Source organism: Pongo abelii, chromosome 16 (assembly GCF_028885655.2).
Source record: "Pongo abelii isolate AG06213 chromosome 16, NHGRI_mPonAbe1-v2.0_pri, whole genome shotgun sequence".
In the NCBI taxonomy this organism is placed as follows: Eukaryota; Metazoa; Chordata; class Mammalia; order Primates; family Hominidae; genus Pongo; species Pongo abelii.
Genome location: NC_072001.2, coordinates 17,208,416 through 17,487,323, shown reverse-complemented (window position 1 = coordinate 17,487,323; position 278,908 = coordinate 17,208,416). Strand labels below are relative to the sequence as shown.

General features: G+C 40.8%; 4 protein-coding genes, 5 non-coding genes and 7 pseudogenes across 15 annotated transcripts; 4 read left to right on the top strand and 12 right to left on the bottom strand.

The window, feature by feature from the left end:
- Nucleotides 1-26,147: 26,147 nt before the first annotated feature.
- On the top strand, nucleotides 26,148-34,538 carry LOC129050278 (golgin subfamily A member 6-like protein 25). The gene is made up of 10 exons (XM_063716430.1): nucleotides 26,148-26,262; nucleotides 26,569-26,617; nucleotides 28,269-28,397; nucleotides 29,489-29,539; nucleotides 29,628-29,721; nucleotides 29,817-29,923; nucleotides 31,296-31,354; nucleotides 31,685-31,826; nucleotides 32,462-33,601; nucleotides 34,259-34,538. Exons 1-10 carry the CDS (start codon nucleotides 26,186-26,188, stop codon nucleotides 34,319-34,321), a joined length of 1,911 nt encoding a protein of 636 aa, XP_063572500.1. The 5' UTR covers nucleotides 26,148-26,185; the 3' UTR covers nucleotides 34,322-34,538.
- A 3,659-nt stretch (nucleotides 34,539-38,197) lies between these two features.
- LOC100440842 (uncharacterized) lies at nucleotides 38,198-39,349 on the bottom strand (annotated as a pseudogene).
- A 13,995-nt stretch (nucleotides 39,350-53,344) lies between these two features.
- Nucleotides 53,345-175,463, bottom strand: LOC129050285 (ADAMTS-like protein 3; annotated as a pseudogene).
- On the top strand, nucleotides 126,471-126,575 carry LOC129050595 (U6 spliceosomal RNA). The gene has a single exon (XR_008514274.1). It is a non-coding gene; the product is annotated as a U6 spliceosomal RNA (small nuclear RNA).
- Nucleotides 175,464-181,230: 5,767 nt separating the features above from the next.
- LOC129050551 (putative HERC2-like protein 3) lies at nucleotides 181,231-185,204 on the bottom strand (annotated as a pseudogene).
- Nucleotides 185,205-188,667: 3,463 nt separating this feature from the next.
- On the bottom strand, nucleotides 188,668-189,276 carry LOC129050550 (uncharacterized; annotated as a pseudogene).
- A 156-nt stretch (nucleotides 189,277-189,432) lies between these two features.
- LOC129050281 (zinc finger protein 705A) lies at nucleotides 189,433-256,402 on the bottom strand. 7 transcript variants are annotated; one of them, XM_063716419.1, is made up of 10 exons: nucleotides 255,993-256,093; nucleotides 247,258-247,374; nucleotides 241,672-241,714; nucleotides 240,189-240,223; nucleotides 201,996-202,321; nucleotides 196,852-196,992; nucleotides 195,032-195,158; nucleotides 194,159-194,254; nucleotides 193,545-193,627; nucleotides 189,433-192,485 (listed from the first exon to the last, which is right to left on the bottom strand). In XM_063716419.1, exons 6-10 carry the CDS (start codon nucleotides 196,861-196,863, stop codon nucleotides 191,901-191,903), a joined length of 903 nt encoding a protein of 300 aa, XP_063572489.1. In that variant the 5' UTR covers nucleotides 196,864-196,992; nucleotides 201,996-202,321; nucleotides 240,189-240,223; nucleotides 241,672-241,714; nucleotides 247,258-247,374; nucleotides 255,993-256,093; the 3' UTR covers nucleotides 189,433-191,900. The 7 variants fall into 7 exon arrangements, with proteins under 7 accessions (XP_063572489.1, XP_063572490.1, XP_054388108.1 ...); XM_063716420.1 differs by lacking the exon at nucleotides 201,996-202,321 and adding an exon at nucleotides 196,387-196,450 and having other exon boundaries at nucleotides 191,408-192,485; nucleotides 196,852-196,934; XM_063716418.1 differs by lacking the exon at nucleotides 247,258-247,374 and having other exon boundaries at nucleotides 191,409-192,485; nucleotides 255,993-256,103.
- Nucleotides 207,324-211,908, top strand: LOC112131791 (beta-defensin 108B). The gene is made up of 2 exons (XM_054532163.2): nucleotides 207,324-207,478; nucleotides 211,598-211,908. Exons 1-2 carry the CDS (start codon nucleotides 207,391-207,393, stop codon nucleotides 211,759-211,761), a joined length of 252 nt encoding a protein of 83 aa, XP_054388138.1. The 5' UTR covers nucleotides 207,324-207,390; the 3' UTR covers nucleotides 211,762-211,908.
- On the bottom strand, nucleotides 236,073-236,135 carry LOC112131793 (small nucleolar RNA SNORD109A). The gene has a single exon (XR_010137488.1). It is a non-coding gene; the product is annotated as a small nucleolar RNA SNORD109A (small nucleolar RNA).
- LOC112131792 (small nucleolar RNA SNORD109A) lies at nucleotides 240,665-240,731 on the bottom strand. The gene has a single exon (XR_002913728.2). It is a non-coding gene; the product is annotated as a small nucleolar RNA SNORD109A (small nucleolar RNA).
- A 164-nt stretch (nucleotides 256,403-256,566) lies between the features above and the next one.
- On the top strand, nucleotides 256,567-258,123 carry LOC103889704 (uncharacterized). Its single transcript, XM_054532158.2, has 3 exons — nucleotides 256,567-256,865; nucleotides 257,201-257,429; nucleotides 257,702-258,123. Exons 2-3 carry the CDS (start codon nucleotides 257,204-257,206, stop codon nucleotides 258,034-258,036), a joined length of 561 nt encoding a protein of 186 aa, XP_054388133.1. The 5' UTR covers nucleotides 256,567-256,865; nucleotides 257,201-257,203; the 3' UTR covers nucleotides 258,037-258,123.
- An 851-nt stretch (nucleotides 258,124-258,974) lies between these two features.
- LOC112131822 (small nucleolar RNA SNORD115) lies at nucleotides 258,975-259,050 on the bottom strand (annotated as a pseudogene).
- A 1,224-nt stretch (nucleotides 259,051-260,274) lies between these two features.
- Nucleotides 260,275-260,360, bottom strand: LOC112131824 (small nucleolar RNA SNORD115). The gene has a single exon (XR_002913726.2). It is a non-coding gene; the product is annotated as a small nucleolar RNA SNORD115 (small nucleolar RNA).
- Nucleotides 260,361-262,112: 1,752 nt separating this feature from the next.
- LOC112131832 (small nucleolar RNA SNORD115) lies at nucleotides 262,113-262,180 on the bottom strand (annotated as a pseudogene).
- Nucleotides 262,181-264,187: 2,007 nt separating this feature from the next.
- Nucleotides 264,188-264,268, bottom strand: LOC112131831 (small nucleolar RNA SNORD115). Its single transcript, XR_002913731.2, has one exon. It is a non-coding gene; the product is annotated as a small nucleolar RNA SNORD115 (small nucleolar RNA).
- Nucleotides 264,269-274,112: 9,844 nt separating this feature from the next.
- On the bottom strand, nucleotides 274,113-275,507 carry LOC100457604 (serine/threonine-protein kinase 25-like; annotated as a pseudogene).
- Nucleotides 275,508-278,908: the final 3,401 nt, after the last annotated feature.

Here is a 278,908-nt window from a genome sequence, read left to right as displayed (position 1 = left end):
ATGGGCTGAAGAATGTAAATGGTGCCGAGCATCATCGTCGAGCAATGAATTTCTAACACTATATATTCATTCCTGTCATCACTCGCTATATCTTCCAGATCATTCAGACACCAATTTGCTCGGACGCCAGTTAGTCACAATTTATCACAACAAAGGGTATGTCAGTACCATAGTCATTATACACCAGCTTACCTCATCGAACCCAGGCCACTCCACCACTCTTAATAAGTGACACAACAATGCCACACTAGGTATTTTGATCATTTATGACAACCTTAAACAAAATACATTCAAGAAAACACATATTCCCAAGCTTCATATCTGTATTAGCCCATTTTCATACTGCTATAAAGAACTGACTGAGACTGGGTCATTCATAAAGGAAAGAGGTTAATTGATTCAGTGCAGCATGGCTGGGGAGGCCTCAGGAAACTTAATCACAGTGGAAGGTGAAGGGGAAGCAAGGCACCTTCTTCACAAGGCGGACAGGAAGGAGAAGTGCCAAGTGAAGTGGAAAGAGCCCCTTATAAAGCCATCAGATCTCGTGAGAACTCACTATCATGAAAACAGTATGGGGGAAACCGCCCCCATGATTCAATTACCTCCACCTGGTATTTCCCTTGACACGTGGGGGTTATGGGGATTACAATTCAAGATGAGATTTGAGTGGGGACACAAAGTCTAACCATATCAATATCCATGTGTCTTTTCTCTTAAGCCCCCCCCACACACACATAGGTTTTGCAGGTGCTGAGACAGAACAGAAGGGGCAAGTGAGGAAAGAATCTTAAAAAGAAATATCCTCTTCTCTGGTGAACGTGAGTAATTCCTTCATACTTCATATATATAAATGAGAAAATATGTATAGGAATATTTGAACTATTTCATAAACCTTTATTATTGAATATATGATCATTATGCTTACTATATATAAAAATAACATTTCAGATATAACATATTCAATAAAGGTTTATGAAACAGTTAAAATTAAGTGATTTTGTGTTGGTCATAAATACACACCATCACAATATATAAATAGATGTATCTGCATATATGCACATATATCTATACATATCTATACAGGTATTGATATACATAATACATTTTATAGCTTATTAGGTACATGGGCTAAAAACTTCTACCTTTAAAACAAAAATGAGATTTTGATTCATATATCCTGCTGCAATTCCTCCTTTTGCTTTTCTTCTTCTTTTTTTTTTTTTTTTGAGACGGAGTCTTGCTCTGTCTCCCAAGCTGGAGTGCAGCGGCGCAATGTCTGCTCACTGCAAGCTCCACCTCTTGGGTTCATGCCATTCTCCTGCCTCAGCCTCCTGAGTAGCTGGGACTACAGGCGCCTGCCACTGCGCATGGCAAAGTTTTTTGTATTTTTAGTAGAGATGGGGTTTCGCCATGTTAGCCAGGATGGTCTCGATCTCCTGACCTCGTGATCCGCTCGCCTCAGCCTCCCAAAATGCTGGGATTACAGGCATGAGCCACCGTGCCCAGCCTCTTTTTTTCTTCTTAAAATTTGACTTGCCAATCAACAACCGAAAGCATGACCTGTCCCACGGCCATGCTTCAAAGCTCCGGCAGATATATTCCTCCCTAAACACTGCAACTATTTCAAAATCCTTTTTATAAAAACGGGAGTAACGTCCACAAAGGATCAAAGGGCATCCTGCAGTCTGGCAATTGCTTAAGAAGAATGGCAGCACTTCCATGAAATATGCCCTAAAATAATTTTGCGGCTTGGTATGTCCTAATTTCAAACTGGATGTTTATCTTGGAAAGGCTTCTAACTTGTCCATAAAACAGCTCCACTTAGCGCTATGAGCTCTGTAAAAATGGAATCCAAAGCTGGTTATCAAGGGGGCCTAGAGATGGGTTCCACATGGCGGAACAGCATGGGAGGGCAAGGCTGAGGCCTGTATCAGGTGCAGCTTGGCTGGAGCTCCTGATCTAGACACTCGTTGCATTACACCATCACATCTGGATTCTTGCTTGTCATGTCCCTGGGAAATATCCACTTTCCATCAAAGCTTTTGTCTATCACAGTCGGACTTTGAACATTTTAGCATTTAACGCAGTCATGTTTGATCTGATGGACTTGCTCTCTGCTGTCCAAGATTTTTTTCCCTCCTCCTAAAGGGAGGGCAGAAGTATTTATTGCAGAGTTCACAGATAGAAAAGAACACAAGAACTTTATTCTACTTATTACACCCCAAATATTTCTGCACACCACTATCAGGTTATTTCTCTTTTTTTTTTTTTGAGACAGAGTCTGGCTCTGGAGCCCAGGCTGGAGTGCACTGGTGCTCACTGCAAGCTCCACCTCCCGGGCTCATGCCATTCTCTGCCTCAGCCTCCCGAGTAGCTAGGACCACAGGCGCCTGCCACCACGTCCAGCTAATTCTTTCGTATTTTTTAGTGGAGACGGGGTTTCACCATGTTTTGCCAGGATGGTCTCAATCTCCTGACCTCGTGATCCACCCGCCTCGGCCTCCCAAAGTGCTGGGATTACAGGCGTGAGCCACCACACCCAGCCAGGTTATTTCTCAAATAAAGTTTCATCTGTGATCCACACATTCTGGAGGAGGTGGGTGTAATTTAAAGAAGTCTCTTAATTACTTTAACATTTCTCTTCCACACTTGATAGGTTTGATGAGGCCTCAGACCAGGGAGTCTGGGGTTGGGGGTAGGGCCTGGGCCATGTAATGTGTGATTTCTTGCAGAGCTGGGCTTGCAAAAATCTTTTGTGTGCTTCAAACAGCCCCCTTTTCCCCCACAATAAATTGACTCATCTGCACTCGCTCAGCTGAATAGCTTAGGTTTTCATGCCTGTGCCTGAGCTTATACATGAAATTTGTCATCTTAATGCAGCCTGGCTTGTGAAAGGAGAGAAGGAAATGACCCATCTCAGGGGAAACCCACCCCACGTGAACTAAAACAGACACCAGGAGATAGTGGAACGTTTCGGGGCCCTGATCCTAATTTCTTAGCAGATACAATGGATACAATACAGTACATCAAGGTTTTGTTATTTTCCTCCTTCCTTCCAAAGGATCAGACCTTTCACTATTTCTATGTTGATTCATTCATCTGCTCTCTCTTTCTCAGCCCCCACCTCACCAAATCCCCACCCATTCTTCTAAAACAGAAAAGGCGACTTCCATCTAAGACCATGGCTAGTTATTAACAGTGAAAACAAGGTGTGCTGTGCCACTTAGAAACATATTAACTTCTGTAAAAGAGCTTTGGAAACACTAATTTACTTCTCATTCATTCAATCCCAAGGCAGAAAGGGAAGAAACTTTGGAGTAAGACTAAAATTATACCCGGTGGATTCAAACAGGTAGAGAATCTTTATAAGTTTCTGATCTAGGAATAGGCTCTAAAACAGTGACTGTACTGTCATTGCTGGAATACACGAAATGGACTACAGTTTGCTGGCATGCATTATTTGATGTTTTTTGCCTGGGGACATGCTGGGGAGATAGTGATGTGAATTGGCATGGCTGCAAAGGAAACTGAGGGAAGATGGACAGGTCAGCTTGGTGCCTCTTATCTGTCCCAGGCCAGGAAGAGTGGCAGAGAGGTTAAAAGGAAAGAAATCCTAAAAGCAGGGTGTGAAGTCAGGAGCTGGAGCCACACCTGTGGCCATCAAAAGCAAGGTTACATTCAAGTAGGCAGCACTCCAGAACTGACTATGCCAAGCAATACCCACGGTATAATTCTCCAAAACACTCTCTTGCATATAACAAAATACCAATCAGCCAACCAATAAAGATGGCAGTAAGAAAAGGCAGGACCAGAGAATACCCACCAGGTGCCAAATAATGTACGGGTGCTCCATACATAGTCCCAGAGACAGCAGTATAAACATACCAGTGTTCCTGCGGTGCCAATACATCCCATTTTCACTCTCATTAATCGTTTTTCCTAAGTCATTGTGGGAAAGTGAGTAGTCAATGGAAACAAATGCATTAAAAAAATCAACTTTGTAAGAAAAGTGAGTAGTAAAGTCGGATTCCAACTATGTTGACCACTGATTTGAAAACTAAGAGAAAACATTGAGCCTATAAAATGTTTCACTGAAATATTCCTTTCAAGCTTTTTCAACATGTAAAACTACTGTTCCTTGTCAACAGCTTTTATTGCATGAGAAGATCCATACATCCGTAGAACAGGCTCCCAGGGAAAATCCTTCTCTGCAGCTCCTCTCTATTACCTGAAGAGGATATTGGACCCATAAATTCTCCTAGAACTACACAGAAATCCTTGCATGAGAATATAAAGAAAACCTTTTAAATTTCCCACATGTAAAAGTCCACAGAAGTGGCGATTTATACTTGTAGATGAAAATGGTATCAGTGGCCAGGTGCGGTGGCTCACGCCTGTAATCCCAGCACTTTGGGAGGCCGAGGTGGGTGGATCATGAGGTCAGGAGATCGAGACCATCCTGGCTGACACGGTGAAACCCCGTCTGTACTAAAAATACAAAAAAATGAGTAGGGCATGGTGGCGGGTGCCTGTAGTCCCAGCTACTTGGGAGGCTGAGACAGGAGAATGGCATGAACCCGGGAGGCGGAGCTTGCAGTGAGCCGCGATCCAGCCACTGCACTCCAGCCTGGGCAACACAGCGAGACTCCATCTCAAAAAAAAAAAAGTATCAGTTCCAGAGATATGAATAATCTGTGTGTACAAATACATTAGCTATAAAAGCTTTGCATTAAATTTAATATTTTTAAATTATAAGATAAAATTTTCACTCAATTTTTGTACTTAAAAATTAGATTAAGAAAAGATTTAAAATAATAGTTAAAAATTGCATACCCAATGACTCTCAGATTTTAGGACCAGGAAAATGCTTCTAATGCATTTCCTACTATTTAAAAAATATATATATGAAGAGATAAAACAACACAACAAAGGCAATGTGATTCAGCAGGATTTTCTTTTTGCCATGACCTGTAGGAAGCTCAAAGTTAAATGTTGGGCTCATGTGCAGTATAGTATTAATTATCTTGCATTTCTTGATTTACTTGTATAATCCTGCTAGCCTTCACTTCTCTATTTTTCTATGTCTATAAAATACTTTATAAGCACCCCTATCCAGGGCTGGGAGTAGTGTGAAGCAGTGAGGCACAGGGCTCATCCTCCAGGTTCTGCAAGTGCAGGGCTGCTTCCTCAGCCTGGATGCTTTTTATTTTTATTTTTTATTATTATTATTTTTTTGGATGGAGTCTCCCTCTGTCACCCAGGCTGGGGTGCAGTGGCAAGATTCTTGGCTCACTGCAACCTCTGCCTCCCAGGTTCAAGCAATTCTCCTGCCTCAGCCTCCCAAGTAGCTGGGACTACAGGAATGCACCACCACATCAGACTAAGTTTTCGTATTTTTAGTAGGGACGGGATTTCATCATGTTGGCCAGGCTGTTCTTGAACTCGTGACCTCAAGGGATCCACCTGACTCAGCCTCCCACAGTGCTGAGGTTATGATTACAGGTATGAGGCATCGTGCCCGGCCCCGGATGCCTTTTTATGTTTTGCACCTAGAGCACCTCACTTGCCTCACCTTAATCCCAGCCCACCTCCATCACTTTAGGGTTAGGAGCCAGAGCCATGGCCTCCAAGGCCTGCCCTTCCTTACATCTCCTGCTTTTTCTCCTATGATTCCCAGCATCTTTCTTTACATCCTAGTACTTCCCAGTGCTTCTCAAACTTGAAGATGCTTGACAGTCACCTGGAGGGCTTGTTCAAAAATGGCTACATCTCATTCCCAGAGTTTCTGATTGAAGAAGTCTAAGATGGGAGCCAGGAGTTGGATTTCTAACTGTTACCAGCTGTGGCTGGTCCAGGGGACACACTGGAAAGCAAGCTGTTTAGAGCCCTACATAAATAGTTTGGAGCTCTTACCATATGCCACATTATTTTATCCTGAAATGTTTCCATTCATGTCATCCCCCTTCTCATTTGATGAGATTCATTCCAGTCTTTTTCTCATCTGAGGGCTTCCCTGAGCCCAACACAGAGACCAGCGTCCAACCCACTCCACCCACCTGCAAGGCCAGGATAATGGTCTCATTGCACCCTTTGAATACCCCCGTCACTAATTCTCATCTCTCCTACCTGCTCATCAATTCTGATGACTAAGTCCAATTCATCTTCGTATCCAAGGATAGGTTCTACCACATGAGTATGTGCTTAATGAGAGGTTTTGGGGCAAAATTGAGTCGAACATAATTGAGAGGAGAGATTTGATGAGATGTTAAGGAAGACAGTCCCTCTGTCCCTCTGGTATGGAGTACATACAAGCTTTGAAAGTTCTGATAAATTGATAGCTTCACCTAAACATGGCTACAGTTTCCTGGAAGGAGAAAAGCCTCTAGAAGTCATTCTGTCCAGGTTAACACTGACCTCGACTTCATAATAAGACATCAGAAGGATCAAGGTTAAGACATTCAGCAGTGGGTCAGTGCGGTGCCACATTTAGATTGATTGATTGATGACAGATGAAATAGAGGTAGATGACAGATAGAGACAGGTAGATAGATTAGCTACATTAGATCATAGATGGAAAACAGACAAGCAAACAGTGATAGGTGTATAAGCACATAGACAAATGTGGCTGTTTTGAGTATGCAAGTCTCCAGTCCTTTGAGTTTAACCAAGAAAATAAAAAGGCAAAAGTTGTTACTAGGAGTGGGCACTTGAATTCAGTTAAGAATGTATGAAAACAAAAAAACAGTACAACAAACAAAAAGCACTTTATTAATTGAGGAATAATTCCAGATACAACACACTTCTTTTAATTCCTCAAATGGACCATATTTCCTCCTGCAAGAGGGTTTTTCTTATACTACTTCCTGGGCTGACACAGAAATAAGACATGTGAGTTCAATTAGAGAAAGTGGGACAGTGAGAGAGTGCATTTACCTAGAAGACGACAGAAGTGGCATCTTTGAGTAGCTCCTTTTCAACCCCAAAATACATGACTACAGACAAAGCAATCAGAAAACTTCCTCCTGGTTGCCACCTGGACTCTGGACACAGAACAGTTCATTTGAGAGAGGGGGCGACAGAGAGAGAGGAGAGAGGAGAGAGGAGGGAGAGGAGAAGTGGTGGGGGAAGACGGGAGGGGAAGAGGGAGAGAGGGGAGGGGAAGAGGGAGAGAGGGGAGGGGAAGAGGGAGAGAGGGGAGGGGAAGAGGGAGAGAGGGGAGGGGAAGAGGGAGAGAGGGGAGGGGAAGAGGGAGAGAGGAGAAGGGAAGAGGGAGAGACGGGAGGGGAAGAGGGAGAGAAGGGAGGGGAAGAGAAGGGAAGGGGAGGAGGAGAGAGGAGTAGGGGAGAGAGGGGAAGGGGGAGGGGTGAGGGGGAGAGGGAAAGAATCTACAAAGGCCATTCAGGAGAGAGAGGAGGGGAAGAGGGAGAGAAGGGAGGGAGGGGGGAGAGGGTAAGGGGGAGGGGGAAGGGAGAAGGGGAGAGGGAGAAGGGGAAGGAGGAGAGGGAGCATAGGAGGGGAGGGGGAGTAGGAGGGCGAGAGGGGAGGGGAGGGGGAGGAGGGAGTAGGAAGGGAGAAGGAGAGATGGGAAGGGGGAGAGGGAGAGGGGAAGCATGATTGAGTCCCTCCAAATTCTAGGACTGTCCTCTCATTGCACGTAGCCAGGTGGAGACCTGGTGATAGGAGTGCCTAGAGAATGTAGCTTGCAGAGGTCAGCCTTTGCAATAACAGAGAGGAACCAGAATAAAACAATATAAAACCAAACAGGCCAACAATGGGCACTACTAGTTAATTAATTTCATACAGAAAAAAAAGTTACGCTAGTATAGGTCATGTTTCTTACTTTAGACAGCAGACATATTGATACACACAACAGTGGTCAAAAGAGAGGTTATGTAAGAGTATGTACTTATCTCAGTGAAAATGCATCTAAAGTAAAGAAAATCCATAACCAAATAGCCATTGTAGTCAGAGATAACACCTATACACACCCAAATAATAGCCAAGGGGTGTGGGGTGTGTGTGTGTGAGAGAGAGAGAATATGTGCAAAGTTTCTGAACACAAATCAGTAATTTGTCAAAGCCATTTTTTATCATTGCTTTTTTTGTCTTTATATTAGACTATTTGATGTGAGATAAATAACCATTGTTAATATTTTTTAGCTCTCTAATTGTTACACAAATTAGAAAAGACAGAAATAAGGTTTGGAAACAGATCTAGTCACACCAAAGATTGTATATAGTAAATACATAAAGAGAACTAGGTGTCTAACTCAACCCTATTAAATCAAATTCCCAATTCTTATTTAAATGCCCATTTTAAAAAGCTTTTGGGTGAAACCTGAACCTATTTTTAAAGACAATCTCATTGTATTTACTATGTTGAAATCCAGGACAGAATAGTTAGAAAACAGTGGGGGGAGGGGGGAGGGATAGCATTGGGAGATATACCTAATGCTAGATGACAAGTTAGTGGGTGCAGCGCACCAGCATGGCACATGTATACATATGTAACTTACCTGCACATTGCGCACATGTACCATAAAACCTAAAGTAAAATAATAATAATAATAATAACAATAATAATAATAATAATAAATAAAATAAAATAAAATAAAATAAAATGAAAACAGTTGAAAAAATAATCTACAAAGGCCATTCAGGAACATTTTGGGTGATGCAAAATCATAAATTTATGGCATTAAGAAGCAGTTACCTAAAGTTATTATAAGAAAAAGATTCTAGATTCTAAGTTATTATAAGAAAAAGCCAATGATATTTTAAGGTAATAGATTACTTAGGACTAGTAAAATTTTCAATACTCATAGCTAAGTAATCTTCCTTATGTCAAATTATTACATAATATTAAATACAATGTGGAAATCCTGAACTAGAAGCTTATAGTTTAAAAATACCAAAAGATAGGCCGACCAGGGTCTTTTAACACTTTTACAGATTGTTAATCAAGTGTCTATAAAGTCTCCATTTCCATAAGCCAAATTAGACACCACCTGACTTTTCTCTTTAAAACTGCACATTCTCAGAAGCAAAAAGTCAACATAATTGAAATTTCTAGCAAAATGTAACTTGCATACCTTGAATAAGAGCATAAGTAGCTTTCAAAAGTAAATAAAGTGAACTTTATTTATCTAGGATTTTATTAAATATGTACACTCAGGATGGGCATGTATTACGTCCCTGCACCCAGTGCACTGAAGTCAAATTCGCAAAACTACCATGATGGCAAAAAAGCAAAAAAAGACAAACAGCTCAGTTCTAAGACACAGCTCTGAAGTGTACATATAAATACTGCTCTCCGGGATCTTCTGTTCCCTTCATATTTTTGATGACTTTATCCAGGCCGTCAACATTTTTTCTATCCCTCCTCATTCCTTTGGCCATTCTTCCATAACCTCTCCTGTCCTCCCTAGATGCCACTATTCTCCCAGCTCACTATTTTTCTTTCTAGCCTTTATGTTCTTCCACAAACTGCCAGTGCTCTTCCACAGACCCAAGTGCCCTAACTAAAGATGGTTATGGTTGTGCAGTACCAGTGTTTCAGTGCAGCGGCAGAATCAATAAATGAGAAAACACTGCTTTGTCAGGCTCCACCAAAGCATTCTGGGAAACTTCACTGCTTTGGGTGGTTACAGAAACTTTTTTTTTTTTTTTTTTGAGACGGAGTCTCGCTCTGTCGCCCAGGCTGGAGTGCAGTGGTGCTACTGGATATTAATATCAAGGTTTTTGGTGGGGGGGTTTTTTGCGTATTTTCCCGGAACAGTGACAGATCTTTTCACCCAAACCAACCACCAAAATTAATTACCATCTTTCAGGTACACAGGGCCATTTAGGGCCCTTTGACGGATAGTAACTCATTTGATTTTTTTTTTCTTTTTGAGATGGAGTCTTGCTCTGTCGCCCAGGCTGGAGTGCAGTGTCTCAATCTCGGCTCACCGCAAGCTCCACCTCCCGGGTTCACGCCATTCTCCTGCCTCAGCCTCCCGAGTAGCTGGGACTACAGGCGCTGGCCACCACGCCCGGCTAATTTTTTGTATTTTTTAGTAGAGACGGGGTTTCACCATGTTAGCCAGGATGGTCTTGATCTCCTGACCTCGTGATCCCCCCACCTCGGCCTCCCAAAGTGCTGGGATTACAGGCATGAGCCACTGCGCCTGGCCTTACTTGATTTTTTATAACAACTATACAAGATAAAGCATGTAAAGAAATTAACGGAAAATGACTATTCCTATTCACTTCCTACAGTGCTACCAACTACCATATATTGAGTGTTTCTACCCAATTCCAAGCACCATATTTGATAATTTCAATCTTCACAACCCTATAAAACAGACACCCTTTTTATCCTTGTTTCACATATGAGGAAGTTACAGCTTAGAGAGTTTAAATAATTATTTTCATTCACCAGACCACTGGTGGAGCTAGGATTCAAACCCAGGCAGTCTGAGAATAGAGCTCATAATTTTAGCTACTATTTTTTTAATTTTTGCTATGCAAAAACACAGAACTGTCAGCCTTCCAGCCAGTGTCTTCCCTTCTGCCTGCACCATTCTCATATACATTTAAGTCCCTGGACACAAGGGTAAATTCATAAACATTTTGCACATACTGAGATTTTTGTCAGCTTGGTTCTAAAGCAACAAAGCCTACCTCAAAGATGATTGGAAGAAAAATGGATAAAGAGCTGAGAATCTAAACAGAAATCTCTGAACCAGAGTTTAAATTATAATGGAAATTTATAAACAAATTATCTCATTCAAATAATCTACTGATTTCCAGTCCCAAGTGCTAGTCATTCTCACTTAAAATCACCAATATAAAAATGTTTTAATGATTAACTCAAACTCAATGAAAAGAACTAAGATTCTGATAATCTATTATACCCCAAGGGCTCACAATGTGCACTGTTAGCTGAATAACCACACATGGCCCAGAATAAAGTGTTCCTCAATTAATTTTCTTTGATCAAATATATAAATGGAAAAAAAACTACCAATCAGAACAGGAAAGACTAGGCAGAGTTTTCTATATTTCCATTATATATATATATAATATACATTTATCTCCATATGTGTATATATATGTATTCATATATGTGTGTATATATGTATATATGGATGTGTATATACATGTGTCCATATATATACACATACATATATATTTATCTCCATATCCACATTTATGGAGATAAATCTATGTGTATGTGTATGTATATATGGAGATAAATATATGTTTGTATATATAAATATATGTGTATATATGGAGATAAATACGTACGTATGTATATATATGAAGATAAATACGTGTGTATATATAGGAGATAAATATGTGTGTATATATGGAGATAAATATATATGTGTGTGTATATATATATGGAGATAAATATGTGTGTGTGTATATATATATGGGGATAAAAATACATTTGTGTGTATATATATTATCAATATATTGTATACTAGGCTTCTGCCAGACAAAGACCAAAGAAAATAAGGAAGCACACGAGTGAGCGGACAGCACAGATATTCTGACAAAGTCTTCAACATGAGAGGTGAGGGAGTCAGAGGAAACCAGGCCCACATTAAGAGGAAACTGTGGTGTTCTTAAGCCCTGAAAAGATAGTCTCTTTGAGATCTTTTACAAAATCAACTCCAAGCTGTATCTAGTATTAACTATTCTGCAATTTGAAATAAATTGAAACTAAAATGGCATTATGTTAAAACTCCAAATTTTGGCAATATTGAATATCTTTTAAGTGTAAATATTACTGTTAAACATAATCTAATATGCTATAGAAAAATTCACAAAGGCAGTCATTTGAATATGCAGCTATTTTCATGGAGAAATCAATTACCTTTAGAAACCTCACTTGAATATATAAGAAATTTTTTGAAGATAACAGCTGGCAAGTTGTCAACCACATGACAAATGATACCTATTTACATTACGTGCTATAACCTGGCCCCCAGCTGAAGTCACCAGTCACCTACTCTACACACTGACACTGAACCCAGAGTCATAGATGCAGCAGCAATGCTGTCAAGACTAAGAAGCTAAAGAAAATCCCTCCTTCTTTAGGTGGAATGAGAAAAAATGCTTTTATTTTCAACATTAATTTAAGACATTTTAACACTAAAATATCTCTTTTAATGAGGTCCCAAGTGTCAACAATGCCACTTTTGAAAAGCAAGTAATAAAAGGAATTCAAATTAAAAATAGCAGATATCTAGTTGAGTCTTTGAAAAGGCAATTGAAAAGTCACACTACAGTTTTCCTACTGCTTTAACCTATCTTCTATGAGTTTACTAGTAAATCAGTCACGATTTTCATCATGAAAAACTACAACTAAAAGCGTTAAGTGATGTCAAAATGAAAAATATTCTCCCCATCCACCCCACTGCCTCAATTCAAGAAGCATTACTGGAGACCTAATTATAAATAGGTTTTATATTTTTACATTGGACTATAAACATGCTAAATTATAACACATCTTAAAAAGCAGGTACTTTAATTGGCTTTAAAAATACTTTTCAAATAAGTCATAATCAAAGATGCTTTTGTTCTAGTGTAGCCTTAGAATTATAAAATATAATCCCAAATAAAATAAGATTATGATTTGTATCCACATTTTTGCTCATAAGAAGAGTCCCAATCATATTGTGACAAAACCTAATGCTTCACTGATGTTACAGACATCTTTGATAGGTACTATATCAACTAGAAATTTCCATGTACTAGACCAGTGAACATTAAAATTTGTATCTTCTCAAAAGAACTCCCAATGGAAAACTTGGTAGCTAAAAGTAAAAAAAGAAAGAAGAAATCAAAATGCTGCAAATGTATGCCCGGTCATCTTAATAACACAAAAGAAATAATTCCTTAATGAGTTTCCTTTCCAGTGCTTCAAAAAATAGCACTGTATTAAAAAACAGATATTTTAAGACTCCATAATATGTTTCACCCCCCTAAAATAATTGCAAAAATAATCAGTCATCTGCTAGCTATCAAAGGACACTTGCAATGAGCTGCTTACACAGGACAAAATGAGCCGTTTCAAAAGATACTCACATGTCTCTTGTAATCACCCTGTTTTACCACTAGGTTCAAATTTAAGATGATCACTCCCATGTCATCTTCTAAACTGTTTGGATCTTCCAGTTTTAAAATATGTTCAGTTGTTCTAAAAGCAAAAAGCAACAAATAATGCTACCATGTATTACAGGATTGTATTGACCTACACGCATCAGGAGCTTATGGTAAAAGTCTCCTACCTCTGAATAAGGATTAGACACAATGTTAAGAAAGCACAAAATTTAGTGAAAATAAAACAATTATATTCAGGGTAGAGAACCTGTTTGGCATTGTTTAATTCAACAGTTGGTTAACTGACCCCCCTCCCCTACCACCCAAATAAAATGTAAACACTTGTTTTAATTTTAAGTTAGGTTAATGAAATTGAGTATTAACAAATGAAAGTATGAAATCCAATACACACTTTGCATTATAAAATACTTAACATCTGACAAATATATTTGGCACCTAGAAAGCAAAAATCCTTAAAAATACACTGAGAGTTATAACACTTTAAAGCTCTCTTTCATTTGTTCAGATATGATGTTTTTGTCATTTGACCTCAACAGCACCATTTAACATTATCATGAGTTCCCTCTAAAATTCATCAATAACAATTACAAAGTAAAACTACGGTACCTGTTAAGCTCAAGATCACTGAGAATGACAAATGCAGGACCCATGAAATCAGATGTGGTTAAATCTCAATCATATACCTACAAAGAGGGCAGAGGTCAATAACACATTATTATAGTAAAACAACCGAGTTTATCAAATTATTAACAAATGCAATAGGTTGGAAATTTTGAAATCACTCTTTCAGATCCTGAAATACTTTGCATAGTATAGTTAAAGAGAAATTTAGTCAAGCCAATGCAGAGAACAAAATTATTCAATCTTGCCCATTTTGCCTACTATGATCAAAATAACAGCAACAATTTCTTTTAAGGCAGTATTTATACCCATTGAAATGTTATGCACAATGGACCACGCTCTGTAGTTTAAATAGCCTGTCATTAAAATTTAGCATTTTCCACAGTGAGCAGATCTGCCAATTAAATAGAAATTTGCTAAATTTTCTATAGCAATCTCATCCTGCACTCAACTCATGCAGTTTTAACCCAGATGTTGTAGTAATTGGTGCTTACAACTGGTGGCTTGAAGCTCTGTTAAGCATAAAGATATTCCTAATGAGAAAGGCTTTAGTACTTGTCGCCATGGCACTACCAGTAATAATTCTTCCACATTTGGTAGATTTAAATACAATCAATGTATATAGATAGATATTATTTTCACTCGAGTACATCTCATTGAAGAGAAACATAGAGTTTCAACAAACAGTATAAGGAATTTCTCCTATATTAACATTTTAAATCTGGTCTAATAAAATAATTAATTTTGGCAAGTTCACTTCTAAGAGGACATGAGAAACTGCTGAGAAATGTTTTTAATAAAGGAGCAGATTTAAAAGCCGTCTGTGATTACCTTCACATGTAGCTTTTGATCAAGGCTTTGTATTGGCAATACAACTATCTCATCCCAAACTGGGTTCAAGTTCTTATATATGACTTTACTTTTGTACAGCACCTTCCCAGTCAGCTTAAATTTCACATAAGGATCACTTGTGCCTTTAAAAGAAAAAGGAAACAAGACAGAATTTAAAAATACATGTAAAAGCCTGGGACCTTCATTAAATAAAGATCCTTTCCCCACTCCCCAGGCTAATGTCTCCCTGCACAGAGATTAAAGGCCTCAAAGGTGGAGGATGGAGGGAGACATAAAACAATTTGGGGTAAATGAATGATTCTTTTTTCCCTTTAGTGGTAGAATATAAATGGGCTCCTTGAACATTTTTGTTTTGTTTCATTGTGGGTAGGTCACCCCTATACTACTCGCAAAAATTCAAGAAGTAAAATCCACCAGCACCAGCTAACAGGGTCAGAAGTCCTGGAGAGAAGCCACCCCTCCTAGGAACCGCAGCAAGTCAATGAAAAGTGAAAGAAATCAGTTTCAAACATTTCACCAGATGGCTGATTCAACAGAATCCTGTACTTGAAAATATAATCATAATAAATAAATCTCTGGAATCACTGGCTCTAAACAAGGCACAATGGGGCTACAAGTGAAACTGGAGGCATAGAGATTAAATTAACAAAGTTGCCATTCTTTGCTGCCTCCCCACCCCTGCACTAAAGCAGCCAACATTGTCTCCGCCAGGCCAGCTGAGGCCCTCACCTGGCCTCAGCGCCGACACCGCTGACCCGCCTGGCTCCTCCCTGGGAACTTTGAAACAGACGCCAAAAGGGCCGGGCACAGTGGTTCACGCCTGTAATCCCAGCACTTTGGGAGGCCGAGGTGGGCGGATTCACGAGATCAGGAGATCGAGACCATCCTGGCTAACATGGTGAAACCCCATCTCTACTAACAATACAAAAAAATTAGCCAGGCATGGTGGCAGGTGCCTGTAGTCCCAGCTACTGGGAAGGCTGAGGCAGGAGAATGGCGTGAATCTGGGAGGCGGAGCTTGCAGTGAGCTGAGATGGCGCCACTGCGCTCCAGCCTGGGCGATAGAGCGAGACTCCGTAAAAAAAAAAAAAAAAAAAAAAAATTAATAATGTCCCTCCAGTTACTCTGCCCAAAGCAAAAAGAAGGGCTGATGGCAGACCCTCCTCCACGCTTTTCAGATCAATCAAAGTTAAAAAAATGCCCCAAACATAATACATGAATTGTGTATTGTGTGTGTGTTACATGCATGTGCGTCTCATGCTACAATGCTTGGAATACACTTGTTCATTACTACCTAGTGAACAGTGGGTGAAGAAGGCACAAATGAATGAGCAATCTCCTTAATGAGGAAATAAATGAAGGCCAGCTGATAACGCTACAAAGAAAGAAAATCTAACTTGGGGAGTTATGATACTATAGTTAATTTTGAAACACGGCACAGTGAATAAGCATACAAAGACCAACAGCCCCAGTCTGTTCACTGATATCTCCCCTGTGCCTTGGACAGTACCCAAGGTAGGTCCCCAGAATATTTATTGAAATGAATTGCTGATATCAACCTCAAGCCAATATAGTCTAAGAATATTATATCAAAAGTTACTTAGGCTATTCTGTCACAACATTTATCAAATTATTAATATCCATCATGCATTATCACTTCAATCTTTTATTTTTTCAGCTCCTTTTAATATTTCTATTTAGCTCCAGTACTAAATATTACTGAAAATGCAATGCACTACATTTCCCAGGTATTTGAACTGAAATTAACATCGCTATGAAGTAAAATAGCAGCCATGGTTTAAAGCCTTACTAGACTAAGTAAAGGCACAATTTTGAGAAGTCAGCCTTCCAGTATTGCAAGGGTACTAACTTTAAACAAAAATTAAATCAGCTGCAAATATACACATATACATAGTCAAATCTCACATTTTAAGTTTGATAACATAGCAGTAGAAGCCCATCAGTCTGTATTTTAAACTTGGACATGCACATGTGCACGCACGTACACACACACACGTGCTGTGTTCAGGGGCAGTTCTGAGAAGAACAGTAAACATGAATGCATTCACAGCCATTCAGTGAAATGCTCACTAGTGACAGTGCGATCCACCCACCCCCACCCCCACCCTCTTACAGCAAAAGAGAACACCTCTGGCGAGGCTGACTTTCACAATCATTCTGATATATATCAAAAAGTGGGGGAAAACTATAATAAAAAGAGGCCTTTAATTAAATGAAATTACCACTCTGGGATCAGGTCTTCATGCTTGTCAGCGTACTCTCAAAATAATCATCTCAAAACTAGGCCTCGGTGGTGTCAGTTTCTCACAGGCAAGGCATACTGGGTAATCCCCAGGCATTTTGACAACTACATAATGTACAAACTGTTCCATGCGTGAATGGTGGCAGTTGTGTGAAAGAAAATATTGATGTCTGGAATTAATAGGAAAAGGGACCGGGGTTTACAAAGCCAAACAAGGAAAGAGGGTGTCAAGTTAGTGCCGCGTTAATTGTTAGGGAAAATTTGACGGGGGGGAGCACATTGTGATTTTCTCTCTGAGCTTAAGTGCCTCACTGTCAGAGAAGTGACATCTCAACTAGGCAGCTTCTGAAAAGGGGTCGGCCACTCAGGAATGCAACTCCCAGATTATACAAATGATGAGTGACACCTGAATGGGTGGACTTTAACCTTGTTCACTGGGAGCTTCAGACACAATGAGGCTCTTGTAGTAGTGTGGTACTCGGTGAGGAGAATGAAGCCAGGAGTCCAGAGACAGTGCCTCTATTCTGGGGCAGTCACCAGTTCTGCCATTTGGACCTGAAGGAGTCCCTCAGCCTCAGACGTAGACTGATTATCAAGATGTTATGCATTCATGGCCTGAGTGTCCTGCTCCATTCCAAACACACAGCAGTACATATATATATATATATACACACACACATATATATGCTGAGCAAAACTAACAGCCAGTCATCAGTCCTCTAAAAATGTTGCACCCACTTCCCTTCCTAATGACTATGTGTGACAGCCCTTGTTTCTACTCTTGCTCACTGACACCACGGGTCATCAAGTCTCCCTCGATGCTGCATCTGTCAGGCATGCTAATGTGCCACAAACAGCTTCTGGCCATTTCTGAGCATGGCTCCGTGCTGAGCACTCCAGGAGGTTACAAAGTGCATTCATCCCAGATCCTGCTCTTCTTCACCTAAGGGGCAGCAGGCAACCCAGAAATATACCACGAAGTCCAAGACAGAAGTGTCCCAACAGAAGTGAACCTGGGAGCCCGGCGTGGTGGCTCATGCCTGTAATCCCAGCACTTTGGAAGGCCGAGGCTGGTGGATCACAAGGTCAGGAGATTGAGACTATCCTGGCTAACACAGTGAAACCCCCATCTCTACTAAAAATACAAAAAAAAAAAAAAAAAAAAATTAGCCGGGCATGGTGGCGGGTGCCTGTAGTCCCAGCTACTCAGGAGGTGGAGGCAGGAGAATAGCGTGAACCTGGGAGGCAGAGCTTGCAGTGAGCCAAGATCATGCCACTGCACTCCAGCCTGGGCGACAGAGCAAGACTCCATCTCAAAAAAAAAAAAAAAATAGTGAAGGAGAGAAGGAGACCCAAAATGTCTAGAGTGGTGTGGTGCCGAGCATGCATTTCAATCCATCCAGAGATTGAGGGAAGAACATATAATGAGAAATAAAATTGTAAAAAACAGATTTGAGTCAGAGGCCCAAGTACCCTATAAAAGCAAAATAAGCAGTTCAGTTTATAATCTGTAATAAATACAGGTGTTTTATTTTCCTCTTCACTTGTTTTTTTTTAATTTTTAAGAAAGGTAGTATAGGCACACAACTCTGAAAGGGATGAAAAGTAAAATCTCTACCCTAGTACTGGTTCGCTGATTCTCATTTGTCTAATGTACCCACCATAAATAGTTTCTTGGGCATTTTACAGGAAAAAAATATATAAGAACGGTTTTTAGTGGACTCGTGCTTTCACAATTAACATTCCTTGGAGCTCTGCTCATACCAGCAATATAGATCCACTGTTTTTTAAAAAACTAACTGCATTGTGTTAGTTTATGTAACTAGTTACTAAATAATGGATATTAATATCTTTTCTGCTTTTATTAACTAGTACAAACAATACTGCAATAGACATCCTTCTATAATTATCTTGGAGTCTGTAAGTGATGATATTCAGAGGAAAATTTTAACAATGAAACTGCTGGAGAAATGAATATGAAGGGCCCATGATTTTGTCCTTTGCTTATGGATTTAAATGAGCCCCTTTATTATGGAAGCCAATCAGCCATTGACTATAAGTCTTGTCAGAATTTGTTGAGACTTACGTTATTTCTGGCAATAAGTGATTTTCATTTTTATTTCATCAAATTTTCCTAAGTTGTATTTATGGCTTTGTAGTTTAACATCCTGTTTAGAAGCAATGTTGTCACTACAAATGGTTTTTTGTTTGTTTGTTTGTTTGTTTTGAGACGGAGCCTCCCTCTGTCACCCAGGCTGGAGCACAGTGGTGCGATCTCGGGCTCACAGCAAGCTCCACCTCCTGGCTTCACGCCATTCTCCTGCCTCAGCCTCCCAAGTGGCTGGGACCACAGGCGCCCGCCACCACGCCTGGCTAATTTTTTGTATTTTTAGTAGAGATGGGGTTTCACCATGTTAGCCAGGATGGTCTCTATCTCCTGAACTTGTGATCCACCCGCCTTGGCCTCCCAAAGGCTGAGATTACAGGCGTGAGCCACCACGCCCAGCCTGTCACCACAAAATTTTCAATTAATTCAGCTATGTTTTCTTCCACTGATTTTATAGTCTTTCTTTTTTTTTACACCACTTAAGCCTTTGGCTCATCTGGAATTATTTTAGTATGAAGAGGGAAGGAAATTCAGTTTCACTCATGAGCAGCAGGGTAAAGTGTTTGGAGCCAAGGTTTAGAAATATAAATCCGACAGCAGCTTATAATTTAGAATGAAGAAAGAAGGTAAAGCTAGGAAACCTTATAACTGAGAAAATATAGCAACAGGGAGTTGAGGACTGAGGAGAAAGCTGGGACCAGACCACAAGAAGGACCTACTCAAGGTTTTGCAAAGTGCCCTAAAAAGCACTTCCATAGAACTTCATCTCGAGAGACACCCCGCGGACGGGAAAGGGTATGTGATCCAAACCATTTAGAAAAGCTGCTTACTATTGGCCAGCCGCGGTGGCCGCCTGTAATCCCAGCACTTTGGGAGGCTGAGGCAGGTGGATCATGAGTTCAGGAGATCGAGGCCATCCTGGCTAACACGATGAAACCCCGTCTCTACTAAAAATACAAAAAATTAGCCGGGCGCGGTGGCGGGTGCCTGTAGTCCCAGCTACTCGGGAGGCTGAGGCAGGAGAATTGCGTGAGCCCGGGAGGCGGAGCTTGCTGTGAGCCAAGATTGTGCCACTGCACTCCAGCCTGGGCAGCAGAGGGAGACTCCATCTCAAAAAAAAAAAAAAAAAGAAAAAGAAAAACAAGAAAGAAAAAAGAAAAACTGCTTACTATTTCCTAGCCTAGAACTTTCATAATATAGCATAAAATATTAAACTATGCTAAGAAATGCAGTACAGACAAATGACAGGCTGGATGCAGTGGCTCATGCCTATAAATCCCAGCACTTTGAGAGGCCAAAGCAGGAGGATCACTTGAGGCCAGGAGTTTGAGACCAGCCTGTGTGACACGGCGAGACCCCATCTCCACCAGAAAAAAAAAAAAAAAAGTTGCTTCAAAAAATTAGCTAGTTGTGGTTGCATGTGCTTGTGGTCCTAGCTACTCAGGAAACTGATGCAGGAGAACTGCTAGAGCCCAAGATTTTGAGTTTAGGGTGAGCTAGGATTATGCCACTGCACTGTAACCTGGCTAACAGAGCAAGACCCTGTCTCTCTAAACAAACAAAATAAAAAAACCTTAAAATTTTCTACTGCATATTTTACAAATTTATTTAAATATAGAAAACATTATTTGGACCACCTATGAGTGTATTATTAAATTTCTTCAAATAAAAGCTCCTGGAAGGTAAGATTAATGCCCAGAGGTGCCTAATATGCCTGGTAGTTGGATTATACTCATGTGATGAATGAATGAATAAATTTTGAAGTTAGATAGACACGGTGAATTAAAATCTCAGGCTTTCCTTTTACTAACTGTGTAACTTTGGGCCATTTACTCAATTTCCTTATGCTGTAGATCTTCACTTGTAAGATAGAAAACTACCAACTTCAAGGGATTATTTTGAGAACTGAGTGATCCAATATACTTCAATGATAGCAGGCTTCAGCCATTTGCTGAGAATGCCTCACTAGTGCTATTAAGTATTACTACTCAAGTTATAAAGGGGAAGAGTGTATGACAATGCATGCAGCAATAATTATTCATTTATTTTACTTTAATTTTCCAAGTTAATGTACCCTGATTTGTTTCTATAGTATTTCTTCTATTGCCACCTCTAAAGGTGTGAAAATTATATCATATTCTCTTAAGTTTGATAAAAAATTCCTTATCTTACTTCTCACAGGGATTCCGTGTGATTTGAGAAAATTTCCATAAAATAATCTGAGCTGTCCTAGAAGGAAAGAGCTGTATAAAAATTAAAAATCACTAAGTCCTCATAAGGACTGGCTATTTCTTTACCTACTGTTGTATTCACTGAGGATTTCAGAGCACTTTGGAGATATAATTGATGCAAATAACAGGCAGCTCAGTAAGGACCTATGGCAACTCAAGTCTATCATCAGGAAAGAGTCACTAAGAAGCATAGAATTTGAGGATTTTGATCTCCCCTTCATTTTACTTACCATCTTTAGGAACTCTGACCACCTCAAGAGTGCTCTGAAGAACATGGCTGGTACCAATACAAACGGCAAATAGAAACAGACAATATCACATTGAATGGCTCAAGAACAATTGTCATATGCAAATAAAATGAACCTATAATGCAGCTCTAATTACAAAAAACTTCTCTTTGCTTTTCTTTTGATATAACTCATAGCTATGGAAAAGGTTAATATGCAGATATGTACTTAGACTTTATATGCTTAAATGTACATGCACACACATACTTATCATAAACAGGGATCAGTCTTTATACAGTATTATTCACCTGCTTTCTTCAATTAATAAGACATCAGTCTTATTAATTGTATATATATATACATACTTTTTTCCCCCCAAGATGGAGTCTTGCTCTGTGGCTCAGGCTGGAGTGCAGTGGCATGATCTTGGCTCACTGCAACCTTCTCCGCCTTCTGAGTTCGAGCACTTCTCCTGCCTCAGCCTCCCAAGTAGGTGAGATTACAGACGCCCACCCTCACGCCCAGCTAATTTTTGTATTTTTAGTAGAGACTAGGTTTCACCATGGTGGCCAGTCTGGTCTCGAACTGCTGACCTCATGATCTGCCTGCCTCGGACTCCCAAAGTGCTGAGATTACAGGCATAAGCCACCATGCCCAGCCCATAAATATATTTCTATGATTCAATTTAATGTTCACTTTATGTGTATGTCTGTGCATATACATGTACCAACTTACTATGCAACATTTTTTAAAAACTAGCATTCCTAACGTGGACTAAAAATCCACTGTGTTGAATACAAAAGCATTATTTGTAGGAAAAGCTTACTTATTTGCTATCAGCAAAGCATGTTTGCCAAGTTATAAAATTTAGCCACGCAATTTCTCCAAAAGAAATGTTGTCTTTAGCTTGAAAAGTTTTCTAATTAAATGTATTTCCCAAAGTAGTTGTTTGCTCATGAAAGAAAATTATCACCATATTTTTACACTAAGTTTGCATCTTGGCATATCTGATAACTTTCTTTGGGAGAGCTTAAAATTTCAAATTCAAGTCAACAATTATTGACCAGGTCTTTAGGGACACTGTGCTGCATATATGAAACTCCAACAGCAAAAATAGTATTTGGAAACATATAAAAAGTACATATCTTGGCCAGGAGTGGTGGCTCACACCTGTAATCCCAGCACTTTGGGAGGATGAGGCAGGCAGATCACGAGGTCAGGAGATCAAGACCATCCTGGCTAACACAGTGAAACCCCGTCTCTACTGAAAATACAAAAAAAAATTAGCTGGGCATGGTGGCGGGCACCTGTAGTCCCAGCTACTTGGGAGGCTGAGGCAGGAGAATGGCATGAACCTGGGAGGCAGAGCTTGCAGTGAGCCGAGATCGTGCCACTGCACTCCATCCTGGGCGACAGAATGAGTCTCCATCTCAAAAAAAAAAAAAAAAGTACATATCTTAAATTTTTTATCTAATAGGGTAAGAGTAGTAAGCGACTATTCTATTTATGCACATACATTTATAGTCTTCTGAATATATATACATATTTAGGATCTTCTCTTTTTGTTAGGAAAAGAATCAAGCCTGAGCTTCTTTTAGATGGAATCTGCAAATTCTGACTTTGACACCAGAAAAAAATAAAAATAAAAAAGTTGTTTCTGAGTTTTGAACAGGTGCTGCTGGCCTCTTACAGTAGAGCTGAGCTACTCAGCTCTAGAGCGGCACTCTTAATTGACCTCTTCAGAAACCATAATGGACATTGTGGAAATTTACAGGGCATTTTTCCTCAGTCATCTGAGAAAGTAGGAACTTTTCCTGTGCAGAGAAAAATCTATATTAGTTAAGATAGTGGTAGATTCAAAGCTAGCAGAATTCCAAGCCAGTGGTTTCATCCACCAAAATAAACAGAACATGCACATTGCCAGGTATGTCATGGCCCACCTTTCTTTTGCAGATAAGGACCGCATGCTTCTCAGAGCTGTTTTTGATACCAACCACAGAATAGTTTCTTCCCCAGTCTTCTACTGGCCTTCCTGTCTGTGTTTTGCCATTTAGCCCACTCTGATTGAACTATTCCTGCACTTCTCTCCCAAACACAATTGACTTCCTTCCTCTAAATGGACCAACTATGTATAACATCCCATTGGCACCTTGGGCAAGGTCTGCACATGATGGACCATGAGATGCAATAGCTCCAGGCAATTTACCAAAGCCCATTTTACTGGAAGAATTTCCAATGACTAATATACAGTGAAATCAATGACCTGAAATTTTCAATGTTGCTAAAACTTGTTTAACTATTTATAAAGTCTATAGCAACACATAGAAGATAAACAATGAGACATAAGGCAGCTCTAGGGAACTGGGGAAGGAGGTCCTCCTGGGTCTTCAGATTCTTCCCTGCACCACAGCCCCCCTGAATTTCCTCAGCCCCACCCCATACCATCCCAGACTCCACATACCTCCTCTGCCTCCCCCTACTCTCAGTCCCTCCCTCAACTCTTCCCCTAACATCTTCTCTTTTTCTGTCCTTAGACTTCCCCTTTCAAGGTCTGCAGCTTAAGCTATGACATATTCAGTCTCTTCTACTACTTATTCTTTTGGCTTGACACAAATTAAATATTGTTTAAAATGCTGTTTTGGTTTTGTCTTTATAACCCATCAAGTAAGATGAACCAGAGACCTTCAAAATCTATTTTTAAAAGTCCCCATCCAATATTTTTATGAATATCAATTGCTATAACTTTATAAATAGAAGAAGAAAAATATTGCCAATATATTAACATGATGAATTCAGTAATTTCAGTGAATTGGTCATTTGGTTGAACAGATGATTTAACTAATTGACTTTTGGCAAAGTGGTCATTAAAAACATATGCCTGATCATGCCTGTAATCCCAGCACTTTGGGAGGCCAAGGCAGGCAGATTGCTTGAGCTCAGGAATTCAAGACCAGCCTGGGCAACATGGAAAAATTCCACCTCTACAAAAAATACAGAAATTAGCCAGGCATGGCAGTGTGCACCTTTTTTCCCAGCTACTTGGGAGGCTGAGGCAGGAGGATTGCTTGAGCCTGGGAGGCAGAGGTTGCAGTGAACCAAGATCACACCACTGCACTCCAGCCTGGGCAACAGAGTGAGATCCTGTCTCAAAACAAATACACACACACACACACACACACACACACACACACACACACTCCTATATGCCTGCATCACCCCAATAAGGGTGTGAACTTCTGCTTAGAGACCTCATACATGGTTGTCCCTATAACACCAAAAAAGGAGAGCCCCATGTAATTGTTTCATATCAAGACAGAACATACAGTATCCCTGGCTTTGGACCTACAGAAGGAAACACATTTTTCTACCTGCTGTATGGCAGAGGTTCCTGAACACCTGGACAGCTTATTGCAGCACGGATTGCTGGGCCCTACTCCAGAGTTTCTGATTCATCAGGTCTAGGGTGGGGCCTGAGAATTTACATTTATAAGAAGTTCCCAGGTGCTCCTGGTCCAGAGACTGTATGTTTGAGAGCCACTCTTACATACTAACTGTAAATTGTAGAACTCTATAAAAAAGCTTAGTTTGGTCTGAGATAAGAAGCACACAGGTAATGGAGCAAATCATGAAAAAGTCAACCCTTGATCCCAGGTAACAAGTAATACACAGTGACATAACACAATTCTTGGTTTTCATGATTGCAAGTCATAGCCAAGTATCTAGTGAGAAATTCAGTTTCATTTTCAGGGCTTAGAGGCCAGGTGATTCTAGAAAAATAGGATTTAGTGATTAACCTCATGAGAGTGGGAGTTATTTATGTCCTTTTTCTCTCCCCCATCACTTAGCATTTAACCTTACATTAGAAGGGTCCTGTATTTGCTTTAACCCCGTAAAGAACTTTGAGTGCTTATTAAACAGAAAGCTTTGTGTGTGTGTGTGTGTGTGTGTGTGTGTGTGTGTGTACGTATATATTTAGAGACAGAGTCTCATTCTGTAGCCCAGGCTGAAGTGCAGTGGCATGATTTTGGCTCACTGCAACCTCTGCCTCACAGGTTCAAGGGATTCTCCTGCCTCAGCCTCCCAAGTAGCTGGGATTACAGGCACCTGCCACCATGCCCAGCTACTTTTGTATTTTTAGTAGAGACAGGGTTTCATCATGTTGGCCAGTCTGGTCTTGAACTCCTGAATTCGGGTGATCCACCCACCCCAGCCTCCCAAAGTGCTGGGATTACAGGCATGAGCCATCACACCTGGCTCAAAAGCTTTGTGTTTTTAAAAATATTAGACATGTTTCTTGTTTTTTTTTTTTTTAAACTTAACACTAATGTAGGAGAATAAGAGAAAGTTTTTCTAAAAAAGAGAAAACATTGTGATTACTTTATCTTATTGGAATGTTGGATACTAAAGTCTGCTTTATCAATCATCAAGCACACTATAAAATTTCCATTTTAATAGGATTTGTACCTCAATTGAGGTAATAAAGTTTTAAAGTTTTTCAAGTGAAAGCCAGCCCCGCCCCTCTCCTGGAGTGGGCGGGGACAGCAGTTGCATGGGCAGCTTTCCTTGTGACAACACAGGTCCTTCATGACACGCTGCTGTCTGGCCACACCTCCTTTTCCTTTCATCTTTCTCATTGGCCAATGGGCTTCAAGCATTAAGGCCACGCCCCTATTCTGCATTCTAATGCAGCCCTGGTTACGCCTCCTCTGGCTCAGTCACACAGCGACGTAGAGGTGACTGGAGGTGTATAGTTGTCCTCACCTGGATCATGCTGATGTGGCCCCAACCCCACCTCCCTGACAATCCCCACCTCCCTACCCATCCCCACCTCCCTACCCACCCCCACCTCCCTACACACCCCCACCTCCCTACCCATCCCCACCTCCCTACACACCCCCACCTCCCTACACACCCCCACCTCCCTACCCACCCCCACCTCCCTACCCACCCCCACCTCCCTACCCACCCCCACCTCCCTACACACCCCGGCCTCCCTACACAGCCCCACCTCCCTACACAGCCCCACCTCCGTACCCACCCCCACCTCCCTACCCACCCCCACCTCCCTACACACCCCCACCTCCCTACCCACCCCAACCTCCCTACCCATCCCCGCCCCCCTACCCACCCCCACCTCCCTACCCAACACACGATGTACAAAGAAACCCGACAGAACAACTTGGCCGAGGCCAAGGAAAAGGTAAACGCACCAGCACCCCAACCCAAGTTGAGGCTCCCTCTGACCGCCGAACTGCTGCCAGTCTGTGCCACTCCCGAGGCACACCGGGCTGGGCCCCCCCCAGTACCTCTGGGATCCCCACACCAAAATCTTGTCAGTCAGCCCAACCCCCACATGAGTCCTGCCCCTGCCCTGCCCGGCACCCCAGGGTGACTTTGAGCAGGTGACTCCCGGGGCTTCCAACTCCATACTCTGCCCTTACCTCCTGCTACCCCAAACCCGACCTCCCTGGGCTCTTTGGGCTCACATCTCCAAGGACCTGGGTGCCCCAGAACCTGCCCTCACCAGTTGCCACAGGGTGACTTTGGGGACGTGACTCCTGGGGCTCTTGCTCCTTACTTGGCCCTCACCTCCTGCCACCCCAAGCCTGACCTCCCGGGGCTCTTTGGGGTCACGTCTCCAAGGACCTGGGTCCCAATTTTGTGACCCCCACTCCCCAGTCTCAAAGCGGCAACTTGGGCATTGCACTCATGTGTCCCCCCCACCCCCACCACTCCACCGAGGAGTGGAATGTAGTGATGTCACAGTCCCTCTACAAACTGTCATTACTACCACGAGACCGGCCTTTGGTCTTAGGACCCAGTCCCCTAAGTGTTCTTGCCCACTTCTGTTTCCTCTGGTTGCAGCACAGGTTTCCAGCTGGAAGGGGAATGGGGACTGTGGGACCTAGAAGAGAGAGGTTTCAGGCTGCCTGACTTCCTTACCACAGATGTTGACAGTGTGAAAAGCCTACACCTCCCCCATGAGCTCCACATGTTGACAGTGTCTCTGGGTGGCAATGGGAGAACGGGTTGGGTTGGGTTTTCTCCCAGGCTTCTACTCTCCAGAGAGACTTTAACATTTTTTCTGAGTTCTGCACCTCAGATTTGAATTCTCCATTGTTCTGGGACCAGAGTGCCCCTCAGTCACTGGTTTCTGGAGTGAGATCTGCTTATCTTCTGTGGAACAGATCTTGGGAAACTGGACTTGACAGCTTGAGTCTTCCTCATCTCATCTCAACCTGGGGTACTTTGAGTGCCACAGGATAAATATGGGGCATCTTTCTGAAGCATCAGTTTCCCTTGATTCTATTGAGAGATGAAACATTAATGTACTTAGGGATGAAAGTCACATAGATTTATAAGAGTATACAAGACTTCTCTCTGAAATGAGGCTTGGGTTGTCCTCTTTCTGCTAAATTCCCGGATTTAACAGAAAGGCTGCCTTCTGCCATGAGGATACATTGATGTAAAGGTTTGAGAGGTACTGGTGTACTTCTTAACACTAACAGACGTGTGAGGGTGAATAACTCTAAACCACAGAGTGTACAGTTCCTGCCTACTTAATGTTTGCTTTTCTACCTCTGCCTCTGGTTTTGGTCCCTGGCAGCTGCTGATTTGTGGCAAAATCCCAGAGCTCAGAGTCAGAAAACTGAGTTTAAGTTCCATTACTGCCTTTTTTTTCAGCCATGGTATCAATCTCTCTCAGTCACTAAGGGATTGTGACAACATTTCCTACAGTTGGTGGCATTAAATCAGATGGTCTATAAGAGTATTTAGTATAAACTGTAAAGCAGGATGTGACTGTAGGAGCTTGTAGTTCTCATGAGTATCACTGCTCTTCCTTTCCACAGTTGAGAGACCATCATGCCCAGACCAACCCTAGTGTTGGTGCAGGAGCAAGCGACACCAAAAAGAAGAAAATAAATAATGGCACTAACCCTGAGACAACCACTTCTGATGGTTGCCACTCACCTGAGGATGTGAGTCTTGGCTGGCCAGGCTCCTGGGGACAGCGGGCCCAAGGGGTGGTGGAGGGTAATTGTTAAGATTGTGGAAGAACTGCCAGGTACTGGTTAAGAATTCTGGATTTGAATCCTACCTCTCCATCTGCTAGGGATATGATTTAAGGCAAATTGCTTGAGCTCTTTGGGCCTCTCTTTTCACATCTGTAAAACAGGAGTGGTATTGTTTTACTTGTATTTGTGAAGTTTAAATGAGATTTGTCATTGTGTTTTTATGTTAATCCCTAGTCCAGGGCCTGCTGTAAACTCTCCTTCTTGGGCTTGCATTTCCTGAGGTAGAGTTAGAGAGTATCAGAGGTTTCTGTTAGCTCTGAGAGCCTGACAGTTAAAGGCCCACTAGAATGGAAACCTCAGGGCCAAGGACTCCTGTCTGCCTTTTCTAACCTCTATCCCCACTGTGAGGAACTGTCCCTGGCTCGTATGTGCTCAATGTTTGCTGAATGAATGCACCTTTCTAAATCACAAGCTGGCAGAAGGGTGGGCTTTTCTCACACTCCATCTCTGAAGGTTTCTGTTACTGTCTTTTCAAGAGAATCTAGTTTCAGACTTTGAGTTCCGTGGCTGTGGGCAAAAACCAACAAAGACCGAAATCCTTCTTCCTTGGGAGTTGAGGAGAGTTTACCAGTTTGTGTTCCCATTGGGTCTGAGAACTGTGCCTTTTAAATCCATTCCTGACCCCTGCCTACCGCTTCCTGGCCTGGGGAATAGAGTCAAGGAGGCCACCCTCAGTCACCTTCCTTTGACTCTCCCCACAGAAACAACAGAACCGAACTCAGCTGGAAGAAGTAACGCGATTTCTTTGTTTGCTCACGACATGACCGCTGGGTTTGGGGGCACTCAGATGTAGAGGCCCCAGTCTCATCTCCCCCACTCCTAGTCTGGGGAAGAAGGCTCACCCCCCTTATTCCACCCCATCCCCACAGGGTCCCTGAAAAACTGGTCCCATGGGTGGGCCTGTCCTGGGGCAGTGGTGCCATTCTGGGGGCATGTCTCTTGCTGTGCCATCTCTGCCTCCTCCTAGCAAGAGCTCTGTCTTCCTCTTTCTATAGGAAAAGAAGGCAAACCACCAACATCAGGAAGCTCTAAGGAGGGAGCTAGAGGTGAGTGGAGGGTGTGAAGTTCCCTCCTGTCCTCTGGGGAATGTTTCTTTGCTTCTCTTTCAGCATTTGCTTGTCTTTTCTCCCAAAGGCCCAGGTTCATACCATACGAATCCTTACATGTCAGAAAACCGAGCTTCAGACGGCACTCTATTACAGCCAGCAAGCTGTCAAACAGTTGGAAGGTGGGAATCTGGCACCCCATCATCCTTGAACCTGGCACTTTGACAGGCCTTTAGGGGGAGTCCTTTGGGCCACATCTGAATGTCTCTCATTCCAGGAGAGGCCAGGGATCTGATCGGCCGCCTGCATGATTCATGGAAGTTTGCAGGAGAGTTAGAGCAGGCTCTCTCTGCCGTCACTACACAGAAGGAGAAGGCGGATAAGGTGAGTCCAACCACTGCCCCATACCCTGGGAGCCCAGCTTCGCAGATGGAGGAGTGAGCCTAAAGTTCCCTTCTGTAGGATGGAGGTGTCCTGCCCAGAAGGCAGCATTGCCATTTCTTGCTGCTTTTGTGTGTGGTTGTTAGAGGCAGACTGGGGCTGAGTGGGCTGCTGCAGATGAGCTGGGGAGCATTGTGGGGAGTGAGCACTGGACATAGAACTCAGAGGCCAAGTGCCCACCCTGCCCATCCTTGGCTGTGGCCTTGGCCAAGTCCTAAGTGGCGGTTAGGGTACTTGTACCATAAAGGTACAGAAGAGTATCTTGAGTATGTTATTATTTGTGTGGAGAGAGGGAGCAGGTATATATGTGTGTGTGTGTATGTATTATGGTAATATACATAAAACATGTTTGTAAGGATTCATAAAAAAAACTCAGGATAGAGGCACAGTGTGGGGGGGAGATATTTCCCTTCTGGACTTTCTGAGTTTTGGACTATGCGAACGTATCACCCTTTCAAAAATTCAACAAAGGATTAATTTCCTCCTTCTTAACTGTGCCCCTACCTCCAGCGAAAGAATGGGCTTAGAGAATCAGATATACCTGGGTGTTGAAATCCCAGCTGTAGGTGATCTTAGGCAGCACTTAACCTTTAATACCACATGTTTTTCATCTACACAATAGAGATAATAATGGTAACCATCTCCTATGGAGGTTATGAGGATTAAATAGGATTATTAGCATAGTGCCTGGTGAAGCACTCAATAAAGGTTCCAACAGTGGTAGTAATAAGAATAATAACAATAGCAATATTATCTGATCTCTCTGGGCCCCTGTTAGCCAGCCCTAAATTCAGTCTCTTTCCCTGTCCCTTCCACCTTCACTGAGTTCTTTGAAAAACAAATGAGGGCCGGGTGCTCTCGCTCATGCCTGTAATGCCAGCACTTTGGGAGGCCGAGGTGGGTGGGTCACCTGAGGTCAGGAGTTCAAGACTAGACTGACCAACATGAAGAAACTCCATCTCTACTAAAAATACAAAATTAGCCGGGTGTGGTGGCACACGCCTGTAATCCCAGCTACTTGGGAAGCTGAGGCAGGAGAATCACTTGGACCCAGGAGGGGGAGGTTGTGGTGAGCCGAGATTACACCATTGCACTCCAGTCAGGGTAGCAAGAATGAAACTCTGCCAAAACAAACAAACAAACAAACAAATGAAAAACAAATGAGACCATGGGCTTGGAAATGCCTTGAGAACATGTCAGGTGTGATTGAGAGTGAGGGAGTGTTACTGTGGAGTAGTCACAGTAGCTGTTGTTCCTGGTCATCCAGCTGCTCCTCTGCCTGCTCTGTCTTGACTTAACCTTTCTCTATTTGCAGTACATCGAGGAGTTAACAAAGGAGAGGGACACCCTGAGTCTGGAACTGTACAGGAACACGTAGGATGGGGGAAGGTGGAATGGGAGGTCTGGGGGCCCTTAGCGTGGGTGGTGTGCTGGGAGGTGGGGGGTACAGGTGAGCATGGGGAGAGGCTCCTACAGGTTTTCATGTGTGCACAGGGAAGCTCTAGTTCCAGCTGTGTCACTGACTCATGGGGTAGCCTCAGGCAACTCATGTCTTCTCTCTGGCCTGCCACCTGGGACTCTTAATTCCTGGGGTCCCTACCAATGCCACAGTTCTGTGGTTGTGGGTTGAAAGTAGAGGGTTGATCACCAAAGCCGTCCTTTCTGTTCTTCATTCATTCCTTTCTCTACTGCCTCTGGCCGTAGCATAACCGATGAGGAGCTGAAGGAGAAAAATGCCGAACTACAAGAAAAACTTCGACTTGTAGAATCTGAAAAGTCTGAGATCCAGCTCAACGTAAAGGAGCTAAAAAGGAAGCTGGAGAGGGCCAAGCTCCTGCTGCCACAGGTGAGCGGCTGCAGCCCCGGGGGTTGTGGCAGCCCCACCCAGCTGGGACCATGGTCTAGGGATCATGCAGGGTATGGGGAGGCTCCAGCCAAGAGCTGGAAAATTTGGGTCCCTGTTCTGGTCCCACCATAGAATCCTCTAGAGTGTGCTAAAAATGTACAAATTGGGGCCCTGCCTGGGGAATCAGAATCTCAGAGTTAGTGCTTAAAATATTTTTTTAAAGGATACTGGATGAAAACCATTATTTTATAGATTACATTTATTTATTTATTTATTTTGAGTTGGAGTCTCACTCTTTTGCCCAGGCCAGAGTGCAGTGGCACAATCTTGGCTCACTGCAAGCTCCGTCCCCCGGGTTCACGCCATGCTCCTGCCTCAGCCTCCCAAGTAGCTGGGACTACAGGTGCCTGCCACCACACCCGGCTAATTTTTTGTATTTTTAGTAGAGACGGGGTTTCACCGTGTTAACCGGGATGGTCTCCATCTCCTGACCTCGTGATCCACCCACCTCAGCCTCCCAAAGTGCTGGGATTACAGGCGTGAGCCCCCGTGCCTGGCCTATAGATTACATTTATATGGCTAGCTCATGAGTCTGTTTCCTTCTGAGGTTCAAACCAACACTTTCACTATTCCAGCAGCAGCTGCAGGCGGAGGCTGACCACCTGGGTAAGGAGCTGCAGAGTGTGTCAGCAAAGCTCCAAGCCCAGGTGGAAGAGAACGAGTTGTGGAACCGCCTGAACCAGCAACAGGAGGAGAAGATGTGGAGCCAGGAGGAGAAGATACGGGAGCGGGAGGAGAAGATACGGGAGCGGGAGGAGAAGATACAAGAGCAGGAGGAGAAGATACGGGAGCAGGAGGAGAAGATGCGGAGGCAGGAGGAGATGATGCGAGAGAAGGAGGAGAAGATACGGGAGCTGGAGGAGAAGATACATGAGCAGGAAAAGATATGGGAGGAGGAGGAGAAGAGGCAGGAGCAGGAGAAGATATGCGAGCAGGAGAAGAGGCAGGAGCAGGAGGAGAAGATGTGGAGGCAGGAGGAGAAGATACACAAGCAGGAGGAGAAGATACAGGAGCAGGAGGAGAAGATGTGGAGGCAGGAGGAGAAGATGCATGAGCAGGAGAAGATATGGGAGGAGGAGAAGAGGCAGGAGCAGGAGGAGAAGATGTGGAGGCAGGAGGAGAAGATACGGGAGCAGGAGGAGATGTGGAGGCAGAAGGAGAAGATGCACCAGCAGGAGGAGAAGATACGGGAGCAGGAGGAGAAGATGTGGAGGCAGGAGGAGAAGATATGGGAGCAGGAGAAGAAGATGTGGAGGCAGGAGGAGAAGATACGGGATCAGGAGGAGAAGATGGGGAGGCAGGAGGAGAAGATACGGGAGCAGGAAGAGAAGATGCACGAGCAGGAGGAGAAGATGTGGAGGCAGGAGGAGAAGATGCACGAGCAGGAGAAGATACGGGAGGAGGAGAAGAGGCAGGAGCAGGAGGAGAAGATATGGAGGCAGGAGGAGAAGATACGGGAGCAGGAGAAGATGTGGAGGCAGAAGGAGAAGATGCGCGAGCAGGAGGAAAAGATACGGGAGCAGGAGGAGAAGATGTGGAGGCAGGAGGAGAAGGTGCGGAAGCAGAAAGATATGATGCGAGAGCAGGAGGAGAAGATACGTGAGCAGGAGGAGATGATGCAGGAACAGGAGGAGAAGATGCGGAGGCAGGAGGAGAAGATGTGGGAGCAGGAAGTGAGGCTGCGGCACCAGGAGGAGAAGATGCAGGAACTGGAGGTGAGGCTGCAGGAGCTGGAGGAGAGGCTGGGGGAGCTGGGGCGGAAGGCCGAGCTCTGGGGGGAGCAGACGAAGGTGCGTGGAAACCCTGGAGATCATACAGAACGACCTCACCACAACTTAGCAGATGGTGGTTGGCTCCCTCTGCTTTTCCACCAGTCTGTGGCCTACAGTTTAAATGGTGGGAAGAAGGGTGTGAGATTTGAGGCTGGGGAGGGAGGCATGGGCCTCTAGGCAAGGGAGGTAGTCATTTAGGCCTGGAGGAAGGGGCCAGGGCAAGGGGCCTGGGCAGGCGACAGAGCCCCGCAGTGCCCTCGCCACCCTGTTTATGGGCCCAGAATCTGGAAGCCAGCCACTACCTACCCTGACGCCTATCCTGCAGGTGGAGCTGAAGAGCCAAGAGGCTCAGAGTCTGCAGCAGCAGCGAGACCATTACCTGGGTCACCTGCAGCAGTGTGTGGCCACCTATCAGCAGCTGGCCTCTGAGAAGGAGGCACTGCCCAGCTGCAGCAGCAGGAAGCTCAGGGCGAAGCGGTGGCCGAGATGGCCCACCAAGAGTTGCAGGAGACCCGGTTGAGGGAGGTGATGAGGGCGGGGCCCCAAGCGGGATGACCTGGCAACCTCCGTGCCTTCTCACTCTCTTTCCTGGCCCCTTAGGAGCACCTGGAAGCTGCCATCTACCGAGCAGATGACAAGAACGCAAAAACAATAAACATGTAAAAGCCGGCCGCAAGGCCTGGACAAGAGTAAGCCGCCACGTGACTGTTTAGAATAGAGTCTGAGCACAAACCTGAAAAAAACATTTATTTATTTTAAATTGTGGCAAAATACTAGCCAGGCACGGTGGCTCATGCCTGTAATCCCAGCAACTTGGGAGACCGAGGTGAATGGATGACCTGAGGTTAGGGGTTCAAGACCAGCCTGGCCAATACAAAAATTAGCCGGGCATGGTGGCGCGTGCCTGTAATCCCAGCTACTTGGGAGGCTGAGGCAGGAGAATCGCTTGAACCTGCGAGGCAGACGTTGCAGTGAGCTGAGATCGTGCCACTGCACTCAAGCCTGGGTGACAGAGCGAGACTCCGTCTCAAAAAAAAAAAAAAAAGTTCTTCCTTACATGTATGTTTCTATTGTGTTTTTTCTTGGTCTTTCTCGTTTAGTCTTGTGTTGTCTTATGGCATTCCTAATAAACTTTGTTCTGCCTCCAGAGAGTATTGACTTTGACTTTATGGCACACAACTGGAGTAAGGGCACATCGCCTTCATCTAGTTTGGGACTAAGCTGGTTCAAAGCAAGTTTTAGGTTTTATGATGGCTGGTCTATGTTTTATTCATTTGGACTCCTACGGGTGGCCCTTCCAGGGTCCCCACCGAGGTCCCATCTCCTTCCTGGGACCCAAATTCTCATTAGATCATTTCAGCCCTGTGAGAGTGCCAAACATTCAGGTAGGCTCTCCAGCCCCTTAAGTACTACTTCATACTCAGTTTCTTAGCCTCTTAGCCCTCTACTGTTGACCAATCACCAAATGTGGGAAAAGCACCACAGACTGTCAGGGTCACCTCCTAGGCCTGGTCACTCAAGTTCTGGCTGAGGTTTTCAGTTACCTTTCAACAATTGTTTTTGATTGGGGGCAGGGCACAGTTTTGTCCAGTTTTTCTAACTGCTCTTGTGGGGAGGCGAATCTGTCACAAGCTCCTCTGCCTTTAGTGAAAGTTGAAAACCTTCATCTGTCCTTTTTTTGTTGTTTTTGAGATGGAGTCTCGCTCTGTTGCCCAGGTGCTAGTGCGGTGGCACGATCTCTGCTCACTGTAACTTCTGCCTCCTGGGTTCAAGCAATTCTCCTGCCTCAGCTTCCCAAGTAGCTGGGATTACAGGCGTGTGCCACCATGCCTGGCTAATTTTTTTGTATACCTTTAATAGAGACAGGATTTCACCATGTTTTCCAGGCTGGTCTTGAGCTCCTGACTCAGGTGATGTACCTGCCTCAGCCTCCGAAAGTGCTGGGATTACAAGTGTGAGCCACTGCGTCCAGCCCATCTGTCTTTTAAAAAAATGTTTTTAATTGGAGGTATAATTTATATTCAGTGAAATGCACAGATCTGGTTTACATTTTGATGAGTTTTAACTCATTTAACATTACCCATGGAACCTACCTCCTTTGAAGATACAGAGTATTTCTATCATCCAGAAAGTGTTCCTGTGCTTTCATCCTGTCTGGCACTCCCCCAGCAGCTGATGAACATGCTGAGGACATTGGTACTGGATTCTGGCCGCCCCAAAAGAGCTGCTTTGAGAAGGTTTACCCAGCACTAAATCCCTGCCTGCTCTCTCAAAATTTCCATCTTTAAGCTGGTTGTACCTATAACCCTCCCTCATCAACTCAATAGATAAACAAACCCTGAAAAATAAACTCCCCTTCCTGGCCCAGCAGCCCACAGCCTAATATTGACTGTATTCCCAGGCTTTCAGAAATGGAACTCACCTGCCGGTTCACCCTCACTAGGGCCGCAGCTGCACAGGAGCAGCTGGGCTCACCCATTAAGCCAGAAGCCAATAGCTGGACAGTGACACTCAGACCCCAGCCTGGGCCAGCCTGGCTGAAAGCCCCCTTCTTTCCGTCCCACTCTGGAGAGAGGGGGCGGAGCATACACAACTCTACTGCCCTCTGCATCCTTCAGCTGTGCTTCCTCCTGGGAGAGGGAGCCGCTCATTAATTTGGCCAAAGCCTTCTTGAGGGCTGTAGGTTTCACAGGCTGGGTGTGTGGGGCCCACCGTGCTAGAGAGAGAGGCTGGTGTGTCAGAAGGCAGCCACCTGGCCAGAGGAGGGTCAACCCCCTTGGTGACCTCCTTCCCCCGGCTGGACACAGCGTCCTGCACTCTCTACATGTGACTGTTCCCCTCAGAGCTGCTTCCAGGGGAGGGGTTCTAACCCTGTGGGTGGGGACATTGTGTCACTTTACAGTGGGCCATGGCTCCCTCTGACATCTCCAACTCAGAGGCAGTAGAGAGAAGATGAGAAATTCCCTGGCCCCTCCTCCCTCAGCACCCCCACCTCTGCACACATCCACATATGGAGGCCCTGACAATGGGCCCTGGGAGTGCCGCCATCTGCGCCTCCTTTCCATGCCTGCAGCAGCCATGTCCACTCTCCAGACCCTCACCCGCCTGGCTCAGTAGACGCTGCACTGCCTGTGGTCCTGCGCCTACACCTGGGCCTCTGTACCCGTCAGTTCCCCCAGTCTGGTTCTTATTTTCCCCAACAAGTAGGGAGCCTGTAAGGTCACCTGTTGAGCAAGCTGGGGGAGAGAGTAGGGTGGGGCTGGGAGGATGAGGAGGAGAAGCTCATGGTCATGCTGGAGACTCAGCTGAGCAGAGTCTCTGCAGGCCCCTTGGCTGCCTAGCCAGTGGTGATCCCGCCCCCACCCTCATTTCTTCTTTGTTAACAAAACCATGACCTCATTAAATACTGGACACCTATAAACCTCATGGACCCTCCTCCAGCCTCCCCACCGTGTACTGGTCAGTCTAAGTCAACTCTAGTCATTTCATTCCTCTGGACATTGACTGCTTGGGGCTTGGGCATGAGCTGCCTCTTTGCCTGAGCCTCAGCCACAGGTATCCTCTGCACCTACCACGCTGATGCACTGGGCCAGGGAGAGCTCCGTCTCGATGGAGATGAGCTGTGAGGAGGTGGCGGCTGGGTGGATCAGGTTGTGGTAACGGGTTTTGTTCAGAAGGTCATCCATCAGTTTCTGCTCAGCATGGGCCACGCGGCAGTCCCCTGGGTAAACACACAGACATGCTGGGCCCTTGTGCAGCTGTCCCCCACTGCAGCTGACAGCTATGAAGCAGGAGCTGAGAGGGCCAGGGAGCACAGACACCCTGAGAGCTGGCTGAAGCAGTGAAGGCGCTGGTGGGCCTTTCTTTCCCTGGGGACTTCAAATGACATTAATGACAGAGCTCAGCTACCTCCTCCCCATGCCATACCTCTTCCTCCTCCCCCTCCCTCGATCAATGAACAGCATCCCACGCTCTACACATCTGATACAAAACTGGGTGTCTCTTCCTGACTCCTCCCTTGGTTCATCCAAGTAGCCCCCAAGTCCCGTCTGTCCTCCCATCTCCACGGCTAAAGCCATGTCCCTGCCTCCCCCGCCCTGCCCACCTTCTATTCTCTCCACCTGCACTCTGCCCCTGCCATCCATGTGCCATACAGTGGCAGACTGGTCTTTCTACAGCAAGCTGGACTAGGGCCCTTCCCCACCCACAGCTCTCAGAGCTGGAGGTGGAGTTGAAGCTCATGTTCTGGCTTGGCACTCAGAGCTCTTTCCCCCTCGGCACTGGCTTATCCAGAGTGCTCACAGTGCAGGGCAGGAGCCCCATGACTCAAATGTGGGTTTGGTGCAGAACTGGGTCTGAGGTGGTGCTTTCCCTATGAAGAGACAGGGCCAACATGGGGGGATTTTCTGGGTTCAGAGTTAGACCTACAGAGTGCAAGGTTTCTCTGAGGCACCAAACGGAGGGGTCGAGCTAGCAGCTGGCTCCTGGTCTGGAGCTTCAAGGAGGGGTCTCAGCTCAGAGCCAAATTCAATAGCCAGCTTACATGCAGCCTCCCGCAGGGAGCCCCTGGAGCTTCTACAGCCTCAGATCTGCCCCTCTGCATACCCCAGATCTCTTGCCAAGGGGCGTTTGGGTCTTCATGTCATCTCCCTCCCATATCTGGGAGTAAAGGTGAGGTGCAGGGACTTGCGCTTGTGTACTCTGGTGTCTTAAGGGAGAGTGTGTCAAGTAGAGTGGAGGCGGCTTGGAAAGAGGGAGACTCAGAGGAGAGTGAAGGACACGTGACCAGGCGAGCCTGGGAGCAGGAAAAGAGAGTGAGCAGAGGAAACCGCTGGGTCAGGGGAGCGGATGGGAGGATCAGAGAATGAGGGGGGCTGGAGACATGGGGGTGGGGACACTGGTGAAGGGCTGCCTGGCTCGCCAGGCTCAGGAGTCAGTTACATCCTCCCACAAGGACCAGCTCACCTAGTCGCCCCAAAGCCCTCTCTCTGTGGGTGGGACCAGAGGGCCAAGAGCACAGATAACCCAGTTGAGCAGGACTGAGGCAGACTCAGGTGGGTGCTGGGCTGGACTCCTGGCTCTGGGGAGCAGCCGCCACCCTGCCTACTGCATCCACTTTCCAACTCGCTGCCTATCTGAGCAGATGCAATATTGGGCACCTTGTGAAACATGCTCCTGGTGCACCTGCTGCCTGCTGCCCCTCCTGCAGAGTGCCCGGGCTCTCCAGAGGGGATTCCTGTAGAGGCTTGGCCTAGATTCTGAGTCCTGCCTCTCATACCCGGGGCTGCTACCCCAGAGGCCAGCTGCTTGAGTACCCTGGAAGCTAGTCTGTAGCCCCAGGCTACAGCTGGGTCCATCCCACGGCCCTTCTTTAGTGTATCTATTTGGACTGACTGCTCAGTTCATAGAGAGGGGTGTGTCTTGCCCCAGCCCATCTGGCATGTCTAAGGCAGCTGTGGGGTCAGAATCTGCAGCTCCCGGCCCCCAGCCCTGCAACAGTAGGAGAGGCTGGACCCCACATCTCTGAAGTCCCACTGGGCTGGTGCGAGCGGGCTCCCGAGTCCAGAGCTGCTCTGCAGGCTGTGGGGCTCATGCACCAGCTTTGAACCCACCTGATGTGCTCAGGTTGCTCACCTTTGGGCCTGTCCTGACTCTCAGGCATTCGGCTGAGCCTGAGGGCCTCTCCCTCATCTTGACCACCAGCTACAGGCTCTGACTTGGAGGTTCCCAGAACCTTAGACCATTTGGCCGGCCCCCCATTTCTCACCTGAGGAAACTGAGACCAGAGAGGGAAAGCAACTTTCTCAAGGACCCCCAGCAATTCAGAGGCAGAACCAGGTCTAGGAGCCTCTTCTCGATAGATTTTCTCCCTGTCCCCGAGCCTTCTTTAGTGCCTCATTAACTTCCCTGTAAGGAAACTGCCCCCCTGAGGCTGGAAATGGTGCTGTCCAGAGTGGTGTGCGACAGTGACTGCGCCTGTGTTTGTACTTGTGAGTGTGTATGGGGGTGGGGATGAGGGGGGGAATAAACGGCAGGGATTCTGGGGGCTGGATGCACTCCACCTCACCCCAAAAAGGGGTGCAGGAGAGCCCAGCCAAGCACAGCACATGCTTCGACTTTCCAATCTGCTGAATGCCTGTGAGGCCAGCTGGGCCCAGAAGACAAGGGACAGACCTTTCCCCATAGATGGCAGGGGGGTGCCCAAGATGGGTGGAAGCTTCTGCTGCAACTTTGGGGGTCACATCCCAGCCCATGGGCTGACACTTAAGCAGAAAAAGCCACCTCTAGGAGTCAGTCGTGATCTAGTGATTCTGATGAGGAGGGGCCCCACCAGCCTGTGTCCAGGGTCTTGTCTGGGAAAAACTGCTCCCTGGCAGAAAGAGGCTAATAATTTGAGAGGAAGCCATAGCTGAAATCCTAAACTGTGTGAGTGTGTGTGTCCAGTTTGAAAAAGCGTATCTGACCTAAACATTTATATTGAAAAAATGGAAAGATATTCCCCTTGTTTTGGAATACAAACTACAGAAAGCAACACTTAACAGAATCTCATCGGAAAGGTCAGATTCTGCATCTGGAAAGGCACAGTGATTTTCAACTGCGGTGTGTGTCCTTAACTGAGGAAGGGAAGGTGAGATTTATATTCAGTAAAAGGCAGCTATGAATTTACCTTTTATAAAGAGCTTGCTATATACTATTAGTGCTTTTCAATCATGTCAGAATCAGCCAGATGCCTGTGGAAATGCAAATTCCCAGGCTTCATTCCCAGAGATTCTGGTCCTGTGAGCCTAGGGTGGGGCCCAGAAATCTCTATGGGGTGGTGCAGGCTGCCCCAGGACCACACCAACAAACACTGCAACTGGCCCCCACACATCCCAGTTCACAAATATGCAGGCAGGCATCTTATCTCCACAGAACAGATAGGGAAACTGAGGTCCAGAGTGGGGAAAGGAACATCATGGGGCCACCCAGCAAGTAGTAGCAGAGCCACGATACACCCACTGTCTGCAGGCACCATCTCTGATGACAGCTCCACCTCCCCACAGGAACCTTGCCTACCCCCACCCCTACCTCCTGCTGCCCGTATGGTGGGTCTCTGTCCAAGGAAGATGTATCCTAGGTCCTCTAGGCTGACTGGGGCTCAGAGGAAACCTTGGCCCAGAGTGTAGGAGCTAGAGGGGTCCTTGGAATTCATGTGGGGAATTTGAGGCCCAAAGAAGGCAGTCCTCACATTTGAACTCTGTCTGGAGAAGGGCTGGGTCTCCTTCCTGAGTGGTACGTTTGACTTCACCAGCCTGGCCCTCAGTCAAGCTGGCTGTCCAGGCCCGCCACACCTCAGGGTGGGTGACCAGAGGCGGTGGTGCCATAAAACACATTTCCTGGGAGATCCACCCCCAAAGCTCAAAACATTCCAGGGCTGGTGAGTTGGGCAAGCCCCCTTCCCTCTCAGCCCAGTTTCCCCACCTCTACAACAGCTGTGCTGGTGGAGACTTCTCCCTGAGACTGAGCCGCAGATTTTCTCCTGGGTGCCTACACCACCCACGTTGCCGGCTCCTCTGTGCCCGCTCTTCAAGAAAGTCAGCTCTCAGGTAAGGAAGGTGCCTTGGCTCTATCGGGAGCAGGAGCCGGTGCACCCCCAGCCTCCCAGACCAGTGGGGATGGCCGGGGCTGCCTACAAAGCTGCTGCCCAGCCCAGAGACACCCACCTGGGAGGGTGGCCCTGGCCCTCGCAGCGGCTCTGAGAAGAGGCGGCCCCCACTCCAAAACTGGCAGAGCCACCCATGCCTTCCCTCAGCCCAAAGAGGCTTTTAGGAAAATGAATCATCTCAGGTTCAAACCCATGGGGTTGCAGAAAGACAAGAAAGTGCGGGGCGAGCTGGCGTGAGGGAGCGCTGCTCCATGCAGACTTTGCAGGGAGGGCACTTAGGAAAAGGGACTGGAGTCTGGGAGGGTGACTAGCTCAGGGTTAAAGGGAGGGGATGGAGCTGGAGTGAGCTGGCCTTGTCCTCCCCCTTGGGCCTTCCAGCCTGGGCTCAGGCGATTCAAAGGAGCAAGCACCTCCCTCTCCCGGCCAGGGAGTTCTTGCCACATTCTTCAATCAGTACCATTCCCTTGGGGGCTGGGTGACAGCACCCACCTCCAGACCTGGCTGGAACTGCTGTCTCAATTCTAGATCCAAAAGAACTTCTGGCAGCTTCTCCATCTCCCTCTCAGTCCAGCCTCACCTCTTCGCCCGTGGAGGAGCTCCAACAGCAAATCTCGCAACTGGAGGAACAAGGCAGGAAGGGCAGGGTCTGAAGAAGGAACCACCTTCAAAACGCAACTCTGCCACCTTCTCTCCAGGACTCTCAGGCTTGCTTTCCTATTGCGCCCTCAACATCCTTTTGCTATAATCTGGCATGTTGACGTATAGTCTTTAAAAGCAACAACACTGTTGACGTGGAGCAGACTTCCCATTTGGGATGGTCTGGAGAAGTTAGGTTTGAGGGCATCCTCTCTTCTGCAAACTGCAGCAGTAATAGATGAGATATACAAAGTAAATAAAGGCCGCACGCGGTGGTCACACCTGTAATCCTGTAATCCCAGCACTCTGGGAGGCTGAGGTAGGAGGATCACTTGAAGCCAGGAGTTCGAGACCAGCCAGGCCAATATGGCAACACCCTGTCTCTACTAAAAATATAAAAATTAGCTGGGCATAGTGGTGCACACCTGTGGTCCCAGCTACTCAGGAGGCTGAGGCAGGAGAATCACTTGAACCCGCGTGGCAGAGGTTGCAGTGAAACGAGATCCCGCCACTGCATTCCAGCCTGGGTGACAGAGTGAGACTCCATCTCAAAAAAAAATAAAAATAAAAAATAAAGTACATAAAAAAGACATGCCCAGGCTGAAAAATAAGTTAATCTTTATCTCCATGAACGAAAAGCAGAAAAGAAATGCAAAGTGGTTGGAGGCTGAAGAGCCTGGACCCTGCTGGGCTTTGGGAACCAATGATGGTGGCAGGTCCTTTGGGATAAAGAGGGACCAAATGACTCCTAGCTAGAAGCTGGGAGCTTGGGTATACCCCAGTACTTGAAAGGATGCTGGCCGGGCGCAGTGGCTAATGCCTGTAATACCAGCACTTTGGGAGGCCGAGGGAAAGTAACTCTTACATCAGTGTGAAAGCAAATCAGACAGGACAGGGGAACATGGAGGGGAGGAGAGCCAAACCAGGGCCTGGTTCCACCCGCCCCATTGGGCCAGAAGCACAAGTGGTTCTCTGCACAACATCAAGAGCGAGGACATGCTTTCAGCTCCACTTTAACTCAGGTTCCTCATGTGACAGCAGGCTTGTCAATCCCACTTGCCCCCGTGGCTCACACCAGAAAACCACCAGCAGTGTGAGTAAGGACAGAAGCAGGAGACAGAGGAGCCAGGGTTTGGGAATCCCACAGCAACCCACAGGCCCTCATCACACACGGCAATGATGTGCCCTCACTGGGCTCACCACCACCACCAGACATCACCTTCACTACCTGATAACCTGCCTGGGTAACACCACTGTAACACAAGAAACAGGTCTAGAATCTAGCATGTATGCTACACTTGGAGCAAAAGACGGTAATAAAATACGATAAAATTTTTATTTCTTTAATATAAAATTTAGAGCCATAATCAAAATGTGTAATTCTGATGGGGTTCACTACTTATGAAAACTTCACAGCCCTCTATTTTCAACTGTAAATGGTATTCCACGGCTCCTCGCCAGCATGTAACTAGAGTTACTCTGAAATCCATTTCACGGCTTATTTTTGGCAAGCGGCGATTTCTTCAACCCACGTTTTCCAAGGGAAAAAAGGACATGAAATGTTTCCAAAAGTTTCTTACAATCTTTAGATAAACTACTGCTCAACAACTGCATCCTCCAAGTCAACACATCAAGAATCCTTCAATCACAAACACTTAAGGTGAGAAAATGGTGTCTATGCATGCAGGAGAGGGACACGTTATCCATGCTTATGAAGACAGCCTGGATATCGGCTACTGAAAAACTGTGAATGCATCTTCCTTTTTCTACTTTCCAAAATTTTTGTGAGGTGATACTTATTTCTATGTTTGTTTCTATTCTTTTTATTTTGTATTTTTTAGTAGGTACATCCTTATTATAAATCTACTGTAGAACCAACGTCCCATACAGGACTCCACGTGCCACAGGAACCAAAAAGTCACATGCAGCGAAGATGAAGACACAGCAGACAACCTGTGTGGATACCACAGAGCCACCTGCCCAGGACACCAGTGGAGCCACAGGTGCAATTCAAAATGTTCTTAGTCGTATTAATAAACATGGCCAGGTGCGGTGGCTCATGCCTGCAATCCCAACACTTTGGGAGGCTGAGGCAGGCAGATTACCTGAGGTTGGGAGTTCAAGACCATCCCGGCCAACATCGTGAAACCCCATCTCTACTAAAAATACACAAATTAGCCAGGTATGGTGGCATGCATCTGTAGTCCCAGCCACTCAGGAGTTTGAGGCAGAAGAATCATTTGAACCCAGGAGGCAGAGGCTGCAGTGAGCTGAGATTGTGCCACTGCACTCCAGTCCAGGCAACAGAGTGAGTCTCTATCTCAGGGGGAAAAAAAAATTGTTCTTAGTCACATTAATAAAAGTAGACACACACACACACACACACACACACATAAAATTAATTGTAATAATGGCCGGGTGCAGTGGCTCATGCCTGTAATCCCAGCACTTTGGGAGGCCAAGGTGGGCAGATTACTTGAGATCAGGAGTTCGACACCAGCCTGGCCAACGTGGTGAAACTCTTGTCTCTACAAAAATACAAAAATCAGCCAGGTGTGGTGGTGTACATCCATAGTCCCAGCTGCTCGGGAGGCTGAAGCAGAAGAATTACTTGAACCCAAGAGGCGGAGGTTGCAGTGAGCCAAGATTGCACCACTGCACTCTGGCCTGGGCAACAAAGCAAGACTCCATCTCAAAAATAAAAAATAATTTTAATAATGTATCATACTTATCCCAACAGATTGAAAATATTACCATTTCAACATGAAATATAAGAAAAATGATTGAGATATTTTACATAGGTTATTTCATATTAAGTCCTCAAAAACCATCAGCATAGCTTACATATGTAGCACATTTCAATTTGCAGTGAAATTTGCATTGAAAATATCTGATCTGCACTTAGACTCATAAAATATATAGTTGACAAAGTAGACTCACGTGGCCAAGTGACATTCTTAAATGCTTTCTAATAATGGAATCAAGTTTTTAAGCTTGCATTTTAATTAATAAAAATTAGATAAAATATTCAGTGTCTCAGCTACGATGGACACACTTCAAGTGCTGATCAGCAAACGGTGTGAGTGCCGGCCAGACTAGCCAACGCAGGCTACACCGCTGCAGCTGAAACAGGCCAGTCTCTCTGCGCACGGGAACAGTCTGGGCAAGCAGGAGATGGGAAACGGGCGCTGCCCTCGTGAGAACAAAGGACCCACAACAGGAACCCTGCACTCACCCCCTGCCAAAGACACCAACAGCCCACGACGCAGCCTCCTCACAAAAGGGAGAGGCATTCAAGAACTTAGAAAATCACCTCTTCCTGGAAAATGCTCACTTTAAAACTTTGCACGTAACTTTACATTTTAATTACAAGGTTTTTAACATCCATTTTCTCATGTCTTCTGAACTCTGTGAAAGTAAACACAGCTTTTATTCTTACTCCTATAGTTACTGTGTTGGAAGTTCACCTATGTGAACAAGCTGTTGCAACTGAAATTTTCTGAGAACAAATCTCCAGCTCTTTCCATTAACACAAACTGTATTTAGTTCTCTAATTTCCATTGCTTAAAGTCCAGAATGTGTGAAATATGCATTATCAGATTAGAAAAACAAAACGAACATCAGAAAAATATTTTGCAAAATAGCATTTGCTAAATTCTATGATAGAAACTAGCTCTAAAACTTCCTGTTTCAAAATTTCACTGTGTGTCCACTAAGTTAGTTTTTCTGGCTGTGGACAGCAGGCCCACCGCACGCCACAGGCCCACCGCATGCTGCAGACGCACCCCATGACACAGGCCCACCGCACGCCGCAGGCCCACCCCACGACACAGGCCCACCCCATGACACAGGCCCACCCCACGACACAGGCCCACCCCATGACACAGGCCCACCCCACGCCGCAGACGCATCGCATGCCGCAGGCCCACCACACGCCGCAGATGCACCATGCCCCCCATGAACAGGCCAGCTGAGAGCTGCGGCCACTGCCCAGGGCTCCCTGCTCTGTGCTCAGCTGCCTGATCCAACCTGCCAGGGCTCTGCTTTCTCTATGTGTAGAAACAAAAAACCAAGAGCATGATGTGACAAAAAGCAGATTTTTATTAAACAGAGGTACAAATGTGTTTCATTTTCCAATAAATCTCTCTCACAAATCACCTTGTTTTTTCGCTCTTCTTGAATGATCATTTTTAGACAACACTGTCTGACTGTTTTGGCTTCTGCCAAACTTAGTCTCTGTTCACAGGCTGAGTCTGACTTCTTCCCACCTCCTCCTAGTCAGGCCTTCCAAAACAATGCTCACCATTCTTTCACATTGACTTTGGTTTTGAAAAGAAAAGTTATCTTACAAAGTAGTATGTATAACTCTGTAATATATGAAGTGAGGCAATGATACAACCAGTTTTAAAAATAACCTTCCATGATGATTTTCATTTACATCCACCTGCTTATTAGCAAGAATCTTTTTACAGGTTTACTGCACACCCAATTTCTGTTCTGGAAAAACTTTTGAACATCATCATGCCCTCGCCCTCCAACTTCTCCTCTCACCTATATTTAAAAGGGTCTGCTCTTTACCCTAAAATCTATACTAGGTAATTTTCAGAATATTCCTTCAATCACCAAACAAAGTTTTGAGATCCTCGTGCTGGATTTCACTATCTTAATATGAAAACCAATAATCACCTATTAAAATTCAATACAGGCCAGGCACAGTGGCTAATGCCTGTAATCCCAACATTTGGAGAGGCCAAGGCAGGTGGATCACCTGAGGTCAGGAGTTTGAGACCAGCCTGACCAATATGGTAAAACCCCATCTCTACTAAAAACACAAAAATCAGTCAGGTGTGGTTGCAGACACCTCTAGTCCCAGCTACTCGGGAGGCTGAGGCAGGAGAATAGCTTGAACCCAGGAGGTGGAGGTTGCAGTGAGCCAAGATCGTTGACACTGCACTCCAGCCTGGACGATAGAGAGAGACTCCATCACAAAAAAAAAAAAAAAAAAAAAAAACGCTAGTAAGTAAAATAAATAGGCCAGGCATGGTGGCTAATGCCTGTAATCCGAACATTTTGGGAGGCCAAGGTGGGTGGATCACCTGAGGTCGGGAGTTCAAGACCAGCCTGACCAACATGAAGAAACCCCATCTCTACTAAAACTACAAAATTAGTGGGGCGTGGTGGTGCACGCCAGTAATCCCAGCTGCTCGAGAGGCTGAGGCAGGAGAATTACTTGAACCTGGGAGGCGGAGGTTGCGGTGAGTCAAGATCGCGCCACCGCACTCCAGCCTGGGCAACAAGAGCGAAACTCTGTCTCAAAAATACAAAAAAAAGTAAATAAATAAAACACAATACAATACAGATAATACGATTTACCTAAGATGCTGTTGTATGAGTTGAACCAGAGGCAAACACTGTTTGCCAGAAGACTCACAGATCCCCGTATTAATAAGGTCTTTATCCAATGGAGTCCTGCTTCTATGAAATGCTGAGGCATTTGCTTCCTGTTCATCAATTTCTTTTTCCTTCTGTGCTTCTTTTTTGGCTTCAATATCCTGTAATTCATAAACAGAAATTGTTTACAAGTGATCTCATTACCAGGTGTGAAGACACACAGGCTGGCTGAGCCCTGACCCCAGTGCCAAGCTATCCCAGCCTCTGTGGCTGCCGCACACACCTACCCACAGGGCTCCACCTGCCCTGTTGGAAATCCCAACTCAGTTGTGCAGTTTCAAACAGTGTCTTCTGTTTACAGATCCAAGGTCCAGGCTGCCTCTGCTGATGCTCTCCAGCCTCCTTCTGTGAAGTCCCTAAAATCCTTAACCCTGCTACTGGCTCTCACAAAACCCAATGTGATCTGCCCCACACACGCAGCATCCAGCTGCTCTGTAAGGACAAGAAGGAGCTAGAATTCTCACACACAGAAGTCCTGGCTCAAATGTAAATGGCAGAGCCACTTTGGGAAACTATGAACACACACTGACCCCAGAACCTAACAAATTCCACTCCAAGTGTTTACCCAAAGGGAGGACATATGTTCACTAAAGTACTTTTTCACAGCACAATCGTGGCAGCTCTACACAGCCAAAAACAAGAAAGCCTGGACGTGGTGGCTCACGCTTGTAACCCCAACACTTTGGGAGGCCAAGGTGGGGGGATCCCCAGCCCAGGAGTTGGAGACCAGCCTGTGCAACACAGTAACACCTTGTCTCTACAAAAAAATCAAAAAACTAGCCCAGCATGGTGACATGCCTGTGGTCCCTGCAACACAGGAGGCTGAGGTGGGAGGATCATGTGAGCCTAGGAGGACAAGGCTGCAGTGAGCCAAGATCAGGTCACTGTATACAGCCTGGGTGACAGAGCAAGACCCTGTCTCAAAAAAAAAAAAAAAAAGAAAACAAAAACCAAAAACAATTTAATGTCCTTCAATAGGAGAATGAACTAACAAAGAGCACTACACCCATAAAATGGAAAACTTCCCAATAATAAAAACGAAGTCACAATAGACACATCAGTGAGTGAATCTGAAAATCATTCTCCAAGGCCAGGCAGGAAAGAGTGCATACTATACAGTTATATTGCTGCGACACTCAGAGCAGGCGAAATGCATCTCATCTGAGGGGAGGGGAGTATCCTGGCTGCAAGTGCCAAGGGCACAGGGATCTTTCCGGGTGACGGGAATGGTCTACCTGAGTAACAGGTTATCTGTTAACTTCACTGAAACAGGCAACATGCAGTATTTTATCACAATTAAATCATCTCAATAATTTTTAAAATTAACACATAAAATAATTTTAATTTAAGAAAATACTTGGATATGATAAAAGTTGAGTGTTTTACTGTTTGCAGTTATTCTTCACATGTGTGAGTGTGGTATTTCCGATCTCAGCGCACCACCAGGTCACGTGTGCCTCCAAGGCCATACCTGGATCTCCGCAGTAATGGCTGCGTGTAAGGCTGACTCCAACCCTCCAGCAGCCATCAAGCTGCCCACCAGAAGATCAATCATGAATCGACAACCTGGACTTATGTTCACTTCATTGCCTGAAACTGAACTAGAAAGTGTGTGCCAATTTGAGTGAAATGCCATCCCCACCCAGCACCCTGACCCATGCCGTCTCCTGTTCCTTCCCCGAGCCCACCTGCGCAGGGCAGGAGAGCAGAGAGCGCCCAGGCCTGCTTCTCGGCAGTGGGCAGCAGCACAGACCGGCCGCTCTGCAGCATGGCCTGGGAGGCTGAATGCACGGTGCTCAGCACGCCTGTGCTGCTGGCCAGGGTCACCACCGTCTGCTTCAGGCTGTTCAGGAGGACACTGCCCAGACCTAAACCAAGGAATTCCGGGTCAACCTGGTGACTAATGGCAGCATGCAACTGAAAGGAGAAAAACAATTTTCACTTAGAACCCCTAAAAATGAGTGAATTTCAAAGTCTTACTAAACACCGAATAAAACTCAATTTGAAGTATTATTTAAATAGACAAAATAACTTCTCAGCTTATGTATTTTTAAAAACTGGACTAAAAAAACTCTTACCCACAATAGTTGAAGTATTTTCTAGAGGAATTTTTGTAACCCCACTATGAACACATATATGGAAAAGCTCAAGATCAGCAGAAGAGCTAAACAACTAGCAACAGCAACCTCCACCCCACCCCAACCATCTGCACCAAACACAAATAATGGCTACAATGTAACCACAAAAGCTGCCACAGGCGGTGGCTCATGCCTGTAATCCCAGCACTTTGGGAGGCCAAGGTGGGAAGATTACTTGAGATCAGGAGTTCAAGACCAGCCTGGCCAACATGATGAAACCCCATCTCTATAAAAAAATCAGCCAGGTGTGATGGTACACACCTGTAGTCCCAGCTACTTGAGAGGCTGAGGCAGGAGAATCACTTGAACCTGGCAGGCCAAGACTGCACCACTGCATTCCAGCTAGGGTGACAAAGTGACACCCTGTCTTAAAAAAAAAAAAATCTGCTAAAAATTAGATTGTGGAGCTGAGAGTACACAAGGAAACTCCTCAAGTGCAAAACCGAAATTCACATGGGCACACACAGCAGGAATCAAGAGGTTCTGGGCTCTGAAAGCAGAGCCAAGCCGCCAGGCTTCAGCACAACCTCCCACACGGGAATGCACACAACGACCCACTGAACCCGAGCTTCCTGCAGAAGGCTGGGAGCCACTCAGGATCACCTGCCTGCCAGCCAACCACAGCCAGGGGGCAACACACTGCCCGTCCCAGGCTCTGGGTAGCAAGAGGCCCCACGAGAAATCAGAGACCCGGCCTTGCCCTGGGAGTAGAAGTGAAATCAAAAGCACACCACTCATCTAGGTATAGATATCACAGGTCAGGAAATGACCACCGACACTCACCTAGAGTCTGTGAAACCTACAGAACCCTCAGGACCCCGGAGAGGCAAATGCAAAACCATACGCTGGGACACCTCGACAGCCTAAGACATACACGAGGCCACGCCCCACAGCACCGACCAGAACAGAAACATCACTGAAAACCAGGAGGGGCAGCAAACACCTGGGCTGCACCCACGCAAATGCCAGGATGCCATAGGTATGGTGATAAATGAGTGCTACAGAGGACTAGAGAAGCACACTTCAGACCTCTGCTCAGTTCATTACTGCAACTAAACACTACACTCAGTTCTGTACATTCTAGAAGCAGGGCAAAAAGGGGAGGGGCTTGGAGAGGGACATGACAGGTTGTTACACAGAAACCACTGTAATAAAAGGGAAAAATTACTATGTCGAGAAAACTGTGGTTCCTGTCATTAAGTTAGAGGGTTTTATTACAAAGACAAAAGATGATGATCAAACACTTCAGGATAGAAATATTAGAATAGCATAGAAGTATTCAGGATAGCATTTCAAAAATGGTATTTTGATTATTTTTTTAAAGACTTCTTTTAGAGATACATAATTATGAATGAAATGATGTGCTGTCTGTGTTTGCTTCAAAAATGCTCAGGGGGTAGTGGCAGTGGTGATGGTTTCAATGAAACAAGAGTGGCCCTGGGTTGATAATTGTTGATACTGGATTATGGACATGACATGGGGGTTCATTACACTGTTTTCTCCTCTTTTAAATAGTTTGCAATTTTCTATGATTAAAAATAAAGTTACAGAAAAAGACTTAACAGGTGGGGCCACTCCCAATTAAGAGGGGAGTGTGATTAAAGAGGAAGCAAGAGGCAGCTTGCTGTGGGCAAGAAACAGCCTGAAAGTCAGTGTGCCTGGAGCATCCCACTCAAGGCAAAAAAAAAAAAAAGGAGGTGGCCAGACATGAGGCTGGGGACCAGGAAAAGTAATACCCTGCCAAGTCCCATTGGACGTATGAACCCACACAAATCTTTGAGTGATGGGGAGACATTTGGATATTCTGAACATTGCAAAGAAAGAATTAGACTTGGCCAGGTGCGGTGGCTCACACCTGTAATCCCAGCACTTTGTGGGGCCGAAGTGGGTGGATCATGAGCTCAGGAGATCGAGACCATCCTGGCTAACATGGTGAAACCCCGTCTCTACTAAAAATACAAAAAATTAGCCTGACATGGTGGCACATGCCTGTAATCCAGCTATTCAGGAGGCTGAGGCAGGAGAATCGCTTGAACCCAGAAGGCGGAGGTTGCAGTGAGCAGAGATCGCACCACTGCACGCCAGCCTGGGCAACAGAGTGAGACTCTGTTTCAAAAAAAAACAAAAAGAATTAGACTTGTGCCCTACCTAGATAGACTGCTCTGGTGGCCGTGTTGTGTAGGGGTGGATTTGAGGGAAGCAATTCAGGAGCAAATTAGAAAGCTGTTGTAGGTGTCCTAGGAATTGATTTCAGGACCTGTACAAGGATGGTAGTTTGGATGGAGAGGAGGAGCTGGAACCAAGAAAGATTTTAGTAAATATAGTGGGCACAACTCAGTGGCTAATTACACATCAGAGAAGAATGAGAATGAGCCAAGAAAGACTCCACACTTCTAGTCTGGGGAACTGGATGGACTGCAATCCTATTAACGGAAAGAGGACATATAGAAGGACTATCAACTGTCATCTAACTGTGTTTTGAAAACAAAAGATCTTGGTAGGACCCATCATTCTAGTCAGAGGACTCTGTGACCTGCCTTCTGTGACAACTACACACACTCTCTCTCAAGTGTCTCAAACCCTTTTCTTTCTATAGACTCCTTCCCTTACAGGATTGTAGGTGATCAGAGATGTGAGAAGGTTCCAGCAGCATTTAGCCTCATGCTTTCCTTGTACAGTTGGAAGGTCTACAGATACTAACTGACTTGTGCAAAACCCTATCTTTTTAATTTGTTTAAGACTGCCCTAACTTCAAAATGAAAAACAACAAACACATACATATACACTTTTCCATCAGCTTGACTACCAATCTTTGCTCCTTCTTTAGTACTCAAATACCCATTGCTCCATTTCCTTCTTTTTTGGAAATTTATTTCTGAAATATCCACAATGTTTTATTCTCTACCCTTTGAATGCTACTACTCTAAAATTCACTGAAAAAGTCTTTCTTGTTAATCAAAGCAGACTTTTCTCTTTCCTCATGGATTTTCCTTGTCTTTCTGTGAGATTTGAATCCTATCTGCTGCTTGCCTCCTTAAACTCCTTCCTCCTTTGGTCTCTGGAATAATAAGCTTCCTTGGATCATACTCCTCCCTCTCTTCACTACTTTACTTCCTCACCATCTTCCTCTTTTGATTCCCCCTCTTCCTCTAAATCTCCAAGCTTCTTTCAGGAGCCCAACACTCTTCTCTTTTTACTCAAATACTGTGAAGCCATTCACCCTCACATGGTCCACAGTTTCTTCTGTGGTCACAGCCAGCACTGACAGTGGTCCACGTGGAGAAGTCTGTGCCTGTCATGAGTGTGATGTGTCAGCTATGTTGGCCCACATCACTTTGCCACATGTGCCTTCTCAAAGAGAAGTAACCCACACTGCCCTGGGGCTCACCACTGGGCTGGACCACAGTTAAAAGGGAGATTGACAAATGAGAGTGGGTTCTGAAAAGCACAGGAGGTTGTGAAAGGATCTAAAAACAACAGTGCATGAAGACTGCTGAAAAGGCTAAGAATGATGAACTTGGGAAAGACAAAGCTCTCGGGATCCATGGCAGCTTTCTTCATATTTGTGAAAATTTGTCACATGGGATGGGGCATAGATGTATTTTTTTCTGCTTCAGAGAACACAAATTGGGAGGTCTATTCTGTCTCATCAGAAGAAAAAGATCTTGCAAATAACTTGTGTTGCTCAACACAAGAATGTGGTGTCTCTTAATGCAGTGAACTCTGTTCATTGCTGAAGGTGTTGAAGAAGAAATGCCTGCTCCGAGAGGGAAAGTGGCCAGATTACTGCTGAGACCCCTTTTCCCCTGATGCTCTGGGAATTGCTCTCTTCATAGATAGCCTGTCAGCACGAAAGACTTAACATGTTTGACATAGAACCAGCCGTTCTGTTCAATTACTTGAGTCTATCATTGGTGCTGTTGTTCTTACAGATTCCTGGACTAGAAATCTCAGAGCACCTTTGATTTCTTGCTCTCTTTTTGTCCCTATATAACTACCTCCAGAATGCTTCTTTGATTTCCTCTTGATTCTTAATTTCCACTGGCACTGTTACAATCCAGATCCATCAAATCACATGCAGATGGTAGTTATTGGATTTTTAAGTTGGAATGAACCCTGGAGAGATCAAGCCCAACCTGCTCCTTTTATAGGTAAGGAGAATGAGACACAGAAAAATTAGACTTGTCTAACGTCATGTAGTTAGCAGGGGTGGTTCTAAGCTCCAATACTCTTAGTACCTTGTTCTTTCCATTTCCCTACGATCACTCAGGCGACTAATGCATTTCAACTTAACTGATTTGATAGAGACTGACCATGACTTACCCATGGAATGATTGGTTTATTTGTATGATACTATGACGGTTCATGGTCAAATCACATGTGTTAAAACCTAGAAATTATCCCCAATCTCTTAAGGGTAGCAGACCACTGGATCTGCTTTGAGTTAAGTAACACTGTCTTTTCTGTGCTGCTCAGAGAAACTGCCAAAGGAGGACTGCTGAATTGTGAAATAAAGAAAAATTCTAGCCAGCTCAAGCTCTCTAGAGTCTGTAAATCCGGGTCATTTGGATATTAAATGTATCACTGTACTCCAATGAGTACAAAAATTACATATATCATGTTAACTGGCTATGCCCTGATTACTCCCACAAAAGGTCCCGGAAGCACGTTGGTTCTTCTGTTGCTATTCTGGACTCTTTTAGTTCTTGTGCTTGTTTCAGCCAAGGCAATTTCGCTTCCACTGGACTTTTTTCTAAGAAAAAGAGAACATAAAGAATGAGCTTAATTACTATTAATCATTAAGGAGTTGGATAGATGATCATATTGGCTGAAGATTTCATTTATAAAGAGGTCATATTTTTCAAATGCAAGTTGAGTTCCTTAGTACAATACATTAGGTGGCTGCTGGAATGAATTAAACATTTCTGCTGTAGTTTTTAAAAATTAGTACATTATTAAAATGCAACCAAAATGATCACACGATACAGTTGAATCTGCTGTCAAAGTTAACATAAAAATGCCGTTTATAAATCAATACCAATTTCTGTTGTTCATACTTTGAAGCTCTTACTTCAACCATATCAGCTTGCTGTCTTTGGTCACATTTTATTTTTGCCCATGGAATGCAAAAATTAATAGAGAAAGGCAAATAACATGAAAGTTAAGAAAGTTGGAGGGGATGAAAGAATCTGTGTTATAGTTTACTCAAACTTTTACTATTGTTGTAGTTGTTGAGGGAGATGATTACCAATTACATCTGGCATGGAGGAACAAACTGTTGCCCCTTTCTGTCCTTTGAAGCCTCCTTGATGTGAAGAAGGGAATAATCTATCTATGAAGTGAGAAATAAAAATAACTTTAGGGTGCTTCAAGGAAACTATGGACACTATGAAAGTGGCTATGAAAGTATCATAAATGCAGAAGGAAGGAAAAAAGACTTCACTGATGGAGTTACGTAGTCAATGTTTGTACCTGTCATGGCAACTAGTGATTTTTCTGCAAGATAGACATACTCAAAAATATTTGTTGAATGTCTAAGAGGCTATTTGTATGAATAATGAACCCAGAAATAACAAGAGAGTTTTACCATCCTCTCTCAAGTACTAAGGAGGAGTCCTTCTTACTAATAGTTGGGAATAATCTTTTCTCCCATTTCAAGATGGAAGATACTTTTCATGAGGATGGTTAACATTAAATAACATGGAAATAATTATGTACAGAGAAGATCATATATCAGAGAGATGATGCCAAATCCTCCTATCCATGGATGCTACCCATTTCTGCTCTTTCATGTGGAACAAATGTGAACTACTGGAGAGATTATAAATGCATCCATAGATCCCCACTGGGAACTGGAAGTTTTCATTCATTCCATGCATTAGTACACATGATAAAGATGACATCATTCCTCCCTCAAAAATCTTACACTCCAGTGGAAAGGTAGCTATAAAGAAGAATGAGAATCTTGGGAAAAGAATAATTTCCTCCTCCTCCTCTACTTCTTCCTCCTTTTCTTGCTCTTCTGTCTTTTCCTCCTTCTACTTTTCCTTCCCCTCCTTTTTCAATCTCCCCCCCGCCATTCTTTTTCTTCAAGGGAGGGACTGCATTTAATTTTCTTATGTCCACCAAGAAATGTTAGTATAAAACTAAATAGGAGCTACTCCATCTGTACTGAATCAACAGGAGCTCAGTTTTCCCTCCAGATGAATAATTCACATATATCTAACTTCTTTATCTAGATGGGAAGGTCTATTGCAATCTGTCAATAAAACAATTTTTATAAGAAAGTAGTACGTTGAAAGGGAAATGCTACAATATTGGAATGGGAGCTGGAAATACCATTTGATTTGAATTTACAATGCACCACAGACTTACCTTTTGGTTCATAACACAGGATGGAAATGACACATTCTTCTTTGACGTGTAACTTCAGTTGTGGATCGCAGCCCCCAACATGCTCTCCACGGTGGTTAATACACACAACAACCCGGTACCGTAACCCTCGGCCACAAGTCACCATGCACTTCAAAGAAGAAAAGAGAAGCCAATGCATTTCTTTTAAGACAACCACAAAGGCATTATTGTATCATATGCAAAGGAGAGCCATGAACTACATAAATATTAAACACAAAAGACTTTTAGACAAATATTATGTAAGGAAGGGTACAGAGGCTAATTTTCTGTGATGCTTGTATTTCAGGGCCCCTCTTTTGTACAACCTTGTTCCACTTCTCAATTCAAAAAGTATTTAAGGTGAGATCGTAATTCAAGAAAATTACAAATGCCTTGAAATCTTACTGCTCAAATATCAAAGAAACTTGTTAGAAGTTTTCTCAAGTTTGATTAAAAGTTTACATGACCCTACCCAAAATAATTTTTGAAGATGAATGAAACCTTTCTGAACTGTCAATAAAAATATAATACAATTCTGATGAATTATGCCAGAGGATTATTTTTCTATTCCGTCTATAAAAGTCAGTCTTGCAAAACTGCTCTCATATAACGAGGCCATCAAAGAGTATTCAGCCAAACACTACAGAAAAAAATACTATCGATGTATCCCGATACATCTATAACTGCCACAGTTAAAGTTAATAAAAACATTATGCTATTTTTCCCTGAATTTTTGTGAAGTTTGTGTTGTCAGCATTTTTTTCTTGGATTATTTGTTTATGATTTGAAAGTTACTCTTGCCTATGAGTGGAATGTTTTCATGTCATATAAAAATCTAGAATAGCTTTTCAAATTTATCTGTGTTATGGTTTGGCTCTGTGTCCCCACCCAAATCTCATCTTGAATTGTAATTCCCATAATCCCCACTTGTCATGGGAGGGGCCTGGTAGAGGGTGATTGGATCATGGGGGCAGTTTTCCCCATCCTGGTCTCATGATAGTGAGTGAGTTCTCCTAAGATCTGATGGTTTTATAAAGGGCTCTTCCCCCTTCATGCTCTCTCTCCCTCTCCTACTGCCTTGTGAAGAAGGTACTTGCTTCTATTTCACCCTCCACCATCATTGTAAGTTTCCTGAGGCCTCCCCAGACATGTGGAACTGTGAGTCAATTAAACCTCTTTCATTTATAAATTAACCAGTCTCTGGTAGTATCTTCATAGCAGTGTGAGAATGGGCTAATATAATCTGCATGTTGGGGAGTATATACATGTATGCATTTAAAAAAATTGATAGACTATATTTTTTGAGGACCATATTGGGTTTACAGAAATATTGAGCAGACAGTACAGAGAGCCCCAATATTCCCCTTCACCCCCTTTTCCCCCTATGATTTTCCCTATTATTAACATCTTGCCTTAGTGTGGTGCCATTGTTACAACTGATGAACCCGTATTAATACATCATTAACATAACTAATACATCATTTAATATATCATTATTAAATATTAATATTAAGTCCAGAGTTCACAATGTGGTTGTTGTCATCTTTCTAAAATTCGTAATTTCTTATAATTTCCTTTCTGATTCTAAATAAACATTCCCTTCAATACTCAATATTTGTGTTTTATATTCTTGTTTTTGAGGAGTCCCCTCCAATCTGTACAAACTTCAGACCCCACCCATTCTGGATCCACCCCAGGGAGGGGCTGAGAGTTCTTGGTTGCCTTTGGTTACCTGCTATGGGACAGGCACCTCCTTCATTTGTTATCTCATGAATCCTCCTGACCCACTTCCAGGTCAGTAGCTTCAGGTTTATTGAACAGATAAGCAAACGGCCCACCATCTAAGGATCTTGCTCAAGGTCACACAGTTCCTAACAGGCAGAGTGGAATTCCCTCCCAGAGCCATCTATTGCCAAAGCCATGGCCAAGCCACTGCTTTAAGAAGCTTGAAAAGTATTTTCTGACCCTCTAAGCACTTTGTACCTGTGTATTGCTAGGGACAAGTTTCAAAGATATGTTTCGAGGATATGGAGACTTTTCTCAGTGTATGCACATCAGGCAGAATATTGGGAAATCTCTCTAGTTCATGATGCCACTCTTGAAACCACTGAACAAATACTTTAATGAGTTCAGTGAAGCTTGAGATTACCGTTTTTGGAAAATTGACTCACCTACCCCCAAGTTTATCAATTTGAGATATATATAATCTTGAGTGGCTGTTTTAGCCATGAAAGAAAAAAATTCACCCAAAGAGAAAGAAAACAGTACAAGATATAACTATACTACAACTGGTTAATCCAAAGGAGTATCCTCTCCTTTTAAACCACCCTTCTGGGAAGCTGGACACTTCCCCAATGGCACTGTCAGTGTTTACAACGGTTCCAGAACTCCTCTGCGGAGCTGCATATGTCCTCGATGATGGAAAATCCACATCACTGAGAATATATTTGATTTTTGAAAAAAGTGAAAAGTATTAAGGGTGAAGTACGGTGAATGAGAAGAGCTAGTTAACATCCTCTACTCTGATAATATGCATAATGATGAAGTCATGGTATTTATGGGGATGGAGGGTGATATAAAAGCTCTAAAGCCAACATAAAACATATGGCTAGGACTTCAGAGAGCTGAAAACAAGCTCTGCAGTTGTAGAAATAATGTTGATTGGGGGCTGAAAAAATGAAAGTCCCTAATGTCTCGATAACAAATCCTTTTGCAGCTGAGATGATATTTTTTGCTTTCAACAAAATAGAAAGAGGACTTAAATTGCCAGCAGAAAGATCCTTAAAAATAATTTTTGATGCTAGACCATCACATGAATTTTGGCACATAACTCAGGAGTTCAAAGAACAAAACGACCTTGCTAAAATAAAATCCTTCCATCCCGGTCTATTGATTTATGTGAACAAGCTTTCCCAGTGTACACATGCAAAGCCAAACAAAACAAAATAAGAAACCAATAGTAAAAATTAACAATAAAATCATTGCTGAACACATGGCTCATTCTGATGATGAATATATGGACTAGTTTTTAAGCTCCACTTATCTTCTATCAAGATATATTAATGCATGTACATGATGAACTGTGTATTCAAAGGAAATGCAATTTTTATGTGTTATTCTTATTTACCGAACTTTGAAATATATATATATATATATACGTTATTTTGACTGTGTATTAAAATTTACTCAATTCAGAGGAATATTTTAAATACTTAGGGCCTTATGGCCACAGGAAAGTAAAATAAATTAATTTCAATGATCATATATATTTTCTTGGAGAGAAGTAGAATAGTGTAATAAAAAAAGACTTTAAAGCATAAAAATACGTTATATTAGAATAAAATTCTGTGGGGAGAGTTGATTGTAAATGTGAGTTCAAAGGGAGAAATATGCACAACATCCAAATTGTTAAAGAAGAGGTCACCCCTGTATTTTTTAAATGAAAGATGGCAAAGACAGAAATTATCATGGCATTTAAATTCCACTAGACAGATTTTTTTGAATGCTGCAACACTCTTATTTTAAAATGTCAACATTCACAACATGTTGAAATGATATTCTTTGTAATTATTTAAACTTGTGATAGGAAATTTCAAATGTCAACCTAAATATATGTGAAGAAATGCATAACTCTCTAATCTTCTTTTTAGGGAGTATGTGACCAAAAATTAATTGATAACTTCTTCCCTAGCAAGTTTGAATAAAGTTCTACAGGGTGATGATGTTTAGTCTGGGGATATGAGAAAAAGATTGATATGGTCTTCACCTGACACTCACTTGTCCTTCAAGTTCAAGTGCTACCTCCTTTCTGAAGCTTTCCTGACACCTTCAGGTGGAGTGAATCATTCCACCTTGTGTCTCTGAAGTACTAGGCACATGACGCTACTCATGCACAATACAATACTGTATCACAACGTTGTTTGCATGCATGTCTGTGCAACTAGATTCTAAGCTTTTGGGTGGTAGGAGCAAGTTGTATTTACTTCTTAGCACGGTAGCTGACGCATTGAATAAATACATGAATAGATATATTAATGCATGTATATGTTGAACTTAAGTGTGGAAATCACTTAAGAAAGCTGGAGAAACTTGAGTCAACTACACCTCACTCTCTAGAAAATTAAAGGATTAAGATTAAATTATTAAATATCAATGTCTGCATTTTTCATCTTTGACTAATCCAGCTGCATTTTATTTGTTCTGGAGGCTTACTCAGTCATCTCTTTAGAAAGTGAAAACTACGCTAATTTGACATGAACCTTGTTATACCTCTGGAGTGTTTTCCTTCTTCTCTTTTCTTTTTTCATACAACTTGACCCCATGGATGATTTCTAAATAGGCTGCCCACCTCTGGTCTTTCCCAATGTTAGGCTATCTTGCCTCAATTACTTAAAATATATTATGTCTCCACAAAAATTATGAAGGTTCTTAGTAGCTACTGGATCAAGGACACACACTTTCATGTCGTGTCAGCATTTCCAACTTCATCTCTCAGTTCTTAGTAACATGGGTCATCTCTTCAAATCTTCAACTTTGAGTCACTTCTTGTCATTACTGCCTTTGCTCAGCCATCTCTGTTTGGCCATCTCCCTAACACTAACCCTAACCCAGTGATGTTTCTCAGGTTCTTGTTTGTTTACATTCTTCAAAGAATTTAAACAATTTAAATTTTAATTCTTGCTTGTTTAAATTATTCAAAGATGGATTAGGCAACACAAGGGCAACAAATACTTCCTGATTGACTCTGCTTCAACATTTGTTCTTTACAGATTTGTTCTTTACGGTACTTAATATTAATTATGCTGATAATTACATGGAAATATTATTATTAATGTCCTTAATATTAATTATTCTTGCGTACCTTGATGCTTCTGGTCTTTCTTACCTTGTCCTCCAACTGTCTTCCTAAGCTCTTTGGAGTAGGAACCATGCTCTTTTACCACTTTTTTTTGTCTCCGTGCTGTCTAGTACCATGGTGGGCATATAGAAAATACCCCTTAAAATATGAGAATTAATTAAAAGTGGCATTCTCAAATCTTACCTGAGACCCCTCCATAGCAATCCACTTGGGGCAATCAAACAGATTACAAGTTTGCATAACCTTGGGTTTGGGTACGTACATGCACTTTCATTCTTCTGCCTGCAATATCTCTCCATGCATGGATTCCTCCACACACACAAAGCTCCGTCTCCAAATCCCTCCTCCACAGGACACGGAACATGCAGTCCAAGGATTATGTTCCCAGCTCAAAAGCAAACAAAATTATATTATTTATTTGTTGTTTGTTTGAAGTTTGCAAAGATGGTGGCAAAAAGTATGGCCTTAAGGTATCAGGTGTGGTTCAGCTGAATGAGCCTGGGACTGGGAGTCATAAGACTTTACACTTTTTTTTTTTTTTTGAGACAGAGTCTTGCTCTGTAACCCATGCTGGAGTGCAATGGTGCAATCTTGGCTCACTGCAACCTCTGCCTCCCGGGTTCAAGCAATTCTGCCTCAGCCTCCCTACTAGCTGGGATTACAGGCGTGCCACCATGCCAGGCTAATTTTTGTATTTTTAGTATAGACAGGGTTTCACCATGTTGGCCAAGCTCATCTAGAACTCCTGACCTCATGATCCGCGTGCCTCAGCCTCCCAAAGTGCTGGGATTACAGGCGTGAGCCACCATGCCCGGCCTTTTTTTTAATTTTAATTAATTTATTTTTTTTAAGATGGAGTCTCTTTCTGTCGCCCAGGCTGGAGTGCAGTGGCAAGATCTTGGCTCACTGCAACCTCTGCCTCCTGGGTTCAAGCTATTCTCCTGCTTCAGCCTCCCAAGTAGCTGGGATTACAGGCACCTGCCACCACGGCCGGCTAATTTTTGTACATTTTAGTAGAGATGGGGTTTCGCCATGTTGGCCAGGCTGGTCTTGAACCCCTGACCTCAAGTGATCCATCCGCCTTAGCCTCCCAAAGTGCTGGGATTACAGGCATGTGCCACCACACCCGGCCAAGACTTTATTCTTAACTGCCACACACAAATTTTAGTCACAAGGTACTTAGCTCCTCACATCTGGGGTTTTTGTCAACTGGGAATAATATACCTTCCCTATTTACCCTTCATCAGACCATTGTGAAAATTAAATCAATTAAAATATACAGTGTGGCTGCATCTTCAAACTGCCTCTAAACTGTAAAATACTAATGGACAATATTATTAGAGAATCACAGAACCTCAGAGTCAGGAAGGACCATACTACTCTTTTCATGATAAAAGGGGATTAAAATTTCTGATTAATTGCAACACTTGAGCTCCTGCTATAATACTCAGTTGTCCAAGATACGCTTGATAGCTCCAGCGATGGGAAACATCATCTTTTGAGGCAGCCTATTCCATCTAATTCTTAGAAAGATTTTTCCTATTATTGAGTTGAAGTCTGTTTTCCCTTAGCTCTATAAAGTGTCTAATATCTAACCCTCATACATTTTAGGCTATTGCTACAGATGCTACAATTCCTTGCAAACTACTTAAATTGCAAAAAGGAAAAGGAAACATATCACTCGCTGAGGAAGAGGTTGGAAGTGGTCATAGGGCATTATCTCTTTAAATCCATCACTACAAATGAAATCATTGTGAGAATATCATTTCTATAATAAATTCACACATTCATTAATTGATGAATATAATATTTGACATCCCAAAAGACAGAGCTCTTCCAAATTGGAAACTAAAAATATCAAGTGTTATCAACCATTCCCAAAAATTCAGCCACCATCTCTTTGTCAAGAATATCTATGACACAAATTCCCCAGTTCTATTTGAAAATATAGAAAACTAAACTAGCAGTATATTAATCAAAGGAAAAAAGTATCTTGCAATTTCAATAAATTTATTCCTTTTTATAATAATTACTCTCTTAATATATTAGTGATATTAACACACTGTCGTATTAGTAGGATCTTCAGAAAACCACTTTATTTCACAGAATTTGTCTTCTGAAAGGTCTCTATTCATAATTACGTTCAACCAGGCTTACAGGAAATGGGCAGTTTAGTAACAGGAAATGAAATCCACTGAGAACGCTTCCTTTTCCACTTGCACACTTCTTCCTAAGCCAGCTGGCAGATATCTGGAGGATTCTGAGACTTGATATTGTTCTGTTATTTTAAGGTATTGTAGTAAGCCAGGAAACTTCCCCAGGCAATCCAAGTCAGCAGGTACTAAATTACGCAATAGGATAGTTTGCGCATAGCTTTTTTTGCTTTGGCATTAAAATTTTACTTCCTTGCACAATGCATTACTTATACTGAATTTAATAAGAATACTTCAAAAGCCAAAACATGATAATGGGTGACCCAGTTTAAAAGCTAAAATGGTGAGTGAAAGATATTTATGATTGGCAGATGGACTAGACATTTTACTTGGATGAAGAGAGCAGGAGATGTTCAAAAAGGTTCATTATAAAAAAACTTAGGAACACATAGCCCATGACAAGAGAAAGCTAGACTTTCATTCCTAATGAATGTGTCCTAACTTCTATGCACCATAGTTACAAATGTGAATGTAGGCACCTGCCGCCAGGAGACAAAGTCAGGAAATGGAAATGTATTGCCCTGCAAAGATTGATCAGTCTCAGGTGAAGCTGATTTGTTTCTTTTTGAAGTAAAAAGGGTGTGGACAATGACACCAACCTTGATGGGCAGGGATCCACGCTGCATTCCTTCAGTTTTGGTTTTGGTTTTACATTTTCAGGGTAGTAGTGACAATAATGGTCAGAAACTACCCTCTTCAAGCGGATATCCACACATTCAGCAGAATTGAGCTGATAACCTAAAGTGTTAGAAAAGGAAAGTCTGAATATTGCATTCATTTTTACTTGGCAGAGTTACCACTTGCCACACACTTTTTTTTTCCTCTTTAAGAAACTTAACTCAGTGGCTCTCAACCCTGGCTGTATAGCAGAACCACATGGGAACTTTTAATACACTCTAATGCCCAGGTTCCTTCATGGTCCAATTAAGTCAGAAGTCCTGTGGCTGGGATCCAGGAAAACAGCACCTTTTTAAAAAGATCCTCAGGTTCTTCTCAGATGACTAAAATGCGTGGCCAAAATTGAGAATGACAATTAGTACCAACTGCGGTACTCTCAGCACTTCTAACTAAAAAATGACAATAGTCTCCTCTTAAGAACTGTTTCCAGCCCAGGTGCAGGTGAGTTATTCATTCTCCTCGGTTCATTGTCTTTTCTCCTCATTGTCACCACAGCACTGTGCAAGGCCCTTCTCTCATTTCCATATAATCTCTCTTCTTCCCTTATTGACACTCCCATTCCAATCCCCGCAACACACCTATTTTGATTTGTTGTTGATATGTCCTTAAATATGCAACCATCTTATGTAATGTTGTTTTTTTGTGTATCTGTTTTTAGCTTAATGAATGATAATGTGTTTTAAATCTTGTTCTGTTTTCCACTTTTTTCACTCAACATCATGTTTTTGAGAACTACCTTTGCGCTGGGTGGTTGCTGGGTTGAATATTTCTTTCATAACATTTTGTGATTTGCATACACAGTACCACATTTTACTCTTCTCCCCTGGGATGCCACAGGCACCTGCAATACCAATAAGCTTTCCAAATGGGGAATTAAGCATTGTCAATACAAAAAGGAACAAAATCCATCCCCCTATGTCACTCCCCAGCCCTCGTCTCACAAGCCTTCAAACAGAAGGAATGAAGACTTATTCTTGATTCTACTACATCTAATTTGTAGAGTTTCTGAGGAAAGTGAACATTGCAAATAGATGAGTGCTATAAATTTAAAAAGCAAGTCACAAAATGATGCTTCTATTTCCTGAAAGATCTGATTCCAAGTTTCCTGTCACTACATAAGTGTCTGTTAAGTTAAACTTTTTTAAAAAAAGGTAATTTTTCAAAACTAGAATGAGCTCTTTACGAAAGAAAAAAATGGCCAAAGCCAAGCGCTCTGCGTCTGCCAGTTGGTCTAAAGCTCTGAAAATACATTTAAAGTCCTGATTGTCGTGAGGAATCTGATTTTATAAACCACTAGACAGCTTTCTATAAGACATGGCTTGGATGTAAGCTGAGTGCAGAAGGACGGACTGGTAAGCATTATAAAAAGCAAGGTCGAAACCACAAGAATGAAAATCCAAATGGAGTCAATAAAATGTTACTTGGGTGCCAATATCTGCCAGAAAGTCAACGATATCAGATGGCAATGGCAATCTAGGTACTTGCTCCAGATTGATCTCAAGTGTCTCACATTGACGATTACAGATGGGACTAGGAAAGTCCATCCAAGCACCCCCGGTACTTTAGAGACCAATGGACTAATTTTCTTGATTATCCAAAACACTTTAAAATCCATTCACACACATCACACAGATTTGATGACTAATATAATTAAATTTTGGTAATGCTTTCCTTGTGGGTTTTATGTGCATATTTTATTTTCCCCAAAACAAGTACAAAATGAGATTACAGCTCCTTGAGTCAGAAAAAAAAAAATCTTTGTTCTAAATAGAAATAGACTTCTAAATGAAAACAGGGCATATACAGGTGTTTATAATTTGGGGAGAGACAATTAATTTTCCTCTTCTGTTTTATCACAGTTTAGAGATAGCACAAAGCAAAAGAAATGAGGCAGAGTGCCTTTCTGTATCTTGAGCAAATGTACTGAAATTCTGCCAGTGTACAGAAAATGGCAGGCTCCCCAAAAGCAGCCTAAAATCTCCCTTCTGTTCTTACAGAGACTGTAAGACAATCTCACTGCTAAGTGCTCATGCACATTTACAGTTCCAGCAGGACTACGTCTTTCCATCGGCACCCGAGTATGAGAAACACCTATTTGCTTCCCAAGAATTTAATCAACTGGATTAAGCTGAATCCCATTATAAAGTGTCTCCTCTGGAGTAGAAAGTGTCTTTTATCTTACGGATCCAAATGTGAACGTCTCTCTGAATGACTGTGTGTAAGAACAAAGAAATAAAATTTTTAAAAAAGTAGATGTTTGAGCCAGGCATGGTGGCACATGCCTGCACTCCCAGCTACTCCAGAGGCTGGGGTGGGAGGATGGCTTGGGCCCACCAGTTGGAGACCAGCCTGGGCAACATAGTGAGATGCCATCTCTACAAAATATTTTAAAAATTAGCCAGGCATGGTGGCATATGCCTGTAGTTCCAGCTACTTGGGAAGCTGAGGTTGGAGGATCGCTTGAGCCCAGGAGTTTGAGTCTAGCCTGGGCAACTTAGTGAGACCTGCCTCTAAAACAAACAAACAAATAAAAAAGAGAGAGATATGTTTGTTTTTCTGCAGAGTAAGAGTACCCAAAGAGTCATAAGTGACTCAAAGATGTAAAGGAAACTTTGCCTTATAAAAATGCTTATAACATTCAAGAAAATTCAGAGGGAATTGAAAATAAACTGAATGAATGTCAGAGCTGGTAGAAACTTGAAGTGACTTACTCCACTGGTTTGTTCTCACTGTATGAATTTTGTGATTGTGCTCTATTTGTGACAAGGGATAGATTTCCACTTACGGTAGTTATTAAATTCTTTTTGTGAATATGTTTATTTAAGTTGAGTAAACGCCCCCTTAAAGAAAAATCCTTTAGTAAATAACAGTGCAGGAATAACACAGATATGGCAAGAATAGTGATGGCAATATGGCTCCAGCTGCTATCCAAAGACACCGGCTTAAAGAGGCGATGGTTCTCAAAGTGGAGTGCGTACCATCATCTCCTGGAGGATGAGCCACACCCTGGGGTTTCTGACTCAGTAGGTCTGCGGTGGAGCCTGAGAATCTGTATCTCTAGTTAGTTCCCAGGAGATGCTGATGCTGCAGGTCCAGGAAGCCCACTGTGAGAATCACCTGCTGCAGGATCATCATCATGTGGTCTTTTGCCTCAACCCTGGCCCTGGGAGGAACTAGCTGGTGAACTGGGGAGATTCACTTGTACTTTCTTTCTGTGGCACTATTCAGTCTTCTCTCCATTTCCAGGGACATAAACTTCTTCTTGGGCCTGGGCTGCCCAGGGCTTCCCATAAAAGTGCCTGCCCTGTTGTTTCAGGGGGAGCCTAAATTACAGAAGAGAGACATCTGCCTGCATATTCTCAGCAACCTGGCACTGACTGAAGAGCCCTCCTTCATATACCTGTAGTTTAAAGGAGAAAGGCCAGTTTCTGACTCTAAGTAAATTGATATGCCGTAGGCTTCAAGGATTGAGATGTGGAGCTAGGCTGGGCTGGAGAAGGATTTATTCTAGCTCTTCAAACAAGACCATACCTGAGCCTGCATACCCTGATCTGGTCCCAGGTATAGTAGGAGGTTTAGGGGAGGCAAAGGGCAAAGTCATTTAGAGCATGACTCTGATATCAAGCAGACCTGGCACCAGATCCTAGCTGCACTGTTTACTAGCTGAAAAACATACTACTGTATGCTCTTTACACTTTCTAAGGGTCAGTTTGTTCATGCATAAGACAGGAATAAGAGACCTTCCTTAGAGTTTTCTTGAAGAATAAATGTGATTATGAGCATCTAACCCATGGTTTGACACATGGTAAACACCTAGTACCACTGCCTGGTACTCTAAGGGGAAGCTTCAACATAAATCCCTATTCTAGTAAATCATGGTTCCTGGGTTGCATGCATTTATTCTTTGATTTAAAAGGTTAGTTCAGAAAAAGAGAATTATTTTGACAGTAGCTCTGGTTGCCTTCTCATTTGCTCCTGAGAGTTGCCAGTTCTCCATATCAAATGGACAATAATCTTCCACTGGAGCATGAAAGATGCTGCTTTTCTGGCATGTGTGTAGAGCCCTGGATTACACTTGTCCCCAAACCTTCCTCAACTGACTATGAAAACCTTGAACAAGGCCAAGCACGGTGGCTCACGCCTGTAATCCCAGCACTTTGGGAGGCCAAGGTAGGTAGATCATCTGAGGTTGGGAGATCGAGACCAGCCCAGCCAACATGGAGAAACCCTGTCTTTACTAAAAATACAAAAAATTAGCCAGGCATGGTAGCAGGCACCTGTAATTCCAGCTACTTAGGAGGCGGAGGCACAAGAATCACTTAAACCTGGGAGGCGGAGGTTGCAGTGAGCCAAGATTTGGCTATGGCACTCCAGCCTGGGCGACAGAATGAGACTCTGTCTCAAAAAAAAAAAAAAGACCTTGAACTAAGCAGACAATAAGCAGGGCTTTCCCCTTTACCACTTAGTAGGGACCCTTTCTCTTTTTAATAAGCTTATACTCTTGCACCTGAGGAGAGAAAAGTTGTAAATCTAACGTTAGAACCAACACACCCATTGACTCAACCTGGCTGGGCAAGTCACTCCTTCTTTCTGCTTCTCTGATTTTTCATAGAAAATTAAAAATAATACATACATTAAGGCAATCAAGAAGAGAAATGCAGTAACACAGGCAAGCAAGTTTGTTTATGGTTTTTTTTTTTTTCCTTTGGCTAAAAGTAAAAGGTGTTTTCCAAATCCATTTTGCACCTGTCTTCAAGAATAAAGGCAAATGCATCTTCTTCATTAACACCATTGCATTCAGGCTGCTGAGTAAGGTGCTGTGTGATGAGACATCTCTAATCACCACACCAATTTTAAAATCAGCTTCAAAAATGAAAATGTGAAATTTGTCTAACTCTGAGCTCTAAATATTCATGAACAAAGCCTGGACCTCACCTCCTCCACACCTCACAGTGCAGGGAAAGAAGTCAGTTTGTCTCCACTGATGACTGATGGGCTGGTAAAAGAACTGAACCATTATTTTTAATAATAATATATTTAAGCACATCCTTTTGAAAAATTCTTCTAGAAGCACAACTGCAAGAACTCAACTTAAGTGTACAAATATATGGTGTTTAAACAGTCTAGTATCTAATTAAAAGGAAATGGGGGGTAGGCATGGTGGCTCACACCTGTAATCTCAGCACTTTGGGAGGCCAAGACAGTAGATCACTTGAGGTCAGGAGTTCAAGACCAGCCTTGCCAACATGGTGAAACCCCATCTCTATTAAAAATACAAAAATTAGCCCAGCATGGTGCCACATGCCTGTACTCCCAGCTACTCAGGAGGCTAAGGTGGGAGAATTTCTTGAACCACTGCCTCAAAAAAAAAAAAAAAAGAAATAGGGCACCAATGAGGTAATATATATGTTAATTAGTTCCATTTAGCCATTCCACAATATATACATATTTCAAAACATCATGTTATACACTATAAATATATACAATTTTTGTCAATTAAAAATGCTAGGAAAAGATTAATGTGGCCAGGCACAGTGGCTCACACCTATAATCCCAGCACTTTGGGAGGCCGAGGTGGGTAGATCATCTGAGGTCAGGAGTTTGAGACCAGCCTGGCCAACATGGCAAAACCTGGTCTCTACTAAAAAATACAAAAATTAGCTGGGTGTGGTGGCATGTGCCTGTAGTCCCAGCTACTCAGGAGGCTGAGGCAGGAGAATAGATCGAACCCATAAGGCAGAGGTTGCAGTGAGCTGAGATCGCACCATTGCACTCCAGCCTGGGCAACAAGAAGGAAACTCCATCTAAAAGAAAAAAAAAAGTAAAAGAAAAAATTAATGTGTTAGAAAAACCAGGCCAGGCACAGTGGCTCAGCCTGTAATCCTAGCACTTTGGGAGTTCAAGGCAGGAGGATCACTTGAGGCCACAAGTTTGAAATCAGTCTGGTCAACATAGTGAGATCCTATCTCTCCAATAGACAAAGTTTAAAATTAGCCAGGTGTGGTGGCATGCACCTGTAGTCCCAGCTATAGCTATTGGGGATGCTGAGGCAGGAGGACACCTCGAGTGCAGGAGTTTGAGGCTACAGTGAACCATGATCACACCACTGCACTCCAGTCTGGGAAACAAAGCAAGACTCTGTCTCAAAAAAACATGAAAATGAAAAAGAAAAATCTCTAAAAAATGCAATTGGAAAAAAAAAACAAGAAATACAATTGGGATAAAAAATTTTAACAATAAAAATTAATACAGTGGGTTGGGTGTGGTGGCTGATGCCTGTAATCCCAGCACTTTGGGAAGCTGAGGCAGGCAGGTCCCTTGAGGTCAGGAGCTCAAGACCAGCCTGGCCAACATGGTGAAATGCTGGCTCCACTAAAAATACAAAAATTAGCTGGGTGTGGTGGCACATGCCTGTAATGCAAGCTACTTGGGAAGCTGAGGCAGGAGAATCGCTTGAACCCAGGAGGCGGAGGTTGCAATGACCGAGATCACACCATTGCACTCCAGCCTGGGCAACAGAGTGAGACTGCATCTCAAAAAATAAAATAAAACAAAACAAAATAAAATAAAATAAAATAAAATAAAATAAAATAAAATAAAATAAAAGTAGTATTATAAAAGGTATTTCATATGAGAAATGCTACATTTAGTGGAAGAAACAGCTTATCAAAATAATACAGTTTAAAGGGAATTTTAATAAAGTATCAATAAATCTGCTATAATATTTCTTTAAAAAATAGAGATAATAGACAAATAGAATGATGAAGAGACAATATTTAATGATATAATTGCTTAGAATTTCCTAGATTTTAAGAAAGACAGAAGTCTCTGTTTCAAAATGCTCATTGAGTTCTAGACATTTTAAAAAATAAAACAAAAAGCATAAAGAAAAATCCTAAAAGTTATCATAAACAAAAATATGACTACCTAGAAAAATGTGAAAAATCAGATTAACATCACATTTCTCACAAGAAATATTGGATTCAAGAAAACAAAGTCAAGTCCTCAAAGTGATGAGGGACAAGAATATTGAATCTGGAATTCTATAACCAAGTTATTAATCAGTAATCAGTTATCAGTTATCCTCCTATAATCAAATGACCAATCATTAATCAATGAAATAAATATATTTTCCGACACAAAATGATTCTGAAACTTTAACACTTAGAGATATTCACTGGAAAAAAAGAAAAAAAACTACTAAAGAATGTACCTAAGAACTAATATAAATACAGAAGTAGTGAGATGTAAGAAGCAATAATGATTAAATAAATCAGTAAAGCTTACAAGAGAATCTAAACAAGGATTGATTTCAAAATAGTGGTTTTATGTATTTAATTACAAAATGACATAAAAACTCTAGACACAAGATGTGTGTGTAGGGAAGGGGAGGCAGGGTTATGGTAATGGAGTGGGGACAGCACAGGTATTACAGAGATAGGATACACTGCTAAAAGGAGCTTTGTTTCTGTTCCCAACCCAGGACCCTAGAAAGTTCTATCATAGGAAAAAGTAAACTGGAAACAGGACAACCTTCAAAGGGTATAAAGCCCTGGTTCAAGTTATTTCAATTCCTTGTTAGATAAAGATCACCTGTTGCTAACCTAGCTGTCTTCTAGAAGCAAAAATAAGACAGCTAAAATCATCCAGTTGGAAGAGTGTTACACTGAAGATCTAGAAGCAAAAATTATCCAATAATAATTTTTAAAGGGGATTTTAACAAAGAGTATCAATAAATCTGCTACAATCTCAAATTATATCCACAACCTTTCTTCCATAATATACAGCACAAACTTTAAAAGTAACTAAGAATAGAAAAAACAAAATTTAATGACAACCCAAAAAAGTGAAAAAAAATAGACATTATAAACATAATGACAGGAAATCCAGATATTGGTATTAACTGATGAAAATATAAAAACTTAAGTACACCATTATTACCTCCTACAACCCTGGCCTTGGCTTCAGTCTTGTTTCCCCGCAGGAGGGGCCTAGCAACACCTTATGCTATTCCTATGATTATAACACAAGTATTGGAACACTTTGCCTCGGGCACTGTTTTTCAGAGAACTTGGAACAAGATTAAAATGTTCAAGAAATCAAATTATAAGATGGGGAATTTCACTGGAAACAAGCTATAACTAAAATGGAAATTCTAGGAATAAAAGATGCAATGATTTAAATCAATATCTCAATGGACGAACTTAAAAGTGGATTAAAATAGACTTTGGCAAGTATTTTATAAAGAGCCAGATAGTAAATATTTCAGGTTTTCAGGCTGCATGGTTTCTGTTGCAACTATTCAATTCTGCTAGTAGAGTGCAAAAGTAGCCATTGACAATGTGTAAACAGATAGGGGTGGCTGTTCTGATAAAACTTTATTTACAAAAACAATGATGGCCTGCTGGTCGTAATCTGCTGATCCCTGAATTAGACACACCTGAGCAGAGGATCAGTAAAATGACAGTAAAAAGAAAGTGGAAATTAGACAAATTGGATACAGGTAAAGGTAGAATTACAGTCCTTACAGTCCCAGAAATACATAACAAAGAGCTTGGGAGAGAAGTTAATCTGAAGAGATAATAAATGAGAATCTGTCAAAAGTGATGGTGGATCTCAAGCCACAGATTCATGAGACACCTGGACTTCAAGCTGAAGAAAGGCACTAATTACACCATAGCCCAATTGATGAAAACTCAAAACAAAGGGAACGCACTTAAAAGCAGATGAAGAAAAAGGACAAATTACCTTCTAAGGAACAAAAAGAAGACTGATAGCTGACTTCTCCACAGAATAAACTGAAGTCAGAAGACAATAGGGAGATATCCTCAAAGTGCTGAAAGAAACGTTTTATAATCACAGAAGGGTCAATTCACTAGGAAGATGCGATGATTCTAAATGTGAACATACCTAACAACCTAGCCTCCAAATAGATAAGGCACAATGCACAGTCACGGGGTAGTTTTAGCACATCTCTCATGATAGAATAAGCAGACAAAAATCAGGAAGGCTATAATTTGGAATAACACAATTACTAAACATGACCTAATTGACATACATAGAAGATTGTATCCAACAACAGAAGACTACACATCACATTCTCCCAAACTTTGTTATATTCTGAGCCACAAACCAAGTTTTATAAATTTTGAAATATTGAAATAATATGGAGTATGTTCTTTGACCACAGTAGAATTAAGCTATAAAAATAAATTTTAAAATGATTACTGGAAAATTCCCTCATGGTTGGATGTTATACTTCCAAATAATCCACAAGTCAAAGAATATGTAATTACAAAACTTACAAAGTAATTTAACTGAATGATGAAGGAAAACATTTCATATCAAAATTATTAAATTAAATATAAGGTATGCATTGAGAGAAATTTTTAGACTTAAATGTATATGTTTTAGGGAGAAAAGATGAAAATTAATGATTTCATAATCCATCTCAAGAAGTTTAGGAAAAAAACAGCCTATGGGATCTAAAGAGGTAAGAGTGGACATAATAAAGATAGGAGCAGACATTAATGATAAGGAAAGAAAACTAGAGTAAAACAGTTATGAACCCAAAAGTTGTTTCTGTGAAATGTCTAATAAAATTGATAACCCTCTGATGTGACTGAGCAAGTAGAAGAGTAGGCACAAATAGTCAATATCAGGAATGAGAAAGAGGACATACTACAGGTTGTTCAGAAAGTGAACGAACAATAAGAGGATGCTATGAAAAGTATGCCAATAACTTTTTAAAAGTTATTTGAAATAGGCAAATTCATTGAAACTAAATGGACATAAGAAATAAGAAAATCTAAAGAATCTGTATCTTTCAAAGACATTAAATGCATAATTCTAAATATTTCCTGGTGCACACTGCCAAACATTTAAAGAAAAAAAAAATGGCACCAATCGTATGCAAACTATTGCAGAGAATAAGAGGAAACACTTCTAAACTTGTTTTATAAAAGCAGAATAAAATGCCAAGACCTGAAAAAGGCATTCCAAGAAAACAAACAAGCAAACCCTTTCTTGCACGTAGGTACCAAAACGACAACAAAAACCTTAAGTGAAATAATTTAAAATCACATCCAGTGATATATAAAAGGATACACCTTTTAACAAACAATAATTAATATTAACAATAAATTCTTTTTTTTTTTTTTAAATGGAGTCTCGCTCTGTCACCCAGGCTGGAGTGCAGTGGCGCAATCTTGGCCCACTGCAACCTCCACCTTTCAGGCTGAAGCGATTCTCCTGCCTCAGCCTCCCAAGTGGCTGGGACTACAGGCCCATGCCACTACACCTGGCTAATTTTTTGTATTTTAGTACAGACAGAGTTTGACCGTGTTAGCCAGGCTGGTCTCGATCTCCTGACCTCATGATCCGCCTGCCTCAGCCTCCAAAAGTGCTGGGATTACAGGGGTGAGCCACCACGCCTGGCAACTAACAATAAATTCTAATCGAAAAGAACAATGACTAGGTAGGTTTATCACAGGAAGAAACAGTTGGTTTAACATTTGAAAAATCAATGTCATTTATTACATTAAAAAGGAAAAAGGAGAAAACCATGTGATCATCTCTAAAGATGCAGAAAATGCATTTGATAAAGCTCTGTGCTTGTACATAATGAAGCAAACTAGAAAAAGAAAAATATTCTTTCACCAAATAAAATATCTATAAAAAATGTTATAGTAAAAACCATATGTAATGGTGAATTATAGGGAACTTTTCTCCTGAAGTGAAATGCATAACAAGGACAGCTGCCATCTTCATTATTTGCAGATGTCACAATTGTGTATGTATACAATCCAAAAGAATTCACAAACTATTAGTATTAATACATGAATATAGTAAGAATATAATGTCAATACACAAAAATCAATATTTCCACACCCCAGAAACAAATAGAAACTGAAAAAAATACCATTTATAGTAACACCAAAATAACCAACACCTGAAAATAAATTTAATAAAAGATATTAAAGACATAGAGTAAAAATTATGAACATTACTGAGAGAAATTTTAAAAGAACTAAAAAATGTATGGATATGCCATATTGATGAATTGAAAGACTTAGTATTGGAAAATGTCAATTTTCCTTAAATTGACATACAGATCCAATGCAGTTCCAATCAAAATCCAGCAGATTTTTAAAAACAGACAAGCTGATTTCAACGATATAAGAATGCAGTGTCAAGGAAAGCAAAGATAATCTGCAAGAACAAAGCTGAAACTTACACTTCCAGATATCAAGACTTATTTTAATGCTACAGTAGATATATCACAATGGTTTTGGCACAAATAAACAAACAGATCAATGAAACAAAGTAGGGTCCATAAATACATTGTTATTACCAGACTTCAGAGAAATAGGCAACAGATCATTCCTCACCTAATGGCTCTAGGTCAATTAAACAGTCATATAGAAAAATTATTGATTCTATTATACCTCACAATGTATACAAACTAATTTCTAGATGGATTATAGCCTTTGGTGTGAAAGGAAAAACATTAAGGCTTCCAAACACAAACATAGAAGAATATCTGAAGGGCTGGGCATGTATTCCCAGGACTTTGGGAGACCAAGGTGGGAGAAACGCTTGAGCTCAGAAGTTTGAGACCAGCCTGGGCAACACAGCTGGATCCTGCTACTACAAAAAAAAAAAATTTTTTTTTTTTAATTTGGCCAGGCACAGTGGCTCACACCTGTAATCCCAGCAGTTTGGGAGGCTGAGGTGGGTGGATCACTTGAGGTCAGGAGTTCAAGACCAGCCTGGCCAAAAGGGTGAAACCCTGTCTCTACTAAAAATACAAAACACTTGCTGGGTATGGTGGCATACACCTGTAATCCCAGTTACACAAGAGGCTGAGGCAGGAGAATAGCTTGAACCCAGGAGGTGGAGGTTGCAGTGAGTTGAGATCATGCCACTGCACTCCAGTCTGGGCGACAGAGCGAGACTCAAATAAATAAATAAATAAATAAATATCCAGGCATGGTGGCGTGCACATGTAGTCCCAACTACTTGGAAGGCTGAGGTGAGAGAATCACTTGAGCCCAGGAGGTCAAAGCTGCAGTAAGTCATGATTGTGCTACTGAACCCCAGCCTGGGCAACACAGCAAGACCGCATCTCAAAAAAAAAAAAAAAAAAAAAAAAAACCACGAACAAACAAAAACAAAAAGAAGAATTTCTTCATAATTCTGGATGAGGCAGATTTCTCAACCAGAATACAAATAGCACTAAGTAAAATGTTAAAGACCGATAAACTACACTACAGTAAAATTCAGAACTTCTGTATAGGGAAACTGATAGCCCTAAATACATTCAATGGAGAAAAAAATGGAAATAGAATGAATTAAGAATTCAGCTCTAGCAGCTGAAAATATAACACCAAAATAAATCCAGACAAAGATAAAAGAAATAAAAACTTATATAAATAGAAATGTAAAAAAACCTCTGCATTAATGAACAAAACAAAAATCTAGTCGTTAGATGTCTCAGAGACAATGTTTGGATGGTCTGAACAAAACAACAACTATGCAAGGAACCAATAAACGAGTTTAGGAATGAAAGAGACATTGTTATAGGTAAAGAGGAGACTGTTTTTAACAATAAGGGAATACCATGATTACATTTGAAGAGCTAAGTTTCAAAAATGAGATGAATTGGATACTTCTCTAGAAAAATGTAAATTTCAAAATTGGCTAAAATAATAAGCCTAAGAGAAACATAAATGGTTTCTAAGTCTTCTCCATTACCACCGAAAAGAAAAATAAGAAAAGAAAAAAAAAAAGAAAGAGAAAAGGCATTAAGCTAGATGTGTTACAGAAAGAGAAATCCTTAGCATAGTAGACACATTCCATTCCCTACCAGCATCCATTTCTCCTTTCCATTCTACAGACACTCAATTTTGTTCATGTTCATTCCTCCCTCCTGTGTCTTACATGTACATCCTGATTGTTTTTTTTTTTTTTTTTTTTTTGAGATGGAGTCTCGCTCTGTCACCCAGCCAGAGTGCAGTTGTGCAATCTCGGCTCACTGCAACCTCCGCCTCCTGGGTTCAAGTGATTCTCCTGCCTCAGCCTCCCAAGTAGCTGGGATTACAGGCGCCTGCCACCATGCCCAGCTAATTTTTGTATATTAGTAGAGACGGGGTTTCACCATATTGGCCAGGATGGTCTCGTTCTCCTGATCTCGGGATCTGCCTGCCTCAGCCTCCCAAAGTGCTGGGATTACAGGCGTGAGCCACCGCACATCCTGATTGTTCTAAGTGAATCACCATGCTCACATTTACCTTGCTAGTGGCAGGACCAATGAGTGTTCTGCTCAGATACACAACTGCAAAGGGTGTCACTGGCCAACAGCCCCAGTTCTGGGTCAAGCTTCCCATGGGATTCTCCTAGCCAGTGACTAAGCACAGCAAGGGTATTGAAGGCAGAGCCATTCTTGGGAGACACTGGAGGCCTATGATGAATGACATTGGCTCAGGGTTTCCTCTCCAGCTTTGCTGAATTCTCCTAGAACCTACTGCATTTAAGATGCTTGCATCCAACCTTCCTTCCTTCCCTCTCTCCTTCACTCATGGTCAGATTTTCAGTGCAATCTGATGGCTCTCTCAGCATCACCCTGCTTTCTCTCCCTCTTTTTTCTCACAGGCATTTCCTAAATAAGTTTCTTGCACTTCTCATCCTGCCTTGCATTTGATTCTTAGAGGACCCAGATGAACACAGCAGTGGATGGTATAGAGTGGGCACGTGACCCAATTCTTGTCGATGAGAGGTGGTAAAAGGTCTACTGTGGAGTTTCTGAGGTTTCCTCGCTGAGAAGGTCCACAAGAAAGAAAACGGCCCACTGGGCTTCCGGGGATCACATCATCTTGTCCACATGTGACACCTGGATCAGTGCCTTTTACTTCCAGTGCAGGGCAAATATACAGCAACTGACTCAAATCCATGCACGATATCCTCAAACGGGCCCTAATTGCTGCCAGTGGGCACACTCTCTTTCCCCTAGTCCCTCGACACTGCCATTGTTGTCTTGCTGCACGTTCTCGGTGGTGTGGCTGGGACCCCATCCAATCCTTGGCTGGCTTAGAGCTCTGCACTAGGGAGACCATCGGCTTTATTGTTCATGCCAGGATGGCTCTGAGAGTGAAAGGAGGAGCTACTAACAATTCAGCTGGGGTCACAGGCACAAACTGGGCCTTTTCTGAACAAAATAGAACCCATAGTCTCTCTACCTACACCTCTCTGCTGAAGGGTCATTTTGCCACCACCTTGTCACCCCCTGGCCAGTCAAGAGTACATTAAATTTTCTAGATGTCTTCCATTACCACTCAGGAACTGAAGGAGACTCCGGGGAGCTAAACCCAGACTCAACCTGTGACTGAACATTTCAGGGCACTAATTCCACCTTCACTCTCGTGCGGCTTCTCTGGGTTGCTGATGGAGGTGGGATTTCTGTGAGGTGCTTTCCTCTGGGAGCTCTGCCTGGGAAGGGAGCAAAAGCTCCTTTTCTGCTTTTGGCTCTCCCTGAAAGCCTCCCTGCCCTGGAGAGCGACCACCATCATGAAACATGACTCGCTGCCCGCTTCCTTTGTCCTGGCACCAGGAGAGGGAGAAGGCTTTCCACATCCTGGCTGGACATGCCCTGTGTGCACATCCTCCTGAGGACACTAGACTGAGGCGCAGCCTTGCTGGAGAAAGGAGCAACCTCTCCATGTTACAGAAGATGTGCTATGGGTTAGGACCCCAGGCTTGGCCCTGGAAATGTTGTGGAGACTAAATCAATTTGGAAAATCTTCATCTCTCTCCACTAAGGGTGGCTTTCAAAACAAAAGACTAAGCTAAAAATAATAATAACCCTACTTTAATCATGAAAAGATGAACATGAATGCTTTCTCCTGCACTCCAGCTAATTACTCACCTGCCATACCACTGCTGTCAAGTCCGCAGGGCAAACAGCTCTGCTGACAAAGGAGATGGTGAAGTACAGAGAATGGCAAAAGTGAAATGCACATTGACATTTGCAAAAGTGTATTAGCACTGTTTGATGAGGAAAATGAGTTTTATAATAAAAGTATGTGGCCAGGCATGGTGGCTCACACCTCTAATCCAGCTCTTTAGGAGGCTGAGGCGGGAGGGTTCTTGAGCTCAGGAGTTCAAGGCCAGCCTGGGTAACATAGTGAGACTCTGTCTCTACAAAAAAATTAAAAATTAGCTGGCTGTGGGGTTGTGTGCCTGTAGTCCCAGGTAGTTGGGAGGCTGAGGCCAGAGGATTACTTGCAGCCTGTACTTGGCCTGGGTGACAGAGCAAGACCCTATCTCAAAAACAAACAAACAAAAAAGGTCAATGGTATTCAAATTCAACTACTTGACTTGGCCACTTCAAAAGAATTTCCAAAATTTATGAAATAGATTTTTATATAAAACTATTCATAGTATGTCTACATTTATACATGTATCTTAGCTGTGAATGCTGGTAATTACTAAAGCAGTATATGAATTGCTTTAACCAAGAAATTTCCTTCAACAGACCACATTACAGTAAAATATGCAATATTCTAAAAGTTTCTGCCTTTGGAATGGACGACAAATGCTTAGGATGAGACAGAATCCCAATGATTGTAAGGCATGAGGAAATAGGTAAATTTTCTTTTCTGCTGGCACTGTTATGGGTTGAATTGTGTGCCCCCAAAACAACATGTTGAAAGCCTAGCCCACCGTAGCCCACAGTATCTCAGAATACTATCTTATTTGGAAATACAGTCTTTGCCAATGTAGTTAGGGTAAGGTAACTGGGAGGACTTAATCCATTATGAGTGGTGTCCTTATAAAAAGGGGAAATTTGGACTGGCCAGGTGTGGTGGCTCATGCCTGTAACTCCAGTACTTTGGGAGGCAGAGATGGGTGGATAGCTTGAGCCTAGGAGTTCAAGACCAGCCTGGCCAACATGGCGAAACCCCATCTCTGCTAAAAATATAAAAATTAGCCCAGCAGGGTGGCGTGTGCATGTAGTCTCAGCTACTAAGGAGGCTGAGGCAGAAGAGTTGCTTGAACCCAGGAAGCAGAGGTTACAGTGAGCCGAGATTGTGCCACTGCGCTTCAGCCTAGGTGACATAGTGAGTCTCTGTCTCAAAAAAAAAAAAAAAAAAAAAGGCATGGGAGAAATTGAGAAATTTGGACCCAGAGCCAGACACGCACAGAGGGAAGATGATGCCTGAAGTCTAAGAATTGAGGTGAGAGGCGTAAGACAGCTTCTCCCTCACAGCCCTCAGAAGAAACTGATCCTGCCAACACCCTGATTTTGGACTTTCGGGCTCCAGAACTGTGGGACAATAAATTCGGCTGTTTAGGCCACTCAGCTATGGTACTCACTAACAACAGTCTTGTGAAGCTAATACAGGCACTGACTCTAAAACTGTGTCTTGCAGAGTTTTGAAACACCTGTGAATGTGTAAATGTAGCCTCGATCTGCACCGCATTGCAAGCCTCCAATGTGTTCTTTGAGAGAACGAAGACAGGCAGTTTCAAATCCTCTATCCCCACATAAGGTAAATATACTATCATAACTCCCCACAAAGAAAAGAGGCTAATGAGTTGACAGCATAAAAGATATCTAGAGCTGAGGAAACTGAAGACAGAGATTGTACAACTGGGGACTAGTAGAAAAGCAATCAGAAAACATTTTCCTGAAGAAACACAAAATATGAGAGTGGAAAAAACATGAATCCCTAAGAAGACAACTGGCTGAAAAAGGAAGATTTCAGAGCCCAAAGAAGAGAAACGTTTTCTTCTCCCTGAAGATATATATATATTTTAAAAGATGAGAAAAGCTACCAATAGTAGTTAAAAATTAACCATGGAAAGATGTCTTTATCCAAGTAATTTAATTTTATTTTTTTAGATATCCTCATGGGAATATACTTAAAATTGATATTCACAAACATCTACTCATAGATGCAAATATTCAGTAAATTCTCACTGAATGAATAGCGTCTATCTCGCTGTCAATCAATGAAGCACATGGCATCAGCTACTGTACTTAGCCGAGACTCACTACTGCTACCTGGTGGCAACATGCGCATATTGAAGAAGCAGGGCCCTAATGCAAAATACCCCTTAGTGCTATAACAAGGGTCATCCATGAAAAACAGGTCATTGAGGGCTGGGCATGGTGGCTCACACCTGTAATCCCAGCAATTTGGGAGGCTGAGGCAGGAGGATTGCTTGAGGTCACGAGTTCAAAACCAGACTGGGCAATATAGTGAGGCCCTGTAGCTACATACAAATAAAAAAAAAATGAAAAAAGGGAAACAGGATTTTCGGGAAAACAAGCATATACAATGAGAAATCCACTGGAAGAAGGAGATGTGCAATTTTCAAGAATGGTCCAACCATGAAAATATAGCTTCTTAAAGAGTAGAAAAAAGAAATTTTTTTCTCATTGGTACAGTGAGATGCTAAGCTGCAAAATCTGAGCAACAATACCTATAAGACCACCTAACATCCCATTGATGTCTACATATGTCACTCTTTATGTAAGAATACAGCAGTGTTCAACAGTACAGTTATCAAAAGCCCATGAAGTAGGTCTACTACATGAACTGTAGCAAAGCGTGTGCCTCCACCTGGCTCAGTGCACCCACAGCTGTGCTAAATGAGCACTGAATATGCAGGGCTGGTAGTCACCGCCTCATCCTCTCTCAGGCGGAAGCCAGGTCTTCCGTTTATAGACTAGCTTCTGTTGGTTGACTGGAATGGAAAGAGATACAATGAAACACAGGGACATAGGGCTGACTGTCATCAGTGACCTCACAGGCACTTTTAACCTCCCACTCAAAGTACAGCCATAACTTGATTGTGTGACGGGCCAGGAGGAGATGAATGGAAGCAAAGAGTTCCTTATCTTAGCAACAACACAGGCTGGGAAATACTACAATGTTTGGAACCAAAAAAAAAAAAAAAAAAAAAAACAAAGGAACTGATGGAAAAGGATACTTCCTAGAAACCCACATTATTTGGACAAGCTCCCAAGTCAGGAAAAAACAACATCAGAGCCATTCTGACTTCATCATAAGCGTCTCCAATTTTGCCACATTCTCCCCCACTAAGTACACCACATCCATGAGGGACAATTGCCGTAGGTATGAAAATGAGGCTCCATTTATGCATGAGTCAGACAGTTGTATGTAACACCCTCTTTGATAAACGTATTTTTCAAAACACCTTTTCAGTCTGGAGAGATCAAAAGCTTTCCAGGAGTTGAAGTCAAAGTCCAGAACTGTTTATTAAATCTGAGAGAGTCAGAACTCAGAGACAGGAACATAGAGGACTGAATATGAATGCAGACAGTGTACACCGAACATGCTGTTAAAATGTACTCTATTGGCTGGGCGCGGTAACTCACGTCTGTAATCCCAGCTCTTTGGGAGACCAAGGCAGGTGGATCATTTGAGATCAGGAGTTGGAGACCAGCCTGACCAACATGGTGAAACCCCATCCCTACTAAAAATTAAAAAAAAAAAATTAGCCAGGTATGGTGGTGCATGCCTGTAATCCCAGCTACTCAGGAGGAGGCTGCAGTGAGCTGAGATCGTGCCACTGCACTCCATCCTGGGTGACAGAGTGAGACTCCATCACACACACACACACACACACACACACACACACACACACACACTTTCTTTTAAATGTACTCTATTAAAAGGTGAATACATAATTCGGGCAAGAAGGTGTAAAGTAATTTTTAATTATGCACGTGATATGTGAATTCATTCTTCCATTTACTTTTTATTATTTATTTTTTAATTATTTTTTTTGAGACAGAATCTTGCTCTGCTGCCCAGGCTGGAATGCAGTGGTGCGATCTTGGCTCACTGCAACCTCCGCCTCCTGGGTTCAAGTGATTCTCCTGCCTCAGCCCCCCGAGTAGCTAGGATTACAGGTGCACACCACCACACCCGGCTATTTTTGTATTTTTAGTAGAGACAGGGTTTCGTCATGTTGGACAGGCTGGTCTCGAACTCCTGACCTCAGGTGATCCACCCGCCTTGGCCTCCCTAAGTGCTGGGATTATAGGCATGAACCACCACACCCAGCCACATTCTTCCTTTTAAACATTATTTTAAGAATTAGATATTATAAAATGTTATCCCCTCTAAAATAGTCACTGTTTTTTTTAGTGTTTCCATTTTGAAATGTATCCTTCCAAATTATTTTTAAAAATATACATATACATATATGTGTGTGTACATACAAACTCATAGAAATATGCAGTTTACATGTGTTTTTATAAATGGTATCAATAAACAATATATTGTTAAGATCTACTGATGCTGATACTGTAACCAAACAGTATCTTGAAATACTAATCTTTGTGGGTACTTTCATCATTTCATCATTGTATTAATATCTCCTATTCAGTCAAGGACCTCCAAGTTGACTTGAGAAGAATACAGATTCTCTGAGTAGTAATTAAAAGAGAACAAAAAGTGTGTGTGTGTGTGTCTGTGTGTGTGTGTGTGTGTGTGTCTGTGTGTGTGTGTGTGTGTGTGTGGTGTATATTTTCTACTTGAGAATCACATAGGAAGGCCCTAAGGAGGGCAAGAAAATAGAATTTATGCCATAACAATAGACCAGAGAGACTTTAAAAAAAAAAGGTAATTATGGCTTCCCCAAAACCTTTCATAATATGACTGCCTAAGAAGACTACTGGATCAATGCTTTAAGGATGTGACACAGAAGTCAGAAACATAACTATCTGTGGCGGCTAGGCAGATGATATAAATGCCCAGATCAGGATGAATGGCAACCAACCACTTACGCCTTTAGTGTTAGGGACACAATACATAGTGGTGTGGACCACGGCAGACCCGAGACTGGAAGGCAGCTGTTCCCCAGTTACAGTCACTTATTGCTATTGTAAAATGCAAGCTCTTCCCATTTTTACAGAGAAGCAGAAGAAAAAAAAAAAAAAAAGCCTGATCTTCTGATGTAAAAATCTCTCAATTTTTAAGTGTTGATTATTCAAAATCCAAAGTTTCAGAAACAAAACAATACACTGTGCAGGCCAACACTTGGCAGGTCCCACTGCAGGCTGAATTTGTATCTCAGGGATTGGGATGAGTTAGCAACTCTCATCTACCTCCGTGCATGCTCCTCTGATGACACAACTGATGTCTCAGTGAAACATTCCGTGACAAATTAATATGTAGAACACAGACAGCTTTTTAAAGCTAAAGGGTTTTTTTCATACAGAAAACTATAACTGGTAATTGGGGCTATTTTTTAGCTTCCATTTACATTTTGGAATGGGTTTCTGAAACAGGATAAGGCAAAACCACACACTGAACTATCTTTTTCATTTCTTAGGCATTTTCAAATTTATCAGAAGAGTATCTAACTGTGTCACCTTGGAAATATATTGGCCACTATACTTCATGTCCTCTGAATGAGAGAAGATGCCCCAGCAGCATCCAGAAAGGGGACATAGGCTCATGGTTCCAGAGAAGAAGAGTTCTTCTGAAGGTATCTTGTGACAAGTATCTGTCATAGAACATCTGGGGAAGCAAATCCTGATCTTGAATCAGCCCACTGCAAGACTGCATGTTCTAAGGGCTGAAGGTTGAAGTAAAGATGCCTCAAGGATAACCATCTTAAAGGAAGGTAAGAAATGAGCCCCTGTTGTCTCTGCTCTCCTTTGCAAGAAGACATGCAGCGGCACAATACTGGTTTAGGATATGGTGCATTTAACCATCGGCCATTTTCACCAAACTCTATCTGAAACTGAACACAGCTACTCGGGAGGTTGAGGCAGAAGGATCACTTGGGCCCAAGAGTTCAAGGCTATGATTGCAGCCACTGCACCAGCCTGAGCAACACAGGGAGACCCTGTTTCTTAAACCAGCAAACAAACTGAACAAAGCAACCAGAGATTATAAATACAGAATCAATCCTTCCCCCATAAAAGTGAAGTTTGTTCTTTAACTGTCAGGGTTAGGAGCAGAAATTTAAGAGTGCTGAACAATTTTTAAGAATGGACTGCCAATATGGAAATATTGATGACACATGCTCTGTATAAAAAACAATGATTGATGACCTCTTGCTAAACAAACTTATTGTTTTAAAAATCAAGATGTTCTGGGATTCAGGTACATGAAGTTTATGAAGAAGATCATCCTACCTTGAAGATGAAATCAGCCATCAGAGGTCCTGGAATCTTAAAAGTTTGCCTTTCGGAGCCCTCTGAAATTCCACTGTTGTGTTTGCTATGACAAAGACTCCGGGGCTGTTAAAGCTGTGTTCTCCTTTGCTTCCTTGAAGTGTTTTTGATTCAATAACTAAAATTAAAATATACGATTCAAATAAGAAACAATCTTAAAGGCATTTTATTACAAAAGACATTTTAGCAAGCACAATGTCAGTATATGATATCAAAACAATGTCAAAATAGCCACTCAGTTTACAAACATTAATTGATATTGGTGGAATAGATATATCAGATTTTTAATTGCCCATAAAAAAGGAGCTAACAAGGGTGGCAGGCCCAAATAGTTCTACTTAATTCTTTGGAGCCATTTCTAGCATAAGGGGAAAGAGAAAACTTTTCTTTCTTTATATGTTTTCATGATTTAGCTAATACTCAAAGTAAAGCTATGTTCACTCATTTTATTTCTTGTTCAAAAGATCTTATGCCTACTCTTTTAGACAAAAATCACAGCAAATTTCAAATTTGCTTTTTATCAAACAAAACTTTTCATTTTGAAATAATTCTAGATTAACAGGAAGTTGCAAAAATAGTATAGAGAGGTCCTTTGTAAACTTCATTCCCTTTTGTCTAATGTTTACATGTTACAAAAGCATAGTTGAATATCAAAACCAGGAAATTGCCACTGGTACAATATGTGCATAGAGTTCAATGCCATTTTATCACCCACCACCACAGTCAAAATACAGAACCACTGCATTGCCACAAAGACCTCCCTTGTGCATGAAACCCCTTTATTCAAATTTGCTTTCACATGAACAAAAGTGCTTTTAAGATTTCCTACAGAAAAAAATGTTGGCTTATCACAGTTTAAACAAAAAAGCATTTCTACTTCATTTAAATTTCTGTCTTTCCTCCCTCTTTCTTTTCTTTCTTTTATTTTCTAAGTGTCACCATACTTAGTAGATCTGGTTTCACGTTGACAGAGGCAATAAAAAATGTATATACAGCTAGGTTCTGGGGCACCTGCGTTTCTGGCCCTGTATTTTTCTCTAACTTTCTGCCTTGGGTTTTCATTGCCTCATATCTAAAATGAGGAGTCAGAGCAGACAATCTCTCAGGTCCAACTCTATTCTAAAACCCACACTTGATTCAGTGATATCATACCAGTCTTTAACAATCTCAAACAAAGAACACAGAAGAACCAAAACTCCGTTGAGGGTCAAAAATGGAAAGCTGATAAAATGCGACAAAATAGTCTGGCATTAGGGAGCTTCCATCCATAGCCTGCTGGGCTTTGATTGTTTTCATTTGCTGGATTTTTCTCTGTCACTGGAGCAGCTGCAGGAATTCAAGTGCCCTGGGCAGACTGCGTAACAGGCATTAGGAGACATCCCTGATCATCCCTGACAGGCAGGCTGGGAACTTTTCTGGGAAAATTCAAAGGCTGGACATGAGCTACTTGATCTGGAGGAGTCACTAGCGGTCGAAGAATAATGCTGGCTACTTTTAGGCACACAAAACCCCAACCACTTTGGCCCTGATCTCCATGACCGCAATAGATTTTTGGAAAGTGTGAGATTAAATTCATTTCCTAGTTCCAATGAAGACATAAAACTGAGTGTTACAAAGTGAGTTGTCAGTAAAAATGAAATGGGGAACTGGAGATAGTAAGTGGGCCCTACGGTGGATGTCTCTAAAGTCAATGAGAAAAACAAAACGATGAGCATTAAGAGCATTAAGGCAATATCAAGACGCAAAATGAAGTGGGACATAACGCATCCTCACAGAAGGCATGCAAAATACAAGTTTCTAGACACTGATTTAGCCTGAAATGACTTGATTAAATTCAAGTAGCATGCAATGGATTCGCGGCTGTGTTGGGGTAGTAATTGCTTTCCCACTGTGCTAACCTTCTGGACCACAGTGTTCCGAGTTGCAGATCGGGATACAGAGTTGGGGCAGGGGGTGTAAAAATCTGGGAAGGTAATCTGGGAGGAAGGGAGGACCAGTTGCTATGATATCCATTCCCTAAACCAAAGGCCAGCATTTTTGTTAACTTGGTTTTGATATTTTGTTTTTAATACAGAATCTAGCCACTATTTTAACAGTGTCTAAGAGTCTCAGTGACACGGATATAAAAACACAAGTAGCAAAAACAATTTTCAAGTTCACATAAATTACCCAAACCACTCTGCTTTCCACTAAATGGTACGCTTATTGTAAAATATTTTTAATTTGAGTATTTCAAAAGGCTTCTGGTTATCTAAAGCACAAACACTGGTTGCCTATCTAGGAGGCAGAAAGCAGGTGTTTTGACCTCAATTGTGTAAATGGGTAAGCAGAGTCAAAGGTGGGTGAAGAAAGACTGGTAAACTGATTTGGTGAATGTAGAGTTTATGGACGCAAACAATTCTGATAATCTGGATTAACAAAGCCATTGTGCCAAATCCACGGCAAGGTGGAGGCCGATGCAATTCTTTAAAATTGTCATTTTTATTGGTGGCAAACTTGCTTCTCCTTTGTGCTGGTGCCTCTTAAATGACAAAAAAAGGAGTTTGTGGTGTTTCAATCAACAATTCAGATGATGTATTGACTTATGGATACCTTTAAGTTTTTATTAATTTCCACCATTTCCCTATATTTACTGCAGCCCCATGTTGTTCACAATGTGTGATTCATGGCTAGTGAGAGCTGCATGCACAAGCCCTTTGGTTCTCAGAGGTTTCACTGACCCTCTGTGGTTTCCGCAGCAAGGTGGTTAGTGTGTAGGAGACCCCAGGAAGCTTATAAACATCCCCACCAGAATTAAGGGAAGAGAGTGTGAGCCTTCTTTCCTGCTGCCCACGGCCCAACTTCTTTCTCCTCTCCAGACTTAATATTGAGGGGAGGGAGGGAAGTGCTGAGGAAGATATGATAGGTAGTCTCAAAAAGAGTAAAAATTAGAAATCAAGACTTTCTTGTATCCCCAAATCTTCACAACTCAGGTCTCTAGTGATGCCTTTAAATATTTTAATCCACTACTAGTTATTTATAAAAGAAATTATGCCTAGAAAATGATGAATGCTTCTAATTGCTTCTAGTTGAAGGATTTGCATTGAGAAGTATCAGTTCAGGCTTCTTTCAAAAAAGGCAGGGTCATGGTAACCATCCCCAAGAGGTCTTTCTAAATTCTAAAGGCCACGAAAGTACTGTCAGGTAAACGTGGAATGAGTGTTTAGCATGGCTAACATAGTTATAAATACATCAAACTTATATGTACAGTAGAGCTGTATTTATATAGTATATGCTAATTTAATTCATGTCAATTTCCTTTGATTGGTCATTAGGTACTGTATCCATGCTTATATTTATACATGTCTATATATGGTCCTTAGATAGGACTTAAAGGGAAAATATTCTTCCAATCGAATTGGAGGTTTTTGGTTTATGACCTCTTGGCTTCTGAAGTTTATTGCTAGTCAAACACATTTAATGCTAAGGTTTTGCTACAATAAAACCTGTTTTGCAGGGATCTGCTTATTGCTTCCATTTTTGAAGGGATGCACTCCTGGAAAATTTGGGGCTGGGTGCTCCCCATAATGCTGTGGCCAGGCTTGGGACAGGACTGGAAATTCAGGATCTGAACAAACACCTCTAGGCAGTATGTCAGATGGATATTCTGTAATGAAAATTCACTCCACAGCAAAGAGACTGATATTAATGTTGCTAGGTATTTTCAGTTCTTAGTAATGCAGTCTTTTGGATAGTTATAGTTAATGTGGATGTTAAAAGAATGATTTATTACTGCAAAATAATCTTCATTTCAGAAATATCTCTTTTACAAATAAAAATTAAGAAAAAAGTTGTATAAATCCAGGAAATAAAACCACTTCTATATTTAGATATTCAGAAATGTTAACTAAGTCCTTTGTAAATGAAGCCAGTTCTATTCATCAGCAAAGAAGGATAACTTTCAGAAATACTTCTACTGCCAATTGTGAGATTGTTCAGAAAGGAAAATAGTCCAAGCAACAGATTTGTCACTCTTGGAGAAATGGGAACACTTTTGAGCCCTGTTCTTGGACGAGCGCCAGTCTTGAATATAAAGTTATGTTGAATATGCCAGAACATATACACATAAACGAATTTTTGCCTCAAAGTGTTCACCTTTACTTATTCTGTTTACTGTTTACTTATTTTGTTTTTACAATTTATAAAACTATTTTTGGAGCTGAATTTTGGGGAATGGCCTTTAATATCATGAGAATATCAAGACCATTTACTGCATTTTTAAGCATCTTTTCCATGTATAATTTGCATGCCATAAACTTTGCCCTGTTAAAATGCATAATTTAATGGTTTCAGTGTATTCCCAGAGTGAAACCATCACCATCATCTATTTATTGTTTCAAACTCGCAGTATTCTGGGAAACCAGTGTCGGCCTTCAGGGACCCCTAGATGGGAAGTTGTGATGTGCTAGCAGCAAGGCTTGTTCTGATCAGCCATATTCACTGATAAGGTTTTGTATTTTAAAGTTTGTTTTGTTTTGGTTTTTTTGTCCCACTTTGCTGAAATCTCCAGAACACTCCCAAATCTTAATTTACTCTCCATGTATTATTATTATTTTAGAGACATGGTCTTCCTGTGTCACTCAGGCTGGAGTGGCAGATTGCAGTGGTGCAATTAGAGCTCACTGCAACCTTGAACTCCTAGGCTCAAGGAGGATCTTGGACTACACGCCTGCAGTAGCCAAGCTACTCCTTGGACTACCTCAGCCTCTTGAGTAGCTTGGACTACAGGCATGCGCCACTATGCCTAGCTAATTTTTTTTAAATTTTTTGTAGAGATGGGGTCTTCCTGTGCTGCCCAGGCTTGTCTCAAACTCCTAGACTCAAGTGATCCTCCTGCCACAGCCTCTCAAAGAGCTGGCATTACAGGCATGAGTCACCACACCCAGCCATCCTATACAAAACTAGTTTATTTGACATAAAATTTGGTTTTTATTCTCCCATGAGGGGATTAATCTTAAACAGGTAAATTTCCCATTGGGGTATGAGAACAGAAAAATTCAGGGTACAACACAGATAATTTCCCTGGTTATATAGGCTATTTTGCCCACTACAGAATACTTGGGGGTACCCAACAGAGTACCACCACCCCAAGAATGGAAATAAAGGAAAATCTTGAATTCCTTCAAGAGAAATTCCAGGCACCTAGCTAGCCTTGAGAAGTAATGAGCAACTTCACAAGCAACAAGGTAATAGTGGATTAAAACAATAGCCAGAAAAAGTTAGAGTCACAGGATGTATGGTTCCCTATAGAAACTAAAGATAACATTTTAACATATGTCCCTGAATAGTTTTTCAGGAAATCTAGATCCCCACCAAATAGATCCACTGGCACAGAGACCTCCGGTAAGAGGGAACTGAGGCTGAACTCTCACTGCCTTTCTTCATCCTACATTTCTCTCTGAGGCACGTGGAGATCACGCCCAAGGGCCAGATCTAACATTCTTTTCTGCTGACTCCAAGTCTTTAGGCAAAACTTCCCTTTCTTAACCAATTGCAAATCAGACAATATTTGAATCTACCTATGGTCTGTAAGCCCCCACTTCAAGATATTCCACCTTTTCAGGTCAAACCAGTGCATAGCCTCCATGTATTAATTTGTGACTTTGCCTGTAACTTCTATCTCCTATCTTTAAAAATCCTTACATGTAAGACATCAGGGATTTCAGGTCTTAAGCATGAGCTGTTTGATTCTCCTTGCTTGGTGCTCTGCAATAAATGCTTCACTGTCTCTGGCTGCAAATCCTAATGTCAGAGTTTAGCTTTGCTGTGCCAAGTAAGTGGACGCAAGTTTGGTAACATTACCCATTAACTTAGAGAAAGTTTTTTTGCTTGTTGGTTTCTTTTTTTTGGCTAACTAAACCTTCAGGATATTAAAAAATGTTAAGATTAAATTCTACTTATAGAGGTGGGCAGGTCCTTTCACTGTAATTCTCACACTTCGACTTCCCAAAGGAACAGCAATTACATTTTCTTCTCCTGGGAAAGAATAGAACACAACTGTAATAAAACCAGTATACTAAAGGCCCATGAAAATGAGCAAGTCAATCAAAACTGGGGGTGTCTGCAAAACATTCTTAACTATATTTCATTTCTGTAATCCTAGCACTTTGGGAGGCCAAGGTGGGCAGATCACTTGAGGTCAGGAGTTTGAGACTAGCCTGGCCAAGATGGTGAAACCCCATCTCTACTAAAAATACAAAAATTAACCAGGTGTGATGGCGTGTGCCTGTAGTCCCAACTACCCAGGAGGCTGAGGCAGGAGAATTGCTGGAACCCAGGAGGTGGAGTCTGCAATGAGCTGAGAACGTGCCACTGGACTCCAGCCTGGGCAACAGAGTGACACTCTGTCTCAAGAAAAAAATAAATAAATCTTTGGAAATCACCAACTATGTGTAAAGCAGATGAATATTACATAATTTCATTTAAATACACCCTTAAATAACATTAAAGAAACGTTTAAAGTAAATGCACTGCCTACCTCAATTGCCTTTACTCTCGTGGACCAATCCACGTGCTTTGATGAGGGTCTGCAAACCGTGGCCCCTGGGCCAAATCTAGCCACACCTCCTCATTCATTCATTAAGGCTGTTTATGCTCATCAAGGTAGAATTGAGTTTTAGTAATGAAGACCATATGGCTCAATAAGGCTAAAATATTTACTGTACTATCTGACTTTTCACAGAAAAATTTCATGATCTTGGCCTAGACAATTACCTACTGGAAATCCTGGTCCTCATAGATGTTTTTTCACACTGCTACATACTCTGATAATTTAATTTTTGTGTTCACATAATAATCTAAGCTCATATATGATATTTTATCTCACTAGTCCCCTATCTGAACATTGTCTGTTTCTAAATGAAACTAGAACATTATCAATGATATGAATTACTTCAAGCAGATGTTTTTGTCTAACTTACGCAAAACAATTTTTTTTGGATAAACTCTCCAGAGTGAAATTAGTGAAGCACAGGATATCAATATATTGATTGACTAGTTTGCAAGTTTTTATTAAATAGAGATACCTGTTTATTATTAAAAATTAGAAAATGCAGATAAACAAAAATACAAAATAAATCTTTTTCTAATCCTATTGCCCAGAGATAATCACTTCTAACACTTTGACGAATGTCCATTCCAGATTTTTTGTTTGTTTTTAACATGTATACATGTAAAAGGAAAGACTGAACCATACCTAAATGTCCATCAATAGGGGAACGATTACATAAACAAGAATATCCATACTAAGGAATACTCTACAACTGATAAAAGTAATGATAAGAAGCTATATGACCTGATGTGGAAAGCCTGCCAATATATACATTGAAGACTTTAAAAAAGGAAGGTTAAAAAATAAGACAGTGGTATCTTGGATATGACACTAAAGGCACAGGAAACACATGAAAAAAGACTAAATTTGACCAAATCAAAATCAAACCTTTGTGCACAAAAGGACACTATGAACGGAGTGAAGAGGCAACCCACAGAATGGGCAGAAACATTTGCAAATCACATCTTGGAAAGGGGTTATTATCTAGAATATATAAAGAATACTTGTAACTCAACAACAACAAAAAACAACCCAGTCAATAAAAAGGACAAAAGGACTTGGATTTCTCCAGAACAGCTATACAAATGGCCAATAAGCACATGAAAATGCTCAATATCAATAATTATTAGGGAATTGAAAATCAAAACCACAATCAGGTACCACTTCACACCCATTAGGATGAGAATTATACAAAAAAAAAAAAAAACAAGCAGAAAATAACAAGTATTGGTGAGGATGTGGTGAGAAGAACCCTTGTTAATTGGTGGTGAAAATGTTAAATGGTACAACTACCATGGAAAATAGTATGGCAAGTCCTCAAGATATTAAACATAGAATTACCATATGATCCAGCAACTCCACTTCTAGGAATATACCCAAAAGAATTGAAAGCAGGGACACAAACAGATATTGGTACATTCACGATCACGGCAGCATTATTCCCAGTAGCCAAAAGGAAGAAACAACCTAAGTATCTATCTATGGATATCTATCTAAGGCTGTTTTTGCTCTACAAAGGCAGAATTGAGTCATGGTAATGAAGACCATATAGCTTAATAAACCTAAAATATTTACTGTGCTATCTGGCCTTTCACAGAAAAAATTCGTGATCCTTGGCCTAGAGAATTACCTACTGGAAATCATGGTTCTCACAGATGTTTTTTGGTATATATCTACAATGGATTATTATTTAGCTTTTTTTTAAAAAAAGGAGGGGGCCAGGCATGGTGGCTCACATCTGTAGTCTTAGCAGTTTGGGAGACCAAGGTAAGAGGATGGCTTGAGTCCAGGAGTTCGAGACCAGTCTAGGCAACATAGGGAAACCCAGTCACTACCAAAAAATTTTATAATTTTTTTTTAATGTGGGTATGGTGGTGTGTGCCTGTAATCCCAGCTACTTGGGAGTCTGGGGTGGGAGGATCACTTGAGCCCAGGAGGTTGAGGCTGCAGTGAACTATGATCAACCCATTGCACTCCAGCCTGGGTAACACAGTAAGAGCTTGTCTTGGGAAAAAAAAAAAAAAAAAGGAAAGAAAATGACGCATACTACAACATCAGTCATTTTAAGGATCCTAGCAAACAGCTCATCGTTTTGAAAACTGGTAAGTAAAGAAAAGATTAATGCATTCATCATGCTTTGTTGTCTTTCCTTTGTTTTGTTTTGTTTTTGGAGACAGGGTCTCACTCTGTCACCCAGGCTGGAGTGCAGTGGCTGATCTACGCTCACTGCAGCCTCTACCTCCTGGGCTCAAGCGATCCTCCCAACTCAGCCTCCTGAGTAGCTGGGGCTACAGTTGTGTGCCAGCATGCCTGGCTAATTTTTGAATTTCTTGTAGAGACTAATTTGAACAAACAAGCAAAAGTGATAAAGACTTCTGAAAAATCCTCTCCTCCATAAAATCAGTAAAAACACCAGCAAAAATGGTCAGAACCAACATTTTTAAAACTCTGGAAATTAACCAAAGGCTTGCAACAATCTTAGCAGTAATTATCAAAGAAAAGTGCTCAGAAAGAACAGTGAGCTTTGTGGCTGCTAAGCTGCCTATTTCCATCTCTCCCCATTCTCCACCTCCATGGTAACCTCGAAAACAACAGCCCATAATCACAGTGCAAACCAGCAGCCTGGCAGACTCTGCAGGGGTAGAATGGGTTTGGAGCTCCTTCAATGCCCAATTCTCGATTATTATTTGACCTGTGTAGTGGTTCCCTGGAAGACTTCACTCACAAAGCTGTCTTTGGTTTACCTAACTGGGAGTTTGCCCAGTGTAAACAGCTTTTCCCCAGGAGGCATTTGACCAAAACAATCAGAGATACTTGTTTAACATTGAGGCTGCATGAGGTGGTGAATAACAATTGGGGAAAATAATAAGCTAACCAAAAAGCTGGGAATGAGATGTCCACAGGTGGCTTTGAAAAACTCCAACATATTCCTGAAAATCTAGAAGACTGCATGTCTATGTGGGGCTCTGCATATGCCAGAGCTTTGTGCATGCCCAGAAACAACCTGAGAAGGTCCTAAGCTGTCATCTATGGCTAACCTATAGACTCTGAGGAAGCAGGAAGTAAAGGCTAGAACAAAGTTGTCAACTACCTTGGCTGAGTGTTGAAGGTGTAATCCAACACAGACACATATGCACACACACACACACACAAAGCCCACTAAAAATAACCAACTCTCCATGAAAAACCTGGTAATGCCAGGTCTGGAGTAGGGAAAATTCAAGGTGGGCTTGGAACACCTGTTGCTCTAGAAACCAAGGCAATGTCTAAAATTCAATGGAATTATGACAAAAGAAGACAGTTTAAAGTGCTCCCACTGGCTACATTTTGGACAATTTGAAACCCAAAAAGAATATTGTCAGTAATATAAAAAACATTAAATAAATAAAAATCTCTGAATATGGAGTGAGAAATTAAAAAACAGAAATCTTTTTTTAAAAACAGAAGAATGAGTGAAGAAGGAATGACAGAATTAGAAAATAACCATTTGTAACTCTTCATGTTAGATACTGTTTCAGACAAGGATCATCAATGTACACTAAAGCCACGGTATGAAAGATTGTTGCCAGACAGAATATTTACACCTTGTCAAGGCATCACTCTGCAGATTTCTTACAGGGAAACGTGGATCTACACAACAGAGTATGTGTAGTTCACCACCTGTGTGAGTAATACTGGATCAAGCTGACATCATCAACTTCCTGATATGATGCAACATAAATCACGCATCACTTTTGATGTGCTGCTGCCACAAATGTTCAATCCAATTCTAATTAAACCTAAGACCTTACTGATCAATTCACAGGAATTACGTGAGGGAGATCAACAAATTAAATGGAAAACGATCAGACAAATCCAGAATATGGGACATGCTACAATACAACTGGAATGAACTCTTTACAAAGTCAATACCATGAAAAAATAAGTGCACTAAAAAAAAAGAAACTAAAGAGATAGAAAAACTAAATGCAATGAGTGAGCCTTGACCAGTTCAAGGGGAAAAACAACTATAAAAGGAGAAATTTTAACATAGATCGGATATTAGATAATATTTAGAAATTATAATTTTTTAGGTGTACTAGTGAGATGATGTTATAAAGAAGATCCTTATTTTTAGAAGAGTCATGCTAAAGTATTAATACTTAGAAGTAAGTGTTGTGATGTCTGTAAATTAAGAAGGGTCAGCTAGCTAGTTGGATGGAGGAATTAGATAGATAGATAGATAGAGAGATAGAGAGATAGATAGATAGAGAGTGATAGATAGGGATAATGAACCAATGTAGCAAAATATAAGTGATTATTGAATCTAGTTGAAAAAACGTACAGTAGTTAATTGTGTTATTTTATCAACTTTAATGCATGCTTGAAAATTTTACACAGTACAATTTTGGGGATAAAACCACATTCCAATGTCACTAACATCTATTTGACACCAAATTCCTAAATAAAATATTTGAAAAGAAAATTTAATCATAAATTTGAAGTACACACTATATACAAATGAAGTTTACCCAACAAATGCTAGTGTTGCTCAAATTTAGGAAATCTACTAATGTAATTTACCATATTAATAGACAAAGTAGAAAAGTTTGATTACCTCAAATAAGTTTCCAGCATTTAGTAAAATTCAATCATTATTCCTGATAAAAATTCTGTATATAAAATAAAGTAAATGTTTGTAACGCCATTTACAAATGCAAGTTATGATTAATATGCTTAATGCTTAAATGTCAGAAACACTGCTGTTTAATTGGGAAAATGATGGGATACCAGTTAGCACCATATGACTTAAGAGTTTTTAAAAGATTAGCCAAGGTAATTAGGCAAGAAAAAATAGTCTAAGCATTAGAAATCAAGAAGAAATTAATATTAAAAAATTATTAGATTTTAGAAATACCAAGAATAATCATTTGGAAAAATAATGGAAGAAAATGCCCCATTTGCAATGGCTAGAAAAAAGATGGAATATGTTGGAATGAACTTTTAAAAAATGGGCACAACCCGCTGTGCACAGTGGCTCATGCCTGTAATCCTAGCACTTTGGGAGGCTGAGGCAAGCGGATCACCTGAGATCAGGAGTTCAAGACCAGCCTGGCCAACATGGCGAAATCCCATCTCTACTAAAAAATACAAAATTTAGCTGGGTGTGGTGGGCGCCTGTAATCCCAGCTACTAGGGACGCTGAGGCTGGAGAATCACTTGAACCCAGGAGGCAGAGGTTGCAGTGAGCCAAGATTGTGCCACTGCATTCCAGCCTGGGTGACAGAGTGAGACTCCATTTCCACCCCCCAAAAATGGGCACAACCTACAAAAACAACATTTAAATCTCTCTCTTAAGACATTAAAAAATGCCTTGAGAAAATCAAAGGAAAATATTAATTCATGTGAAATAAAAATTAAGCAAAATTAAATGTCAAAGAAGGAAAAATTATAATTATAGGCAAAGACTGTTTTCTTAATATCCAGAGTATTTACAAATCAGTAAGAAAGAAACACGAATTAGCAGGAAAATTGGTCAGACCCTTGAAAAACTAATTCACAGAAAAATCAAAATGTCAAGAAGATTATGAAAAGAGAGAAGAGAAATTACAGTATCTTTGAGAACTAAAAGCACATAAAGACGTGCTTGTACAAAGGTACAAAGATGTTGTAACACTGAGAGAAAATCTAAATGCTCATTGATATGAGTCTGGTTAAATAAATTATGAAATGTCCTCTTATATCACCAGTTAAAAAACAAGCCAGCTAGGTGCAGTGGCTCACACCTGTAATCCCAGCACTTTGAGAGGCTGAGGCGGGTGGATCACTTGAGGTCAGGCGTTCAAGACCAGCCTGGCCAACATGGTGAAACCCTGTCTCTACTAAAAAATACAAAAATTATTCGGGCATGGTGGCTGGCACCTTATTCCCAGCTACTCGGGAGGCTGAGGCACGAGAATTGCTTGAACCCGGGAGGCAGGGGTTGCAGTGAGCCGAGACCATACCACTGAACACCAGCCTGGGTGACAGAGTGAGACTCCATCTCAAAAACAAAAAAACAAGCCAAATTATGAGAACTGATAGGCAAAAAAACCTCAGTGAATAAAAAGAAATTGTAAAATAATTTATACCTAATGATCAATTCTGTATACTTCTCAAAAGCATACATGTTTGTATGGAAAGGTGCACACATACACATCCATAGGAAATATCTTAATAGAAGCAACCGTTCATACCATTTAGATCTCTAAAAAGTGGAACTGGTTAGGAGTTTGTGGATGGTAGAAGGTGACTTTTACTTTCCATTTTATATCCTTCTGTGCCATTTGAAGTTTTTATAAGTTTTATAAAACTTTTAAACTTATAAAGTTTTATAAAAAGTATGTCTTAATTTTACAATATAAATTATCTATATATATTATTCATCCTCAACCACTTCACCTCACCCCGGGAAGGATACACACTAATGTGATAACAGGTGTAATCTCTTGGCAGTGTGATTGGATACATGACATGTTTGTCAATTTCCTTGCCTGGATATTCTGGATTTTTTACAACAAATATACAGCATATTATATATGTAATAAAAATTATTTTGAAAATACATATAAATTAGAAAGCTTTACTGAACTGAAGAAAACCTATTTGGGCAGATTGGTTGGGCTCTCTTGCAAAATCTTTGTGAATGTAGGCTGCGGTATCTTGGGGAAGCATTTGTCTAGGGGTGTGTGTGCGTATATATGTATATTCCAACCATTGTCCCATTGATAATTACACACTTTAGTGAAACCTTGCAAATGAAACTCCCTTGCAGTTGATTTTAGCCAAAAAGGCTCAAACTTGAGGAAAATGTTCTTCTGGGTGGAGCTGCCTACTATTTAACTCTTGGAGAGAAAGCACACTGCAGAGCACCTAGGCAAAGCTAGGAACAAGGAGCACCCTATAAGGATCATCTCCTAAACTGGAATTCCCTTTCATTTCTGTAACCCTCCACTAAAGTTTGATACATTTGTAGAAGTCTCTGTGATACGTTGATAGGGCAGTACCTCCCAAACATTTTACCTAAATATGAATCATCTAGAAAACTTGTTAAAACACAGACACCTGCTCCATCCATAGAAATTCAGATCCAGCAGTTTAGGGTGGAGCCCAAGAATGTGCCCGACCAGCAGCCTCCCAGGTGATGGTGATACCACTGGACTGTGAGCCACATTTTGAGCAGCACGGGTGCAGGATATAGAGAGGGAGAACTCAAGTCATAAAGGGCAGAAAGGGAGGACTGGTCCATAGTCACAAACTTTTCAGCATTTCTTCACTGTTCTGCAAGAGATGGCCCAGTTCTTGGTATGACCAGAAATGAAGTGAGAATCCTGTGAGGCAGAGGATTTTAAGGAGGCAGGAGCCAGGAGTACCAAGTGCTCTGCAGATGAGGGCTTAAAAGTGCCTTTTGGATGAGCAGTAAAGAGACTGTTAATGTGCTTTGCCAAAGCGGTTTCAATCAAGTAGCTGGCACAGGAAGCTGTGATCTGAGGAATACATGATGACGAAAAATTAGAGACAGCAAGTGTAAACAGTTTTTTCAAGATGTGGCAGTAAAGAGTAGGTGAAAGATTAGAGTGGTAGCTGGAGATGTGATTATGTTTAAAAGAGTGTTCTATATACATATAATTTAAAAATATTTTTATATATAAATATTATACACCCATATACATACACATATATGAATACACATGTATATACACACATATGTATATACACGTATATACATAGACATTTTTTAAAATTATACTTTCATTTAAGATGGGAAGAGACCCGCTGGTCATATTAACCCTGATAGGAAAGAGAGAGTGAAAGAAGATAAAGGAAAGAGAGGGGATGATGGGTGGAGTGAGTTCTCTGAGGACACAGAGGAGCTGGAATGCAGAACACAGATGGAGGGATTAATTAGTCTTGGAAAAGAAGACAGACATTTGTGCCTCTGTAGCGGGAGGAAGCAGGGAATGGATGGGTGCAGCTGTAGGGCAAGGTCTCTTTTGATTGTTTCTGTTTGACTCGGATTTTTTTTTTCCAGTCTTCCTTGGAGCCTTGCATAGAATCAGTTTTTGTATTACGGTGCATAAATGTTTGAAAAGAAGGTATATTTCCTCACCATGCAATGCTCTGTTACCTATTAATGTAACATTAGTAATTATACTGCACAGATTCTTTGTGTAATTTTCACTCACTTCAATGTATTAAAGTCTCTCGGAAGTTTTACTGATTTCAATTTCATCTTATGTAACTACAGGAGATTTTTCTTTACATATTTCGATGTAATGGCATTTGGTTCACAAATTCTTTAAACGATTTGTTTTTGATTACCAACAAAGTACTCATTTTGTATTTTTGCTTGAAATTCTACTTGTACTGATACAAAGACTATTACCCACGCTTGCTTTATCTTGCCCTTCAGAATGGGCCATTCATAAATCGCAGACAAATGGCCTCCTGTAAAGACCTCCCTTGGTCTGGAGGTAGACCTGGGGCTGGAGGCGATGATAAAGAGAGGAAGCAATTGTAAGTACAGTAAGAAAGAGCAGACTGCTGCTTGTGGTTCAGCACAAGCTCAGTATAGACTGCCTGAAACCTCCTGTCAGAAGAAGGCAGATGGTATTGCCAAGCAGGTCTGATTCTAAGCCTGCTTTGAAATCCTATACTTTCTAATGATCTATAAGCCAATTATTGAAAACATATCGGATGGTGGCTGGGCATGGTGGCTCATGCCTGTAATCCCAGGACTTTGGGAGGTTAAGGTAGATCACTTGAGGTTAGCAGTTTGAGATCAGCCTGGGCAACATAGTGAGACCTTGTCTCAACAAAAAATTTAAAAATTAGCCAGGTGTGGTGGTACATGCCTGTAGTGCCAGCTAGTTAAGAGGCTGAGGCAGGAGGATCCCTTGAACCCAGGAGGTTGAGGCTGCAGTGAGCCATGATTATGCTATTGCATTCAGCCTAGGCAACTATGTCTAATTTAAAAAAGAAAACATATAAGATGGAGAGAAAAGGCTTCCTCTCCATCCCATCCTATGGTGTCGCTAACAGTAGGTTCATGTCTGGGACACCTAGATTTGTTGTTGATGGTGGTAACTGGTTCCTGCCGATCACGTTCATTGTTTGGAATTATTCCAAAACTGTCTCATTGAAATTTGGTGATAAGAGATTCTCGATACTGCTACTCACTGTGCCATCCACCAGAGCTCCTTCCTGTCCCTCTTTAAATGCCATTTGCATTATTTTTACTCTATAAACTACTGAGAGAGGCAATATGGTATAGTGGTTATGATCACGGATTCTGGAGCCAGACAACCTGGGTTGGAATACCAGCACCGCCACTTGCTGTGTGACCTTGGGCAAGTTACTTACCCTCTCTGTGCCTCAGTTACATCTGTGAAATGAGGATAATAGAATACCTGTTCCAAGGGGTTGTTATGAGTGTTCAATGAGGTAATATATGCAAAGGGCTTAGAAAAGAACCTGGTGCCAATTAGGGGTTGGGTAAGTATAAATTATTATTTAAACCATGTTGAGCACTTACTCTGCCACCAGGCAACATGCTAAGGAACTTGAGATAAATTACCTCATTCATTCTAATGAAAACTCATTTCTACAATTAAGACAATTAAAATTTTACAAGGTTAAAGTGACTTGCCCAAGATCACAGTGTTCCTAAGCATTAGAACCAGGGTAAGGACCCAAAACTACGCTTTTAAATCCTTCTACTATGAGACCAAGTGATGCTGTATAAACTCAAATTCACTCATCACACAGAGTTTCATTTTATGAGTTTCACTTGTTTGATTTTGCAATCACTGGACTGACCTAAGATTCACTGACTTTCCCTCCCACACGTAAATGCTGAAGTCCAGGTGTTCCATCGTATTTTTTCTATGTCTCATTTCCTGCTGGATATCACAGCTTTGCTAAGTAGCAAGATGTACAGGAAATAAATTGTCCAAACAATATTAACTAATCAATAAACATCAGTTTCAGCCCAAAAGCACTGTAATTTATATCAGATCATTTATTTTCACTATAAAGTTCAACCAGAACTACATCAACCTAAATATATACATTCCAAGGTAAAACAAGGAAAAGGATGTGTTAGTGACTTTCACTTTGACAACCTCACCCCCACTTTTCTATTTTTGTTTTGTTTTTTATTTTTTTATTTTTTTGGTGTGTGTTTTTTTAGTTGGTTGGGTTTTTTTTTCTGAACAAAATTTTCTGTCGAGTATTTTTCATGTTACATTTCTAGAACCTGCATTTATTTCTCCTTCTGCTATTTAGATTCAAACACACACACACACACACACACACACACACACACACCCATTCCCAAGGCATAAAGTAGTTTTTTTAAAAAAAAAGAAAAGTTTTTAAATACATGCTAATACTAATAATTTGAACACTATAGAAAATTGCAAAAAAATAGGTTTTATTTTTAAGGAATTCATTTTTTAAAATGAGATAATGTTGTGAAAACATTTTGTAAACTGAAATAAAAAAAAGTGTTTGTTAATGCCCTCACACACCCATAACTATCTGTCATCACTTAGACTAAAAAGAGTCACCGAGGCAGGGCACGGTGGCTCACGCCCATAATCCCAGCACTTGGGGAGGCTGATGCAAGTGGATCACCTGAGGTCAGGAGTTCAAGACCAGCCTGACCAACATGGTGAAACTCCATCTCTACTAAAAATACAAAATTAGCCAGGCATGGTGGCACGTGACTGTAATCCCAGCTATTCAGAAGGCTGAGGCAGGAGAATCACTTGAACCCGGGAGGTGGAGGCTGCACCATTGCACTGAGATTGCACCATTGCACTCCAGCCTGGGCAACAAGAGCAAAACTCCATCTCAAACAAAAAAAAAAAAAAAAAAAAAAAAAAGAGTTACCTAGCGTGGCACTGTACAGAACAGGGTCTGCACAATTTTTCAAAAGTAGGATAGTAAGGTTTGCTTCAAGTTCATCTGTCATTCTGTAGGAGCAGTGAGGGATTTTGGAAGGCAAAAAAAGGAAAAGTCAATGGGTAGCAACACTGATTCTGCAGCTGGAGGACTGTCTATACACTACTTTGCAAATGGGGGTGAGAAAAACGCAGTATGCCGGTAAGCAAAAGTAGAAAAAGCAAATGTAGGAAATTAATGCAAATTTTTTACAAAGGAAGGCAGGAACACAGCAGAGCTTCGCCTTGTTGAGAACAATCGGCTGCAAACTCAAAACTGACTCGCATGCCTTGAGCTGTTAGGCCACATTACTAAAGTCTCTGATTGCTGAATCTGCAAATGAGTATCTTCAGCCCTTAGCTCCTATGCAGAAACCTCTGTTCCCAACCTGAGGTATGTTTATTTACTGGCCTAAATTGCCTTTACCTCAAAAGACCATGGTAACAGGCCGACTGACAAATAATGTGTGCTTCTGTGCTCATTGGCAGGGCTAGCTTTGGAACAGCACGCAGGAGATGGGACTATGTCACACAGCATCTAATAACAAATATCTGTCCAGATGTTCTCGAGCATCATAGTGTAACTCCCATTTTCTGCCCTTTATACTGCCTCTAAGAAATCAGGAGGCTGGTGAGGATAAAACAGTCATCTGCCTTCTGACTCTGTAGTGGGACATCGGACACTGAAAAGCAGAGGCGTTAACCACAGGCATGGGCCAGCGGCCACCTGGGGAGTTTGGTAGCCTACAATTGCCCAGATTTACCCCTCAAAATTCTAGGGTGGGGCCTGAGGATTAGAATGTGGGACAAGTTCCCCAAGTGCTCCTGATGTGCACCCTGGGTTAGGAACCGTGGAGCTGGCTGGGCTCTGCCAAAGGGAAACAAGGGGTAGGTTGGCTGAGGCAGTCTTTGCTCCCCTCTGGCTCCATTTCTGTGCTACCTTTGTTCCCTGTCCCATCACTCTAAGCCTCGGTGCGCCTCTCGCCTCATGCTCATCTAGCTGTCCTTGGAAGACACTTTGGGAGAGTGGTTAAGCACATGAACTCTGAGGTCAGAACCATCTTGACCACTCGCCATTTGTGAGACCTTGACCAAGGTGCTTAATTTCACTGAGCCTATTTCTCCATTTGTTAAATGGGGGGTGGAGGGGTATAGTAGTACCTACCTTGTAGGGTTATGTTAAGAATAAATAATGTCATACATGACAAATACATAGCACAGTGTAAGCATACAAACTCTGGGGGCCACTATTATTATCATTTTCCCAATAAGTATTTTTACTAATAATCCCAGTGCTCTCAGCTGGTCAGCAGGTGTCAGGTCTCCTGGGTGACCCCGGGTGTTGCAGTGCTTGGCTACCAATAAGCTGCTTCTGATTTTAATTCACATTCCTCAAGGACTGCTGCCATAGGGATGCTGGTCTAAGTGGGCTCTTCAATTCTGTGTAGGTCAAGTCAACACACCTTTACTGGAAACATATTGGGTGCCAGGTACTGGGCCAGGTGCATGAGGTTCTTGAGGAGCTCACATACCAATGAGGGGGTCAATGCACAAACTAAACCTCCCTCTTGCAGGCTGTGACAGTAACATGTTAAAAGGCAACCAAGTAGCAGTTCATGGGAGATAAGAGGAAACTTCACACCAACTCATTCTTGTGGTATATCTAAAATTTCCTGGGTCCTTTAAGAATAAAGACAAGCCATCACTGTCAAGCCTTTCATTAAAAGTTTGGAAAATTGCTTCATATAAGTTCCTGGGACTTGTTTCTCTAAACTCCATTCAATCCTAATATCTATTTTTTTTTAAAACAACGAACAACTTACACATACACTTAATAGATTTTCAGAGCTAGAAGAGGTCATATAAATTGTCCATGCTCACTGTGCAGATGAAAAAGTTGAGGCACCAGTAAATGAAGCATCTTGCCTAAGAAGATAGATTGTTAGAGGTCAAACTGAGGTTATTTCCCCAGTCTTTGGCTTCCAGTCCAGTTCTATTGCACAATATCATTTAGTCCCACTGAAATCATAACAGGAAGCAGAATCATCTCCAGCGAAGGCCATGTATTCATTTGTTCAACATTAACTGAGCTCCTAGGATGTGTTCAGTACTGCACTAGCACTAGGAATAAAATGGTGAACACCACAGACATGGTGCCTGCTCTTGCAAAGCTTACTAGTGGGAGAGGCAAATTAAACAAATAAATGAAATAACCACTTCTTTCCCTCAAGGCTAAGCAAGAACTAAACAGAAAAGAGAAGGGCCTACTTTACATAGAGTGGTCAAAGAAAGCCTCTCTGAGGAGGCGACACTTGTGCTCAAGGTTGAGAAAGAGGTAACTACGTTGAAGAGCAGGGAGACACATGTTCCAGGTTCGGGGATGGGTTGGTGCAAAGGCCCACGGGGAGAATGGGCACCTGACATTCTGGAATCTCCCAGAAAGCCAGTGTAACTGGTGATTAGGGAATGAGGAGCAGATGGCAGCACATGTGTAACACAGGGGCCAGATGATACAGGCTTTAAAGGCTTTGGAGAGGGATGCGGATTTTATCATAGGTGTAAGGCGATTCATGAAGAGGCCAGGGAGTTCTTCACAGTCTGTCTGCTTCTCCATGTAAAATACAATCTATGACATTCCTTCGCAACACAGTCTACATGCTATTTTTCCATTATCTCTCTTCATGCACGGGGCCAGAAGACACACAACAACATGTAAAAGAGCTAGGCAAGGACTAGAACTCAGGAGTCTTTATTTCTAGACACAGGGTCTTCCTTCCAGGCCACACTCTCCCTTGCTGAATTAAATGGAGGAGGGGGCAACTTTTAATTCCATTAAAAGGAACAGGGTCTTTGGTTTGAATATTCCTTTCTCAGCCACAGTTCTGATAGAAGAGTATGACCAGCCAGAATCTCACCCTAGAAAGACGAATGTGGAAGTAGAAAGAGATGATGTGGGAAGACAGGAGAATGAAAACCAATCCATATTACCATGTTAGCAGACCCTTTATATCCTATACAATCTTCCTTGTTATGGAATAAGTTAAATTTGTAAATGGTTTTTGGGAGTGACAGTCAAAGGAGACATGAACAGTGGATGAAGGGAAAAACTCTTAAGAATTACCCCGTGAGGCAGCCCTACGATCCACCTAGCCCAGGATTCTATTTGTGTCAAGGAATCCATTAGAAGAGTGTGTTTATCTTCATACTGTCAAAACTTGAGCAAAATGCTGGTGTTCCCAGTTGGCCTTAGGTATCACTGTATCAATAGGCTTGGCTGCCACCATGTAAAAATGGACAAAAAGCTTAGAATAGACAAGCAGATCTTGTTTATTTGCCTCACACATGTGTGCCCTGATGTGGACAAGACCAAAATAAGGAACAAATTTGGAAATACAACTAAGTTTCTAAATGCCAAGTCAAGACTCTCTAAACAGATATGTTTGTTGTTGTTTTTAGAGCTTTCTCTCTTTAATACCTGAGTGGCCTCTAGTTTTCTTTTCCAACATCCAAAGCTGTTTATGTTGGTTGTCAGTTCCGTCTCTCTCCTTCTCCCTCTGAACAGGAAATCTGTGTGTTGTATCTGGATAAATTTCTGATTTTTTTCATAGCAAAGGTTTTGGCTCCAGGCTCTTACACCTTGTGTCTGCCTCACCGCGTGATGGAAATGATATCCTGTATGCAGCCTTGTGCACTTGCTCCAGTGCAGGGCTGTGCCAACAGCATCTCATTGCCATGGCCTGACTCAGGGTGAGTCCCAGGGAAGATTGGAATGAATTCTTGGCAAGGTGTGGATGTAGGAGCTGCGTGGATTCTGCAGGCTGCAGTGATGCACACTCAGGGGGAGACATGGCTTCATTTCCCACATTTCTTTCACACAAAGCATGATTATAGGGAACTGCTTCCATATGGCCTAGGGAAAAATCCCAGCCAAAAACAGCTTCAGCTGGTCAGTTTCCGCGCTGTAACAGACGTGACGGGGCCATAATTAGAATCAAGATGGTGAAGGACTGTGTTTTCTCGCAGGCAGGAATCTTTGCTACCTTTAGCCTTAGCTCAAGCACACGCATACGGAACCTGATAAAATGCCAGCATCCTGTGGGATCTTCCTGGCTTATACCATGTCACTCATGCCCTGCACTGAAGGATCTGTGCCCTCCAGTTCCCCTTTCTATGTAGAAATTGATTTAAAAAAAAGGACATTTTAGGGGTTCTTAACCTGGAATGTCCTAACAGGCATCAGGGGTCTGAGAACCTTACAAAAAATCAGAATGGCAAATGTGGGGCTTATAAGTACACATATATTTTCCTGGAAAGAAAATGCATAACTTTTAATAGATTCTCAAAAGCATATGTAATCCAAAAGCTGAAAATTGAGAGAGAGAGAGAGAATAATGAACTACCTTGCATTTCAGTACCTCTTCTGCACACTTCTCCAAATAAGACTGCCCTTTTTGGCACAACTTCATTTGGCATTTATCCTGGTTCAATTAGAATTATCTCAAGTTCTAATCTTTCTTGGACCCTGAGAAAACGAGGTATTTTCTGATGAGATTTCCAAACTTTCTAAGAGCAATACTAACTCTACACACTTCCATTACAGCCTGATCTGGCTACTGTCTTTCTCCCTTACTCCCCTCATCCACATGCCTTCCTGAAGGAACACTTCTCAGTATAGCCTGTCTCTTCAAACTGTGTTCACTGATCTGAGTCTTAAAACTTTGGTTTGTCCTACAATTCACTCTGTTTTCACACTTTCAATGTTGTCCTCCATACCAAGCAGTAGCTCTCTTGAAATCAATCCCCAGATGGACTGATTGTTGACTTTCAAATATGTTTACGAATACCCACATTTACATTTAAAGTATATAAGAGGTATTGAAAGGGGCAAAGTTCCCTTATCCCCCTCCCAGGGCATGCAACAGGAGGAATGGCTCGCTTCTTCTGTGCCCAGCAGCTCAAGCCCCTAGGGGGAGCATGCAGACGGGCAGGTTATGGGGAGGTTGGGGCTCCAACCCCAAGGCAGCAACTAGAGTTGAGTGTTTACAGCTCCCAAAGTTCCAGCGTGTGTTACAGTGTGCTCTTTCAGCTTAGCTGTCCGCAGGTGGCTTGTGTTAATCAGCTCAGCTAGAACCTCTGCCTTATCTCAAGGACAGAGGGCTTTCTGTATCCCAGGGCTTTCTGTATCCCTTGCCACTCCATCCCCCTTCTGCCTCCCCATCCATCTGCTGAGAGCTACCTCCACCGTTCAACAAACCTTTGCACGCATTCTCCAAGCCCATGTGTGATTCATTTTTTCCAGTACCATGGGCTTGGAGAATGAGTGCAAGGTTTTATTCAATGGTGGAGGTAGCTCTCAGCAGATGGATGGGGAGGGGAAGAGGGATGAAGTGGGAAGGTAGTCTTCTCCTGGTGTCCCTTAGCAGCTGGGCTCTCGTCCATCCACCCTCAGCCAAATTTCCCTCTGTGTCTGTGTCGTTCCACTGTCAACAGCCTGTCGGTGTCTGTGTGTTTTTCTGCCAATGTGTTCCTCTCAACACCCAGTCACTCGTGTGTGTGACTGCTAGGGTCTTGGGGTTTTTATAGGCACAGAATGGGGGGCATGGCAGGCCAGAGTGGTCTTTGAAAATGCAACATTTGGGTGTGAAAACAGAGTCCCTGTCCTCACCCAGGCCCTTCAATTTCCTGCCACCATCCCATATCAGTGTGACATCCTTTGGTATCCCAATGAGTAATAGTTTTAACAAAAACGCAGCTAGCATTTACTGAGTACTCTCTAGTTACTATGCTATTTGGAGTTCTCAACATGGGTTGATCTTTTAAATCCTGACAACAGCTCTACAAAGGCAGTACTGTTGTTATTCCCAGTTTAAAATTAGAGATCCAAGATACCCATGGAAGTGAAATAAATTAAATAACTCTGCACAGCTCATAAGCAACAGACCCAGGACTTAACCCTGGAAGGCTGGCTCCAGACCCCAATTTCTTAACCATTTCCCAATATTTCCTTTCATAATTAGTTATGGGAGATGTTTCTTAACATTTCTCATCCTTGGTTTCCTCATCTGTAAAACAGGCAGGACATTATCCAAATTATAATGTAAGAATGCTGGTAGAATTAAATGATAAGTCTGAAGAGAGCTTTGGGAATTACAAAGCATGTGATCAACATTAGTAATAGCAGAATGGATAGAATGCTAACTACTTGGTTTCCTGCCTCCTTGGAAGCCAGGGTGTCACACACCATAATTCTGGTCAACGAAGCAAAATTCCCTGGGGAGAATATCCTTTCCTGGATAAAGAACACAGTATTTAAAAAAATGCTTTTCACACTATGTTCTTCCTTATTATCTGGGATGTGGATGTAACATCTCAATGTCCAATAATGACTTTGCAGCCACGGAGGCAAAAGCCACCCTCTAAGGGTGTGAAGAAGAGAGAAAGGTGCCTGGTTCCTGAAGGACACGGTAAAACAGCATCCCCAGCCTTAGCTGCCTACTCCAGGCTTTTTATTAGAAAAGATTTATAAACTCCAATGCTTCTAAGTTGAGTTTTCTGTGATTTCCAGTAGAATACATTTCTCATTGGTATACCACCATTCAAAGCCACCTCCTTCATGAAGTCCAGAAATTGGAACCTCCATGAATTCATGGTTTCCAATCTCAGCTAGGCCCTTACAGCTACTCTTCTATCTTTGTACTGTTGTTGATGGCTCCTTCTTCTTTCCTTCATGGGAACAGGCTCAAGTCTCTGAGCCCTCACTCCTAGTGGCCAACTCTATCTCCTAATGAAGAGCCAAATAAAGACAATAGGCTGGAACACCTCACGGTGTTCTCCAACCAACCCTGTAGAGCTATGTAGTTGTTGACAGGGTATTGGTCTGTTCCTCTCCTCTTGTCCTGAGCAAATCCTTCCCTCTATACATTCTCTTTACTCATCAACCCATTGCAATCAAGCTTTGATTTCAGCCTGAAGTTCATCAAAATCACTCTTGTTCACATCACAAATGACCTTCAAATTGCCAAAGACAAACTTTTGGGCCCTTATTCCAGTTGAACTCATAAGAGCATTTAACATTGCTGGCCACCCCCACCTCATTTTTGGAATTACTTATTCCTTTGGGGTCATGGTACTGCTCTTGCTAAGTTCTGCATTTACCTACTTACTCTATTCATTCCTTCTCAGTTGGATTCCCTTAAACGTCTTCCCTGGCTAAATGCTTTGACTTCAGCTTTTCCTCAGGATGCAATTATTGGCTTCCTCTTATATTCTATATACTCTCTTTGGATGAACTCACCTACATTTATAACTGAATACCACCAACAAGGGGTTTTGCTATCAGCCATGATAAACTAGCACGTTTCAGATAAACCCTCCAACCATAAACAAAATATAATCACATCTGTTTGCAGGCGTCAGAAAGATACTTGGGCATTGGATACTTACGGGGTGAAAATTCTGGAGAGAATAAAATTCAGGGAGGTAGACGCTCACCTCTGTTATGTGTCTCCTCTTCATGAATTCCTTACCCAAATGAATAGCAAACATGTCCACCCAGCTGCACAAGGTGGAAAATTTGGGCCATTCTAGCTGCTTCTTTTCTCTTATAGCTGTCATTCAAAGAATTACCAAACTCTGTTCATTCTACATGCTAAAGATCTCTCCAGCTGTTCCTTCCTCTATGTTTCCTGCCACGCTACCCTAGATCAAGGCCTCATTATTTTAAACACTCTTGAGTAGTTTGAAAGACATTTCCTATTTGGACTCCCTGCTTCCAAGCTCATCTGACAGGTAATCCAGCCTCCATACGCCACCAGAATTATTTTACTAAAACACTAACCTAACCATATCACTCCACTGCCTAAATCGCTTTGATGGCTCCACTTAATCTGAAAAATAAAACACAATAATGAAGGCTTTGACTCCGAATGCCATTCTGTCTTATCTTCTACCCTATTCAATGTACAGTCAGGCCTGAACAACATATTAGGAGTTCCTCAAAAAACCCAGGCTCTTCTCCAGTGTCACGCCATGAACTTTGTGTTTCCTCTGCCTGGAAAACCCTCCACCCTCCTGTAATGCTTTCCCCATTTGGGAAAATAAGTAAGATGCCGACTTTACAAGTTACATCAAACTAAATTCAAATGAATAAAAGATTTAAAATCAAATCTTTGGCTGAACTCACCTACATTTATAACTGAATACCACCAACAAGGGGGTATTCAGAAAGAATTATTATAAAGAAAAACAAAACCATAAAAGTACTGGCAGAAAACATACATGAATGATTTTTGTTTCCTTTAAGGGAGTGGTTAACAAACCTGAGGGCCAAATTCAGCCTTCAGGCTATTTTTGTAAATAAAGTTTCATTGGAATGTAGCCATGCTGATCTATTTACAGGTGTCTCTGTGTGCTTTTACACTGCAACAGCTGTGTTGAGTAGTTGAGACTATATGGCCAGCAAAGCCTAAAATATTTATTATCTATCCCTTTACAGAAAAAGTTTACTGATTCCCCAAACTAAAGGATGTTTTAAAAGACAGACATTATTAAAATGAAAAGATGGAAATTTCCAAATACATAATACTTAGAAACTTAGAAACTCTAATTATACAAAATTGAAAGTCAATGAACAAACTGGAACCATATTTGAAATAGGTATGACAGAAAAAATGTTAGTATTGGTGATATATTAAAAGCTCTCAACAATGAAGAAAAGATCTACATCCAAATAGGAAAATTGATAAATGGCTTCAATAGCTAACTGAGAAATTACAAACTATAAATGGTCAATAGATACACAACAATATTTTCTAGCTTGTTAGCAGTCAAAGGAAGACAAATAAAGGAAATTATTATTTCACGATTTACCTGAAAAATTGGTAAATACATATTTTTAAAACAGTAATACCCTGCATTGGCAAAGGTTCAAAGAAACAGGTCCTCTTCGAAGATATAATGGGAACAAAAGTTTGATACACACTTTTTGGAAGAAATTTCACTTTTAGAAAGTTGGTACAAAAGCTACTTCCAACTAAAAAAGCTTAGCATTCAGAAAATGTTATTCACATAATTGACAAATGGGATCTGATTAAACTAAAGAGCTTTTGCACTGCAAAAGAAACTACCATCAGAGTGAACAGGCAACCTACACAATGGGAGAAAATTTTTGCAACCTACTCATCTGACAAAGGGCTAATATCCAGAATCTACAATGAACTCAAACAAATTTACAAGAAAAAAACAAACAACCCAATCAAAAAGTGGGCGAAGGACATGAACAGACACTTCTCAAAAGAAGACATTTATGCAACCAAAAGACACATGAAAAAATGCTCATCATCACTGGCCATCAGAGAAATGCAAATCAAAACCACAATGAGATACCATCTCACACCAGTTAGAATGGCGATCATTAAAAAGTCAGGAAACAACAGGTGCTGGAGGGGATGTGGAGAAACAGGAACACTTTTACACTGTTGGTGGGACTGTAAACTAGTTCAACCATTGTGAAAGTCAGTGTGGCGACTCCTCAGGGATCTAGAACTAGAAATACCATTTGACCCAGCCATCCCATTACTGGGTATATACCCAAAGGATTATAAATCATGCTGCTATAAAGACACATGCACACGTATGTTTATTGCAGCACTATTCACAATAGCAAAGACTTGGAACCAATCTAAATGTCCAACAACAATAGACTGGATTAAGAAAATGTGGCACAAATACACCATGGAATACTATGCAGCTGTAAAAAAGGATGAGTTCATGTCCTTTGTAGGGACATGGATGAAACTGGAAACCATTATTCTCAGCAAACTATCACAAGGACAAAAAACCAAACACCGCATGTTCTCACTCATAGGTGGGAATTGAATAATGAGAACACATGGACACAGGAAGGGGAACATCACACCCCGGGGACTGTTGTGGGGTGGGGGGAGGAGGGAGGGATGGCATTAAGAGATATACCTAATGCTAAGTGACGAGTTAATGGGTGTAGCACACCAACATGGCACATGTATACATATGTAACTAACCTGCACGTTGTGCACATGTACCCTAAAACTTAAAGTATAATAATAATAAAATTTAAAAAAAAGAAAAAAAGAAAATGTTATTCTAGCAATAGATGGTCTAAAATACATCTTGTATGATGGTAATAACGTGTTGGGTTTAAAACCTACTTTTCTCAGGAGAAACGTGTGACTTCGATTGTCCCCGTACGAGCCTGCAGGTGAAGCCATCGCCGGCACAGACTCCACAGTTGTCCTCCTTGGCATTGCTTCCCAGTTGCCAATCGCAGCCCACTGCCTGCCAACAGAAGCATGGCGGTCAGTGGTGCCCAAAGCCAGGGGAGGGGGAGCTCCCTTCATTTCAGGAAGCTTAGTTGTGATGTAATTCTTAAATGTACAGTTTGGCTCTCTTTTATGAGAACATAGTTTTATAAATGTAAATAATATAATGTCTTACAGGATAGTATCATTTATACGATGCTAATGCAAGGCTGAAATATTAATATTAAGATTTGAAGCTGTCCCTCCATATCCCCTCTCTTTTCTATTTATATTTTTATTCAGATTTCTGTGCTTTATTTTTCAAGACAAGATCTCACTCTGTTGCCCAGGTTGGAGTGCAATAGTGGGATTGTGGCTCACTGCAGCCTCAACCTCCTGGGCTCAAGTGATCCTCCCACCTCAGCCTCCCAAGTAGCTGAGATCACTTCAGCCTGGGAGGTTGAGTCACAGGCCTGCGCCCCAACACCTAGCTTTTTAAAATTTGATGTAAAGACAGGGTCTCCCTATGTTGCCCAGGCAGGTCTTGAATTCCTGGGATCAAGTGATCCTCCTGCCTTGGCCTCCCAAAATGCAGGGATTACAGACATGTACCACACTGCCCAGCCCAGGTATTTTTATGCCTATAAAATAAACAGAACATTACAGACGTTTCCTCTCTCCCCAGCCCTACACTTGTCCTATTCTCTCATTTCCTCCCCAAAACAACCACTGTCCTAAATTTGATGTCTAACCTTCTGGTTCATAGTTTTACTTTAAATATCTGTTTTTCTATTTTTACTTCTATCTCTAAATCCCTATATCCCTATATTAATAGCTGTCTATAGTCTTTATCTATATCTTTATATCTCCTTGTCTTTATCATTAGCTGTACCTATGCCTATGTATCTCTACCTCTGTCATTATATCTATTTATTTATAAACAATTTTTAAAATATAAAAAATAATTAAAAGGAGAGATGTCTCATATAAAATATGTGTTTATACTGCTATCTTTCCTTCTGTCATTTTTCATGTGTACATATGTGTATTTGCTAGATTGTAAGATTCCTTATATGAGAAAAAAGATCATGTCTTATGTTTTTTTTTTCTTAAGCGTATATTTTACATAATGTGTAAACGACAATAATATCAACTGATTTGGTGGTTTATCTCTTTCTTCCTTCCCATATTCATCTAACTTTATTTATAAACCTGGTGTTTAAGTGCAGGGACTTTGGAGGAAGAAAACACCCACGTACAAACCTGGATCCACCCACCAACCTTTTAAGGGGCAGGATGTTGAAAAATTCAAACTCTCAGAGACTGATTTTCCTCAACAGTAAAATAGAGATAATAATACCAACATATACTTCACATAGGGCCTAGTGAGGATTCAATGAGAAAATATATGCAAAATTCTTAGTATAATGATCCAAACACTATAAAGGATTCAATAAAAGAGGGCCAATGTTATTATTTCTCTCTGTTTTTCATCTGATTTTGACTCCCGGGTAGCCCTCATGCTTCAGCTTGGAGGTGTTGAATCAGGCTCTACATCCAAGCTGTTGAAGAAGAAAGGAAACTAGAGGAAGCTGAGACAATGATTTACACACTATTCTTTCCAACATTTTGGTGTTGAATCAGACTCTACATCCAAGCTGTTGAAGAAGAAAGGAAACTAGAGGAAGCTGAGACAATGATTTACACACTATTCTTTCCAACATTTTGGTGTTGAATCAGACTCTACATCCAAGCTGTTGAAGAAGAAAGGAAACTAGAGGAAGCTGAGACAATGATTTACACACTATTCTTTCCAACGTTTTGGTGTTGCAGGGAAAGAGAAAGATCAAGTGAAAATTTCAGGGAGAGGTAGTAAGTTTCAAGGAAGTTTAGAGAATAGCTTATGATTAGAGATATTTCCAAATTCACGAAGAGCTATCATGAGGAAAGGGTCTACTTTTCTTCTGTGTATTTCCAAATGGTGAAAGCTACAGGTTTAAGCATAATTTGGTTCAATATGAGAAAGTTTGAAAAGTCAGAGATATCTAATAATAAGTATTCAATCATAGTCTAGGAGATGTCTTGGTGGAAAAATTGTAGGGGGGATTAAATTATTGGATGAGTTGCTTAATCCAATGACTTTTGAGATCCTTTAATCCTGATTATATGATTTTATAAAGATAGTAATACAATATTAATAATTGCTGATTTGTATTGAATGCTTAGCATGTACCTGGCATTATGCCACGAATATTGTACACATTATTTAATCTTCAGAGCAATTTTATGATGCAGGTGATACCTTTAACTCTATTTTATAAATAAGGAATCTAAACATTACTGAGTAAATGATTTGCCAATATTACACAGCTAGTATATAGTGTTGGTAATGGTTTTAAAACCCAAGTTATCTGACTCAGAATCTTAACACTACATTACAACTTCCTCTACCCTAAGTATCAGCAGATAGACAACAACAACAAAAGCCCAGTTACACAGGCCATTAAATTAATATTTACCAGTACATGTGGAACAACTTAAGAGTGAATGATTTTGGAAACACACTTGCATGGTCAAGATTCAATCAATGAGTAATTTGTGTTCATGTAACTTTCTCCAAGGGGAGTAATACCACTATTAAATTATAGAAACACTGCCCCTGGGCCAGACTCTGTCCTCACACATTCATGTCCCTGAGCACTCTGCATTTCATGAGACTGAGAATCACTCTCTATCTGGTCATCGAGGAAGGATGTGGGCTTAGGAGCTAGGAGGGGCTTGTTTTGAAGAGTGTTTAAGGCCTTGCAAGATCTCAGGCAATTGAATACCTCCCTGAGCACTTATAATTTTTTTTAAGTTACAATTCATCCAAATGTTATAGCAAGATAAAGCATGTGAAAACATCACAGAAAAATGATATTTGAAAAGAAAGTCTTGCCTTGTGATTCATAAGGAATAAGCCAGAAATGCCTTTGAAATTGAGGGGCTACTGAATTTTGGCTTTCATATCCCATCATAATCAACAATAAGCAACTTTTTTTTTTTTTTCTTTTTTTTTGAGACAGAGTCTCACTGTGTCGCCCAGGCTGGAGTGCAGTGGCACGATCTCAGCTCATTGCAAGCTCCGCCTCCCGGGTTCACGCCATTCTCCTGCCTCAGCCTCCCGAGTAGCTGGGACTACAGGCGCCCGCCACCACGCCCAGCTAAGTTTTTGTATTTTTAGTAGAGACAGGGTTTCACCGTGTTAGCCAGGGTGGTCTCAATCTCCTGACCTTGCGATCTGCCCGCCCCAGCCTCCCAAGGTGCTAGGATTACAGGTGTGAGCCACCGCGCCCAGCCCAACAATAAGCCACTTCTTAAAAATTGCCTGAAGTGTTTCCAACTTCTATGACATCATCTGAAGTCATGATCTCTAATTATAGTGATTTATTAACTACTAATTGACGGATATATCAGTAAAATTTATTAACATCTATTAAATAACCATTTTCTATACTGCCAGAAACTACAGAGTATAAATTAATAACATAAGATTCTTACCTTACAGTGTAGTTAATGAGACAAGTTACACAAGATAGTGGATGACATAAACAAATATTTAAAATATATGAGTAGTGCTTTTTGGAATAAATATTCATCTATAAATCATCACTTCAGCTAAAAATTTTTTCACAGTTCCTGCATATGATTTCCTGATCAGCTAAAAGATAATACTTAAATAAGTGTCACTAGTCCAAATGAAGCAAAATATGAATTTTTCAGAGCAGTCAAATTTAATCATTCAAGAACAAAACATTTTTTTTTTAAATCAACTGTTTGAAATCTCTGCAAATTGGAATCTAACTTGGGGGAAAAAAATCTGACACTTCTGCCTTAAAAATCAGAGTATATGGAGCTGTGCTAGTCAGTGGGAATACTCAAAAACATTTTGTTTCTTTCAGCCCCCAGAAGGTCTGCACTTCTCCATCCCCTTTGAAGTTAGGTATGGTCATTAACTAACTTTGGCCAATGAAATACGAGTCTAAGTGATCTGTGTCACTTCTATAAGAAGATTTAAGGGTCTGTGTCTGAGTCTCATGTTCCCCTTGCACTATTGCAGTTATTATGTAAAAAATATGTCCAAATAAAGCCTACCTCAGCCTGAGTATCCAAGACGTTCTAAGAGCTGAGGCTCCTGTTGACCACTGTTGGACAAGTGGCATCAGCAAGAAGTAACCTTTAATTGTTTTAAGCTACTGAGCTTTGGGGGTTGTTGGTTACTGCAGGAAAACCTAGCCTACACTATACAGGACTATAATATAACCATTAATTGATAAAGCACGGTTATTAACAGGAAGACGATTTTTAAAATTGGAAGTTTCACATTAAAATCCAGTTTTCCCGCTTCTCTTGACAAAAACAAAAATGAAACAAAACTTCCGACATGTTTATACATAGTTGCTCCCTTCACAATGAGCATGTATCCCCCAGTTCACCACTATAGTCACCAGCCAATGTGACTACATCTGGGCAGTTTCTCTCTGGGGCAGTATGTAGACATTTGAGTTTTAATCCCTGTACTAAGCCATCTAAGCATGAATCATCTGTTGAACTGACTGTTCTTTACCGAATTATATCTCATTTTCAGTTACAAACTTCAGCTACACTTGTACCAATACAGAAAGTATCATCAATATGGCCCAATAATTAAGAAATTGGATTCTGGAATTAGGTTGTCTGGGTTCAAATTCCAGCTCTACCACTTCCTAGCTATGTGCGATAGACTGAATGTGTCTGCACCCAAAATTCATATGCAGAGACCTAACCCTCGAGTTGATGGTATTAGGAGGTGAAACATTTGGGGGGTGATTGGTCATGAGGGTGCAGCCCTCATGAATAGGATTAGTACCCTTATAAAGGATACCCTGGATACCTCCCTCATCCCTTCTGCCATGTGAGGACACAGCCTCTATGAACCAGGAGGCAGGAAGCAGACCCTCACCAGACACTGAATCTGCCAGCACTTTAATTTTGGACTTCCCAGCCTCTAGAAATGTAAAAAATAAATTTCTGTTGTTAATATGCCACCCAATCTATGGTAGCTAGTGATAGCTGCCCAAACTGACTAAGATACTATACTGTACAACTTGGGCAATTTACTTAGCCTCTTCAATTTCCAGTTTCTTTATCAACAAAGTGGGGAATAAATACTGTACCTACTTGATAGGATTATGATGAGCTAACAGTAAAGGGCTTCCACAATGCCTGATACCTGGGCTAAGCACCCAGTGTTAGTTGCTATTATTTTTATTTTTATTCTAAATTCTAAGTGGTTTCTTCATCTGCACAGCTATCAGGGAATTCAATAAACATGAATGACAAATCAAACTTGGTCTGCAGAGCTGGTACCAACCAGGTCGTGCCTCTAATAAAAATCAGACCTCCAAAGCAGAAGCAAATTTAATTCAGTGAGCACCACTGTCTCAGGCTGTCTGCTGTACTCAGGTTAATGGAAAGTTGTTCCCAAGAGCATTGTGACATGTTCATTTAAATGAGAAAACTATACAGACATTTACAAGACTTACGTGTAGTCTATGCCAAGTAGTCATTATGGCTCACATCAGTGATCCTGGGGCAAGCAGAAAGAATCACCAGGAAGCAGGAAGTAGGCCAGCACCAGACACTGAATCTGCCTAACTGATGCCCATGGCCACATGGCACAAGACAGGACATTTATGTGAACATTATCCTGTTGAAGGAAAGATACTGAATTCTACCAAGAAGTGTCTAAGTCACTTCTGAGGAAGAACATATAATTATTTGATTCAAATCACCTAGCCAAAAGAGCATCCAGCTTTCAGCAACCAGGGTATCACTCCTCATCACCCAAAGAACTGGCTTACTCATTAGAATCACAAAAACGTGATTAGAAGCACTCATTTAAAATGCACTAATTCATACTGAAACCACCTTTATCCTGCAAGCCCCTTTAAACCCTGGAAACTCCTGGAGCCAACTAAGCAACTGGACTTAGACCATTAATAAGAACAGGGGGTGGTGAGTAGTGAGCAGAAGGGTAAACGCAGGAAGGGGAGTTCATGTTGACTGCAGGCCTCTTGTGTGTCAGCTATTGTGCTGGGCACTTAGCATGTTGGTTTGTGGAAGAATGAATTGAAAACAGGACCTACAAGGAGGATAATACCTCCTTTTTACCTGATGAAAAAGCCAAGGTTCAAAGATGGTAAGGGACTTGCCAAGTGGTCTTCAGTTAATTAGTTGCAGAAATCAAATCTGAATGCAGTTCTTTCTAAATCTGAAGTCTACACAGTCCTGATCACACCTATCCATCACAGGAAGCCACCAAGCAGGTCCATGACCTTGACCCAAGGGCAAAGTGACCTTAGCTTCACACACCAACTGTGCCAACGGCAATGGTTTTCTACTCCCTCTAGTTGCATAAGGCACTGTTCTCTAACCATATTTTGTCATCTCTATTTTCCTCAGAGCATCTTCAAATTTCTCATTCCTCCTCAAAATCCTGCCCCCTCATTCTGATTAGATGCCTTTGCTTTATATTTCACTCAGTTGAGGCCATCAAACAATATTTCACCTTCCTGTCCATTCCCATACAAACTGTTCAGTGGCCCATATTTCCCCCTTCCTACCTTCCTCAAGGGAAAAGGTGTCCCTCCTCCTTGTCCACGAGCAATCTGTCTCCTTTGTTTCTGTTATCAACTCCTTTGAAGAGCCCAGGAACTTCACTGCATTCGTTGTATATTTCTACCTCTCAGTCAATACTCCACTCACCCACCTGCCTGGCAACATATATCCTTGCTCATTCATGGATTTACCATGAAGTTAATGAAGCTTAAGTTTCAGGGTCAACCACTCTCTCCTTTTCCCTCTGTCTTGCCCACCTGCTGCTCCCAGTCTGGACTCCCACAAATGCTTAAAGTTGCGGGGAATTGAAGTATTTGATGTGGGGAAGGGAAGCTGGGCTGCAACTGGGAAGGATTTCTATGTAAGAATCTGCCATGAATTAGCCAATGGTGCACACCTGTGGTCCCAGCTACTCGAGAGGTTGAGATGGGAGAATCACTTGAGCCCAGGAGGACAAGGCTGCAATGAGCCGTGATAGCACCAGCCTCACAAGGCTGAACTCCAGCCTGGGTGAGAAAGACTTTGTCTCAAAAATTAATAAATGAAGAGGGCCCTTCTAATTATATATGCTTCAGGTACCCTAAAAGCTGCATCTGCTCCAGTGCTTTTCCAAGTATCTCTGATCTTGAAGACATTCTTCCTGGACCTGACATCCCCTCTGGCTGTAGTTGTAGCTTTCCCTCTATTCTTCTGATTTATGCTTTTTGAAAGGTGGGTTTATGCTCATCATCCCTACTCATTTCAGCCTATTCATTCCTTACCATGTGCAGTGGGTTGAATTGTGCACTCCCCCCAAAAAAAGACATGGCACCCAGAACCTGTGAATGTGACCATATGTGGAAAAATATCTTTGCAAATGTAATTAAGGATGTTGAGATGAAATCATATGAAGGTGTCCTTATGAAAGGAGGGGAAAACATAGAGATAGACAAGAGGAGGTAAGGTGCAGATGAAGGCAGAGATTAGAGTGATGCTTCCACAAGCAAGGAACACAAAAAATCATTGGCACAAAAATCTGTCCCCTTTGTTTCTGCCTATCAACTCTTTTGATTAGCCCAAACTTTACTTCATTAGTTGTATATTCCTACATCTAAATCAATACTCCACCCACCCACCCACTTGGCAACATATATTGTTGTTCATTCATGGACTTACCATAAAGTTAATGAAGCTTAAATTTTAGAGTCACCCACCCTCCTCCTTTCCCTCCATCCTGCCCACCTGCTGCTCCCAGTCTGGGCTCCTGCAAATGGGCTCTTTCTAAAGACAAGCCCAAATTCCAGCACCAGAAGCTAGAAGAGAGGCAAGGAATGGATTATCCCTCAGAGCCTCCAGCCAAGAACCAACCCTGCTGATACCCTGATTTTGAACTTCTGGCCTCTAGAAGTGTGAGAGAATAAACTACTGTTGTTTTAAGCCACCAAATTTGTGGTAATTTGTCACAGCTGCCACAGGAAACTAATGCATCCTGCATCCCCTGCCAGTGCCTAGTCCAACTCCAGCACTGAGGCTGCACCAGCTGTTGTCAGTGATCTTTAGTCAAAATGAAGTGGGTGGATTTCAGTTCTTCTTGACTTCTCTGAAGTATGTGCCACTGCTGACCTGCCTTCTTAAATGCTCACCCACCCTTATCTTCTGTTTTTCATGGTTTCTCTACTATATAGGAGGCTATTCTGTTCAGTCCCCATCAGGGGCACCTCTCCCTGTGCTTGTTCCTTCAATTATGGGCACCAGGACTCTGTACTTGAGAGCACAACCTGTCCTCCTTACTCAGTCCCCAAGGACATTAGATCATTAGATTTAACCATGTGACAGCCCCAGATCTATATTTCTAGTCTAGATTTCTCTCCTAAGCTCTAAATTCATACATCAACTCAGATATTCACAGGCACACTCAGCTCATCACCTTTGCCCCATGCCCCTGGTTCTCACCCAATATTTTGTCTTGACGAATGGTCTCACTGTCTATCTACTTAATCATGATATCAGAAATCTAGATATCATTCTCTCGCTCCCCACATCCAACTAAATATTCAGCCCTAAAAGATCTGTTTCCTCTCCACCCCAAATCAACAGAATATACATTCTTCTCAGCACCATATTGCACTTATTCCAAAATTGACCACATGGTTGGAAGTAAAGCAGTTCTCAGCAAATGGCAAAGAACAGAAATTATAACAAACTGTCTCTCAGATCATAGTGCAATCAAACTACAACTCAAGATTAAGAAACTCACTCAAAACCACTCAACTACATGGAAACTGAACAACCTGCTCCTGAATGACTACTGGGTACATAAAGAAATGAAGGCAGAAATAAAGATGTTCTTTGAAACCAATGAGAACAAAGATACAACACACCAGAATCTCTGGGACACATTTAAAACAGTGTGTAGAGGGAAATTTACAGCATTAAATGCCCACAAAAGAAAGCAGGAAAGATCTAAAACTGACACCCTAACATCACAATTAAAAGAACTAGAGAAGCAAGAGCAAACACATTCAAAAGCTAGCAGAAGGCAAGAAATAACTAAGATCAGAGTGGAACTGAAGGAGATAGAGACACAAAAAACCCTTCAAAAAAATCAATGAATCCAGGAGCTGGTTTTTTGAAAAGATCAACAAAATTGATAGACTGCTAGCAAGACTAATAAAGAAGAAAAGACAGAATAATCAAATAGGCGCAATAAAAAATGATAAACGGGATATCACCACTGATCCCACAGAAATACAAACTACCATCAGAGACTACTATAAATACCTCTATGCAAATAAACTAGAAAATCTAGAAGAAATGGATAAATTCCTCGACACATACATCCTCCCAAGACTAAACCAGGAACAAGGTGAATCCCTGAATAGACCAATAACGGGCTCTGAAATTGAGGCAATAATTAATAGCTTACCAACCAAAAAAAGTCCAGGACCAGATGGATTCACAGCCGAATTCTACCAGAGGTACAAGGAGGAGCTGGTACCATTCCTTCTGAAACTATTCCAATCAATAGAAAAAGAGGGAATCTTCCCTAACTCATTTTATGAGGCCAGCATCATCCTGATACCAAAGACTGGCAGAGACACAACAACAAAAAGAAAAGAATTTTAGACCAATATCCCTGTTGAACATCGACGCAAAAATCCTCAGTAAAATACTGGCAAACTGAATCCAGCAGCACATCAAAAAGCTTATCCACCATGATCAAGTGGGCTTCATCCCTGGGATGCAAGGCTGGTTCAATATACACAAATCAATAAATGTAATCCAGCATATAAACAGAACCAAAGAGAAAAAGCACATGATTATCTCAATAGATGCAGAAAAGGCCTTTGACAAAATTCAACAGCCTTTCATGCTAAAAAACTCTCAATAAATTAGGTATTGATGGAACGCATCTCAAAATAATAAGAGCTATTTATGAAAAACCCACAGCCAATATCATACTGAATGGGCAAAAACTGGAAGCATTCCCTTTGAAAACTGGCACAAGACAGGGATGCCCTCTCTCACCACTCCTATTCAACATAGTGTTGGAAGTTCTGGCCAGGGCAATCACGCAGGAGAAAGAAATAAAGGGTATTGAAACAGGAAAAGAGGAAGTCAAATCGTCCCTGTTTGCAGATGACATGATTGCATATTTAGAAAACCCCATCGTCTCAGCCCAAAATCTCCTTAAGCTGATAAGCAACTTCAGCAAAGTCTCAGGATACAAAATCAATGTGCAAAAATCACAAGCATTCTTACACACCAATAACAGACTGAGAGCCAAATCATGAGTGAACTCCCATTCACAATTGCTTCAAAGAGAATAAAATACCTAGGAATCCAACTTACCAGGGATGTGAAGGACCTCTTCAAGGAGAACTACAAACCACTGCTCAATGAAATAAAAGAGGACACAAACAAATGGAAGAACATTCCATGCTCATGGATAGGAAGAATCAATATTGTGAAAATGGCTGTACTGCCCAAGGCAATTTATAGATTCAATGCCACCCCATCAAGCTACCTATGACTTTCTTCACAGAACTGGAAAAAACTACTTTAAAGTTCATATGGAACCAAAAAAGAGCCCGCATTGCCAAGGCAATCCTAAGCCAAAAGAACAAAGCTGGAGGCATCACGCTACCTGACTTCAAACTATACTACAAGGCTACAGTAACCAGAACACCATGGTACTGGTACCAAAACAGAGATATAGACCAATGGAACAGAACAGAGCCCTCAGAAATAATACCACACATCTACAACCATCTGATCTTTGAAAAACCTGACAAAAACAAGAAATGGGGAAAGGATTCCCTATCTAAGAAATGGTGCTGAGAAAACTGGCTAGCCATATGGAGAAAGCTGAAACTGGATTCCTGCCTTATAACTTATACAAAAATTAATTCAAGATGGATTAAAGACTTAAACGTTAGACCTAAAACCATAAAAACCCTAGAAGAAAACCTAGGCAGTACCATTCAGGACATAGGCATGGGCAAGGACTTCATGTCTAAAACACCAAAAGCAATGGCAACAAAAGCCAAAATTGACAAATGGGATCTAATTAAACTGAAGAGCTTCTGCACAGCAAAATAAACTACCATCAGAGTGAACAGGCAACCTACAGAATGGGAGAAAATTTTTGCAATCTACTCATCTGACAAAGGGCTAATACCCAGAATCTACAAAGAACTCAAACAAATTTACAAGAAAAAAACAAACAACCCAATCAAAAAGTCGGCAAAGGATATGAACAGACACTTCTCAAAAGAAGACATTTATGTAGCCAACAGACACATGAAAAAATGCTCATCATCACTGGCCATCAGAGAAATGCAAATCAAAACCACAATGAGATACCATCTCACACCAGTTAGAATGGTGATCAGTAAAAAGTCAGGAAACAGCAGGTGCTGGAGGGGATGTGGAGAAACAGGAACACTTTTACACTGTTGGTGGGACTGTAAACTGGTTTAACCATTGTGGAAGACAGAGTAGCGATTCCTCAAGGATCTAGAACTAGAAATACCATTTGACCCAGCCATCCTATTACTGGGTATATACCCAAAGGATTATAAATCATGCTGCTATAAAGACACATGCACATGTATGTTTATTGCGGCACTATTCACAATAGCAAAGACTTGGAACCAACCCAAATGCCCATCAATGATAGACTGGATTAAGAAAATGTGGCACATATACAGCATGGAATACTATGCAGCCATAAAAAAGATGAGTTCATGTCCTTTGTATGGACATTCCTTCGCAATACAGTCTACGTGCTACATGAAGCTGGTACATGCTACATGAAGCCGGAAACCATCATTCTCAGCAAACTATCGCAAGGACAAAAAACCAAACACTGCATGTTCTCACTCATAGGTGGGAATTGAACAATGAGAACACTTGGACACAGGAAGGGGAACATCACACACTGGGGCTGGTTGTGGGGTGGGGGAAGCGGGGAGGGATAGCATTGGGAGAGATACCTAATGTAAATGATGAGTTAATGGGTGTAGCATGCCAACATGGTGCATGTATACATATGTAACAAACCTGCACGTTGTGCACATGTACCCTAGAACTTAAAGCATAATTTTTTAAAAAGTACTATTAAAAAAGAAATAAAAAATTGTACCTATGTTATAAAGCATGGTTTGATTAAAAAAGAAAAAAAAGATCTGTTTCTAGGGCCAGGCTCAGTGGCTCATGCCTATAACCCCAGTGTTGTGGGGGGCCAAGGTACGAAGGTTGCTTGAAGCCAGGAGTTGGAGATCAGCCTGGGCAACATAGTGAGACCTGATGTCTACAAAAAATGTAAACAATAAAAATTATCCTAGCATGGTGAAACATTCCTGTAGTCCCAGCTACTTGGGGGATGGAGTGCAGACTAAGTTGGGAGGATTACTTGAGCCCAGGAGCTCAAGGCTATAGTGAGCTGTAACCACACCATTACACTCCAGCCTGGACAACAAAGCAAGACCCTGTCTCAAAAAAAAATGCACCCTTAATCTTTAGAATTTGTCTCCATTTAATTCATCCTGCCTCTTGCCTTATTTTAAGCTCTTGTTATCCCATACTTGACCTTCTACTGTTTGGCTACATCCTGTCCTCTGCAAATAATCTGCCACTTTGCCACTGAAATGACCTTTCTAAAGACAAGCCCAAATTCTTTATGAAATTATGAAACAGCTCCTCTTTCAACTTTCAGAATAAGTTAATGATTGGTTTCTCACCTCCACTGGCAGCCTCATCTCCTAGCACTATTCCATGGGTATTCTCACCTCAACTCTACAGAATGCACTCCTGGACCCTTAAACACATCTGCACCTGCTGTTACATTCCTGTCCCTTCTGCTTGTCATTCTCTTCCTCACCTTGGTTTATCTAACTTTTACTCAACTTTTCAAAACCTCAGTATCCAAACATCACCTTATCCAGAGTGCGCTCCTTGAGGCCAGACTAAATTTCTTTTATTTATTTATATTTTTATTTTTTAGAAACAGGGTCTCGCCCTATCATAGGCTGGAGTACAGTGGTACAATCATAGCTCAGTGCAGCCTCGAGCACCTGGACTCAGGCGAGTCTCTTGCCTCAGGTTCCTGAGTAGCAAGCAGCCAGGACCATAGGCTTGCGCCAACACACCCAGCTAATTTTTAAAAAGTTCTTGTAGAAACGAGGTTTTCCCATGTTGCCCAGGCTGGTCTTGAACTTCTAGGCTTAAGGAATCCTCCTGTCTTGGCCTCCCAAAGTGTTGTGATTATAGGCAGAAGCCAATGCACCCAACCTAACTTGCTTTTAATAACAATTCATTTTAATTAGAAAAGCAATGCATGATCATTGTCAAGAACTTGGAAAACAAAAGCATAATCCCACTGAGAAGGATTACTATTATCATTTGGTCAAAGAGCCCAAAACTTAACTGATGGCAATAAAGGGGAAAAATAGACGGTTTATAAAATGGAACAATTACATGGTAAGCTTTGACCTTTTGTCAAAAGTCTACTTTTGGTTACCAAAAGTAGAAAGCAACCATAGTGTCCTTCAGTAGGTGAATGGATAAATAAACTGTGGTACATCCAGACAATGGAATATTATTCAGTGTTAAAAGGAAATGAGCTATTGTGCTCGCTTCCGCAGCACATATACTAAAATTGGAATGATAGAGATGATTAGCATGGCCCCTGTGCCAGGATGACATGCAAATTTGTGAAACATTCCATTAATTTAATTTTTTTATCTTAAATTTTTTAAATTAAAAAAAAAGGAAATGAGCTACCAAGCCATGAAAAGACACTGAGGAAACTTAAATGTATAATATATTACTACATGAAAGAAGCCAATCCGAAAAGGCTATATAGTATATGATTCCAACTCTATGACATTCCGGAAAAGGCAAAACTATGGAGACAGTAAAAAGATCCATGGTTGCCAGGGGTTAGTGAGGAGAGAGGGATGAAAGAGCAAAGCATAGAGGATTTTTAGGTCAGTGAAACTGCTCTGCATTATACTATAGGAGTGGATACATGTCATTATACATTTGTCCAAACTCATAGAATTTACAACACCAAGAGTGAGCCCTAATGTAAACTATGAACTTTGGGTGATTATAATGTGTCAACGTAGGTTCATCGACTGTAATAACTGTATCACTTTAGTGGGGAATGTTGATAGTAGGGGAGGTTGTGCATTTAAGGAAGCGGGGGGGCCTATGGGAAAATTCCACCTTCCACTAAATTTTGCTGTGAATCTAAAATTGCTCTAAAAAATGGAGTCAGGCCAGGTATGGTGGCTCATGCCTGTAATGCCAGTATTTTGGGAGGCTCAAGGCCAGCCTGAGCAACATAGCGAGACCCCCTTCTCTACAAAAATAAAAAAAAAACTGGCTGAGCATGATGGCACATGTCTGCAGTCCCAGCTACATGGGAGGCTGAGGCAGGAGGATCGCTTGAGCCCAGGAGGATGAGTCTGCAATGAGGCATGATCATGTTGCTGTATCCCAGCCTGGGTGACAGATGAGACCCTGTCTCTTTAAAAAAAAAAAAAAGAAGAAAGAAATTAGTCTGTTTTAAAAGGGCAGGGAGATGGACAGTGTAGGAAGAGCCTAAAGGAGACAAACAAGAATCCTCAATTTCATCATTAACGCAAGGACAAGCCATTGAAGGGCTTTGGGGAATGCAAGAATGACAGTCTCTGAATTACCTTTTAACATAATCACTTTGGCTGCTGCTTGAAGAACAGACTGGAGGGAATCATGGTGGGAGCTGGGAGAACAGAACAGAAAGATGTTAATGCAGTTTAGATTAGCTATTAAGGACTTAGGCTACAAGAAAGGCAGTAAAGATGGAAAGACGTGCTAAATTAAAAGTAATCTTTGGAGGGAAAATTGACAGGATGTAGCAATGGATCAAATGTGTGGGTTGAAAGAAAAGCAAGAATGATGTCAAAGTTTTGGGATAAGCAACTAGAAGCCATTTTCTAGATAAAGGGATGAACAAAGTTGAAGCTAGTTTGAAAAGCAGGATGAAGGTTCACCTTTGAGCACTTTAAGTCTGAAGCTCCTGGTAGTGCCTCACACTTAGTAGGTGGTCAGGTTGCTCGTCTGCTGTTGTTACTACTGTTTTTGTTATGAGCAGAATAGGGTAGGTGAAATACTAGACACATTCATTATTTTTAAAAAATATTTTTCAGAAGTCAAAAGAATAGATGCAGAATCCTATAATTTCCCTGCCATCCCTGTCTCACAACCTGTCACAGTGTCTTTTTAATTTTTTTTTTTCTTTTTGAGACAGTCTCGCTCTGTCACCCAGGCTGGAGTACAGTGGCATGATCTTGGCTCACCACAACCTCCACCTCCTGCGTTCAAGTGATTCTCCTGCCTCAGCCTCCCTAGTAGTTGGAATTACAGGCACACACCATCATACCCAGCTAATTTTTGTATTTTTAGTGGAGATGGGGTTTCACCATGTTGCCAGGCTGGTCTTGATCTCCTGACCTCAAGTGATCCACCCACCTTGGCCTCCCGAAGTGCTGGGATTACAGGGTGAGCCACCATACCCGGCCTAAAGTGTCTTGAATCCTTACACTCATTAAAAGCCACTGGGGTTTATGTCTCAGTCACACTCGTCACAACTCTGCAGAGACCACTCTGAAAAATCTGTTGGAATGCATTCATGTTAGTTTTCAGTAAATAAATCATTGTGCCCAAAGATCCAAAACAATGAATTAATTTGAATAAGAAAGCTTAATTTAATAAGAGACTCTCCAGTATTACTCTTCCAAAACAGTGGTTCTCAAAGTGTATTTCCCAGACCCACAGATTCAGGGTCTCCAGGGAACTTGTTAGAAATGCAAATCTTTGGGCCCCATCCCTTACCTACTGAATCAGAAACTCCGGGAGATGAGCCCAACACTCTGTTATCACAAGCCCTCCAGGTGACTCTGATGCTTGTTCAAGTTAGAGAATCACTAATCTATGGCCGGGCACGGTGGCTCATGCCTGTAATCCCAGCACTTTGAGACGCTGAGGCAGGTGAATCACCTGAGGTCAGGAGTTTGAGATCAGCCTGACCAACACGATGAAACCTCATCTGTACTAAAAATACAAAATTGGAATACAAATACAATTTTTATTTGTATTTGGTGTACAAAAATACAAAAGTGGGATTATAGGTGTAAACCACCGTACCTGGCCAATAGCAATATTTTCATCTGCATGAACAAAAGTACAGAAGAAAATGGTTCGGTTTATTGACAGCAGGTGTGGCACATCCACGAAGCAGGGGCTTGGGAGGCAAGTGTGCTTACCTGACAGATGCCACTGATACACATGTCCAAGGAGTCCGTGTTGCAACGAGTTCCATCCAGTACCTTAGGTGCCAGCTCCACCACCAAATTTTGTCCTCATGCATGACACTTGAGTGCACACGGAGCAGCAGGATCATTATATCATGGAAGCCATTCATAGTAACGCCCCGATACTGGACATCATTGTAGGCTGAGCACTGCCAGGCTCTGAAAGCTTCTGCATCTGGAGGGCAGTCCTGGGGGCAGGGGGAAAAGGCCACAGGCACATCACCCAGTGAGAGAGGCCAACAGAAGATGAAATCAGTTCACCAGAATCTCATGAGACCACACTCCACTTGCCTCTCTCTGGGAGTCACCTAATTCCCCCCTTTTTTTTTTGATTCAAAGTTGAATGTATGCTATGAAATTCTACAGAGATCGCGGCAATAATTATTTATACAGGAGATTATCTCATTATTCTGATCACTCATCCACCCAGCTATTTTTTCCAGATAATTAGAGATTACAAGACTTAGATGCCAAACTTTGCCCTATTTTAACCATCTTGAATATAAATTTTCAAATGCATTATCTAATCTCCTTCCTTTTAAAACAAGGGAAACCAAATGCTTTTAATTTTTCCAGGTGATTCAAGGATTCAAATTCTTCATCAAAATTTAATTGTTATCCATGCCTTCAGGAGCCATTTCAATGTAAAGGATTATTAGCCCCAAACTGCTGTGCTCTGTGAGCACTTGTTGTTGTTTCTTTGTCACTGATTTTTTTTTTTTTTTTTTTTTGAGAAGGAGTGTCGCTCTGTCGCCAGGCTGGAGTGCAGTGGCTCGGCTCACTGCAACCTCTGCCTCCCGGGTTCAAGCGATTCTCCTGCCTCAGTACCCCCTGCACATCACCACACCCAGCTCATTTTTGTACTTTTAGTAGAGACGGGGTTTCACCACATTGGCCAGGATGTTCTGGATCTCCTGACCTCAAGATCCACCTGTGTCGGCCTCCCAAAGTGCTGGGATTAAAGGCATGAGCCACAGTGCCCAGCCTGTTGTGGTTGTTTTTAATTCATCTGTCTTTCCTCCCCTGTCAGGCTCCCTCCCATATCTTCACTGGTACCAAGTACCTGCCTTCAACTGGCTGTAGGATGGATGACAGAAAACATAGCTTGTTCAAATTCTGTCTACAACAAAAGCAAATAAATTCAAAGTAAATGCCTTCAGTTGCTCTCATAATAAAACATTTTTGTACAAATATTGATGACTCATTGGTCTTTCTACTAAATTACTGATTCTGCCCACCAGATATTTCCAAAGCAAGATACTAGTTGAGAAAAGTGTTACTTTACTCATCAAAAATCTACTTTTGATATGCAAACTTCATAATTAAAGAAAACAGATACGAAAAAGCAATATAGCCCCCAGGCGCCGTGGCTCACATCTGTAATCCCAGCACTTTGGGTGGCTGAGGCGGGCGGATCACCTGAGGTCAGGAGTTCCAGACCAGCCTGGCCAAAATGGTGAAATCCCGTCTCTATGAAAAATACAAGAATTAGCTGGGTGTGGTGGCGTATGCCTGTAGTCCCAGCTATTCATGAGGCTGAGGCAGGAGAATTGCTTGAACCCAGGAGGTGGAGGCTGCAGTGAGCCAAGATTGTGCCACTGCACTCCAGCCTGAGTGACAGAGCGAGACTCTATCGCAAAAAAAAAAAAAAAAAAAAAAAAAAAAAAAAAACACCATAAAGTATTCTTTTTTGTATTATGAAAGTAATAAATATTCATTCTAAAAACTTTGGAAAATAGTTTCTACTCAACAAAAGAATAAATAACATAGATCTTTTGTATCTAAATATTCACACAAATCTTGATTATTTACCAAGGACTTCTTTCTGGAAATAAAATTTCTGAGTCCAAGGTTATGCACATTTTATAGACTATTCAAAATATTGCAAAATTGCCCTCCATTATAATTTTCTAGTTTTTTTTCCAATCCAAAGTATAAAATATAACTTCATTGTTTTCATTTGCATTTTCTTTCTGAAATAGAGTCTTGCTTTGTCACCTAGGCTGGACCTCCCAGGTTCAAGTGATTCTCCTGTCTCAGCCTCTCAAGTAGCTGGGATTATAGGTGCCTGCCACCATGCCCGGCTAATTTCTTTTGTATTTTTCATAGAGATGGGGTTTCACCATGTTGGTCAGGCTGGTCTCAAACTTCTGACCTCAAGTGATTCACCCACCTCAGCCTCCCAAAGTGTTGGGATTACAGGTGTGAGCCACCGTGCCCAGCTTGCATTTTTCTTTTTATTGTTTAATATATTTTCATGTATGTTTGCTTTTTGTATTAATTCTTCAAAAATTTGTTTTATAGCCTTTATTCATTGGCATTTTTGTCTTTTTATTATTTTCAGCAGATGAAACTATTAAACTTCATAGTGAAATTATCAACTCTTTGTCATTTCTGTTGGAAATATTTTCCCCATTTCATTTTTTTTTGGTACTTTGTAAAGTCAAAAAGTTTTACATTTTCATGTAGTCAGCTCTATTAATATTTCCCCTTAAGGTTTCTTTCTTTATTAATGGGCTTAGAAATGCTTTCCCACTCTGCTCTGAGAACAGATAAATACTTAAATGTATTTTCCTAGTTCCTTTCTAGATTAGCAGTCATATTTAACTATTTGTTATATTTGGAATTTATTTAGATGAATGGTTTAAGTCAGAAATCTAGCTTTATTTTTTTCCACAAATAGATATTTATAAATTATCAGCCAGGATTTTTAAATACAATTTTCCTCTTTTTGCTACTTGATGTTTGTCTTTTATTGTTTACACTTTTGGCCTTTATAAACTTCCTTAAATCCCTTTTGGAAGTAGATAGGGAATACATAGAATTAATTAATTAATTAACTAACATTCTTCTGAGATTAGTTGTATTACTTTGCTGTGAAACATTCCAAAATCCTATATTGCATCCACATTTTTGTTGTCTTAGCAAAATTAAACCAGATTACACTCATAGAAGCAAGTCAAACTGAAGAAGACTAAAACTGGATGACTTTTTCTTTAGTCAGGGTCTTACTCTGTCACCTAGGATGGAGCGCAGTGGCATGATCACAGCTCACTGCAGCCTCGACCTCCAGAGCTCAGGTGATCCTCCCACCTCAGCCTCCCAGGTAGCTAGGACTACAGGCACGCGCCACTACACCCAGCTAATTTTTTGTAGAGACAGTTTTGCCATGTTGCCCATGCTGGTCTCAAACTCCTGGGCTCAGGCAATCTGCCTGCCTTGGCCTCCCAAAGTACTGGGATTACAGGCATGAACCACCGTGCCAGGCCCGATGACTTTTCTCTGTTGAAATGAGGACTGTATCCTCCATCTGGCCATAGGAAGGATCATCAGTTATAAAATTACATCACCTCGTCTTCCTCCAGCCATGGCTAGTTTTCTCTATATCTCACTCTTTGAAACCAACCAAAGGAAAGTGTCTAAGAGAGCAGGATGCAAGCAACTTCTTTGCATTAGGCTCAATGGCAAGCATTCTCTAGGGACTGAATGTGCCGGCTAGCTAACTCTCAACTCCCTTAAATTCCATAAACCAATGAAGTTTCACAAAATTAACAAGAGTTAATTAGCGGAAGACACCTTAGGATGTCAGCCTCAGGGTGACCAGATTTGTACATGTGACCAGCCCCCTTGGCCCCAGCTGACTATCCAGAGGCAAACATCTGGTCCACACCAGGTCAATCTTTCCCAGAAATTTGGAATTGCAACAAAAGAGCTGGAGCTAAGAGAGCTAAGAACTCATATCAATCTGGGGTTGGACTGGCCATTTCTTTTATAAGATTCATGTTGAAGCAAAGCAAGCCAGTTCCCACAGCACAGAAGAATGAATTCGGTAAGAAAGCAGGAAGAAAGACAGTAAACTATGCATTTAAATAGGAATAAGTAACCTGTGTTCCTCATTTTCTGATTTCTGGCTCCAGGCCCTTAAGGTCTGCTTATGCTTAAATTCCCTTAAAACCCACATATCCATCCAGTGAATCCCCTTTGTCCTGAGCTAATCTAAGTGGACTTCTGTTCTTAGCACATGATGCTATCTGATTAAGGCAGCCTGATATCCGGATCATGCTTTTTAGTTTCCCAGGGATAATCACTGACATTCTCTTTTTACCACCACCCTTTGAACTAGGTAGGTCAGGATTGTTACCCTCACTCTACAAATGGAGAAAACTGTGACCTAGAAAGTTTTTAGCCACTAGTCCAAAGACACACACTAGGATATGACAAAGCCAAGACTGATTCTCAAAGTAAAAAGCACTCTATTACAGAATACTGCTTTCTAGTAAATGTGGGAGACACTGACTGCTTATATTAAATGCTTTCATTCACTTCACATTCTTCCAGTGTCAACACTAAGCTTGCCTAATCTGGCTCAGCTAGGTCCCACATCCCAGCTCAAGACAAGCTAGGGATTCTTGTGTCTTAAACAGTCTATTTGACATTTAGGGAGCAAAATGCCAAACATTCTTCTGCTTTCCTTTCCCTGAGAAGCATTTTTTTCATATCAGTTAAGTTGAAAACAACACTTATTTATGAAATATACTTGATGGGCTTTGCCCTAGGTCACATGCTAGAGAGAACACACACAAAAAAATATAATCCACCACTGTCATTCAATGAGCTTGTTATCTTATTGGAGATGTAGCTTCTATACACATGAAACACACTGAACAAGTGTTATCACTGGTATTTGTAGACTTAAAGTAGGAATGCAATGAAGGACATAGAATTGTTATCCAAGAGTTAAATTGTACAATTGATTAGATGAAGTTAATAAGAATAGATTCCATATCAGCAAGACTTGACTCTAACCTGATAGAAGTAATAAAAAGGAAGTGTCAGTCAGTGCAGGTAGCCAGTCTGGGAAGCTCAGAAAAGAAGAAAGAGGAGAAGAAGGATAGGAGGAAGAGAGAAGGGGAGGATGGAGAGGAGGAGAAGGGAAGAGAAAGGAAGAGGAGGTGGCTGCCACAGCCAACAAATGACAAAAGGCACCCATTTCCCAAACCATCTTGAAAACAAGGTCTCCTTCCCCTCCTAAAACCATGGGGATTTGTAAAACCTGGGGGCAACTTCTGTATAGAAGCCAGGAATGAAAGATTATCTAATAAACTGAGTATTTTTATGCAGGACAGACAGGCCATTACCTGAGATTATTTATATAGTAGAACTGGACCAAGCTTTCATGTGGATCGGACATTTAGGCAATCCCCCTCCCAATCCCCTCTCCCAATAACCAGCAAGTAGGGACTCAGGAGAAATAATATTGTTGCTACAAGCAAATTTTAAAATTTTATTTTAACTTCATATCCAAGTTGTACTATGAGCTAAATTTTGTGATTCTTTTATATAACAAATGACAACATTTCTAGCATAAAAATAAATTGTTGGTGGCCACTATAAGCTAGAGTTGGCAAATAAGGAATTGTGGAAAGGTGAAATCTCAGATGGATTTAAAGGATGGTGTGATGTAAACAGGACAAGATTTGGGAAACGACATAACAAAAGAGAAACAGCAGAAATAAGTTCGTTATCTATAAGGAGCAGTGTGCAGCCTTGTCCAGAAAGGGTGAAAGTTGGGAGTTTAAATAAGAGATAAATCTTACCTGAAGATAAGAAGGTCCTTGAATGCACGTGAGGAGATTTAAAAGCAATAAGGATCCACGGAGGGCACTAAAATATAAAAGATGGCATTTTAGGAACAGTAGAATCGCAAGATGGCCTGAAGCTCTGGAGACAGACATGAGAGGGGGTGACTCTTGCCCAGAGTAGGAGTAATGACAAGGAAAAAAAAAAGAACACCTTCAAGAGAAATACTGAATGGAAAATTGTCAGATTCCAGCCATTCATAGGATCCATGGTATGAGGGATCCTTCAAGGGTCACATCAAATGTCCCTTCTGTAAAGTCAAGAAGGAGCCCTGGGAGCCCCCTCTGCAAGTACACCAGGCCTCCCTCTGTGCTCATAGAAAAATGTGTTCATGCTACAAAAACATCCTTACCAAATGATGATATACTTATCTTAAAATTATTTTCCCTTTGCCTCTTCCATCATTGCCTTTCATCCCATAAATCCTGCTATGAAAACATGACTCATCAGTGAATTCAGGTATCAGACCTCCCTGCTGAGATGCATGACTTCTCTTAGAAATTCTCCATTTGCTCCAAAATACCCCGATAAGGATAATTCTTTATCTAGGACTCAGGGGCCAGTCTCTGGTTATAAGGATATATGTTAAGTGCTGATCAGTGGGTTATGTGTGAAGACAGCAGTCACCCAGGAGCCATGGCACGTACGTACCCAGGCATGTTCTGTTCCATAATCTTGCAGGCCCAAAGCCCAAATCTCCATCTCCCCTGACAGAATGAACCCAAGGAGAGCCACTGAACCAAAGTCTGAATTCTCAGGGAGGGTGGTGTGGTCCTCATGACCTGGATATGCCTTCCACTCCTGCCATTTGAGGCATGATCTCCTGCACACCAGGGGTGGAATTTCTTCATCTTCATCTATGTGCTGTGAAGGCATGTCCCTGTTACAACTAGGCTTCATAACAAAAGAACATTTTATCTTTTCTTGGGTGCCTGAATTTTTTTTCTTTAGTGTCTTCTGCTGAGGTGGGCAGAATTCTGAAATGCAACTGTCAGAGTCTGTCCTCGTTAAGCCGGATCCTCTCCTATGCTAGGGATCCAACCCAGGCTGCTGGAGTAGTAGAAAACCAATAGCCATGGAGGATTTCCTTTCTCTGACTCCCTTCAGTTGTGTTTCTTTCAATTAATTCCCTGCTCTTCCCTGATCTCTGACCCTTGCCAACTAAGATTATTTAGAAGGTTTGCCCTACAGTTCCAGAGTTAGATTTTCTACAATGGTATCTGGAAGTATAATGTCCCTCCAATACCACAGCAATTCTTGTGCTTATGTGTTGCCAAAAGCTACCATGCTTTAGCTACTGCTGTCTGCAGCATCATTTTATTATCTGACAAAGCTTACAGCCTTTCCATACTCTTGTACAGTGTAGTAGAGTGGTTAGGAGTGCACTCACCGAAACCTGACTGTCTGAGGTTAAATTCGGTTCTGTGACCTTGGGCAGGTTACTTAAATCTCCTTTGTAAATGTGGAAATAAAAATAGCACATACTTCTCAGGGTTAGTGTGAGGATTACATTAATTTATTCATGAAATGGCACTTAGAATAATGCCTAGCATTCAGGAAGTACTTAATAAGTATGAGCTATTATTATTATTATTATTTCGGTTAAGTGTGAGGAAGTCAACACATATAGACAATAGCCCATGGTCTTAAGGCTGAGAGCCTGAGTCTTCAGACATTCCCATGGAGAAATAGAACCTTTAGCAATCTCTGGAATATGATCCAGTGTTAGATCTCCAAGGCTCACTGACAGAAACACCTCCTTCTCCATACAGCAGACTACTCTGATAGAGACTGAGTTTGGCCATTGATGATGACATCTCTTGGATGGGACTGAAAGACCCTGCTGTCCCTCAATACAGGGCTTTTATGGTCCTGGAAATATAGGTGTAGGCATGTTTGAATCAGGGGGCAAGTCTCCCTCAAAAGAACTCCTCATCTTAGAATCACTAAAGGCAACTTCCTTCAGAAGAGTGAATGACCATCCCCACTTCCAGGTAAAATGAACTCCACTAACCACTGAACTAGTGTGGCCAGTCTTCAGTAAGGCATTGCATGGCAGTGAGAAGGCAGTGAGAAGTAACAGCAGGGGGATGCTCATCAGAACTTGGTCCTCTCTCCACTTGAGGTGGGGTGGGTTGCAGACTGGTCCCCACTCCTGCTATGGTGAGGTGGATATTTTGAGCCCCCAATTAATAAAGCAGGAAGCAGTTCAATTAATTACATGGAAAAAAAAGATGTAACCATATTCATACTCCAAGCTCATTGTGGTTACATCCACTTATGGCACTCAACGTGTTTGCAATGTTTCTATAGTATTTTCAGAAATATACTTGCATGATCTCTCCTGTGTAGGAATGGGCTCTTACAGATTATCAGCGCTGAAGCTGAGGCTTCATTTATGCACCTCTGGTTTGCAACACAGCTTAGGCATGCACAGCTGCAGATACTGTGGCACGTGGAGACAAAGGGATACTCTGGACACTTCCACTATCACAACCTTCCCTTATTTCCCAAATAAGGAATTTTGTTGGAAATTCTGAGTTTGCAATGACAAGCATAGCAACTGATGCTACATTCTTATGAAACCTCTCTTAGGACTCTCTAAGGATTCCAACTCTGAGAACTAAAAAGGGCAGCACTTGCTTCTCCACCTCCTTCCTACCCTACCCCAAGCATCTATTTCTTACCAGCCTAGAAAGATTTCTGCCACATTCTCCCAGAGGGACCATAAATTAGAGACCACAGGTAACCCCCAAGGCCCAGAGAGCTTCAGGGGCATCATATCTTCACTCAAGTACACTAAAGTCCTAACCATTTCACCTAATGTGCATAATTTTAGCAGATTATATTTTATGTCTGTACTATGTGGCACAATACTCTAACACTTGTGTTGATAATAGATTCCTTTTTGGAATTAGCTAGAGCAGAGTGATACACACACAGAGAAACTCTAGAATGAGATCCTAAAATGTAACACCGTGATCTGGGGTTTAAAATAAATCGTTTTAAATAGTTTCACAACTTATTGCTGGAAATCATACTGTTTTGAAATTTGTTCTTGAATGACTACAAGGAAATTGTCAGACCAAAGAAAACTTTAGCTATCTATCCCACTGTGTTGGGCAAAATAATGCACCACCTTGGCCCACAAGATGTCCAGGACCTAACCTCTGGAACCTGCGACTATGTTACCTTACACGGCAAAAGGATCTTTGCACACATAACTAAAGTTAGAGACCTTGAGACAGAGAAATTATCTAGGATTATCTAGGTGGAAGAACAATGCCCAGCTGCAGTCACAGGAAGATATGACTACAGAAAAATGTTCAGGCCGGGTGCAGTGGCTCATGCCTGTAATCCCAGCACTTTGGGAGGCCGAAGCAGGCGGATCACTTGAGGTCAGGAGTTCGAGACCAGCCTGGCCAATATGGTGAAACCCTGTTTCTACTAAAAATACAAAAATTAGCTGGGCATTCTGGTTAGCATCTGTAATCCCAGCTACTCAGGAGGCTGAGGCAGGAGAGTCGCTTGAACCTGGGAGGCAGAGGTTGCAGTGAGCCGAGATCATGCCACTGCACTCCAGCCTGGGTGATAGAGTGAGACTCAGTCTCAAAAGAAAAAGAAAAATGTTCAAACAGATGCAACGTTGCTGGCTTTGAAGACTGAAGAAGGAATCACAAGCCAAGGAATATGGGTGGCCTCTAGAAGCCGGGAAAAAAAGGAAATTAATTTTTCCCTAGGCCTCCAGAATGATGTAGCCCTGCCTATATGTTAATTTTAGCCCAGTAAGACCTGTGTCAGACTTTGGGCCTTCAGAACCATAAGGTTATACATTTGTCTTGTTTTAAGCCACTATATTTATAGTAACATGTTACTGCAGCAATAAAAACAACTAATGCACCCACGAAAAAGGTGGTAGATCTAAAAGCCTCATGGATAAAACTCTGAGGTTGCTAATGCACCCACATGCTTGTTTAAAAGGAAGGCTAGACTACGTTGGCACTGACATGCTTGCCTTTGTGTTCAGGTCTCTCTCTCCCTTCTATATGCCCCATCTGGACTTTCAGCTCAGTTAATTCGCATTCACAAGCAGATGTGTCACTCAACATCAAGTGTGATTCAATTCAAATCACCAGAGATGTGAAACATTTGTGTAGTGCTCCAAAATCCCTCCAAGGACTCGGTTGATAAAAATCTGGTACTTCTGGCTAAGTGATATTTGAGTTTGAGTGCCCCAGTAAATAAGCACCCATTTTTTCCCATTCAAGTTTGGAACCAGTGGAGAGACACAGATAGAAATGTCAGCTTCATCGTTGGTAGAAATGGACTGCAAATATGGCTTGAGCTCTCAGTCAAAAGCTGTTGCTAAAGACTGCTGGCTTTCTACTCCCATAGAACTTGTGGGCCTACTCACCAAGAAAAAGCTTGATCCATAGATTAGAAACCCTTACCCAGGACTGATGTCTCACACTGGCTTGGGACAGAGAAGGGAGAAAGACAGACAAAGCCCCAGTAATTGATCTTTTAAAATAAATTAGTTACAGCCAATTGAGAAAATTGGATAAAAATAAATCAATCTCATTTGAAATGAGATCTCCAGATTTTCAGAATTTCCTTTTAATTCCTGTCATTTCGATTTGGGTCTACACCACCAATGAGGGAAATGTTTTTAAAAGTTTTAATAAACACATAAAATGTCATGGTTAGTGATTGCCTGGGGCCGACACATAGTCAGTAAAGGAATTTACCAAGACAGTAATGAGTCTGGAAAGGCAGATTTATTTAAAGAAAAGGGGAGATATACTGCCAGCAAGCAATGGGCAATACAGCAGAGGGAAGGCTGTCTGCTGTCTGCAAAGAGGCAGGGATTGGAGGGGAGTTTTTTAGGTCGTGCTACTTGGGCTTAATGTTTGCCGACAGGATGCGTGGTGCAGGTGGGCTGTGATTTGGATGCTTGTAACAGGATGCCTGTGTGCTAGTGAGCCATTTGCAGTTGACCCTACTTCTCAGAACATTTGTTCCTCTCTACCCCCTATTTCTGTTTCTGCCAGCTAAGCCCATTTTTTCAGTTTTCTTTCAACTCCTTAGGGCTCCACAAATTGCACATATTTATGGGGAACAATGTGATGTTTCAATACATGTATACATTACATAATGAACAAATTAGGGTAATTAGCATGTTCACCACCTCAAAAATTTATCATTTCTTTGTAGTGGGAACATTCGAGATCCTCTCTTCTGGCTAAATTGAGATATACAATGTCTCGCTGTTTACTATAGTTACTCTACTGTGCAATAGGACACCAAAAATCATCCTTCCTTGCTAGTTGTAACTTTCTTGACTAACCTCTCCCAATCTCTACCTGCCCCCTGCCCTCCCCAGTCTCTGGTAACCACTGTTCTATTGCCCACTTTTATGATATCAAGTTTTTTTTTGGATTCCATATATGAATGAGATTATGTGATATTTGTCTTTCTGTGCCTGGATTATTTCACTTAACATAATATCCTCTAGATTCATCCATGTCACAAATAACAGCACTTCCTTCTTTTTATGGCTGCATAGTATTTCATTGCGTATATATACCACATTTTCTTTATCCATTCATTCATTGTTGGACACTTAAGTTGATTCCATACCTTGGCTATTGTGAATAGTGCTACAATAAACACGTGAGTGAGGATATCTCTGTGATATACTGATTTCATTTCCTCTGAATATATAATCAGTCATGGGATTGCTGGATCATATGGTAGTTCTATTTTTAAAATTTTGAGGAACTCCATACTATTTTTCACAAACACTGAACTAATTTACATTCTCACTAATAACATATAAGGGTTCCCTTTTCTCCACATCCTCAGAAACACTTGTCTTTTGTCTTTGTGATAATAATCATTTTAAGTGGAATTAGGTGATATAGTGGTTTTGATTTGTATTTCTCTGATGATTAGTGATGTTAAGCATTTTTTCATACACCTGGGTTGGTATTTATGTCTTCTATTGAGAAATGTCCATTAAGGCCTTTTGCCCATTTTTAAATCAAATTACTTGTTTTGGGTTTTTTTGCTATTGAGTTGTTTGAATTCCTTATATATTCTAAATATTATTTCCTTGTCCAGCTGTCTAGTTTGCAAATATTTTCTCCCATTCTACAGGTTGTCTCTTTACTCTTGATTGTTCTCTTTGATGTACATAAGCTTTTTAGTTTAATATAATCCCATTTGTCTATTTTTGCTTTTATTGTCTGTGCTTTTGAGGTCATATTTTAAAAATCCTTACCCAGTCCAACGTCATGAAGTATTTTCTCTGTTTTCTTCTATCAGTTTCATATTTTCAAGTCTTACATTTAAGTCTTTATTTTTAGTTGGATTTTGTACACGGTGAGAGATAGGGGTCCAGTTTTATTCTTCTGCATATAGACATCCAATTTTCCCAGCATCATTTATTGAAGACACTGTCCCTTCCCCAGTGTGTATTCTTGGCACCCTTGTTGAAAATCAGTTGGCTGTAGGTATGTGGACTTATTTCTGGACTCTCTAATCTGTGCCATTGATCTACGTGTATTTTTACACCAATGTCGTGCTGTTTTAGTTACTATCACTTTGTGGTATATTTTGAAGTCAGGTAATGTGATGCCTCCAGTGTCTGTTTGTTTTTCATCAAGATTGCTTTGGGTGTTCAGAGTCTTTTTGTGATTCTATACAAGTTTTACGGTTTCTTTTTTTCTGTGAAGAATGTCACTGGAATTTTAACAGGGATTGTATTAAATCTGTGTATCACTTTGGATAGTAAGGACATTTTAACAATATGAATTTTTCCAATCCATGAGAACCTCTTTTTGCACCCTCTTTATTTCATTACTGTTTTATTTAATTAATTAATTTATTTATTTATTGAGACAGAGTCTTGCACTGTCGCCCAGGCTGGAGTGCAATGGCGCAATCTCAGCTCACTGCAACCCCCACCTCCTGGGTTCGAGTGATTCTCCTGCCTCAGCCTCCCAAGTAGCTGGGATTACAATTGCCTGCCACCACACCCAGCTAATTTTTTGTATTTTTAGTAGAGATGGGGTTTCAGTATGTTGGCCAGGCTGGTCTTGAATTCCTGACCTCGTGATCCACCTGCCTCAGCCTCCCAAAGTGCTGGGATTACAGGCGTGAGCCACCATGCCCGGCCATTAATGTTTTATAATTTTTAATGTAAAGATCTTTTACTTTCTTGGTTAAATTTATTCCTGAGTATCTTACTTTTTGGTAGCTATTGTAAATATAGCTATTGTAAATTCAAATGATTTCATTAAATTTTTTATCTGTATTCTTCTGTATCTCACAAGTTTCCCTAAGATCACTACTTTGAATTCTTTTTCAGGCATTTTGTAAGTTTCCTTTTCTTTGGGGTTACTGGAGAATTGTATTCCTTTGAAGGTGTCATGTTTCTTTGCTTTCTCAAGTTTCTTGTGTATCTACTTTGCTTTGTTTTTTGCTTGTTTGTTTGAGATGGAATCTGGTTCTGTCACCCAGGCTGGAGTGCAGTGGTGTGATCTCAGCTCACTGCAACCTCCACTTCTCAGGTTCAAGCGATTCTCCTGCCTCACCTCCCAAGTAGCTGGGATTACAGGTGTGTGCCACCACACCTGGCTGATTTTTGTATTTTCATAGAGACAGGGTTACACCATGTTGGCCAGGCTTGTCTTAAACTCCTGACTTCAAGTTATCTGCCTGCCCCCGCCTCTCAAAGTGCTGGGATTACAGGCGTGAGCCACCACACCCAGCCTTGTGTATCTACTTTGATATCTGTGCATCTACTGAATCTGTTTTTGCTTCTAATTTTACAGAGTAGCTTTTATAAGGAAAGACTTTTTCCTAAAAATGTGTCCTAGGGTGTCAGCTGAGTAGTGTGAATTCACATTGGTTCTGGGTGGACACAGTAGTTGGGTCTCCATACAGTTTCATCAGCTGTAATCCATGTAGTAATATCTGTGAACGCCTCAATGGCCTAGGCTGCAGGAGTTTAGAGCAGTAGTGGTGCAGCTTTGCCAGAGAAAGGGTCACCAGGCTGGTTCTCAAGCTGGAGGTACATGCACAACTGTGCAGGATCACCTGTTCTTTGCAGGGAAGGGTGCCATGTGGACTTGGATGCAAGAGTCACCACCATTTCACTGGGCCTAGGTTCTAAATAGCTGGGGTTGTGGTGCTGCAGTCATCTGTGTGAGCATGTAAGAATGATAGTGGAGCCTCAGGGATGGAAAGATCAGTGGTTACTGTTCCCCAGAGTAGAGCACACTCTAGCAGTGGCTCCAGTTTCAGGGTGGCACTGTGCCATAACAGCCTGGGTCATGGCAGGTGGGCAGTGCACAATGTGAGCTCCTACTATGAAGCAATGCAGCTGTGGGAACTCCAGGCAGCTCCCTGAAACTGGGCTCAGGGCCTGTGAGGACTGCCGCATTCTCCTGTAGCAAGGACTACATGTGTCTGCAGTGGTAATAGGGGCTACTGGGGGCTCCCTGCTTACCCGACAGGGGAGATGGAGTAGTAGAGGCAGAGTACTTCGCCCTCCTCCCTATGCTGCCATCTTGAGTTACTGTGTGCCACAGGCATTCTGCTATTCCCTTGCTATACTCCAGTGCTCTCCCTCAGACACTCTAGTCTAATTGTAGTTGTTTATTTGTTGTTTTGGTCTTTTTGTGTATGAGGAGGCAAGTGCCAAGTACCTCTAGTTAGCTTCTTACTGATAACTAGGAAATGTTTTGAATGGAAAATAGAATGGATTCTTTCTAGTGTTTATTTTTTGTCATTTTTTTTTTTTTTTTTTGAGACAGAGTCTCACTCTGTCACCCAGGCTGGAGTGCAGTGGCGCGATCCTGGCTCATTGCAACCTCCGACTCAAGCAGTTCTCCTGCCTCAGCCTCCAAAGTAGCTGGGACTACAGGTATGCATCACCAAGCCCAGCTAAGTTTGTATTTTTCTAGAGATGGGGTTTCACTACATTGGCCAGGTTGGTCTTGAACTTTTACCCTAAAGTGATCCGCCTGCCTCAGCCTCCCAAAGTGCTAGGATTACAGGCATGAGCCAATGCGCCTGGCCTTATTTTCAAATTTCTAAAGCAAGATATTTGAATTTTTATTTTTAGTGTTGACTGATGTAAAATAAGAGTAGGGTTTTGTATATTTCTGTGTGATTTGCTGATGGGTCACCTATAGTATTCCATGACACTGAGGTAGAAATAACAACAGACCAGTTCAAGTAAGTCTACTCTTCCTATGTGACCTTCGAAAAATAATTTTACCTCGCTCAGCCTCAGTCCTCTCACTCGCAAAAGAGAAATAGCCGCACCTCAGCTGCCCAGAGACAGGGTGAAAGTCAGGTAAGATAATGAACATAAAAGCATTCTGAACTTTGAAGGAGCTTGCTGATATTATATTGTTTCTATGACTTCAGAAATTATTAAATACTTACCAAATTAGATCATGAATGTGATATGGCCTAAAAAGGTAGTATAAATGGAAGATATTTGATATACAAAATCTGTTGTCAATTAAAGAAATACTTAAGTTTTCCACAAAGGGTATTAAGAGACCATTAGTTTTAGAGTACACATTGGAATATTTTAACTTAAGAACATATTGTATTGGATAAAATAATTTTATTTTAGGACTTACATGATTGCTGCATGTCTTGTACCGAATGTTCTGCCCTTCACAATTCCTAAAGGAAAAAAGAAAGAAGAAATAATGATTTCATAGAAGAGGCAAGCATTAAAAAAAAAAAAGCAAATACAAGGCATTGGTTCCCTGTAAAACTTTTACTAGTGCACATTACCCCAAAGATTCAAAGTTTAATTCTAAGAAACTAATTTTCAAGGTTCGGGGGCCAAAAAGTCTTGTGGAAGTGTCATATTAAATAAGAATGAATTCTTTAGTTAATAGTAGTACTCACATGCAATTCTTACCCAAGGGTCCATATAACCACTACAATTAATGTACAATACGTGTGTGTCTCATGTGTGAATACATGTATTCTTTTCTATAATGAAAAGGGGAAAAGGTACATGTAGGAGCATTTGTGTAGCATGTCTCCACTAGGACATTTCTCTTCCGTTACTGAAGCAACTCAAGTTAGCAGGGCACTCGCTGTCTTCCTTTAATTAGTACAACAGTCTCTGTTAGAAATTTGCTTGAAGTAACGCTTCCTTTTTTTTTGAGACAGAGTCTCACTCTGTCACCCAGGCTGGAGTGCAATGGCTTGATCTCGGCTCACTGCAACCTCCGTCTCCCAGGTTCAAGCAATTCTCCAGCTTCAGCCTCCAGAGTAGCTGGGATTGCAGGCGCACACCCCCACGCCCAGCTAATTTTTGTATTTTTAGTAGAGATGGGGTTACATCATGTTGGCTAGGCTGGTTTCGAACTCCTGGCCTCAAGCAATCCACCCGCCCCGGCCTCCCAAAGTGCTGGGATTTCAGGCGTGAGCTACTGCAGCCAGCCTATTTTATTTCAACCATTGACCTTACCAAATGGGATTCTACAAAGTCATACTGGAACAGCATTCTTGGGATGCTAATACTGGTAAGTTTGAGAATTTTCCAGGGATGACCACCACATAACCTATCTTCCCCAACAGCCACTAGCTCTGGGACCCTGCCACTCATTTTCCAGGCAGAGTTTTCCTTTGGGAGACTGGAATTCCATCCAACGGGTACTTTCCTCAGTCCAGTGTTTGTCTTCTATATTTTACATAAACTCCTTAAAAATATCTGATCTCTTCATGGCACTTTTCCCAGTTTTTCAATGGAGTTACATATTTTTTCCCTTTATGATTTCCTGGTGAATTCAACGGCAAATTTGGAGCCAGGAGAGCTAAACACAGGCTTAATCATTTTGAATTAAAAGTCAATAGATACTATTTCAATTGTTATTAAAATATTTATTTCTATGGGAACAAATAATTTTAAAGTGGATAGGAGGTCATTTTTTTTGCCAGTATGATTTAAATATGAGCCTATATGAAATGATTGATAGAGTCAGCAATGTAACACTCATTGCATATGCTTTCTGATGCTTCCATTTTTCTTGATTACAAAAGGAATAAGTGCAAACCAGTAATGTGCCAAGAAGTATAGAGGTAGACACTCAAAATCCTGTCACCAAGAACTTTATTCTTTTGTCATTTAATCCTCCATTGTTTCTGCCATTTACAGGATTGAAAATCATACTGTTAATTCACCCTAGTATTTGTTTTAATCTAATATTATAAGCATTTTCTCATTTCACTGATAATTCTTTGGAAAAATTACTTTAATGATTACATCATAGTCCATTATACAAACATTATTTTGGTAGCTTTAAATTTAAAATTTTAAAAATTGTGACAAAATACACATAACATAAAATTTACCATCCTAACCACTTTGAAGTGTGTGGTTCAGTGTTTAAGTATGTTCACATTGCTATGTCGATATTACCTTTCGTGATTACACTGCTTCTCTTTTTCCCTACTTAAAAACTCACATATATTAAAATTCTATTTGGGATGTATACAATTTTAAGTTTTGACAAACCCATACAGTTGTGTAACCACTACCACAACCAATATTTGGAACAATTCCATCACCCCAAAAATGCTCTCAGGTTGCCCCTGTATAGTCAGCCTCTTCCCCCACCCTCAGCTCCTGGCAACCACTGGTTGGTTTTGTCCCTACAATCTGCCATTTCCAAAATGTTACATAAATGGAATCACACCATATGTAGCTTTTTGAGACTGACTTTTTAGCATAATATATTTGAAAATCATTCTTGTGGTTGCAGGTATCTATAGTTTGCACCTTTTTAATTGCTGACTGGCATTCTATTGCACATACGTACAACTGTTTGTTTATTCATTCACCAGCTAGATATTTGAGTTGCTTTTAGTTTTGGGTAAGTATGAAAAAATGCTATAAACATTCACATGCAGGATTTATGTTAACAAAGTTTTTCATTTCTCTTGGGTAAATACCTAGAAGTGGGATTTCTGAGTCTGCTCTTTTTTATATGATATAAAAATTATTTGCTAAACATCTTTAGGTTTTCATTTTTGTCCACACATACAATACATATTTAGAAGTATTTTAAAACAAATCCCAGTCCTTTCATAATATCAATTTTTCATGTATGAGTTTTTAACTCTTGTCTGGCTAAGTATTATTAGTTGGATGCATGGCTGGCATATGATTCAATCTTTGCATTTCATACAGGAAAGGCAATGCTGCATGATATGGTACTACTTCTTTTTCCTCAAAGCTGTAAACACACTTCATTGACCCTTGACATTGAGACCTGCAGAGGAGAAATCTGATTATTCCTTTGCTTGTGTGTTTTATGTTTCTGCCTGAAAGCTTATAGTACTTTGGTTTTGTTGTGTTAGTATTTGATATAAAATTTAAGTTATAATCAGGATGTATCCAGTCTTTACCGAAAATGGTGAGCCTTTTTGAATGGAATACTCAAGGTCTTTATTTACAATGCTGCTGATTATTCTCAGATTATGATTTTGATTACTGCTCTTGTTCCATAAATGCCTGTAATTCTGATGCTGGAGCTCCCTCTCTCTGCATCTATTATTTCTTCATTGGTCCATCTATGACTTCCTCTTATAAATATATATATCTCATTTCGTTGACCTTTTCTTGTGCTTATAAGAAATCTTCTACAGATATTCCTCCACACTACTGATTTTAATTTTCTGTAGTGCTTATTCTGTATTTTATTGTGTCCGGTACATTTTTAATATTAACTTCCACTCTTTTTCCTTTGCAGTTTTTCTCAAACTCTCCCTCCTCCATTTCCATTTCATACCATCTTCACCTGAAACTTTCTGTTCCAGCTGCAACTTGTACCCCTTATCTCCTCACATCTTGTGTTTTTGAGGTGGTTCAATCCCTAATTAGATTTAGAAGGCTTTGGGAGAAGGACATTTTGGAGTGAAAAGAACAGCATTATAGCTGCCTCCAAAAACGTTACCTAATTTGTAGTTAAATCGTATTTAGGTAGATGCGCTTTCTTGATTTGTGGTTCAGAACATCTTCCCAGATTATCACAATGGGTTGGCTGTGTCTTAATATTTTGTAACAATGCATATTTCTGTTTTTAAAATTTTGTTATAGGTATTTGATTCTTAAATGTATTAAAATCTTGCTAAGAGTACATCAAATTTTAAACATTCAAGCAACATCAAACTGGGAGGCTGGTAGAAAAAAATATATTGGTGTGGAGAAGTCTTTCTCTTGGTCAAGGAGAAATGACTCCATTCTACTGGGAAACAACAGCTATGCCTATGGAAAAGGTCATTCGCTTACATGGCCTACTTCATTTTGCTTTTTATGTATGAACAAAAGAAGAAAATAAATAATAGGAAAAGTGAAGAAGTAATTGAAATTACTCTCTTATTTTGGAAAAGCCCCAGTTGAGGGAAGTTGCTAACAGGTTAGGGAAGTGATAACCAAAAAGCTTTTTGTACCATGCTGACTTGCAGCTATAAAAAGCTTTTGATGCTAATTTCAAGGGAACAAGCAAATTAGAGAGTCACAGGTTAAAAAATATATATTTGAATTGACGGGAATACTGGAATACAAAAATTGTTGAAACAATAAAAATGGCATTTTCTTTAAACATTTTCAGAAATAATTTTTCAGATGCATTTTTAGTAGCTGCTTAATTTTAGCTATTTATATTAAAAACTGTTCTTGTAAAAACAAACTTAAAACTAAAAGGTAAGGAAAGAATATATGAAAGGTGTCTTATGGCTGTGTCTCAGGCCTTCAGTGTAGACCATGTGTATGGCAATGGTCTACACTCCATTACCACCTGCTGTGTCCTAATTGTAAGCTGAGTTTCCAGGAGTCACTAATTTGCATCTTGAGTGTTGAGCCTGAAAATATAAACCTGAAAAGTATGTACAACTCTACTACAAATCCCACTACAATTGCAGCATGGTGATATGAAAAACAGAGCATTTTATGTCACGAATTTTCAAAACATAATGCACCATTTTGGACTCATTCTTCCTTCAACAATGCCTTATGGTGAACCTACTATGTACCAGGATATGGATGTAAAGATTCAGGGAGATTACTTCTCAGTTTCCTTTGTAAGTCAGTAGCAAGGTTTTTATTTTTAAACCCAACCACCTGGTGACCATTTTTAACATTCTATTTTACTTTGTCCAACCTAATACACAGTAAACCCAGTGACTGGCCTCTATTGATGTGGCTTGCTTCGGTTACAATTTAGTATGAAAATGAATGACTACTTTATGAAACAGGCATTAAATGAAATGCAAGTTATTTTAAAGTTAAGGACATTGGAATCCTAATTCCCCAAGCAGGAACCTGCCAGCTTATTCTGGAATAATTCCTTTGGGCCAAAGCAACTAAGTTGCAGAAATATTACTTCAAAGTTTTTAATTTCATTGTAATTAGTATATGCAAGAGCTAATGATTATCAGGAGTGTTTGAAAATTCAAGAACATCATTTCACAATTATGTATTTTCTATCCATTACAACATTCGTAACATCCTGTACTGAAGAGTTTTGAAGTCATAAATTTATGAATATATAAAAAACATGTTGATTCCACATGAGGATATATTAAAAACATTAATAAAATTTCCCTGGAGTTCATAGCACTATAATTTATTATATTCATTTGATGGTATATTGGCTCAAATAATGGTGTCATAAAGCCTGAGAAGTATGTGTTTTGAAGAATAAAAATATTTTAATTTTTAAAATAGTAGTTAACTTAAACCTGTGTTTCCCATGATTGGCACTTAACTAGAATATCAAGTTACACACTTCTGCAAGAGAAAGAGACATTCTGGCTGGCCTGTGGTTTGCAGTGCAAAAGAACTGATTATTTAAAGTAATCAAATTCTGAAATAACTTTATCCACAAGAAATATATGAGGAAAATAGCTACATTTGCTATTTTCCTAAATCATGAATACCCTAAATCATGAATTTGAAGGAGCACACTGATGAAAAGGGAAGGCACTAAAATGCTTTCTAAAGCTTTGGGATGGCTTTCAGTTTGGTTTTATATGTAATCACCTCCATATTCCTCTTCCAAGAAAGACTGACCACAAGCATTCAATATTTATGAAGACTTAATAGTCTCTAAGGCAGTTCAAGGATAAAGAGACCTGATAAGCATTCCAAGGGAAGTAGGTTTCCTTCTTAAAAAATCTCAGAGTACTTCCAAAATGACAGTGAAAGTTCTTAATATGGGAATGGGTCAGGAATGATCAAGATTTGCAGCTGCCTAAAATGTGGGGAGCAGGAATGAGTGAATTATTAAAGAACCTGCTACCATGCTTTTGAATTAATCTAATTTCACTACAGCCAAAAAGTGGTGTTATTGTCCCTGTTTCTTTTTTGTTTTTATTTATTTATTTTTTGAAACAGAGTCCCACTCTGTCGCCCAGGCTGGAGTGCAATGGCGCAATCTTGGCTCACTGCAAACTCCACCTCCCAGGTTCAAGTGATTCTCCTGCCTTAGCCTCCTGAGTAGCTGAGATTACAGGCGCGCACTACCACGCCCGGCTAATTTTTGTATTTTTAGTAGAGACGGGGTTTCACTATGTTGGTCAGGATGGTCTCGAACTCCTGACCTCGTGATCCGCCTGCCTCAGCCTCCCAAAGTGCTGGGATTACAGGCATGAGCCACCGCTCCCGGCCTGTCCCTGTTTCTTAGACACGGAAAAAGTGGGTGTGCCACAGGTCTGACCCCATGCCAGGAACCAAGCTGGGAGAGCACATGCAATGACATACACTTATCTTACTTCTGAAATACCACAGAAACTATTATTCTCTCAATTTATGCACATATATGCAAATACATATATACACATTTGATTTAGGATGTTTTCTACCCTCAGATACCTGTTTAAATTAGATGAGCTCAGGGAGCAGGCAAATTTGGAGATTCTCAGGCCTAAAAGCAAATTTCAGAATGTAGGCTAAGGTTTGTGTAGAAATAGACTAAAGAATGCTATATTAGTCCTAAGAAATGAAAAAGTTAAGCAAATACTACATCAGAAATAGGAGAGGTAACTGAGTACATGGAATCATATTGTACAAAAAATCTTCTGCAGTTTTTCTCTTTCTCTGAAAACTGTTTTTGAGGGTATCCATGTTAACAGATGTAACTCTAATTCATTCACTTTTAGAGATCTGTAGGAATCCCATTTTATAAATATACCAAAATTTATTTATCAATTCTCTTTATTCTTCATTGATCAATTTTCCTAAATGTTGATGAAGATTGTTCCAAATCTTCATTTGGAAGTTGGTTTCAAATTTTAAACTGCACCCACAGTTCTGCAATGAGCAATCTTACACCACCATGTTAGGCATATTTACACATTTCTCTGGGATATATACCAGGGCAGGCACAGAATCAGTTATGCTCTTACTAGTTTGGCATTCAGTTTACCCTTTGCTGTTGGCCCCATGGATTTCCCTTAATTTCTTGTAGGTTCAACTTTAGTTTTGTTGTTGTTGTTGTTGCTTTAAATGTATGTCCTATTTTGCCTGGCATTTCTAGTTTTTTTTTTTAATTAAATTAAATCTTCTATTTAAAATAATTGCAAATCGGCTGGGCACGGTGGTTCATGCCTGTAATCCCAGCACTTTGGGAGGACAAGGCAGGTGGATCACTTGAGGTCAGGAGTTCAAGTCCAGCCTGGCCAACATGGTGAGACCCAGTCTCCAGTAAAAATACAAAAAATTAGCCGGGCATGGTGGCATGCGCCTGTAATCCCAGCTACTTGGGAGGCTGAGGTGGGAGAATTGCTTGAATCCAGGAGGCAGAGGTTGCAGTGAGCCGAGATTGTGCCACTGCACTCAAGCCTGGACAACAGAGCGAGACTCCATCTCAAATAATAATAATAATAATTGTAAATCACATACATTTGTTGGAAAATAATAAAAAGAGACCCCATGAATCCCTCCAAGGTAACATCTTGCAAAACTCTACTACAAGAATACAGCTAGGAGACTGATATTAATACAGGTAATGTACACAACATTTCTATCATCACAAGAATTCTGCAAGTAGCCTTTTATAGCTGCATCTCCTCTCCTCCCGTCCTTAACACCTAGCAACTACTGTTCTCCTTTTCTATATTTTCTGTCATTTCAAGAATATTACATAAGTTAAATACAGTATGTAAGCTTTAGAGACTGGATTTTTATAACTTCATTGTAATTCTCTGGAGATTCACCCAGATTGTTGTGTCTATCAATGGTTCATTTCCATTTACTGCTGTGTAGCATTACCTGGTATGGATGTAACACCATTTGTTTAATGATTCTCCCACTAAAGTGCATTGGGATTGTTTCCACCTTTTGGCCACTGTGAGTAAAACTGGCATAAACATTCATGTACAGGTTTTATTGTGAACCTAAGTCTTCATTTATCTGAGAAAAATGCCCAGGAGTGCAATTGCTCAGTTGTATGGTAGTTGCATGCTTATTTTTTAAAAGAAACTGCCTATTTTCCAGGATGGCTATATGATTTTACATTCTCAGAACCAATGTATGAGTAACACTCTTTCTCTGCATCCTTGCCAGTATTTCATGTTGGGGACCTTTTGAAAGCTATTCTGATAGGTAGGTAATGATATCTTATTGCAGTTTTAATTTGCATTTCCTTAATAGCCAGTAGTGTTGAACATATTTTTATGTGCTTATTTGCCATCTATGTATTCTCTTGGGTAAAATATCCATTCGTGTCCTTTGTTCATTTTCGAATTAGAATGTTTGATTTTTAATTGTTGATATTTGAGGGTTCTTAATAGAGATACTAGTCCTTTGTTAGGTGATTTTCAAATATTTTCTCCTGTTGATCTCATTTGTTAATTCCTCTGCCAATACCACTGCTCTCATTACTGCAGCCATATAGTAAATCTTGATATTAAGTAAGCTGATTCCTCCCACTCTATTCTTTTAAAATGTCTTTTAAAAATCAACAGATACACACCCATAATCCCAGCACTTTGGGAGGCCGAGGCAGGCAGATCACTTGAGGTCAGGAATTCAAGACCAGTCCGTCCAACATGGTGAAACCCCGTCTCTACTAAAAGTACAAAAATTAGCCGGACATAGTGGCACATGCCTGTAATCCCAGCTACTCGGGAGGTAGAGGCAGGAGAATCCCTTGAACCTGGGATGCAGAGGTTGCAGTGAGAAGAGATCGCACCACTGCACCCCAGCCTGGGCAACAAAGCGAGACTTCGTCTCAAACAACAACAACAAAACACCAACAGATAAAATTGTATGTATTTATCGTGTATAATATGTGATGTTTTAAAGTATCTATACATTGTGGAATGACTAAATCAAACTGACGTATCCATTATCTCACAGAGTTATTTTTGTGGTGATAATACTTAACATCCAGTCTCAGCAATTTTCAATAATACAATATATTAACTACAATGACACTGTTGCACAATAGATCTGTTAAACTTATTCCTCTTCCCTAACTGAAATTTTGTATCCTTCCACCAACACGTCCCCAACTCCCCTCCTCAATCACCCTAACCCCTAGCAACTGCCTTTCTACTCTTTTTCTATGAGATCAACTATTTTAGCGTCTATATATGAGTGAGATTATGTGGTATTTGCCTTCCTGTGCCTAACTTACATCACTTAAATACTGTCTTCCATGTTCATCCACATTGTCATGAATAATAGGACTTCCTTCATTTTTCATGGCTGAACGGTATTATATTGTGTATATATACCATTTTCTTTAACCATTCATTCACTGATAGACACTTAGTTGTTTCCATACCTTGGCTATTGTGAAAACACTGCAACAAACATGGAAGTGCGATATCTCTTTGATATCTTGATTTCATTTCCTTTGGATATATATCCAGTAGTGAGACCGCTGGATCATATGGTATCTTTTTTTTTTTTTTTTTTTTTTTGAGACAGAGTCTCACTCCACTGCCCAGGCTGGTGTGCATGGTGTGCAGTGGCACAATCTCGACTCACTGCAACCTCTGCCTCCCAGGTTCAAGCGATTCTCCTGCCTCAGCCTTCTGAGTAGCTGGGATTACAGGCATGCGCCACCTCACCTGGCTAATTTTGTATCTTTAGTAGAGACAGGGTTTTGCCATGTTAGCCAGGCTGGTCTCGAACTCCTGACCTCAGTTGCTCCACCCGTCTTGACCTCCCAAAGTGCTGGGATTACAGGCATAAGCCCAGCTGATATCTCTATTTTTAATATCTTGAGGAACCCTTATACTGTTTTTCATAGCAGCTGTACCAATTTACATTCTCGCCAACAGGGTGCAAGGGTTCCCTTTTCTCTGCATCCTTGCCAATACTTGTTGTCTTTTGTCTTTTTAATAGCCATCTTAACAGGTGTGAGATGATATCTCATTGTGGTTTAGGTTGCATTTCCCTGATAATTACTGATGTTGAACATTTTTTCATATATCTTTTGGCCATTGTATATATTTTAAGAAATGTCTGTTTGGGTCCTTTGCCCATTTTTTAATCAGGTTATTTTTTTCTTGCTACTGAGTTTGTCATATATTTTGGATATTAACCCCATGGCAGATGCATAGCTTGCAAATACTTTCTCCCATTCTGTAGGTTATCTCTTCACTCTGTTGACTGTTTCCTTTGTTGTACAGAAGCATTTTAGTTTGATGTAATCCCATTTGTCCACATTTTTCTGTGCTTTTGGGGTCATGTGTAAAATAATCATTTCCCAGACAAATGTCATAGAGCTTTTCTCCTACGTTTCTTCTGGATGTTAAATTTCTTACATTTTAATCTTTAATCTATTTTTAGTTGATTTTTTTTTTCTTTTTTTTTTTTTTTTTTTTTGAGACGGAGTGTCTCACTCACTCTGTCACCTAGGCTGGAGTGCAGTGGCGCATCTCGGCTCACTGTAAGCTCCGCCTCCCGGGTTCACGCCATTCTCCTGCCTCAGCCTCCCGAGTAGCTAGGACTACAGGGGCCTGCTACCAAGCCCAGCTAATTTTTTGTATTTTTTTTACTAGAGACGGGGTTTCACCATGTTAGCCAGGATGGTCTCGATATCCTGACCTCGTGATCTGCCGCCTTGGCCTCCCAAAGTGTTGGGATTACAGGTGTGAGCCACTGCGCCTGGACTTAGTTGATTTTTCTATATGGTATGAAATAATTTCATTCTTCTTCATGTGGATATCTAGTTTTCCCAACACCATTTATTGAAGAGACGACTGTCTTTTCCCCGTGTTCTTGACAGCTTTGTAAAAAGTCAGTGGGCTGTAAATGTGTAGACTTATTTCGGAGCTCTGTATTCTGTTCCATCGGACAACTTGTCTGTTTTTATGCCATTGCCATTGTGTTTTGCTTACTACAGCTTTGTAGCATATTTTGAAGTCAGGTAGTATAATGCCTCCAGATTTGTTCTTTTTGATCAAGATTGCTTAATTTATTTGGGGTCTTTTATGGTTCCATACAAATTTCAGGATTGTTTTTTCTATTTCTGTGAAGAATGTCATTGAGATTTTGACAGAGATTACACTGAATCTGTAGATCACTTTGGGTAGTATCAACATTTTAATATTGTTTTTTCCAATCTATGAATATGGAATATCGTTCCATTTATTTGTGTCTTCTTCCATTTCTTTCATCGATGTTTTATAGTTTTCATTGTAGAGATCTTTCACCTCCTTGGCTAAATGTATTCCTAGGTATTTTATTAGGGTTTCTCTTTCATTAGCACATTGCAGTATTAGGCATACAAGTCCTATACATGTTCTGTTAGATTTACACCTTAGCATTTAACTTTTTTGAATGATTATTAATGGCACTGTATTTTTAAATTTTGTTATCTATGTGCTCATCACTAGTAAGAGAAATACAATCAATTTCTGTATTTTTATTTTGTATCCAGGACCTTGCCAGACTCACTTTTTAGTTTTAGAAGTTACCTTGTAGATTCCTTGGAATTTTCTACGTGGACAAAAATGTCATCTGCAAACAAAGACAGTTTTATTTTTCTTCTCCTATGGTAAGAGTGGTGAGACAGACATCCCCACCTTATTCTATACCTTAGGGGGAAAGCATTCAGTCTTTCACTGCCAATTATAATATACAATATTAGTTCAAGGTTCTTAAATTTTTTATTAATTTGATATCTGTTTCTATTTTTCTGAGAGCTCTTCATGAATTGGTGACTTTGTCAAATATTTTTTCTGTATCGATTGATAAGATCCTATACATTTTTTCTTCCTTAGTCTATTAATTAGCTGGATTACATTGATTGACTTTCAAATACTGAAACAGCCTTACGTTCCTCTAATAAACCCCATTTGGTTATGGTGTATAATTCCTTTTATATATTTCTTAATACTTTTGACAGGATTGTATTAATAATTTTTACTTCTATATTCATGAGATATATTGGTTTGTTGTTTGCTTCTTTGTATAGTCTTTGTATGGTTTTGTATCAAAGTCATACTAGATTCATAAAATGAATTGGAAAGTATTCCTTCCCTTCTGTTTTCTGGAAGAAATTATATGGAATTGGTGTAAATTCTCCTTTAAATGCTTGGTAGAATTTGCCAGTGAAACCATCTAGGCCTTAAGACTGAGGGGAGAGTTTTTATATTATAAATTCAATTTTCCATAATAATTATGGTGTTATTTAAATTACTTATTTCATATTAAGGATATCTTTTGATTTCTCAGCCCCCAAAAAAGGTAAATCCTAAGATGGCAGTAGGGAATTCCTAGAAGCAACTCAATTAGCTCTGCAGAACTCACAAAAGACTTCAGAGGTGGTAAATCAGATACTTTTGAAAGCAGGATAAAGTTGGGGTCAAAACAGTATGACTGATTGAGTCTGTTTAAAAAGAGATTAAATCTCCAGCTGACCTCCCTTACTTTGGCATGACTGCATGTTATTATCTAAAGAGGGTAAAACAGCAATTTTCTGGAGCAAGAGATAACTGGGTACAATTAAGGGCAAGAGTACTATACTGAAAACAGGGATTAAATACAAATTAATGTATTTAATGCTGATATCCCAGCTTTCTGCCTCACTTCATTCCTAAAATATTGGACTCAGAATGGCCTTCACTGGGAAATCAAAGCATTTCAAAATAGAACACCTAAAGACATCATCAGGCAATGAGATATACTGGCCACATCGTCCTCCAGTTAAGCTCATAGCTCATTTTGTTAAACTTGAATAAACAAACAAGGATCACCAGAAATCTTAGAAAGACCTCTAACCTTAAATACAGTGACAAAAAAAAAATTTTTTAAGAAAAGGACTGTTGTGGGGTGGGGGAAGGGGGGGAGGGATAGCACTGGGAGATATACCTAATGCTAGATGACAAGTTAGTGGGTGCAGCGCACCAGCATGGCACATGTATACATATGTAACTAACCTGCACATTGCGCACATGTACCCTAAAACCTAAAGTATAATAATAATAAATTAAAAAAAAAGAAAGACCTATCCAGCCATTTTTTGCCCTGGAAAAGTCTCTAATATGTATGGTATTATGATTTCAATAAAAAGTTATATGTCACTAAAAAAAAAAAAAAAAAAAAGAAGAAAACAGCGATTTGGGAGGAACTGAGACTATGCAAGGTGAAGAAAATTTTCCTCCCAAACGTCTATTCATACTCTCAGAGATGAAACAGAAGATATTGCATCTGGGAATCAGGGACAGAATTCTATTTCTAAAAATTCAAGGAACAAAAAATAACTCAGGAAAAAAATATATGTATAGAAAGAAATAAAATACTTAGTAAAGAGAGTGAAAAAATAAATTTAGACAAATCTCCTGGAAGGCAGGGCAAATGAACAAAGAGAAAACTGGAAGATCTAATACCTGAATAATGGGAGTTTCAACATGAGAAAATAGAGGAACATGGCTGGGTGCAGTGGCTCATGCCTGTAATACCAACACTTTGGGAGGCTGAGGCTGGCAGATCACCTGAGGTCAGGAGTTTGAGACCAGCCTGGCCAACATGGTGAAACTCCATCTCTACTAACAAATACAAAAAATTAGCCAGGCATGGTGGCATGTGCCTGTAGTCACAGCTACTTAGCAGGCTGAGGCAGGAGAGTTGCTTCAACCCAGGAGGCGGAGGCTGCAGTGAGCCGAGATCAAGCCACTGCACTCCAACGTGGGTGACAAGAGCAAGACTCCATCTCAAAAAAACAAAAAGAAAGAAAGAAAAGAAAATAGAGGAAAATGAATATAAGAAATCATCAAGGAAATATTTTAGGACTGAAGAGAATGAGTTTTTATAGTGAAGGACGCTCTGTCAAATACAACAAATGAAAATAGACCCACACCAAGGCATAACGTTAGGAAATTTCAGAACATTGGGGGAAAATGTATGTTTCTACATGCATCCAGAGAGGAGGGAAAAAGAGCAGGAAATCCAGATGCCTTTAGATTTCTCAGTAACATTACTTGATGTTAGAATATGGAGCAAAGTCTTCAAATTTCTGAGGGAAAATCATTTCTACATAACTATTTACATGGAAAAATCATGATTCAAGTTTGAGAAGAAAATAAAGATCTTTTCAGATAAGCAGGAAGCTTCTGGAGAATGTATCCACAAAAATGAGGAGGAAGAAGGAAGGTGATTAGGAAACAGGAGATCTAACACAGGAAAGAGGTAAATGACCCTCCCAGGATGACAGAAAAATGAGATTCCAAGACGCCTCCTGAATTTCTTGTTAGACAGCAAGTAGCTCAGCTAAAGGTTAAGAATTCTCCAGAAGAAGGGTCTAAAAGAAAATTAAAGTGAATGAAAATCAGAAAAGTGAATGAAATTAGTTAAGTGAAAATTAGAATGATGACATTTTTCTGAATTAGTGATAAGCATGTAAAAACTAAGAAAACAAGCAAATAAAAAAGCAACGTAATTATTGACTCTAGTGGAAAAAAAACTCAGGAAAGGAAAAATAATTGCAGTATATTACATGACATAGCTGTGAATAGTATAGAGGCATAATTTAATAATATGTCTTTATGATAATAATATACCTTCATAATAGTTTAATGAAGGCATTAATAATAATATGCCTTCATAATAATTTAAACACTGCATTTTGGCCCAGTCAAAGTTATATAAAACTCTGGGGTATGGGACTGGAAGACAGACTGGAGGGAGAGGTTGAGAAAGGAGAAAGAGGAGGGGGAGGGGGAGAGAGAAAGGAAGAGAAAGGAGCAGGAGGTGTGAAAAATTGTTAAATCTTCATCTTCTATAGTATGACTCTAATGAGTAGTACCTACAACTGAAAGATCAAGAAGCAGTAATATAAACATGTTATTTAGAAATATAGATAAAACACCAAGAGAATCAGATAGAATTGTTAACAGTATTTGCCCCGGCTGGGTGAGGAAATGGGAGGAAGGGAATCATGAGGCTGTTGTTTTTCACCTCAAGCCTACATGAGTCATTTGGCTCTTTAAACTATATACATGTGCATTGTTGAAAAAAATGATGTTTTTAAATATTTGTTAAAAGTCCATACTCCCCAACATAGCTTTCAATATTCTTCATAGAATTACCCATCCTTACCTATCCCACAGGCCCATACTATAGTCATGCAGTTTTTTTTATCAACCCAGAAATTCATTACTTCACTTCTCTATTAATTTATGGAATAAAGTGTATTCAATTTATACCATACAGCAATAATAATGTGGGCGCAGCATAAAGAGATGAATGACACCATCTATGCCACCTAAAATTTTGTCTCAATTGTGGAAACAGAAAAATAAAACAATACAGTGGAATAAACACTCTCACAACGGTATTCATGAGATCCTACAGAAACACTAGAAGAATCGCCCCTGTCCTAGTAAAGAGTGAGAATTGCCAATGAATGCAAAAGGAAGAAATGAGGACTCAAAAGGCATTTTTGTGATCAACCATGTGTCAACCAGAACAAGGAGAAAAGCATGATTTAGGCGGAAAGAAGAGCATTGGCAAAAAAGATGCAAGGCGATCGTGAGCACGCACTCATTTATTTACTCCTTCAATAAATGCTATTTGGGTCCTCATCACATGTGAGAAACTATGTAAGATCTTGGAATGATGAAGTCCTCCTTTCTCAAAAAGAGGTCCGAATTTGCCAACAATTTTAGTACTATAATGGATGCAAGGAAGCACAAAACAGGAAGACCAAAGTTTAACCAGTCAAGATAGGCTTCCTAAAAGAGCATGACCTTGAAGAATAAGTAAGAATTAGCCAGATATCACATAAAAATAGACAAAAAAATACAGGATAAGATGCAGGTGGTTAAAACAACAGACACATAAAAGGGGCAGGTTTGAAGTGAAGGAAAGAATATTAGGTAATAAATAATGCCATAGCAGTATTTAAAACGTCACTAGGTTGGGTACAAAAATATAGTTCAATAGAATGAATAAGATCTAGTATTTGATAGCACAATAGGGTGATTACAGTCAACAACCATTTATTGTATGTTTTAAAATAACTAAAAGAGTATAATTGGAATGTGTATAACACAAAGAAATGATAAATCCTTAAAGGGACGAATACCCCATTTACCCTGCTGTGATTATTATGCATTGTATTACTGCATCAAAATATCTCACATTCCGCATAAATATATACACCTACGTACCCATCAAAATAAAAAATAAAAATAAACAAAGAACTCCACTAGAAGTTAATAGATCAGAAAAAAAGTTCAGGCCAGGCGTGGTGGCTCACGCTTGTAATCCCAACACTTCGGGAGTCCAAGGACTGCGGATCACTGGAGGTCAGGAATTTGAGACCAGCCTGGTCAACATAGTGAAACCCCATCTCTGCTAAAAATACAAAAATTAGGTGGGCGTGGTGGTGCACACCTGTACTCTCAGCACTCTGGGAGGCCGAGGCGGGCAAATCACTTGAGGTCAGGAGTTTGAGACCAGCCTGGCCAACATGGTGAAACCCCATCTCTACTAAAAATACAAAAATTAGCTGGGTGTGGTGGCACATGTCTGTAACTCCAGTTACGTGGGAGGCTGAGGCAGAAGAATCACTTGAACCTAGGAGGCAGAGGTTGCAGTGAGCTGAGATCGCACCACTGTACTCAAGCCTGGGTGACAGAGTGAGACTGTCTCAAAAAAAAGAAAAAAGTTCAAGTTACAGCTTGAAAATCACCCCTACGTGCACAGAAAAAGAAAAAAAAAGAGGAAAGTAATTAAAGAGAACATGATAAATGTGGAAGACAGACAGAAGTTACTGGTATTAATGAAGAAAAATCCAGAACAAATGGGTAAGAACCAACAGTGAATAATATAATAGAAGAAAAATCTTCCTACCACAGAGAAGGATCTAAATCTGTACCAAAAAGTTGGTCACCATGTGCCAGGGTAAAATAAATAATATGACACTGACATCTAGACATGGCCTTATAAAACTCTTGAACTTAAGGGAAAAAATAGACTCCTATGGGCAGACAGGTTATCTAAAAAATAGGTTATCTACAAAAAACCCAGCTGGCCTGGGAGGTCTATAAGCAACACCATATACCAAGCTTTATGGAAAAGGAACTATCAAGTCTTAAAAGGAAAAGGTTGTATCTTAGGAATTTTATACTCAAATAAGCCATTCACTGTTTATGTGTGAAAGCAAGAAAAAGTCATTTTCAGATATATAAGAACTCAAAGTATAAGACCTACAACTTTTTCCTGAAATTAAAAAGTCTATAAAATTTTGCTGCTTGAAGTGTGGTCCATGGACAGACAGCACTGACATCACCTGGGAATCTGTTAGAAATGAAAGCTCTTGGGCCTCATTCCAGATCTACTGAATCAAAGTTTAGATTTTAACAAGATCCCTAGGTGATTCATATGCACACTAAAATTCCAGAAGCAAAGCTCAAAATATATCTCTGCCAACAAAGCTATCATTCAACCTGAAGAACTGAATGCTCAAAGGAAGAAATGGGGACTCAAAGCAGCAATTGACAATCAGCATTGAAATAATGCTGCTTGTCTGCATGCACACACAATTAAGATAGACAGTGAGTGTTGAAATGATGTGTACACACACACAATTAAGTTTCAACCATGCTTTGATGTATTACTATGAAAGAAAAGATATAAAGAAAAAAACTGCCAATAAACTGAAGATAAAATCCCAAATTCTAATAAACTCAAGAAATGGGAATAAAGAAAAAAAAGCCTAAGTAGTCATCATTTTACATAAGGAGAAATCAAAAGAAATTACTAATGACAGAGATAGTTATAAAATAATTATTAAAATGTGGTTTTTAAGTATATATTTAATCATCAGTAAAATAAAAACAAGATATGTGTATAATTTCCAAATTAGCAGAAGTAAAATTTCAGGGAAAATTTTAGGGAAAATGAAGAGAGGAGGAAAGATTTTAAATAGAGATGGTAATCGGAGCATATATATTGAACTTCCCCCTTACAAATTCCCATTGAAATGACTATGTTAATAAGTGAATAACTCTGTATCATACCTGGAAATTCACAGAAGTTATACACAAGGCAGAAACTTTAGGTGATTATTGCTATACATAGGGTAAGTAAGACTGAATTAAAAGAGAGCACATAAACTATTCACTGTACATAAAGGAGAAGTCTGCCTTTGAAGTAAAGAAGAGATCTACAAGAGAATCCACCAATTCCCACTACATTAGAGTGGCAGGTGATATAGCCAATTCCTGCCAATCAATGGCATGGGGGCAGTTAGTCTAAGACAAAAGTGTAAGGGCCCATAAGGTCTCACTCCGTGAGGGCCCCTGTAAACCACTCAGTGCCTACATGGGATAGGGTATTCTGGAGCGATGAAATAAAATGCAGACACTCCAGAAACTATCTCCAAATGAAGGAAAGCCACAAAATAATAAAAAACGAGATTCACTGACACAAAGGCAATGTTTCTTCTTGTGAATGCCTTCAGCTGCAGCAGCCATAATAACATAAAGCTGCAACAGGTCTAAAGCAGCAATTCTTTAGGCAGAAGAAGGGCATTTTTCCCACAGGCAGCCATAACTGAATTAACAAGGGACTTGATCAAACTTTGACTCTAATCCAGATCCCTGATATTTGAAGTAAAGGAATGTGGACACACACACATACACACACACAGTATTTGAAGTAAAGGAATGTGGTCACACACACACACACACACACACACACAGAGTATATATGCAGATACTTTTAAAATTTGCTCTTCCATTTTTTTTTTAACTTCTTAAATGACAGCTTGCACCACTGTTTTTTTTTTCAACCAATTTTTCTTTTCTAATATGTGTATTCAGGGCTATTAAACTTCCGTATAAGGGTGAATTTAGATGTATCCCCATGTTTTAATATATTATATTTTCATGATTCCTCTATTTCTGCTAATGCTTCTTCCTTTAAATTCTACTTTGTCTGATATTAGTACAGGTACATCAATTTTCTTTTCATTTTGGTTCACATTATAGCTTTTTTCCATCCTTTTATTTTCAGTCTTTCGGTATCCTTGTATTTAAGGTTTGACTCTAGTAAACCACATAAATTTTGTTTTATAGTCTAACAATCTTTTGTCTTTTAACCGAAGTAATTAGTCCATTTACATCTAATGTAAAATATATATTCTGGGGTTCAAATCTACCGTTTTACAATTTGTCACAATTGCACTATGTTCTTTTTTCTCTCCTTTCTTGAACCCTTTTGGATCAATCAAGTATTTTAGCATGATTCTGTTTGCCCTTGTGATATCTGAATAGCTACACATTTTTTTATTTTGCTTTTAATGGTAACCTTAGAAATTTAACATGCATCCCAGACTTTTAAAAGTTGAAGGTAAATTGTCTATGTTTACATTTTTCTGAACAATTCAACGACATTTGAACACTTTAAATTCATTTTACTCTCTTCTGAATTTTATATTATTGTTTCCATGTTTTTAAAGTTTCTACTTATATTTAAACTCCAGAAAACACTATTGCACTAAACAGTGTGTGTGTGTGTGTGTGTATATATATATATATATATATATATGCATGCTATCCATTGCTCTTTTATAATTTAACTTTTATTTTAAGTTCAGAGGTATGTGTGCAGCTTTGTTATATAGGTAAACTTTTGCCATGGGGGTTTGTTGGACAGATTATTTTGTCACCCAAGTATTAAGTCTAGTACTCATTAGTTATTTTTCCTGATCCTCTACCTTCTCTCACCTTCCACCCTCCAATATGTCCCAGTCAATGTTGTTCCCCTGTATTTGTCCATGTGTTTTCATAGTTTAGCTTCCACTTTTAAGTGATAACAAGTGGTATTTGGTTTTCCATTCCTGCACTGGTTTGCTAAAGATAATGGCCTCCAGCTGGAGGAATGAAGCTTCCTCCAGCTTCATTCCTGCACAAGACATGAGCTCATTCTTTTTATGGCTGCATAATATTCCATGGTGCATATGTACCACATTTTCTTTATCTAGTTTACAATTTTTTTTTTTTTGAGGAGGAGGAGTCTCACTCTGTCGCCAAGGCTGGAGTACAGTGGCATGATCTCCACTCACTGCAACCTCCACCTCCCGTGTTCAAGAGATTCTCTTGCTTCAGCCTCCTGAGTAGCTGGAATTACAGGCACCCGCCACCATGCCCGGCTAATTTTTGTATTTTTAGTAGAGATGGGGTTTCACCATGTTGGCCAGGCTGGTCTTGAATTCCTGACCTCAGGGGATCCACCCGCCTCAGCCTCCCAAAATGCTGGGATTACAGGCATGAGCCACCACGCCTGGCCCCAGTCTACAAGTGATGGGAATTTAGGTTGATTCCATGTCTTTGCTATTGTGAATAGTGCTACAGTGAACACATACATGCAAGTGTCTTTATAATCAAATAATTTATATTACTTTGCATATATACCCAGTAATGGGATTTTTGGGTCTAATGGTATTTCTGTTTTTAGGCCTCTGAGCAGTCACCACACTGTCTTCCACAAAGATTGAACTAATTTACACTCCCACCAACAGTGTATAAATGTTCCTTTTTCTCCACAATCTCACCAGCATCTGTTACTTACTGACTTTTTAGTAACAGCCAGTCTGAATGGTGTGACATGTTATCACATTGTGGTTTTGATTTTTATTTCTCTAATGATCAATGATGAGCTTTTTGTTCATGTGACTTTTGGCCACATGTCTTCTCTTGAAAAATGTCTGTTCATGTCCTTTGCCCACTTTTTAATGGAGTTGTTTGTTTTTTTCTTGTAAATTTAAGTTCCTTTGTCAGATACATAGTTTACAAAATTTTTCTCCCATTCTGTAGGCTGTCTGTTCACTCTACTGATGGTTTCCTTTGCTGTGCAGAAACTTACTAGTTTAGTTAGATCTCATTTTTGAATTTTTGCTTTTATTGCAACTGCTTTTGGTGTCTTCATCATGTAATCTTTGCCCATTCCAATGTCCATAATGGTATTGCCTAGGTTGTCTTCCAGGGTTTGTATAGTATTGGGTTTTACATTTAAGCCTTTAATCCATCTTGAGTTAATTTTTGTATATCATGTATAGAATTGATCCATTTTCAATCTTCTGCATATGGCTACCCATTTATCTCGGCACCCATTATTGAATAAGAAATCCGTTCTCCATTGCTTTTGTCAGGTTTGTCAAGATCAGAAGTTGTAGGTGTGTGGCCTTATTTCTAGGTTCTCTATTTTGTTCCGTTAGTCTATGTGTCCATTTTTGCACCAGTATCATGATGTTTTGGTTACGGTAGCCCTGAAATACAGTTGTAAGTCAGGTGGCATGATGCCTCCGGCTTCGTTCTTTTTGTTTAGGATTGCCTTGGCTATTCAGGCTGTTTTTTGGTTCCATATGGATGTTACAATAGTTTTTTTTTTCTAGTTCTGTAAAGAATTTCAATGACTTGAATAGAAATAGCATTGAATCTATAAATTGCTTTGGGCAGTATGGCCATTTTAACAATATTGATTATTTCTATCCATGAGCATAGGATGTTTTTCCATTTGTTTCTGTCATCTGATTTCTTCAAGTGGTGTTTTGTAGTCATCCTTGTAGAAATATTCTACCTCCCTGGTTAGCTGTATTCCTAGGTATTTTGTTTTGTGTGTGTGACAACTGTCAATGGGATTGTGTTCCTGATTTGGCTCTTGGCTTGACTGTTGGTGTATAAGAATGTTAATGATTTTTGCACATTTATTTTGTATCCTGAGACTTCGCTGAAGTTATCAGCTTAGGGAGCTTTTGGCCTGAGACTATGGGGTTTTCCAGATATAGGATATGTCATCTGCCAACAGGGATAGTTTAACTTCCTCTCTTCCTATTTAAATGCTCTTTATTTCTTTTTCTTGTCTGATTGCCTCATCCAAAACTTCTAGCACTATGTTGAATAGGAGTAGTGAGAGATGGCATCCTTGTCTTGTGCTGGTTTTCAAGGAGAATGCTTCCAGCTTTCACCCATTCGGTATGATGTTGACTGTGGGTTTGTCATAGATGGCTCTTATTATTTTGATATATGTTCCTTGAATACCTACTTCATTAAGAAGTTTTGTTTTTTTTTTTTTTTGAAATGGAGTTTCACTCTTGTCGCCCACGCTACAGTGCAATGGCAGGATCTCGGCTCACTGCGACCTCTGTCTCCTGGGTTCAAGTGATTCTCCTGCCTCAGCCTCCCAAGTAGCTGGGATTACAGGTGCCCGCCACCATGCCCAGCTAATTTTTCTATTTTTAATAGAGACGTGGTTTCACCATGTTGGTCAGGCTGGTCTTGAATTCCTGACCTCAGGGGATCCACCCGCCTCAGCCTCCCAAAGTGCTAGGATTACAGGCGTGAGCCACCACACCTGGCTCACTGATCTTTTGAATGGTTTTTTGGGTCTCAATCTCCTTCAGTTCAGCTCTGAGTTATTTCTTGTCTTCTGCTAGCTTTGGGATTGGTTTGCTCTTGGTTCTCCAGTTCTTTTAGTTGTGATGTTAGGTTGTTAAATTGAGATCTTTCTAACTTTTTGATGTGGGCATTTAGTGCTATAAATATCCCTCTTAACATTCACCTTAGCTGTGTCCCAGAAATTCTGGCATGTTGTATCTTTGTTCTCATTAGTTTCAAATAACTTCTTGATTTCTACCCTAAATTCATTATTTACCCCAAAGTCATTCAGAAGCAGGTTATTCAATTTCCATGTGATTGCATGGTTTTAAGTGATTTTTTTAGTCTTTTTTTCTAATTTGATTGTGCTGTGGTCTGAGAGTTTTTTTTTTTTTTTTTTTTTTTTGAGATGGAGTCTCGCTCTGTCGCCCAGGCTGGAGTGCAGTGGTGCGATCTCGGCTCACTGCAAGCTCTGCCTCCTGGGTTCACACCGTTCTCCTGCCTCAGCCTCCCAAGTAGCTGGGACTACAGGCGCCCGCCGCCACACCTGGCTAATTTTTTGTATTTTTAGTAGAGACGGGGTTTCATTGTGTTAGCCAGGATGGTCTCGATCTCCTGACCTTGTGATCCTCCTGCCTCGGCCTCCCAAAGTGCTGGGATTACAGGCATGAGCCACCATGCCCAGCCGAGATTGTTTTTTATGATTTCAGTTCTTTTGCATCTGCTAAGGAGCGTTTTACTTTCAATTATGTGATCAATTTTAGAGTAAGTGCCATGTGGTGATGAGAAGAATGTATATTCTGTTGTTTTGGGGTAGAGAGTTCTGTAGATGTCTATCAGGTTCATTTGATCCAGTGCTGAGTTCAGGTACTGAATATCTTTGTTAATTTTCTGTCTTGATGATCTGTCTAGTATTGTCAGTGGGGTGTTAGAGTCTTTTATTATTACTGTGAGGGAGTCTAAATCTCTTTGAAGGTCTCTAAGAACTTGCTTTATGAATCTGGGTGCTGCTGTGTTGGGTGCCTATATATTTAGGATAGTTCAGTCTTCCTGTTGAATTGAACACTTTACCATTAAGTAATACCCTTCATCTTTTTAAATTTTTCTGGTTTAAAGTCTGTTTTGTGTGAAACTAAGATTGCAACCTCTGCTTTTTTTCTGTTTTCCATTTTTCTGGTAGATTTTTCTCCATCCATTTATTTGAGCCTATGTGTCACTGAATGTGAAATGAGTCTCTTGAAGACAAGCATACCAGTGGGTCTTGGTTCTTTATCTAGCTTGCTACTCTGTATCTTTTAATTAGGGCATTTAGCCCACTTACATTCAAGGTTATTATTGATATGTATGGATTTGATCCTGTCATTATGATGTTAGCTGGTTATTTTGCAGACTTGTTTATGTGGTTGCTTTATAATGTCACTGGTCTGTGTTCTTCAGTATGTTTTTGTAGTGGCTGGTAATGGTCTTTCCTTTCCATATTTAGTGCTTCCTTCAGGAGCTCTTATAAGGCAGATCTGATGGTAACAAATTATCTCAGCATTTGCTTGTCTGAAAAGGATCATATTTATTATTCACTTATGAAGTTTAATTTGGCTGGATATGAAATTCTGGGTTGGAATTTATTTTAAGAATGTTGAATACTGGCCCAGAATCTCTTCTTGCTTGTAAGGTTTCAGCTGAGAAGTCTGCTGTTAGTCAATGAACTTCCCTTTGTAGGTGACCTGACCTTTCTGTCTTTAACATTTTTTCTCTCATTTCAACCTTGGAGGATCTAATGGCTATGTCTCTTGGGATGATCTTCTTGGGAAGTATTTTGCTGGGATTCTCTGCATTTCCTGAATTTGAATGTTGGCCTGTATAGCTAGTTGGGTTCATCCATGAAGTTCTCATGGATGATATCCCGAAATATGTTTTCCAAGTTGGTTCCATTATTCCCCTCTTTTTCAGGGACACCAATAAGTCGTAGATTTGGTCTCTTTACATGATCTCATATTTCTCAGAGGTTTTGTTCATTCCTTTCATTCTTTCTTCTCTATTCTTGTCTGACTGTCTCATTTCAGAAAGCCAGTCTTAAGCTCTGAGAGTCTTTCCTCCACCTGGTCTATTCTGCTATTAATACTTGTGATTGCATTATGAAATTCTTGTAGGGTGTTTTTCAGCTCTCTCAGTTCAGTTATATACTCTTCTATACTGGTTATTTGGTCTGCCAGTTCCAGTATTGTTTTATAATGGTTTTTAGCTTCCGTGGACTGGGTTTCAACATACTGCTATAGCCTAAGGATCTTCATTTCTGTCCGTATTCTGAACTCTGTTTCTGTGACTTCATCCATCTCAACCTGGTCCAGAACCCTTGCTGGAGAGGCAAGTTGGTCATCTGTTGGAAAGAAGGCGCTCTGGCTTTTTGAGTTGTCAGGGTTCTTGTGCTGATTCTTTCTTATCTTTGTGGGCTTATCTTCCTTTAATCCTTGAGGTTGCTGACTTTTTGCATAATTTTGTTTCTTTTATCCTATTTTTTTAATGACCTTGAGGGCTTGATTCTAGTATAAGGTGGATCCAGCCAACTGGCTTCATTTATGAAAGATTTTAGGGGGCCAACACTCAGCTCCCAATACCTGGACTGGATGTTCTAATTCTGGGGTACTTGTATTGGGCCCCAACTTTGTTCTCTGGATCCTTGATGTTAGGAATCCACTGCACTGTGGGGGCCAAATGCTTTTGGACTGCTGGTCATTACACTCTGATGGCTGATGTCAGCCAAAGCATTTCATAGCACGATGACAGAGGGATCCATCCTCATTTGCACATATCAGCAGCAGTGGTAGTGGTAGCTACGGTGGAGTGCTAGCAGGTGCCGGGGGTCCTGCCTCTCTGTGGGCATTCACCACAGTGGCAGAGGCAGTGCAGCTGGGGGTGGGCAGGAGGCCCCTGTTGGTGACTGTGTGTTCAGTCATGCTGGAGGTGGTGTTGGCTCAGGGGTGGGGCACTGGCAGGTGCAGGTCTGAGTGCCTTCTCTGTGCCCCACAAGTAGGAGTGGTTGCTCAGGGTGGGGCAGGATCCACTGTTCTCTGCACAGTGTTAGCCCAGGGTGGGATGCTGGCTGACTCTGTGCCCACCAAGGCTCTGTCTGCAGTGGCAGTCAGCAGGGGACTGCCCATTCTGCTTACTCTCATCTAATTGCTCTCCAGGCCTAAAAGTCTGTTTTCATTTCCTGCTTCAGGATATTTACATATGCTGCTCCCACTATCTGAAATTTTTTGGTCTCATAACCCTTCCCATCACATAATTGATTTCTTCTTAGCAGTAATATCTCAGCATATACATGCCCCAGGACAGAGGGCTTCCCTGACCATTTTATGGATTTTCTTAACACAATTTTTTTTTTTTTGAGACGGAGTTTCACCCTTATTGCCCAGGCTGGAGTGCAATGGTGCAATCTCAGCTCACTGAAACCTCCACCTCCCAAGTTCAAGCAATTCTCCTGCCTCAGCCTCCTGAGTAGCTGGAATTACAGGCATGTGCCACCATGCCCAGCTAATTTTGTATTTTTAGTAGAGATGGGCTTTCTCCATGTTGGTCAGGCTGGTCTCGAACTCCTGACCTCAGGTGATCCACCCGCCTCAGCCTCCCAAAGTGCTGGGATTACAGGTGTGAGCCACTGCGCCTGGCCAGTGACACAATTTTTAATTATATATAATTTGATTGTTTACTTGTTTATTGTTTGTCTCCTTAGATGTAAGAACTTTGAAGGCAGGATATGTGTTAGCTTAATTCACTGGAGTTAAACTCCTTACTCACATCAAGGGAATTAAAAGGATCTGGAGCCAGAGACTTACAGGAAGAACTTCTGAGGATTTCATTGAGAAAGGTGTGCTGTGAGCCTACCTCTCATTCTGCTCCATCAAGGAGAAGGGATGAGGGTTTCAGTCTGCTAGCCCCAAATCAAGAGGAAGAAATTTTAAGGACAGCACTTGAAGAGTTCAATGTGTCACCAACAGTTGGTTGGTGTTTAATTCACACCTGAGAAATTTAAGGGCTGAGAGAACAGCTACAGCAGCCCATGTAAGCAGAGTAGGTGTTGCAGCACTGGCTCCCTGGACTTGAAGAGTTTGTTTAGCAAAGTTTACATGAGGGTTTCCTGTGAACCAGATGTGGGCATGTGCATGAGTTCCAGCATGTGGTTGTCTTAAGAACTTACCAGGATGGCCACAGAGGGGTTAGCACATGTAAATAGGGAGAAGCTGGGGGCATGTCTAGCAGTCTCAGAGCTGAGGAAAGAGCAATATTACCAAGCCAAAGTGTTGTGAATAGCACATTTCAAGGGAATTGGAGGCAAGAAATCCCAAGGAATTTGGGAGGGCAAAGGCAATTTCTCAGAAAATCCATCAAAGTGCTCACAACAGTCAGCTTAAGACACTTGCCAAACAGAGAACACCAATACCTGCTCTCAACAATAAAGCCAAGAACTCTCCTGCCTCCCTTTCCTCTCCTCTTGCCCAAGTCTCCCCTTCTGAGTACGAGTAGAAAAGACGGAAGAAGTTGAGCAACTGCCCTTCCCTACCTTCAGCCTTCTGGAGATATATCACCTGGCAAAATTATGTTCCAAGCAAAATCAAAGAAATTTTAAAAATGAACCAAATAATAAATAAATATGTGAACATTTTAGTTGTATGACAATAGGATGAAAGGGGTTATTCATGGTCCTTAATATATTCCTCTAAATTCTTTTTAACAAATGCAAGTACATACTAGAAAAAAGAAAAAAAGACCAATGCAAATAAATCCCACTCCTTTCCCACTCTAACCCTACCACTAATTGCAAATTATTCAGACTTCTCAGACTTGAAGTTTAGAAAGAGATGCCAAAGTTCTCCCTTCCCTACTCATTCCCAGATTGGAAACCTCTCCCATGTGGCTGGCCAGCAGTGGGAAAGAACTCACCCTTTACATAAGAAGCCCCCTGGCTGGGCATGGTGGCTCATGCCTGTAATCCCAGCACTTTGGGAGGCCGAGGCAGATGGATCATTCAGGTCAGGAGTTCAAGACCAGCCTGGCCAACATGGTGAAACCCCGTCTCTATTAAAAATACAAAAATTAGCCAGGCATGGTGGCAGGCACCTGTAATCCCAGCTACTTGGGAGGCTGAGGCAGGAGAATTGCATGAACCTGGGAGGCGGAAGTTTCAGTGAGCCCAGATACCGCCACTGCACCCTAGTCTGGGAAAGAGTGAGACTCCGTCTCCAAAAAAAAAAAAAAGCCTCCTCCCCTTGCCCACAGGGTGTAGCTCTCCTATTGCAGCCTCCTTGGCAGAATAAATATATCCCAATACAGCATGATACCCCATCATTCTTCCACACAGCATGACACAGAATACCAGGGCCTATATCTGCTCACCAAGGTGGAAATATGGGGAAGCAGGCATAACACTTTCTCTTTGCAAGAATAATCCCTGGATTTAGTTCACCAATGCTTTACTGAAGTTTCCATGCTCTGAGTTAGAACTCACCCTGGGGGAATGCTACTATAGTACCTCCAGCAACCTTCCCAGGCCTTCCTGGAGTAGACCAGTGAGTCTTTCTTCTCAAAGGCCACATGTACAATCTCTCATCTGCCCTGCTCTGCATTGTCTCAAGGAAACTGGAAGACATACTTGGTCACTGTTTAATGTATGGTAGAACAGTGACCTCAACGAAATCCAAACTCCAGCCAAAATGTACTCTCCCTGCATTTCTACTCTATATCTTGAAGCTAATCGGCAAAGGCCAATTTATTCTTTTGCCTAACAATATCCCAAATCTGAAGATGACTGACATAATCTTGGAATCTTCTTTTGTACAAGACTAGCATGCCAGATTCCATCAATCTGGGGCTCTGTCTTACCTAGGAGCTGATGCAAAATCATTGACTGGGAATTAAACTGTCCCATAAAGAATTACCTTAAAGTGTCTCAAAAACAGTGATAAGCACAGGCTTATTACAAATTTACAGATTTTTAAAAAATAAGCTGATTTTACATTTTTGCAAATATTATTTAACATAAACATATCTAAAATGTGAAAACAGAACTTGCATCATGTTCTTAATCAATGGGTTGCTCAGAATAGATGAACAAGAACTGGATTAAATTGCAGCAACCCAAGGGCAGAACTCAGAAGACTTGACCTCTTGCCCCAACTCTTGACAACTTTAAACCAGTGACTTAAAGTGCCAGGATTTCCTTTCCTCAAAGCCCAAAGTGTCCAGTGCTCCTGGGTCCTGTGTGCAACATGGCGACACGCACGAAAACGGGACCATTGCTGCTTAAATATGTTAACCTAGGTTGACTAACATTTAGACAAAGCAAATGTTACACCATCATCACAGTACATTCCAAAGCCAAATAAAGTTATCTCTTCTCTCTACCCATCCAGAGGCACTGCCACATTCCACATGCAGGAGCAAGTGAAGCCACCACTGACCTTCCGGTCAAACATCTCCGCAGAGAATATGACACTCCTCCCCCACAGGTCTGGAAGCAGTCACTCCAGTCGCCCCAAGCATCCCAGTTGCCATCTTTGTCTTCATCTGAATGAGTGTTTCTTGAGGTCTAGATATTAAAAAGCAAACAAACAAAAAAAACCACACAATAAATTATAAGCAAATGTGGTAGAAATAGCCCAAAGCTTCCCCAGTTATTCTAGAGTCACCTTTTTTTTTAATTGAGACAGAGTTTTGATCTTATTGCCCAGGAGTGCAATGGCGCAATCTCAGCTTGCCGCAACCTCCTCCTTCTGGGTTCAAGCAATTCTCCTGCCTCAGCCTCCTGAGTAGCTGGGATTACAGGTGCCCACCACCACACCTGACTAACTTTTGTATTTTTAGTAGAGACAGGGTTTTGCTATGTTGGCCAGGTTGGTCTTGAACTCCTAACCTCAGGTGATCTGCCCACCTTGGGCTCCCAAATCCAGAGTCATCTAAGGTCTTCACAAAGACCAATGCTACCCGAAAATGCTTTGCTTTGGAATGACCGCATAAAAAAAAGACAGGTTTATATGAAAATCAGTTGACACACGCATGCCTTTCCACCTTAAGAAGGTTTTGTCGAGATGGCTTTTAAGCTCAGCATCATATCTGAAATTTTATCATTCCTAAATTTAAATAAACTGGCTAAATATCAATTATATTATTCTGTTTTCTAACTTACATAGCAGGGAACCTGCTTGAGCCTAAACCCCGTCTACTAAAAATACAAAAATTAGCCGGGTGTGATGGTGCGTGCCTGTAATCCCAGCTACTCATGAGGCTAAAGCAGGAGAATCACTTGAACCCGGGAGGCAGAGGTTGAAGTAAGCCAAGATTGTGTCACTGCACTCCAGCCTGGGCAACAGAGCAAGACTCTGTCCCGGGAAAAAAAAAAAAAAAAAAAAAAAAAAGAAGTGCTCATGAGTGAAATTCTGACTTGCTTGCTTGTGCGTCAGGCAGACTGGTGGTAACTCCTAAGAAACCTTGCATCAGGATTTGTGGAACCTCCTGAGAGAATCTCCATTCCTAGAAAACAAAGTCATATGAACATAGTTGGCCAAGTTATAAAGATTTTGAATCCAAGAAAATAGGGAAGAGTCAATTATGAGTACAGTTTGGTTTAACTGGTTTCCTAGACTTTCCACCATTGACTTAATTCAGAATATTATAGAGAAGAGGGGGAATTACAAGTAAAAAGTACATAGATAGATGTAGGTATAGACCTGAAAAGAAATAAAGCTCATTATTAAGTTACACAACTTTACTAAGGGGTCTAAAATATACTTGAATAAATGAAGAAACAACCGTAGTCCTGAATGAGTAGACTCAATACAGTAAAATGCTACTTCTCTCCAAGTTTATCTGTAAGTTTACAGCAAGTCCCATCAAAGTTCCCAAAGAAAAATTTTTTGAAACATAACGAATGATTCTAAAGTTCATCTAGTGGCATAAATATCTATAAGAGCCAAGGGAGGCCGGGCTTGGTGGCTCATGTCTATAATCCTAGCACTTTGGGAGGCCGAGGTGGGTAGATTTCCTGAGCTCAGGAGTTCGAGACCAGCCTGGGCAACATGGCAAGACCCCATCTCTACTAAAATACAAAAAACTAGCTGGGCATGGTGTCACATGCCTGTAGTCCCAGGTACTCGGGAAGCTGAGGCACCAGCATTGCTTGAACCCAGAAGACAGAGGTGACAGCTGAGATCGTGCCACTGCACTCCAGGCTGGATGACAGAGCGAGACTGTCTCAAAAAAAAAATAGCTAAAAAATTGTGAAGGAAGATAGAATTACTGTATGATCCAGCAATCCAACTTCTTGGTATTTATCCAAAAGAATTGAAATCAGGATCTCAAAGAGATATTTGCACACTTATTGTTTGCAATAGCCAAGACATGGAAGCGACCTAAATGTCCATCAACAGATGAATGGATAAACAACATGTGGTATACACACAATGAAATGCTATGGAGCCGTTAAAAAGAAGGAAAGCCTATCACACGCCACAATATGGATGAATCTTGGGGACATTAGGCTATGTGAAACAAGCCAGTCACAAAAGACAAATACTGCATGGTTCCATCTATATGAGCTATCTAACATAGAGCGACTCATTGAAGCAGAAAGTACGATAGTGGTTGCCAGGAACTGGGGTGATGAGGAAATCAAGAGTTACTGTCCAATGGGTATAAAGTTTCAACCATGCAGAATTAAAAAGTTCTAGAGATCCGCTTTTCAACATTGTACTTATAATTACCAATACTGTACTATATGCTTCAAAATTTATTAAAACAGTAGATCTCATGTTACAAGCTTTTTAAACACAATTAAAAGAACTCTAAAATAAGTAAAATGAGAGGAAAATTGTTTCAATTAAGAATAGAGAATTGGTACAGCAATAAACAAATGGACCTATTAAAATGGAAAAAAAAAAAAAAAGTCCAGAAACAGATCAAGTTTAAGGACACAGTATAGCACCACAAATCAATGCGACAAATGTTTTGTGGGCTTTTTGTTTGTTTTGTTTTGTTTTTGAGATGGAGGCTCGCTTTGTCACTCAGGCTGTAGTGCAGTGATGTGATCTCAGCTCACTGCCACCTCCACCTCCCGGGTTCAAGCAATTCTCCTGGCCCAGCCTCCTAAGTAGCTGGGACTACAGGCACCTGCCACCACGCCCGGCTAATTTTTTGTATTTTTAGTAGAGACGGGGTTTCACCGTGTTAGCCAGGATGGTCTTGATCATCTGACCTCGTGATCCGCCTGCCCCGGCCTCCCAAAGTGCTAGGATTACAGGCGTGAGCCACCGTGCCTGGCTGATAATGAATGTTTTTTCTGCATTCTTTTTACAGAATCTTTTGTTATTTATTTATTTAGTCTTAATGCATTGGTTCATACTACCATTTCAATATTGAACAGAAATGGCAATAATAGATACTCATATTTTACTTCTGACTTCACAGAGAATGATTCAAATATTTCTCCTTTAATATTGAAGTAGGGTTATTTTTGTAGATACCCTATGTTAATTTAAATGAGTTACCTTCCATTTTTAGTACGCTAAGAATAGTTTTTACGGTTACTGAATGTTTATGTTTTAAAAGTGTTGTGTTTTAAGTTTATGTTTAAAAGCTTATATGATGCATAATAGAAATGTTTATATAATTTTCCCTTTAATCTGTTATTGTGGTAAATTATATTTCTATTGTTTAATCAACCTGGTATGTTTAAGGCAAATTAGATTTCTTCATATTTACACTTTTATGTGCTACATAATTTAATACTAATTGTAATATATTTAAAAATTTTTTTCATGTTTGTTTATTGTTCTGTATATTCTTGTACTCTTGTCAGTATAGCATTAAGTTTAATGAATTAGCAGAATGATTTGCAGAATACTCTTCATCTCTGTCATCTACTTTTCTATAGTTTTGGAATGATCTTACTGAAAACTTTATAATCTATAAAACCGGCTAGTGCTACTTGCTTTTTTATTTGCTACTACACCAATTACTTAATACTTAAATGATTATTCAGGATGTTTATTTATTCTTGATTAAATGCTGGTAAGTAATATTTTTCTAGATAGTTGTGTATTTCTGCTTATGCTTTAAATTTACTCAAAGTAATTAATAGTGTGCCCTCGTTTTCTTTCTAATCACTAAGTATGCCATTAAACACATTTTTATTCTTAATATTTATTTTCTGTGTAACATTTGTTGTTCCTTGATAAGCCTGAAGAGGTTGATAAATGTTATCACTAATTTTAGAAAACCAATTTTTGGCTTTGGTGATCCTCTTTGTTGGCCTAGTTTTCATTTTATGAATGTATTTTCTTATTATTTACCTACAATCATTGTGTTTATTCTTTTGCTGATTTTCTAAACTCATTAGAGTTCAACTTTCTTCTTTTCTAATTTATGCTTTTAAGGCTGTAATTTTTCCTCTGCATTGAACATTTGTTGTGTCTCCCACGTCTTGATGTGTACTATTTAATTATCTTCAGGTGTTAAGAAACTTGCATATTTTCATTATATATGGTCGTATAATTGATTTTTCTACAAAATGAAAATATTACATAATCTGCACTATCCAGTATGATAGTCACTAGTGGCTACTGAGCACTTAAAATGTGCAACTGAGAAAATGAATATTTAATTATATTTACTTTAATTAATTTAAATATAAACAGCCATATGTCTAATGCCTACCTTATTAGACATCTCAAAATAAAAAAGAAATTAAACATGAGCTGATAGAGGATATTTATATAATAAACATGTTTTGATGCAGGATTTGTACTATAATGGTTGTTTATTTTTAAGCTGATTTATATAACCTAGTGGAGAAGCAGACCTGAATTATCCAAAAGAGGACAGAATCACAGGAGCTATATCCATGTAGACCAAATGTGAATGTGGGTATGGGATATAGTATAAAAGGGGAAGTTTTAGCATAATATAGAAGCCTAAACATTCATTCATAATAGCAGAAGATGAAGCACAGTGTGTGAGTACACATGGGTATGTGATGGGAACATGTTGTGTTTTCAGTATGTTGTCTCCCCTTCCTAATTATTGAATGATCCTTGTATTACTGAAGTGTGCCAATATTTCCAGCTAAAAAAAACTAATTGTCATAGCCACTCTTGCAATAGCTTTGGCCAGTGAGAATAGGCATGATTCATTGTCTGTAAGCAGTAAATCAAGAGATAAAAGTCAACCATTCTTCTGTTGACTTCTTTAGAATGAGGAAGAGTAGGCTGAAGTCCAACCAGCAATCTTCTATTTCTGGTATCCTAAGAATGGAAGACAATCATCATTTGTTTAATGAGTATGAAGCCACCAGAAGCGGCCATGAACTGTCTTCCTCCAGATATGTTTTAAGGTTATACTTTTTTATGTGTTTACTAAACACAATTCTTGAAAGAGGCATCATTTAGAAGTGAGGTGTTGATAGTAATGCAAACTAAAATGTGGCTGAACAAGGTAGTCAGAAAGCAGTTGGATAAGTTTCATATGGTACAAGACAGAGCTGGCATTAAGAAATAATAACCATTTGGTTAAACCATCATTTGATGTATATTTAAAAATGCACTATATGCCTAATGAGACGGTAAAACTAAAGAAAATGGCAGAAAATGTTGAAAACATGACATGCAGTAATAAGTGGCTCTTATTGCTACTTTTAGCAAAGTCCTGCGAGAAGATGAACTCAGATAAAGCTATGTGGGCTGCTTTGCAGTTTCTATGTTCCTTCTCTTCAGAAAAACAATATCCGGATGAGGTAGGAATACACATGATCCAGAGACCTCAGATTCCAAGTCAATATTTTGAAAAGCAAGACACTGTCATAAGGATTATCAGTTGCCTATCCAATAATCCCTTTCCCCATCTTCCATTGACATTGAATCACTCTGCTATTAGGAATGACCTATGCTCAGGCACCCATGAAGATGAAGAGATGATAAATAGTAAAAGAAGAAATGAGTTGGCTGGGCCCGGTGGCTCATGCCTGTAATCCCAGCACTTTGGGAGGCCGAGGTGGGTGGATCACGAGGTCAGGAGATCGAGACCATCCTGGCTAACATGGTGAAACCCCATCTCTACCAAAAATACAAGAAATTGGCTGGGCGTGGTGGTGGGTGCCTGTAGTCCCAGCTACTCGGGAGGCTGAGGCAGGAGAATGGCATGAACCTGGGAGGTGGAGCTTGCAGTGAGCTGAGATCGTGCCACTGCAGTCCAGACTGGCCAACAGTGTGAGATTCCGTCTCAAAAAAAAAAAAAAAAAAAAACTTTCAACAAAGAAAAGCTTAGCTGGTCAACTCTAACAAACATTTAAAGCAGAATTGACACCAATCCTCAAACTCTTCTAAAAACAGAATATATGGGAACACTACCTAGTTCATTCTATGAGGCCATTATTACCCTGATAACTGTAAAACAATAAAATACTGCTGAAAGAAATTAAAGAGGACAGAAATAAATGGAAAGACATTCCACATTCAGAGAATGGATGTTAACATTGTTAAGATGGCACTATTCCCCAAAACAATCTACAGATTCAATCCCTAGCAAAAATCCCAATGGTCTTTTTTGCAGATATGGAAAAGCCAGCCTTGAAGTTCATGTGAAAATGCAAGGGACTCAAAGTAGCCAAAATAATCTTAAGAAAACACACTTCTCAATTTTAAAACAGTACAAAACTACAATGTTTAAAACAGTGTGGTACCTGCATAATTATCAACATATAGAATGTGATAATGTAATTGAGAGTCCAGAAATAAACCTAAATATCTACAGCCAACTGATTTTTGCCAAGGGTACCGAGAACTTCAGGGAAAGAACAGTCCTCAACAAGTGGTATTGAAACACTCAGATAATCAAAAGAAAAAGGCTGGACTCCTACCTCACACTGTGTAAAAGAAATTACCTAAAAATGGACCAAAGATCTAAATATAAGAGCTAAAACTATAAAACTTACAGAAGAAAATATGAAGATAATCTTCATCAACCTTGTATTTGGAAATGGCTTTTTGGATATGTTATCAAAAGCATAGATGACAAAAGAGAAACAGATAAATTGAACTTCATCAAAATAAAAAACTCTATCAAAGGAAATACAATCCAGAGAACAGGAAAAAATACCCTCAAATTATATATCTGATAAAGGTCTACAGATCTGTGAAGGTCTAGTATACATGAAATTTTTAAAGAGTCTGAGGACTGGTGTTAATTCTTCTTTAAATGTTTGGTACACTTCTATAGTGCATTTATTGGTACAACAACAAGATGATGACAAATAACCCTATTTAAAAAGGAGAAAGGGGCTGGGTGCAGTGGCTCATGCCTGTTATCCCAGCACTTTGGGAGACCAAGGCAGGCAGATCACCTGAGGTCAGAAGTTCCAGACCAGCCCGGCCAACATGGCGAAACCCCATCTCTACCAAAAATACAAAAATTAGCCAGGTGTGGCAGTGTGTGACTGTAATCCCAGCTACTCGGGAGGCTGAGACACGAGGAGCACTTGAACCCAGGAGGCAGAGGTTGCAGTGAGCCGAGATCGTGCCACTGTGCTTCAGCCTGGGCGACAGAGTGAGACTCTGTCTCAAAAAAATAAAATAAAAAATAAAGAGAAAGGGATTTGAATAGACACTTCTCCAAAGAAGATATACAAATGGCCAACAAGCACAAACATGTAAAGAAGCTCAATGTCATTCGTCATTAGTGAAATGCAAATCAAAATCACAATGAGATGCCACTTCACACCCACTAGGATGGCCTTAATCCAAAAAAACAAACAAAAAAAGAAAACCACAAAAAATAGTGTTGGTAGGGAAGTAGAGAAACTGGAACCCTGCAATCCTGCCCACTGGTGGTGGGAATGTAAAAATGATACGGCACTGTGGAAAAGTTTGGTAGTTTCTTAGTAAGTTACACACAGTTGTACCATATGACGCTGTAATTCCAGTCCTAGGTGTATAATCAAAAGAACTAGAAACAAGTGTTCAAACAAGTATTTGTATATAAATGTTCCTAGCAGCACTATTCACAAAAGTCAAAAGGCAAAACCAACCCAAATGTCCATCAACAGATAAATGAATAAACAAAATGTTATATATTCATACAATGAAATCTTTTTCAGCCATAAAAATAAAGTACTGATATATACCAAATGAAATAACCCAGACACAAAGGCCACAAATGGGATGATTCCATTTATATGAAATATCCAGGATATGCAAATCCATAGACAGAGAAAGCAGATTTGTGACTACCAGGGGCTGGAGAGCAGGGTGAGTCAGGACTGATGGCTAAATGGGGTGCATTTATAGTGATGAAAAAGTTCTACAACTAGACAGTGGTGATGACTCTAGAAAATTGTGAATATATTTAATACCGCTGAATTGCGATGTTAAAACGCTACACTTTCTGCTATTTGTGTCTTACCATAATTCACAAAAAGCTTAAAAAAAAAATCAAAGCAAAATCTTCACGTTTTCCCAAAGGCTCTCAAGCCGGTGCAGACCCACCAATCAGGCGCAGTGCCGTCTGAGCGAGGGCCAGCGTGCTGGAATTGAGCAGGAGGTCGACGTTGTTTGTGCCGTGCTGCAGGGTGAGCATGCTGAGCATCACCAGGAGGAAGCGGGCTTGTGGGATGGTCCCCAGGCTCGGTCCTGACAGGTTCTCATTGGTGGTGGTTTGCAGGGGAACCGGCTGGATACCTAATAAGCATTGACACCCACTGACATTTCTTGTGATGGATACAAGAATAAACGTAATGCAGAAAGCACGGGCTATTACTTTAAACATCTGACTAATAAGCATTGACACCCACTGACATTTCTTGTGTGTGGATACAAGAATAAACACAATGCAGAAAGCACGGGTGATTACTCTAAACTTCGGACTATTTTTCAGTGGTTTCCACAGAGTGGGCAGCTCTATCATGCTGCACGATGGGTCTACCCCCTGTATTCTGTGCACAGGTCGTTCCATCTGTCTACAGGACTTAGCATGTCGCTCTCTGAATACACTGGTGCCCTATTCCATTCCTTCCATTTCAAATATAAAAGTTATGTCTCACCTTTCCTCCACAAAACCAATCCAATCAACTCTCTGTAGATGCTCAAACTATACAGGAAATAAATATTAATATAGGACACAGACACTTTAGGATATGTGGTGATACACATAAAAATGTAAAAATGTAAAAATGTTATACTAGAGTACTTCAGCATTGTGTCTCCTGCTAGTTTTGTTTAAAATCTGAGAAAGCTGACAGCAGCGTAGATTATACAAGTACAAAGTACAAACACAGTCTTCTCAAAAGCAAAAATTGGCATCTGCAAGTTTCCACAATATATAATTAAAGGCAAACTATAAAATAACATTGATGCAACTGTTGACTCACCAAGCTCTTTAAATTTGGCACTGGCATCCATCAAAACATTTCGAATGTTCTGAACAGTCCAAGCATACAGCTTGCCAAAGGTGACTTCCAGCAGCATCCGATTAAAAGGTGGGATCAAATCAACATCCTTTAAACAATCAGTAAGAGGTTCCCTTTCAAATAAAGATAAAGAATTTGACTTGGGACACTGCCAGACTTCTAACTGCTACAGAACAACATTTTGTTGCCACAGCTTCCTTAATTAAGAAAAAAATATGCTAACGTTTTACCCTATATCGATTCCCTCAGGAATAAGTCTTTGCCATCCACAAAACATCGCGTACTGCACAGATGGAAGTAAGAAATTCTTGCTCACCAGTTTTAAAATTGTATCTATCCCTTCCAGGCGAACCTCTGCTCTCTCCAACTGCAAAATATCAATGCATACAGTTAAGTGTTATGTATATTACCCAATGTAGAGAAGCATTTCTCATCAAATGTTACCTGTTTTAGTAGACAGTTTCTCATTTTTTCCACATCCACTGGTTCTTCCTTAAGGGCAAATTCAGCAATTGTACTGAGGAGTGGAGACTGCGGATAAAGACCCTGCACATTCTGCTTCAACCACTTGTATTTGTGAACACCTGTAACAGTACTCAACAGCGGCTGCCATTTGTCCTAACAAAGGAAAACCATTTTCATCATTAGTCTACCCTATTTAATATTAAACTGTGCTCTAAAAGTTATTCAAGTAAAATATAAATAATGCTCATAGGTTTAAATTGGTTAAAATGTTAAATTTAGTCATTAATACATGGTTTTAAAACTATGCTATAAATATAAGTGAATTTATAATCTCTATACTAATATATGTTGGAACAGGATAGCTTGGCATACAAAGTTAAGTTATGGTTCATATTAATGGCCACAGGGCCCAGCACTGTTTCTGGAACAAAGAATATATTTAAGGAATGAATGGTGAATAATTAATGATACAATCTAGTGCCAAAAATAAAAGGAAACCTTTCTCCAGCTACAGCTCTGACCAGGACATCATAAGTCAAGTTCATGAAGCATCACTGGGGCCGTATTTCTAACAACCGCCCGTCCCTCCCTCTGGATGCTCAGGTACAGAGGTACGAGACTGTGGATTCCTTTGCTACATGCTATGATTCTATTCAGCCAACCTCAGAATCACAGAAAATACTGCACCTTGGGTGATTTAACTGCAATGGGTCTCTCGTCCACATTTATTGGACTGTGAGGCAAAATGCAAGCTTCTTCTAAATCACTCCATTTCCAATTTTTTCTTCATCATCTGTAGATTCTGGCTTCTTAGGAACTGTGTTTTAAAACATCATTCACTATAAAAATCATATACTTAAATATTAATTTTAAATTAAGAAATACTTAGATTTACATGAAGGACAAATATTTCATTCAAATAAACATCTGAACAACATTATAAATTGCAATGCTCAACAACAAGAGTGAAATGATCACCCTGGCAAAACAAAAAGACAAAGTGAGAGTGCAACGAGGGGAGAAGCCCCGAAGCAGGGGAAGCCCGGCAGCCAGCAAGCTCTTCCTCAAGTGACAGAGACTGAACATTTGAGTCTTTCAGGCCAGGCAGTCTGTTGCAAATACTCAACTCTGCTGCTGTAGCACAAAAAGTAACCACAGATAAAGCAATAGTTGTGGCTGTGCTCCCGTAAAACTTTATTTATGGTGCTACAATTTTAGCTTCATGTAATTTTCATGTGTCAAAAATAATATACTTCTTTTAATTTTTAAAAAACAATTTCAAACTGGAAAAAAAAAAAAAAGGTCTTAGTCCATGGGCAACACAAAGCAAGCAAGAGGTGGAATTTGGCCCACAGTTCCTGGCTTGTCCACCCTGGTCCAGTTCAGAAGTTCTGTTGGTGTGTAACCGAATCAATTGAATTCACTGTGATATGTGGAACTTCCTCCCTATATTTTATCTCTTTTAAAATTTTTGGTCTAAATCTCCTCAGCATATAATATAAAAAATAAGCAACATGATAATACACCTGGGCAGTAAAGAGCTAACATAGCAGGCCAGGGTTGCTCAAACCCTGCAAATTCCCAAGGAAGGTCTGTCCCTTCAGGACTGGTCCTTCTTCTAGGAGCTGAGCTCTGAGCCCTTGGAACATCCTGACTGATAAGTTTTTTGGTATACCTGACACCCAGGACCTTGTGGCAGTGGTCTGGCCAGGTACTTTATGCTCATGATGTGACCTGTGAGGGTCACAACGGACAAGTACTTCTCTTATGTCAAGCTCAAGAAAGCCAGTGGTATAAAATGGATGATGCCGAGGTCACTGACTCTGGCATCACTTCTGTCCTGAGTCAACAGGCCTGTGTCCTCTTTTACATGCAGAAGAGGGAATGGGAAAGACACAGTGAGAGAGTATCAAGAGGCAGGGAACCAAGAGCCCTTGGCACTGAAGACACAGACAGGTGAGCAATGCAAGGAGAGCTCAAGAGAGACCCCGGCCTCCAGGTACCCGACTTGGACGAGCACTTGGTGGAAACGGCCACTCAGGAAAGCACCTTAGACCACTGGAAATTCCTCCAAGAGCAAAACAAAACGAAGCCTGAGTTCAACGTCAGAAAAGTCGAAGCTACCCTGCCTCCCGACGTACTTGTGATTCATCACTCAAAATACAAGTGTGGGATGAAAAACTACCATCCTGTACAGCAAAGCTCCTGCTAAACCTCTCTTCAACGAACCCAACAGATCAGGAGTCCATGAACACTGGCACACTCGCTTCTCTGCAGGGGATTACCAGGAGATCCAAAGGGAAGAATAAACACAGCAAGAGGGCTCTGCTTCTGTGCCAGTGATCTCAGTGGAAGTGCTGACCCACATGTAGGGGTGCGTGCACACACACACACACAGACACCCACAAGCACACATGCACACACACACTCACACAAACACGAACACCGCCAACCCTACATAAAGTAATGAGGAGCCCAAGTTTCTGTCTGTACAACACGGACAACTGGATAGTGATGGCTGCGTCTCAGGATGAGCCCACACATGGGAAACATCAAGTTTTGGGGTCATGAGTCTTCCGAACCTCTGGAGGGACTGTCTGTGTGTTTGTGTTCATGGTAGATGACATTCAGTATGTATTTCTGAATATGACCTGTTGACCTGTAGGTTTGCGTGTGAGGTTATTGCAGGGGACTGGGTTTACTATTTTCTCCTGGGGTGTGTTTCATTCATCAGTTGTTGGTCGGCATGAGAAGGTGAAATTTTGCTAATGTGGGACATCCCTGGATCCTTCTCACCACCTGGAATCATGGAAACAGGAATGCATTTGGAAGATAGGAACGGTGCTCTCCTTTCTTACCCTGGCTCGCCGTTTTTACATTGGTTTTTGAACGGACCTCAGGTGCCCTAGGACTCGTGCTCTTGGCGGAACCCACATAACGCCAGAAACAGACAGACTGACTTGCCTGTTTCACGGTGTCCACTTCCAATGAGTTGAAATGGAAAATTTTCCCACTGGCATGTAAGTCATTTGGAAGTAAGTCATATTGATAGTAAAGGAAATCACACACAGGAGTGTATGTGTTCAATGAAAATAAATTCAGAAAGCCCTGAAATAAATCTCATCTGGTGTGTTTACAAATGGCATTTGGGGAGATTCCGGGTCATTCGTCCAGCTGCGAAAGGTGCATCTCTGAAGAACAGTCCCTGTCCTGCAATCAGACTTCTTCTTTATCCGACGTGGTGTTTCAGTGGAAATTATTGTGGGATATGGCTCCTTCCTTTTCTGTATTTGCTGATTAGAATTCATGGTCCCTTTCTTGTTAGGTGCAGTGATCAAAGTTGACCAACCCCCTGAGGAAAGTTGTCCAGGGCACAACTCAGGGCTCCGTAGAACCGCAGAATCTTGGGTGCAACCCTGCTCAAGCACCCAAGTGTGCATACGAACAGGGTCTCTGTGTGACGTGTGTGAAAACTACAGTGTGATGAGCATGACTTGCAGGCAGGTTATCCATTGGGCTCCCCTCAAAATCAGTTATGAGCATGAAAGGACACCGATGCCCAGGTCCTGGCTCCAGGAATAAGACCCTCCAGCGTCTTGTGTGAAGCCACGGCATCTGGATTGCTCATGCTTCTGGGGATCATTCTCCTGAAAATGGTGGCTCCTTTCTCCCTGTGGAGCATCTTTCTAAACAGTGCTCCTTTCTTCCCCCAGGACACTTGACATCAGGCACAGGAAGCCTTCTGATTGAGCACACCTGGCCCATGAAAAGACAAAGAAAAGAAATGGGGCCAAAGGTCACAGTCCTCTCATTCCACCATCCTCCTTAAAATCATCCTAATTTCATGGGCCCTGAGGCCAGGGCTGTTTCTTTACACCTCGAGGCCTTGGCGATGCGCCTCAATTCTGCCCTGTTGCTTACTGTCTAAGACATTTTGGGAAAATCCCTAGAGCCAGGATCTTCATTCCTGGTGAGCCAGAGAGCCTGAAGACACACCGAAATTGTGACTCTCTTAGTTCAGGGAACATGTCCACCTTCGGCAGAATTAAAATTTTTGCACCAGATGTGCTAACTGCAATTCCACCATACAATGCCTAACTGGAAATGGAGGCAACATCTCAGATCCTGAACAAATGATGCGAGAATCCATGAGATACATGGCTTATTTTGGCCTTTTGCCAGTGAAACAAGGGCCAGTATTAACAAAGTTATACAATCCTCTGATTCACTGTCTGCTTTTAAATCTCTCTGATGGTTTCTTCTTGAGACAGGGCCTCACTCCCATCACCCGGGCTTTTCTACGGTACAATTTTCCTTGTTTGCTTTTGTCACATTTAGAACTTTTTATTTCATCTCTATCAAATGTTGATCCATTATCACATACGTATGAAAATATTATCACCCATACTGTGAGATACGTTGCTTTTATTTTCATCATTTCTTTAATAAACCAAAGGTTTTACTTGGGATACCTTCTGATTTCTCAAGTTTTTTGTTTCATGTTTTCTTAAACTGCTGTCATACGTCAGAAACCGCTGACTATACTATGTCATGACTATTTCTCTTTTCTGCTAAACATAAATTTGGGGAATGTCATCAGTTAATCTCTCAGTGATTGCATGATTTCCCGAAAGTCTTTCACAGTCTACTTTGTGCACTGAGTATCTCTTCAAACTTCAGGGCATGTTTCTACCATTTGATGCTTTATTATTTGGGAATCTACCTTCCACAAGAGCATTTCATGCAAAGACTTGTCTTGTTCCCCACTGGCAGGTAATTTCACTCGCATACACAATCAATAGGCTGAGCATGGAAAGGTTATCGCTGGAAGGTCTGTTTGATTCCACAGATCTCTCCTTTTTTATTAAGGAAACAAATACGCTCTGCTAATTACTATACTTCATTGACTATTCTCCTTTCAGAAAGCACCCTTACCAAAGATGACCACAAGTCATGTTCTACAGACATATACACACAGAGCTGTCCTGGAGACACAGCTTTGCCACCAATTGCTCTTTCATAAGATGAGATCCCCCAATACCCAGCAGTTTTTTGGGACTCCACCCGAGCTGGCTCAGCTAGACCTGGAAAAGTTTCCTATGCCCAAATTTACTTGGAAAAATTTAAAAGTCTCTTCAGAGGCCCAGTGACAGCTTTTGGCAGCTTCTAAGACCAGAGAGAGTTTCTTGGCCATTCAGAGCCATTCAAATATTCTAAGTAAACTCAAGGATCCAGAAACCTCACTTGCAGTCATGAAATACCAGTGAACCACCTCTGTGAGTCTCTGGAAATTTTTCAAAGATGACTGCCTGGGAAGGCTGGCCAGAAAGTCACCCAAGCCCAACCTTCTGCAGGATGTTCTATGTCAGCCAGGGACCCTGTGAATTGCCATTGAACAGAAGGGAGGAACAGAGACAGTATGCCTGAGCTTCTGGAAACATTCTAAGTGCCCTTGTTGGCCCAGAAAAGACTGGTGCTACCATATGAGGCACAGACTTGGCAACCTACCTACTCCAGGAACCAAAGAAGGTTTAAACGTTCCCAGGAAGTCCCAGGAAGGGCAGCCATGGCCCTTTAGATTTTATTCTAAGTCTACGTGGGAGACAGTGCCCTTAGCTTCATAAAAACACCAGTGGAGGGGCTATCACTTGCCCCAGTATCCAGTCTTTTCTACCTCATCTCAGAGCCAGGCAGCCACTATTTCCCAAAGCTGCTGTGCAATGAAAGGGGAATATTCTAGGTGCTCTCCTGTGCCCACGAAATTCTGTGGTTGCGCTGAAAGGCAGGAGTCATCCTCCGGAATGCTCTTCAGAAATCTGACAACACTGGTCAAGATTAAAGAAGCTCAATTCAACGTCATACAAAACCAACCACACACACACACACACACAAACACAAAATGCATAGTGAGACAAAATGATGAACACACCTGCTAATAATCATGAAAGACAATAATAACAACAATGATGATCTTAGTGATAATGCCACCAACACTGTTAATGGCAATAACAATAAACCTGAGGTAATGAGTGTTAGGGTCCCGATTCACTGATGTGAAGGATGGCGCCAATTTCTGGTCTCACAGAAATAAAGGAAAAGTAAACACCTGGAGGAGAAGGAGGTGAACCTGGAGCTCCCGCCGGCCTCTGGGCGCTTCTTGGTGGAAGGAGAGGGACTTGGTCCTGAGCCTGCCCCGGATCCACCCACACCAGAAGCCCGGAGTCCAAGTTCCTGGATGGACTCAGTCTCACTCAGGCCGTAGCCCCGGAGCCCGGGTCCTCCAGCCCTCGCTGCTGCCGCTTCTCGCGGAGCCGGGGCCCCACCCCGCGCCACCTCAGCCTCTGCGGGGCTCTGGGAGGGCAGCGCCGAGGATGCTCCGGGCCCAGCGGGGGCATCCGGGCCCAGCAGGGGCATCCGGCCTCAGGCGGATACTGACGCCCTGAGGGCGCGGAATAGGGTGGCCTGCGCAGGGCCCGCCGTCTTGGGCCTTGCAAAAAGAGCGGCCTCTCCAACGCCCCTACCGGAACCTGCCCGGAGGCCCCAGCCCCAAAGCCAGGGTGATGGTGCCTCCCTGACCACGGGTAAAGAAAACTCAGGTCCTTCCTGGAGACTCGGCCTACCGCGGGAGGCAGATCGCGCATGCGCCCTGCATGGCCGGAAAGATGGGTTTCATTGCCCTCTGCCGGCCATGAGTTGGCAGCACAGGACGTTTGGCCTTAGTGGTGGACCTGAGCCTGACTCACTGAAATTCAGGTGTAGATTATTCAGTACTTTTCTTTTGGAAGATCAAATGGAAATTGAGTACGATATCCTGTGCTTTAATTAAAGAAGATGGAAATAAAGAAGCAAATTCAAAAATCAGTATACAAAAGTCGATTGATTCCCTCTATGTAGAGGGAAGAAGAGCTTGAATAAGAGAAGCATTCTGTGTTATGCTTTAATAATGGCTGGAGATCTGCCACCATGCATTTGTCAAATCCTGTAGAATTTCACAGCACAAATAGTACATCTTAATGTGGCTCAGGAGTACATATAATGTCAGCCACAGTTTGTGGGTAAATTACATATTTAATTAAATAGATTAAACAATAAATAATGATATGAGCTCTGCCTGGACATATTCCTTGCCTCTCCAACCAGTTTGCCAAGGGCTTGAATTTCTTGCTCATTATCCTCACACTTGACATAAACCCTGGCTGCGGAGTAAAATCTATCACTTGTGGAGATTTTTTAATATAATGATGTGTCAATTTCAACCATGGATAAGGCCATTTAGCCTTAGTAAGGCCTATCGTATTAAGATTGTGCCTGTTTGGCAAAATTTCAAGTCATCCCACTTCATATTCAGGAAACACTTTCTCTTGAGTTTTAGGTTCATTACTGAGGCTCCTCGATGGACAATACATTTTCCAATTCTGAGGACAAGGCAGAGGAGGCCCCTCTGTGAGAACTTTCATTTTGCTTCAGGAAAAGTACATTGAATCAAATATAGGAAAGGCTTGCAATGTGGCGGACAGGTTCGGCTGTTTTATCATGCTGGTGTTTTATCTTCTGGACTGCAGTAAAAGGAGCACAGCTGTGTCTGTCTCTGTGTAATAACTTAGGACTTACCTGAATAAAATGTGGGGTGCCATGAGATGAACTGCTACCTCCAGTTAGAGAGGCTCCAGGGACAAAATTTCAAGAGCCTTCTGAGGGATAGAAGAGAAGAGCTGCCTTATTCTCTGATCCCAGGTAACTGCTCAGAGACAGAGGCAAGGGCTGGGGACACCCAAACGCATATACTAGGTGTCTTTGATACAGCCTCCATTTCCCTGCTAAATCTATGCAATGACCCACTGAGAAATCTGGCAAGTGGGGCTGAAGATCCCTGGTGTGTCAACTCGAGGGTTGGACGGAAACAAGTGGTTTTAGTGGACGTTGAAGTAAAGGGAGGTGAGCTGTGAGGAAAGAGCTGTTGAAGACTGGGGAGACTCAGAAGTTGGGGTAGAATCTCGACCAAAAATCTCAGCCAAGGAGTGCAGATGCAAATCGATTTGTTAGGGCTGCATAAATGAAACAAGGACTTCGCCAACATACTAAGTTTTTTCAACAACCGATTGTATTCTTTCAATATTTGTAAGTATTGATCTTTTGGAAAAGTTTAATGAAATTTCTTATATAATTCTGCATTCAATTTATTCCCTGACCACTTTGCTATTATACATTTACATGCCACATTTTTATGAATAGACATTTTCTCAAATTTCTGAATTATTTTGCTAAAGTATGTGTTAAGAGTTTTTTCTAGAGGTCCACCTTCTTGACTCACTTTTCTGATGAGAAATCTATCAGGTTTCTCCACAGTGATTTGCAAGTTTGATAGCCCCTCAATGTGAGAAACTTAATGTCAACTAAGAAATAAATTACCACTAAAGAATTTTCTCCTTTCAAGATGCCAACCATGTTTTATCCAGTGTGAAATCTCACATGTGCCACAAGTGTTGCTCTATGAAGAAAGGATTTCTCATGATTTTTCATTGCATAACTTCTCCAGTAAGACATATTTGGTATTCCAAGAGAATTCATTGCCCTTGGAAAGACTTTCCCTTCTTATTTAGCTTATAAAGGCTTTCCTCTCTTGTTTTCCATTTTAGCAGCATTTTATCACTGTGTTTTCTTGTGAACCTCAAGCCTGGTGCTTGGCTGAATGTTTATTCACAGAAAATACAAATAAAGCGTTCATCCAAGTAAAGTTTTCTTATGTTATTTGACAATAAATTGCAAATAAAAACATTTTCACACTGAATGCAGAGTTAGAGATTCTCCACCTGAAAGTCCCACATGTTTTAAGTTAAAGCTGTTGCTGAAGACTTTTAGTTTATTATGTTGACAGTTTCAGCTCTCTCATGTCATTTATGATCAGATCATTAACAAGTCTTTGGTACACACATGTCATACAATTTCTCTTCCATATGAATTTATTCATGTGGACTGAAGAATAAAGGTAACTGAAGTATCTTCCATGTTGATTACAGCATTTCTTCAAAATGTGAGTCCTTTGGTATGTTTAGATGCTACAATTACAGCTGAAGTCTCTTGCACATTCCTTACATTCGTCATTCCTAACACCATGTCATCTAAAGTCAGAATATGTTCTGAAGAAGTTTATAATTTTCTCTCCAGGGTGAATTTCCTGATGCTATTTAAGATTAGTACATTGACTGAAGGCTTTCCCACATAAATGGCATTCATATGGCTTTTCTCCAGTGCATGTTCTCTCATGTCATCTAAGGTTGGAAGACAGACTGAAGGCCTTCCCGCATAGAAGACAAGCATGTGGTTTCTCTCCAGTGTGAATTATTTTGTTTCCTCTAAAGCCAGAGCTTTGACTAAAGGCTTTCCCACTTTTATCACATTCATAACACTTTTTTCCAAGGTGAGTTCTCTCATGTCTTCGAAGGTTAAAGGATTGAATAAAGGCTTTCCCACATTGATGACACTTATACGGTCTCTCTCCTGTGTGAGTTTTCTCATGTCTTCTAAGGTGAGAACACTGAGTGAAGGCTTTTCCACATAGATCACATGCATATGGCCTCTCTCCAGTGTGAGTCATCTTGTGCCGTCTAAGGTGAAAGCTATTAGTATAGGCCTTTTCACATAGATTACATTGATATGATTTACCTTTAGTATGAATTTGTTTATGTGGTTTAGGGGACAACTGATTACTAAGGGATTTTCCATACTGTTTGCTGACATAGGGTTTCTTTCCACTATGAGTTAACAAACACTGAGTTATTGTGGAACTGTGAGTGCAATCTTCTCCCGAATCATTACATTCAAAAGGATCCTCCAGAATGAGAGAGTTCTCCTTTGGGGACAAAGATTAAAAGCTCTTAATGGTTTACCCACATATATCTATACATTCAGTTCACTACCTTTGAATCCTAGACCAACCATTCAGTGGTAGACCCCAGTTGAAATCTTTCCAATGTTACTTGTGTGAAAGGAAATGAAATTTTGGGACCCCAAACTCATTTAACCAAAGGGAAAAATCAAGCTGGGAACTGGGTCACACAAACCTGCCTCCCTCTTCTGGTTCCTAAATAACATGGCTACAAGATGAAAAGCTACACGCCTCCCCCATATTTTGCCCACAAGGAAATTCCTCATGAGCTGTTAAAATTACACCATGGCAATGCAAACTGATAGCTTGTCTTTACAGGTGCAGTCATCCCCAGTTCACCAGACACGAATACATATCTGATTGTTTCCCTGCCCAATTTTGCCTATGTTGTCTTATGTAAAATGCAGCTTTCCTGCATTATTCCTCTGCCCCATTTGTTTATGTCATCTTATGTTCAAAAATCCAGATTCAATGAGCCAGAAGAATGCATGAATGACTATTTTTTCTACCCACCTTTTACATGAAAATTGTGTACTTCTCAATATCCCACCCTTTCCCCTTTAAATTTGGAGCCTTCAAAATCATCTTTGGAGAAAGGCATACACCTGTCTCCTGGGTGCATGTCCTTAACTTTGGCAAATAAATCTCCTAAAATGATTGAGACTTGTCTTGTCATTTTTCTCGATTGACATTTGCATACACATTATCTCCTACAGACACAGATATGTTCTGTTCTGTAAGATCCCAACTGCAGACTTATTGCATTAATTGTGATGATATCAATATCTTTCAATGTCTGGGCATGAGCAATGTATACGCACTTGTTCTGTTTTAGAGATCTCATGTTATGGTTTGGAACACAGCTCAATTTATTCACTAAATTCAAAGTATCCAATTTTTTTTGCTTAGAAAGCATTTAATGCCAGCCTAATTACACTCGGGTGATTGTGCTTCATTACTAACTTAACCCATTACACCATGTCTTTAACTTAGATGACTGGTGTACACAGCTATAAAACTTACCATTGTCATACTGGTGGATGCGTCTTTTCTGATGATAGGATGCATGGATATCATGTGTTTTTTCTTAAGGGCACTTTCCCTGTCTGAAATAATTGAAAAAGAAATTGTTACATTGGTATTATGGTAATAAAATTGTTTGAAAAGCCCCAAGGCCCATTTACTTTTTTTCAAAAATTGACACTTAGATGTGGCAAGTGTGTCAAATGAAGAAACTACTTGAATAGGAGAAATAGATTGTACAGTGTCAGCAATTAGAAAAGATTTTTAAAATTAAAATGTGAAAAGAGTTAAAATGGAGATGAGATATGAGGCAGGTAAATAGAGGGATAATCTTCACAGGGGTATCAGGAAAAGAGTCAGCATGTGAAAGTTTAACCCCAACAAGTACATGAATTATCCTTTTCCCAAAAGTAAAAGAAAAGGCAAGAGGACACAAGAGTAGCATCTGACACATGAACAAAATGATAATCACATCTAAGGAATTCTGCTCCAGTAGCCTAACCTACATTTTAGAAATTATCACTCATTTAATAAAACCACTCATTAATATTCAAGTGATATTATTCATTGACAAAGCACCTCCTCCTATTAGAGCACAGGACCCTGTTGCTTACCTGGATTCTGGTCTGGAAGAAATTCTCTTCCTTCCTGCCACAGCTCTTTTCCTTGCTCCAGCTGCAAAGTTATACAGGATTTGCTTATCTGGTACCCTGTTAGTGGAAAGAATACATGTGTTTTGAGTTCGCTGTCAATAAATGTGCATTATCACCAAGTGTAAGGCAGGCTATCAAGGAAGAATAAAAACAATGAAAGTCAGCTCAGGCCACAAGACCTAGAACACAGAAAACTCCCCAGGATTTTTCTGACCCAACCTGAGACTAGAAAACAAATCCAAACCAAAGGTCCATCAGGAAAAGGAAATTCAAAACAGTCAAGACCTACGAATGCTGAGTCCACACCTAAGTTCCAAGACACAATGCATAATACACAATCTTTTCAGAAAGAGAGTAATTAAATCTCTGCACAGTGTGTTTTTTATTATTCTCACGCAGAACAAAAAAAAACATTCGATTTACAAAAATAATTGGTGTTCTATATGGAAAAGATATTGCTATTGTTTTCACTAATTGGTCTCAGCCTAAGCATACACTAAAGCGGAAGAGTTATTTAGAAAATATTTAATTTAATACATTGAAAATATTCATTAAGTTCCCAGGTCTGTTATGAGTATTAGAGACTGACTACCAAAGAAACCATGAAATCCTTGTCAAGATTACATTCTAATTGAGTGACAAACTAAATAAAATAAAATAAAAAGAAAGATACTTATTTCAGATAGATTTAGAGAGTTCAAACTTTTTTCAGATGAGATCTGTGAGAGAATCAGAGAAGAGATTAGAGTGAGATATGGGGAAGCTGTTCTAACACTTATTGAATGAATGAGCGAATGTGTGTCTACATATGTATGTGAATGTTGAGGGACTCACCGAGGGACACCAGGTGACTGATATTTTCCAGCATCACATCTCTGTACAGCTTTCTCTTGGATGTGTCCATCATGGCCCACTCTTCCTGGGTGAAGTCAATAGCTACATCTTCAAAAGTCACTTTCTTCTAAAACATCACAGACATTTTAGTTTAGACAGAGAAATCCCTTTCAATGTCCAGAAGAGGAAGGCTGCGATGACATAGCTAGGAGCTGGGTATGCAGAATACTCAGTGTTTTGGGTTCCAGCCAGTTCATTCTCAGTACTAAGCTGGTATCTGCCTTTCAGATTCACTCACAGAGATATACCCACTCTGAATCCATTAAACTTTACTATAAAGAAATATCGCATGAGGTGTGGCATAATATAACCCAGATTTTTTCAGTAATGTATTAATCACCTCTACATAACTGATTATAAAATTTTCACTTCAACATTCATAAATAAAATGAAATTTACCATGAATTTCAAGTAAATTACAGATTTGTCACAAGGCAAATAACCATGATTTACTACTTTTTAAACACGATTGTGATGAAATAATTTATTTCTCTAGATGAACCACAGGTTTCTCACCAATCAAATGGTTAAAAGACCTATTATGTGTTTTGAATAATCTAATGAACTAATAGAAAACGTGTTTCCTATCTAGCAAATATTTATTAAATATAAGTCATTGGTCCCTTATTCATTAAAAAGTTAGAAAGTAATGAACCAGACTCCAGCATTCTTCAGAACTGAACAAGCTTTATGCAGAATATAGGATTCAATTCATACATATAGTCTCTCTAATGTTATATAATTCAGGTGTTCATGACAAGGCTTAAAGACAGTCTAGCAGCACAAGACAAGACCCCTGAGGCTGCTATACTGAGGAAATCTTAGTCTGATGATTCCTGTGATATGAAGCCTCCTGTTCTCAACTTTCTCTCGGCAATCCAAACATCAGTTATCATTGTTTCTCTTTTAAATGTACCTTGTCACTTCACTTGTTCAAGGATTAAAAAAGCCTCTTTATTGATTTTTTTCTAACCAGCCCTTATAAAGCATTTCCACAGAAACCTAAATTGTGCTCTAGCTACTATATTCCTTCTTCTGAGTGTGCAACCATAATTAAATAATTATATTTCTTATACGTTACTTTCAGTTACCAGAAGGCAAAAAGGTTAATTACCAAAAGGTAAAATGAATGGGGATAAGAATAATAATGACTTCTTTAGTTATCCTTTCGCAAAGTTTTTAAAACCTCAATTATATTTTATCAAACTTTTCTTTTCCCTCAACACTGCACAGCTCTTGCCCAAGTCCTATCACACTGGATTTATTGAACTCAGCTGCTAGAACATCAGACTCACCGTTGGGCTGTGATGTTCTGCTCTTCACTCATCTCTATTGCCTGCATTCATCACAATCCTAAGTCTATTTCAGCCAACAGTACAGTTAATGGGTCAATTATTTCCCATGAGATTATAGGATGGATAGAAGAAAAAGAAATATATAAATGAAACCTCTCATATCTTTTTTTGTAAATAGCCTTAATAGGGGCGGGAATAAAGTAATATAATATTAGAAATTATATTGATAATTTAGGAGTCTTTGACACACGATACCCAACCTAGACTCCTGAGAAAACCTAATTGGAGGCCAGATACCTGAAAGCCTCCTGATTGCATTTGGAACACCCAGGCTGGGTGGATTTTACATCGTAAAAACAAACAAAAAGAAGAATAAAAATGAAACACCCATGCAAATTGGAGAAAACTGCCCATTTGCCAGCAATATGGGTATAATTTCCGTAGAAAGAGGCATCCCCTACTCACTAGTGAATGCATTGTCAGGAACTCAGTTTCTCTCTGTCTCCCTCTGGATTTCCACTTGCAGGCACTTTAGGCACTAAGAAAAGCTGAGGTTGGAGAAAGGACATGTGAGACACCAGTCTTGTGCACAATTTTCAGATCAACCTGTGATGAAAAGCCAGACTTTCACTGAAGTGTGACATCACCTGCACCACAGCCTACCCGACAGACACAAACACGCAGAGGCCTCTCCTCTTTTCCCGCGGTCACAATTAGGAAGCCGGCCGGGCGCGGTGGCTCACGCCTGGAATCCCAGCACTTTGGGAGGCAGAGGCGGGTGGATCACGAGGTCAGGAGATCGAGACCATCCTGGCTAACACGGTGAAACCCCGTCTCTACTAAAAATACAAAAAATTAGCCGGGCGTGGTGGCGGGCGCCTGTAGTCCCAGCTACTCGGGAGGCTGAGGCAGGAGAATGGCCTGAACCCGGGAGGCGGGGCTTGCAGTGAGCCAAGATCACGCCACTGCACTCCAGCCTGGGCGACAGAGCGAGACTCCGTCTCGGAAAAAAAAAAAAAAAAAAATTAGGAAGCCTATGACTATGGTTGCTAATAAAGAAGGAACACAGATATCTTGTGAATGAGAACGTCAAAAGCACTGAGTTTTGTATGTTAATTGGCGCAAGTCCAGATATTCAATTCCCTCACTGATTTTAAAACACAGGGATCCCTGACTCCATCCACATGTGGAATATGATTTCCACCTACAGATAAACACTGGGATTTCTCAGATTTTATTATCCTAGCTTTACGCCCTAGCAATGTTTCTCCAACACCCACCACAGCCTTCTGAAGCCTTACTCCACTTTTACTTTCACTCAACTCTGACTTTTGTATTTCCCCTTGGAACTTGGAAATAATCAAGTAAGAATCTGTTTTAGGGTCGAGTGCGGTGGCTCATGCCTGTAATCCCAGCACTTTGGGAGGCCAAGGCAGGCGGATCACCTGAGGTCAAGGGTTCGAGACTAGCCTGGCCAACATGGTGAAACCCTGTCTCTACTAAAAATACAAAAATTAGCTGGGTACGGTGGTGCTTGCCTGTAATCCCAGCTACTCAGGAGGCTGAAGCAGGAGAATCGCTTGAACCCGGGAGGCAGAGATTACAGTGAGCCGAGATCCCACCACTGCACTCCAGCGAGGGCGACAGGGCGAGACTCTGTGTCAAAAAAAAAAAAATCTGTTTTAGGATGGGGATAATCAATTCAGGGATTTATTTCACTTAGAGGGTCAACACTCCCATCCTGCTAATCTAGCCCTTAAAATCTCCTGCATCAGAAATTAGCAGGAGTACCCTGAGTCATGGTGTTTCTGTCCTGTGTATACAGTCACAATCCTCTAGGATGCTCAGAAAATACAAAATAACTTAGGGGTGGGAGAAATTTAGCAGCTCAATCTGATATTTTACTAACGTGGTATCTAAAATTCTTGCAATCATGGTTTATATTAGTCTTTGTTAGTTGCAATATCTCTGATTATCATGATACATATTTGCTGAGAAATACCGATGTCCATGTATATATTCATACATAGATATGTAGATATATAGGTGCATATGTTTATATGAATGTATGTGTTTGAGACAGGGGGAAACATGCATGTATTATTTCCCTGCTAAAAATATAAAAATAATTAAATATATTTTATGTACAAATGATAATTATGTGTCACAAACAAAAAATTTACTGACCCATTTGTACATGAAGTCCAGGAAAAATAAAAAGGGTAACTTTGTATTAATTGTGACGTTGTGCTTACAGATGTACATATATTTCCTTATTTAACCCTCATCGTAACCCTGCTGATTATAGTTTATTTACCAATTTAATAAATGATCAACAGAGTTTGAAAAATATGACAAAATTACAAAACTAGAAAATGACCCAGCAGTACTTTTAATTATATTCTGCCTGTCGCTGCCTCTTCTTGCTTTTTGACAAAATTACTCGCCTAACCAAGGTTCTCTATGATTCTGGGGACTCCAGCATTTAGACCCCAGTTCCCAAACATCATTGTGTCTATTTTTACTGCCACATTTAATGCACATTTACAGACTTCAACAAGCACTTTTCAATATCAACTTTTTTCTTATTCCTTGGACTATTTTCTACATCTGTTCGTCAAGACTCCAGTAACATATGACTCCATCTGCCTGTCCCTTCCATGAATGTACCGGACAGTACATGTATTATGTAGTCTAAAATTCAAGCAGAACTATAATTCAAGCAGAATTTTGAAGTCTATAATTCCTTCAAAAAATAAGATATTAGAGAATGCCTACAAAGCTTCAGTGAAACCAGCTGTAACCCTTAATATTATTACCATGTAAACCCTTCCTCGAATATCAAAATAAGATTTGGGCTTTAGAGAATATTTGTGTGTAATTATAACCCAAACATGAACTAAAAGTAATTTAACTGGTCATATACAGACTGTGCCAGGGACAAAAAAGGACAAATATTATAAGAAAGTTAAAGCATACTTATTTCATAAAGGACTCTTGTGTGGAATCTATAAAAACTATTTCAAGATGTAGAGATTAAATATATTTTAAAACACATACATACACAAGCAATCTTTAGGAGAAACTCTTAAACACTTATGTTATGGGTCTCAAATTTTCATTAATTCATAGAAAAAAATGTATTGACAAACTTTTCACCAGAGCAGGAATAACAACTTATGTATTTGGTGACTTCAAGATGAGAGCCTGCACAGCTTAGTATCTCCCTCCAGATGTCTCTCTCTCTCTCTCTTTTTATTATTATTATTATTATTATTTTAGCGGAGTTTCGCTCTTGTTGCCCAGGCTGGAGTGCAGTGGCGTGATCTCGGCTCACCGCGACCTCCACCTCCCAGGTTCAAGCAATTCTCTAGCCTCAGCCTCCTGAGTAGCTGGGATGACAGGCATGCGCCATCGTGCTCGGCTAATTTTGTATTTTTAGTCGAGACGGGGTTTCTCCATTTTGGTCAGGCTGGTCTGGAACTCCTGACCTCAGGTGATCCGCCAGCCTCCGCCTCTCAAAGTGTTGGGATTACAGGCGTGAGCCACCGTGCCCGGCCCACATCTCTTAAAAAGTCATGAGGAAGGAGCCATTCTGCATCCTCAATATTACCTTAATATTTTAAGGGCACCCATAACAATTAAGAGGCTGACTTGTGACTTCCTAGCCCTTTCACGGCTATTTAGACACACCTTAGTGAAGTATTAGGAATGCAGTATTAGGTCTCAAGTTCCTGGACAACAAAACCATGTTCTCCAACAGATCTTCCGTAAAAATAGCTGATGTCTATATTCTTTTGCCTGTCCTTTCCCTTCCTTTTTATTCAGAACTGCAGTCTCAAAAAGAGCTATTATTTAGTAGATTCTCTCAATTCTCAACACCAGTGCTATACAATGTCGAGTGACATCTCAGGTGCTAGGGAAACAGCAGCTGACATTCTAGCAATGCACAAATAGAAAAGCAAAGATCACCAAAGAGTAAAAGAGAATAGGTTTTTTTAAAGTATGAAACCAAAATGAATATATATCAGATTACACTGTAAATGGAAAATCCTATTATCTTGACAGGATTGCAAGGCTCTTGTGGCTTCCAACATCCAATATATTCAAAGCAGTTCAGGACTGGTGAAAGTGGAATGGAATTTAAAATTATTCTAAGGTTTTATGTGTGAAAGCACCATGCCCTGAAACAAAATATTTATTTTTAAAGTGCATAATGAACACTGCATACAAAGTTTGTGTAACAGGAGAGAGGAAAAATCTCACATTTTAAAAAAAGGAATATGCAACATATTTACATACGATAAAATAAAATTAAATTAAAATACAGCAATGGAAGAATCTAACATCTGAAAATCAAGGGAGAAATCTATTTTAAATAAACTTGGCACAATTTTTAAAGTAAGTTATGAAAAATAATAAAACCTGAATATGGTACGTAAAAGTACCAATACAATAAAGCTAAAACAATATCCATGGAAAAAATTATTTGCTGTACATTATTTTAAAAAAATAATCTAAGTACTTACCTCAAGAAAGTAAATGAATGAAATTTAAAAATTGCTTGAGAAAATCTATGAAAGGGAATGAATATAGAGAAGCAGAATATAATTTAACTATAAACCACACAAATAGAGTTTAAAAATAAGTGGTAGCCAACATGCCCAACAGGATTTTCTGTGATGAAAGAAATTCTGTATATCTGCATTGTCCAATGCAGTAACTACCACACATATGTAGTTACAGAATTTCTAGTTTGGCCACGAATTTGGCTATTACTACTAAGGATATGCCATTTAGTTATTTAATTATAATTAATTTACACTTTACAGTCACATGTGACTAGTAGTTACTATATTGGCCAATGCAGATCTAGAATCTTAGAGGAGGCAGTTAAAATAATGAGATATGGTCAAAACAAAAATGGAAAAAGCACACAAATAGTGAACACAGAATATGAGAATGTGAAGTAACAATTCACACAATAAAATTTAATAATGAGATGCTGCCTTAATGGGACAAATGTCTAATGATATACAAGGCTTGTCTTGTTACAGGTAGAAGAGCATGAGCAGGGCAAGAGAGGGCCCTTCCCCTACCCACTAGAAATATCAGGTGATGGCCTGTCAATTATCACATTGCCTCTCTGAAAATGATAATTAGGCAGCACCAGAGAGAGGCCATTTCCTGATGGTCTACACCTGTTAACATCAAAAATGTTAATTAAATGCAGACCCCAGGAAGAAGCAACTTCTTGGGCATGCATGTTAAGAGACAAAAATGGCAAAGTATAATCTTCCGGGGGGCACACTCCACTGGAAAAGGAAAGAAAGCCTCAGATGGACATGCATATAACTCCCTAAACACACCGTGCATGCTCAATGTCAAAGGGTAAGGAAAGCACTGTGCATGCTGGAAACTCTCCCTAAAGGAAGAATCACGGGAAAGAGGCAAACCCATGGCAGGATCAAGGTTAAAGGCCCTTCTCTTTTCTCTCTTGGACCTTCAGGCATTTGCTCGGGTCTCTTCCAAGAGAATTTTCCTTTCCTTCCTGTTCTAAAGCCTTTTTAAATAAACTTCCTTTTTAAATAAACTGCTCTGAAACTTACCTTAGTCTGTTTTTCTGCTGTATGCCCCTCAGTCAAATTCTTTCTTCTGAGGAGGCAAGGACTGAAGTTGCTTATGGACCCATGCAGATATGCTGCCAGTAACTGCAATCTCTTCTACTGGTAACAGTATCATTGTAAGGGAATGAGGCCAGTTCACATCTCAGTGCTTGGAGAGCTCACCAGAAATAAAAAGTTGGAGGATGCAGTGAACTTATCTACCTTCCAAGGCAAGTCCCACAAGCAAGCAGCAAGACTCTCTTTCCCCAAGGTCTTAAACTCTTCAGATGCTCCTTCTCTGGGAAAATGCATCCTCTGATTGGCTTCCCCTTATATGTGAAAAAAATAATTCATAAACCTAATCACCACTACATTCCAAGAGACATGCCCTGATTGCACAGACACTGAACCTAATCAAAAACTTCATTCTGGAGACACACCCTGTTCAATTTGATTGGATTTTTGAGACAACTACTAAAAACCCTCACATAAAGTTGGAAACCAAAGAGTTAAGGCTATTTTGAAGGAAAAATATGAAGATTTATTCCTTTTTTTTATTCATAAGTGCTTTTGAGTGTATTATGTGTACTAGAAAGCATTCGCAGTCAAGGGATACAGCAAGAAACCAGACAAACTAGAGTCTTATGGAGACTCTATATTCCAAAATTCTTTGGAGGTAAACTGGACTTGAAAACAAATGGAAGGTGAATAGATATAAAAAGTTTCAATGTTCGCGATGATGTAAAAAAATAAAATATATTGCAGAAATGAAATCAGGAAGTGTTAGGGGTCACGTAGTACTTGTAAGACTTGTCTGAAATTCAAGCAGGCTGCAGAAATTTGGGTAACTAAAAGGAAAGCAGATGCTAATAGAAGACAATGAAGAAAGGGCCTCAAAGACATTTCAGAGAACTTGGCTGGTGACAGCCCCTCCCCTCAAAGGCCTGAGGCCTAGGAGGGAAGAATGGTTTTGTGGGCTTGGCCTAGGGCTACACCACCCAGCACAAGTGCAGGACAGTGCTCACAGCATTCTAGGTCTCAGCCACTCCAGCTCCAGCCATGGCTAAAAGGGCCCCAGACACAGTTTGGGCCACTGCTTTAGAGGGTGCAAGCCATAAGCCTTGGCAATTTCCGAGGGGTATTAAACCTGCAGGTGCACAAAGTACAGGAGTACACTGCTAATAAAGATATACCTGAGACTGAGCAATTTACAAAAGAAAGAGGTTTAATTGGACTTGCAGTTCCACATGGCTGGGGGGAGGCAGAAGGCAAAAGGCATGTCTTACATCACAGCAGGCAAGTGAGAGAATGACAGCCAAGCAAAACTGGTTTCCCCTTATCAAACCATCAGAACTCGTGAGACTTATTCACTACCATAAGAACAATATGGGAGAAATTGGCCCCATGATTCAGTTATCACCACTGGGTCCCCCCACAACATGTGGGAATTATGGGAGTACAATTTGAGGTGAGATTGGGGTGGGGACACAGGGCCAAACCATATCAGAAGGCTTCGCCTGGATTTGTAAAGATGTATGGAAATGCCTATGTGTCCAGTAGAAGTCTGCTGGGGTGGAGACTTCATTGCGAATGTCTACTACAGCAGTGCAGAGGGAAAATGTGGTGTTGGAGCCCCCACACAGTCCACACTGGGGCACTGCCTAGTGGAGGTCTGAGAAGACAGCCACCATCCTCCAGACCCTAGAATGGTAGATCCACTGACAGCTTGCACCCTGAGCCTGGAAGAGCTGCAGGCACTCAACACTGGCCCTTGACAGCAGCCACGGGGACTGACCTTTGTATCCAAAAGAAAATAAATTGTTCTACCATAAAGACTTGTGCACTCATATATTTATTATAGCATTATTTGCAATAGCAAAGACACGGAATCAACCTAGATGCCCATCAATATTAGACTGGATAGAGAAAATACAGTATATGTACACCATGGAATACTACACAACCATGAAAAAATTATGTCCTTTGCACCAACATGGATGCAGCTGGAGGCCATTATTTAAAATAATGCAGGAAGAGAAAACCAAATACCATATGTTCTTAGTTATAAGTGAGAACAAAGCATTGGTTACACATGGACATAAAGATCGGAATAACAGATACTAGGGACTACTAGAGGGGGAAGGGAAGGTGGGGACAAAGGCCTGAAAAACTGTCTATTGGGTATTATGGTTTCTATCTGGGTTACAAGATCATTCATACTCCAAGCCTCAGCATCACACAATGTGTCAATGTAAAACCTTGCACATGCATCCCCTGAACCTAAAATAAAAGTTGAATTTTTTTTTAAATGGGCAAAGATCTGGCTAACATGGTGAAAGCCTGTCTCCACTAAAAAAAAAAAAAAAAAAAAAAAAAAAAAAAAAAAAAAAAAAATTACAAAAAATTAGCTGGGCGTGGTGGCAGATGCCTGTAGTCCCAGCTACTCAGGAGGCTGAGGCAGGAGAATGGCATGAACCTGGGAAGCGGAGCTTGCAGTGAGCCGAGATCACACCATGGCACTCCAGCCTGGGTGACAGAGCGAGACTCCATCTCAAAAAAAAAAAAAGAGCAAAGATCTGAATAGACATTTCCCAGAAGAACAGATACAAATGGCCAACAAATATGTGAAAAAATTCTTACCATCTCTAATCATCAGGGGGATGCAAATAAAAACCACCACGAAATATCACCTGATACCTCTTAGAATACCTATTATCAAAAAGATGTATAACAAGTATTAGTGAGGATGTGGAGAAAAGATAACCCTTGTATACTTGTGGTGGAAATACACATTACTATGTCCATTTCAGATAATAGTATGAAGGTTTCTCAAACATTTTTAAAATAAAACTACCTGCTGATGAGGCTGTTGAGATATAGGAACACTCTTACACTGTTGGTGGGAATGTAAATTAGTTCAACCATTGTGGAAGACAGTATGGTGATTCCTCAAAGACCTACAATGAGAAATACCACTTGACCCAGCAATCCCATAACTGAGTATATACCCAAAGGAATATAAATCATTCTATTATAAAGATACATGCACACATATGTTCACTGAGGCACTATTCACAATAGCAAAGACATGGAATCAACCCAAATGTCCATCAGTGACAGACTGGATAAAGAAAATGTGGTACATATACACCATGGAATACAATGCAGCCATAAAAAGGAATGAGATCATGTTCTTTGCAGGAACATGGATGGAGCTGGAAGCCATTATCCTCAGCAAACTAACCCAGGAACAGAAAACCAAACACTGCATGTTCTCACTTACAAGTGGGAGCAGAACAGTGAGGACACATGGATACTAGGAGGGGAACAACACACACTGGGGCCTGTTGGGAGGCAGGTGGAGGGAGAGTATCAGGATAAATGGCTAATACATATATGCAATGGAATATTATTCAGTGTTACATAATAATGAAACCCTGTCATTTGTGACAACACAGATGGACTTGGAGGGCATTAGTTATATGAAATAGGCTAAACACAGAATGACAATTACTATATGATTTCACTTGTATTTGAAATCTAAAATAGACAAACTCACAAAAGCAGAGTAGAATGGTGGTTGCCAGGGGCCGTGGTGCTGGGGAAATGGGTAGATGTGGTTAGAGCACAAAGTCTCAGATATACCACATAAGTAAGTTCTGGAGGTCTCGTTTACAGTGTAGTGCTTATAGCTAAGAATACTGTATTGCATACTTAAAATTTGCTAAAAGGGTAGATTTTGTATTCTTACCAAAATTTCTTACCAAAAAAAATAATAATAATAAAGGGGGGGGGACTTTGGGAGGCGAGGGATATGTTTATAATCTTGATGGTAGTGATGTGTTCATGGTGTATACTTATCCCCTAACTCACTGAGATGTACACCTTAAATATGTACAGCTTTTTAAATGTAATCATAGCTCAACAAAGTCGGTTAAAAAAAAACAAGAGGGGGTTGGTTAAACAATTTAAAAGGAGGGGTAGATGTTCCCTTGTTTTTCTCTCTTGGCTTTTTTCTTTCCTGCTGCCTGGAATTCAAAAATGATAGGTGGGGATTTAGCAGCCAAACTAGAGCCTCTTCTAAAGTATAGCAGAACAGAGAGCTGGAAGGGGCCTGCGTCCCTAATGAATTTGGCAAGTATCTGTACTAGCCATGGTAGGTATAACTATAGATTTAAGTGAGGGAGAAATAAACTTCTGCCTTGTTTAAGCCACTTTGTTCAGACATTAATTTTATATACATATAGGGAACATATGCTCCTTTATGAGTAGGAAAAATGTTTATGCCATATGGTCCATGATGGGTGTTCAACAATGTAGGATGAGGCTGATTATGACGACAATGGTGAAAAACAGCATGAAATAATAAGCAATGAAAAAAAGTGGCCTAATAGTTGTGTATGGTTACTTTATTTAAAGATTCTGCCGCTAATATCATTCAATGTATTTGTATGCCGGTGGGAGTTTTATTAGATGTAGACTAAGAAAGTTTACATTATTTAATGTAAAATACTTGACCAATTTTTTTTAAAAAATAAAAATATCATGAGATGGAACTAAGCATCTGTATTGCAAAGTAACTCTCACAGTTGATTTCCTGCATAGTCATGATTGAGAATCCCCTGATCTAGATCCAACAGATCTCGACCTCTATAGGTGCTATCAAGGAAGCACCTAAGGAAGACAATTTTCCTGACTATATCCATATCTCCAGTTAGTAATAGATCTAGAGATCTAGAACCCAAATCCAGACCTCCTGCTTCCATTCGTGGTGGTCTTTCGCTGTTGTTTTGTTCCACTTGGTGAAGAGGATTTGAGAATAAATAGCCACGTGATTCAACTCCCTCCTCAGCTCTGAGGAATATAGCCTTGTCCCAGCAAGCAAGAAGCTCATACAGTAGTGGATGAGGCAAATATACATTCACTAATCTAACATACAAGGCAGTAAGCACTGTAACATAAACAAAGCACTTTGGAGTTTCAGACCAGGAGCAAGTGGGGTGATTAATTCTTAGCAGGGCTAGTAAAGTCTGGGAAGTGTTCACTAACAAAATGTCTGGTCATTAACGAAACCTACTGGTTTCTCAACACAGTCTAATTTATTGTAACAATATAAATGGTTGTTTGTTCATAAACTTTCATCTTTTGCCAAAATGTCTGTAGCTTATGTTCCCATTTAACAAGGTTTTCTGGCCAAAACTGTGCACCCACATCATTCTAATGAACTGGCTGTCCAATAAAAAAAGGACTCTCAGTCTTCCCATAAAAGCAATTTTGCATGCATAGAACACCTCTATCTAGGAATATCCCTAATGAGGTACAGAAAGGCTCTTATTATCCAGAGACATTCCACTGGTGCTAGAGAGCCACAGACAGAAGTTTTCTCTGCCTCCTGGAAATGAAGCCAAACTTTCTTCTTTCTTCAACCGTGAGGATTGCTGTCCTCCTCTTCACCATTTTCTTCTTTATGAGCCAAGTTCTACCAGGTAACAAAATAAACTTGGTAAGAGTGGAGTGCCTAACACCTTACAGGGATTCAATACTCAAAGAGAAATCACCATCACCTATGACCAGAAAAGGGGGTCTCATAGGAAATCTGGAAGACACATTGGCTGAGAGGCCTGCAGCCATCTAATTCGTTAATTCTCCATAGCAACTCGCTTAAATGAAGTCAATGGTGTTTCAAGTCTTTGAAACCCTCTTATTCCATCTCTAAATTAAGGAAGTTTACTAGCAGTTACTAGACCTCAAAAATTAAAAATCAGGCATTGTTCTACTAAATCTTGGTCTCCAAAGCTCCTCTAGTTTCTTTCAGCAAAAGTTAGTTATCCTAAGACGCTGGCATAAGAGCTATGCCAAAGCTGTGGTAGGCTCAGACAGAAGGGATTGGTGGAAGAAGTCTCTTTGAAAATATTACTATAATCTAAGAAATCTTTAACCTATTGCTCCCCAGTACTGTTGGTCCCTGGGGCTTGACTTTTCCCCTTAAGGCTCCATCTCCATCCCTGGCTTTCCCTCTTCCTTCTCAGCATCTAGTCTTGTAATGTAGAATTTAAACACAGGGACCAGGGATGACCCCACACCAGAGCATAGCCTACTGCATTCAGCATGCGAACATTAATCACAGGTATAAGGCCCCTTGCACAGACATGCTTTGGAGAAGTGTGTATAGGACTTCTTGGATTTGCCCAAGGTGGTTACCAGACACCCAAAGTAGATCCGAAAATTTTCTGGAACTCCTGAACATGTGTATTCAAGGATGAATAAGCAACTTATTGCCTCTATTTTTGCTGTTTTATAGAGGAAAAAATTAAGGCCCTGGAAACTGAACTGCTTTTCCCAACAGTGGGGTAAATGTCAGAGTCAATGTTTTGTTTTAATATCCTGGCTTTCCCTATACATCCCACCCTAGAGTTCTGTTGTGCTGTTCCTTTGTGTGACTTTCTAAGGCCTGAAAAAAAGGTGATACCATATCCAATTATATTAACTCGGTAGCACACAACATCGGGGACTGACTCATAAGATTATTATCCTTGTGGCATTACTGAAGTCCTGTCTCACTAGTACTTGTTAAATAGTCACCCTGGCTAAATACATGGGTTTCATTTTTTTTAATCAGTTAAAAAATATTTTACAATATGTGTCTTACATCTATAACCCCATAAAATCAATGCTTTTAATCAAGGTTTAAAAATTCCAAATTTGGATAAATAAATTTTTTTTTGTTGTTTTCACTGTCACTCAATCAAAATAGAAGAAACTAATTGGATAGAACAGCACAGGCAGAAGCATTACTGACAGTGAAAAATGGGACACAACAAGACTGGAGAAGAAAACACAGGATGGCGCTAAAGAATGCAGCCTAATGAAAGGTGGCATCTCCTCTGATGTCCTTAGGTAGACATTGAAGCAGAACTGCAAACTTTTTGTAGAAGGCTAGAGAGGAGAGGAGGACACAGAGAGAGGGCAAGAGTGGAAAATAGAATGAGGCTCAGAATATCAAGCCTTAGTGCCGTCCCTATCATTTGCCTCACTCGATCACTGGGTAATCTCGGGCAAGTTCCTTCCTTTCCATCAGCTTATTTCCTCATCTTTAAGGTAAGTGACTAGACAAGACAGCCTATGATGTTCATTATAACTCTAGCTTTTGTTCCTAAAGCAAATGGCTGGAAAAGACATAGTGTCCACAATATGCAATACACAAGGTTTACAAGCAAAGAACAAATGAAAACAAAAGATTTTTAAAATCCCTAATGTTACTTGAATTCTTGCAAATGAACAATGGTACATCATAATTTTAAAAAGCCCTTTGTAATTTCAATTTTTTTAAATAATTTCAACCTTTATTTTAGATTCAGGGAGTGCACGTGCAGATTTGTTACATGGGTATATTGTGTGATATTGAGGTTTGGGGTACGAATAACTCTGTCACGCAGGTAGGGTGTACCCAAAGCGTAGCTTTTCAGACTTTACTCCCTCTCCCTCCCCTCCCGGTAAGACCCAATCTCTCTTGTTCCCATTTTTATGTCCATGTGCACTCATTGCTCGGCTCCCACTTATAACTGAGAATATGTGGTATTTGGCTTCCTGTTCCTGAGCTAATTTGCTTAGAATAAAGTCCTCCAGCTGCATCCATGTTGCTGAAAAGGGCAAAAGTTTGTTCTTTTTATGGCTGCATAGTATTCCATGACATATATGTACTACATTTTCTTTATTCAGTCCACTGTTGATGAACACCTAGTTTGATTCCATACCTGTGCTACTGTGAGTACCACTGTGATGAACATACAAATTTAGGTCTTTTTACAAGACTGATTTATTTTCCTATGGATACACACCCAGTAACGAGATTACTGGGTCAAATGGTAGTTCTGTATTAAATTTCTTGAAAAGTGGGTTGAAAATAAAATGCTCAATAGAATCAGGTATAGTAAAATAGTACACATGATTCAAAGACTTGTGAACCGCGAGTAATAACAAATTTCCACACAAACATATTGCAAGTTAGAAAATAGCTGTATTTTAATCAATTATTCCACAATCATTTACTGAACAGCTATTATAAGCCAAGACTTTAATCAGATTCTGGAATATACATACAGAGGAGAATAAGATACAATTCCTGCCCTCAAGAAATTCATTATCAAGAATTGAGGTCAGATGGGAAAACACCACCCGTAGTAGAATGCAAGAAGTACTACCACAGAGGGATGTTCAAGAGTGATTTATCACATATCACAGGACAGGTCAGTGGTTCATCCTCTACACTATACTAATCTCTTATGACTCTTCCAGCTGCAAAGGGCCAATTTTAGCCCAAGGACAGTGGGCTCGGGTACTACTATACATAGTAGCTGACTACTTACAGATAAAAGGAAGAGACGGAAAGCTCAGGGATCAAAATCTCAGATTTCAGCTTGTTTCTACCAAGTGGTCAACATTTAGAATTATCATTGTCTTCAAAAAAGCATGACCTTTATTTCCCAATTTGCGTTATAGGTATAAATATGATGTTGCATATATTTGGTCTTCACATCAATCCACATCAATTGCTTTGTGACCATTGAAAAGTTAAATTGAATTTAATGCATTTGGATTTCAGTTCAATTAAATAGGCATTTATTGAATGCTTATTAAAATCGCTGTACTGATTGAAAGCTATTCTAGAATTGGCTTTTGTGTTCCAGAATAGAAAAAAAAACGTGCTGGTTTTTATACATCTCTTATTGCCAAGAAGTTGTCATGCAAAAGGTGCTCTGTGTTACATACAGACTGCTCAGAATTAAAACACTTTTCAAACTAAACACCTCAATGTGTGTGGCCTATCCCCAGAGCAGTGATATCTTAGGACATAAATGAAATACTATGCAATGTTTTCAACAAGTATAGTTTTTGAGACTTTAAGAAGACCTTGAACGTTTCACTCTTAAAATATGCAATGGGTTCTAGAGAAAAATTGCAACCTCAAAGACCAGTGCCAGAGATATAAGTAGTGAGTGAAGTCTCAGGGTGTAACAAGTACTGGCACAGATATATTTGTGTATTAAACACATAGGAATATTGTTCCCTTCCACAGGAAAAATATCCTAACAATTAAAGTATATTATATTTTAGGTCAATATTTCAGTTCTAGTTTTGAAAAATACATCTATTATAACCTATCATATAGAGTGTGTTTGTGTGTGTTTAGAAATAAAAAGAGATGAGCCAAAAGAGATTTTCTTCTCTTTCACTCCAGGAAAATCCATAGTACAAGACATTATATTTTTTTAAAAGGCTGAAATCTCCCATCAGTGTTAGAAGATAATAAGGAAGAAATAAACTGAAACGTGCATGCTCTAGAACTTGTAAAGGGGAGCGGGCTACTCACCTCCAGCCTTTTGTCATGTAGGTGTACCCAATATTCTTATATTTTTCAAGAACACCAAAAAATCCAAATTTTTGTGTGACAGCAGATTTTTAAGTGTTAAAGAAATCAAATAACACATGCACACACAAAAATCCACACAAGATTATTTTCAGGCACTGCCCACTATGACCATGTAATTCAATACAAAGTAAAGAAAGACTGATGAATGGTTACAATAACCCTCTTCTGCATGTAGCCAGGGGCAAATTCAAGGAGATCTGTGAACGTCCAAATGGCTCCTGTCGGGACTTTTGCCTCGAAACAGAAATCCATGTTGGGAGATGTTTAAATAGCCGACCCTGCTGCCTGCCTCTGGGGCATCAACCAAGAATTGAGAGCACTACACCCAAAAAGGACTGAAGCCTGTTGTTTTCTGGAGGTTTTAGGTTCTCTTTTTCTCTCTCCCTCTCCCTGTCTCCCTGTCTCCCTTTCCCTCTCTCCATTTTTCTCACAGGGATTTTTATTGAATCGTCAAAAAAGAATAAAGCAAAACCAACCAGCACAAAACCTCTTTTAAAAGTTTATATTACTGGCTGGGTGCGGTGACTCATGCCTGTAATCCTAGCACTTTGGGAGGCCAAGGTGGGTGGATCATGAGGTCAGGAGATCAAGACCATTCTGGCCAACATGGTGAAACCCTGTCTCTTTAAAAAATACAAAAATTTAGCCAGGCATGGCGGCGGGCACCTGTAATCCCAGCTATTCAGGAGGCTGAAGCAGGAGAATTGCTTGAACCCATGAGGTGGAGGCTGCAGTGAGCCGAGATCCCAACACTGCACTCCAGCCTGGGTGACAGAGCAAGACTCTGTCTCAAAAAGGAGAAAGAAAGGAAGGAAGGAAGGAAGAAAGAGAAAGAAAGAAAGAAAGGAAAGAAGGAAGGAAGGAAGGGAGTCTATATTACATGTTATGACTTGATTACTGTTTGGTTTCCAGTATCCTTCTATCCCATCTAGATGAGCTCTTAGTTGAAAATGACCTACAGCAGGGTGGGGGAACTTTCACCATACCTGTTGCTTTTGTCTAGCACTGTAACCCTTCACCCTGCATATGGGAAGACCACTCCCCTTTTTTACTGGGAAAATGCACCATCCTATTCCATGCAGCCTTGCAGGGGTCTGTCTCTCCCTGATAAAGGTGCAACACATGGGAAAATTGCACAATCACATCAACCAGACTTCACCAGAAATCTAAATTATAAAAAAAGGTGCACTCAGATTAAAGGCAATTTCTTCAGCACCCTTTTCAAAGGCAATTCCCTGGGTCTGTACATGTAAGCCTGGCCAAGATCCAGGGAATTCCTTTAGTTCCCAACTTTCACTGGGCATAATCATTCAGCATTTTCTTCCATCTTTTAAAACACTGCATTGGCTTCCTATGGCTGCTATCACAAATTACAACAAACTTGTGGCTTAAAGCAACACAAATGCATTATCTGACAGTTCTGTAGGCTGCAGGTTCCAGTTGGATCTCAGTGGGCCAACATCAAGGTGTCAGCAGGGCTGAGCTTTCTTCTGGAAGCTCTGTAGTTTTCTTCCTGCACCTTTATCCTAGCAATGGCAGGTTACTCCCATGCACCATAGCTTCCTTCATCCATTTTCAAGGCCAGCAACGGAGTGTCGAGTCCTTACATTCTATCATTCTGAATTCATCTTCTCCCCACTCTTCCATTTTTTAGGACTCATGATTACATCGGGCCCACCTGGATAATCTAAGATAATCTTCCTATTTTAAGGTCAGCTGATTAACAGCCTTAATTTCACATGAAACCTCAATTCCCCTTTGCCTTACAAGGTGGCGCATTCACAGGACCCAGGAGTTAGAATGCGGATAGCTTTGGCGGGAGACAGAGGGGACATTATTCTGCCTACCACAGCCACTGAGTGCTTTTACCACCTGTCACCATTTTGCTCCATTTAGACACAACTTTAGTTGCTTTGTGTGAAGAGATTCTCATTCATAGAGTTTTCTTTTTTGTGTAAAGTAGTGGGGAGCCTCTCCATGGTCATTGAAAGAGTATAGAATCAAGATATTTAAAAGTATATTAGCTGGATTTTATTTTTCACCATGCCCAATTTGGCCAAGAAAGAATGTTAAGTTATGTCACATGGGCTACTTGAAATCTCAAAAAGTTCAAAACATTGGGTTCAAAATCTCACAGACCGAGATATATTCCAACCAACTCAACCCAGTGGAAGTGCCAAGTTTTCCTCAGCGCCACTCTTGAAATTACATCACCAACTGACCCTTTAATATATTTTTGCACTATATAACATTTATTTCTTAGAGTAAGTGCTTCCCTAGAAAAGAAGCAGTTTGGACACGTATATTAAAGCCTTCACATAGAATATTATCCTCTCATTGCTAGGAGGTGGCCTTCAAGATGGCTCACTAGAGGCACCAGGCACTGTGTCCTCCCAAAGAAAGACCAAAACAGAAAGTAGATAATCATACCTTGAAGAGGGCATGAAAGAGGGCACTAGAATTCAGCAGCAAAGTGACAAGGAATCTCTGAGGTATGGAAGGAAAGGAAAATGAAGCAGCAGCCCAGCCAGAATCAGCTTAAACCCAGGACAGGCTCTCCAGTGTGGTGAAAAGGTAAAAAAGAGAGCCCCAGTGGTCCATATTCCCACCGTGGACACTGCAATCCTAGCCAAGGGACAGTCTCTCGGCCCTCGCAGGCCCTTAGACTACTATAGGGAGCTGCCTGGAGTCTATGGGATGGTCATTGTCCCAGAGAAGGAGTTGGCACTGGATCGTTTGCACCCATCCCCAGATACAGGCAGCTGTGGCACAGTGCCATTTTGAGAGCCCAACCCCCAACAGACTACATCCTGCCCTGGGGCCCAACAGCCCCTGCATCTCCACATCTCTGGACCCCCAGTGACATTCCTTCATGTCCATCCAGAGGGCTGCAGAGTCACAATACCAGCGGAACTCACCAGTGTAGCCTGGTCCCCATCACTCTAGCCTACACAGTGTCCTACACTCCAGGGAACTGGCAGTGCTATTCACTAGGGAGGCTGCCCCCAGAACAAAGGGAGCTGAAGCAGGCACTCTTCACAAGTGGAGACTCACTTTCCCAGGGCCACTGACACTGATAGCAATCCTGACCCCCAGGAGCAGGGTCACTGCACACCTGCAGGCATCCTCAGGGGACCTGGGGACTCGCCTGCCTGGGCACTATTCCAGGGCCAGAGCACAGGGCCATCCCACCCATTGCTGTCACTACCACTACCCAAGCTCGTTGTCCAGGAGGCTGGGGATCAACCCACACTGCTCTCTGTCATTGGCACCTGTACATGCCTTCTTGTGACCTGAGTATGAGCCCACCCAGCCTGGCGGTGCCTGTGCACATTGTCTGGGAGCCTGGGGATTAATCCACCATGCCTATCACCATCAAGTACCTGTGTGTCTCCTGAGAGCCTAAGGATAGGACTTGCCAGCTTGCCATCACCACTGCCACCACTGCCCACATATTTGCACCAGGTGAAAGCCTGAGGACTACTCTGTCCATCATGTTGCCACGACTGTTGGTATCTGCACATGCCATCAGGGGTCACAAGAGTTGACCTGCTATGACTACTGCAATTGCTGATGCTACATATGCCTCCCAGGGGCTTTAGGGCATGCCTATCTACCTAGCTCACCACTGTCACTACTGGCACTTGAGAAAGCCACCAGACTCACGCCTGTAATCCTAGCACTTTGGAAAGCTGAGGGGGGCAGATCACCCGAGGTCAGGAGTTCAAGACCAGCCTGATCAACATGGAGAAACTCCATCTCTACTGAAAAGAAAAAAAAAATATTAGCCGGGCATGGAGGCACATGCCTGTAATCCCAGCTACTTGGGAGGCTGAGGCAGGAGAATTGCTTGAACCCGGGAGGCAGGGGTTGCAGTGAGCTGAGATCACGCCATTGCACTCCAGCCTGGGCAACAAGAGCAAAACTCCATCTCAAAAAAAAAAAAAAAAAAAGCCACCTCAAAGCCCAAGGATGGCCTGCCTGAAATTTCAACCACTAGTGCCCGCGTAAATCACCCACAAGTTCAAAGACCAACACAACTGGTGCCCAAGGACCAAACTGCCTGGCCTGTCTTTCCCCAGCAAAATCTCACCACAGCCTCCATTAACAATGAAGGCTAAGACACTGAGGAGCTCACAGACATCAGTGATGCTGATTATAGCTGAAGAAATCATAGAAGTCTAAACTACTGAACCAACCCAGAACTAAAGGCAAAGTGTCTTACTGATTCAACAGTATAGATACAGCTACAGAAGTCAGTCTTATACTACCAAAGCCAATCTATAAAATTAGAAGAAGCAACTGTTTTACCAGATATTCAAATATCAATGTAAGGACATAAGAAACATTAAAGAGCAAGGAAACATAGCATCTCTGAAGGAAAAACAATAATTCTCCAGCAACAGATTTCAATCAAACAAATCCATAAAATGAGTGAAAAGGTATTTAACAGCTGAAATTGAATAATTCAATAAATAAAATAAATAATACAATTTGAGAACCTCAACACTGACTAGATTAAGAAGATGAAAGAATTTCTAAACATAAAGATCGGTCTTCATATACAGGATTAAATGGATTAAAGACTTAAATGTGAAACAGAAAACTATAAAAACCCTGGAAGACAACCTAGGCAATACCATTCAGGGCATAGGCACGGGCGAAGATTTTATAACAATGACACCAAAAGCAATTGTGACAAAAGCAAAAATCGATGAATTGGATGTAATTAAACTAAAGAGCTCCTGGGCAGCAAAAGAAACTATTAATAGAGTAAAACGACAACCTGCAGAATGGGAGAAAATTTTTGCAAGCTATGCATTCGACAAAGATCCAATATACAGCATCTACAAGGAACTTAAACAAATTTACAAAAAAATAAAACCTTCAAAAAGTAGGCAAAGACATGAACAGACACTTCTCAAAAGAAGACATACATGCTGCCAACAATCATATGAAAAAAAAAAAGCTCAAGCGTCATGAGGGATTATGACAGAACTAGATTGCAGCTCTGGACAGAGCAGCATGCCAAGGCTTGCATTGTGAATTTTAGCTCCAGATGGACTGCAAGAACAGACCAGCAATCCTGACAGGACCCACAGACCCTCCGAAGGAAGCAGACTGCTCTTACAGAACCTGGGAGACACCCCAAATACTTTAAGTCCCCTAACCACGGAAATGGGAAAGGAAGACCCTCGTCTCCTGAACACACACCCCCACTGGAGAAGCTGAAAGTCTGTTTGTGGGAGAAGTTCCTGACTTTACCTGGAGCTGAGTCAAGTTAGAGAGCTGAGCTGAGCGACATACAGGAGTAGAGGAAGTAGCAGAAAGGCACTGGAAGGCCGCTGGATCCCCAAGTAGCCCATTCCTGCCTGGCACCACAGGCATCCATCAGGAGGGTGGCCAGAGGAGCAGGGGGTAAAACTTCACAGGGAGAAGGACTTCTCTACCTGAACTTTGTAAAAAATTGAATGGGGTGAGAAGCCTCCTGGCCAGAACTCAGGGGAGGGCGTGAATCCGGCTTGCAGACTTCACAGGCGGGGTAAGAACTGAAGCCCATTTCTTTGTCAGTTGGGAGGCAGAAAGCCTCAGGTAAGTTTTCAAGCCAGATTCGCCTTCGGCCTGGAAACAGACTCCGGGCTATTGCAAGGGGCATTGTGGGAGTGAGACCAGCCTTTCAGTGTGCGTGGAAACTAGCTTTCCCCCACTTCCCTGACAACCTGCATGACTCAGCAGAGGCAGCAATAATCCTTCTAGGTACACAACTCCAGTGATCTTGGAATCTCACCTCCATCCCCCACAGCAGCCAAAGCAAGACCCACCCAAGGAGAGTCTGAGCTCAGGCACGCCTAGCTCTGCCCCCACCTGATGGTCCTTTCATATCCACCCTGGTAGCAGAAGACAAAGAACATATGATCTTTGGAGTTCTAGAGCTCTGCCCACCACTGGTCCCTCTCCACAGTGTCCGGAATTGGTGGGTTCTTGGTCTCGCTGAGTTTAAGAATGAAGCCGCAGACCCTCCTGGTGAGTGTTAACAGTTCTTAAAGATGGTGTGTCCAGAGTTGCTCATTCCTCCCAGTGGGTTCAAGGTGTCGCTGGCCTCAGAAGTGAAGTTGCAGACCTTCGCAGTGAGTGGTACAGCTCTTTTTTTTTTTTGAGACGGAGTCTCACTGTCGCCCAGGTTGGATGCAGTGGCGCAATCTCGGCTCACTGCAGGCTCCGCCCCCTGGGGTTCACGCCATTCTCCCACCTGAGCCTCCGGAGTAGCTTGGACTACAGGCGCCCGCCACCTCACCTGGCTAATTTTTTGTAATTTTAGTAGAGACGGGGTTTCACCATGTTAGCCAGGATGGTCTTGATCTCCTGACCTCCTGATCCGCCGCCTCGGCCTCCCAAAGTTCTGGGATTATGGGCATGAGCCACCAGGCCCAGCCGTGTTACAGCTCTTAAAGGCAGCGCAGACCCAAAGAGTGAGCAGCAGCAAGCTATATTGCAACAAGCGAAAGAACAAACCTTCCACAGCATGGAAGGGGACCCAAGCCTGTTGAGTGGTGGGCTCCGGTGGCCTGCTTTTATTCCCTTGTCTGGCCCCACCCACATCCTGCTGATTGGTCCATTTTACAGAGAGCTGATTGGCCCATTTTGACAGAGCGCTGACTGGTGCATTTACAAACCTTTAGCTAGACACAGAGTGCTGATTGGTGCATTTACAAACCTTTAGCTGGACACAAAAGTTCTTCAAGTCCCCACCAGATTAGCTAGACACAGAGTGCTGATTGGTGCATTTACAAACTTTTAGCTAGACACAGTGCTGATTGGTGCGTTTACAATCCTTTAGCTAGACACAGTGCTGATTGGTGCGTTTACAATCCTTTAGCTAGACAGAAAAGTTCTCCAAGTCCCCACCGGCCCAGAAGCCCAGCCAGCTTCACCTCTTGATGGCACTCGCCAGACAGGACTTTGCAGCACCCAGCCCGGGCACTCCAACAGCCTAGACATAGCTCATCCCCCGGTCAAGCCCAGCAGGCACCAGCCAGCCACCCCAAGTGTGGGGCACACCGAGCCCGTGCCCACCCAGAAACCGTGCCAGCCCACAAGCGCCACACACAGCCCCGGCTCCCACTATCGCCTCTCCCTCCGCACCCTGTGAGCAGAGGGAGCGGGCTCTGGCCTTGACCGGCCCCAGAGAGTGTCCCCCACAGTGCAGCAGCGGGCTGAAGGGCTCCTTAAGTGCAACCAGAGTGGACGCCGAGGCCAAGGAGGCGCTGAGAGCAAGGGAGGGCTGCTAGCATGTTGTCATCTCTCAACACTACTACAGCGGATGCTTTCTGGAAAGCGTCACCTCCCAGCAGGAGGCCCATCAGCACAAAAAATAGAGCCTTAAACCACCAAAATGGTGGAGGCAGTTTGAAAAACAGGTTGGCAGTTCTTAAAGAATAAAAAATAGTTACCATATAACCCAGCAATTCCACTCTTAGGTATATACTTAAGAAAATAGTTTGTACCTAAGAGTTGAAACATTCTCAATGAATTCTTATAGCAGCATTATTCATAATAGTAAAAAAGCTGAAATAATCCAGATGCCCATCAGCTGATAAATATATAAACACAATGTGGTCTATTTATATAACACAGTATTATTTATTGATAGAAGGAATGAAATAGCTATATATCCTACAACTTGGATGACCCCCATGGAATCATCAAAACACCACCATCATTCTTCAGAGTTAGAAAAAACAATTCTAAAATTCATATGGAACCAAAAAAGAGCCCACATATCCAAAGCAAGACTAAGCAAAAAAACAAATCTGGAGGCATCACACTACCTGATTTCAAACTATACTATAAGATCATAGTCATGAAAACAGTGTGGTACCAGGAAAATATATACATCAAAATATGTGCACTTAAATAACATAGCATCAAATTTATAAAACAAAAATTGAGCAACCTACAAGGAGGTTCAAGCAGATTTGAGCAGCAGAAGAAAAAATAGTAAACTTGAAGATAGGTCAGTTAACGTTATTCAGTCTCAGGGAGAGAAAAGGAAAAGAGTGAAGAAAATTAGACCCTAAAAAACCCTGTGTACACAGTGGGATTTGCCCCAAGAATGTAAAGGTGGATCAACATATGAAAATCATATAATATATCACATTAATCAAATGAAAAGGAAAGACCACATGATAATCTCAATTATGCAGAACATAAAGTCAAAATCTAACACCATTTTATAATAAAAATACTCAACCAATTAGAAATAGCAGAGCACTTCCTTAATATATTAAATGGCATCTAAGAAAACCCCACAGCTAACATTGTGCTTAATGGTGAAAGACTGAAAGCTATACCCCTAGGATCAGAAAGAAGACAAGAATAGTTGTGAACAACTTCTATCATACATTATACTGAAAATTCTAGCTACAGCAATTAGGTAAGAAAAAGAAATAAAGGTATCCATATTGGAGATCAAGAAGTAAAATTGTCTATTCACAGAGCAAGATATATAGACAAATCTAAAGAAAAAGAAAAAACCTACTAGAGTTAATAAATAAATGCAGCAAAGTTTCAGATAATTCAATAAAAGCACAAAAAACAGTTCTATTTCTACACACCTACAACAAGCCATCTAAAAGAGAAATTAATAAAATAATTCCATTTAAACAGCATCAGAAAGGATAAAATGCCTAGGAATAAATTCAACCAAGGAGTTACAAGTGTCATATACTAAATGTTGCTGAAAGAAAAGAAAAAGATATGAATGGCAAAACATCCATGTTCATGGATTGGAATACAATATTGTTAAAATGGCAATACTACCCAAAGTGATCTGTAGATTCAATATAATTCCTATGAAAATCTCAACTACCATTTTTTTAAATGAAAAGCCAATTCTGAAATTCATGTGGAATTGCAAAGACCCCAAATACTCAAAACAGTCTAACAAATGAAAGTCACACTTGGAGGATACATACTTCCTGATTTCAAAATTTATGATAAAGCTACAGTAATAAAAACATTGCAGTGCTGGCATAAAAATAGGTATATTCATGGAACAAGATCTAAAGTCTGAAAGAATCCTATACATCTATGATTAATTGATTTCTGACAAGGGTCCCAGATCATTCCCTGTGGAAAAGAATAATCTCTTCAACAAATTGTGCTGCAACAACTGAATATGCAGTTGAAATTTGAAATTGAAAATATGAATTTTCAATTCTATGCAAAAATTGAATTTGGACCCCTACCTCATAGCATACACACAAATTAGTGGAAATTAGATCAATAATCTACATGTATAGACCCAAACTATAAAATTCTCCAAAGATAATGAGAAAAACCTCATGACACTGGGTTTTGCAAAAGCACAAACAACAAAAACAACAACGAAAGCAGAAAAATTGGATTTATCAAAATGAAAACCTTTGTGCATAATGGTCTATGTGAAAAGGTATAAGTGAAAAGGTAACCTACAGAATGGGATAAAATACTTATAAATCATATCTGATAAGAGTTTACTGTATTAAAGAACTCGTAAGTCAACAAGACAACTCAATTTTTAAAATGGGCAAGGCACTTGAATAGACATTTCTCTAAAGAACACAAATAGCTAACAAGTACATTATAAGATGCTCAACATCGTTAGTCATTAGGGAAAGGCAAACCAAAAACACAATGAGATACCACTGCGTATCCACTAGGAAAACCATAATCATAAAAACATAAAATAATAAGTATTGGTAAGGATGTGGAGATATTGGAACTCTCATCCATTGCTAGTGGGATTTTAAAATGACAGAACCACTGTGGAAAAACTTTGGCAGCTATTCAATAAACTAAACATAGAATTATCATTATGACCTAGGAATCAACTTTTAACTATACAACAAAAAGAACCGAGTTATTCAAATAAAACTGATACATACTACAACATGGTTGAATATCGAAAAATAGTATGCTAAGTGAACGAAGCCAAACATAAAGGTCACTTATCGTATAATTCAATTTATACAAAATATCCATAATAGGTAAATTCATAGAGACAGAAAAGTAGGTTTGTGGTTGCCAGTGGCCGGGAGAAGGAATGGGAATTAACTGCTCAATGAGTATGAAGTTTCCTTTTGGGGATGATGAAAACATTTAGGAGCCAGGTAGAGTTAACATTGCATAACATGTGTATTACTAAATGTCACTGTATTGTACACCTTAAAATGATAAATTTTATGTGAATTTTACCTCAGTATAAAAAAGATTGGCAAAAGGAATTTTTAAAATGATGATTCAATAGTATGTTCTCTATATGGAAACTCACTTCAAATTCAATGGCACAGGTAGGCTGAGATTAAAAGAATGGAAAAGATGTATCATGCAAACAATTTTTTTTAAGAAAAGAAGGGGTATATGAATATAACACGAAGTAGATTTAAGAGCAAATAAAAATACCACAAAGACAGGCACTATATCATCATAAAATAATCAAGCCACCAGAAAGGCACAATGATTCCACTTTCATATGCACCAAACAGAGCCTCAAATATGTGATGCACAAACTGATAGAATTGATAGGAGAAATAGACAAATCCACAATTATGGTTGGAGAGTTCAGTTTCCTCTCTCAGAATCTCATATAGCTACTAAGCAAAAAAAAAATTAGCAAAGATATAGAACTGAAGAGCACCATCAACCAACAAGATCTCGTTGACATTTCTAGAATACTCTGCTAACAATATAAAACAGGCATACTTTATAATTATATATATATAATATATATAATATAACAGGCATACTTTATAATAACATGGAATATTCGCAGCACAGACCATATCTGGGCCATAAAACAAAGCACAACAATTTTTTTAAAAATTGAAATCATACAGCATGGGCTATCTGTACAAAATGGAACAGAACTATTAGACAACAGAGAAACAGGAAAATCTACAATATCCTTGAAAACTGAACAACACAATTCTAAGTAATCTGTGAGTCAGAGGAAGTATAAAAAGAAAAAATTTAAAAATAGAACTAAATGAAAGTGAAATTACAACATAAAAATTAGTGGGATGTGACTAAAGCAGTGTTGAGATGGAAATTTATAGCACTAAATGCTTACATTAGAAATATGTCTCAAATCGTAATCTTAGTTCTCATTTCATTAAGTAGAAAGAAGAGCAAAATAAACCTAAGGAATTCAGAAAGAAGGAAATAATAATGAGTAAAAGTAAGGTCTGTTATTCTCCCTCTTGAAGCAGGAAACAGGAGCCAGAGTCCCACACTGGAAATGTGGGCTGCCATCTTCAAGACTAAGGTAGGGAAGGACGTGGGGCAAGGACACATAAAAATAATACGAAGTTTTCTTCACCTTTTTAAGTTGCCTTCTCAATTCAGCATGTGCTTTACCGGTGTAAACATTTTACCATTTTATAGAATTCTTAGAAAGTTGATTCTGACCACTTTTGTTCATATTTTTCAGTGTTTCTGTGAAGGGAAACCATAGGTCTTGGAGATGACTACTCTGCCATTTCCCTCTTCACTTTTGAAAGATAATCTCACTAGATACAGAATTGCAAATTGATAGTTTTTTTTCAACACTTTAAACATTTCACTCCATTCTCTTCTTGCTTGGATGGTCTGATGTATTTCTTATGTATGTATGATGTATTTTGTATGTATTTTCTTGATATTTATTTTCCTTTTTGTCTTCTTTCAATATTTTCTCTTCACCTTTGGTTTTGTCAGTCTGAATATGACATACTTGGTTGCAGACGCTTTACTAAATTTCCTCCTTGGTGTTCTCTGGGCTTGCTGTATCTGTGGTTTAGCATTAATTTTGGAAAACTCTCTGCCATTCTTACTTCAGATCTTCTATTCCTTTGTCCCTTTATACTCCTACTGTCATTTGCATTATGCACATTACATCTTTGGTAATTGTCCCACTGTTTTGGAGATTCTGTTATGTTTTTAAAATTCTATTTTTCTTTTGTATTTCAGTGGGGCAGTTTTTGTTGACATATTTTCAAATCCACTGATTCTTTGACCTTGTCCAGTCTACTGAGGAACCCATCACAGGCATTCTTTATTTCTTGGAGGCTTTTATTCCTAGCATTTCCTTTTGACTTCTTAGAGTTTCCTTCTTGCTGATCACATTACCCACCTGTTGTTGCATGTTGCCTTTTTCTGTTAGAACACTTATTATATTAATCATTTATATTAAACTCTAGGTATAATTACCAAATCTCTGCCATATCTGAGCCTACTTCTCAGGCTCAATTTGTCTCTTTAGACTAACTTTTCCTGCTTTTTAACATGCCCTCTTATTTTTTTATTGAAATAAAACACAATGTATCAGGCAACAGAATCTGAGATAATAGGTCTTTGTGTGAGGTTTTATGTTTATATAGTTAAGGCTATGTTATGTTTAATTTTTTTGTAGCTATAGGTGTCACATATTCAATTTCCTCTAGTATCTTTGTTTTGGTCTCCCCTATTATTTTTGGATTGCCTTAGAAGATCCTTCTTAAATACAATCAGTGTCTTTCACCTCTTTCAGTTGTAATTCACTGCTAGTACACTGGAGTCCTGGTTGATGTGGTGATATGGTGTTGGGAGGAGAAGTGTTCTATAATCTCATGGTTAAATCTGAGTTGTGGGGCCTGGCGCGGTGGCTCACGCCTGTAATCCCAGCACTTTGGGAGGCAGAGGCGGGCAGATCACGAGGTCAGGAGATCGAGACTATCCTGGCTAACACGGTGAAACCCCGTCTCTACTAAAAATACAAAAAAATTAGCCGGGCGCCTGTAGTCCCAGCTACTCGGGAGGCTGACGCAGGAGAATGGCGTGAACCCGGGAGCTGGAGCTTGCAGTGAGCCGAGATCGCGCCGCTGCACTCCAGCCTGGGCAACACAGCGAGACTCCGTCTCAAAAAATACAAATAAATAAACAAATATGAAATAAAATAAATCTGAGCTGTGACTTTCAGAAGAGTTTCTTAACCTATTTTTTGCTTCCCTTATATGAATCAGAAAGGCTAGATGGAGCTTGAGCCATCCAACTGCTTTTCTCCTAGATCAGACAAGGCTCAGGCAAAGTAGCTTCCCTTGCAGGGAGCCCCCTGCCATGGGAAAGAAAATGCTCTGACAGTGTTTAGAAATAGCTACTTGTCCCCTGGGCTTATTTCAAAATGGTTGCTTTTCCCTTCCTCCTATCTGAAGCATCAGGGGATTTTTCTGCAGTCTTCACTGTGAGAAACTTGCTGAGGCTCTTGGAAGTCTAGTTTACAAAAGTGTGTGGGGTCTTCAAAAACTGGGCCCTTAGGAGTTTTTAACTCTCAATCTAGTCCACATTCAGTCTCCAGAAATTCGTCAATTACCACTTACGTGTTCATATGAGTTGCTGGTTTCAGCAGTTTCTGCCCCTGATAAACTGATTTTTTTTGTATTTGCCTACATCTCCAGTTTTTGCCCGTTACCTCAATTCTATGGTTATTTTAAGAAATCGTTGAGTTTAGTTTGTTCAGATTTTTTCTTGTGACAATAGTAGTGATGACTTCCAAACATATCAGAGCAGAAACCGTAAGTCTTTACTCTTCTCTTCTTATGATGTCTTTGGTCTTGGTATAAGGGTAATACGGACCTCATACAGTGAGTTATAAAGTGTTCCCTCCTTTTCTATTTTCTGGAAAGAGTGTGTGAAAAATAGATATTAATTCTTTTAAAGTTTGGTAAAATTCACCAATGAAGACATCTGGTCTTGGGATTAGAGTTTGAAAATTAAATTACTTATTCAATTTCTTCTTACAAATTTTACTTATTCAGTCTTTTTAACTGTAAATGGTGTATTCATGTTTTTATACCAGCTTTGGTAGTTTGTGCCTTTAGAGGAATTTGTGTATCTCATATAATTTAATTTTTTGACATTCACTTTTTCACAATATACTGTTAGAATTCTTTTAATTTCTGCAAGGTGATATCTATACTTTCATTTACGTTTAGTAACTTGAATCTTCTCTCTTTTGTTCTTTCTCGGTCTAACTAATAATACGTCAATTTTACTGATATATCAGAAGAACCAACGTTCAAGTTTATTAATTTTCTCTATTGTTTTTATTTTCACTACTTATCTCCATGCTAATCTTCATTATTTCTTCCTTCTATTTACTTTGGGTTAAGTCTGCTCTTTCACTCTCATTTCTTAAGGTGAAAAATTAGGTTATTGGTTTGAGATTTTTTAAAAATTTAGGGATATGGTGTTATACATTTCCCTTGAAGCACCCCTTTAGCTACAACCACAGAATTTTGCTATGTTGTTTCTTCAGTTTTATTCATCTAAAATATTTTCTAATTTATCTTGTGATTTGTTCTTTGATTCATTGGTTACTTTGAAATATTTTTAAATCTCCATATCATTGTGAATTTCCCACATTTTCTTCTGTAATTGGTTTAATATAATATTTTGCAGTCAGAGAACATGTGCTGTATTATTTCAGTTCTTTTAAATTATTAAGATATGTTTTGCAGCCTAATATATGTCATCCTGGAGAATATTCCATGTGCACTTCAGAATAATGTGTATTCTGCTAGTGTTGGGTGTCATATTAAGGTGTTGTATGATAATGTGTAGTTTTTTATTGCGTTTTTGCTCTTGACTTGTTGTTCTATGTATTACTGAAAGTTTGGTATTGACACCTCCAACTGTAATCATTGATTTTTCTATCTTTCTTCAATTCTAGCAGTTTTTGCTTTGTATATTTTGGGCTCTATTGTTTGGTGTATATGTTCATAATTGTTGTGTCTTATCATTATAAAATGTTCTTTTTTGTCTTTAGCAACAATTTTTGTTAAAGTATATTTTGTCAGATATTAGTATAGCTGCTCCAGCTCTATTTTAATTACATTTTGCATGGTAAATATTTTCACACCCACATGGACCTCTATCTATTTGTGTCTTGACTCTAAATATTCTAAATACAGATAACATAAGGTTGAATTACGGTTTGGATTTTTCTTCTCTATTCTGATAATCTCTGCCATTTGATTGTAGTATTTACTTCATTTATGTTTAATATAATTATTATAAAGTAGGATTTAGGCCAACCAATTTGCTATTCATTTTCTATAAATCTTACGTGGTTTTGTTCTTATATTTCTCCACTATTGCTTTCTTTTTGTTAAACAGATATTTTCTAGTGTACCATTTAAATACCATTGTTGTTCATCTACTATATATATATATTATATCTTTTTTATATATGTTATATATATTTTTGTATATATACACATTTTTGGAGAAATTAGGTGTAGCTATGTTGCTCAGTCTGGTCTTGAACTTCTGGGCTCAAGTGCTGTGTATATATACATATATATATATACACATATATATACGTATATATATATACACATATATATATATATACACATATATATATATATATTTTTTTTTTTTTGAGATGGAGTCTCCCTCTGTCACCCAGGCTGGAGTGCAATGGTGTGATCACTACAACCTCCACCTCCCGGGTTCAAGTGATTCTCTTGCCTCAGTCTCCTGAGTAGCTGGGATCACAGGTGCGTGCCACCACACCCGGCTAATTTTTGTATTCTTAGTACAGACAGGGTTTCAGCATGTTGGTCAGGCTTGTCTCAAACTCCTGACCTTGTGATCCACCCACCTAGGCCTCCCAAAGTGCTGAGATTACAGGCATGAGCCACCGTGCCCAGCCTCAAGTGCTATATTTTTTAAAGCCGCTTTTAGTGGTTGCCTTAGTATTACAGTTAAATTAACAATTTAATCTAGCTTGAATGGATAACAATTAATTTAAATAGTTTACAAAAACTTTTCTCCAACATAGGTCAATTCCTTCACCCCAATGTATATTATTATTGTTTTAAAAATTACATCTTTTTTCTAGCTTCATTGAAGTATGATTAACAAATCAAAATTGTATATATTTAAGATGTACACTATTGTTTTGATATTCATTATACATCATGAAATGATTACTGTAATCAGGATAATTAACATATCAGTCCCTTCAGATAGTTCTATTTTTGTGTGTGTATTAAGAATATTGATATTTACTCTCCTAGTAAATTTCAAGTATACAAAATATTATTATTAACTATAGTACCACCGTTGTACACTAGATCTCTAGAACCTACTCATTTTATAACTGAAAGTTTGTACCTTTTGACCAACATCTCCCCATTCCCCCACCCTCCAGTTCCTGGAAACCACCATTCTCCTCTCTGTTTTTATGAGTTTAACTTTTTAAAGGATTTTAAAATTTGGAGCTCCTTCTTTTTGAACACTAGATTCCACTGTGTCTATATACCACGTTCTCTTTATCTAATCATCTACTGATGAACCCTTAGGTTGATCCCATGTCTTGGCTATTGTGAATAATGCTGAAATAAATATAAGTGTGCAAATACCTCTTCAAGACAGTGATTTTAATTCATTTGGATATATACTCAATAGTGAAATTGCTGGATCATATAGTAGTTCTATTTTTAATTTTTTGAGGAACCTCCATGCTGTTTTCCATAATGGCTATTCCAGTTTAAATTCACACCAACAGTGTATAAGGATCTTCTTTTCCCTTTTCTCTACATTCCCCCAGCTTGTTTTCTTTTGACTTTTTGATAACAGCCATCCTAATAGTTGGAGGTGGTATTTATTGGAGCTTTGATTTGCATTCCCCTGATAAGTAGTGATGTCAAGCATTTTTTCAAATTTGTTGCCTATTTGTAAGTCTTCTTTGAAAAAATGTCTATTCAGGTTCTTCACCCATTTTAAAATTGGATTATTTGTTTGTTTATTTCTATTGAATTTTATACATTCCTTATATATTTTTGGATATTAACCCTTTATCAGTTATGTGGTTTGTATTTTCTCCCATTTCACAAATTGCCTTTTAATTCTGATGATTGATTGTTTCCTTTGCTGTGCAGAAGCTTTTTAGTTTGTTAGGGTCCCAGTTTTGTACGTTTGCTTTTGTTGCCTGTCCTTCTGGTGTCATATCAAAAAAATCATTGCCAAGACCAATGTCAATGAGTTTTCACCTAAAGATTTTATGGTTTCAGGTCTTATGTTTAACTGTTTATCAATTTTGATTTGATTTGGGTGTATGGTGTAAGATAAGGGTGTAATTTCATTCTTTTGCATTTGGATATTCAGTCTTCCCAGTGCCATTTATTGTAGAGAGTGTACTTTCCCCATTGTGTACTCTTGGCTCCTTTGTTGAATATTAGTTGACTCTATAAATGTGAGTTTATTTCTAGGCTCTCTATTCTGTCCCATTGGTCTTTCTGTTTTTATGCCATGTTGTTTTGATTAATAAAATTTGAAGTTAGGTAGTGTGATGTCTCCAGCTTTGCTGTTCTTGCTCAAAATTGCTTCATCTATTTGAGTCTTTTGCAGTTCCATGCAAACTTTAGGACTGTGTTTTCTATTTCTGTGAAAAATATCATTGGAATTTTAGTAGGAATTGCACTTAATTTGTAGGTTGCTTTGGATAGTATGAACATTTTAACAGTATTAATTCATCTAATCCATGAACATAGGCTATCTTTCCATTTATTTCCATTTATTTTCAGTTTCTGTGGTATTCTTTAGTATTTTATTTTTTGATGATATCACAAATAGGATTGTTTTCTTAATTTTTTGGATAACTTGTTTTTGGTGTTTAGAAATGCAACTGATTTTTGTATGTTGATTTTGTTTCCTGCAACTTTAGTGAATCCTATTTTTAAGCTCTAACTAAAACAGCATTTTGGCGGAGTCTTTAGTGTTTTCTATATATAAGATCATGTCATCTACAGAGACAATTTAACTTCATTCTTTCCAACTTGGGTGCCTTTTTTCTTGCCTAACTGCTGTAGCTAGAATTTCAACTACTATGCTAAATATAAGTGGTGTGAATGGGCATCCTTGTTTTGGTTCTGATCTTAGAGTCAAAGCTTTTTACTTTTCACCATTGAGTATATTACCTCCAGGTTTGTCATATGTGGCTTTTATTGTGTTGAGGCACATTCTTTCTATACCAGATTTATTGAGAGTTTTTAGTCCTGAAAGGATGTTGAATATTGTCAAATGCTTTTCTAAATCTATTGAGATGATCATATGATTTTTTTTATTATACTTTAAGTTCTAGGGTACATGTGCACAACGTGCAGGTTTGTTATATAAGTATACATGTGCCATGTTGGTGTGCTGCACCCATTAACTTGTCATTTAAATTAGGTATCTCTCCTAATGCTATCCCTCCCCCCTACCCCCACCCCACAACACGTCCCAGTGTGTGATGATTCCCTTCCTGTGTCCAAGTGTTCTCATTGTTCAATTCCCACCTATGAGTGAGAACATATGCTGTTTGGTTTTTTGTCCTTGCGATAGTTTGCTGAGAATGATGGTTTCCAGCTTCATCCATGTCCCTACAAAGGACATGAACTCATCATTTTTTATGGCTGCATAGTGTTCCATGGTATATATGTGCCATATTTTCTTAATCCAGTCTATCATTGTTGGACATTTGGGTTGGTTCCAAGTCTTTGCTATTGTGAATAGTGCCACAATGAACATACGTGTGCGTGTGTCTTTATAGCAGCATGAATTATATACCCAGTAATGGGATGGCTGGGTCAAATGGTATTTCTAGTTCTAGATCCTTGAGGAATTGCCACACTGTCTTCATCTCTAAAACACCAAAAGCAATGGCACCAAAGCCAAAATTGACAAATGGTATCTAATTAAACTAAAGAGCTTTTGCATAGCAAAAGAAACTACCATCAGAGTGAACAGGCAACCTATAGAGTGGGAGAAAAATTTTGCAATCTACTTATCTGACAAAGGGCTAATATCCAGAATCTACAAAGAACTCAAACAAATTTACAAGAAAAAAACAAACAACCCCATCAAAAAGTGGGAAAAGCATATGAACAGACACTTCTCTAAAGAAGACATTTATGCAGCCAACAGACACATGAAAAAATGCTCATCATCACTGGCCATCAGAAAAATGCAAATCAAAACCACAATGAGATACCAACTCACACCAGATACAATGGTGATCATTAAAAAGTCAGGAAACAACAGGTGCTGGAGAGGATGTGGAGAAATAGGAACACTTTTACACTGTTGGTGGGACTGTAAACTAGTTCAACCATCGAGGTGATCATATGATTTTTATTCTTCATTCTATTAAAGTAGTGTAACATTTGTTGATTTGATTATATTGAACCATCCTGCATCCCAGGCATGAATCTCACTTGATTATGATGTATGCCATTATAATGTGTTGCTGAATTAGGTTTGCTAGTATTTTGCTGAGTATTTTTGCATCTATATTTATCAGGGTTTTTGGCCTGTAATTTTCCTTTCTCAAAGTGTTCTTTTTAAATCTTTGATATCAAGGGAAAACTGGCCTCTTATAATGAATTTGAAAGTGTTTTCTCCTCTTCAATTTTTTGGAAGAGTTTAAGAAAGAGTGGTATTAATTATTTTTTAAATGGTTGGTAGTCTTCACCAGTGAAGCCATCTGATCCTGAGCTTTTCTTTTTGTGAGATTTTTGAATGTTGATTCAATTCCCTTACTCATTATTGATCTGTTCAGATCTTCCATTTCTTCATGATTCAGTTTTTGTAGGTTGTATGTTTCTAGGGATTTACCCATTGCAAGTTAACTAATTTGTTGGCATATAGTTTTCTCTTAATTTGTATGTCTGTGGTATCAGTTGTAATGTCTCCTCTTTCATTTTTTATTTTATTTGAGTCTTCTCTTTTTTTAGTCTAGCTAAAATTTTGTTGATTTTATTTTAAAAAAAACTAAGTTTTATTAATATTCTGTATTGTTTTTCTAGTCTATGTTTCATTTATTTCTGTCTGATCTTTGTTAGTTCCTTCCCTTTGATAACATGGGGCTTGTTTTTTTTTTCTTCCTTGTAGTTCCTTGAGATGTAATGTTGTTTATTTAAAATATTTTTTAAAATGTGTTTATCAATATAAGCTTACCTCATAGAACTGCTTTTGCGGTGTCCTGTTTGATTTGGTATGTTGTGTTTCTACTTTGCTGTCACAAAATTATTTTGATTTTTTTCTTTGACCCATTGGTTGTTTAGGAGTATGTTAATTCTATATATTTGTAAATTTGCAGTTTTCATCTTGTTATTGATTTCTAGTGTTATACTATTGTGGTGAAAAATAATTGATATTATTTCAGTTTTATTAAATTTTGTAATATTATTTTGTGATCTAATATATAATCTATCCTGGAGAATGTTCCATGTGTGCTTGAGAAGAATGTGAATTCTGCCACTGTTGGATGAAACGTTCAGTATAATGTCTGTTAGATCCATTTGGTCTAAAGTGAAGTTTCAGTTAAATGTTTCCTTGTTGATTTTATGTCTGGATTATCTGTTCATTTCTGAAAGGGAGGTACTGAAGTTCACTACTATTACTGTATTGCTGTATATTTCTTTTATACGTATTAATATTTGCCTTATATATTTAGGTGCTTCAATGTTGGGTGTATAAATATTTACAATTGTTATGTCTTCTTGAACAATTAACTACTTCACCATTTTGACCTTCTTAGCCTCTTGATATAGTTTTTAACTTAAAATCTTTTCTGTATGCTATAGGTATAGATGCCTCTGCCCTCTTTTGGTTTCTATCTGCATGCAATATCTTTTTCTATTCTTTTAATTTCAGCCTGTATGCATCCTTAAAGTGGAAGTAAATCTCTTGTAGGCAGCACATAGTTGGGTCTGGGTGTTTTTGTGTGCACGTGTGTGTGGTCTTTGTTGTTGTTGTTGTTGTCTCTAAAATCCATTTGTCCACTCTGTTTTTTTGTTTGGATAATTTAATCAGTTTACATTTAAAGTAATTATGGACAGGTAAGGACTTACTACTTTCATTATGTTAAATTTTTTCTTGCTCTTTTTACTTGCTTTGTTCCTCCCTTGCTGTCTTCCTTTGTAATTTGATGATTTTCTGTAGTGTTATGTTTTGATTTCTTTCTCTTTTTCTTTTGTGTATCTACTATATAGTTACCATGACACTTACATAAAACATCTTATAGGTGTGACAATTTATTTTAAGCTGATAACAAATCAAATTTGATTACACATGAAAACTACACTTTTACTTCCCTACCCTTGCATGCTATGTTTTTAATGCTCTAATCTACATCTTTTTATACCGTAGTATGCATTGACAAGCTATTGCAGCTATGGTTTATTTTTAATATGTTTGTCTTTTAACCTTCATAGTACAGTAAAATTATTTATACACCATCATTATAGTATCAAAGTGTTCTAAATTTGACTATATACTTTCCTTTACCAGGGAGGTTTATCATTTCATATTACTAACTAGTGCCATATCATTTCAGCTTGAAGAACTCCCCTTAGTATGTCTTGTAAGGCAGGTCTAGTGGTGATGAACTGCCTCAGCTTTTGTTTGTCTAGGAAAGTTCTTATCTCTCCTTCATTTCTGAGGAACAGATTTGCCAGGTAAAGCATTGGTTGGCATTTTTTTCCTTGCAGCACTTGTATAGTTCATCCCACTCTCTCCCATTTTGTAAGGTTTCTACTGAGAAATCTGTTAATAGCCTTAAAAGGGTTCCCTGTATGTGATGAGTCTCTTTTCTTTCAGTGCTTTCAAATTTCTTTTTTTAAAACATTATAAATTTTCCAATAACATTTACTGAAATTATATGTAAATAATAATCATAACATAAGAATCCTGTCTCCCTCTTAGTGATTGGTGGTTGCACTGGTTTATCCATTGTCTTGATTTTGCTTTTGACAGTTTGATTATAATGTGTTTTGGTGAAGTCTTTTTGGAATGTATCCTGTACGGGGATCTTTGAGCTTCATATACCTGGATGCTCATATCTTTTCTTATATTTGGAGAGTTTTCAGCCATTATTTCTTAAACAAGTTTTCTGCCCTTTCTTTTATGACTCCAATAATCCTTTATGACTCCAATAATCCTTATATTGGTTCTCTTGATGGTGTTTTATACATCCTGTAGGTTTCTTTATTTCTTTTCATTCTTTTTTTTTAATCCTCTGATGAATAATTTCAAATAGCCAGTCTTCAGGTTTACAGATTTTTTTTCTTCTGCTTGATCAACTTTGCTGTTGATACGCTCCTTCATTTCATGCATTGTATTCTTTAGCTCCATAATGTCTGGGTTTTCTTTTAAGATAATTTTTCTCTTTTTTGAATTTCTAGTTTTGTTCATGAATTGTTTTCCTGATTTCACAGAGTAGTCTATTGGTGTTCCTTTTAGTTTGCTGAGCTTCCTTAACATACTTGTTTTGAATTCATTATAAACCAATTTGTACATCTCCATTTTTGGGGAGTTGGTTATTGGAAAATGATTGTGTTCTTCTGGTGGCGTCATGTTTTCTGGATTTTTCATGTTTCTTGAATTATTGTGCTGCTGCCTTTGCATTTAAAGAAACTGTCACCCACTGTGGTCTTTATTGACTGGCCTTGGAAAGAAACACTTTCATCAGTTAGTCAGGCTAGGGATTTTGAAGTTCTCTCAGACATTTTCTATGGATGAACCTGCTCCACACATCTTGTTCCCTCAAGGGGGCAAATTCTTAAGGTTGTATGCCTTCTGTATTAGTCCATTCTCACACTGCTATAAAGAACTACCTAAGACTGGATAATTTATGAAGAAAATAGGTTTAATTGGCTCACAGTTCAGTTCTGCAGGCTGTACAGGAAGTATGGGTGGGAGGCCTCAGGAAACTTACAATCATGAAAGAAGGCAAAGGGGTAGCAAGCACGTCTTACCAAGGTGGAGCAGGAGTGAAAGAGAGTGAAGGGGGACATGCTACTCACTTTAAAACAACTGGATCTCATGAGAACTCTATCACAAGAACAGCAAAAGGGAAGTCCACCCCCATGATTCAATCACCTCCCACCAGGTCCCTCCTCCAACACTTGGGGATTACAATTTGACATGAGATTTGGGTGGGGACACAGAGCCAAACCATATTACCTTCTCTAGGTTGCATAAAGCCAGGCCAGGTGCTGAAGTCTCATTTTTTTAGGGTAGTGTCCTCAAATTCTCATGTTTGTGAGCTTTCTTCCAGTTCTACAGAGTGGAGCCGGCTGTCAATATGTGCTTGCAAGCCATTTGCAGAGATTCTCACTTGCTTTTCACAGGAGTGCACTTGGGAAGCCTGCCAAAGAGTGAGTGAGGCATTTGGAGCACTTGGGGTTTTGTTGGCAAGATGGGAGTGATGCATCCCAAGTGGCTTATAGGTGGGCTCCTGATGGAGTCCATGAAGCAACTGGTAGGATCTATGGCAGTTTCAACTGTGGGTTGCTGTGAGTCCCCATCTCTCCTTCCTGCTTTTACCCTCTCTCAACCACTCCACCTTGCTGATCACCTCAGTGTCTTTTGACACGTTGACCATGATGTGTATAGGTGTTGATCTCTTTGAGATTATCTTACTTGGATTTTATTGGTCATGTCGGCTATATAAATTAATGTTTTTCATAAAATTTGGGAAGTTTTCTTTCCTTCTGTTTTCATCCTTCTAGGGCTCCAGTGTATGCATCCATTTGTATGAGAGACGCTGTCCTACAGTTCTTTGTTGCTCAGTTTTCATTTTTTCCCACCTCTGTTGCTCAGACTGGATAATCTCAATTTTTCTCTGTGTTTTGTTGTTTTATAGTTCATTGATTTCTGCTCTTATCTTTATTAGTGCCTTTATTTTACTTAACTCTGGGTTAATTTGTTCTTTTCTAAGTTTCTTAAGGTAAAATACAAATTTACTGATTTAAAACCTTTTTTCTTTTCTAATATAGGCATTTCAGTGCTGTAAATTACTCCCTATATCCTGTTTTATCAGTATCCCATAAAGTTTTAGATTCTATATTTTTATTTTTATTCAGTTCAAAAGACTTTTCAATTTTACCTTCATTGTATCTTTTTAAACCAATAAATAGGTCAGAAATGCTAATTTAAATTTCCAAACATTTAGGAGATTTTCAAGAGATATTCCTCTTATTTCTAATTCAATATCATTGTGGAATTAAAATAACATGGTTTACATGAATTTAATTCTTTAAACATATTAAGACTTATTTTATGGCCCTCCTACCAATGAAGATTTTTAAAGGAATAGGGCTCTGCTTATTTTTATTTCCTGACATGCTGTTACTTGTTATAGCCATTCTATCTGCCAAAAACATGCAGAAAAAAAGCACACAAATCAACTGGAAAAAATACATAAATATTAAATGTAATGAGACCCCACAATTTGGTCCCAATGTAATTGTGTAATGTTCAAGTTTCCTATATTCTCTTAAAACTTTCCAACATTATTGACACTAATAATTCACTTTATAAACACCTGATCATTAAAAAAAATTATTCTAGATGTTTCTATATTCAATTTTTTACTCAAGCACTATACACAATCAACAAATAGTTCAAAATAAATGAAACACCAGACCCCTCCCTTAATGTAAAACTCTAAGGTGAAGTCTGCGTAAGAAAGCTATTATGACAGTGCCATTTTCTGAGAGAAAAGAAAGGCATGTACATATGGGCTATGTGAGATAATTCAGGAGGTCATCATATTGAATCAATTCTAAAAGTCCTCTCTTTCTATTAAGGAACATTCAGCTAGACTAGTTGAAATCTGAAAATAATCTTTCAGAATCCTGAGATAACTGTACTCATCATGATCTTGGTAAGGCAGCTCCTGACAAATTAGCACTTCTATAACTGGGTTACTTTCCAATAGAGTTGTTATTTGCATTAAGAATTCAGTATACACTTCAGCTTTACGTTATTGAAGCTGGCAATATGTCAACCTTATAAACTTCAGCAGAGTCACTTCTCCTGAAGGAGATAGCACAGTTTGGAAGATGGCACTGTTGACATATATAAAAATTAGAATGGAGTAAGTAATGCTGCATGAATCAATTTTCAATATTTATCACTTTGATTATTGGAGCAAAAAGGGATCAATACTAAAACAATACCTACTATAAACCTGCTTTCAACTTTGTCTCTCTTTACTCTCCAAAGCAATTTTTATCCATATTTGAAAAATAATATTACTGCCAAATGCCCATCTATTGATTGCGTTACTACATACAATCCCATATTTTGGCTCCATCAAGGCTTCCCTGCCATGTGTGTTTTTCCGTTTTTCTCTTAGATGTGTTTATCCAAACCAAGGGCAACATTAACATAAGCTTACACTTCAATCTCTATCTCATCATACCCACTTTGCTGCAGTTTCTTAATCTGATTGTAATTTTCAGGAAGCAAGTAAATAAATAATGGATTTACCACACATATAGGCTAGCCAAGAAAAATGATATTGGATTTGTCTTCACACAAACTCTATACTTTGAAAGTACTGACATAAGATAATCATGAAATATTGTGTACACAGGGATTTGAGCCTGCTATGTCTTCTGGGAATGCTTGATCTATGGGCTCACTCCAGAACTGGGGGAGCCATGTTTTCAGCATGATTCTAACCATAGACAGAGTGTATTGGCAACTTGATGTTCTTGCTTCCCTGTCAAGTTCAAACACACACACACACACACACATACACACACACACACAACCTGGGCTCTCATCTAAATAAGCCATACAACATTTATAGGGTGGTTGGTTAAAAATAACAGCATGAATTTCAGTACCTATTGGACCTTTCAATGAGACAATAATGTCCATGTTTTATAGCCCTTTCAGCACCCTTCTATAAAGCTATGTAAACATTATACGAGATAAAATTCTTTGTGTTCTGCATAACTGATTGACTACTTCAACCTGACACCTTCACTTATGGCTTTTACATATTTCTTATTTGTTCATTCTGAAGAATACATTGCCAGCACTAAGGACAAAGATATGGCTTTAAAAATAGCAAATATGAATCTGTTCAAATTATCTGGAAGGAAACACACATAACACCAAAATTTTAAAAATTCCTGTTACAATGTTAAAATTGAGAAGAGTATTTTAGAGAATTTTCCTGATAAATTTCTCTAACTTTATAGTGTGGATGGTATCCTGGTCAATTTCTTCATGTTAACAGGACTTTATCAATCTAATCAATTTTGTCCTTTCACTGTCATCTTTGCATTGCCTATCACAAGTTATTAATTTATTATGCATTAATTTATAAATATATACAAAATTATTATAAATAAAACTGAAACCTGTATAATTTACCCAGGCAATGGCTCTTTCAAAACTTCTGAATTTTAGTCTTCAAATTTTTTTTGCAATTAGGAATATTTAAGTGATTGGAAATAAAAGACTATCCTGGTATGACTGTCAGTGATAAATGTTATAGTTATGGCATATGTTTTGTAAAAGGACTGCCAATTTTCATTGTATTAACTATAACTTATTTTAACCTATTTTAATAATGTTAAACATATTTATCACTTAAGAATCTATATTAAACAATAAAATATATTTCGTTTAATAAAATATATTTTATGTTGTATAAATATATAAATAAATATATATCTGTTGTATAAATATAGATGTTGTATAAATTATATCTACGATGTGTGTATATATACAATATAGATAACTTTACCTTGACATTCTAATACATTACTGAAATAATGGTAACCTGAATATTTCATGATTTGACTATAACTCGTTAAAGAAATTACATGGACCTAATTTTCCAGCATTACTCATTCTAGGAATGCTCTACAGAAACAGAGGCATGAGTGCATACAAACTGGCATATTCTGATTATAAGTGTATGGTATCTTGCAGTAGCAAAATGTTGATAACCATCATTATGAAAACAAGAAATGGCTAAGGAAAATGTGGTGTCCTTCACATTCACTGAGGACACTGGCACATCTATAGTTTTTGACATAGAGACTTCAAGACCTATAGGACCTCAGGAGATTGTACAACATATATTACTACCAAAATGTCAAATCTAAAGCTCATTTACAATAAAATTAATTGGTTATGATCAATACATCTTATATAGAAAGATAAATGGATTGATAGATACTTGTATTAGCATAGAAAGTTTTTCTCTAATATAGGGCAGATGGTTAAACATATTTCCTCTGGAAAGCATGGGGAAAAGGTTAAAAATACATCTGTCATAAATAATTTTATTTTCTTCTATATTGTGAAGCTTTCTTAAAATGAAGTGGTTACTCTTGGCAGTAATTTATGGCTGGAGCTATTTGATCTTAAACTAAAAAAGGGAAAATTAGGGAAGCAGGATTAAAAGTTGAAACACATTTTAGCTTTAGTAGTCAAGAACTCAAAAGGTGAAAAGCACTTAAATTTATCAGTTGTGTATTGACTAAGTAATCTCCAAGGAAATCCTTAAGCAAGGAGTTCACTGTTCTGACTTTTGGCTTTAAACTTTACCCAACTTCATCAATATTTCCCCAAATTCTAAACTGTACAATGCATGTGGGCCTCTATTAAGATCTATGAGAAACTTCTTTGCATGTAGTGTAGAAATAATCACACTAAATCTTAACAACTATATTTGCTTGTATATTCAATTATGTAGCACATAGAATAGAAAAGCATGAAGGTATCACATTAATTCCCTCTCTGCAAAACAAGAGACATGTGCCAGTTCAAGTGATCTATCAAAGAAAGTATAAAGAATTGAGTACCAAAATACATGAATATGTAGAGACAATACTACAGTCTTTAAGACTTGAGATTGTTCAGCATGTTTTAATAACAGAGAAAAAAGTATAAGAGAATTTAAGAATATGCATAGAAAAAATATAAATGTGTGAAAATAAAAATACTTGAGTAACTACTCATGACATGAATTGCTAAAAAGCCCTGTGCTAAAGAGAGAACCCACTTGATCTATTATGAGGGCGTCAATCAATAAGCACCATGTAATACACAATCTACTTGAGACTTTTTTTATGTATTAACCAATATTTTGACTAGTTTGATAAGTTTTTTTACTTTCTATTGAAGAATAATATACATGTAGAAAAATGCATACACTAAAATTGTAAAGCTCGTGTATTTGCATGATGCAAACACAGCAAGCACTCACACACAGATCAAGAAATAAAAATTATATGCATTCTAGAAACCAGCCAGTTATCTTGTATCTATGATTATCTCAGACATGCCATCAAGAGAAGAAAATTTCCTATATAACTTAACTTGTTGCAACAATGAGAAAAAGACTAATTCAAGTCAATATTTAATAATTAAATGAGAAGCAGAAATATAATGTAGTATGACCACAAAGATATTATGAACCATGGAGTCTCTATTCTGAAACCCCAATAATGAAACAGATGAGGAAAATTTGTTAATATTTTGGCACACCTGGATTTCACTACAATACATTCTGCTCCAATATGAAATTGCCTTTCATATTGCCCCAATAATGAAACAGATGAGGAAAATCTGTTAATATTTTGGCACACCTGGATTTCACTACAATACATTTTGCTCCAATATGAAATTGCCTTTCATATTGCCTCTCAAATTGCCTTTCATATTGCTCCAATATGAAATCTCTTAAATTCTACATTTTTCCATAAAAGCAAAAGAGAGTTAAAATTAAAAGAGAAATGATAAGGATTCAATAGTGTAGGTGACATGGTGAGGGTCTCAATGAGGAAAAGGACATATCATGAAAATGTCCTCCAATAAGCTTCTGAAAAGATGTACAAAACGACCTAAAGACCTAGCAAACAGCACATGACATATGAATTTCAAAAGATAATGGTTTAGCTACTCACCCCTATTCTCTGAAGCAGAGGATCAGATTCCAGGCCTTGTATCACAGCAAAACATGAAAGAAAAAAAAAGCAAACATAATCTTAGAAAATACTCCGCAGTAAAAATGACAAAAGCACTAAACTTGGTTCCACTGTCATTATTTAATAGAGGCATGCCATATTTCCTTCTTTCAGCACAACATTAATGAGATTCTCAGACATATCACAGTTGCTTGACCCTTAATTCAATCTTCTAAAGTGTTTCATTTGTTACTTAAGAAATATATCCTATATGTAAGTATCTATCTACAATTAAAGCAAGTCTTGGGTCACTAAGCATACTAAAGGGCATACTGACTCATAAGACAGGATGCTACTGCCCTCTTCGGAGAGATGGAAAAGGCATGCTCACAGGGGTACCATGTTGTCACCGAGGGATTCCCAAATAGAGCCAGGCTCTGAGAGTCTTATTTGTCCTACTGGAGGGCCGCACATCTGGACCTCAGATTGACATCTGGAATGAGTCCCTCAGCATCCTCAGACAATTATTCTCATCATCGATCCAAACATGCACCCTCCCAACAAATAAGCATTTCCCCAGCCAGGCTTCTTTTGTGCATGGTTATCTAATGCATCATCAGTGAGCACGGTAAATGTACAGTAGACATTTGTTTAGTATCTGAATAATGGAACTCTCATATACACAGCATGAAAAAACATATGACTGAATTGCTCTAATAAAATTAGATTAAAATCTGGCCAGGCGTGGTGGCTCAAGCCTGTAATCCCGGCACTTTGAGAGGCCAAAACGGGTGGATCACGAGGTCAGGAGTTCAAGACCAGCCTGGCCAAGATGGTGAAACCCCGTCACTACTGAAAATACAAAAATTAGCTGGGGGTGGTGGCACGCACCTGTAATCCGAGCTACTGTAATCCGAGGCTGAGGTGGGAAAATTGCTTGAACCCAGGAGGGGGAGGTTGCAGTGAGCCAAAATCACACCACTGCACTCCAGCCTGGGCAACAGAGTGAGACTATGTCTCAAAAAAGAAAAAAATCTATTGGGGAACTTCATAAAAACTCTTTAATCAACTAAAAGTTTAAGGAGTAAGTGAGGTAACAGAATAATATATGGTATGATTACAGTACTAATATGTATAGAAACATCTATGTTATGAATGTGCCAGATAAAGATTTAAAAAAAATATTAGAACATCTGAATTTCACTACAAGATTATTTTCACCCATCATGAACAGTGAAAAAAGGAAATATGTCAATGATTCTCCACAGTTGTTTAGGTCATTTCAAAAAGAGATTTAAACAAAGAGAAGAAACAATAATAAGGAATCCTTGAACAAGGTAGGGACACCCATGGGGAAATTTATCTACCGAAAGAATATTCTCCTTTAAACCTCTGAAATAATGAACTCACAGTCCCTGATGTTCTGACATCACTGCCCACAGAACACACAAAGAATTTCAAAAGTACCGAAGCGGCTGCTCACCTCTTTTCCCTGAAGTTTCCTTGAAGTTGTTTCAGCTTTTAACCTGCAGCAAAATATCACATAGAAAATAAATCAGATCAGAGAATGCTCTAAATTAATAAAAAATACAGCACAGGATTGGTTCCACTATAATTTCTTATCATACAGGCATCTCAGCCCTCTACTCCTTGCTACAAACATCAGCATTGCTTGATCTCATCACCTTCGTCATTTCATTTATAAATTTGTTTCCTCCTTGAATTCTTTACTCTGAAAATAGCCAATTTCCTCTCTACCAAGCCATCCAAGTGACACAGTAGTTGTATCTTGAATGGGAAATGCTAAAGTTGTGGTCTATCAATAAAGATTTTATGAAAATACACTGTGATGTGAAAAATGAAAGACACATGATAGTGGTACTGTGAGATAATTGAGGAGTCCACCAGTTGGGCCTGCTCTGAATGTGTTATTTATCCCGTTGCAACAGAACAGATGGCCATTCATTCAGCCACACCTCAGCATCTCAGATACTTGTGCTTATCCTTGATCCAGACAAGTCTACTACCAATGAGTAAACATTCCTCACACCACACTGATGCTCCTAACAGTGTATCTCCTGCATTCAGCTTTATAGCAGAAAGCAGCACAGGCAGATGTCTGACTTGACTTTAGTGAAACTGGCTTTCACGACAGCTTCAGAAGCTTCTCAGAACCCTTTGGTCTAAGCAAAATGTGAAGTGATATTTCAGTGGGATGGCTGCCAATGCTGATATATCTACTGAATATGATAGAAATAAAAAGTCAGGAGTTAACTGTGAACTTGGATTATATCATTTAAAAGATTATGAAAGTATGTTAGGATCTATTTGACAGCAGCATACAACATGATATTCCTTCCACCTGACAGATGTATATTCCTTATCCAGGGTAGAAGACTAGCATACAAATGTCACTATATTGTGACAAAGTAGAAATAAGACAACTAAACACAGGAGGAGGAAAGAAAAACAGGAAAACCGAAAGCACGTTGCATGAGCAATAGGGGAGTGTTGAAGAACGTCGCCTAAACCGATAAATCATAAGTTAAAGATTAACTAGGAAAACACAGAACTAACAGAATTAAGAGAGGTACAAAAGTAAACACTCCGACAAAAATAAAAACTCTCCTAAGTATGAATAAATAAATAGGCAAACAAAGACTACAACGTGACAAAACAGCGTATCAAATATAAAGAAAATACAAACAAAATAAATATCAGTCATGGCTACACACACACACACACACACACACACACACGTGAGTGGACTCCACACACCCACTAGAAGAAAAATATTTTCAGCAGGCTCACAAAATTAAACATAATATGTTTTCTATGAGAGATGCATCTAAACAAATGGATTCTAAAAGACTGAAAATAAAGGGATGGGCGAAAGTATATCAGGCATATGAAAACAAAAAGAGATAGGAGTAATCTTTTTTTTAATGCCAATCACATGCAAGAGTAGTGATTCTTATATTACACAATGTATTCAAGTCCCACAGTGTTAACCAAGACAAAGAAGGCCACGTTTTTTATGCTAAAAGATATAATACACATGAAGATTTGACCCTTATGGAGACTTATGTACCAAATAACATAATAACCACCTTTATGAATAAAAAACTACATGAGATGTATGAGATGTAAGGAGACCAGACATAGATGATCCCATAATAGAAAACTATAATACACCATTATCAGAAAAAGACAGATCAAGTGGGCAAAAATGGCAACATAAAAATAGTGTAGATTTTATGGCTATATATTAAACTTGACAGATAATAGAAGATATGTATTGTTCTTAAGTGCCCATGGCATAGTCAGAAAAACTGATTATATATTAGGTTGGAAAGAAAAATTAGTAACTCAAGAAATATTAAAAACTGCACTATCTGATCACAATGCAAAAAAATAGACTTTACTAACAATAACATAAAGGCTCTTTCACCAAGAAATTTTAAAAATATCCTCTTAACTCCTGAGTAAAAGGAAAAATATAAACAGAAAATACATATGTTTAAATACGTAAATACACATTTTGTATGTAAATGTTTTTGTATGCAAATATATATTTACATATATTTTAAAATATACAACATATGAGAATCTGTAATATGCATTTAAAGGCAGTTCTAGAGGAAAATTCATTGCACTAAATGTTTTTGTTATTTTTAAAAATGAAAAAGTAGATGAATGAAAGAATTCAATTTTCATCTTAAAACACTAAAAAAGAGCAAAAATAAAAGAAAGTACAAGAAAGAAAGGAATAAGGATCAAAGCAGAAATCAATGAAGATAATATTTTAAAAACCATAGATGTAATTAATAATTGAGAAGCCTGTGGTTTTTAAAAAATATTAACTACATAGGCACTCTACTAGCGAACTTTATCAAAAAAAGGAGAAAACACATATATACAAAATAATGCTTCATAAGCACTTGAACATAATGTGCATTCTGCTATTGTTGGGTGTTGCGTTCTACATATGCCAGTGGAGTCAAGTTGGTTAATGGTGTTCTTACATCCACCGTTACTGATTATCTTATCCATGTTCAATCACATACTAAGAAAGGAGCATTGAAATTTCAAGCTATAGTTGGGAATGGTCAAATTTTTCATTTCATTTCAAAAGCCTATGTTGGAAACGTAACCCTCAATGCAACAGTGTTTAATAAAGCAACATTTAAAAGGTGATTAGGCTGTGAGAGCTCTGCCCTCATCAATGGATTAATGCTGTTATTTCAGGGGTGGGTTCCTATAAAAGAAGATATTTGTCCCATCCATATCCTCTCTTTGCCCTTCTACCATAGGATGACACAGTGAGAAGGCCCTCATCATATGCCAGCCCCTTGATCCTTCCAGCCTCCAGAAATGTGAGCCAATAAATTTCCACCATTACAAATACCCAGTCTGCAGTATTCTGTTACATCAGAGCAAAATGGACTGACACAGAAAACTGGTAACATAAATGCAGTATCTTTTGTATCTAGATATCCAGTTGTCCTAGCAACATTTGTTGAAAAAACTGTTCTTTCCCATCACAGAGAGGACAATGCCCAGATAACATGCCTTCTCGGAGTGCAGGAATCATAAGGTTTGAAAGCCGGTGCAGGAATCCAGGATGCTAATGCCCCTATTTCAATATGAGGGAAGTCTAGGTCTCACGCTGTGTGAATCAAAAGCATTGTTCAAATCTTGTTGACTAAAAGTAATTGGTTAAGTAAACAGCAATATCCATAGTGATCTGGGAATACACCATTCAGTAGAACTCAAGAATGGGCAGGTCAACTTGGTATTTTTCAGGATTTGAGTCTCTGATATGGGTGAAATGAGATAGAACACTTCGCCACTGATTTTAAAGACTTCAGAAAGGTTAGAAATCTTTTGTAAACCAGCACAGTGATCAAATACATCATAGAAAAAAAAAAGCTGCATTTTATTTGGGGAAAGAGATATTAAACCTGGAGATTTTATCCAGCCTGGGAATCTCTGCCTTTTAATTTACATATTTACTCTATTCACATATAATTTTATTATTGATATAGTGGAGTTTATTATGTCATTCTTCTTCTTCTCCTGTATGTCTCATGTGTTTTTGTTCCTCTATTCCTCTTTACTTCTTTCTTTTTCATTAACTAATTATTTTATAATGTAGCATTTAAACTTCCTTAATAATTTTTTTCACTATGTTTTTTGAATTTTTTTCAGTGGTTGCTCTAGGGTTTACTGCATATATCTTAACTCACCCAAATAAGTTTCTAATTTACACTAGCTTAATTTCAGTCTTATACAGAAATGTTACACCTATATAGCTCTATTCCCTTTTTGCCATCTATTGTGGTATTATTATACATATTACCTTTATTGATGCTATAAGCCAAGAAAGACATTATAATAAATATTAATCTACCATCTGTAGTCATTTCCTTAGTCCTGTATTGCTTTGCATCCACCTATCTTCTTTGGCAAATATATTACACTTTTATATGTTATAGACCCCAAAATACATTATATACATATTATTTTATAGAATTTATTTTAAAATCACTTAAGAGAAAATTACATTTCTACTGTCTTTTATATTTATATAATTACCTTTACAAGCATTTTACTTCTTTATATTGATTTGAATAACTACCTAGGCTCACTTGCTTTCAGCTTGAATAACTTCTTTAAGTATTTAGAGAATTCTTTTCAGGGGGTTTTGAGAGCAGTAGATTCTCCAACTTTTTTTTTTTTTTAATTGAGGAAGTCTTTATTTTGCCTTCATTTTTGAAACACAGCTTTGCCAGGTACAGAATTCTTAGATGACAGGTTCTTTTTTCTTTGAGCATTTTTAATATGTTATCCTTTTGCTTCTGGCCTCCATTGCTTCTGCTGAAGTCAGCTGTTAATCTTCCTGGGGTTCCCTTGTAAATAACAAATCATTTTTCTCACACTGCTTTCAAGACTTTCTTCTTGTTTTTGACTTTCAGAAATCTTACTGTGATGTTTCCATTCGTCAATCTCTGCATTTATTCATTGGAATTCATTGAGCTTCCTGGATATGTAGGTTATTGTTTTTCCACAAATATGGGAAGTTTTCAGCCATTATTTCTTTGAATATTTTTTCTGATCGTTTGTGTCTCCCCTGCCTGTCTGGTACTCCCATATGTGTATGCTGGTATGCTTAATGATGTTCCACATTCTCTGAGACTCTGTTTGTTTTTCTTTATTCTTTATGTTTTCTGGTCTTTTGAACATAATCTCTATTGTTCTATCTTCAAGTTTACTTCTTGTTTCTTCTGCCAGTTCAAACCTACTATTGAGCCCTTCTAATAAATTTTAAAATTTTAGTTATTGTACTTTTGAACTCCAGAATTTTCATTTGGTTCTTTTTAATAATTTCTATCTTTTTATTGGTATTCACTGTTTTGTGTGACATTGTCATCATACCTTCCTTTACTTTTTTTTTTTTTTTTGAGACAGAATCTCACTTTGTCACCCTTGCTGGAGTGCAGTGGTGTGACCTCAGCTCACTGCAGCCTCTGCTTCCTGGGTTCAAGTGATTCTTGTGCCTCAGCCTCCTGAGTAGCTGGGACTACAAGTGTGAGAAACCATGCCCAGCTAATTTTTCTATTTTTAGTAGAGACAGGGTCTCGCCACGTTGGCCAGGCTGGTCTGGAACTCCAGCCAGTGAATAGTGCTGCTATGAACATTCACGTACATGTATTCATTTGAACATTTGTATTCAATTCCTTCGAGTGTGTACTTTGGGGCAGAATTGTTGGGTTATATGGTCATTTTATCTTTAACTTTTTGAGGAACTGCCAAAATATTTTCCACTAAATCAGGAGGAAAGAATTGACAAGTGGTCTTCTAGAAGCTAATAGAAACAGGTGAGAGACACTATATCCCAAATATATTTCTTTATCTTAAGCTCAAACTAGAATACCCCAGAAAAGATATGGGCCAGCAAGTCTAGTTTTCATGTCGTCTCATGTCCTCAAGACAACATAAGGTCTCATTGTTGAAACAAGCCATGGAACTGCACAATCATATATTCACTTTGTCTGAAAACACCTACCAGAGTGGCATCCTTAAATCTTGGTTGAAAGTTCACAGGAGACCAAACAGATATCTGGGTGTGTCAGCTGTGCTGGTGCCAACAAGCCAAAGAGTACTCTTCCTCAATCATCCCTATCTAAGGGGAGGAGGATAAGACCGTAGATCAAGATGACAGATATTAGTTCCTGCATATATGGCTTATGCATGCTATTTCTTAACGAAAAGATATGATTAGTACTGGAAAAAGTGATCCATTAGATAGGCTATAGGCCATCTATTCATCAAACAGAATAAACACTAACTATACAGTTCTCTTGAATTTGGATAATATCTCAGGTAGTTTAATGCAGAAATAAGACCTTCAATTGCTCACTCTTGTTTACATATTCAAGGAAGCCGTCTTGAATTTGGATAATATCTCAGGTAGTTTAATGCAGAAATAAGACCTTCAATTGATCACTCTTGTTTACATATTCAAGGAAGCCATATCAATAACAATTGGCATGAACATGTTGCTTGCACTCCATCATATAATGATCATACTGGAGCCAGGTGAAACTCAGATTTTAGAAAACAGACATCATACTACTGATACTTGTATTTAATTTAATGAATGATGGGATATGTATATATCAGAATTAGAACATGTAGCCATAATGCCATAGTCTTTATGTTGTGAGTCATCATCAATAAACCACAAACATTGTAAAAACATAGCAACCTGACATACATAAATTAGAAGTTAATATGTTAACTTTTTTTTTGAGTATTGTATATTTTATTTTCATGAAAAATGTATAATAAACCACCATGTAACTCCCTGTCTCTGTGGCCGGGCATGCCCTGGACATTTCATAGAAATGGGATCACACACGGCATGTCCTCTGTGTCTGGCGTGTCTCATTGAGCCTGGCGTCCTCAAGGTGCGTCCACGCCGTGGCCTGAGTCAGAGCTTCTTCCTTTTCGTGGCTGGGTTGTGTTCCAGTGCACGGAGGGCCACGCTACGTCTCCTCTGCTGACGGCCATCTGGGCTGTAGCCACCGTCTGGCTGCTGGAGTCTGCGGCTGTGTTTGCACACGGGCTTCTGCGCGGCCATGGGTTTCCACTCCACCTGGGTACGTAGCTGGGAGTGGTCTTGCTGGGTCGGATGGGAGCTCTGTGTGTGTCTTTGAGGAGCCTCCAGGCCATCTCCACAGTGGCTGTACCGAGTCATCCTCCACCTGCCGCTCCCAGGGATCTGAGTCCTACACACCCACCCCAGCGCTTCTGTGAGCTTTTGTTTTTGTTTTGAGACAGAGTCTGGCTCTGTCGCCCAGGCTGGAGCACAGTAGTACGATCTCAGCTCACTGTAACTTATCTCCCAGGCTCAAGCAATCCTCTTGCCTCAGCCTCCTGAGTAGCTGGGACCACAGGAGACCCCCATGTCTGGCTAATTTTTTTTTTTTTTTTGGTAGAGATGGGATCTTGCTATGTTGCCTAGGCTGGTCTCAAACTCCTGGGCTCAAACAATCCTCCCTCCTCGGCCTCCCAAAGTGCTGGGATTATAGATGTGAGCTGTGGTGACCCCACTTCTGTGTTTCTGGGCACAGCCATGCTGCGGGTGTGCTTTTCTTGTTGTTGTTGTTGACAGAGTCTCACTCTTTTGCCCAGGCTGGAGTGCAGTGGCATGATCTTGGCTCACTGCAACCTCTGCCTCCCAGGTTCATGCAATTCTCTGCTTCAGCCTCCCGAGTAGCTGGGACTACAGGCACCCGCCACCACATCTGGCTAATTTTTGTATTTTTAGCAGACACGGGGTTTCACCATCTTGGCCAGGATGGTCTTGAACTCCTGACCCCAGGTGATCCGCCTGCCTCGGCCTCCCAAAGTGTTGGGATTACAGGCGTGAGCCACCGCGCCTGGCCGGGGTGTGCTTTTAATTCGCATTTTTTGGCTGACTCCTGGTTTATTTTTGGATGCGAGTTTTCTCCACTGGACTGGGTCGGGGTGCAGTGCTGTGTTGATGCTGGACACGAGGGAGGTGGCCGGAGACACTGATGTGGCCGAGTGGCCGTGGCTGAAGAAGGGACGGCAGTCGGTGCCCCTCACCCCTGCTTAGCAGCCAGCGGATTTCTGGAGCTACCGACCCTCCTTACTGCCCAAGCATCCAGAAACACCCACGCATGGCTAACCTAGTTTCTCTAAACCAGACCCATATTAAAATTTAACTTCCTTCCTGGGCGTTTTGGGGGAGGAATCTCCTCATGTGCCCTGGGTGAGGGATCTGTGAGAGGTAGTCCCCCACCCCCCACCGCAGCTCATCTCTCTTCCAGCACAGGGACTGGGCGCCGTGCCGCTTCGCGGGCACCCCCTAGTTCCAGACAGCACCTCCACGCCTCAACACTGGGGCCCCTCCCAGGCTCCACTGTCCTGGGATCCCCCACTGAGGCCCCGCTCCTGGGACCACCCACCAGCAGGGCCTTCTGGAGAAACGGACAGCAATGGCCTGGAGCATAGGCTGCTGGGCCCTGCCTGCGAGGCTCCTCAGCATGGGCTGGACTCGGGGTGACGCACGCACCCCAGCCAGGAGGGATACCTGAGGCAGCTCCATCCAACGCCTCTGTGTGGGGGAACAAGCAGCAGCTCTGACCGCTGAGCCGGGCTCGAGTCCTCCACCCGCCACCGCCAGGTTCTGGCCACAGGGACCGCCCCATGCACGCCCCTCCACAGCCACGAGAGCCACGGGAACAGCCCCCCGACAGCGAGAATGCCACAACCGCGACGGCCGGGGCTGGAGTCACACTGGGCTGTCCCGGTCACAGCCCGTCCATCCATCTGTCCTTCCACTGCGGCTGCCAACGGGACGGACAGGGGGACTTCCGCAGAGGACCACCGTGGGGGGGGGCGACGCATCCACAGGAGAGAAAACTGGAGCCCGGCGCCTCTCCTCTGCCCACGCCCCGCCGCACACCTGGATGAGCCACCAGCACGGGGACATTCTCCTTCTTCTGGAAACCCTCTCAGCATCCACAGGAAGGGGACGCTGAAATGTCCGTGCCTGCATTTTGTTTTGTTTTGTTTTGAGACAGTCTCGCTCTGTCACCCAGGCTGGAGTGTAGTGGCGCGATCTCGGCTTACTGCAGCCTCCGCCTCCCGGGTTCAAGTGATTCTCCTACCTCAGCCTCCCAGGTAGCTGTGATTAGAGGCATGTGCCACCATGCCCGGCTAATTTTTGATATTTCTGGTAGGGACAAGGTTTCGCCACGTTGGCCAGGCTGGTCTCAAACTCCTGACCTCAAGTGATCCACCTACCTTAGCCTCCCAAAGTGCTGGGATTACAGGTGTGAGCGACCACGCCCTGACTACTGTTAGATTTTCCATCCCACAAGAAAGCAAAACCACATGCGTGTACACAGACACACACACGGAGACCCCAGGCGCAGGCACACGGGGGACACAGCAGCGTGTCAGAGCCAGGTGTGAGATCCAGCACGGCAAACATCCCGAGGGGACACTGCCCAGAGGCTCTGCCTGAGGCCAGCCTGCTCGCGCCACACTGCCTGCTTTTCTCGACGAGGGCTGGAGACTGCCCGAGAGGCAGCGTCCTGGAGACACAGGCCTCAGCTCTCCCCTGCCAGAAAGCGGCAGGACGTGTGGACCATCTCCGGGGAGTGCATGCAGAAGCTGGGTAGGGAGGGGGAAGGGGCAGGCGCCATCCGGGGGACCTTCCCTGTGGACTGAGGGGGAGAAGGCCCCGGGTCCCGGACGTACCTATCTCCTAAGCAGTAGGACGCCTTTTCTTCCTACGCGCCCCTGTGCTGACGCGGACACTCGGCTATGGTAGGGTCAGGACTGGCACCAGGGAGGGCAGGGAAGCTCCGGACCCTACATGGGGCCCTGGACATGGGTGGGGGCTTCTGCCCGCCTGGCTTCCCCCAGGTTATGCTCTTTACAACAGCAGGGAACAAACTCTCACTCCCCAGTTCCGAGAGTCCTGCGGGAGGACCGTGAACCCAAACAGGGGGTTGTGGGAGCCACAGTGTGTAGCCAGGGATGTGGGGACCCAGGGTGGCACTAAAGGTGGGGCGGGTGCTGGGGGACTCAGGGTGGCACTAAAGGTGGGGCCGGTGCTGGGGGCCGAGCATTAAAGGTGGGGCGGGTGCTGGGGGCTGAGCCGCAGCCTGTAGGGTCCGTGCTACCCTGCGCAGCCAGGTGTCCAGGCAGTTAAGACACCCCGATGCCACGTCAGGAAAAAGACATCACGCCCACCCTCTCTGTGAGCCCCAGAGCTCCGGCCCTTTTCCACACAAGGAAGTGGGGACACTCACAGGCCACGGAGAGGGAGCTGCCAAAACCCTCGTTGAGGACAAGAGGCTGGAGGCCACCAAGCAGAACCTGAAAAGCAAATGTCACCGACTTCACGAGGAAAACAAATCCATCCCTTCTCGCCGTGAGGGTGAAAATATCCTCTATTAGACGGCACGGACAGAGACACGGCCTCACGATGAGCTAAAGGCACTGAGCTGCATGAGTTACACAGCTAGCGGGTACAGCCCGAGTGTCACACCTCAGTTATTAATACAAAAACCAACTCGCACCCTGGGAGATGCAGACCGGGAAGCCACGTGGGGAACTTGGGGAGGGGACGCTCAGGACCCAGAGCCAAAGCTCATAGTCACACTCAATACCAGCTGCTGTGGCCCTGGACAGGGGCGGGGGGGACGGGGGACAGTGCCTGGACGGGGGACAGGGGGATGGGGGTACAGTGCCTGGACGGGGGAACGGAGGACAGTGCCTGGGAGAGCTGGGCTGCTGCGGCCCTGGATGGGGGGACGGGGGACGGGGGACAGTGCCTGGGAGAGCTGAGCTGCTGCGGCCCTGGACGGGGGGATGGGGAGATGGGGGGACGGAGGGGACGGGGGAGATGGGGGGACAGGGGATGGTGCCTGGGAGAGCTGAGCAGCTGCGGCCCTGGATGGGGGGACAGGGGGATGGGGGACAGTGCCTGGGAGAGCTGAGGCCCTCTCGACACCTGGCAGGAGCCGGGCAGCTCTCCTGCCCTGGTGCACCAACCCCACGGCCCCCACTGCTGAGCCCTGCAAGACGGCCCTGCCGGGCTCCTGTTCCCCCAACATACACACTCGGTGCCCAAAAAGGACCATGCGAGGCCCAGCGGCCTCTGCGGACCACCGAGGAGGAAGCCGTGCTCTGAACAGACATCAGGGGCACAGGCTTTGGTGGGGGCAGTGGGAGTCCCAATTGCCCCTCAATTCCAGGCAGGATAGGCAGGTGCCCTATGAGGCTGCGCTGCGCTTCCACGGCCTCCAGACCCGCTCGGGAGAAGCCCCTTACTCAGCCACCGACGTCCCTCAGGTGCCCCATTAGGATGTGGGCATGGCCGTCCAACACTCGCTCGGGAGGAACCCCTTGCTCAGCCACCGATGTCCCTCAGGTGTCCCATTAGGATGTGGGCAGCGCCGTCGTCAGGACGCGTCCCAACACCTGGCTTCCGGACAAGACAAGCGCACACCTCCAACCCCTCCCTGCACATGGGGGAAGCACGTGGTGACATGAGGCTGGCTCTGCCGTGTGCCCCGCAGCTCCAGGGGGCCCTAAGCAGTGGTCGTGCCACACACAGCGCCCACGAAGCGCCCACCCCACACACACGGCGCCCGCCGAGCGCCCACCCCACAAACACGGCGCCTGCTGAGCACACACTCCACACACACAGCGCTCGCCAAGCGCCCACCCCACACACACAGCGCCCACCGAGCACACACCCCGGTGTTTCCAGGGGAGATCTGGCAGCTGCTCAGATGCGGCCAGACACCCTCAGAGCCCCCTCTGTGCCCACGTCTGCAGTCACCCGGGGTCCTGCGCACCCTCCAGTCTCTGCCTGTGTGGTGAGCTGTGAAAGTGGCCTGGCCTGTGGGGCGCGCCCTGGGCGAGGGGACGTGGGGGACCTGCAGGGTCAAAGGCATCTGCTCGGCTCCCTCAGTGAGGACAAACATGAAGTGGAGACAGAGGCCTGCGCTCACTGTTCCTCCTAACAGCAAACCCAAGGTCTCCCACAGGCCCGGCCACCCAAGCCGCTCGGGGCAGCCCCCTTCTCTCCCAGGCTGCTCTCTGCTCAGCACTTGGTTTGCACGAGTGCCTGGTGCATCCCGGGACTTCTCTCCCCCGGCTCCACTTCTGTCTGTGGTGCCCACGTGACATCCTGGGCACACACTGCTTCTTATCCTTGCGGGCCTCCAGGCTGGGCAAGGCACACTCCTGGGCACAGGGCCACTCGCCTGCTCTCCATCTAGGCTATCCCTCCTGACACGGTGGCCCTCTAGCCTGTGGGGCTGCCTGGAGGGAGGTGGGGCCTGCGTCCAGGTTGCTTTTCTTTCTAGGCGTCCCTGCCTTGCCCTCTCCACAGCCGGGGGCCCCCAGAGGCCCAATCCCACCCACCAATCTCCGGCTGGCACCGTTTAAGCCATGCAGCATCAGGGCGCGACCGTCGAAGGTGGGCGCCACCACCAGCCTTCCCTCTGCAGAATCCCCACCTTCTCCCTCCTTCTCTCTTCCAGGTGAGCCATTGATTGGCTTGGTCAGTTCCTTCTGCTAAGAAACCATGAGTGATGTGTGATTGATGAAATGAATTAACCCATCAACCGCCGCCTGGTCAGGTTCATCGAGGCTGAGCCCTAAATTCCAGAACGAGCCTCCTGGGGCTCTCCGGGGTGTCCTCCTGGCCCGGAGGCAGAAGCTTCTGGACGGCTGTCTCACAGCCCCCAAGGATGCGGGCATGACCCACGGCCCCGTGTCCCGATGCTGGAGTCTGTAACAGCCACCTCCTTAAACACTCTCCCATCCCCAATACTGAGTCCACCCAGATGGGACTGAACACACCCCACCCAGCCCCCCCGTGGAGGGTCAACACCAACCACTGAAGGGGCCAATGCCGCAGGGTGAGCGCCTGTGCTGCAGCCACAGCTGCCGGGCCTGAGTACAGAGTGGCCTCGCCGGCTAGGACGTGTGGTCTTCTTTCTGTTTTTTGAAACAGGATCTAGCTCCATCACCCAGGCTGGAGTGCAGTGGCGCGATCTCGGCTCATTACAACCTCTGCCTCCCGAGTTCAAGCAATTTTCCCGCCTCATCCTCCCAGGTAGCTGGGACCACAGGCATGAGCCACCATGCTTTCTGATCTTGGCTCAGCTACGTGCATTCCGGCTTTTGCAGAGCAAAAAGCACCAAATCCCCATCCCGGCTGCACCTGCACAGATGACAAGCCCCATCCCCTAGAACCTGTGATGTGAGCGCTGCCCTGCTGGGTCTACCCACTGCAGGGTCTAGGGCCCCACTGCTCCTGGCATCCCTCTGGAAGCCTCCCTGTGCGACCCCCAGCCCCTCGTCTGGGTGGTGACCGTCACCTCTCAGGTCCTGGCTCCCACAGGGGCTCTCGGCACCCTTGCCCCATGACCTGGAGGCAGGAGGATGAGAACGGGGTAGGCCCTGCACTCAGGGACCCAACGCCATTGGGAGCTGGGGTGAAGGCCGGCCCGGGCTGTGTGCCGACTCCGCTCCACCTGGCCACCGAGCAGGCTGCCCCACTGGCACCTGTTCTGATAAAGTGGTCTTGGGTGTTGTGGCCCAGGCAGGCTGGGGCTGCTACTTCCTCTCTGGCCCCCTGGATGAGCACTGACCTCCCTGTGCCCGGCCTCAGGGCCGGGAGCAAACCCCACTGTGCCCTGCAGAGCTGAGCCACACAGATGCACACCCGGCTTTGCAGATGGAGCCCGGGACCGGGCAGCAGCCTCCTCTGGTGACAGCAGTGGCACGGGGGTCCACTGAGCACTCCCTGCACACTCAGGGCTGGATCGCGCCTCCAAGCATCTCATGACAGCCCCTCTGAGGGGGTCGTGGGCGGACAGCAGAGGGAGGGCCCAGCCACACCCACCCTAAGCCTGACATGGACGGAGAAGCCCCTGCCCTGGGCGCTGCCCCCGCCCTGCGGAGCCTCGCCTCAGCCTGAGCCTCAGTGGGGGACGCTGACCCGCAGCCGGTGGAGGGCAGCCCAGTGGAAAACGGGAGTGCTGCTTGCACACCTGCTGCCCACGGTGGCCGCCAGCCTACGTCCTCCACCTCAGGAGTGGCCCCGACGGTCACCGCCTGCGCCTGAGGCCCTCACAGCAGCAGCAGCAGCAGGAGTGCAGTCAGAGGACAGGCAGGGCCACCACCCTGGGCTGTGTTCCGTGGGCACAGGGCGGGTGCCCAGCTCCCCCTGCCCCCACAAACAAGGGCCGCCACCCCAAGACTCAGCAGCTTCTGAGGGCGCAGACCACTCCCTGGAGGCGGTCACCACTCAGTCAGGGCCCAGCACCCATCCATCACCAAGGAGGAAGAGCCCGGCCTCTTCTGGGGCTCTCCGAACCCCAGGGGGTGCCCAACGGAAGCCAGACAAGGCCGGGGCCTGGAAGGAAGAGGGGACGTGAAGGCTGGGCACCCACCATGCCCACACAGGCCTGGGGGTTGGGGGCCTGCCCTACCACGCCTGAGGGCCACAGCGAAAAGCAACGATCCCAGGGAGGGACGAAGGGATGCTGATCCCCACCCAGCCTCCACCAAACCCACGCAGCCACGATTCCGTCCCAAGGGGCGAGTGCCGGCTCCGGGTCACATGCCAAGGAGGCTCCCGGGAGCCAACGAGGGGATTGCAGCCATCCCCACAAGGGGCTGCTCTCTCCCCGTCAGCTCCCATCCCCTTCCCCAGCCCTGGCCTCAGGTCGCTACCTGCCCTGTTCTTCTCGGGGTGCTCCATCTGGTCTGGGCCCAGGGCCAGTTCCCTGGGGAGGGCCCCGCGAGCCCCCTTCTCTGACTGTCTCCACTGAGTGATGTCACAGTCCCTGGGCTGACATCACCACACAGCCTTCAGCCCAGAGCCCAGGGCAAAGCTGAAGGGAGGCCAGGGACCTCACTAGGCTGGGCAGGTGCAGGCCACTCCCGTCCCAGTGCCCTCAGAGGCACCTAGACTCATGTGGACCCAGCCGCAGACCCTTCTGGGCAGCTCTGTCCAGGCCGGCCCTGCCCTCCGACCTGGGGCCGCAGGGGCTGGCCACTGTGGGCTCGGTTCCCTGCCACCGCAATTCATCTGCACCCCAAGGAAAGAGAATGAGGGGTTGCAGTGCCCCAGGACCCACGAGCCCCCGGACACCAGGGCAGCACATACTTCCAGTCCCAGGGCCACAGCAGAGCGGGGCCAGGCCCAGCCCAGTGACGCAGGGCAGACGGAAGGGCGCCCTCCACAATGGAGGGGCGCAGGAGCTGCCGCGGCCAGGACAAACCAACCTCAGGCTGACATAGGCCGGTAATGGGTTTAACGCATCAGGTGCAAAAGAGAAACACCCCACAAATCAGGGAGAGGAGGGAAGCCGCCCACCCCATGGGAGGAAGCTGAGGAGTGAACGCCAGGGACGGGCGGGGCCGGTCCTCAGAGCACTGCAGACATCAGACCAAGGGCGACTGTCATCACCACGAGAAGGCCCCGTCCACGGCAGAAGCCAACCTCACCACGCCGACTGCACCAGAGACGCCCACAAGGAGAGCCGGCCTCCGAGAACGCAGCTGAGCCGTCACAGGTCGCCATCAGCAAAGGCAAGGATCCAGGTAAAGAACACAGGAGGGCCACGAGCGAACGCGGCACAGCGGCCAGGACCGGACCCTGACTGGGGGGGAGGCGGCAAGGCTGCACAATGGTAGCTGGGACCAGACCCTGTTGGGGGGATGGGGGGATGGCGAGGCTGCTCAGGGACCCCGTCCTACAGGTCAGCCTCGCCCTGGTGATGGCACAGACCACAGGTGAGGGCCACGGGCAGAACTGACCAGGGAAAAGCTGGCACTCACCCAGCACCGGACACACATGGCAAACGCCACCGGCAGCCTTGGCGGAGGGCACTGTCCCTGCAACTAGTTCACATAAGGGCAATTTTCCCAAAATTCAGATTATGCAAACGGAAGCAAGGCTGCCATGGACTCCAGAGCCTCAGATGCCATCAACAAAAGCAAAGTGGACACATGTGCATCAAATCCATCACAAAGACGGCCTTCGAGACTCTGGGGGAAGTGAGAACACCCCCACCCAGGCCCCCACGGCGCACAGGCCCCCACAGCAACCCTGCTCCACCTCAGCAGCCTCAGCTCTGGTTCCTGCACCCTGGCCCGGGGGCAGAGGTGACCTGGTCTTGCCAGGGGGGCAGGGGTCCCCGGCCTCAAGTGGTGCCACAGACAGCGGGGGGAGCATGCAGGCAGAGTCAGGCACCCCACCAGGAAAGAAAGCTCCCACGGCAGGTCCTGGGGGCGAGTGGGACCCGGGGTGGCTCCCATCGGAATCCTGCTACGTCTGAGAGGACACGGGTCCTTCCAGAAGCATAACCATGAACAGCCGTGGAAAACCTGGGTGGGCTGCGTTTCTACATTGCCTTTTTTTGGTTTTTTTTTTTCAGACGGAGTCTCGCTCTGCCACCCAGACTGGAGTGCCTTTTCCGCTCATCGTGTGGGAGCCGCCGGGCGACGTCCCACCCCGGTTTCCCTCCACCCGAAGGCAGTCACCTCGGTTGCCAGCTCCTGCCTCTGTGATGATCCCCACGAGGGGTGCAGAGTGAAGGGCACAGCGGGGTTTGGCCTAATTCCCTGGGGAGCCCCAGGCGAGAGGGTTTGGTCCTGGGGAGCTGCCCAGGTTAATATGTTAACTTCTATATTTAGACCAAATGAGTATCACATCTTACAGATGATACCAATAATCACAAAACTTGTCAACATTATATCAATGCAATTTTAGTAAAAAATAAAGTTTCCCTATTGTAGATCCTGTCAAGTATGCTAGTCACTCATTGAGAAGAAAAATGCATAATAATAATCATGTTGCCTGAAGGAATGGCCCTGACTGTCATTCACATAAGTGTCCATAAAGTTCTTATTTACCATTGGCATTATTCACAGCACACACTTTCATCATAATGAAAACGAAGCCAAATGTACTTGGGAAAGAAAAGTCAGGCACCAGATTGCTCATCAGTTTATCTAATTTCAAGTTTCATGGGCAAACACATATTATTGAAACTCACATTTTTACCCCAATTGCAAGGACCCTTCAGTCATAAAGATTCATCAATGATCAAAACATATCCTAGCACTGTTAAAATATTATACTAACATTACAGGAAATTTTGTCTGTATATTTAGACCATGATAACTGTAGCGCATTGAGCAAAATTCCAATGTATCATATTTCTCAACCCTGAAAACAATCAATCATAGGAAAAAAGTAAGGATTTTCTCATGAGGATTGCATCACATGTGTCAGTCAATCATTGAGAAGAAAACCCTATCATGATATTCATGTTGTCTGAATGAATAATCTAATTATTATAGAGCTCAGTCTTCACTAGTTCAATTATCTATTTGGAATTTTTCAGTCAGCAAAGGCAGCCTCTCACCTCCACTCAATAGAATAGTGCCAGTAGGACTTACTAAATCATCCAGTGAGAGAAAAAGAGCAAGGGTCTTAGTGCCAAATATTCAAGAAAATTAGGAATTGTAGGAAACTTAAATAGCACTTAAAGAATCAGAATTTATAGTTTACTTAGAAGCACACAGATAGAAGTGTGCAAAACAAGTTTCACAGAAAGATTCCATTGCCAGAATCCCAAAATAAAATCCCCAATGGAAGGAAACTAAGAAATCCAAACTTCTTGTCTCACAATTGTTACCTAGGCTGGGCCTCAGCGTAATCCAACTGAGCTTAATTTTTATGTCATCACTTCTCTTCAAGGTAACATCTCATCATTGACCCAGCCCGTGGCACTCATATGCCTATGCACACTTAGATCAAATATGCTTACGAGAGATGGTTTCCTTAAACACTGGTGGTAAAGTGGACTGGATGCCACATTTTCAGTGCCAGGCAGTTGAGTGGTGTCAGTTTCTCCCTGAACAATAGGGTAAAAGGTTTTCTTCCTCCACAGTCTTCTCTGTAAAAGACAAGAGTAGGCTATAGTCAAAGGGTAGGATTACATCTCTTATATGTGCATGACTCCTAATTGCTGTTCCTAATTTCTACAAGACTGAGATGTGTGATACTCCAAATACGACCCATTACTTAAGCTGTGGTAGACCACTGATTCCCCGTGTATAGTAAGGGCCGAGCACATAGGTATCATGTCTTTTGACGACCTGGTAAGGGATGATTTCCCTGCAGAAATAAAAGCTTCTTATCCTCTTCATATCAGTAACAACTGGCATCGTACATAGTGTATGCATTTCTTTATAACAAATCTAATGACACCTGAGTGAGACTCAGGATAAGGAAATGAGATTTCAGACTACCTGTATTGTATTCAATTTCAATCAAGGTTAACCTATAGCTGAATCTCAAGCCATTCCCTAAAATTGCCAAAGTCTTTTAGTTGTGAGTAGTGCCTCAATGATCCACAAACATCATAACACCATATACAGCAACTCAAAAAATAAAATAATAGAAATGGATTGTCTATTTGTGCAATCACTAAAGAGTTGATTGCAATGAATTACCAAATGTCTCATCTTTAAATCAAAGTACGCTCAGGTAAAAAAAAAAAAAAAGGAGTTTTAATGAGGACCCCATTAGACCAGTCACTCATTGGAAAGAATGGACCATTGCTCACTAATTTTGTATGAACAGGTAAATGTAATCATTTTGAAGGCCAATGTTTAATATTCAAATGGTCCACTTGGAATTTTTTAATTACAAAAGACAGAACTCATATATATAATCCATGTAATGACCACCTCTTGCTGGATGAACATTCTGAAGCACACCATGAGGAAAAAATAAACCAAGATATTCTCTCTAATAATGTATGAGTATTAAGAATAAAGACAAGATAAAAGAATTTTAAAAGTTCCTTTAGAAGTAGACAGAGGCAAATGATGCAGGATTCCCCAAAGGGTTTCTTCCTACCAAGCTGAAAATGGAATACCCCATATCCCCCAAATCTAATGACTTCTCACACCTTCTTGCAAGGATTGGCACTATTTTGAGCCTCAGCTTAATCCTATTGAACATGATTTTTACATTATTACGTCTCCTGAAGATACTCTTTATATATATAGTTAAGTTGTCTTATAAACCCTTACCAGAATAGCATCCTTAAACAACGGATCAGTTAAATTCACTGCACCATGCCTGTGTGGTAGCACTTGCCTCTGTGGCAACACCAGAGGGTGCTCTTCTCAGCAGTCTTTATCTACAGGCATAGGAACGGGACCATAGTTCAAAATCAGACATAAATTGTTCCTGCGTATATGGCTTACACAGACTATTTCTTGGTGGAGAGATATGGTCCATACTACCACAAAAAGACATATTACTAAGGCTCTAGACCACTGACTCATCAACATCATAAGGACAAGATATGCCAGGCTTTTGACACTGAGTAATCTGCCATATTATCATATACTATAGAGATGGTAAACATGACTGAACATATTCCAACATTATTTTAATACAATTTCAGTAAAAAGTGAACATTTTTTGAAAGAATTCCATCAAGTAAGCCAGTCACTCATTGAAAATAAAAACCCACAGTGAGAGCCATGATTCTAAATTTGTGAACCCAGTCATTTCAAAGTCCATATTAGGAATAAGTGTCACCATTTCTAACATGTGCTTTCATTATTCTGAAAATAGTGGGGTCACATGTGTGAAAGGAAAATAAAAACTTGGGACCCCAATTTACTATGCCAAAAGAAAAAAAAATAAGCTGAAAGCTGAGTCATGCAAGAATTTCCTTTTGTTCTTAAGCAGATAGCTACAGATTAAAGGTTAAAGATCTCCACAGGTAGCTACTCTGTGTTCACCTTATCTTATGTAAAGTGCTGATTTACTGAGCGTGAGATGAATGCATTATTGACCATTCCCCTACCTGCTCCTTTTGTCTTGGAACATATGGATTATCATACCCTCCCTTTTTCCCCTCCAGCCCACTTTTCCCCTTTAAACAATGAAGCCCTCAAAATCGTCTTTGGAGAAAGACATAGATCCCAGACAGTTTCTGTGATTTTGGGTTTATTTCTTCTGAGCATGTCCTTAACCTTGGCAAAATCAACTTCTAAATAAACTTCTAAATCTCAGATACTTTTTGATTTACACATGATAGGAACTGAAATTTGGGTATCAATTTGGTGATCAAATTACTAAATATTTAAGTTTCATAGGCAAAGTACATACTGATTCTCACATTCTCCTCTCCGTTACCAGGGTCTCTTCCATTACCATGGTCTCACAGTTACAGCGAAACACTGTTGGAACCCCACAATAATAATATAAAAAAATTTTGTCTAGTCAACATGTATCTACAGCCAAATGTATATTAAATATTGGACTAGGTAACAGTGAATTTAAAAAATCTTCAATATCGAATTGTATGAAGTTCAGATAAAAAGTAAAGATTTTGTCATGAGGATTATATCATAAAGGAAAACTCATATTGAAATTCAGATTACCTGAAGGTGTAAAACTAATTCCCTTAGGTGGGAGTCTTCTGTAGCTCAATATTCTAGATAGAATATACACGTCGGTAAAGGAAGCTACTAATCTTTTATAATAGAATGGCACATCTCTTGGCAGCACGTCTTACTGAAACACACAATAAGAGAAAAAGCCAAAGAATGAGACCTGAATATACGATACTATTAGAAATTGCAAGCTTATAGGCTGAGAATTTTCTGTTCATTTATAGGCGCACTGATACAGTTGGGCAAACAAGTTACCCATAAAGATTTTGTTACTTCAAGTTCAAAATAAAATTCCCCTTGAAGGCAAATAAGAAGTCACTGTTATCTGTTCCAGCATTTTAATCTAGGCAGGCTGAGCCTAGCATAATCCTATTGAGTGTAATTTTAAGGCATTATTTCTCACCAAGACATTAGAAGGTTTCATTATTGATGAAAGACATGGTACTCCCTATGCACACTTGAGAAGGCTTCCTGAAGCTCTGATGCTAGGATGCATTGGTGTCAAGAGCATTTTCACTACAGGACACCTGGGTGCTGTCAACTGTCCCAGTCGCAGCAGGCCAAAGAGTGCTCTTCTTCCATATCATCATCTAAGGGGCAGATGTAGAGCAAATGTCAAAGGGAGAACTACACCTCACCTGTGTATATGAGTCATGCATGGTTTTTGTTAATTGAGCAATATTGACAATACTGAAAAAAGACCCATTATAAAGGTTTTAGTCCACTGGTTCACAAAATATAACAAGGACAAATCATACAGGTCACTTGGCTTTGGAGAAGCACTTCAGTGGTTTTATGCAGAAACAAAGCATCCCATTGATCATCGCTTTATATATTCAAGGAAGCTGTATCAGTAACAATTGGCATGGTTTACTGTATATGAGCTTTCATAAAATACAGACACGCTGGAAGCCACTTGAATCTCAGGATCTAGAAATCAGTTATCAGGGCACATGGAGTTGTATTCATTTACACGCATCTTGGCCAAAATGCCCAGTTTTCATATTGTGAACCCTCAACAAATAACCCACAAACATCACAAAATGGAATAACATGAAAATATTATAATAGGTAGAGGTGAAGGCCAGGCACGAGGGCTCAAGCCTGTAATCCCAGCACTTTGGGAGGCGGAGGTGGGCAGATCACAAGGTCAGGAGTTCAAGAACAGCCTGACCAACATGGTGAAACCACGTCTCTACTAAAAATACAAAAAAATTAGCCAGGCATGGTAGCACGTGCCTGTAATCCCAGCCACTCAGGAGGCTGAGGCAGGAGAATCTCTTGAACCTGGGAGGCAGAGGCTGCAACGAGCTGAGATCGTGCCACTGCACTCCAGCCTGGGCAACCGAGCGAGACTACGTCTCAAAAAAAAGAAAAAAAAAAATGGAGGTGAATCTGTGTCTACTCTTATATGTAAATGAAAAGAATATTACATTGTCTCATCATTATTTCAGTAAAATTTCAATAGAAAGACTTGTTTTAATCATGAGGAAGCCATAAAGAATGTCAAGTCACTTACTGAGGAGTAGACTGCACACTGGGACACATATGTTGCCGCTTTGGTGAACCTACTCACCTCAAAGGCCCTTTCAGGACCAACTGCAAGCATTCACAGCCTGTATTTTCATTATACTGAAAATGATGAAGTCACTTGATATTTGGAGTTTATAATTCAGATACTAGTTTACCCATCAACTTATTCAGTTCTCTGTTTCATGGGCAAAGCAAATTACGTATTTGTATCCACTGGCATGATATTTCTGTTATGAAAAGTTTACCAGTGAGTAAACTGGCCATATCATTACAATATCTTAAAATTTTTAAGGTAATATAAGAAAAAATTTGATGTAGTCGTATATATGTACCCAAGTGAACATTGCATGTTAGATTGGGCACTATTAATCAAGTGAAACAGAAAATAAATTAAAATGTTCTCAACTTTCAATCCCATCAAATTCAGGTAAAAAGTAAAGATTTTGCCATAGCATCATATCAGATAGGTCAGTCACTCACTGAGAAGAAAATTCATACTGAGATTCAGATTTTTTAAATGAGTAAACATAATAGCCTTAAGAGTGAATCATCACTAGCCCAGTGGTCTATTTCGAATGTATGTGTGACGAAGGCAGTCACTCTGTTCATTAATTCATTGATGAATTTGCAATTCTGAAATTGCAGCACCGAAAGATACAATGAAAGATACAATGAGAGAAGAAGAACCAAGGAATGAGTCCCAAACGTCTCATACTATTAGGAATTATAAATAATGGAAACAATGCTTAAAGGATGAAAATGTGTTGTTTACCCAGAAATGCATACACAGGGTTTGGCAAAGCAAGTTCGCCACAACGGTGTCATTTCCTCAAGCTCCAAAATTATTCATCTAAAAGAAACAAGTATTTCTAACTTCTTGTCTCAGGTTAGTCACTTATGTTAAGTCTCCACATAATCCTATTGAACATAATTTTTATGTCATCTTCCCTGTTGAAGACAATATAACATCTCAATATTGACCCAAGCCAGGGGGTTAATCTGTGGAGTCATCTCCCCACAAAGGCAGTATCGTAGATATTAGCATGCTTATCAGAGATAGACGAATGTTCTATGGTGGATCGCAGTTGCTACATATTCAGTGCTGGATACCTGGATGCTATAAATTGCCCTGGGTGCAGCAGGCCAAATGGTGCTCTTCCTTTGCTCTTATCTAAGAAGAGAGGACTAGGCCAGGTGTCAAAAAGGAAAACATTATTTCCCATAGTTATATGGCTCATGCATAATGGAGCAAAATGGTCAGTACCCCAGAAATAGCCCATTATGTAGTCTATAGACCACAGATTCACCAAACACAAGAAGGACAACATATACAGGTCTCTTGACTTTAGAGAATCACTGGCGTGGTGTCATGCAGAACTGGGATGATGCCACTTATCATCCGTTCTCTATGTAATTGAGGTGGCCATATCAGAAACAATCGCCATGGTCACTTGCCAATTCACACTTATAACATGAAACTTCTAAAGCCGCATAAAACTCAGCTTCCGGAAATCAGATATCAGGCCACTCAGAATTGTATTCGTATTTTATTATTTCTTTTACTTGCTTACTTTGAATTTAATTTGAATTTTCCCCCAGCTTCCGAATGGGAAGGATTATTTATTTAGATCTTTGTTCTTTTTAATGTACATTCAGTGGTATAAATTTCCCAGTAGGCACTGCCTTTGTTGTGTTCCTAAATTTTTGATAAGTTGTGCTTTCAATTCCATTTAGTTTGAAATATTTTAAAAATTTATCTTGAGATTTCTGTCACCTTCAGTTACTTCGGAGTCTGTTGTTTAACCTCCAAGTATTTTCATGTTTTTCAGCTATCTTTTTTTTTAGTGATTTTTTTTACTTTCATTCCATTGTAGTCTGAGAACATACTTCGTATGATTTCTATTCTTTTAAATTTGTTGAGGTGCATTTTCTAGCCCAGAATGTGGTCTATTCTGCTGAATGTTTCATGTGTGTGTGAGAAAATATGTCATCTGCTGTTGTTGGGTAAAGTGGTCCATAGATGTCAGTTACATATAGTTGGTTGAATCAAGTTTTTGATCATGATTGATCATGTTATGCCCTTACTGATTTTCTGCTTGTTGAACCTGTGCATTTCTGATAGAGGGATGCCAATGCCTCCAACTGTAGGAGTGAATTTATCTATCTCTCTTTGCACTTCTACCAGATTTAGCTTCATGTACTTTGATGCTCTGTTGTTCAGTGCGTACACATTAAGGATTGTTATGTCTTCTTAGAAAACTGATCCCTTTATCATTAAGGAATGCCCCTTTTGATCTCTGATAATATTTCTTGTTCTAAAGTCGGTTGTGTCTGAAATTAATACGGCTATTTCACTTTATTTTGATTAACGTTAGCATGCGATATCTTTCTCCATTCCTTTACTGTGAATATATTTGTGCCTTTATAAAGTAGATTTACTTACTTTTTTCTATAGAGATGAGGTCTCATTCTGTCAACCAGGCTAGAGTGCAGTGGCATGATCATAGCTCACTGTAGTCCCAAAATCCTCTGCTCAGGTGACACTCCGCCTTGGCCTCCTAAGGACTACAGGTGCACACCACCATGCCCAGCTATTTAAAGTACATTTCTCATAGACAACATATATTTGGGTCTTGTTCTTAATCCATTGACAATCTCTGTCTTTTAAGCGATGTCTAAAGTGATTATTGATATACTTAGATTAATATATTCAGTAATTGTCAACCTTGTAATTTGTTAGTTTTTTGGTCTTCTACTCTTTTTCTCCTCTCCCTGATTTTAATTGAGCATTGTATAAGATTCTGCTTTTTCATACAAAAAATTAGCCGGGTGTGGTGGCGCACACCTGTAATCCCAGCTACTCGGGAGGCTGAGGCAGGAGAATTGCTTGAACCTGGGAGGTGGAGGTTGTGGTGAGCTGAAATCGTGCCATTGCACTCCAGCCCAGGCAACAAGATGAAAACTCCGTCTAAAAAAAAAAAAAGATTCTGCTTTTTCTTCTTTCTTTTTCTTTTTCTTTTTTTTGGGGGTAGAGATGGGCTCTTATTCGTTGCCAGGCTAGACTTGAACTCCAGGGCTCAAGTGATCTTCCTGTCTCAGCCTCCCAAAGTGCTGGGATTACAGACATGAGTCACCATGTCTGGCCTGATTCTGCTTTTTCTTCTGTTAGTATATTGATTATACTGCTTTTTTCAAAATCATTTTTAGTGGCTGTGCTGGATATTACATTATACATTTACAACTAATCCAAGTCCTTTTTCAAATTATACTATCCTACTTCATGGGTTAGTCCAAGTAACTTAAGAGTATTTTCTCTCCCTCATGACTTATTTTATATATATATATATACACACACATATTTAATACTTTAAGTTCTAGGGTACATGTGCACAGCGTGCAGGTTTGTTACATATGTATACATGTGCCATGTTGGTGTGCTGCACCCATTAACTTGTCATTTACATTAGGTATATCTCCTAATGCTATCCCTCCACCCTCCCCCCACCCCACGGCAGCCCCTGGTGTGTGATGTTCCCCACCCTGTGTCCAAGTGTTCTCATTGTTCAATTCCCACCTATGAGTGAGAACATGCAGTGTTTGGTTTTTTGTCCTTGCGATAGTTTGCTTAGAGTGATGGTTTCCAGCTTGATCCATGTCCCTACAAAGGACATGAACTTTTCCTTTTTTATGGCTGCATAGTATTCCATGGTGTATATGTGCCACATTTTCTTAATCCAGTCTATCATTGATGGACATTTGGGTTGGTTCCAAGTCTTTGCTATTGTGAATAGTGCTGCAATAAACATATGTATTTTTTAAAATAGTCAGAAAAAAGGACTTGAAATGTACCCAACACATACAAGTGATACATACTCAGATGATGGAAATCCTAAATATCCTGACTGAATCATTGCACATTCTATGCATGTAACAAAATTTCACACTTACCCCATAAATATGTGCAAATATAAGGTATCAAAAATTATTTTAAAGGTAAAAAAATAAATAAACCGAGGGAAATTGGCAAACATCTCTTAATTTGAAATGACACTTGCATTTTTTGGGAATCTTGTGTTCTTTATATGTCTCCACGTCTAGATCTCCATGAATGAATGGAAGATAAACAGATCCCTTTGAATTATAGGTGGACAAGTTGTTTAAGTGGATATCCCATTTGACACATTTTCAGACTCCTTAAACAAATTTTAAGAGTCAAGATGTATCTTTCTTTGTGAATAGGTAATATTTGGTTGAGTCAGCAGAGCCTGGCTTAGCTCTCAAGAACAGATCATGTTCATCAGGACTCAAACAATTCACATTACTAATGGGTCTAGACTCAAGCAGAAAATCTAAGACAGTGAAGATGGTGTTTAAACATTGTTTGGGTATTATATTTGATAGCAAATAAAGGCCATAAGACAGCTGTTACTGGGCCCTGTCATTAGAATTACCATGTTCTAAAATTTATTTTAGTGAATAATACTGTTTAGGCCAGGAAAAAATAAAATATAATAAATATTATCATTTGCATTAATAAACCAAATTCATAATCACACAGTTTATTTTAGGGAATTAATTACCTTATTAAGTATGTTTCTCTCAGTGCATTGTAACTTCATTTTTTTCCCAAACCGTATATATACATACACACACGTATGTGTATACATATGTAATGTAACGTTACCAAAATCAAATTAATAGACCCATGTGTATGTGTGTGTATGTATATACATATACACATTTTCTGTTTTTATAGGGAGTGGAGGATAATATATTCAATCAAAGAATTCAAAGAATTTTGGAATCTGAATTGAAAAAAAATCTGTAGTCTTCCTCTCACTCCTAACAGAGTTTTATTGGAAATAATAATTCTAGATTAATGATATTTTCCCACAACAGTTGGAAGTTTTTATCAATTTTTTTGTCCTAAAATCAAGTGGTAGTAATGAGCAGTCTGATGCCAACCTGGTTTTCTTTTAAATAGTTTCTCATGCCCCTCTTGGGGACACTTGAATTTCATCTTTGCTTTCATTGGGCTAAAATTTTACTTGTCACATAAAAGTAGGGCACTAATTTCAAAAGCTATAAAAATTCCTTTAAATAATCAACTTGGTATCTCTCATTTGCTACCCCATCTCTGAAACTGCCAAGACTGAGTGTGGAAACTTTTAGTGTGCCAAAGAAAGAATAGTTGCCATTTCTACTACTGCATTTTGTGGTCTGTTTCTCTAGCTGTGGTTTACATATTATGTACATATTATACATTTCCATTTACTTTTTTTACCTTTATTTTTTCCCAGCTTTATTGAAGTATAATTGACAAATAAAAATTGTATAGAGTTGTAATTGGTAGTTCACACCTGTAAACATAACCACTTGAGAGGTTGAAGCGAGAGGATCACATGAGGCCAGGAGATTGAGAACAGCCTGGGCAACATAGTGAGATCCCCATCTCTATTTTTTTTAAATTAGCTGAGCATAGTAGCTCATTTCTGTAATCCCAGCTACTCTGGACCCTGAGGTGCAGGGATCACTTGAGCCCAGGAGTTCAAGGCTGAAGTGAGCTATGCTCACGTCACTGCACTCCAACCTAGGCAACAGAGTGAGACCCTGTCTTTTATACAAAAGTGTACATATATAAGGAGTACAATGGGCAACTCTTAAATGTCCTCACCACACACACACACACACACACACACACACACAGAGTAACTGTGTAGTGAAGGGTCTATTAATTTGATTTTGGTAACATTACATTACGTATGTATATAAAATCATCAAAGAGCAAACTTCAAGTACACAATACAGTATTATTAACTGTATTCACAATTTATATTAGATCTCCAGAACTTATTAATTTTATAACAGAAAATGTGTATCCTTTGACCAGTCTTTCCATTTTCCTTATCCCTTTCCAGCCCCTGGCAACCACCTTTCCACTCTCTGCTTCTAGAGTGTAAACTTTATAGATACCACAAATAAGTTATTCACAATAGCCAAGATATGGAAACAACCTAAATGACTATCAGTGGATGAATGGATGAAAAAATAATGGATATTATATAGCCATAAAAAGTGCACATGTACCCTAGAACTTAAAGTATAATTTAAAAAAAAGAAAAAAAAGGAAAGTGCAGATATCTCTACAATGGGGTAATTTCATTTCCTTTAGGTATATACTCAGAAAAGGGACTGCTGTGTCATATAGACAGTTATTGTTGTACAGAAATAAAACTAATTTTTGTATATTGATTTTATATCTGCAACTTTGTTGAATTCATTTATTAATACTAACAGATTATTTTGTCTATTCTTTAGTTTTTTCTACATATAGGATTGTGTAATTGTCTGCAAAGGATAATTTTACTTGTTCTTTTTCCTTTTGTGTGCCTTTTATTTCTTTTTCTTGTCTGATTGTTGTTGCTAGTACTTCCAATACTATATTGACTAAATGTAGGCAGGGTGAATATCCTTGCCTAGTATTGGAATTTAGAGGAAAAGTTTTTAGTTCTTCTCCATTGATTATGGTGTTAGCTGTGGGATTTTCATAAATGACCTTTATTACACTGAGAAAATGTCCTTCTTTATCTAATTTGTTGAGTATTATCATGAAAGAATGTTAAATTTTGTCAAATGGCTTTTCTGCATCAACTGCCATAAATCATTTGTGGTTTATTCTTCATTCTGTTAATAGGATGGATTGCTTTGATTTATTTTTGTATGTTAGTTCAGCCTTGCATGTCAGGGATAAATCCCACTGGGTCATGATATGTAATCTTATTTATGTGCTGTTCAATTTGTATTGTTAATAATTTATTAAACATTTCTGCATCTATGTTCATCAGAGATATCAGCCTGTAATTTTCCTTTCTTGTGGTGTCTTTGTCTGGCTTTGGTATCAGGGTGACATTGGCTTCATAAAATGGGTTTGGAAGTATTCCCTCTACCTCTATTTTTGAAAGAGCTTAAGAAGGATTGGTGTTGGCCTGGCTCAGTGGCTTACATGTGTTGTCCTGCTACTTTGAGAGGCTGAGGTGGGTGGATCATCTGAGGTCAGGAGTTCAAGACCAGCCCAGCCAACATGGTGAAACCTCGTCTCTACTAAAACTACAAAAATTAGCTGGGCATGGTGATGGGCACCTGTAATCCAGGCTACTTGGGAGGCTGAGGCAGGAGAATAGCTTAAACCCAGGAGGTGGAGGTTGCAGTGAGGTGAGATCACTCCATTGCACTGCAGCCTGGGTGACAAGAGCAAAACTCGGCCTCAGAAAAAAAAAAAGAAGGATTGATGTTAATTCTTCCTTGAACGTTTGGTAGACTTCAGCAATGAAGTTATCAGAAGTTTTCTTTGCTTAGAGGCTTTTAATTACTACTTCAATCTCTTTATTTGTTATTGGTCTTTTCAGGCTTCATCTTTCTTCCTGATTCAATCTTAGTGGGTTTAAGGTTTTCTAGGAATTTATTTTTTCTAAGTTATCTAATTTATTGGCAGATATTTGCTCATTATTATTCCCTATAATCCTTTTTTATTTTGAGGTATCTCTTTTATGTTTCCACTTTCATTTCTGACTTATTTGTCTTTTTAAATAAGACTTACTTTTTAAAAAATGTATCTTTTTGAAACTGAGAAAGTTTCCTTGACACTTAAATTTACATGGAAATACTACTGTAATAAATGTAGGTTTTTTGAAAATTTTTAGTTAAGTATTCTAATCAAAGAGCCAAAAACAGGACTCACTGTCTATAACAGCATTTTTTAATCCATCTGTAGAAAAACATTAAGACTTTTTAAATAGTTTTTTAATTCTTTTATTTTAGGTTTAGGGGTACATGTGCAGGTTTGTTACCTAGGTAAATGTGTGTCATGGCAGTTTGTTGTACGGATTATTTCATCACCCAGGTATTAAGCCTAGTACTCATTAACTCTTTTCTCTGATGCTCTCTCTCCCCCAACCCTTCATCCTCCAATAGGCCCCAGTGTGTGTTGTTCCCCTTGCTGTGACCATGTGTTCTCATCATTTAGCTCCCAAAATACTGCATTTTGTTCTCACTTATAAACAAAATTTGCTGAGAATAATGGCCTCCAGCTCCATCCATAACCCTGCAAAGGACATGATCTCATTTTTTTACATAGCTGCATAGTATTCCAGGTATATATGTACCACATTTTCTTTATTCAGTTTACCACTGATGGGTAGACTAGAGATCCAGAGAGAGACAGAAGTTGTTCTTATGAAATACAGTCTGTTAGAAGTTTGTCTGTCTAAATTTAAAATGTGTGTCATACTTTGGTTCTTGAAATAAATAACCCCAGAGTTTAATAAGCAATAGGTATTTTAAAGGAAGTCTTGGCATAAATTCATAAGATATTTTTAACTGTTATGAAGATTAAGCAACAGGTATGCTTCAGTAAACACTAACATTTGTGTATATTCTGATTTATATACAATATTTATGAGCTTTTCACTAAATAGTTAGAATCTAAATATAAAATATTTAATCTCCTTGAAGTAGCTCCAAGGTAAACTTAAATAGTGCCAATGTATTTTGCACTGGAACTCTTTGGAAATATGTTTATACTTGTCACAAGTTAATTTCTAATTTTGTACTCTTGAGATAATGGCATTTGTCTATATTGAAGTATATAGATTTTCCAATACTTTCTGCTGATAATAAAGGACACTGTAGTTACTTCTTCTTAAAATCATACTGAGTAATCAAACATGTTTGTGGTTCAGAAGCATGTTTAGTATATACAGAACAAACATTAATAATGTGAGTGTATTGTTCCCAATGAAAACAATTCTATTATATAACCTGTTAACATTCTTTCAACAGAATGTATAACACTGTTAGAATGATAGCCGCAGGAGGCAAAAACATTCCTAGGCAAATAGGGGAGGGTCCCCAGTAAAACCCCACTTTCAAGTCAAAGACAGTTTAAAACCTAAGCTACAAGTCTCAAAAAAATCTATAAACAGGATTGAGAACCTCTCTTCCTGTTTGACATGCTTTCCTCTGATTGGTCCCCACACTTCACCTATTTTACATATACCTACCCTTCCCTAATTGTTGTTTTTTTTAAAACTGCCACGCACACCTTTGAGTGGTGACTTTGATTTAGCCTTTTTTTTTTTTGCATACTCACAAAGTAATCAGCATGCACTCCCCCATTCTGAGGCCATAAAACTCCCAGACCCAGCCATGCTGAGAGAGAGACCACCCTCACATCTCTCTCCTGAGAGCTGTTCCATTGCTTAATAAAACTCTTCTGTGCCTTTCAACCTTCAATTGTCAGCATAAGCTCATTCTTCTTGGATGTGGGACAAGAACTTGGGATGCTGCCAAATGCAGGTACAAAAAAGGCAGTAACACTTTATTTAGCCCTCTGACCCATGTTGGCACCTGGTGGCCACCCCACGCAATAGGAAGCAGTGATGAGGTTGGGCCAGCTCTGGAGCTGTGGGGCACAGTGTGGCAACAGGACTGAAAGGGCTGTTAACACGTCCCCATTCTGCAGGCTGTGGTGGCACTAAAAGAGCTGTTAGTATGCTGTAACACCTCCTCTGGGGCTTCGAGGTCACAAGCTTCCCCGTTTGGGTGCCATCATCTTACCCTCGTGTGGATGTCACAGTCCCCTGGAGGAGTCACTTGTGGCACATCTGGTTCAGTCACAAGCCCTGCATGGAGTGTGCACCTGTGCCAGCACTTGGAGTGGTCAGCCGGACCTGGAACTTACTCATCCAGACACACCCTCCACCAGGGGCTGAGTGCACCATCACGGTGGTCATGGTACCCATGCAGAGCACAAGCCAAGCATGGCCTGGTGGGCTGAGTGGGAGGTGCACTTCCTGTGGTGAATCCAGGGACAAGCAAGGCCTGGGCAGGGTTGTCAACAGCTGGGGAGGTCCCTGGCTGGCAAAGTGGCTGAGAAAAATCCTGCATCAAGAATTTTATTCCATTTTTTGGATGGGGCAAAGGCAATTCATTTACTGATTTTAATTTTCTCTATATTTTGTCCAAAGATCTAAAGATTAAAGTTGTGTCCATGTACTACTATATATGTATTTAGGGTTAACAGAGACAGGCCTTTTAGTTCTTGATTCTGGAAATTATATCTGACTTAAATATTTACTCTTGGAGATTTTGGACTTATTGTTTGACTTTTTTTATAGGCCACACCATGTGATGAATAAAATTATTTTTGTGTCATTTGCCAAGTAGGCCAATCTATCCCCCTTAAGTCTTATTAACCAGACACTCTTTTTTTTTTTTTTTCCAAGTCAGTTCTTTATTGAAAGTGGCAGGGGCCTCTCAATGTCCTATGAAAACTAACATATTAACCTCAGAATATTTAAGGAAACAAGTAAATTCAATTTTCTTAAAAAACAAAACATTCTGGAATACACAAGTACTTATGAGCAGACACAGTACTTGATCCAACACCACAAGGCAAATCTATGGCCATCATGGGCCCCGGGAGGACAGCGGCCAGGGCACTCCTCTGGGGGCTGCCCTGTTGCCTCTCCCCACCTCACGGAGGATGAGACAGAGCTGCCCTGGTAGTTGCTCTGCGCCTTGGTCTGAGCGGCCATTGGGCTGCGTGAGTCTGCAGAAGACCCAGGCGTAGCTCATGAGGGCCACGCCGGCTCCTGGAGCCTCCGTGATCTCTACTGCTGGGCCAGGAGAGGGAGGAGGGCAGTGGGCATAGGGAATGTCCCTGACCTGCAGAACAGCACACTGCAGGGGTGGAAGGAGACAGTGACCTGGCATGTGAGGCCCACAGGATCTGACGTGTCCCTGCAGTCACGACACAGCTCAGGGCACCTTCCAAGTCAGCACAGTTCTTATGGAGCTCAGAGCAAAAACAAAGGACCTTCTGTCTCCTATCTGAACAGCAGCGCGCTTCAGCGGGTGGATGTCAGGTGGTTTCTGTTGTGTGAAAACCTCTGCACTGGCTCCACCAGGTGCACCATCAGCTTGTCTGAGATGCCGGGGCAGGACTCCTCCGCCTGTCTGAAGGCGTTCTCCAGCTCCTCCAGCGCACCCACGCTCCCGCCGCTCTGCTTGTGCTTCTCTTTGAGCTCTCCGAAGACGGGCCGGACCAGCGTGGACAGGCACTGGGACCTTGGCTGCCTCTTGACGGGCTCCACAGGCTTCTGTGAGCCATGCAGGGCTGCCCACTTGTGAAGCTTGCTGTGTGGACTCCGCCGGATGGTGGGGGGGAACGTCCAGATGGGGCCCTGCTCCCGGTCCTCCCCCTCGCCATCAATGTCAGAGTCCTCAGAGCTGGACTCCTCACCATGCCCCTCTGACTTCCAGCGCTTATAGCGCTCAATGAGCTCGGTGAGGAAGGAGGTCTTCGTGATGTAGCGTGTGATGAATTTGCTTCAGGAGCTCCTTGGCGGTGGGCCGGAATCGGGCGTCCTTGTTGAGGGAGGCCCCCATGAACTCCTTGAAGGGCTTGCTGTGCTGGCCCTCCAGCGTGGGTGGGCTGTTCTTGGGAATCAGGAACAGGACGCACATGGGGTGGAGGTCAGAGATGGAGGCTCCCCCTTGGCCAGCTCGATGGCCGTGATCCCCAGGGACCAGATGTCAGCCTTAAAGTCGTAGGCCGACTGCTTGATGATCTCAGGCGCCATCCAGAAGGGGGTGCCCACGAATGTGTTCCTCTTAATCTGCGTGTCTGTGAGCTGCCCTGCTACCCCAAAGTCCGCCAGCTTCACGTCCCCCTGCTCCGAGAGTGGCACGTTGGCAGCTTTGATGTCTGGGTGGATCTTGCGTTCGGAGTGCAGATAATCCAGGCCCTTCAGAATCTCCCGCAGGATCGTGGCAATGTACGTCTCCTCCAGGGGACCTGGTTTAAGCAAGTCCAGTGCTGAGCCGCCACCCAGGTACTCCATGATGATCCATAGCTTGGTGCTCTTTAGGTAGGAGCCAAAGTAGCGGGTGACGTAGGGGCTGTCGCACTGGCTGAGGACGGTGATCTCCTGCTGGATGTCCTGGGTCTCCTCCTCGGCCTCCTCCAGGTCGATGATCTTGAGGGCCACCACCTCCTTCGTGTGGTTATCGATGCCCTTGTAGACTTCCCCGAACGAGCCCTTGCCCGTGCGGTCGAGCTTGGTGAAGAGCACTTCAGGGTCCACTCGAGAGTGCTCGTTGGCAAGTCCCCGGAGGTGAGCCATGGCCACGCCGCGTCAGACCCTCCGCCGGCAGCCCCAGGAGGCGTCTGGACCCCGCGGAGAGGCGCGGAGCCGGCTGGCTCGCCCCTGCCGCGTCAGTCCACTGCCAGGGACAGCAGGAGCGCTTGGTGCCCAGTTCAGTCATCTGGGACGGAGCTCCGGGGTGGCGGGCTCCATGGAGGGGGGGCCCCAGGAGACCCCCAGGCCGCCGGGGCCCCGCCATGCCCGGGCCTAAAGCCCAGGCGCCAGGGGTCTCGCCGCCCCTCCCGTCCCCGCCCCCCAACCAGATGCTCTTACACTTACATGGTGGATTTTAGAGCTTTTGTCTTCTAATGCTGAAGTGTCATGAAGACAACAGAGAAAGTGACATCACATGTTTTAGACAGGCATTTATTAGCAAAAATGTTAATGCAATTTGAAAAGTTTAAATACCAATAAACTACTTTCTTGTATAAATTCAATGCAGTGCCTTACTTAGCAAATTTCACTCCTCACTTAAGTTTCCTTTCACAGTAATTGGCAACACCGTAAATCTAATTGCTAATGTCAAAATCAAGGCATAGCTATTCATCTCTCATTCTGAAACAATAGAATATCACTAGAGTCAGTTTGACTCCACCATTTAAAGATTCTCAGATCCTCCACTTCCTACCATCCTTGTTCCCACAGGTATAGTGCAGCCAACTGTTATGTCTCATTTCCATGAGTGACAGTCTGCAATCATTTACCTGAGAGCACCCTGGGTGAATTTTTTCAAAACATAAATTGTCAGCCCTCCTTCACTGGCCTGTTGTGAAATTTAGGATGAAGCTTTAATGTTTAATGAGTCCTATAAATTGTTATTATGTAATACTAGCCTACCTAGACTCACTACTCTCATACTGTTTCTAAGCCAACCATACAAATATGGTCTGGGTGACTTCTTTTTTCTGATTTTTACACTTTCAATCGTGTTCTTTCTGGTTAAAATATTTCTCTTTCTTCTCGCCCTATTTGACCTATCCATCAACTGCTCATAATCTAGGACTTTTCAATTTTTTCCGATCCAACAACTAGGCATACTGGCCCTTCTATGGACGGTCCTTGTATTACCCACCTCCTCTATCCTAATGTTCATTTTACTTTTGACTGACATCCTCATAGGCACAACACAGTTGCTAGCTCTGCACCTAGCAACAGTGCTGGCCCCATAAGGATGCCACACAAAAGTACAATCAACTTTTTTTTTACTATTTCTATTTTTATTTATAATTGACCATATAAAGATACAAATATATATAATTTGAATAGTAATGTGAGATCCAACAATTTGTTAGTTAATTCATTAAGCATTTTTCTGAGTATTTACATTGAGTTTGAAATGTATTGGCTGATGCTTTGCAAAGGTAACTTCAGACTGCATGGAACTTATCGTGTATTTGGAGGTATAACTAATAAACTGAATAATGCCATTTTATTTATTCTATGTAATGCCATTCTCCTTAAAGCCATTCTAAACTTTGGATAAATATTTGTTGAATGAATCAATAAATGACATCAATAAATGACAATTATTAATTTATCTATATCATACAATAAACTCACGTTGTTGTGTGCTCCCAATCTATTGATTTTTGTTTTTGTTGTTGTTTTAGTTTGGGTGTGGGGTGTCAGTGGATATCAACTAAATAAATCCACATCTCTCATGTATTAGTCAATGTCCTCGAGTTAAATCTGTTGCTCATAACAAAATGCCCAAGTGGAAGATTTGGAGGGAGATAGACTGAAAAATCTAGATAATATTGAGAGAAGGACATAGATGCATATTCTGTCATCAGTAAATAAAAGAGAAAAAATATATTTAAATTTAGAAGGGAGATTAGCTATTTCAGAATGGTTGACATTATACAATGACTAAAAATAAAAGCAGTACGGTAAAAATAGACAAACTTTCTCTTGCAGTTCTAGTAGATAATGATCAGGATACATGTGAAAAAGGGAGATTATTAATGTAATAATCTTATAATTTCAAATTAAAAAGGTAAATTTTATAATTTATAGACATTCATAGTAACAGCCTAAAGCAGTGAATAAAGAATAAGAGTGAGTTTACAATGTTTTTAAAAGTGATTATATTTCTTAGCATAATTTTAACATTATAGTTCTTAGATGAAAATTATTATGGAAAACAATGTTTGGGAAATCCTTCAAATATGTTGTGTTCATTGTTACTTGTATAAAATCTACTGCAGCATAAACTAAAGCCTTAACATTAATCTTATTGTTAGAGTGTAAAAGAAAGAAAACATATTGGGTAAATGTAAAAATAGAGCATAACAAAGGAATGAATCAGAAACATGTAAAATGGTCAAATGGGAATATTTTCTATTCTCTTTGTCATTTTCAGGGGAAATTTTAACATTTGCTTGCAGAGAGATATACTCACTTTTATTTTTTTCCTAGGATCATCCATTAAAATTACTACTCTGTTCTATTTTAATGGCATGTGAATTCATTACTTAAAATTAAGTCATTAAAAGCAAATGTTGCATGAAGTTACATTTTTAAATTTATTTTCAGAATTTTCTCTTTATCCATACATGTTGTAACTTTAGTTTCTAATTAAAAATGCTTTTAAAATTGTTCCATTTTCACCCTCTTCTAACAAGCTCTTTGCCAAGCCATCTACTTCCTTAGGCTATGACTTTCTCCTTCAGTTAGTGGGTACTGCAGCTCTTCCACACCCCATTACTTTTCAATTGTCTTCTCTGAAGCACCACAGCACAGAGCAAAATTAGATGATATAGAAGAGTAAACAATGTTTCCCGTCACCCATTTTTTAATCTCCTATTTTTTTCCTTTCTCTTTCACTCTTTGCTTCCTGTTAGGTTTCCAGTACAACCCACTGGATCTGTAATGTTTTGTGAAGATCTGCCCAACCTTTCTTCTTATCTGCTTAGCATCCCATCATCTGAGATCTGTGCTCTTTTCAACATGACAGCCAACTAATCTAAAAATGTAATTGCTAACTGTGTGTAAAAGAAGTATTCATTATTCGTATGCTCATAAAAGGTTAGCGTCAAGCTTTTACAGGTAATTTTTGCATAAGTAATGTTGAAGCAAGAGCAGTATAAAATAAAATACAAAACTCAATGATCTTCACCAAAAACTGACAATTTATTTACTATATTTATTTTTAATTGACCATATAAACATATAATTCTACATAATTGAAATAGTAATGTGAGATACAATAGTTTGTTAATTAAGTCATTAAGCATTTTTTGAGTATTTACATTGAGTTTGAAATGTGTTGGTTGGTGCTTTCCAAAGGTAAATTCAGACGGCATGGATCTTGTCACACATTAAGAGGTATAACAAATAAATAGAATAATGCCATATAGAGTGATAGCAACCATGTTAAAAGCACTTATAGTGTATCATGGAAACACATCAGTGAGC

Excerpts from the sequence above, each read along its gene's own strand:
- LOC129050278 (XM_063716430.1), top strand. The coding sequence starts at position 26,186 with ATGCTGATGTGGCCCCAACCCCACCTCCCTGACAATCCCCACCTCCCT. Across the intron at positions 29,924-31,295 it reads AGAAGGAGAAGGCGGATAAG|TACATCGAGGAGTTAACAAA; the intron begins GTGAGTCCAACC and ends CTCTATTTGCAG. Across the intron at positions 31,827-32,461 it reads CCAAGCTCCTGCTGCCACAG|CAGCAGCTGCAGGCGGAGGC; the intron begins GTGAGCGGCTGC and ends TCACTATTCCAG.
- LOC129050281 (XM_054532128.2), bottom strand. Across the intron at positions 194,255-195,031 it reads CAGTCACCTGGTGTCCCTCG|GGTACCAGATAAGCAAATCC; the intron begins GTGAGTCCCTCA and ends TTCCACTAACAG. Across the intron at positions 193,628-194,158 it reads TCTTCCAGACCAGAATCCAG|ACAGGGAAAGTGCCCTTAAG; the intron begins GTAAGCAACAGG and ends CAATTATTTCAG.
- LOC112131791 (XM_054532163.2), top strand. The coding sequence starts at position 207,391 with ATGAAGCCAAACTTTCTTCTTTCTTCAACCGTGAGGATTGCTGTCCTC. Across the intron at positions 207,479-211,597 it reads TATGAGCCAAGTTCTACCAG|CCAGGGGCAAATTCAAGGAG; the intron begins GTAACAAAATAA and ends TTCTGCATGTAG.
- LOC103889704 (XM_054532158.2), top strand. The coding sequence starts at position 257,204 with ATGCAAACGGAAGCAAGGCTGCCATGGACTCCAGAGCCTCAGATGCCA. Across the intron at positions 257,430-257,701 it reads ACCCTGGCCCGGGGGCAGAG|ACGGAGTCTCGCTCTGCCAC; the intron begins GTGACCTGGTCT and ends TTTTTTTTTCAG.